At 51.4% G+C, this 267745-nt stretch overlaps 5 protein-coding genes and 1 non-coding gene across 17 annotated transcripts; 2 read left to right on the forward strand and 4 right to left on the reverse strand.

Moving 5' to 3' along the window:
• Positions 1–10570: 10570 nt before the first annotated feature.
• On the reverse strand, positions 10571–39344 carry DOC2B (double C2 domain beta). The gene is made up of 9 exons (XM_045526169.1): positions 38927–39344; positions 31241–31320; positions 26613–26687; positions 24613–24722; positions 24345–24471; positions 20901–21058; positions 15361–15442; positions 14502–14598; positions 10571–13962 (listed from the first exon to the last, which is right to left on the reverse strand). The coding sequence occupies exons 1-9, from the start codon at positions 39297–39299 to the stop codon at positions 13826–13828; spliced, it is 1239 nt and encodes a 412-aa protein (XP_045382125.1). The 5' UTR covers positions 39300–39344; the 3' UTR covers positions 10571–13825.
• Positions 39345–65172: 25828 nt separating this feature from the next.
• Positions 65173–199821, reverse strand: RPH3AL (rabphilin 3A like (without C2 domains)). Of its 9 annotated transcripts, XM_045526180.1 has the most exons (10): positions 166967–166973; positions 155973–156086; positions 154673–154784; positions 151350–151493; positions 148543–148672; positions 121496–121582; positions 92043–92217; positions 70065–70169; positions 67931–68077; positions 65173–66290 (listed from the first exon to the last, which is right to left on the reverse strand). In XM_045526180.1, the coding sequence occupies exons 3-10, from the start codon at positions 154747–154749 to the stop codon at positions 66256–66258; spliced, it is 900 nt and encodes a 299-aa protein (XP_045382136.1). In that variant the 5' UTR covers positions 154750–154784; positions 155973–156086; positions 166967–166973; the 3' UTR covers positions 65173–66255. The 9 variants fall into 9 exon arrangements, with proteins under 9 accessions (XP_045382136.1, XP_045382137.1, XP_045382130.1 ...); XM_045526181.1 differs by lacking the exons at positions 155973–156086; positions 166967–166973 and adding an exon at positions 199796–199821; XM_045526174.1 differs by lacking the exons at positions 155973–156086; positions 166967–166973 and adding an exon at positions 174683–174768.
• On the forward strand, positions 102391–102452 carry LOC123621374. The gene has a single exon (XR_006729104.1). It is a non-coding gene; the product is annotated as a U7 small nuclear RNA (small nuclear RNA).
• A 16341-nt stretch (positions 199822–216162) lies between the features above and the next one.
• C15H17orf97 (chromosome 15 C17orf97 homolog) lies at positions 216163–219173 on the forward strand. 2 transcript variants are annotated; one of them, XM_045526190.1, is made up of 2 exons: positions 216163–216408; positions 218593–219173. In XM_045526190.1, exons 1-2 carry the CDS (start codon positions 216213–216215, stop codon positions 218946–218948), a joined length of 552 nt encoding a protein of 183 aa, XP_045382146.1. In that variant the 5' UTR covers positions 216163–216212; the 3' UTR covers positions 218949–219173. The 2 variants fall into 2 exon arrangements, with proteins under 2 accessions (XP_045382146.1, XP_045382147.1); XM_045526191.1 differs by having other exon boundaries at positions 218596–219173.
• A 9809-nt stretch (positions 219174–228982) lies between these two features.
• Positions 228983–231345, reverse strand: LOC123620701 (spermatogenesis-associated protein 31D3-like). 3 transcript variants are annotated; one of them, XR_006728928.1, is made up of 3 exons: positions 231289–231345; positions 229560–231021; positions 228983–229445 (listed from the first exon to the last, which is right to left on the reverse strand). XR_006728928.1 is itself a non-coding variant. In XM_045526171.1 (3 exons), exons 1-3 carry the CDS (start codon positions 231339–231341, stop codon positions 229766–229768), a joined length of 912 nt encoding a protein of 303 aa, XP_045382127.1. In that variant the 5' UTR covers positions 231342–231345; the 3' UTR covers positions 228983–229765. The 3 variants fall into 3 exon arrangements, 2 of the variants coding, with proteins under 2 accessions (XP_045382127.1, XP_045382126.1); XM_045526171.1 differs by having other exon boundaries at positions 228983–229953; positions 230351–231021; XM_045526170.1 differs by having other exon boundaries at positions 228983–231021.
• A 13950-nt stretch (positions 231346–245295) lies between these two features.
• Positions 245296–253049, reverse strand: RFLNB (refilin B). The gene is made up of 3 exons (XM_045526189.1): positions 252722–253049; positions 250356–250465; positions 245296–248408 (listed from the first exon to the last, which is right to left on the reverse strand). Exons 1-3 carry the CDS (start codon positions 252929–252931, stop codon positions 248078–248080), a joined length of 651 nt encoding a protein of 216 aa, XP_045382145.1. The 5' UTR covers positions 252932–253049; the 3' UTR covers positions 245296–248077.
• Positions 253050–267745: the final 14696 nt, after the last annotated feature.

Consider the following 267745-nt stretch of genomic DNA (forward strand, 5'->3'; position numbering starts at 1 on the left):
TTAATCATTAAAGTGTGATATGAGTGTTTAATACAAAGTGTAATTATGGATCATTTTCTAGCATGGAATTTTGGATTGTACAACCAAATAAGGCTGCATGTATCAGAATAATTCATCTTAAGCTGAGGTAAAACTGTATACTCTATCAGTGACAGGAGCAGAGCAGAATTAAATCCATTCTCAGTAATACATGCACACACTGTGAAACAACAGTGTAGCAGTCCCCTTTATCAGAAACAGTTTCTTTCAGAGGTAGTTAATACATCAATGTGTATAGATACTTAGTTGATGTCTTACAGATATTTTCATGTCAAACATTTAGATCTGTCTCATACTGCCTAACATTGATTACACTTGACTCTGGTAAAACTAGTGTACTAGTTTTGGGTGTTGTTCAGCTTTGCTGTTAGAAAAGATGCTGCAGTAAATACTCTAGAAACAGTTTCTGCTTAAATATTTGTATGTGTAGATCTGTAAGATACATTTCTAAGTTTCCTGTGTCAAAAAACATACATTTTTTTCAATTGGTAAATGTGTCCTTATCACACGACTCTTCTAAAATGAGGTATTGCTACTACTAGTATACCGTAGGGTTAAGCTCCTAGTACCAGAGAGTTAGGAAATTAACAGATTAGTGGTATCCTAGTAGTTTTTATCTAAGTGCATACTAGCAGTTAGTATAAATAATGTTATTTTGCTTATCCATCATCCGGTTGGAGACAATTGTGTATAAATCACTCTGCTATCCATTTGGAGGAACTTCCAAGAGGGTTGATTTGTTCTGATGCCAGCATAAAGTGGCCAGATACCTGCTGCATCTAAGGCCAGAATTGAAGAAATATAAAAAATTGCAAGTTTTTAAAGAAACCACTCATGGGATGCCGGGTTTTGCTGGCTGCCACCACACTGAACACTAATGTGTGAATGGACTTGAAGAGTTGAAATAAACAGTTAATGGTATCTTTTCAAAATATTCTGGCTAAGGCCGGGCGCGGTAGCTCACGCCTGTAATCCTAGCTCTGGGAGGCCGAGGCGGGTGGATCGCTCGAGATCAGGAGTTCGAGACCAGCCTGAGCAAGAGTGAGACCCCCGTCTCTACTAAAAATAGAAAGAAATTATCTGGCCAACTAAAAATATATACAAAAAAAAAATTAGTTGGGCATGGTGGCTCATGCCTGTAGTTCCAGCTACTCGGGAGGCTGAGGCAGTAGGATCGCTTAAGCCCAGGAGTCTGAGGTTGCTGTGAGCTAGGCTGATGCCACGGCACTCACTCTAGCCTGGGCAAGAAAGTGAGACTCTGTCTCAAAAAAAAAAAAAAAAATATTCTGGCTAATGGAAGTGATTCTGTTTTTTTGTTATTATGAGGCAATACCGAACTTTACTATCTGTCAAGTTCATTCATCACATGGTTTTGCTTTGTGAAAGGGTTTGTTTAGTTGGCTATGTAGACTTCATCATGTGTAATCAGCAAATGGAAGATGCCACACATTTTCAAGAGGTGTGGCAATTTTGGTAAGGAGAAAAAGAACCTGCCACCCAGGGAAAACAAGGCAATTATGAAAGTGGGGAGGGAATTGTTTCAGGTTTTTAGGAAAATCCCTCTCAAAGATTAGAAGCTGGGCAACCAGGAAAACTACAGGAAGGTGGCTTAGCTCCATGAGGACAGTGTCACCCCCATTGCCTACATCTGTGGTCTGGAAAGGTGGAGTTTCCCCCACAGTTTCAGCTCGGTTTAGTCATCTTTCAGGATCAATTGACTTAACAGAGAAACTTTGAGTTACTGTTACAACCTGAATGTAGTTCACAGGTGTTTTAATTACAAGTCTTACAGTACTTTGCCTTGAAAAAAAAGTTCGAAACCAAGAGGTTTTCCAAAATCCAGCAGCAATAAATGGGTTTGTACTCATGGTGTATTCCGGGATAGGTGGCCAGAAAAGCAAATGTTGAAAGTTGTATTTTGGTTCTACAGGAAGATGAGAATGAGTTTTAAGTTGGATCATTTTAAGGGGAAATTGGTGGAATAAATGTAAACATCTAGTTTGGCTTCTGTCCCAAGCAAATGCCACTTGACTCGTAGAAACAAGATCCCAATTAGCTGCTGTAGGGAGAGTGAGCTGAAAAATTGGGTGTAAACCCTGTTTTTGAAAATGTAATCAGGATAGGTCACAGGAAACTTGTAGAATTCTAGAATGTGTCATTAAAGGAATCCTTTGTGAGGACTTACATAGGAAGTGATAACCAGATCCAACCTGGATTAGGAAAATCAAACTTGGCTAACACTGAGTATCAGATATGTACCAGGCTCTGTGCTCATTATTAAGCAGTGTCTAGAATCTAGCACATAGATGCTCAGTGATAATTAGGTGAGTTGCCTGCATTTTGCAAATAGGAAAGCTGAGTAGGGAGAGAGAAGGAACTTGACCCAAACCTCACAGCTAATAGTATTAAAACAGGATTCAGAGTGAGTTTTCTGTTATTAAAGAGCCCATCTTCTTAAGCCATTCTACCTTTTGCTCTTTATCAAAACTCAGTATTTTATTAAGATACTATATTTTAACTATTCTGAAGTGATCATTAAAAATATTTTAACATTTCTGAGGTCAGTATGTTTTATAAGTGATAACATGTCCTCTTGAAAAAACTAATATGGGTGTTAATTCTCCAGTGTATTAGAATTGAGGAAATACAAGTGATAATGTAGGGTTCAAATGGCTACTGTCTAAAAAAAGTTTTAACATCTTAGGTTTTTTGGCAACTTTTTAACATCTAGCATAATTTGGGAAATTAGAAAAAATGTTTTTACAGTTGGAGCAATTCTTTCCAATTTAAAACAATTTAGTTTGGGCAAGTAGAGCCACAGTTGGCATAGATAACCAAGGATTATGGAGTGTCAAATTGCCTCAGTGCTGTGACAGTTTTCTAGAGAACCGAAGTCTTAATACCTTAAGCTCAAACTCACTTGTAGCCACATTTGGTGGAAATGTTTGTAAAATGCATTACTTCTTGCCTTTTAATTTAAGAAACAGGCCCCATGCTTCCTCAGTCACTGCTTTGGACAAGACCTTGGGTGGGCACTCTTGTATCATCAGCTCATTGTGCTGGCTGTTGGTGCAGGCCTGCTATGTATACGGGAGGGCCGATAATTGTGTTTTTCTTTGAAAATCCCTTGCTTTTTGACATTTGTTTCACACAATTGAAATTAAGAATGTGTACTTGCCCAACCCCGGCAGTATGAATTCTGTCTGGGAGCTTTCTTCCCCTGTTGAAAGCTGTCGCACTGTTTTCCAGTCATGCTGGCACGCTGTGGGCGCTCATGCTTCTGTCCATATTTCTTGCTTGTTCCTAGTTCTTCACAAAAGCTTTTTCTTTGCCATGTAGAATTCTGGTGCTATAGGGTGGGGATAGGGTTTATTTCAGCGCCTTAGGCTGCTTTTCCAAATGGCACATTTGTAGCCATGGTAACAGTCCACAATACATACTAAACTCTCCTAGAATTTGTTGTCAAGAGACTTCTAGGAACAAACAACCTTTAAGAAGACTTGACTTAATCTTGTTTGTCATTAAGGAGATGTAAGCTAAAGCAAGAGATGCCACTTTCACCTACTATTAATATAATTTGCAAAGATTAGATTCATGTAATACCCTGTTGTGGTGAGAATAGACAGAAATGTTTTTATATACTGTTGGTATGTTTTTATTGGTTTGTAGGCATTTTTTTAGGTAAGTTTTTATTCAAGTATAACATACATAACAACATAAAGGTGTGTAGCTTAATGAAGTTTCATTAAGGGAACACGCCATATAACCACTCACATCAAGAACTAGGACAGGACAAGGATCCTAGAAGACTTCATGTCCCCTCTCAGTGGTTACACTCTCACCCCCAGTATTTTACAGTCATCCATTAGTTTTGTCTGTTTTTGAACTTGACCTAAATGGAGTCATACAATATTTTCTAGTTTTTTCTCTCATAGTATGTTTGTGGAATTAATCCATGTCATTGTCTGTAATAATAGTGTGTTTTGTGGCTGTGTAGTATACAGTTGCATTAGTACACCACTATTCTGTGGATGGACATTGGGTGGTTTTCAAGTTCTGGATGTTGCAAATGTTGTTATGAACATTCTTGGACATGAATTTTGGTGTTTACATTTATGTTGCATATATAACTAAGAATGGAATTACAGGGTCGTAGGAGATACATTCAGCTTTAGTAGATACTGCAAAACAGTTTTCCAAACTTGTACTGTTATACAGTCTTCCCAGCAGTACGTGAGAGTTCCACTAGCTCCACATCTTGATACTTAGTATGGTCACTCTTCAGTTACAACCATTCTGGTGGATATGTAGTGGATTAATTCTGGATTTAGTTTGCATTTCCCTGATGACTAACTAATGAGGTTGAGCACTTTTTAATACATTGAACATTTGGGTATTCTGTTAAATGTCCACTTTTGCCTGGTTTTCTGTTGGGTTGTCATTTTTATATTGAGTTATAAGTGATCTTTATGTATTTAAGAAAAGAGTATGTTTTTGGAGTTGTTATTGCTACTAACTTCTCCCATTCTGTGCCCTTTTTCATTTTATTTTTTTATTTTTTATTTTATTTTTAGAGACGGAGTCTCGTTCTGTTGTCCAGGCTGGAGTGCAGTGGTGTGATGATAGCTCACTGCAGCCTCAAACTCCTGGCCTCAAGCAATCCTCCCGCCTCAGCCTCCTGAGTAGATAGGACTACAGGCATATATATGCCACTACACCTGGCTGATTTTTTTTACTTTTTGTAGATATTGGGGGGCTCTCGCTATGTTGCCCAGTGAACCCCTGGCCTCCAGCGATCCTCCCATCCCAGCCTCCCAAAGTGCAGGGATTACAGGTGTGAGCCACCATGCCTGGCCTTCATTCTCCTAATGATATCTTTTGGTGAACAGAAGCCCTTAATTTTAACATAGTCCAGTTTTTCCATCTTTCTTTAAGCACATTATGTGTCCTGTTTAAGAAATACTTATCTACTCCAAGATCATGAATCTTTTATGTTATTTTGTAGAAACATTGTTTTACCTATTCTGTCTAGATCTAGGATCATCTAGAGTCTATTTTGTGCATGGTGTGAGGGAGATGTTAAAATTTTTTCCATATGGATATTTAGTTGACCTAGTATGATTTATTGTTTCATGGGTCTATTTGTCCTAGTGCCAGTGCCACACGGTAGGTTTAAAATAACTCAATATCTGGTAATGTGAGTTTTCCAGGTTTGTTGGTCTTCAAGATTGCATTTTTTTGTTTTTTGGTTATTTATTTATTTATTTTTCTTTGAGGTGGGATCTTGCTATGTTGCCCAGCCTGGCCAGAACTCCTGGGCTCAAAGTGATCCTCCCTTCTTAGTCTCCTTAGTAGCTGGGATCACAGCACCTGGCTTGTATTGGTTATGCTTGCATATGCATATACATTTAAGAATCAATTTATCAATTTCAATAACAGGAACAACAAAAACCTGCTGGGATTTTGATTAGGACTTTATTGAATCTGTAAATCAATTTGGGGAGAATTACCATCTTTACACAATTTATGTCCTCTAACCCATGAACATAGTATAGCCCTCCATTTATTTAAATCTTTAATATTTTTCAGTAATGTTTTGTAGTTTTTATGTAGAATTCCGGTACCTCTTGTTGGATTTCATTTCTAGGCTTTGATTTTTGGTGTTATTTTAAATAGTATTTAATTTTCATTTTCAAAATATTGTAGAAATACTGATTATTGTATATTGTTTGTATTCAGTAACCTTGCTAAAATTCATTTATTCTAACAGTATGATGTAGGTTCTGAGGCAGGTGTTTTAGAGAATTATTTGACAATATATAAGTTTTAAATGCATGCACCGTTTGCTTATGTGTGTATGCTTACAAATATTTGCAAAGTATGTTTATTTCCACATTATAATAGTACATTAGAAATAATCTAAATGCCCATCAATCATAGTACATCCTTATGTATACTATGTTGCTGTTTAAGAAATGAGATAAACCATTTCTGCTAATATGGAAAGATATCTGCATATAATGTTAAATGAGAAAAAATAACATGCATAACATGTATTACCTTATGTGTGTAAAACAAAAAATATTTGTATGGGCACTTGTACATCCTTAGCACATTTCTGAAGGGTATACTTACAACCTTTTTTTCATTTTTTAAAAAACCACTTTATTGAGGTATAATTGACATTTAAAGTTCATATATATAATCTGTATAGTTTTATAAGTTTGGACATAGATGTACGCCTGTAAAACCATCATCACAATCAAGATAGTTAATACATCCTTCACCCTCAAAAGTTTCCTTGTTGTACTTTGTAATTTCTTTTCCCCTGTACATCTCTGGTCCCTCCTCCCTTCCTCCCTAAGCAACCACTAATGTGCTTTCTGTTATTTCATGTTAGTTTGCATTTTCTGGAGTTTTATATAATTGTAATCATACAGTATTTACTCTTTCTTTTTGCGGGAAGTGTGGTGTCTGGCTTCTTTAAGTCAGCATAATTGTTTTGTGATTCATCCATGCTGCATGTACCAATAGTTCATTCCTTTTATTGCTGAGAAGTATTCCATTGTATGGTAAACCACGATTTGTTTATTCACCTATTGATGGACATTTGGGTTGTTTCCAGCTTTTCATTACAAATAAAGCTCCTATGAATATTTGTGTACAAGTCTTTATATGGGCATATATTTCCTTTTGTTCGTGTGTGTGGATAAATAGGAATGGAATGACTAGATAGTATAGTAGGTGCATATTTAGCTTTTTAAGAAACTGTTAAACTATTTTACAAAGTGGTGCCATTTTACATTTTCACCAGCAGTGTATAAAAGCCTCTGTGTCTCCACGTCCTTTCCAGCACTTGGTATGGTTATTCTTTTAAATTTTTCCATTCTAGGTGCTTCGTGGTATCTTGTGCTTTTAATTTCTGTTTTCCTAATGACTAATGATGTTGAGCATCTTTTTCTGTGCTGTTTGCCATCTGTATATTTTCTTTGGTGCAGTATCTGTTCAAACAACAATATTTAGGCTGGGTGCAGTGGCTCATGGCGGTAATCCTAGCAACTTGGGAGGCCACGGCTGGAGGAATTTGAGGCCAGGAGTTTGAGAGCAGCCTGGGCAATTGTGAGACCCCCTCTCTACCAAAAAAAAAGAAAAAAAAAATTAGGTGTGATGATGACACATGCCTCTAGTCCCAGCTGTGTTTGGAAGGTTTGGGAGGCCGAGGCAGGAGTTTGAGGTTGCAGTGAGCTATGATTATGCCACTGGACTCTAGCCCAAGCAATGGAGTGAGACCCTGTCTCACAAAGGCAAAATAAAAACAAAAAGCCCAATATTTAGTCTTCTGGTCCATCAACAAGGTATATTTTTCCAACAATGCAATTGTCACATTTTCCCCTGAGTATTAGGGGAAATAGTTAATAATGTTTTATGTTATTGTGAATGCCTACTTTTTAAATTCCAAATTTTCATTTTGATTGTTAGTATAGAGAAATATGATTTATTTTTGTGCACTGATTTTGTACTCTGCAACCTTGCTAAACTGACTTATTAATTCTATCAGGCTTTTATCAGATTTTCTACATAGACAATCACATCTCTGAATGGAAACAGTTTAAATTCCCCCCTCCCCAATATGGAGACCTTTTATTTGTTTATCTTGTTCAATTGTATTGGCTGGAACCTCCAATACAATTTTGAATAGAAGTGGTAAGAACAGACATTCTTGTCTTGTTTCTCTTATCTGTAAAGTGAGGATAATAACAGTATTTATCTACCTCATACTGCATTGAGTAGTGGATTTATGTAAAGTACTTAAAACAAGGCCTAGCAAAGAGTAAGTGCTTGAACATTATTTGCTGTTGTAAATTGAAACAGTAAGGAAACAACCCTCCCAAACATAAAACAAGATTTCTTAGGGAAAACTTTTACAGTTGCCTAGAGATAAAATAGCTTTCCTGTTTTCAGGTAGACTAAAGTTTATAAAGCCGTCTTTTCTTGGATGATCAGAGCAATGATTGTGCCAGCCAGAAAAGACAGTCTTTGTTCACTCGTGCTCTGGGTTTTACCATGAGCCCATGCCTGAAAGTGCTGAAATATTAATAGCACCAACAGTTTTTCTTCTGTAGCACTAAGGACAGGGCAGAACAGTTTACATTTAACAGATCTTTAAGAAGGAATGAAGAACACTTGTAAGCAGGAGGGTAAAGATAAACATCTCTCTCTTAATTTCTTTAAAAATCTTATGACTGCTTAAAGCAAAAATTTTAAGAGTGTATTGTGGGGTTGATAACAAGTGCATCATACCTATGGCAGTTAATGTGTAGGATGCAGTGAGGAGGTGGTAAATGGATCTATTTGATTGCAAATTTGTTGCATTTTACTTGAAGTGATAAAATATTACTCTAAGTAGACCTTGAGAAGTTAAGGATATACACAGTAATACCGCAGGTAAGCACCAAAAAAAAAAAAAAAAAAAACAGGTATAGTTAAAAATCTGTAGATAAACAAAAATGGAATTCTAAAAATGTTCAGATAATCCAAAGGAAAGTAGGAAGGACAAGAGCCCTTGTGCCATCGAAATTTCTCAAGAAGAGAGTGAAAGCTCCATAAGATCTAATTTTTATATTTTTAGTTTTTAATTTTTTATGGCTTGAAATGTTTCTCAGTAGAGAGTTGATATTCAGAAGCAAATTCTCTGAGGCAAGATATGGAAACAACCTAAGTGTCCATCGACAGATAACTAGATAAAGAAAATGTGGGATACATACATACACACACTGGAATATTATTCAGCCATAAAAAAGAAGGCAATTCTGCCATTTGCAACAACATGATGAACCTGGAGGATATTATGCTTAGTGAAATAAGCCAGACACAGAAGGATATATGCTGTATGATCTCACTTATATGTGGACTTTAAAAGAGTCAAACTCAAAGAAACAGGGTAGAATGCCCGTTGCTGGGGAATGGGGATGGGAAATGGTGAGATGTTGATCAAAGGACACAAACAGGCCGGGCACGGTGGCTCACGCCTGTAATCCTAGCACTCTGGGAGGCCGAGGCGGGTGGATCGTTTGAGCTCAGGAGTTTGAGACCAGCCTGAGCAAGAGCAAGACCCTGTCTCTACTAAAAAGAGAAAGAAATTATATGGACAGCTAAACATATATATAGAAAAAATCAGCCAGGCATGGTGGCGCATGCCTGTAGTCCTAGCTACTCGGGAGGCTGAGCATGAGGCTTCCCCTCCTCTCATGCTGTCCCTTTCTCTGTTCAGGATGAGCCAGTGGGCCCTGGGGTCCTTCCTCCTCTTACAGAGTCTTCCAGAGCTAACTGAGCGCCTTTCAAATAACGCCGCGTCTGCAGCTTTCGTCCCCTTCCTTCAACAAATTCTTCCCAGAGGCCCACTGTGCTCTCAGCCCTGCTTGGGCCCTGGGGTTACAGGGGTAGATAGGATAGATGTGGTCCCTCCTCTCATGAAGCTCAGCAAGGACAGAAAGGACTAGACAAAGACACAAGATGGTTTTGGTGACAAATGCCATGATGAGGAGAAGCAGGTTGACGTGGGAGCAAGTGTCAGGGGGTGTCAGGCCTCCCAGAGCGGTGACACTGGAGTCGAGATCCAGCTGACCAGACTGCGTCAGAGCAGCAGGTGGGTTCTTTGTCACGAGAATTAAATGACACGATTCCACTGTGGTTCATGCAAGCAGGGGAGGGATGCACTGAAGAGTATCGGGTAGTTCAGAGACTGGGCGAAGCCAGAGCTCCGCCAGGGTCCCACCGCCACCGCTCTGGATACTGGACACCATTCAGGCCTTGAACCCTGGACCCTCAGGCACGTCCCCAACAGAGGGACCCTCAAACAGGGCCTGATCACCTGCCCCAGACCTGTAGGTTTGTTCCCTGCTGGGTGGGCTTTTAGACCCAAAGACGGCTCCCCACCTCATGCAGGTGAGAGCCATTGTCTTATAAAGTCCCATGTGACCTGGTCCCTTGTGCCCCTGCCCCTTGCCCCCCCCTGCTCTGGCCACATCAGCCTCCTGGCTGTTCCCAGTCATGCCAAGCCTGCCCCTGCCTCCAGGGCCTCGTCCCCAGTGTCCCTGTAACTCCCTCCCTCACCTGCTCCAGGTCTCGGCCAGGCAGCCACCAACCCTTGAGGCCCACCTGGTTCCTTTATGCCCATATTTTTTGTTTCTTGTCACCTTCCAACATATCACTGTTGTGTTCACTGTTTACTGAGGACCCACCTCAGGTGCCTGGATGGGCACCTGGTGTTGGGCGTGAACAGCCCTCAGCTGTGACAACATGTCGTGCTGGTCCTGGTGTGAGAAGCCTTAGGAGGCCTGAGTTTGAATCCTGATTCTGCCATGGACCAGCTGGGTGATTCTGCACCGGTGTTTTATCCTTTCTGAGCCTCAGTTTCCTCATCTGTAACTTGGGCGCCTACATCAATGGTGAAGAGTGAGATTGCGCGCTAAGTCTCAGTTGCCTTTGCCCCGCCCACCACATCTATTAAAATAGTCTCCCGAAGCCAATATCATCGCAATGTGACGTCTCCATTTACTTTGGATTATATGTCATTATAAATATTAACAAATAAGACTTAAAAAGGACACCTTCGGGTAGGTCAGACGAAAAATACAAAAAGTGTGTCGTGGGGCTGCAGTTTGAGGAGTTTCTGCAGCCGTCACATGGTAGCAAAACGGTGTTAAGCAGTGCGAGTCTGCGTGGACGACAGCCAGAGTCCATGCATCGGGAGGTTCCCTCGGCCGGGAAGGGACAAGGGGCAGGGCATGCACGGCCCCGCGGGCCGGGGTGCAGTTCCTCGCTCTCGCCACTGGAGGTCAGGCGGCCACCGCTTCAGGGCTGGAAGACGGGCCCGCCGGGGACTGGCGAGCGGCGGCGGGCGGGGCGGAGGCCAGGGCGGGAGGTGGACGCGGGCACCCGGCGACCCCCTTGGTACTGACACCTGACTTTGGAATGACGTTTTTTTTTTTTTTGGCATCAGATTTTCTGTCTTTGTGGGGCTGACAGACCAAAGATGCCCCTTTGGGGTCAAAGGCAGAGCCGATTCTGCAGCTTCTCAAAGCGCTTTTTCTTGAACAGAAATACATGGGGTCTAGAACGGTGCCAGGATCCCGGTGACGGTTCCGAGACTCCCTGGGGGGCCCCCTGCCCGAGCACCCACCCTGGCTGGCCAGAAGCCCCGCCTCCCGGCCTGACTGTCCCTGCGGTCAGCTTGGACCAGCTTCCTGCACCGCCCAGGGCAGCAGGGGGCCTGGGCTAGTGCTACGAGTCCTGGGTGGTTGTCCCGGCTGGGCCCTGAGCCCCTTCCACCACTGGGCCTCAGTTTCCCCATGCGTCTAATAAGGAAGGCATGCTAGGTGGGCTTGCAGCCACTTCTAGCACCGCCATTCAGCACTTCTGTGTCTTCAGAGAGCCTGAGTCTCCTCTCTAAATGAGCCCCTCCAAAAGCAAAGCTGAGATACCCAGAGCTCACCTAGACACCCTTTAAAAATAGGCCACTTCTCACCTTAGGCCCCCAGAGGCGCCCCGTTCTAGCTGGGTGGAGAAAAGAGGACCCTTGCCGCAGCCCCAGAGGGTTTTGGGGCCGGGGCGGGCACTTCTGGGGAAGCTTAAGTGGCATAGTCGGTTTCAAAGCCAGCTAGAGGAGAGGTGGCAGGATGGTGACAAGGACCCATGTCCCTACTATGCAGCAGCAGAGCTTACTGAGCCTCCACCTGGGTTCTCTGCTGAGCTTCCAGTAGCCCAGGACGGAAGCCACTGGGGAGCACTGAGCCCAGGCAGCCGGAGGACCTGGGTTTGGGTCGTGGCTCACCCCTCCCAGCTGCGTGGTCCTGGCAAACTACTCAGACCCTGAACCTCAGGCCCTGCTGTAACCAGGGGATGACAATTGAGCCCACCTCACGGGGTTGTGAGACTCATTGAGACAGCGCATGCAAAACCTTGACTCAGCACAGAGCCTCTCCAACGGTGGGGAGACTGAGGCTCCGTGAGCAGCAAAGGTGGCAGGTACCGTGTGGGGCTGGAGTCCTGCTTCCCCTGCAAGCTGGGAAAGGGCTGATGGGCACTTGGTGGGATTGCAATCATCACCTCGGGCCTCGGACGGAGATGTGCTTCGTGTCTGCAGCAGCAGGTCTAACCCTCGTGCCTGGGAGCCCTGCTGCTGGCGTGGGCAGGTGGGCAGCAGGCGGGGTGGGCCCAGCACCCACCTTGCCCTGAAGGGTGGTGTCCAGTGCGCTGGGCTGGGCCTGGGGTGGGTGCCAGGGGTCCTGGTTCCAGCTGTGCGAAGGCTGGAAGGCTCGGGCAGGCCAGCTTCCCCCTCTGGGCGTTTCCATCGTGCAGTGAGGGTTCAACACGCCAGGGCTCTGCGGCTTTGGAAAGCCTTGGTTCTGCATTCGTTCCTGAAGGCCCCTTGGTAGGCAGGGAACGTTTGGGGGCTTCAGGCCTGGGCCCCAAGATTCAGATACTCTCAGCCTTCTGGAGGCCTGATTTGGGGGAGCAGACAGGCCCCCCAGGCAGGTGTCTCTCTCTGTCTCTCTCAGCTCCTGGAGGGCAGAGCAGCCCCACAGCGCTGCAGAGACAAGGCCCTGAACTGCCACTCAGCACTCCTATCAGGGACATCCGGAGCTGCAGGAGGGCCAGGATGCCATGAGCCACCACCTGGAAGCCCACAATACTCAGCCTGAACCCAGGAGGGGCGGGGACGGGGAGAGTGAGGACAAGGAGGACTGTTTGCTTCTCCCCATGGCGAGGAACCCTTTGCTCCCCTCCATGGCGGCTGGCCAAGGGTGGCCTCCCTCCTCCAGGTCCTTCAGGAGAAGAAAGATCAAAGTGGGAGAGCTGGGTGTGAGGACTGAACTTGACCCTGCACCGGCATCAGTGTCTCCAGTGCCCGCTCCTGTCTGACAAACTCGGCCCCCAGAGAGAGGCCCTGAGTCCTGGGTCATCTCCAGGCCTTTGTAGACCACTCAGCTGCCTGGAATGTCCTTCCCCTTGTCCGCCTAGAAACTAGGAACCCCCACTCACCCTTCAAGGCCCCGAGGAAACACCACCTCCTCCAGGAAGCCTTCCCTACCCTCCCAGCAGGCAGCAGCATCCAGCGGCACTTGCACGGGCCAGGCTGGTCTTGGCATTTCTCGCCCCTTACCCCCTCCCACCCCCACTGTCATAGTTGGTTTCCGCTGCTCCCCTGGCTCCTGCGCCGCTGAGAGAAGCACTTGTCCATTTGTCCACGTTCGTCGGCAGGCTCTCGGCAGGCCACTTCCTCACACCTGAGCAGCCGTGCTGGCGAGGAAGGATGCGGCCAGCCTCCGTTTGGCCACATCTGGGGGTAACTGTTCTTCAGGGTGTGGTCCTCCACCTGCCCGCCTCTCGCCTCCGTTCCCGCTGCCCCCCAGGGCGCCCCTGCACTCCTGCTCTCGCCTGGGCCTTAATGCTGACCTCTAGGAGGGTCCTTGCCCTGGACGGCCCCATTCCCTCTGCCCAGGTGGGCGCTGAGGCCGAGGTCTGGTCCTCCCAGCGCCGGCCTCTCGGGCCCCAGAGGGCTGAGAGCAGGCCCAGCTCCCCGCCCTCCCTGTCCCTCGAGTGGCTGGGCCCTTCGTGCCCTCCAGGTGGGGGCTGCAGAGGTTCTGTGTCCAAGCGGGTGTCCTGGATCTCCCCCAACGAGGGGGCTGCAGCCCTCGGTGGCAGCTGAGGAAGCCCAGGGCCGGCCCATGCTGGGCCCAGGTGACGGCAGGGGCTGTGTGGCAGCGGCGGGCAGGGCGGGGCGTTAGTCGCTGAGCACGGCCCCCGGGAGCTCGCTGGTGAGCGTGTGCCAGCGCTCGATGCGCTTGTCCTTGTTCTTCAGGCAGTCGAACCAGTGCTTCAGGCGCTCGCCCTTGGCGTTGATGCCCAGAACCACGCCGCCTGCGGGGGGGACCGTGTGACAGTTATGTGACAATTGCCTCACTCCTGCAGCCAGGGGCTCGGGACCTGCTGGTGCTCCCTCCCGTTTCCGCGCTCCAAGCCTGATCTCCCCCTGCCCGCTGGCTGAGCGGGGGCAGTGTCTGACCTCCGTGCCACGCTCTGGCCTCTCCTGGGGCCCAGGGATCCTGCCCCTCCTCCACCCTGACCACAGCAGTGCTGGGGGCCAAGGAGGGGCGCTGGAAGAGGGCAGGGGGCCAGGGCAGGGCACTGTGCAGGGCCACCAGGCCCGCCAGGGCTCAGAGTCCAGCTGCTCCACCGCACCCTGCTGTGTGGCCCCCCCAGGCCTCACTCCCGCTCTGGGCCTGTCTCCTCCTCTCACAGGGGCCGGGCTGGGTAAGGCCTGAGCCCCTCACGTCTGGGGGCAGGTGGGTCCAGGGAGAGGCCGGGGGGAGGGGCTGTGGCCTGACTCAGGGCCGCTGCCCTGTGCTGAGCCCACGCCGGGCACAAGGCCGGACATTCTTCCCACGGTGCCCTCTTACCAATGAAATCGTTGGATTTTCCAATGTCGTAATCCCAGACGGTGACCTCCAGCGTCTTCTTGGCCAGGTCCCCGTGCTTAATCTCATACCAGAACTCCTGCCGGCCAGAAGGCCAGTGTCAGGGCCAACGCTGCCACGTGGCCTGGGACTCGCCGGGGACCAGGTGAGGGCGTGAATGAGGGAGGGAGGAAGGGATGGTGGGGAGCCGATGGGTGGATTCCCACGCATCTTGTGCACTTTCACCTGACCACCTGGCCAGGGTCCTTGGGGACGCTGTCCCCTCAACCCACTTGCTCCTTTGTCACTGAAGCTGCTCTCTCAAGGCCCCTGACTGCCAAATTCAGTGCACACTTAGCACTCCTTGTTGCCCTCGACCTTTCTTGGCTCTGGCTTTGCTGATTAGTCACTTCTTTGGGGAACCCGCTCTGCCACCAGCTTCCAGGACCCTCCAACACCTGGCGTCCCCCTCACGCTCTGGAAGCATCTCCTCGGCCTCCTCTGCCTGGTGTGGCTGCGGCTCTGCTCACAGCCCCTCCGCTCTTCTTACCCTCTGGTTTGTTGGGGGAACCCCAGGTCTGCACTTCTGGCTGCACCCCACCCACCCCGGGCTGGGGACCTGGGGAAAAATTAGCCTGGGAATCTCGAGCCCTCAGGCCCTGCACAGAGCTTCTCACCTTCCTCACGGCCCCTCCTCACCCCGTTACCCCAGCAGGAAGCAGCACTCCCCCGCCGCCGTCTCTGCACCCCTGTGTCCAGCACCCACAGTCCGGCAGCTGGGTCCACTGGGGGCTCTCCTGCCGGCCCCCCCCACCCCCTCCCCCGTGACCCTCCCAAGACCCAGCCCCTCCAGCCCTTGTACCTCGTTGAACTCCGGGTTCAGGGTTTTCTTCTTTACCGCAGTCTTGTGCTTGGATTTCTTGTCCACATCTGGCTTCAGGTATCTGGAATGGTATCAGAGGGACAGGCAGAGGGTGAGGAAAAGCTACAGGTACAGGTGGAGCCAGCAGAGCTTGGCAGAGCTTTTTGTCCCCGGAGAGAGATTCCTGGGCCTCCCACACCCCAATCATAGTCGGGTTCTCCCAGCACCACCGGGGAGGGTGAGGGACGGGCTGCGGCGGGAGGAGCGAGTGGCCCCCACTCACTTCTGTTCACTCACTCGTTCCTGAAGTTCGTGGGGCTCCCTCCACCCCCCTAGAAAAGAGGATTTTCCTTGTTTCTGGAAATATAATTTTCGAAAAGCTTATATCTCCCACCACAGAAATGTTTTTAGCAGAGTTGGTCCTTTGTTCAAGCCTTCTGTTTTTAAATAGCAGATTTACTGAGATATAATTCATATATCATAAAATCTATCTTTCTTTTTATGTATTTATTTTTTGAGACGGAGTGTCACTCTATTGCCCTGGCTAGAGTGCTGTGGCGTCAGCCTAGCTCACAGCAACCTCAGACTCCTGGGCTCAAACAGTCCTCCTGCCTCAGCCTCCCGAGTAGCTGGGACTACAGGCATGCGCCACCATGCCCGGCTAATTTTTTCTATATATATTTTTACCTGTCCACATAATTTCTTTCTGTTTTTAGTAGAGACGGGGTCTCGCTCTTGCTCAGGCTGGTCTCGAACTCCTGAGCTCAAGCGGTCCTCCCGACTCAGCATCCCAGAGTGCTAGGATTACAGGCGTGAGCCACCGCGCCCGGCCCAAATCTATCTTTCTAAAGTGCAAACTTCAGTGGTTTTTAGTATATTCCCAGAGTTGTGCAAGCATCACCGCTGGCGTGTTGGAGCTCTGAGGAGGGAAAGGCCGTCTGTGCAGCAGCAGGGAGCAGCTACGTGTTCTTCCCACCACAGGCACCAGCTCCTGAGACTCTGACACAGAACAGCTGTCTTCTTCCGAGGCTCAGAGCAGTGGAGTGACTTGCCCCTGGTCACACAGTGGGCAGGCACAGAGTGGGTGCCTGGAAGCCAGGCCCAGGCTCCTTTCTCTCCAACAAGGAGGTCACGTGCAGGCTGGAGAAGGGGACAGGAGGTTCCCAAACTCTCCTTTGCAGAACTCCTCACCCTGTCCCTGCACAGCCAATCGTGTGACAATTGCCTCACTCCTGCCTGAGCGTACCCTGGGGTGAGGACCACGCTGATCTTACCCACCACCAGCTCAGGCCCGGTACCGCGGGGCTCAGTGCACTCTGGGGCATGATGCCTGATTCCTAGAAGTGACATTCCCCGCCCAAAGGCACACCTGTCGCCAGCTTCTTACTTCGTTTTGCCAACTGCTTTCCAGAAAGGCTGCACAGCTGACACACGGTGCCCTTGACAAAGCTGAATACCATCACTTTAAAAAGCCTCGCTGGTTTGAAAGGCAGACAGTGGTGTCTCATTGTTGCTTTACTCTGCATTTTTAAAAATTGTGATTTTTATAACATAAATAATACTAGGTCATTATAGAAACACCAGAAAATACATATGGCCCAAAGCTGGGGGTAGGAGAGAGAAACGAAGAAAACCTGTTCGTAACAGCTTTATACAATCACCAAAAATTGGAAACGATCACGTGCCTTTCAACTGGTAAACTGACCAACAACAAAGCTGTGGTTTACCCAGCTGATGGAAGACTATTCAGCAACGAAAAAGACTAAACTACCGGTACATGCAGCCACGGGGGTGAGTCGCAAATGCATTATGTGGTGCAAAAGAAGCCGGACTCGCACGGCAACCTACTGTCCGACTGGCTTCATATGTAAGTCTGCAAAGGGCGACACTGCTGGGACAGAGAACAGGTCAGTCGTTGCCTGGGGCTGGGGCGATGGGAATATTCCGCATCTCAACTGTGGGGGTGGCAACAGGACTGTACACCTTGGTCAAACTTCGAACAGGGAGAAACTTACTGTATGCAAATGACACACGTTGAGTACCCTTCATGTGAAATGTTTGGGACCGGAAGTGTTTTGGATTTTGGAATTTTTGGGATTTCGAAATGCATGTTATACTTACTGGTTGAGCACCCCAAATCTGAAATCTGAAATGCTGAAGTGCTCCAATGAGCATTTCCTTTGAGGATCATGTTGGTGCTTGAAAAGTTTCGGATTTTGAAATTTCAGATTAGGGATATTCAGTCTGTACCTCAATAAACCTAACTATGATAAAAAAATTGAGAAGTCCCTTAAACCTACCACCCAGACAGAGTGGGTATCTTCAGTTATGAGTTTCGTGTGCCTGTTGGCCATATTATTGGTGTTTTGTTTTCTGCGAACTGTCCTCTGCCTGTTTTGCATCAGGGTGATGCGTTGTTGGTCAGGAGTGTCCCACCTCTGCCTGTGGAAGCCCCTCGAGGGAAGGTTGTTCTGGGATCTCTGTGCCCTCAGCCTGGACAACTTGTGTCCATCTGGCAACTCCTCCCTTGGGCACCAGGCTTCCAAGACAGGCATCCTCTGAATTGTCCCAGCCTCTGTCCGTGCTGTTTTCTCTGTCTTTGAAAGGCCAGGCTGAACTAGCCTGTGGGTCGGGGATGGGACATGGCTGCAGGGGTCCAGCCACGCCCACACCAGCCACCTGTGGCAGGCAGGAGCCCCAGGTGCAGTGACAGGCCCTGCCGGGGCTGCCCTCTGCCTGCCCGAGGGAGTCGGCTGGACTCTCTGTTGCACCAGGGAAGATGCTGCTTTCTGGGCAACCCAGCAGGGGACCCTGGAATTTCTGTCAACCTGGCAGGTGGGCATTGAACTTGATTTAAAACGTTCACACCATTTTGCCTTCAGATCGTGCCTTTCTGTAAGAGCGATGGAGGAGCACAGGCAGAGGTGAAAGCACCCCTGCTTGCCACCCTCCCTCCCCTGAGACTACTTTCGAGAACACCAGCTCGGCTTAAGAAATAAATGCTCATAAACAGTGTCCCCCTGTCGGTGCAGTTCTGTGGCTTGCTTTTCGGCTCGCGTGTTTGGCTGGGCTGTCCATGTTAATTCATCTAGTTCTAATTTATTTGTTTTAACTGCATAGTGCTGCACGATACGTATATGCCACATTTTATTAATCTCTTCCCCTGCTGACGGACATTCGCCTGTTTCCAGGATATCGCTGTTATAAGCAATGCTGCAAAAAATAGCTTCCCACTGTGCACAGGGTTCTAGGGTCCACACCTGGAAGGAAAATAACGTGGCCACGGGGCGCACGCATTTTCCGCCTCCATTGGGTAGTGTCAACTTTCCCTCCAACGGTTATTAAGAGGCTCCTGAGTGTCTTCTAAACATTTCCAGGTTCCCCTCACACTCATGGCTCTAATCTGCTGCGATACTTTGTTCTGCTAATTGTTGAGGCTGGGGCCCAATTCATTGTCTTCCACAGGGAAAAGCAACACTTCTGGCACCATTTTTGGGAGTCTGACTTCCCGCAAAGATGCAGGTTCCTGCTCCGCCCAGGCCCTGCTCCTGCGGCCTGGTGTGATCAGCTTTTTTAAAAAAATAACAGCTTTATTGAGATATAATTCACATACTGTACAACGCACCCTTTTAAAGCATACAGTTCAGTGGGTTTTAGTATATTCACAGGGTTGTGCAACCATCACCACAATCACTTTTAGGGCATTTTCATCTCCCCAGAAAGGAAGCCAGGACCCTTCAGCAGCCACTCCCCTGTCCTCCCAACCCTCCCCAGCCTTGGCAACCACTGATCCACCTTCCCCTCACGTGGCCTGTTGTGTCTGCAGTGTAAGCTACGGTCACCACGCGGCCCGGTGTTTTCAAGGCTCATGCACGTTGTAGGTGGTCTCGGTGCCGCATCCTTTTTATGGCTGAACACTAGCCCACGGCGCGGCTAGACCACGCTGTGCATGTCCATTCATCAGCAGAGGGACACTTGGGTAGTTTCCACTTTGGGTTATTGTCAATAATGTTGCTATGAACATTCCTGTATGAGTTTCAGTGTGGACTTGTGTTTTTTATTACTCTCGGGTGTATACCCAGGAGTGGAATTGCCAGGTCAAATGGTAACTCTGTGTTTAACTTTCTGAGGAACTGCCAACTGCTTTCCAGACTGGCTGCACCTCTTTTTCATATATATTTAGAGTGTTGCCCAGGATGGCGTGCAGTGGTGATCATAGCTTACACTGCAGCCTCAAACTCCTGGGCTCAAGAGATTTTCCTGCCTCAGCCTCCTGAGTAGCTGGGACTACAGGTGCATGCCATGACACCCGGCTAATTTTTTAAAAAATTTTTTGTGGAGACGGGGTCTCACTCACTGTCTTGCTCAGGCTGGTCTCGAACTCCTAGACTCAAGCTATCCTCCTGTCTCGGCCTCCCAACGTGCCAGGATTACAGGTATGAGCCATCGTACCTGGCCCTTTTTTCTTTTTTAGAGCCAGGGTCTTGTTATACCTCCCAGGCTGGGTCACAGTTCCTGGCCTTGAGCGATCCTCCCACCTCTGCCTCTGAGTAGCTGCTACTACAAGTGTGAGCCACTGTGCCTGGCTTATGGCTGGGCCATTTTTGTCATATGATTTTTAAAGTGACAGAAATATGACTGTGTCCAGTGGGAATGGTGCCCCAGAGCTGTGCCACAGGAGCCTGGCCTCCCTGTGCTGCCAAGATGTCCCCAGTGTCCCCACGGCCTCAGTCACCTGGGTCCTCAGGTGCCCTCCAGCCAGGCCCATTCCTGCTTCTGTATCTTAACTCCTCTGTCCCCCTCCCCGACAACCTCCACCTCCTTTCTGCTGAGCCAATCCCTCCCCAAGCCCAACCCTCCCAGGACTGTCCCCGTGAACTCAGACTCACATCCACCCTGTGTGTGAGGAGCCCCAAGCACTAAAGGTGGTCACCGGGCACCTGTGCCACCTCTCTCCACAGGGCTACCAGCTCCTGCCTGCCCTGTGGAGCTCAGAGCACACCTGGCCTGGCCGGGCTCACAGGTTCACAGCTCTGGGGCCCAGGTCACTCTGGCACAGCCCCCCAAGTTAGTGTCTCTCCCCAGGGCCACCACCAGCTGCCATCAGTAGGACTAGGGGACCCTTATCTGCACTGCGGCCCCAGCACAGGGCCGGGCACCCGTGGGCAGTGCCTAGGTTCTGGTGGGCTCCATTGCTGGGTCTCCCAGCCTCCTGGCTACCCCGGCAAGGGCCCCGCCTCCTCCCACCTGCTCATGACCCCTCCTGGGCCCTGGGGTCACAGAGGGGCTGGGACATGGCATCGGGAGGTAATCATTCTCTATCTGTGTGACTCTGGGAAGCCACTCAGCTTCTCTGGGCCTCAGTTTCCCTATCTGTGAAATGGGCTGGCCATACCTAGCTCCCGAGTTACACCGAAGTAGCACACAAGGGCACAGCCCCCGTGGACACAGCGCCGGCTGCCCCTCAGCGCTCCCCGGGTGCTGCCAGCCTGGACCAGTGGTCCGGCCGCACAGCCCTCCGTCCTGGGAGGCGCACTCACGTTTTCACGTAGGGGTCCGAGTAGCCGTTGGCGTCCATGGCGGCCAGGTGTGCGCAGCGCACGATGCCCACCAGCAGGCCCTGCTTCTGCGAGCTGTACTTGAGGGAGATGAGGATGCGGCCCCGCTCCTCCAGCGACTTGTCTTCCGTCTTGTCCACCTGTTGGCAGAGCAGTCATGCGGGGGTCCTCGCCTGCTCCCACCGAGGCCGCCTCCCCCGTGCTGAGCCTGCCCACCTGCCGCTGCCCCCGTCGGCCTTGTAGGGCTGGGGTCACCACCATGTCCCGACAGGCTTTCTGCTGGTCCCTCCCCTCCCGAGGGCTCTGCCTGGGGTGGAGTCTGACCCCAAACCCCCGGCCAGCCCAGGGGTCGCAAGCTGCCACTCGAGGGCCAAACCAGGCCTGACGCCTGGCCGGGTGTGGACCGTGAGCTAAGAGTGGTTCTGACCTTTCTGAATAGCAGGAAAAACCAAAATGAAAAGCAGTATTTCGTGACACGTGAAAACTGTACGGAATTCAAACCTCAGTGCCCACTCAGTCACGTCCTGTCTACAGTGGCTCTCGTGCTGGTGACTGAGTTCTGCTCTGTCCCCCCCACAGCCTGGCCCGACCTCCTCCCCAGTTGCTGGGCTCTGAGGCCGCGTCACACCTCTTTGCCTTTGCCCGAGCTGCACTGCGGCTCGGTGCCCTCCTCTGCATCCTCGCATCAATTCCTGGTCCTTCTGGGACCGGGCTCAGCTCAGGCGGCACCAGCCTGGGGGGCCTCCCTGGCCCTCCACGGTCGGCTGTCCCTGCTCTGTGCTCTCTCCATCCACAGCACGGTGTGGCCACCTGCTGCCCAGGCGTCTGCCCCTAGCCTCTAAGTTCCTTGAAGACAAGACTCCGTCTATGTCATTTTTAAACCACCAGGGCTGGGTGAGGCTCTGGCACTTGTCCCGATGACGGTCAGAATGGACACACAGATGGTCCCTCTGCGTTCAGCCTCGTGCCAGCAACTCCCGCCTGGGGGGATTCAGAGAAAGGCCAAAAGGTCTGCCCTGGCCAAGTGGGGCCTAGTGGGAGGTAAGGAGGTACCCTGAGGCCCCAGACCCCCAAAGGTGCTTCCTGGAGCCTCTCAGAGAGCTGGAGGTAGCCCCCTTTGGGAGAACCCAGAAGACAGAACTTGGACACATTCCCAACACCAGGGAAGCTGGGAGCAGGTGGGGAAGCCGCCCACTCCCCTCCAGTGGCCACCAGTGCCTGCCTCTGGGATCAGACCTCAACTCCAGGCCTCTACGTCTGGCCTCCCCACCCTACACCAGCCTGATGTGTCTCCATTCCTTGCCCTCCTGAGACCACCCTTGTCTTCCTTCTGGCTGTTGCACACCTGGAACCCCCTCTCCCATGCCCTCTGCCCACTCACACACCCAGCTTGAGTCCCATGTCCCTGAGGGCCCCTCCTACGCCTCTCTGCCAGGCTCCTCTCCAGTGAAGTCCCAGGCACACCCCTTTGCCCACGGCTGCTCTGCCTGGCACTAAACTGAGTCCCCATGTGGTCACATCTAAACCTCTCTGGAGATGAGACTCCTGGGAGGTGAAGGAAGGGAGGGAGGACACACACATGACCCATGGGGCCACCTTTCCCCAATTCCCATGATCAGAGCAGACATGGTTAATTAATCCCAGCATTCACCCTGAGCTCAAATGCAGCCTCAGCATCCTTCTCAACACAGTGCCCAGGTGGCTGGTAGCAGTGGGTCAGGCTGGGCGTGTGAGATTTAACTATCTGCCACTCTGTGATAGGGCTCTGTGTGTGAGTGTGTCACTAAGCTGTGGCCCTCGTGCCAGTTTGTGTGTTATGTGAAAATTAAATAATATAAATGAGCAGGGATTTTTTTTAGCATTTTTTTCAGGGATTGGATTTTTTTAAAGAGTTGGGGGGTCTTGCTATGTTGCCCAGGTTGGTTTCAAACTCTTGGGCTCAAACAGTCCTCTTGCCTCAGCCTCCTAAGCAGCTGGGACTACAGGCGTGAGCCACGGTGCCCAGTGCAGGGGTGGGATATCATACTTTGGGTTGTTTCGAATGAAGACCGTTGGGCATTGTTCAGTATTTACTTAGGGCCAAGCATGTTTACGGACTGTAAAAGACACACCAAATTGCGTCTTTACTGCCAGACAGGTTGTCCTAAACTGCACTCCTGTGGTCACTGTGTGTCCCAGAACTGCACCAATGAGCTCGTAGCAAATCCAGGCAAGGCTCAGCGATGCCCTGATCATGCCCACGCACAGGCACGCACATGCTCTTCCAAACACACACTCATGCATGCAGACACACACATGCACACAGACACGCACTCACACATAGGCTCCTACACACAATTCACATGTGTGCATGCACACACACACGCATACACAGGCAGGCTCGCACCCACACGCTCACACCCACACAGCTGTGTGTTTATGCTGGTGATCAAAACTCAGCAACACAACTACAGAAGGGGCTGATGTCACCTTTCCTAAGTGACATGGATCATTTGCAAAAACTGGGTTACCTGTGGTTAGTGACTAATAATAAAACAGAAAAGGTTATATCCATCCCAGGAACATCTATGAGTGGGAGAGAATGTGACAAGGGAATGAAATTTGATCAAGTTATGCAAAAAGACAGAGCTGGGTGGGGCTCACACAGATTCCGGCAGGAAGCGTCGGCCGCTGGCTAACTTGCTGCTGGGGCTCGACTTGGGCTAAGCTCGCTGAGAATCCACGTCCAGAGGCCGAGACCCCAGCGGCTGAGCACACTGGGGACGGCCACTGGGCTTTGTCTCCAGAGCTCTCCCCTTGCTCAGGCCTCCCGGGGATAACATGCTGCGGAGGGGACTGGGCCTCTGTCCTGAGCACAGGGCAAACGAGGGCCCAGCGTTTCTCTTGACCTGGGTCCCGGGGCACTGGGGATTGCTGGCCAGCCCCTCCCGGCCCTCCTGAGCCAGGTGAAGGCCGCAGAGAGAAGGGAGGGCGGGGAGCCGTGGGACAGACAGACCAAGACTCTGGGCGCAGCTGTTGCAGCCTGCCAGGAGGTAAAATCTGTTCCGACATAATTTCCAAACAATTGCAATTTCTAGGAAAGAATTATCCTCTGTCTCCTCTGGGGGCCTCGCAGGCACCTCGAGTCTAACCTGCTCCAGTTGCGCTCCAGAGCGCCCCGTCCTCCAGAGCCCTGTCCAGGTCCTTGCAGTGCAGTGACGGCCGCCCTGTCCTCCAGGAGCTCAGGCCCCAAACCCGGGGACTGCCCACTCCCTTGCCCAGTGCCCGACCTGCCACCCCGCACATCCTGTAGAGGATCGAGCCTGGTCTCTGGGCCTCCAGCAGGCAGGAAGCACCAGCCAGGCACACACAGGCCTCCCGGAGCCCTCCCAGCCCCGAGCTCACGGGGGCCTGCAGGGCTGCGGCTGGAGGGGCCCCGCCACTCACCGGCAGCTGCTTCTCCAGGCAGATGCTGAACGTCTTGGTGTGGTTGGGTTTCAGCTTCTTCAGGGGCACCCGCGTCTCCCCGATGAACTCGTTGTGGCGGAATTTGTCCTCATCGCACACGGAGATCCTGCGGGCAAGAGGCACGGCCACGCCTCAGACGCTGCCCTGGGCGCCCCGATTTGCTTCCGCAACCCGAGGGGCTGCGCAGGTGGTGGGGGGCGTTCACGGGCAGGCCGGGCGGGGAGCGGGCGGCCGAGGCCTCACCTACCGCAGGGTCTTGCGGATCATGTCTTCGTCCGTGATCCCGTAGTAAGTGAGGGTCTCGTTCCACGTGGGGTTCAGGGTGTTACGGAGGGTTTTTGTTCTGAGCTTGTTTGCCTGGGGAAATAAAAAAATGACCTTACTAGCATTGAAGCGTATGAAAGACGGAGTCACAGCCCCCAGAGAAGGCCATGTCCCAGTCCCTGGAACCCACGAGTGACCACTTTATCTGACGCGGCAGAGGGGTGCTGAGGTTGCAGATGGAGTGAAGGTTCTCAGGCAGCCAACTCTAAACCAGCGACAGTGTCCTACAGTATGGGTGGGCCGATGCAGTCACAGGGGTCCTTACAAGTGGAAGAGGGGGCAGGAGCAGAGAGTCAGGGGGAGATGTGACTAAGGAAGAACCCAGAGAGATGTGACGTGGCTGGCTTTGAAGAAGGAGGAAGGGGCCGTGAGCCAAGGAACGCGGGCGGCCTCTGGGAGCTGGAGAGGGCTGGGAAACACTGTTCCTCAGGCTCCAGAAGGAATGTGCGACACCTTGAGTCTTAGCCCAGTGAAACCTGTGTTGGATTTTTAGCCTGCACACGGTAAGATACTCAGTGTGCTGTTTCAGGCCACTAAGTTGTGGTCATCTGCCGCAGCAGCCCTGGGAAGCTACAGTGGGAGTGTGGACGCCTCCAGGCCCCTGGTGGGCTGGGGGGTGTCTGCAGGCGGCGTGGGAGCCAGGCTGCCGGGAGCCTGGCTGTGGAGCCGGATTCTCCCCTCGCACGGGAACACTGCCTGCACGCCTTGCTCCGTGCTTCCGTGGGTCTTGGTCCTCGTGCCAGGGACCTGTCCTGCCCCACCGGACTCTGGGCTCTGTGTCTGATTCACTCTGATGTCTGCCACACCTGGTCAGACAGCCCGGGATTCCGGTCCCAGCTCTGTGCGTCCAGCAGGTACTGAGCCACTGTGAGTGTCAGGTCCCCGACTGCAGAAAGGGCAGAGGATGATACCTCCCCCCCTCTCTCACTGTTTTCGGGAGCCTGGTTACAAGGAGACTGCTCGTTATAAAACGCTGCCCTCTGTCAGCGAGTCCCCGGCGGGGTGGGGGTCCCCGCAACCCGGCCGCCAGGTACTGCCCACTCTAGGTGCCCTGGTCACACTCACCCTTGGCCCTCACATCCCTGAGCCTCACCTGCAACGTGAGGACACTGAGGCCCGAGTGGGGAGCCGGCGGACTCTCCAGGCGTCGGTGGTGGGGCACCGCTGTCCCTCCCCCGCCCCGCCTTCCTGACAGGAGGAGGAACAGCCCCTTCTGGGGAGCCCAGCCCTGCACACGTAGGCCCCAAGTCAGCTCAGGCTCTGCCCCGTGAAAGTAAAAATAAAACAACACTGAGCTGTAAGACACAGGTGAGAACGTCTAGTCTTCTGATTCTCCAGGGCTGAAGGTCACCTCGATGCTTGTGTCTAACGGCAGTGTTCCCTGTCTTTTCCCAGATGCACCTGCTGTGCTAGTGCCGTAAGTATGTGTGTGGGCTGCCTGTTGGGTCATCCGGCATGGAAATGAGGGCCCTGTGGTCAAATAAACTGGGCAGACACTGCCCACTCTGTCCCCCTTATGAAGAGTCATGGAACAGACCATTCCCAGCAACACATTAAAGGCTCTGATAAGTCGTGCAGTAAAGGAAGCTGTTTAACAATGTTTCCCAATGTTATTTGACCACAGAGCCCCTTTTTGCACAGAATTTTAACCTCCAGCTGAGAATGCTTCTTAGAAACTGTCAGCCTGGAAATTCTCTGGGAGGCAGGGGGTTTCCGCAGCACAGCAGGTGGGAATGCTGATTCCTGAGGCCCCTGGGAGGGCCCGGAGGGGGTGGGGCTGCCTGGGTGCTCTGTGTGGAGGTGAATGGCTGAGGTCCCATCGGTTGCTTGGGCTCTGAGGGGCTGTGGGTGAGCAGTGGGCCTCCCTGGGCACCCCAAGCCCATCCCCGGCAGGCACAGTGGTGGGCAGGCCTGAGCCCTCACCTTACTGGCTCCTGGCAGCAGGTGCAGCTTGACGTAGGGGTCCGCCAGCCCGTTGTGGTCCATCGGCTTCAGGCCCTGAGCAGGGGAGAACAGCAAAGGGTGTGAACTGGAAATATTTGAACGGTGCCCTGGGTCAGCAGAGGTCCCTGTCCCCTGGGTCTCCTGGCTGGGCCCATTCATGGCCCTCTTCACAGAAGCCCCCGGCCCCACCCCCAGATGGGAGGAGTGAGGATGGCTCAGTGCAGGTGCAATCTCCCCCCCAACCCAAACCTCCTGGCCCAGAGCAGCTGTCATGGGTGTCTTTAAAAGGACAGTATTTTCTTTCTGTTCTTCTTATCTTTGAGGCCAGGTGACTCACCTTCCTCTGGACAAGCCCTCGATACCCTGCTGTACTCTGGCGCTCCCCGCTGCCCGACTCCCCTCCCCTGTTTTCCAACATGGCCTCCTGCGTGGCAACTTCCCCCACAGACCCTAAATCCACGACACCCTCTGTCCGTGCATCCACTCGCTCCCCTGCGTGGCCCAGGGAATGTATCCAAGGCCCCAGGAGATTGTGTGGGACCAGGCCCCGTCTCTCTGGATTTGCCACGGCTCCAGCCAGGCCACAGAGGCCACACAAGCCGATGGCCGAGTGGGGACCTCCACAAGATGGCAGCCCTCGCCAACTCTGCTTCCAGTCCCTTCCGAAAGCCCAGCCACGTGTGCACAGCCAGGCACCAAATGGGACCGTAAACAGGTAGGGGCTTAGCTGACCTCTGCAGGCTCTTGTTTGTGAAAATTGCGTTTTTTTCCTTCTGAGATGGCGCCTAGGGACGTAGGGAGGCAGCGGTGGCATCTGTAGGGCGGAAACGGCAGCCCCAGGACACAAGTCAAAGATGAATTGAAAGGCGGGGAGGCAGCTTGGCCCAGACCAGGCCCACCTCCGAGGGAGCCTGAGGGTCGTCTCCCAGGCCCCCTCCACCCCAGGTTTGGGGGCCAGGCTGGCTGGGGTTCGGGCCCCAGCCCCTGTACTTACTAGCTGGGGATGTGGATGAGTCACTTTGTGCCCTAAGCCTCAGCTTTATCATCTGTGAAAGGGGTTCATAGTTGCGACTTGCTGGGTCCGGGTGGAGTGAGGGAGGTAACTCAGGTGTGCGCCTGGCAGGGGCGCCTGCTCCTCCCGCCACACGCCAGGCCCCTGCGCAGATGCCAGGGACGTCGCTGAGGGCAGACAGGGCCGCCCGAGCTGTGCCCTGCACTGCGGGGCCGGCTCTAGGACAGGCCTCGGCTCGGGGCCCTGTGTGCGCCACCAGGCTGCCTTTCCGAGCCCAGCTCCTGCATCCCGGCCTCCTGCCATCTCCCACCAAGTGCCCGGAGCGCAGAGTTACCCTGCGGAACCTGGTGGCCCAGCCGAGCGGGGGGTGTCTCAATGCTTGTGTTTTTTTTTTTTTTTTTTTTTTTTTGAGACAGAGTCTCGCTGTGTTGCCCTGGCTAGAGTGCCGTGGCGTCAGCCTAGCTCACAGCAACCTCACACTCCTGGGCTTAAGCGATCCTACTGCCTCAGCCTCCCAAGTAGCTGGGACTACAGGCATGTGCCACCATGCCCGGCTAATTTTTTTTTGCTATATATATTTTTAGTTGGCCAGATAATTTCTTTCTATTTTTAATAGAGACGGGGTCTCACTCAGGCTGGTCTCGAACTCCTGACCTCGAGCGATCCACCCGCCTCGGCCTCCCAGAGTGCTAGGATTACAGGCGTGAGCCACCGCGCCCGGCCCAATGCTTGTGTTTTATTTTTACAATTCTTGTATGTTTTTTGTCATAGCTGAAAATGTTTTCACTGGGTCACATTTCCTGACACATTTCACTCACAAATCTCTGGGCCACCAGAGGTTCTGGCATGTTTATCCAGAACACAGTGGCTCTGGTGGTCCCCACTCTATACCCTGGGATGCCCAAGGGGCCTGGGGAGGGGCAGAGGGGCGCTGCCAGGCTGGGAGGGGACAGACAACGGCTCTGTTCCCAGGTCTGTGATGGGGCCCCTGCTGCCCCCTCTCTGCCCTGCCAGCAGGTCCCTGAGTACCCTGCATGGCCACACACTTGGCCAGAAGCAGAATGGGCCAGCGGGCACTGCCTAAAGGTCACAAAACTGGTCTGCCACTAACTTCTGTGCCCAGAGAGGCAGCTTCCCCGGCCCTGGCCCAGGCTTTCCACCGCAGCCGCCTCGGGGCGTGAGGCCGGGCCTGCACCGCCTCCCTGTGGGGCTGTCCTGTCATTGAGTCTGTCCTGACTGTCACAGGAGGGGGAGGCTGGGAGCTGTTACGGGGGTCCCTGGGCAGACCTTCCCCAGGGGATTGAGTCTTCAAGAGACGAACGTGGACCCCATGGCAGGGGCTGGGCTCACGGGAAGGACGGCAGGGGAAGCCCTGAGGGGTCCTGGCTGCTGTTGGCACTGAGGGGACAGATGGGGGGGAGCTCTGGCTTTGAGAGGGGAGCCTCTCCCCCAAACTCTGGCCCTTGCCCCTCCTTGGGCCTCTCAGGGGCTGTTGCTGGTGACAGTGCTGAGGAGAGGCGCTTTCTATCACTCAGCCTTAAAAAGGAAGAGAATTCTGACGCCTGCTGCAACACCAGGACTCTTGAAGACATTCTGCTCAGTGAAGTGAGCCAGTCACAAAAGGACGAACACTGCGTGATTCCATTTCTAGGAAGTACCCAGAGCAGTCAAGTTTGCACCCACAGAAAGGAGAAGGGTGGTTGCCAGGGCCTGGGGAGCCGTTGTTTAGCGGGGACAGACTTTCAGTTTGGCAAGGTGAAGAGGGTTCTGGAGATCGGCTACACAACACGGTGCATGTACTGAACACCATGGAACCGGACACTCACAGATGGTTAAGAAGGTGAATGTTATGTTTGCGTATTTTACCAGAACAACAAAAACCACAACAGAGCCTCCCAGGACACTCCTTGGACGGGTGTGCCCGGCAGTGTGCGGGCGGGTTCGTGCCACCCGGCACCGACAGCAGTGGGTACTGAGCGCTGACGAGTGCCAGGTGCCACGTGTTAACTCATTTAAAGCTCACAACACCCACGGAGAGTGGGGATGACTGACCCTGTTTACAGATGGGCAAACTGAGACTGACCCTTACCCATAGGGTGGGTGGCCAAGCGAGGGTGGAGCCCCAGGGTGTCCCCAGAACCCTGAGAGGCCTGTATCAGCCCTGATCCAACTCCCCCTGCCCTGGGCTCCTCCCCGCACCCCAGCCCAGAGCCCCACCTCCACCTGGGCCCGTGCCGCCTCCTTTCCTGCAGAACTGGATTCACACAGAGAAGGCATGAGAGCGGGGGTGCCACCCCCAGCCTCCCACCCCCTCCTGATGCCTGAGGGATGCACCCCTAAGTGGACGCACACTTGCATGTGTGCACACACAGATACACACACTTGCAGCCAGGTAGGGAGGGTGGGCACACGTCACAGGGAGGGGCCCTGGTGTCCGGGGAGGAGAAGGGGTGGGCTCTAGCTAGAGTGGCCTGGCAGCCGGTGACATTCCCGGTGCCCAAGCCTGCACAACGTCTACAAAGCTTGACTGAGGGACAGGAGGGGTCTACCCAGGCCCTGCAGCCTGCCTGGCCTCCACCTTGGCACAGCTGGGCGCGCCCTAAGTCACAGCCTGGGCAGTTCCTGGAGGGAGGGGAGGGCTGGGGATGGGGTGTGCGGATCTCTAGGAGCCCAACCAAGGCCCTGGGCCCAACACACAGAGTACTCGCACCTGCCGTGGCAGTGTGGTAGCCCAGGCTGGGCTGGGAGACGCCTGCACTGGCACCAGGCAGCCTGTCACCTGGGTGGTCCCAGAGCTAAGGGCAACCCCTCAGCTGGCAGGGTGGGAGGGAGGGGCAGAGGGGGGCCTGCAGGCTGGGGAGGCTGGGGGTGGGCCTGGGCCAGGCAGCTCTGTGGAAAGCCCCTCGGTTGGAGCCTGGCTGGCTCAGGCCTGTCCCTGCCCTACTACGGGGCTCTACCGGCCACGCAGGCCCTTACCTTGCGGGAGAACATCAGCTTTGGCACCTTCCTCCCAGAGGGAGCCACGTGGTGGGGGGACAAGGGAACAGGACAGTTGAGAACACAGAGCTGACACATGCTGGCTCCAGGGGCAGAGCCACAGGGTAGCACCTGGGGCCTGGCCGGGCCACAGTGGGGTCCACAGACACCTACGACCCCAGCCCAGACAGTGAGGCTCGGGGGCCTTTCGGGTTCAGGCCCTGACATGCCGGAAGATCAATCCCTTGGATGCCACAGGAGAACTCCAGGCCTCAGCGTCCCACCCTGTCTCCCTCGGCCTGCAGGACAGACATGTCACCTCCCCGCCTCTTTCCTCTCTCAGCCGCCCCTGCCCAGGCTGCGAGGGCCTCGGTCCCGGCCTTCGTCCTCCCGCTGCTTCCGTTACTTTGCCTCGTTCTACTCCTTCCCCCCAACACCTGACTGCACAAGGCTTTTTGGGGGCGTGGGCAGCCTATCCGGGTTAGGCAAGAACTCCCTCCTGCACCCCACACGGCACAGACGCCAGGAAGCCCGGTCGGGAAATGGGGGGAGGGCTGGCCTCCTCGCCCCCGGCCCTTCCCTGGGGACCCTGGAGCAGGAGGGCGGCGGGCGGGCCTACCTTGGCCTTGCTGATGGTGCAGTGGAGGGCGTTGCTCTCCTGGTCGTAGAGCAGGCTGAAGTCCAGCGTGCCCAGGGCGGCTGCGGACAGACAAGGGGACAGGTCACGCGTCAGCTGCAGCGTGGAGAACCATCCCCTACCCATGTGGCCAGATGAGCCTGCCCCGGTCCCCAGGGCGACTGCCACCAATGGAGCACCTACTGTATGCCAATCCCTCTGCCATCGTCCCTACCCCACCCAACCCCGGAAAGTGACGACATTTTTCCCATGGGGAGCTGAGGCTCAGCGAGGCTGGGGACGTCACCCCAGTCACCTGAGGCTGCCCACGTGAACCAGGCGCCAGCTAAAGGAGTTCCTGGCCTCCTTGTGCAACGGCCAGTCTGGGCTCCATGCCTCAGTTTCCCTCGCCTGGGAAATGCCTCGAGGATTGCATGAGAAGGCAGAGGAGACGGGGCTTTGAGAGGCGCAGGCCCCGCCACGCAGACCAGCTGACCGACCCTCCTGCCCCCCTGGCAGCATGTGGGACGCGGGCTCCTCAGTCTCTCTGGCCCCTTGGGGGCCCTGGGCTGGCTGCAAGGAGCCAGCTGGGTCCTCACACGGCTGCCCCCACGTCTCTCAAAGGCAGCCGCAGTCCCCAAGGCCCAGGCAGAAGGTGCAGCAATAGCCAGTGCAGCCGCCCCCCTGGGACAATCACACACAGCAGCTGTGGCCTTCCGTGCAGAAGTGGCTCCCAGCACGAAGGCCGAGGTGATGGGGAGGGACAGTCCTTGGGGGCAGGCCCCACACAGCAAGACGCACATGCACAGATGTCTTCAGAAGCCCAGCTGCTGGGCTGGTTAATTAGTGTTTCATTCATTTAATACTTACCTAGTGTTTACAAGATGTCAAGTCTAGGGTTGAAGATACCCAGAAGGTAGGGTCCCCTGCACAGCTTAATGCAAGGAACATATGGAAAGAACTGGCACAATAGAGTCTGGTGAGCTAGGAGCTGTGGGGAGCCCAAGGAGGGATGCCTGGTCCCCCTGTGAATTGAGACTATCAGGGAGGGCTTCCTGGAGGAGGGGATGTTTCACCTGAGCCACGAGGGATCAGTAGGACTTGGCCAGGGGCATGGTGGGGCTGGGGACATTCCAACCACCTGCCAACTGGCAAGTGGGGGCTTAGTGGCCGGAGTGACGCAGGGGTGAGGGAGGGGACACACATGACTGTGTTCTTCAGGCCAGGGGTTTCAGCAACACCCCCAGTGTGGATCTAGATCAAATTATGGCTGTTGGCCAAATCCAACCACGCCCATCTGTTTATATCATGTGCTGCCACCGCAGAGGCAGAGCTGGGGACATGCAGCACAGGCCACGTGGCCTGCACAGCTGAGAATATTCACAATCTGGCCCTTTACAGTAAAGGTTTGCACATCCCTGGGCTGGCCCTGGGGCCAGGCGTGGCGAAGTTTCCTGGGTCTGCAGGGACGCGGCCAAATTAGGCTCCTTGTGTCTGGAGCTGCCCTTCACTCTGAGGGGACGACCTGCCACCCTGGACTTCCTCCCCACGTCCTCGCACTAGGTGAGGCGCGTGTCTCGAGTCCCTGTCCTTGCCTGCAGCGTGGTGTGGGGTGCAAGACCTGCCCTCTGACGTCGTCTCCCGGGTTCAAATCCCAGCGTGGCATTTCCCTGCTGTGTGACCTTAGACAGCTTATCTAACTTCATTGTGCCTCAGTTTCCTCATCTGCAAAATGGAGCCCACAGCGGCATCCACCTCCCAGCACACAGCACCCGGGCTAGAGAAAGTGCTCGGGAGATAATGACAGAAGGAGCAGGTCCATTTAGGAGAGTTTTCTAGAGAACTGTACTTGCCCCTCTGAGACCCATTCTGGAATAAAACTGTTCAAAACTGGATCACTCCCCTCCCTGCCTTTGGGAACAGAATATGCAAATGGTCACTTAAGCTTTTCTCAATAACCTGTGTCGTTGCTATGGCTACGATTACTCTTCTGTCTGTCACGGCCGGCCGTAGCCCAGATACAGAAGGGGGTGCGAGGCGGTCCCTCCACCAGGTGGTCTCTCTTTGCGATTTTCTTCCTTTTTCTGCCTCCTCCTTTGAAACTTCTATTAGAGCACTTGCCTCTGGTAGCACAAGCAGCTTTTTCCGTTTTAATGGCTTCTTTCATGAAACCAGGTGATAATACCTGTTAGAAGTCTGTCAAAACTAAGAGTCAATAGGTCCTGAGTGGAGCCTAAAGTACCGTTTCCTGAGTGCACGTGCTTTGGTGATAACTGCATCCGGCCTTTTGCTGCCTGTATCCCAGGTCGCACCTGTGCAGGTAGGCGGGCGAGGATGCAGTATGGGGGGTGTATGTCACCACTCCTGTAACAACCGGCAGCCACAGGCCCAAGACTCATCAAGTCCATGGTTTTGTAGCGATATTCTCCAAAGCTCTTGTCTTTAAGTCATAGGAAACCACTCTGCTGTTCAGTTCAGGCCGACCTGGGGTTTGTTCCCCCAACCTGTTAGCCTTCCGAGGCAGGGGCCATGCCTTGGCCACGCCTGGGAGGCCAGCAAAGAGCAGGGGCACGTCGCTGTTCCCTTCAAGCCAACTTGCTCTTCGGTTGCTCACGGGAGTGGGGACTGGGGTGATGCTCCCGTGTAAAAATGCGCTCCATGACTCCGCCTGGTTCCCACTGCCTGAGAAGCACAAGCCAGCAGGGTGGAGGGGCTGCCCGCTCCCCACTGGGCACCTCAGCTCCAGGAGGGCAGAGGAGCCCCTGCCATGGGTGCTACAGACACCCCCGTTTAAGGAGGGCTCGGATGCTGCTCAGCAGAAAGCCAGCACCTGTTGCCACTTTCTGGGAAGGAACAGCAAGCCCAATGTGTCACCGGGAAGGGACCGATGGATTTCTTTGAATTCCAGTGGAAGCTCTGTAAGAAATGATAGTTTATAAATAGAAGCTTGGCCACAGTTTGGGGAGACTTGCCAGTGTGAAAGCTCTCTTAGGGAGCTCACAGCCTGAAGTCTTCATTTCCCTTTCAGAGAAATGAGGCTCAGAGAGAGGAGGAGAGATGGTCCGGGTGACCCGGCAGAGTGGGACACAGCGGCCAGGTCTCTTCACTTCCATCCTGATAGTTTCCACCTCAAAGCCCAGTGGCTTCCAAAAACTTTTTGTTTGCCACTTTGTTTAGCTGAAATCTTAGGAGGATGCAACTAAGAGACCAAAGAGAAAAGCGGAGCTGCTCTTGGGGAAGGAGAGTGGGGCTTGGTGCGCCCAGGGGGGATCTCTGAGTTGGAAAAGCACCCAGGGCTTGTGGTGAGGGTGAGGGGGTCCCAAGGACAGGGGACGGTGTATCTCTGCGTGAGCCACAGCATCCTGCCCTGCCCTGCCCTTGGAGCATTCGGACCACGTGCCCCACTACAGTTTACATCTTTGGAAAAATAATGAGGGTTGGTCACTAATGGGCCTTTGAGACTTGTCACCCGCTTGTTGATAATTATAGAGCTTTAATGGGGCTAATTCAGAGAAAATCAAGCTCAAGCCCCTGTCGGTTCCTCCAAGGCTGAACCTCCCTCTGCTTGGCTGGTGGAGACTGACAGCATAGTAATGACCTTGGTCTGCACCTGGATGCTCCTGACCCACACTCCCTCTGGTGATTTTTATTTTCTTTCTTTGAAGAAAAATGTCAGCTTCTCAAATAGTTTTTTAAAAAAACTATAGCAAAAACCAGAGAAAATTATCAAGAGTGTGCTGAAAGCATTTCATAGTTGGGGAAACTGAGGCATTGAACCAGATAGGCACTGCAGGGGGGACAAAGACGAATGAGCTGTACATCCCTGCTTCCCAGGAGCTTAGAGGCAAAAGGTCACAGCTTTTCTAAATCTCTTCATTCCTCTGCTTTAAAAGGTTCAAAGGTTCTCCACAACCTCCTGGACTCAGTTCAACCTCCTTGGTGTGGCATTCAAGACCTTTTGGGATATGACCAGTTTGGCCTCATCATCAGCATTTTCCCTGGCTTCAGCCACTTGGCTCTATTGTTTTGCCTTCAGGACCTGTGCACACAGCTGTGCCTCTGCCAGGGGCACCTTCCCTTCCTCCTTCCACTCTGCCAGTCTGCTCCCTCTCTCCTCCCAGCCTCAGAGCAGAGCCCTCTCTGTCAGTGCCCTCTGTGCAAGCCAGAGCTTCCTGTTTGTATATTTCCACCTCCCTGTCCCTCACTGCTGGGTCGCTCTCTGGGTTTTCTGAATACCTCGAGGTCAGAGGTTGTGTCTCAGGCATTCTTATATCTGTTCCTAGCACGGTGCCTGACACATAGCTGGAGTTGTAACTTTGAGTGCATAAAAATATGGTAACAGTTCTGGGCAGAATATAACCGAGGCCAAAAGAGGTTCTGGGCTCAAAGGAAGAACCACAACCCATGGGGATTGGCATGAGACCCCCTGCCAAGGAGAGCCTTAGTGGCAGACCCAACAGCCATCCCTCCACTCTGTCCTCACCCCAGACCTCCCTGCGGCAGGCCTGAGCCAGCCCCAGGGAGAGCCGTGCAGGGGCAGCTCACGCACGGGCATGTGATGCAACGCTGGCCAATGGGACAAAAGGACAGGTCTCCTGGGGACTTCTGGGAGAGGCTTCCTCACTCTTAAACTGAGATATGGGGAGAAAACTGGTGCTTATCAAACCTAGGACCCTCCTGTTGTGTGATGCCTGGGCCCGCAGCAGCCACCTTGGACCATAAGGGTCCTGCGTGGCTGACAGAGAATGACAGCATCATGTCCCTGGACTCTTCTCACCCGTGCACCCCTGGGGATAGAAAATTGGCCTTGATTTTCAGCCTATGAGGAAAAGAGCACGGCCGAGCGGAAAGAGGGAACCATCACCACTGCTGGTGCCGAGGTGCTGCTGGATCAACACACCTGGTGCCGCACGACCTCTGTTGTCCTTGTTTAAGCCACTTTGAGTTGGTTTTCTGTTGCTTGCAACCCAAGCATCCTGGTCATGACAGCTTTGAAGGAGGGGCGGGGTTTCCACAGGTGGGGATCGGGTGGGAGGGCTGCTCAGGCAGGAGCGGCCTGTGCGGGGTGAGGGGCACTGGGCCGGACTGCAGGGCAGCAGGTGGCACAGGCCACCCCGGGCTGACCAGGGGCAGGCAGTGAGTGGTGCTCCTCACCCGACGCTCTCTGCCTGCCCTCCCCGCCAGTGCCCTCCACGAGATCTGCTGGCAACACATGCGTGTGTGCTTCTGCTCTGACATGACTTAATAAAGCAAAGGCTTAGAAGGGTGGGGAAGGCAGAGTAAATAAACAGCACTTCACTCTCTGCCTCGGACAACAGAGCAACCGCCCTCATTTCTTTCCGTCAGAATAGAGATAATCCAATAATTAGGGCAGCAAATAGCATAACCCTGGCTAAAGCCGTAATGAACCATCTGGCTTGAATCATTTAGGCTTATTCCAGGGATCTGGTTGTCACAGCGCAGAGGGGGGCACGGCCTGGGGTGCAGGTGGAAGGCAGTCCCGCCCCAGACCCTGCCCCCTGCACGGACAGGAGCCAAGATTCCCGAGCTCCCACGCCTGCATGTCTGCTCAGCCTCTGATGGGATCCAGGCCCAGGGTGGGCTGTCCCTTGAGAGGGCCGAGGGTTGCCCAAGCCGGCCCTGGCTCAGCCACACACCCTCACATTTTGTTGCTGTGCCCTGGTGACATGGGTGTGGCAAGCCCGCAGTGCAAGCTGGCACAGCTGTGTCCCACACTGCCTTGTATGCTGACCCCACGTGAGTCTGTCCCCTGCTACGACATGTGTGTGCCGAGTCCAGGGACAGGTGTGCCCGTTCTCCTTTGCCCCACTCCCCGCTGCCAGGACGGTGCCCCACAAGGGACTGCTGAGCTGATGGACTGGAGATGGGGCTGCTGGCCTGAGTCGGAAGCTTTGCTGGTCCCCTCCTTGCCTGTGGGTTCAGAGACCACCAAAGGAAATGCCCAGACATTTCACCTCTCGGCCGTATGCCATCCACAGGGCCCTCTGTGGCACCAGGAGGGTGGCCTGAAGCCCTGCCCTGCCCTGCCTGCTCATTCCCTCCGCACAGCAGCCAAGATGCTGGAAATGGAACCAACCTCCCCACCCCTTCCTCTGGGGGTGGCCTGGGATTCAGGGCAGCCAAAGGGGTGACTTGGGTCCCAGTTAGGGCCTGCCCAGAAGCACAGCAAATGAGGGGGTGAGCTTTGCACGGGGTGCCAGGAGCTGAGGGGAGGGGGTGGATCCAGGGCACTGCTCTGTGGACAATAAACTCTCCCGACCCAATTTCCCCAAGCTGGCAGGAGAGTGGAGGGAGAGGGCTGCTCTCCACCCCTGTGCCCCAGGGCAGGCCCTCCCTGTGCCAGGCTGGCCGGAGGGCTGTGGTTCAGGCCTCCAGAAAGTGCACAGCAGGCAGTTTCCCCCGCAGAGGCCGGGCTCTGACCCACCACTGCTGAGGGGGCTCCCCAGGCAGGCCGATGAGGGGTCTGCACCCGGGGTGGCACTGGAATGCCCCACCTTCAGCTGCCGGAGGCACACTGTGCTCGGGGAGACTCCAGGCCCTGAGGCGGAGGCCCTGGGGAGCGCCCACGCCGGGCGCAGACACCCTTGCGGATCGGGGGAGGGGGCCGGGTGGGCCCTGGAGAAGCCCAAGCGACCCCGGCCCTGGAAGGTCCCTTCCCAGGCGGCGCTGGGGGGTTTGACGGTGGTTTCCCAAGTCGGAGTGACACGGCTGGGGCCACAGCTGAGCCGGGGGCCTTCCACACAGCGGCCCCACCCCCACCCCCTCCGGGCGCAACCGATTCCTCCCTGGACCGAGACCTCTTCCCGCCTCAGTTTCCCAGCCAGTCCCGGGTCGAGCCGGGCAGACACCCTCAGGGACTGGAAAAGGCGCCCGGAGCGGCCGCCGGCCGGCCGGGCCTCGGCCTTGGGGACCCAGGCGCTTGCCTGCTCTCTGGGGCCCGGGGCTCAGTCCCGGGAGGAGGGGCGCGGGCTGGGGGCCCTTCCTGCCCCGGGGAAGCGGACGTAACAGGTGGGCGAAGGCCCGCGGCCCTGGCGAGCGCCCCGGCGGGGTCCACGGCAGCGGGAGGAGAAACCGCCAAGGTTTTTCCAAAGGACAAGCGGCCCCGCCGTCCTCCTGGTCCGGCCCGCGCGCCAGCAAAGCCGCCGCGCTCTGCGGGCCGCCGGGCCCACCTGGGAGGCCGGGCCGGCCCCAGCCCCGGGCCGCCTCCCCATCCCGCCCCATCCCGGACCCTCGGCCCGGGGCCCGCCCGGAGCGGCTAGCGGGCGGGGAGCGGCCGCGCGGCCGGCAGCAACTGGTGTCTCACCGGGGCGCAGCTCCGCCCTTCCCGGGAACAAAAGCCGCCGCCCGCGCCCTGAGCTCCCGGCGGGCGGGCCGAGAGGGGGCGCGGCGCTGGCTCCGGGGAGCCCGGCCCCGGAAATAGGGCACCCCCAGGGGACGCCCCCAAACTTCCCACCTCTCGGGTCCTGGTCGGGGGAGGTGTCGGGGCTGGTCTGCAGAGCGCGCAGCGAGCGCACGGAGCGCGCAAGGGGGCCGCGACCCGGCGGGCGGGGGCTATATGCCGAGCGAGAGCAAGAGCGACGCAAGGGGTCCCAAGGGGACCAGAGGGGCTGAGCGAGTGCGAACCCGAGCGAGGGGAAGGGGCAAGACGTCGGCAACTTGGAAACTTACTGCAGTCGTCCGACTCGTAGCCGTCGGCGTCCGGCTCGTCCTCGGGCGGCTTGGCGGGCGGCCGCGCCGGGCTGGGGCCGGGGCTGGGGCCCGGGCTGGTGCCGTAGGCGCCGAAGAGCTGGTCCACATCCTCGTCGTCGTCGCGGGCGCCGTCGGAGGGGCTGCGGCGGCCGGCGCTAGCCGCGGCTGGGCGCGCGGGGGCGTCCGGAGGCGCAGCGGCGCGGGGCCCGGTGTCCGGGGGCAGGCCCCGCGGGAAGCGGGGGAAGTAGTCGGAGATCTGCTTGATGGGCCGGATGGGGCCGGGGCACACGTCGATGGCCATATGCTCCTGGATGCTGATGGTCGCCTTCTCCCCGCGCCGCCGGAGGGTCATGCAGGCAGCGCCGCCCCGCTCGGGCGCAGCCCGGCCCGGCGCGACCCCGGCCCGGGGGCAGCTCAGCAGGCCCAGCGGGGCATGGCGGGGGCTGCGGGCATCGCCGGCCGCGCCCCCGGACGGCCCTGATGCGGCTGCTGCCTGCTCGGCGGCGGCCGGCGCGAGTGAGTGCCAGGGGCCGGCAGGCAGGGGGCGGGCCCAGCCCGCGTCACCCGGTAGCAACCAAGCAGTGTGAGTGTGCGGGCTGCGCGGGCGGCGCGGAGCGGAGCGAGCCGAGCGGCGCCACACTCACTCGCACTCGCACCGGCGCACACGCCGGCCCGGGACCCCGCGCGCGCACACTCGCGGGCGGGCAGGGCCACCCGGGCGCCTTCCGCTCGGGCGCGCTCGCAGGACAAGCTGGGAGCCAGCCGAGCGGGGAGCCGCAGGACGCATACTCACGCATTCCCACCTGCGCCAGCGCATGCTGCTCCGTTCACTCTTACAGGACACACGCAGGTGTGCAAGGACACTGCAAGCACACACAAGCGTGCAGAGACACCTGGTGGAAGCAGCCACTCAGCACCTGCGGGAGACACACACACACACACACACACACACACACACACACACACACAGACATGCACATACAGACTTGGTTGAGGATATTGTGGCACCGGACACCCTCCAACACACACGTGGTCTGGGATACCCAGGGCGCAGTCTTCTATGCCCCAAGCACCCCTGACAAGACACACCCATATACCCATGGAAGTGATCAGGGCACCCCAGGCGCAACCTCCTCATTCCTCCCCCATCTAGCAGGATACTGCAATCACACTGCTGGGAGTGCAGGGACAGGCTGCTTACACACTGGCAGGACATGTACACCCTCAACTGTATACAGACACTGTGGACACAGTCTTTGCATGCTTCCTCTCAGGTCACATACAAACACACACACTCTGTAACCTCGGGTCAGTTCCTCACTTGATGAGGGAGTGGTTTGAAGGACCAGCAGGGTGCCTGAGAACCCAGACCAGGGCGTGGTCAGGAGGGTGAGGGCAGGCAGGGCCTGGGCAGAGGCGGCCATCCCAGGGAGTGGTGAATGAGGCACTGCCTCTTGCTCAGGCCTCCCACATGGTCAGATAACTAAACAAACCCCAGACGGTCCAGCCCCAGCTGCTGCCCCGGCCTTTGGGAACGGCTGCTGCTGGTGCAGGTGTGTCCCTGGAGAGCCCTGGGCATGGATGGAATCTTGTTTTCTCTATGGGCTCCACTGATATGTCAGAGACGCTTGTCTTCTTGGCTGGGTCCCTTCCATGAGTCTGAATGACACCCCAAACTGGTATCATTCCCCCACCATAACCCCTATGGAGGGGTGGGGAGCAGAGAAAGGGTGGGAGTGGTCTTGTCCTCATGGCTTCCAGCTGCATCACTCTGGTGGTTTATTTGGGCTCTCTGACCCTCAGTCTCCTCATCTGTGAAACAGGGCTAATGCCAATCACACAGCCTTGCGGTGAGATAGAGCAGTGTCTATGCTATCTAGCACAGAACCTGACAGGTAAGAGGTGCTCAACAGGGCTGGCTTTCTCTTCTCCCGTCCCTTGGGAAGACGAGACTCACTGGTGAGAGGTGATGTTTGTGTAAGTTCTGACTTGGGTGGTGGCGGTCACGACTGACCTTTCAGAACTACATTAAAGATGTTCACAGCTGTCATCTCATTGATTCTTCATACCACCCTATAAGGTAGGCAGGACATACTGCTCCCATTTCACAGGTGAGGAAATTAAGGCTCAGACACAGGGACTTGCGCAGGGTCACTGCTGGCTGGTGGCAGAGCTGCGATCAGAACCCAGGCGTCCTGACATTTTCATGCTTCCGCTTTCCCATCCTGCTTTTTCCTCCCCACTGCTACAGAGCTCCAGGGGCGCGGAGCAGATTGGGAACACAGAAAAAACCTTGTTCCCCAGAGCTCCTCCTGAGGCTTCTTGGACAGTAGCAGTGCAAACTGAGGAGGATGAGGGCAGAGAGAGAGGACCAAGAGCCTTAGGGATTCCAGTGGAATGACGTGGCCAGTGGTCTGTATGAACAGTCTATTAAAAATTCAGGCTTCCAAGAGCCAAAGGCCAAGGGCAGGACAGGAGTGCCTGGAAGGGCAGCCAACACAATGGGTTTCTCATTTCCAGGAATGCTTAGGAGGGATTAATCCTTAAACAGGCACAGAGTGACTTTTTCTACGCCAGAGGCGGCTACATAACAAAATGATTATGTAATGACATGATATTAAAATACAGACACTGAACCATCATTTCATAATTCCTTTACTGAGGAGGAAGAGGTTGTTATTATGGTCTTACAGATGGGACTGAGGCTTCAGGAGGTCAAGTGACTAGAGAGAGGCAGACCGGGGACAAGAGCCTGGATATCCTGACCCCTGACCCTGTCTGTGCCTTTTAACATCAAGGTCCTTTGCCTGTGTCCACTGGTAGTTGCCTGTTCCCTCCTGGTCCCCTTTTTAAATTTTTCTTTTCTTTTTTTTTGAGACGGGGTCTCGCTCTGTTGTCCCAACTAGAGTGCAGTGGTGTGATCACAGCTCACTGCAACCTCAAACTTCTAGGCTCAAGGGATCCTCCTGCCTCAGCCTCCCGAGTAGCTGGGACTATAGGCACCCACCACCATGCCTGGCTAATGTTTCTATTTTTTATAGAGATGGGAGTTTCACTCTTGCTCAGGCTAGGATTACAGGCGTGAGCCACCGTGCCCGGTCTCGTCCTGGTCTCTTGACCTTCTGTGGGTCTGCTTTTTGAAGGATCAGCTCGTGGCTCTTGGCTCTGCAGGAGCTAGCTTTTGGAGAAGGTCTGAAGAAGTGGGGAGGAGGGCCCAGCCTCCAAAGCAGTGAGCCAGGGAACCTCAAGAAACTCATTGGAGAAACACATGGCACAAGCGGGGCCAAGCCCTGGCCGGAGGCAGAGTTGAGATCCACTCTGAGTCCGGATTTGCCCAGCTGTGAGCCCAGCTGAGATGGGTGGGGCCCCCTGAAGGGGTAGAAGTCGTGTTATCTGGGCAGTTTCTAGAACGAGCACGGGTCAGGGAGTAGACAGACTTGGATTCAAAAGCCAGTGTCTACCTCCTCCTAACTGTGTCTGATTTTGGGCAAGTTGCTTAACTTAGACCCTCAGTCTCACCTGTGAAATGGGGGAGACTAAAAGCCTTGCGGGGATCAAAGGCGAGGACAGATATAAAGTCCTCAGCACAGTGGCTGGCGTGCAACAGGCGCTCGGGGAACTGTCATTCTCTTGCCCTTGCCTTACTGTTGCAGACCGTCATCGTACACCCCGTGCCTGCCTCGATTTCTGTACTGGTGAGATGCTGTTCGCTGTCCTCCTTCTCTGCTGCCAGGCCCAGGTGAGGACGCTGGGGCGGAAGCACGTTGAGAAACAGATGTGTTACTATTTGCCAAGGCTGGGCACCGGCTGGCACGTGCAGGGATCTTTCAGCAGCTGGACATGTCCAGACCCCATCAATCATGTTGCCTCCCCTTCCCCACGCTGGGGTGGGCAGCTCGGCAGCTGGAGCAGCCCTGGGCAAAGTTAAGTGGGTAGAGTCTGCCCTTGATCATGGCCATCAGGAGCCCTGTGCCCTCCTTTCTCCCCCACCCACTTCTCCCCACAGACCCCCTCAAAGGTCCCTGTCCAATGGGGTAGAAGTGGGTTCCTCAAAGGACGATGCAGGCACCTGTCCCCCTGGCTGTCTAGTAACAATGCAGGTTCCAGGCCCCCGACTCACACTTGCCAACTCAGAATATGTGCTTGCAGACTCAGGATGCGTCTTAGCAAGCACCCTGATGATTAGTATGCACAGTGAAGGTTGCGAATTGCTTGGTTAGAAGGTGCTAATGGTTTAATACAGTGATTCTCAACCCATTCAGCTGCCTCTGGGCTGCTGGCATGTGTAACACACACCCCATAAACTCTCTCGATATTTAGCGATTTTTTTGTTTTTTTTTTTTTTGAGACAGAGTCTCGCTCTGTTGCCTGGGGCTACAGTGCCATGGCATCAGCCTAGCTCACAGCAACCTCAAACTCCTGGGCTTAAGAATCCTTGTGCCTCAGCCTCCCGAGTAGCTGGGACTACAGGCATATGCCACCATGCCCGGCTAATTTTTTTCTACATATATTTTTAGCTGTCCAAATAATTTCTTTCTATTTTTAGTAGAGACAGGGTCTTGCTCTTGCTCAGGCTGGTCTCGAACTCCTGACCTCGAGCGATCCTCCCACTTTGGCCTCCCAGAGTGCTAGGATTATAGGCGAGAGCCACGGCTGTGCCTTTAGTGATTCTTAATTGGGGAAGTGAGTGCCTGACCCCGTGTGTGTGTGTGGGGGGGGGGTGTTGCAATTTCTAGAAGGGTTTGGCAAAGCCACAGTGGGGAGTCTGATATACCCCAGTATGAGTATTATGACCTCTTTCCTGGCTGAGAAGGATGAGTTAACGCCTTTCCTTTGAGTAGGTGACACGCATTTTTAAGGAAATGACTTCTATGCAGCACTTGGCTGGATGTCCTTGGTTGGCATCTTTGGCTGGTGTCCGCATCCTGGAGGAGGAAGGGCCCTCCCTGGCCCCGGCCTAATGTGTACCCCAGTTTCCACTCTTCCCAGATTACTGGAGGAGCTGTTGTCGGGCTGTGCTGATAGAATCTTCTCTATGTTAATAGGAATTTTTAACCCAGTGGAGGGATTTGGATGGAGGAATTCTAAGCACTGTTGCTGGTGGACAGAGAGGTTCTTGTCCATTCATTTATTCATGAATCCACATTTCTACAAATATTTATTGTGCAACTACCTGGTAACAGGCCCTGTGCTGTGTTCGGTATGGGGCCTGGTGATGCATGAAGGCCCATTTTTCTTTAGATTCCAGATGATGGAGGGTAAATCAGAAAGGGACGTACGAACCATGCACTCTGAGGGTCCTCTGCCTCCTCCTCTGCTCACATGTGGCTCCAGCGCGGGAAGCGTAGTGGAATTCAGCTGCAGGCGAGTCAGCCGAAGTGTTTGCAATACAGCTTGTGGCTACTGAGAGGCAAACTTGATATATTAAGCGATATGAAAAATGCAGCTATTTCTGATAATTTATTATGCACATTCTCATAAACACATTACACTCGTCACAGTACATTACAAGCACTAGGCCTACCAGTGGGGAGAAGTTAACACTTACCTAATGATGTTATTTTGCAGATGTCAAATGCTCTGGAGCTGCAGTGATGGGCTAAATGGTGCAAAGAGATGCTAGTCTTTTGTCCCTCCTGGGACACTTGGAGGCTGCCCAGGGGCTGGGTGGAAGGACCAGGCTCTCTCCGCCCACACCACCAAAGTCTGGGCTTCCAGATTGGAAAGAGGCCGGGTGAGAGGCTCACCTGTCAGGAGGGGCTTAGCCTGGGATCAGGCTGCCTTTGGCAGGAGATTAGATGCCACTGAGAGATAATGCTGAATTCTCTAGGGAAGCTCCAGAAATGACCTCTGGGAGGAAGAGGGGCATAGCTCGAGGCACAGGTGACAGCATGAACAAGCCCCTCCCCCAACAGACCTGGGGACCCTTGGAGCCCAGGGTCTTAGTTGGAGTGGTCTTCGGGACTGGGGTGAATGGATTAAATGGGCAGGAACTCTAACCAGCAATTTTGAAACTGAGGGCCAACAGCAAATATTCCCTTCAACAGCTTCCAATGAATGATGCAATTCAAAGGTCTTAACAAAGCTTCCAGTGTAACTCACTCCAGTTTTAAAATTTGTAAAATATTTCAGTTCTATAATAAAGGCTTACAGTATAATGTAAAGAATGCCTGTACCTACCAGACATCCTCAAAATAAATCATTACAAGTTTCTCAAAAAGCTAAATGTAGGCTGGGCGCAGTGGCTCATGCCTGTAATCCTAGCACTCTGGAAGGCCGAGGTGGGAGGATCGCTCGAGGTCAGGAGTTCGAGACCAGCCTGAGCAAGAGTGAGACCCCGTCTCTACTAAAAGTAGAAAGAAATTAGCAGGACAACTAAAAAAATATATATAGAAAAAAATTAGCCAGGCATGGTGGCACATGCCTGTAGTCCCAGCTACTTGGGAGGCTGAGGCAGGAGGATCACTTGAGCCCAGGAGTTTGAGGTTGCTGTGAGCTAGGCTGACGCCACGGCACTCTAGCCAGGGTGACAGAGCCAGACTCTGTCTCAAAAGAAAAAAAACAAAGCTAAATGTAGAATTATCACATGACCTAGCAATTCCACTGCTAGGTATGTACCCCAAAAGAATGGAAAGCAGGGACTCAAAACAGGTACTGATACAGCGATGTTCGTGGCAGTTTTATTCACATTGGCCAAAAGATAGGTACAGCCCAAGAGCCCATCAGCAGATAAATGGATAAGCACAATGTGGTGTACACAGACAAGGGAATATTCTCTAGATATAAAAAGTTCTGATATATGCTACCATCTGGATGAACCTTGAAAACATGTTAAGTAAAATAAGACATGAAAGCACAAATATTATATGATTCCACTTATGTTAAATGTCAAGAATAGGTAAATTTAGAGACATAAAAAGTAGAATAGAGGTACCCAGGGCTAGAGGGAACAGGGAATGGGGAGTTATTGCTTAATGGACACAGAATTTCTGTTTGGGGTGATGAAGAAAAAGTTTTGGAAATAGTGGTGATTGTTGCACAATATTGTGAATGTAATTAATGCCACTGAATTGTATGCTTAAAAATCATTAAAATGGAAAATTCTGTTACATATCTTACCGCAATTTTAAGAAATTACCAATGAATTTGAAATCCCCCAAAATGATATTCCTCTTCCATCCCATTGCTTTCCCTAGAGGCAAGCAGTATTGAATTTTGTTATTATTCCATGCACTTATTTTTACATTTACAACATACGTATGTACCTATAGACAATACATGGTATTATTTCACATGCTTTAAGACTTTATAAAATGGATTCATAGTCTACATATCTTTATTCAACTTATTTTTTGACTTACACATGTTTATGAGATTTATTCCTGCTGATGCATGTAGCTATGGTTTCTTTGTTTCATTACTGCACACTATTCCACTGTGTGACTAGGCCGTAATTTCTTTCTCTTTTCTTCTATTGTTGGACATTTAGAGTTGATTCTTGTGCTTTGGTATTATCAACATGCTGTCCCCTGCCACGGAGCCCTCACCTGCCCACTAGTCTGCATCCTGCCTGTCCCCACACCTCTGGGTGTCCCAGGGTCTAAGGAACAGTTTGAAAACCATTGACCCCAAGGAAAACACAAAGCACAGCCGAGCAGGCAAGAGCCCCTAAACCAGCATTCCCTAACCTCCATGCCTTGTGAACCAGCTGTCCAACTAGCTGGAGCCTGCGCTATTATTTACTTCTTATTTTTCTTTTTTTTTTTCCCTTTTTTATTTCTTTTTTTTTTTGAGATAGTCTCACTCTGTTGCCCAGGCTAGAGTGCCATGGCATCAGCCTAGCTCACAGCAACCTCAAACTCCTGGGCTCAAGCAACCCTCCTGCCTCAGCCTCCCGAGTAGCTGGGACTACAGGCATGCGCCACCATGCCCGGCTAATTTTTCTGTATATGTTTTTAGCTGTCCATATAATTTCTTCCTATTTTTTTAGTAGAGACGGGGTCTCGCTCTTGCTCAGGCTGGTCTCGAACTCCTGACCTTGAGTGATCCACCCGCCTCAGCCTTCCAGAGTGCTAGGATTGCAGGCGTGAGCCACCGCACCCGGCCTAAAGCATTTTTAGAGAAGTAAAGAAAAATAAGGGCTGGGCGAGGTGGCTCACGCCTGTAATCCTAGCCCTCTGGGAGGCCGAGGCGGGTGGATCGCTCGAGGTCAGCAGTTCGAGACCAGCCTGAGCAAGACCCCGTCTCTACTAAAAATAGAAATAAACTATCTGGACAACTAAAAATATATATAGAAAAAATTAGCCGGGCATGGTGGCACATGCCTGTAGTCCCAGCTACTCGGGAGGCTGAGGCAGTAGGATCGCTTAAGCCCAGGAGTTTGAGGTTGCTGTGAGCTAGGCTGACGCCACGGCACTCACTCTAGCCCGGGCAACAAAGTGACACTCTGTCTCAAAAAGAAAAAAAAATGCTTTAAATAGGCTGAACATGTTGGCTCATGCCTATAGTCCTAGCTACTAGGGAGGCTGAGGCAGGAGGATTGCTTGAGCCCCGGTATTTGTGGTTGCTGTGAGCTATAATGAGGCCACAACACTCTAATCTGGGTGACAGAGAAAGACTCTGTCTTAAAAAAATAAAAAGCCTTAAATAGCCTGGTTAATCCTAACAATAATGTCTGCAGTGGGAGTTGATGTGCTGGTTATACTTCTCTAGTGCACATTGAAATAAACATATAATTATTACAATAAAATACGTTGCATTAAGTAAACGAAGTTAAGTAAATTGCCCAAGATCTTATAACTAGAAAGAGGCAGAGCCAACATCTGAGGCTGGGCAATCTGGCTCCAGAATCTATGCCCCTGACTGTCACCAGCCCTGATGTGTTCAGCCCTGCCACCTCCGGGCTGTGACAGCTACCTGTTTCCCCAGGCCCACGACAGGCCAAGTTTGCCAAACCCGTTTAGGCTGAAGATGGCAGAGCACAGCTCTTTGCGTGAGTGTCTAGGAGGCTAGAGCTCAGCTGAGGTTTGCTAAACATCCTTGATGGCATCTGCCAGCTCTGGGCCAGTCCTCTGCTCCCTTGCACTCAGAGGATAATGACCCTGGGGTCCCACATGCCCTGCAAGGCCAGGCCTGAAAGCTCACTCCCAGCCTTCCTCAGAGAGCCCAGGGTCTGCATGAGATTAGCAGCGACAGCACGTGCCTCCCTCCCTCACCTGATGGCTCCCTGGCCCCCCTGCTGCCCTAAGGGCCTTCTGGCCAGGGCAGGAGGCACGGCCATGGCCTTGGTCCCACACCCGAAGGCTGAGCAAAAGTTAGCCCAGCAGAGGGGGTGAAGGAAGGAGGAAGGGGTGCAGGCAGAGGGGACAGCACATGCTAAGGTCCAGCATGAAGAAGACTGTGATGTGTTTGCAGAGCTGCTGTGGATGAGCCTGGCTAGAGCTCAGGGTGTGAAGGGGGCCCTGCAAGGGCAGGGAGTGGAGGCCCAGTGGCCCCTGCTGTCCCGTCCCTTGGGCTTGGCACATAGTCACCCTCTTATCACACTCCCTTGGGTGCTACCGACACCGCGGTCTCCACCTGCCTTCTGGGTCGGTGTGGAGAGCGCTTTGCTCTGTCTGCATTTAGAGTCAAAGACTCAGGGATGAAGGGTCTTAATGACTCATCCAGCCCCCAGCCTCCCCGCCCCTCAGCCCAGCCCAGCCCAGCCCAGGGCCCAAACACGCAGGTCCAGCCACCTGGCCTCTGCTCTGCCTACCGGGCGGTCCTCACCCACCCTCCCCCGCTGGCACACTCCTGTGCTGCCCTTGACGCCCTGCTCAGGTGTTGCTTCCTCCGTGAGGCCAACGCAGGTGGCCTTTCCATAATGGCCCCCGGGCGTGGCTGTGCCTGGGCCACCCTCAGGGGGTATCATACTTTGCGATTGTTGTTCCGTGTCTGTCTCCCCAGCAGTGCTGAATTCCCTGAGGACCTGGAGGAGCCGGCTCCATTTTTTTGACCCTCAAGCTGTGGGGTCCAACTTGGTTGCCTCAGAAGCCCCTGGGAGAGTCCCAGGCCCCACCCCCAGGAGCCAGGCTTCAGGCCCAGGGGTGCCCGGTGTTCTGAAGCTGCGGCCAAGCAAGGCTTCTGCAAGCACAGCGCATCTTTGTTAACAGGGACGCCGAGGCCCGACCTATCCAATCATACAGCGGCTGTGAGGCAGGGCCGGGCCCCCAGCTCTGTGCCTTTCCCTGTCTGAGGTGGGGTCAGGGGGCCGGTGGCAAGGAGCTACCCTCTCCTGCCCTCTGGGATTCTTGGGGCACAGCCTCTGGCGCAGGGCTTGAAGTCCACCCCCGTGAGGCCAACCGGGTGGCTGTTCCTGGGGCTCCCATAGCCCTGGTGGTGACTGTGCCTCACCCCTCTCCCAGAGGGCCCCTAGCACTCAGGCAGAATCCATTTCAGTTCTTTTGTCCTACTCTCCCCTCTCTCATGCCTGCCCAGGCACAGCCCACAGCCCGGCCTGCCCCAGGGCATTTGCACTAGCCAGTGCCTCCTGCTGGAATACCCTTGCACCAAGTAGCCTCTTGGGTGGCTCATTCCCACTCTCAGGTCTCAGCTCAAGGCCATCTCCTAGGCAGGCCTGAAGAGCCCGTCTAAAGCAGCTGTTTTCAGATCCTGTTTGTTTATTGTTTGCAAGCTCCTTGGGGACAGACACCTAGCACAGTGCCCGGCCCATGGCTGGTGGGCACCGAATTCACAGAGGCTGAAGGGACGGATGTGAGTGAGAAGTAGCCATGGAGGAGGCCACGGGGTGACAGGCAGGTCAGCTGGGTGGAAGGAGGAGGGGACAGTGGGCAGAGGCCCTGCCAGCCCAGCCCCTTCCTGGCCAGGCACACTCCCACTCTGGGCTGGTGGCCTTGGAGACGGCAATGTTTAGAGGGCGGGGGAGGGGGAGCAGAGGGCCATCCATCCATCAGCCGAGGACAGGGAGAGCCTGGTCAATCAGGGAGGCTGTCTGAGGCCCCTTCGCCGAGTGTCTGCCCGGCGTCTGGGAGCCTGGTAGACAGGCTGCTCCCCTGGGGACTGCAGACGGGCAGGGCACCCCAGGGCCACCCTGGTCGTGGAGGAAGGGCGAGCTGTCTTTCCCCAGGAGTGACCCCAAAGGTGGCCGGTTACCTACTAGCCCTCACCCCAACCCGCAAAGGGGGCCATTATTTTGAATTTTATTACACAAGAGCATAGAAAATAACATAAACCCCCAAACCTACCCACCAAAATTAGCATTTTCATCTTTTTTAAACAGAGATTTGACTTAAAAAATTGTGAACTACAGCATATAAAATTGCATAAAACACAGATGCACAGTATAATGATAAGTTATAAAGCAAACATCAGCGTGATCACCACCCAAGTCATGAAATAGGGTGGTGCCAGCTCCCCCATGTGTCCTCATTTGCACACGTCCCCCAACCCACCCCCATTATATATACAGACATACATTCTTTTTCTTTTCCTTTTTTTTTTTTTAAGAGAGGGGGTCTTGCTATGTTGCCCAGGTTGGACTTGAACTCCTGGGCTCAAGCGATCCTCCTGCCTCAGCCTCCCAGCTAGCTGGGACTTCAGGTGCGTGCCACTGCACCCAGCTCTGTCCCCATTATATTCCTGACTTTTATGTGATATCACTGCCTAGATTTCCCGGTCTTTTAAAAATATAAATATGGGCCGGGCACGGTGGCTCACGCCTGTAATCCTAGCCCTCTGGGAGGCCGAGGCGGGTGGATCGCTCAAGGTCAGGAGTTCGAGACCAGCCTGAGTGAGACCCTGTCTCTACTAAAATTAGAAATAAATTATCTGGCCAACTAAAAATATATATAGAAAAAATTAGCCGGGCATGGTGGTGCATGCCTGTAGTCCCAGCTACTTGGGAGGCTGAGGCAGGAGGATCGCTTAAGCCCAGGAGTTTGAGGTTGCTGTGAGCTAGGCAGACGCCATGGCACTCTAGCCCGGGCAACAAAGTGAGACTCTGTCTCAAAAAAAAAAATAAAATAAATATGAATACAACAAAATATTACAGATAAAAATTTCCCTTCTCGGGTCCCAACCTCGTCCCAGGGGGTGAGCACAGTGAAGAAACTTACAAATGTCATTCCAGACAGCATTTGATATTTTTACTACATATTTTGTGTTAGAGAAGTATTGTTTTTTACAGCTTTAAGCTTTTCATAAATGGCAGCAATGCTGTGTATATGACTCTGCAAATTGCTTTTTTGCTCAATTCTAAATGCTTTCTAAAAAATAGCTTTATTGACGTATAATTTATACACCATAAAATTCAGCCATTTCAAGTGTATAATTTAGTGATTTTTAGTAAATTTAAAGAGTTGTGCAGTCATCAGCACAATCCAAATTTAGAACATTTCCATCCCTCCTAAAAAGTCTAAATGCTTTTTTGTTTTCTCTCCTATTTTTTCCCTAAATGCTTTTCAATACACATTTTAGTAATTGCCCCTTATAAAGCTCCTATTACGTGCCAAGCACTGTTCTAATGATCTTAGATATGTCACTGCAACTGCACAAGTGACAGATGAGGACACAGAGGCACACAGAGGGTGACCAACTGCCCAAGGTCACCTACTGGAAAATGACAGGACAGGCTGCGAACCTGCAGCGCGAGCGCAGAGCCACTGAGCCCTCCACATACACGGCTCCGCAAATGCCTTCATCCCACAGTGCGGATGAGAAACTGAGGCTCAGAGGGGTGAAGTGACCTGCTCAGTATCACGGGGACAGAAAATGGCAGAGCTGGGACTTGGCCTCCGGTCCATGTGGTCCCAAGCTCGCCTGGCCCTTTGCTAGTGCCCTCTGCTGCCTTTCTCTCTTCATTACGGAAAAGCAAAAAAGGGAAAGGAAAGAGGAGGAAGATGGATGGAAAGGGAGAGAGAGAGAGTGATGTCAGAACAAACTTCTACTTCCTTTTATGCTCATGCAGAGATTCACAAATACACTTACATATCTACACATGTGTGTGTGCACACACATGCGCATGTGACACTTCCCCACGTGCATACACAAGACCGCCTGTGCACACACATCGGCACACACCATTCATTACAGGTGCACATCCACACAGATGCACATACCCAAATAGGTACACACCTGTACAGGTGCACACCCACACAGACATAAGTGTACAAACAGATGCACACGAGCACACACATGCACATGTGCCCACATGTGCATGCATATGCATGGTATATACACACAGCTGTATACATTCAACTGACTAGAGTGGGTATTTGGAAGTCCTTTGTTGCTCAGGGTGAAGAGAATGTGTGTGTGTGTGTGTGTGTGTGTGTGCACTTATGCGTGTGTCCTCTGGTGTATGTGTGTGCATGTGAGTTGGTGTTGGTGTTGGCGTGTACGTGTGTGGTGGGAGACGGGGGTTTCAGTCTTTCGGGGTCCCCTGGTGGCCCATCTGTCAGGATCCAGGCCTGGGAAATGCTCTGTTAAGGGTAGAGCTCCTCCCTGAAGGGTACCCCTTGGCCAGGAGGGCTGGGCCTCCAGGCCCACAACCTCCTCTTCTGCCCAGGTGTCGCTGAGATCCTTAGACAAATAAAGTTTCAGCACTTGGGACACAGAGCTGGCCGTGATGTCTGGGGATTGCCGGGCCCCACGTTGCCAGGAGTTGGATCCACCGCATCTCTTTTTACCTGCCCGGACGCTTCCCTCTCCAGCGCTCATTCCTGTCCCTGGACTCATCTGAGCCCACACAGACCGCAAGGGCCTGCGGGAGCCCATCTGAGCAGCAACAGCAGACACTGAGTGATCACACTCAGGTACCAGACACAGGGCTTCCCCACAAGTCCATGAGGTGGGCACAATGAATATTGCCATTTTACAGTTGGGGAAACTGAGGCATGGAGGCTTTCTGCAGGGTCCTACGGCTAACAAGAGATGGGCTGTGGATTCAAGCCCAGGCTGTGTGTCTGTGCAACCCGGACTCTGCATAGCCTGGCTTGGCGAACACCCAACCAGCCCACGCAGCACCTCCTGAGCCCTGGCACCCAGGAGTCCTGGCATCCGGCCTCTTGGTTGATCTTGCCCTGGCGGTTTACAAAAGGTGAAAAGCTGACAGCTTTGTGTCGAAGTTTTCACTCACCCGTGACAAAATGGAAGAAGCAAGGGACGGTGTACTAAGTTTTTCACAAAGTTAAATTCCCTTAATTTAAAAAAGACAGCCTTTTCCTGATTTTTTTCCCCTTTCTTTTTCTAAAATGAGAATGATCTTATACAATGGTTATCATTTTATATTCTTATTTGGCAAGACGAAAATGTGAGCGGCTGCATGCCAGCTCCCAGATCTGCGAGAGACTGTTCTGGTTTCTGGACCCGAGCAAGTTCGAGCCTCCCTGGGGCTCCCACCACTCAGTCCAGCTCAGCCCGGAGTTGGGGCTGTTTTTTCTTTTATATCTGTCCTACCCAGATTTCATATTTTTATTTGCCAGAACAATCTAGTTGAGGAAATCCTACCTAGGACATTTGAAATCTGTATGCTACTGGCTCAAATTCCGGATTGAGTTAACAGCAAGATAGAAGAAAACTCTTTTCTCTTCTCCAGCAGTCACCCCGGGAACCCAGCCAGTTGCTGGGAAGCGAAGGAATCAAAGGCTTCTACACAGTAAAACATATCTCCAGGACAGAGCTCAGCTCGGAGCAAGCTTTGGCCTCACTGCAAAGGAAGAACAATGACTCGGTGAGCTTGTTTATCTCCCCCGCGCCAGCAAACGCTTGGTCTCCCCAGGGGCAGCGGGCAGCAGACGCACAGGGAGGCTGGGAGGGCTGTCTGGGGCTGGTCTCTCCATGAGAGAGTCAGGGGAAGACAGCAGCTCTGATATTCCGGGGCCACTGAGCATGGGGGCAAAGAGGTCTTCTTGCTTCCGAAGCACCCTGACTCATCCAACAGAATTTACAAGACACCGATATGTTGATCTGGAGAAAGGGGGTGCTCCTAATACGCCTTAGAAAGATTTTCATAAAACTGGCCAAGAAGCAATCATAAAGCCAAAATAAAACCTAGACGAGCAAAGGAAAAGGTAAACTGTTAACTGGAAGCCTCAGAGAGGCTTGAGAGCCCTGCAGGGTGAGTGCCTTGGCTGGTGGGAGGTGCGGGCAGGCTGGGCCCCCAGAATTAGCAATGTTGTGCATGCGCGAGAGCTCACCCTAGGAACTGTCCCTATGAGACGGGCCTGGTACCCCAGATGGTGCCAGGGTCCTGCATCCAACTGCAGTTCCCATCTCCCGCTGCTGCAGCTCCTACCCAGGGCCTGGTGGCTACTCTGTGGTGACCTCTGATTACGGGGAGTGGGCACAGATCAGGAGGGTGGGCGAGTCAGGGCAGCCCAGCAGCTCAGAGAGGTTCAGTTACTCACCTAAGGTCACACAGCTGGTCTGTACTAGAGCTAGGAAGACAACATAGATTTTTCTGACTCTGGGCCCTCGGCTTTCTGCCCTTGACTCTCCAGCCTCTTTAGCCAGCTGGTGGCAGGTCCTGGGGCCACTAGGGAGGACGTGCCTGCTCAGGGCCAGCTGTGCGTCCAGCCCGTGATTGACCTCACACCCTCTGTCACCCATGGGGGCTACACCGAGGGCGCTGGCAGAATGCTTTCACTTCTGCTTCCCCAGACACCAGCTCTGACACCTCCAATTTCCCCCGAGATCACAGAGTGCTTTCTGAGTCAAGCAGGGTATAAGGAAAATCGCCCTGTCCCTGGAATAATTTATCATCTCGTCATTTCCGTTAGCTGACCCTGCTTGAGCCTATTCTGTGCTGAATGCCCAGCTTGGAGACCCCCAGGCTGGGCGGGAAATGCGGCTTCCTGCGCACGCACGGAGCCATGAGGGAGGTGCTGCCTGCAGGCCTGGCAGGAGGTGGGACGTGGGATGTGGAACATGGTGGGGAGGGGGCTGAGGACAAAACTAGGGGCCACTTTTGATTTTCCGGAATCCAGAGGTGGGAGCGCGGTGGAGTTCCACAGGGCTCTGCTGGGCTGATGGGGGGAGATGGCAGTGGACTGTGAGGACCTACAGCTGGTGTGTCAACAGAAGGCAAAGCCATTGGCGGGAGTGGGGAGGGGCTCTAGAAAGGTAGGGGACTCCTAGGCCAGGCCCTGCACCAGGCACAGAGTAAGGCTGTTGAGGGTGCTGATCCGGTTTTTGACAAATCGAGCATCCTCAGGCGACCGTGTGAAGAGCACGAAGCTCAAGAGCGTGGGCCCTGCACTCTGCCTGGCTAGCCGTGTAGTCCTGTGCAAGCCGCCTAATCCCTCCCAGCCCCAACTTCCTCATCCGTGATGGGTGGGGGGAGTATAACGCCCACCCCCCAGTGTTGTGAGAGTAGCTGTGGCGAGGTTGTAGAGGCTCAGTCTGGCCTCCAGCTGGGACACGGGTGACCCGGGTGTTGGCTGTTCAGGCTGATCAGCTCCCCCCAGTTTGCCTGGGAGCTCTCCTGGTTTCAGTACTGAAAGCCCCACACCCTGGAAAACTCCTTGGTCCCCAGAAATCTGGGATGGTTGGTCCCCCTGGCTGTGTTCTCCATAGTCCTTGGACCCAAAGCCCACATCAGTGACCTGGGGAAGGCAAAGCCCTTGCTAAGTTTCTGCAAAATCCTGGAGCTCTCTGCGTCACTTCTGGGTCTGAGGCCTGCTTTGGTTGAGTTAGTTCCATGTTGAGGGGTGGATGTGTGTCCATGACACAAGCTTCTGAATCACAGAGACTCAGCTGTGACATTCAGCCCCTTTGCCCACCGAATCCATTGCCACAGGCATCTGGGTGTGCAGGAGACATGGCGGACACTGAGGGTGGGATGACAGGGCTCACACCACCGCCATGCAATCAGCATCCAGTGCAGCGCGGCACGGTAGCCCTTCAGCCACCTCACGGGGGTGTGTGCGGACGCAGGTGGCAGGGGGGCTTCACTCAGGGACCCCCTGCCTCACCCCGTCTCTCTGATCTCCATTCTTTCCTCTAAATTCTGGTCATTTCTAATGTCCCTTTTGTGGCCTTGGCCTCTGGTTGAAATAGGCTCTTAGAATCATCCATAATCAGCCTTTGAAAGTATTTTTCCTCAACAAAGACCTTTCTCTCCCCAGGAGGAATTGTACGGCCAACCGTTCAGACAACAGCAGGCGTGTTCCACACAGAGCCACACAGAATCATCTGTTTAGACTCGGAAGGCCCTGAGAGTTGGGAAAGGCCACATTTGGGGTCTGTTCCAGGCTCTGTGGGTCACCTATCACTGGCAATTTCAGAGGATGGTTCTGGACCCCCAATTTACAGTCTGGCCGACTTCTCGCCTCAGGGAGAGAAGAGAGATTCTGCAGCTGGGGATGCTGGGCTTGAGTGACAGCCCTTCCTCAGCTTACGCCTTTGAGGGGCCTGGTCCCCAGGTCTGGTCTCACCCCATAGCCTAGGGGAGAGATGCCACAGGCCTTCAGGGCCACGAGACCCTGGAGCACATTTGGTTCAACCTCTTATTTATCAGGGAAACTGAGGCCCACACTGCCCAGATGACTTGTCTGTACTTACACACTCTGGAGGCAGCAGAATTGAGGAGAGGGGTGCTATAGTGTATCTGAGTGATTTATTTTAAAATACAGTCATGCGCTGCATAATGATGTTTTGGTCAATGATGGATTGCATATGTGACAGTGTTCCCATGAGATTATAATGGAGCGGAAAACTTCCCATCACCCAGTGATGTCGTAGCTCTTGTAGCGTCCTAGGCCCTCACATGCACGCACCACTCACTGACTCACTCAGAGCAACTTCCAGTCCTGCAAACTCTATTCATGGTAAGTGCCCTATCAAGGTGTATAATTATTATCTTTTTTTTTTTTGGGACAGAGTCTCGCTCTGTTGCTGTGGGTAGAGTGCAGTGGCGTCATCACAGCTCACTGCAACCTCACACTTCTGGGCTCAAGGGATCCTCCTGCCTCAGCCTCTTGAGTATCTGGGACTGCAGGCACGCACCACTATGCCTGGCTAATTTTTCTATTTTTAATAAAGTCAGGGTCTCACTTGCTCAGGCTGATGTCGAACTCCTGAGCTTAAGTGATCCTCCCACCTTGGCCTCCTAGCAATTTTTATCTTTTATACTGTGTTTTTATGTTAGATATGTTTAGATGCACAAATATTTACCATTGTGTTACAGTTGCCTGTGGTATTTAGTATAGTAATGTGCTGTACAGGCTTGAAGCCCAGGAGCAATGGGTTGTACCATCTAGGTTTGTATGCTCGTATACTCCGTGATGTTAGTATATTGATGAAATCACCTAATCCTAATGATATATTTCTAAGAACGTATTCCCCATCACATCCTGCTTTTTGTTTTTGTTTTTCAGAGACAGGGTCTCACTCTGTTGCCCAGGCTGGAGTGCAGTGGCCTGATCATAGCTCACTGCAGCCTTGAACTCCTGGGTTTAAGTGATCCTCCTGCCTTTGCCTTCCAAAGGGCTGGGATTACAGGCATGAGCCACCTCTCCATTGTTGAGCGACTGTGACTGTACTTCTGTGCAATGAGTTAAAGTTATGATGTGCATACACATTAAGGGCTGGCTAATTAACATGGGAAGTAAACCAGTTAATCCTCTTCTGCAGACCCAGGCTGTTCTGTTAGTGTAAGGAATGTTGCAGTGGTTTTGATGGGTGGAACTTGTGGGGCCTAAAGGGGGGTAGGAGATACCGTGCAGACTGGGGGGGGGTGCTGAGGCAGGCTGGAGCACAGAGAGCTAGGATCCTGACAAGGGTCCCCCGCCACCTTCCACAGCCCCACGGCAGCCCCTCAGCCACGCTGGCCGGGCTCTGGCCTGGGCAGTGAGTGGGCAGTTAGAGGGCAGCAGGCCAGACCTGTTTATCCCGCCCCTGGGCAGCGGCTGCTTTGGGTCCCGGAGGCCTGGCTGGTCCCCAGTCAGGGTACTGATTGAGGCTCCAAAGACTGGTCCTCAGTGGCTGGCCCAGCCTGCTGCAAGAGCCGCTTGTCCCCAGGATGCTTTTGGCTCCTTTAATTGAGTGAGCCCCAGGCTGGGGGCTCCACAGCTGGGGGAAGTGCAGGCTGGGGCTCCTGACCTGCTGGCCTTTCCCTAGGGACGAAAAGCAGACGGGCCCTGGACCCGGGAGTGTTTTCAGCCATCCGTGCATCCACCCATGCTCCCCTCCTCCCATTAGGACAATAGTGTGTCCACCTGTCCCTCCACACAGATGTCTTTCAGTATATTGGTCCATACAGAATATGTATCTCTCCACCCATCTGTCCAAAACTCCGTCAGTCTGTCCATCCATCCATCCATCCCCCACCCACCCTCCTCAACCCATCCTCCTACCCATCCTGTACCCATCCACCTACCCACCCTCCCACCCACCCCCCAACCACGCATCTCCCACCCATCCCCCACCCATTCTCCCACACATCCCCATCTATCCCCCACCACCTATCCCCCACCCATCCAGCCAGCCAGCCGGCAATGCTTCTTGACAGCTAACCAGGGACTCAGGATGAGAAAGACTTGGCTTTCGCCTTTAAGGAGCCGGTGGGGAAGTCAGGCTCCAGGGCACACGGCATTGCCGCATTGCCGCACCACGTCTAGAAGCAGAGCCTGGCAGGGGATGCGGGAGACTAATCTGGGCAGGCCCTGCCTTGGTGGCAGGGATGACACCACCTAGCTTGGGGTTCCCCTTTCCTCATTACAGAGCCCGGCCGAGGTGGAGGAGATGGCAGCTGGGAAGGAGGGAGGGAGGGATTGAGAGGATTCACTTGTCGGCTCCTCAGCAGGTACAATCAGACTTAAAGTGTCCCCAAAGAGCATCTGCAGAGAGGCAGGGGGTGAGCACGCTGAATTAATTCTCCGTAACTGGCTCTGAAGAAGCTGCAGACATCCTGGGGTCTACATCAAAGGCCTCAGAGCTTCAGCCTGTCTTGTTGGGGGTCCCTGAGGCGCTCTGAGTTGCCACCTCCTGCGTGCTCCTTCCTGCCCGCTGTCCCCACCACCCCTGTGCTGACTGGGTCAGGCACCACACTCTCCTTTGCTTTCTGCCCAAGACAGCCTGGGGGTGGGGCTGGGTGCATGCAGGTCAGAGCCCTGACTGCAGAGGAAGTGACAAGGACAGGAAACCGGAGCATCAAGGCCATTCTCTGCAGGGTACACCAGGATTTGGGCTTGACAGGGGCTCTATGTTCTGCACACATGACCTAGAGGAGTCCTTCTCCCCACAGGGTCTGGGCAAGGCAGTGCCAGGTTTTCCTTTGGTCCCATCCCTTCCCGGTGCAGAAGAGCATTTGCTGCACTGACTGGTCACACATATTTTGTTAACAGTTGAATCTTTCCGTGTCTGCATGTACTGGTGTGTGCACACGTGTGGGGTGTCCATCTCCCCTGGCGAGGGCCCCTTGCATTGCAATTCTGGCTGGTACCTGGGGCACCTGTCCAACAGCTGGACGCTCCATCTGGTCGCCTTATGCTGAGGCTTCTCCAGCACGCAGGGTGCGGGGGCAGGCACTGCCCGGGCTGCAGGGTAAGGACAGGCCAGGTTTCCTGCCGGGTCTCAACTCCCTCCTGCTGTTGTAGGGAAGGAAACTGATCTTTTCTTTTTACTCATCTTAGGCTTATGGGCTGGGCCCCTGTAACAAAAGAGAGATTAATAAGAGAAAAGCATTTGCATGATGTGATGCAGGACAGGAGCTTCGCAAAGAAATGAAGACCTAAAGACACTGCTAAACCCGTGTGTTTTTATCATAGGTTTAATGAGGAGCAGAAGGGAGTGGGGAGTGTGATGGGCGAAGGGTGCAGGGCGAGTGTCGTGGGGGGTCTCAGCCAGGCCTGCTGTCCCGATGCCGCTCTGCGCCCTTGCGGGAAGGACGCGCCTTTCCTCCGGGTATTGGGAGGGCACGCCTCACACAGGGGTCTTTTCACATGCTTCAGGGGAAGGTCAGAAAGTCCTTTCTGTACATGCTCTGCACTGCACTCGAGCCCAGGCAACAGAGCGAGCTCCTGTCTCGAAAAAAAAAAAAAAAAAAAAAAAAAAAAAGAATTTCTGGATGGTGACAGCAGATCATTAAACCGAGCACAGGGCCCCGTGTGACTGTGCAGGATGCATGCCTGTGGGGCCAGCACCAAGGCCAGGAGGACTGCAGCCACTGTGATAGCGGCTGAGGCTCCCTGGGTGGCCCCTGTTCCTGTGCTGTGAGCCAAAGGGGACAGGGGTCTGGTGCTGGGAGCTGGTGAGGAGACAGCATCCTGCTCGAAAAGGAAGGGCGGACCCTTTTATGTTGCTGGCAGGAATGTGAAATGGTGCAGCCGCGGTGGAAACCAGTATGGAGGCCTCAAAAAATTAAACTTAGAATTACCGTGTGATCTAGCAGTTCCACTCTTGGATATGTACCCAAAAGAACTGAAAGCAGGAACCCAAACAGATATTTGTAGACCCATGTTCACAGAGCATTAGTCACAACAACCTAAAGGTGGAAACAACCCAAGTGTCCACCGACAGATGATTGGATAAACAAAATGTGGTATGTGCATCCCATGGAACACCGTGCAGCAGTGAAAGGGGATGAAATTCCGAGCCATGCCACTGCAAGGACGGACCTACGCTAAGTGCAATAAACCAGATACAAAAGGACAAACGTTACATGATTCCATTTGCCTGAGGTCCCTCGGGTAGTCAGAAATAGAGACAGAAAGTAGAAGGGTGGTCTCCGAGGGCTGGGGGGAGGGAGTGGGGAGTCACTGTTTAATGGGGACAGAGTTTCAGTTTGGGATGATGAAAACTTTCTGGAAATGGATGGTAGTGATGGTTTCACAATGTTGTGAATGTACTTAATGCCGCTGAACTGTACACTTAAAAGTGATTGAGATGGCAAAATTTGTTATTTTACTATATTTTTTAAAAAAGGCAGGCAACTGCCCATGGGAAGATGAGATGATTGTGGGGGCTTGTGAGAGGGGCCAGAGTCTGAGGAACTGCAACTCCCTGTCTTGGAGTTCAGGTACCACGGTCTGTGGTCCAGCTCCCGTGGCCCCTGGGGGCTTGAAGGTCAGCTCAGAGACAGGCCCTGGGCTCCAAAGGCCCTGAGAGGCCACTGGATTCATGGAAGCTCCTGGAAACCCTCCAAGCGAAAGCTACCACTGTGCCTGCCTGCACGTGGCCTGAAAGGACAGCTGCTTCACTGAACTCACCCCAGGTACCGATGACAGCAGCCAATGTCAGCACCTGGGGCTCTCAGCCACCTTGGGCCATGGGCACAAGACGGTTTCCAACATCGGGGCAAAATCTCTGTGTAACGACTGAGCTTCACTCTCATGTGTTACATCAGCAGTGGGGAGACACCCCAGTGGGGCGAGCGGCTGAATTTCCCCCACCTCATCTAGAAGTGTCGTCTGTGCTGGCGACACAGCCCGGCTGCCCTTCCACCTGCACCTGCCTCCTCTGCCCTCAGCATCCTGCCTTGTTTTCGTGAGCAAACCCAGGCCCCGCACTGCGGCCCCAAGAGCACAGTCTGTGGCATCTGACTACCCTGGATTCGGATGTGAGTTCCCTTGAACTCCCTGGGCTTCTGTTTCCTCCTCCGTAAAATGGGAACAATAAAAGTCCCTGACTCATCTATGAGCGAGGGTTACTGAAAGCTTGTGGCAGGTGCCTGACTCAACAAACGGTGGCCACAATGGTTATTATCTTCCCCTCTCAGCAAAGCGCAGCGTCGCTCCTGGCCTTGGCTCAATCGTGGGGAGGACTCTGTTGTCAGGAAACAAAGCCCAGTGGGCTAGAGGAGGCGGGTTGGCGAGGGAGGGCGCAGCCTGGAGAACTGGTGGGCCTCCCTCCCCGGCCAGGCAGCTGCGTCATGCACGGCAGAACTCTGTTCACGGAAGAGGCAGGAACAGATAGCGCAGGCTTCTGGGAACCTTGAGTGGCAATGCCAGGAAGCGGGTGTTTTCTCATTTGGGAGAGACGCCAGCCCCCAATTTTTTGGGTAGAAATGGCTCTAACCTGCTGGGCCTGTCCGAGGTGGACACACTGTGGATGCTTGTTGCTTCCAGGGCTGAGCAACAGCTGGGGGCAGAGCAGCTGTCCAGGGGTGGGACGCGGCTGTAGGACTTGACCCTGCAGAGTCACCTAGGGACTAAGGTTCACCCCCTGGGCCTGTGGGGAGCTGCGTTTTCTCTGCCAGCCTGGTCCTCATCACCAGCCGTTGTTCCCCTCCTGGTGTCTGTGTCTTGTCTCCCAGCTGGTGTGGGTTTAGGGGTGTCAACCCCAGGAGATGCAGATAAACTGGTTCCCCTGCATCCGTGGTTCTCAAAGCCTCAGCATTGCCTGGGAACTTAACTTGCACGATCTCAACCCCACCCCAGACCTCTGAACCAGAAACTCGGGGGTGGTGGGATCCAGTGATTTACGTTTTAACGAGTCCACTGGGTGATTTGGACGCAGCAGGCAGGCAGGGACCGTGTCTGTTTTGTGCACTACTAAACCCCAGCCTGTAACACACACCTGGCACCCAGCAGCTGCCCAGTAAATACTTGGTGGATGAATAAATGGGGATAAGCATCATGGTTCCAAAGCCCCAAAGGGAAGAACATGGACATTTACTGTGCCCCAAGCACCATGCGGCCACTGTACCCACATTCTTATGTCATCTAAACAACGTCTGAGGCAGCTGCTTCCTGGGAGTTTTACAGGAGAAATAACGGATAGCTGGTGTTGACACGCAGGTCACAGTGGTAGCAGCTCTTCACATGCTTTCATGTTTAAAATTTTCACAATCATCCTGGGAAGGAAGTATATCCCCATTTTACAGATGAGAAAATGGAGGCATAGAGAAGTACCCAAAATTTCATGTACTAAGTAGTGGATCTGGGATTGGAAACCAGTGTCCAGAATTCATGAGTCTTGCTCTGTCGCCCAGGCTAGAGTGCAGTGCTGTCATCCTAGCTTACAGCAACCGCAAACTCCTGGGCTCAAGCGATCCTCCAGCCTCAGCCTCTCTGAGCACTAGGATTATAGGCATGAGCCACCGTGCCCGGCCCCTATGCATTTCTTTATTCTTTCGTTGCATAAAGTATATTTTAATATATAAAATGTTTGCATGTCTAACATCTCTGTATCGATGGTGTTATCATGTATGTATTTTTCTGTCATGTTTCTCTGCTCAGCATTGTTTGTGAGATTTATTTATGCTGAGTGTGGTCACTCAATTTCACCACTGCGTAATATTCCATAGTCTGCCTGTGTCACAATTTATGAATCTATTCTTCTGTTGGTGGCATTTAGGTTGTTTTCAATTTCTAGCTGATAAAAGGGTACTGCTGTAAGCATTCTGCACATGTCTCCTGGGGCCCACGTGGAAGATTCTGTAGGGAAATGGTCGCCAGGTCTCCTAGCACATGGGACTCAGCTGCGGAGCTTTAAAAATCCCAATGTCAAAATCAGTTAAACCAGAACCTCTAGTAGTGGGTGGGGACAGCATGAGTACCTTTAAAGCTCCCCAGGTGATTCCAATGGACAGCCAAGGGTGACAACCACTGCCCCAGACCGGTGCTACTCAAGGTGCAGGCGTCCAACTGGGCATTGCTGAAGCTTGTTAGACGTGCACTCTAACCCCAGAGCTAGCGAGTGAGTTCCTGTGTCTTAGCAAGACCTCAGGGGCTGGCTGCAGGCTGTGCACGTCTCCACCTCCCGGGTGTTGCCAGACTGCTGCTCGGGACCGCTGCACTGGCCCGCGCTGGTGCGGAGGTTTCCTGTCACTGTGCCGGGCACTTGGCAGGCTCTTTCTCCATGGAAGATCACTGCCTTCAGTCCTAGGAGATATCCTTGTATCATTTCTTCGACAATTTCCTCTCTGTTTTCTGGTTCTTGGTTTGAAATTCCTACTAGTTGGAAGTCTGACCTTCCGTATTGATCTTAACTTCCTGTTGTCCAATGTTCTTGATTTTTTTTTTCTTTTTGTATTTATGGGTTTTACTTTCTAGGGGATTTTCTCTCATCTGATCTTCCGTCCCTTCTCATGCATTTTTAAATTTCTGCTACTGTATTTTCACTTTTCAAGAACTTTAACACTGCCTTTGAAAAAAATTACATTCTTTTCTTGTTTCTGGGTGTAATATCTTCAGAGGATTTTCCTCTGACTCTTTTTCTGTTTTGGAGTTTCTGCATTTTCAGTTGTTCGATTTTGTCACACGGTGGGTGCCCTTGGCTGTTCCCGTTGTGAGTGAAACACAATAAAGCTAATGGGCAGCTCTGTGCCTGTGGGCAGGGCTGGGGGGCCCACAGCGGTGGCTGGGCAGAGACCCCCTGTTTGGGGCACTGCAATGACAGGGTGTGCTGATCTGTTCTCTTTGATCAGTTTCCCTGGGAGAAATTCCATAATACCCTGCCTTGACAGGGGGTGGATGGGAAATAGGCCTGGGAAGGGGGCTGAGGGACTCCCCGTTAACCATCCCTAATTTCAGTAAGGAACCTCACCCCAGAATTTGACTAGTCTTGGGGTCCCCATTCCAGAATTTTTGTAGTTCAACCGCGGCCAGCAGTAAACCTGTCTTCTGCCCTGGTCAGGGAAAGGGAGCGGGGTCTGGGGGTCTAACCACTTCTTTCAACCAATACTATTTCAGACCCATCCTTAACTTTCATCTTAGGGACCCCTGGCCCCCCAAGTTCTGAGCTTCTGGGAGATTCTGCAGAGCAAAGGGCTTGCTCATGGTCGGCTTCCTCTCTTGTAGATATTCTGGGGAATGAGGGACGCTGACACTAAGGAAATTATACTGTTCTGTCTTCCAAAGCTTTTCAGATCTCTCTCATCCACTGCCACCTTCGCTCCTGTTCTTTTTGCCTTTGTGGTTTATGCCATTCTCATTCCTTTATGTCATTTTAATAGGGTTTTAGGGGACAAAGGGAAATGTGAATGTGTTCAGTCCACCATATGTAACTAGAAGTCCTTGTCTACTTTAAAAACATTTTCACATATGTTCGTGTGAGTTTGTACAATTCATTTGTATTAAAATTTTTTTTAAACATAGACGGCCTTGTTTTTTCCACGCAACACTAGGTTTCTGAGCTCTGTCCACACACACAGATCTAGCTCGTTCCTTTGACTGCGGCTTAGGAAGTGTTCCAGCCATTCCATATACTGCATTTTTTCCATCCATTTCTCTATTGCTGCATCTCAGAAACACAGGCGATTGTGGTCTTTTGATTAACACACTGGCTCAATGCAAATTCTAATCTTTATTGTTTTAATCCTGAAGCGTAACGTGTCCCAGGGAAACAGTGAGCTTCTTTACTATCTGCCAGCGCCAAGGGCAGGCTCCTGGGTGGGGCCCTGAGAGCTCCTGACTCGGAGCGGGCGGCCCTTCCAGAACAGGGTGCCCGGGGGTGCGAGAGGGGCAGGAAGGATGGGAGGGTGTGGACGGGCAGACAAGACACACACACACACACACACACACACACACACGGATGCACAGACTCACGCACACATACTCACGTGCACTCTCTTCGGGGAAGGGTTTTCCAGAAGCATTTGCCTGTGCTCTGAATGAAGTATTTTTCATGCCAAACCAAACCTACTGCAGAGGAGTGAACTGATGGCTGGGGGAGCCACGGGCCCTGGCTGGGGACTCAGCCCAAGGCTGCTCTTCAGTGAGCGTGTCTGCAGTATTCACTGGAACCCTCCTGGCCCCTCAAGCTGCAGGGAGGCCGAGGGGGGGATTCAAAGAAACCTAACAAGGAGGCAGGGTTCACCTGCAGCACCTGGGCCAGCCCCGCGAGAGGGACGGGAAGGGAGAGGGTGGGTGGATCCCTCCATGCGGCTGTGAGGGGCCAGACTCCGCCCTGACGGTACTGCTCTGGGCTGTTTCTCTTTGTGATTAATACACATGTGGAGAAAGGCCCGCCTGGAGCCCCCTCTGAAATTGCAGTGCACGAGGGAAGGCCCCACATCCAGCCTGACCCAGGACACAAGCAAGCTTCGGATAACCACAGGGCAGGCTGGGGGTTGGGGGCGGGAGGGGGGCAATAAATAAAGTGGGGCCAGGTGCGGTGGTTGGAGCAGGTGGTGGAGGGTGGCAGCTGTGTGAGAGGAAGGCACACAAACGCACTGGGTGGGGGCGCAGACTCGGCCCCCAACACTGGTTAGTGGAGCCCCAGCCAACAGGGAGGCTGGCAAGGGTGCAGGACCGGTCAGGGTCTGGCTCCAGCTTTCTTGAAATCTTCCATCAAAAAGTCTGTTTCAGGCACCAAACACGGCTCCACGCAGGGCAGGGTAGGGGACCTGCTGGAGCCAGGTCAGCAGGTCAGCAGCGGGGGCCCGTCCAAGTATGTCTTTTGCCTTTGGAGGAGAGAAGAAAGGCCACCACACAGTGAGCAGAGGTGACAGCTTGACCTTTGGGAATGGAATGGAGGCGACAGTGGCGGGAAAGGCAGGCCCCTTGCTGGAACAGCCCCCAGCCCCGAGGCTGCTGCTCGGTGTGAAACCAACTGGGGCTGCCCAAGAGGGCTGGGGCCGGTGCCCAGGCAGGAGTCGCTGACCCCTCTGGGCTTCCATCTGCCTGTCCTAACCGGGTGATCACCACGGTGACCTCAGGATGGGGGAAGGAGCAAATGGCTGTGGGAATGTCAGGTCCTCCTCTGGGCCAGGCCTCCCCAGGTTGTTTCTTAAGCCCTGGAACCCTCTCTATGCGCCAGGCCCCACAGCCCCCAGCTTATTACTGGACATTTCCTGGGGACCCACTCGGGGAAGGCAGTCCCCATGGATGCTGGGTTTCACCTCCCTGCAACCCCGAGAGGGACACGTTAGCGATAACAGAACTGGCTGCAGAGAGATCAAATATTAGGTTGAACCATATCAAATTGCTGATATTTGACTATGTCTGACCTACAAAATGAAATTTCTTATGGTTCAAGCTTACAGTCTGCCCGAGGCCACATGGCTACGTGTGGCCGGGCTGGAACTAGAATTCAGGGCTGCAGACGCCCTGGAGACCTGCCCACCGCTGATTCCCTCCCGGATGCCCTGCAGCTTCTGGGGAACCACCACGTGGGACAGAGGGGAGGAGGTGGGGTGAGGGGTTCCCGTGGGTGGCAGCCGGGGTGCCCTCCACACCCTGGGGTCTGATGCACACATGCACCTGCAAATCCTCCGGCCAGGGAGGTGCCCAGTCTGCCTGGGGCTTCTTTCTTGAAGGAGACTGGGGGCTGGTCCTGCACTTGCAGTTTTCTCTGGCTTGAGTATGAAGAGACCCTCCCTGGCCCCCAGTCACATGATGGTCCTGGGCTGGCCACGGCTGGGGACAGTGGGTATGGGGGAGGGTAGGGGCCTTAGATGCTTCCCCTTACCCAATCTGTGCCTTGGTTTCCACACCTACCATATGGGGGGAGGAAACCTCCTGGCTACCCTGCCCATGGAATGCAAGTTGACCTTGGCGGTGCTACTAGGGAGGGCCGGGGCTCCACGCCCTGCTCCGGTGCGTCTGGAATCTCCCTCCTAGGACGTGGGCAAGCTCCAGGCTGGGCTCTGTTTTGGGTGGGTTGATTTGGCTTCCTCAGCGATGTGGCAGGTTTCTGAAGGGCAAGGACCACCCCACTCTGCTCCCAGCTCAGGCTGGGCACATGAAGGGCTGAGCGAGGACTGGACTGCCCGGCACAGGGGAGGAGCCCTGGAAGTGGGAGTCACCATGCCCGGTACAGAGATGGGGAAATGCTGCGACAAATCACACGCTTTATAGAGGGGAGGATGGTAATGACTGTTGCTGTGATTCCCAAGAGTGGCTGGGGTGGTCACCAATATTATTATGGGTCCCCCCTCTGTTCATGGGGTCTGGCTCACGTCTGTTCCCTAGTACCTGACACGGGGCTCAGTAAACATGGAGAATTGACAATGTCGCCTACCACGATCCAGTCTTGGAGGAGTGAGAGGGGGAGAGGGCCGTGGGGGCAGGGGAGCAGGCGGGGGAGCAGCCAGGTACTCACCGAGGCCCTTGGGGTCGGCCCGGGGCAGGGTGCCCCGCTGTGGGTCTGTAGAGCCCGTCCCAGTCTCACTGGCCAGGCTGCTCTGGCTCCCCGAGAGGTGGCTGGGTGGGCGGATGAACCCCACCCTTGGGGCCTCCACGCTGCTGCCTGCAAGAGACCACACGTGGCTCTCACATTGAGTCAGCGATGATCTCGGCCCAACAAGAACCTGATCGAAAATCTTCTCATTTGGAATTATAGTGGCATCTCTGGGACTATCTGCCCAGCAAGCCCCCTGCCCTGGGAACTGTCCCCCTATCCATGTGGCTGCCAGGTCCCGGCATGACCCCACCCTCTGGCCACTGCTGAGGGTCCGATGTACATCAAGGCAGCAGAATAGGCCCGCAGGTACTTTCACTAAGTAACAAGTCACAACATGAAACTCCCCCATTAGGAGTTTTTCCTACCTTCATAGAATGGGGGAGCGGGAAGGGTGCATATTTCAGTTAGCCTAATGAGAGAGAGAGAGAGAGAGAGAGAGAGAGAGAGAGAGAGAGAGAGAGAGAGAGAGAGATAACTGCTGCCTTTGCCTTTGCTAAGTAAAGAATCCTCACCCAAACGTGGTTTTTAGTCCTTGCCTGGCCAAGAGAACAGATGTGCAGCCTGTAGTACTTTGCCCAATCCTTTCCTAGCTCCTAGTCCTACTTGGTCACAGCTGAGGGTGGGTGTGAAGGGGAGGGGACAAGCGCCATCACGGTGGGGAGAGGGAGGGGACAGCTTGCCCTGGAAACCAAGGCTGGCAGGCAAGTTTCCTTCACACTTTTCTAATGTAGAATCTAGAATCTTCAGCCCGAAGGGGCCTGAGAGGTCCTCTAGCCCAGGGACAGTTTTCATCTCTTGTGTCACCTCTACCTACTGATGCTGACCGCTTGGAAACTGCGGAGGATTCTGAAGGCGTGCGAAGGCTCCGTGGGGAAGACCGTCTTGATGAACTAGTAATGTCTGCCATGGTCACGGGACAGGAAGTAGTGGTATGTGTGCTGGGCATTTGCTGTCTCTGATCTAGCTCAAACTTCCATTCCCAACCCAGTCTTGGCCCCAAGACAGGCACCTCAAGGCATTTCATTCCAGTTTGGAGCAGTTATCATAAAGCTCTTCTTACACACTAAAATCAGCCTCCTTGAAGCTTTCAAATATTCCAGTTCTAACCCGAGGAGCAGCTCTGCATGAAGCCGGCCCTTTTTCCAGAAGCCCTTCATGTGTTTGAAGGAAAGAAAAATGCCTTTCCTTTCCTTCCCCAGGCCTTCTCTGCTCCAGCCTCAGTACCCCAGTTAAGTCCTCTTCCATACGACAGGGTCACAGAGGTGAGCTCAGTGATGGCAAAATCAAAAGGCACTTTGGAACCCCCCTGCTCCGTCTTACTTGGTGACAAGAAGGAAACGCAGGCTGGCAGGTCACGGCACGCACTGGGGATCCCACTGCAGTTTCATGGCAGAGCTGAGCTGGGGCAGGTAACTCTGTCCCCCGTTTTCACAGACCTCATCACTCTTGAGGCAAAATCTCAGGTGGGGAATGCTCAGGGGCGAGCTTGGGGGGAAGCCCAGGTGTGCAGGCCGAGGGCGCAGGGCGGCCTGCCCTCCCTTCCCCCTGCACGTGCAGAGGAGCCTCCCGCTCAGCCCTGCTCTTAGGTGGTGCTAAGGCTTTATTTTTATTTATGTATTTATTTATTTTTGAGCCAGAGTCCCACTCTGTTGCCCAGGCTAGAGTGCTGTGGCATCAGCCTAGCTCACTGCAACCTCAAACTCCTGGGCTCAAGCGATCCTCCTGCCTCAGCCTCCCAAGTAGCTGGGACTATAGGCATGCGCCACCATGCCTGGCTAATTTTTCTATTTTAGTAGAGACGGGGGTCTCGCTCTTGCTCAGGCTGGTCTTGAACTCCTGAGCTCAAGCGAGCCTGTCACCTCGGCCTCCCGGAGTGCTAGGATTACAGGTGTGAGCCACCGTGCCTGGTGCTAAGGCTTTGGCTCAGAGTCACCCCATCCCCAGGCCGGCTTCTCCTCCCAGATCTAGACCAGCTCCTTAGACACCTGCTGGGCAGCAAAGCCACTTGGCACCTGGGCCTTTGTAAGGAAGCAGCGTCACTTCCCTCACTTACCTGACTCCCCCGAGGGTCTGTCACCTTTCTGGTCCGTGGGAGGGAGTCTGTCCTCCAGGCTGCAGGAGCTGAGATCCGAGTCGCTGTCACTGTCGCTGGAAACCACTGGAAAAGACAGACACCAGCACAGGAGGTCACCCCTCCTGGCCACTACTAGCAGGCACCTTGGACAGAGGGTGCCAGGGCAGGCCTCCCTGCTTTGTCACCCTGCCATGACAAAGTGGTACAGAAGCTCAGCTGGCTGGCCCTTTTGTCTTGGGCATGAGAAACAATGGCCCAGGGACAGGAGGGCACCCTTTCTGCCAGAGACGTGAGTCCCAACAGGAGAAGGCTGAGAGATGGGCCCAGTGTGACCAGCACCAGCAGGAAAGGTCAATCTGTGGCCAGTCATCTCCACACATCACCCCCTCCCTGTGGTAGAAGCTGACTGTCACCTTTGGTGCAGGCACGATAGCTCTGGGGCCTCTACCCAGCAACACAAAAGGCAGAGGCAATGCTCTGCAGTAACGAGAATTACAGCAGTAGCTGACCCTTAGGGAGCCTTCCAGGCCTTCACATATATAAATTTTATTTATTTATTTATTTTGGCAATAGGGTCTTTCTCTGTTGCCCAGGCTGGAGTGCGGTGGCGTTACAATAGCTCACTGCAGCTTCGAACTCCTGGGCTCAAGCAATCCTCCTGCCTCAGCCTCCTAAGTAGCTGGGACTACAGACGTGAGCCACCGTGCCTGGCGTATATACGAATTTATTAAAGCTTCAGAACAACCCTGAAAGATAGGAGATATCACTCCCCCCATTTTCCAGGTCAGGAAACCAAGGCACCTGCCCCAGGCAGTATGTGGAAGAGCTGGAATTCTAACTCCGGCAGGCTGGCTTGTAACCAGCTGATTCCACTGGAAGAACTGAACTGGGAGCCAACAGGCCCGGGCTCTCGTCCCGGCTCCTCCAGTAACTCACAGTGGGGTCTCGTGACTGCGCAAGGGAACCAGACGGCCGGGGCTGGAATCCCAGTGAGGGGAGAGGGAGGATGCTTTCACAGTGAACACCCACTGCGGGAGAAACTCTCTTTTCTGGACTAAATGGGATCACATTTGGCTGGTTAATCAACAGTGGGAGTCATCATACAGGATATACTCATCCTTTAAACATTTTATTTTAATTTTAAACACAGAAATGTACATCTATTTGCCAATCTTTTGATGTTGGGCTTGGGTGCTGCTTTGAGATTGGGCCCACACGGTCTTTCGTGTATATAAACGACATTCATGTTATGTCGTCTGTGACTCCACTTTCAGTTTATTTGAATTGGAGCAGGAGCTCAAAGGCCCTGGCAGCCCAGGCACACACAGTGGCTCACGCCTGTAATCTTAGCAATTTGGGAGGCCGAGGCAGGAGGATCACGAGTTCGAGACCAAACTGGGCAACACAGCAAGACCCTGTCTCTTAAAACAAAAATCAGTCACGTGTGGTGGCTCGCGCCTGTTGTCCCAGCTACTCAGGAGGCTGAGGCGGAAGGATCACTTGAGCCCAGGAGTTTGAGGTTGCAGTGAGCTATGATGACACCACCGCACTCTACCCGGGGCAACAGAGCGAGACTCTGTCCACTGCCCCCGCCTCCCCGCAAAGAAAACCCACTGAAAACCAGACACTGGCAAAGCAATATGATGTAGAATTCTTCTTTTTCCATTTCTTCCACATTTTTTGCAGTGTCCTGCTCACCCCAACAGAATTTTTTAAGTAACCAGCTCTCCCAGGTGACTGACCCAGCGGATGGGGCAGGAGTCTGAGGCTTCAGTGTGTTTCACTTGGGGAATGAAAAGTGCTGGCGGTGGAGGAAGGTCCGGGCGTGTTGAGCTCTTTATGCCAGGCACGTGCAAGGCACCGACCGAATGAACATTATCTTACTCGATCCTCCCAACCACCCTGAGCCATAGGTAGCCATCTGGTGGGAGACGAGATCGGAAACAAAATCCCTGTATACCAAGGGTGGTTAATAGGTTCCATTTGATCCACCAAGCCCTTTCTGGAGCTGCACGTAGAGAGTCCTGAGGCTGCATTAAAGCTCGGCAGGACAAAGTGCCTGACCAGTAGGGAAATCCGCTACGGGTACAGGAAGGGGAAATGGTAGCTTCCATCTGGATCGAGAGCCTTCTGGAAAGTTTTCATGCCATCAGCCTATGTCACCTTTCAGCTAAGGGAGTCACAGGTCACAGAACCGGGCAACCAGAGGGCTGGAGCAGGCCACCATCTCTAAGAGATCCCCAACCCTGGCCTCTCTAGCAGGGTGGCCGGCACTCAGCGGATGTGTCACGAAGGTCGGATGACTAAGTGGCTCTTACGCCTCTTTCATCCTCACATCCTGCCAGTTTCACCACCTACGTGGTTCTTGAATCAGTCACCTCCTCACCATTTTTGCTCGGCTTAAGGTCTCACCTCCTCCAGCCTGGACCCCTGGGAAATGCCCTGCCTGGGCCCCACCTGCAGGTGCTTCCCTGTCCTTTCTCTTCTGCCCAGCGAGGGACGCTCCAGCGAAAACACAGCCCTAGCTATACCCTCTCTCAAGGCCCCCACACCCCACAGGATCAAGCCAAGTCCCAGCCCTCTGTCCGCCTCTTCAGCTGCGTCCACAGCACCTGCTGCCCCGCCCGGGCTCCTCCAGCCCCAGGGCTTGTAGCTTCTGCCAAACTGCCGGCCACCGCCTCTTGCTGGGACTCGCTTCCCTCTGCCCAGCAAGCCCTGCCCACCCCTCTTCTAGAGGCTCAGTTCGGGCACCACCTCCTCCAGGAAGCCCTTCCCATCCCTGTGTCCTGGCAGGCTGAACGCCCTGTGAACTCTGCTGTGACTGCACTGACCACTCTCTGCGTGTCAGCGTCCCCCACCTGACCCTGGGGTTCCTTGAGGGCTGAGACCAAATCGAGCCCACAGACGAGGCCGGCGTGTCTCTCCTTGCTCGGGACCCGGCCCCCGCAGGCGAGGCAAGAGCGATGAGTGTGTGAGAGATCCTGGTGTTTCTTTCCTCCGTCTGCTCTGCTCGGGGCTCTATCTTTTTCTGCTCTGGTTTCCCCTCCCTGCCTGCCAGGAAGAGCTCTGCTTTGGCTTTTTGGGCTTTTGTGATGCAGAGTCAAGAGATGGGCACAAGGCCGGTTGTGGTCATCTGCTTTCTTCACAGTATTTGAGAAATGCAAGTAGAAACCTGGACCGAGTGGCTTTGATCGTGACTCCACCAAGACTGGACCCTGCAGGCAGTGGTTTTATAAACATTTATATAGTGGGTTTTTTTTGAGACAGAGTCTCACTCCATTGCCCTGGCTAGAGTGCAGTGGCACCATCATAGCTTACCATAAGCTTCAATTACTGGACTCAAGTGATCCTCCTGCCTCGGCCTCCCAGAGTGCGAGGATTATGGGTGTGAGCCACCGCGTCCAGCCATCATTTTGACTTACTCACTCACTTACTAAACACCAACCTGGTGGGTTCCGTGACAAAGGCGGCAGGAGGATGTGGGCAGGAGGCAGGGATTCCTGTTAGAGGCCTGGAGCAAGTGGCTCGCCTTGTCTCCCCTGGGGCAGCTGCAGAGGAATTGAGGAGTGTGGCTAATCCTCCCTGGGAGAGGGGAGCATCCAGGAGCCAGACTGCTGAAATGCTAAGCAGCGGGACAGCACTGTGGAGAGCACGGTGACTGACCGCACACTGGTTTCCTCAGCTCTCTGGCAGAGAGGCTACAATCTATTCATGCTTTCTGACTTGGACTGTTCCATCTTCCCCATGGCTGACATGTAAGATCTATGTAATCTGGGGTTGGGGGTAGGCATGGGGCCCCGGGGTGACCAGTAACACCTGGGTCCTTTGGTGCTAATGGACAGCTGCCAAAGGGCTGGGGAGGAGCCGATGCGATGGGATGTCCCGGGCCTCGGGTTCTGGTGGCAAGGTCATCTCCCCCATTTCCCCACCATCTTCCCTGTTTTGTCATCTGTCATACATATCTGTCATACATGGTCACAGAGTTGGGCTGAGAGCAGGCTAAATTTGCAAGATGACTGTGCCACGCTGTTGGGAGAACAGTGTTTGTTGTGAGTTATGCGTCTTGCCCCAAACGGCAACCCTGGTGGTGGATTTAGGACACCATACTGCTTCGTCCTCACGTGGTGCCCGGGTTACACAAGGGTTAAAAAACAAAAAGGCAGAAAACCGCCGCAAGTTACAGGCAGTTGACTTGTTCTTTCTCTCCTTTAATAAACCCCCAAAGGGCCACGGCGCGGAAGAGGGGGGAATGGCCTCAGATGACAATTGATCTTACAAAGGTGTCACAGAGCGGAGACCGGCGGCCAGTGAGACAGACTCATTTCTCCCCGACGCATCCTGCTCTGCCGGAGCCCGTGTGCCCACTGTGTCTGGGGGTCCCAGCTGGGGCCAGGCCTCGGCTTAGAGGTCTTTGTGGTGCAGACCCAAATCCCATCTCTAACCCTCCCTAGTAAACCCCACTCGAAAGAAACAAACCAAAGGACGTGGCAGTGTCCACGCCTGGCCTTGGCATTCACGGTCAGTGGGGAAGAGACACACGGAGATGCCACCGCAGAGCGGCCCCCAGCCCAGCGCAAGTGCCGTGTACCCAGATAGTCACGGCTTCCTCCGGCTGCGAAAGAAGAAGCCTTTTCTCCTTCCTGCCCCCGAGATCTCACTGTAAAACCCCAGCCTTGGCTAATTTGCCATTGGATTGCCGTTGCCACCATTCTCCCTGCACAGCAGCTGTGACCGTCAATCTCCCAGGTCTATTAACAAAGCTTTTAGACTCATAAATCTCTCGGCCCTTGCTCTTCCAGCCTCAGCAAAACACTCAGTGTGTCTGAAGGCTGATTTTTTTCCTCTCTTTCCTTTAATTCCCCAAAGGCTGAGTCTGGGATGGTGCGTGGATGAGCACCGTCTTCTGCCCACGCCTGACGTCTCAGATGGAAGATGGTAGAACACCAGGGAGAAGCCTGTCCCAGTAGCCTTCCCGAGAAGGAGCTATCAGCGAATGGGTTCACCTGGGCACGGCCGCCGGGCAGGCAGGGGGCAGGACCTCCTGGGCTCCCTCCACAGCGGTCTGTGCCCCTTGCCGGGGGCCGGGCATCCCCGAGATTTCCCGTCGTGGCCCAGAAGGGCCGCCTGCCCGCCCAGCCCTCAGCATCGTCCAGCCCTGGCGCCAGCCGCGCCCACTTCTCTAGGGAGAGGCCAGCTTCCCCCCTCCCGGTTCACTCTTGGCTGGATTTGCAATTTGACTGTCTCCATGGAAACACAGAGTTTTGGTACATCAAGTAGGGGGAAGAGTCTTCCCTTCTGGAAAGTCTTTCTTCATTGCTCAAAGGGCACATGTGACAGCTGCTGTCCTGGGACAGTCCAGGGGACAGGTGGGATGCTGGCTGTTTGACCTCACAGCACTGCATTGGGATTTGGCTGGGGCGGGGGTCGGGGGCTGCTTCCAGGCTCTTCTTGGGGACCACCTCTCTCCGTGACCCCAGGCCCCTGTCCAGGCTTTGCTGAAAAAACCCAGGGGCTGAGCTGGGCGGCCACCTGGGCCTGAATCCTGGGATTCGACTGCGGGTCAGCCTATCAGCAGGGACTCCTGAGGCCCTGCCCTGGTTGGGGGACGGGGAGACATCCCTCTCGGGCCATGCAACATCGCTGCCTGGCACAAGGACACCCAGTGGCAGCCTGTGAGCTCCGGAGGCACTTGTGAGCTTCGGCTGCTCTGCTTGGAGGCTCCCAAAGCCCCCAGAAATTATGGGAATTAGAGAGGAAGAGAGATATTTTCAGCAAACATTCTGCCAAGGCAAAGCAGATGGTGGAAAATTTTGCATACTAAAAACAAAAAAAAATTTTTTTTTTTTAATGTAAAGGAATGATGATTAGGCCCCGGGGAGTGCACAGACATTCCCAGTTAGCCCTCCGCAGCCCACCAGGCTGGCGCCCCTGCAGACACGCAGAGCTGTCTGTCCCTGCCACACCTGCACACGGGGCAGGGTCTGTGGCCTGAAATCCCACTGAGATGCCCCCTGCGTCTGGGGCTCCGCTTTGGTGGCGACGGGAGCGGAGTGTGGGGCGATAAAGAGACAGACAGACTCAGGCTTGTGTCCTGTCTCTGCCGCTTCCCAGCTGTGTGATGTCGGCCCAGGGTCTTTACCTCCCTGTGCACTCAGTGGGCTCATTTATGAAGTGGGGGATGATGGCTCTCTCCCCAGTTGTTGTGAGCTTTAAAAAAGGCAACACGGGCAGCGTCTGGCACATGGTAGGTGCTTGGTAAACGACGGCTGTTTTATTTGAGTGGCATCCTGAACTTATGGGCCCAAACCACCCAGCACGGGGCTGGCCTCTGGGGTGCTCAGGCCACCCTCACAGGGGTGCACTTGCCTCTTCCGAGGGATCGTGGGATCCGAACCTGGGCTTCGCGGGACACTGGGAGCGCGCATGATGTCCTCTGAAGCACATTCAGAGGTATTCAGAGGCAGAGCTGGGACTGGAACCCAGGGACGTCTACCGCCAGAATCGTTGCTCTCCCACCGCCCACGGTACTCGGGGACCCTGGGACCTGCCTCACCTAATGGCTCTGCTCCCTCTGAAATCCTCCCCCCCGCCAGGCAGCCAGGCCCCTCTCCACCTTCCTCGTTCTTTCGGGGCCCTTTTCCTGTCACAGCCCGAGGCTGGCCCGCTCAGCACCAGCCAGGGCTGAGTTCTGCCCGTGCTCCTGGGCAAACGCCTTAACCTCCTTCAACCTCACTCTCCTCATCTGTGAAATAGAGACAAAAATAACTATTCATAGAATAAGGTCAAGTCGGACAAAGGGCTTTGCAAGTTTTAAAACCTAGACAAGCCTATAAATATTTTTACAGATTAGCATCCAATTTACCCCCCAGGAACCCACTGGAATCATCCCTCTGCTGACAGGTCTCCTCGGGCCCTCCCTCCTCGCCCCACCAGGCGCCGCCTGGCGTCGACTTCCTTCCCTACCAGCGCCTGCCCCGACTCCCTCGCTGTCCCGGGCCGCTTTCGGGCCAGGCCACGCCTCAACCCACGTCCCTTCCCTCAGCCCCCACCGCCGGGCCTTGGGCAAAGTGGGCACTCGGTAAATGCTGGCCGTTTTCCTGAAACCCTCCCCAGGACAGGAAACAGCACCGTGCCAGGACGGCGGGACCGGATGGTGGCCGGCCAGGGGCAAGGAGACCCCAGAGATTCACCTGCCGCCTCTGTCTCCCCACGGGAGATGGGGTCTCCTCTAAGCAGGCACCTCTCACGGCCTCCCCCTTGAGAGACACTCCAGGGGGGGCACCGGGGGGCCTCAGCCTGGGCAAGGGACAAATGGGGGAGCGGCTACCGGAGGCCGGTTGCCATGGACACAGGATAAGTGGGCCCTTGAGGGGAGAGTGCACTGTTGGCACAGAGCCAGCTCTTCTCCCAGACCCACAGCAGGGCCGGGAAACGCGCTCTGCCGTTGGCTTGGACAGTCCCCCCAGGGCCCTGGAGAATGAGGGCCTGGACAGGGGGAGAGGGGGCCCTGAGGCCCGGGGAGCCCGTCCTCGCAGGGAGGGGTGCACTGGCAGCCAGAAGAGGCTCAGAGCCTGCTCCCTGCCCTCCCCCAGGACGGGCCACCATCCTGACCACCCCAGCCTCAGGGCCTCATCTGCGGGATGGGGACAGCTGCAGGTGCACCCCAGGGGGCTGGGTGAGGGCTGGCACCTGTGTGGTGAGGGCGAGGCGCCTGGGGAGCCCTCCTCCCTTGGTCCCCTTCCAGGCTGCCACAGAAGGGCCCTGGGGACCGCCCCGGGCAGGGAGGCGCCAGTGGAGGCAACTCAGACCTGGCGGGGAGCTGAGGTTTGGGGAGCGGAGGGCGGCCCTGCGCTTGCCTATTCGTTCACCATCGATTTTAATTTACTCCCTCCTTCAGGCTCGGAGACAGACAGGAGGCCCTGGGTAATGAAGACAAATCCTCGAATCAATAGTGATGTGGTTGCCCGCACTGAAATCCTGTGGTTCCCTTGCCCTCACTCCAGGCGCTCCAGACAGAATGGGAGGCGGATGGATGGAAGATAAGAAAGCTCCCCAGCAGGTGGTGCACTGAGGGGGTGCAGTGTCAGGGAAAGGGGCAGTCAGGGAAGGCTTCCCAGAAGAGGTGGAATTTAAGGACGGCCATGATTTAGGCAGATGTGGCAGCTGGGGCTGGGGCGTGCCAGGTGTCCCAGATGGGAACAGGAGAAGCAAACGTTGGGCAGCGTTTCCGCTGGGGCCAGAACAGCCCTGCTGGCTCAGGCACGGAGGGGACAGATGATCCCCTTAGGTTTGTGGCAGAGACAGAACACAGCAAGTGCACAGCTCTGGCCACTCCTGCACTGGGACACAACACGCGCTCGTGTGCTGCCGGCTGTGTGTGTGTGTCTCTGGGCTTTTGTCTTTTACTTCATCTTTGTGGCTCTCTTGCCGTTTTTTAAAATCTCTCTCTGCCTTTGCCTCTCTTGTCTCTACTTCCCTCTCTCCTGTGTCAGTGTCTCTGTGTGCACTCTGTCTTCTCGGGGTGTCTCCTGGTTCCTGTCTTTGCCAGTCTCTGTCTGTCCCCCTCCCCAGGCCTCTCTGCCACACTTCCTCAGGGCCTGGCTCTCTTGGCCTCTGGGTTGGTGCCTCAGGTTCCTCCCCTGGGCTGGACATGCAGGTAGCTGTGCTTAGAGCTCAGGTGTGGGCTGGGCTGCCTGGCCCACCGTCCTGTGTGGGGACTCTCTGCCCTTGCTGCCCGCGGCTGGCCCGGCAGTGGGGGATCAGCCCAGCCCAGTGGCAAGGCCAGCCTGCCCCGTGACGGACAGGAGCCCTGGGAGGGCTGCCAGCCGAGGGCAGTCAGCACGGTTACCTCCAGGGCTCCACTGGAGTCAGAAAAGGCAGGAAGGTCCACGTTTACTCACTTCACTCAGGTCCCCAAAGGCCGCTGAATCTGGAGTGGGTGGAATTAAGTTGCAGGTTCACACAGCCAGACAGGTGGGCATCGGGGGACGGACGTGCGTTACTGAGCAAGGCAGAGCCCGGCACACTGGGGAGCTCTGTGCACCTTGGCCGAACTGAAGCCAGAGAGAGGCTGGTTCTTGAGGGCCGGGGTCTGCTTTCCCATTTCAGCTGACATAGGGGCAAGGAGCCCCAAGACCTCCCCTTGCAGCTGCAACTGACCAATCAGCTGAGGCTGTCGTCAGGTTTGGACAAATTAAAGACAGCAGCCGCGCTCCTGACCTCCGTGGCGTGGCTAATGAGGGCCTTCTGCTCTCAGGACATCAATCTCCAAGCCAGCGAGGACAGCCAGGGCGGGCAGGTGGGCTGATGCGGGTGGGGCGTAGGGTGTAGCGAGGGGGTGACAGCAGCTCATTCACGCCCAGGACTTCTGTTCTGGGGGCGGCCCCGCCACTCACACCCACCGTCACCGGGCTTGCTTTTGGCTTAACCGATGGCTCCAAAGGTCAAGACAATTCATACGTGTGGGCTTCCCTTTCAAAATACAGCCACACAGGATGTGCCAGGCCTCTCTTTCCCCGGGATTTAGGGAAAAGCCAAAATTTCCCAAATGCTGCAGGTATTTCTCTGCCTTTCTACGCTGAGATTACAGTGCGAGTTATTAGACCTCTCCATGCCTTAGTTTCCTCTTCTGTGAAATGGGACAATCGTAGTACCCCATCACGGGCTGTGGGGGCACGACAAGAAATGACAGATGCATGGCACTGAGCACAGCCTGTAACGCGTGGCAGCCACTACTGTTGCTGTTTTTATCTGACCACTTAGCACCGAGGCCTGAAGCCTGTCCCCTTTGCCCGCACAGACCAACAGGCAAACGTGCCCAGGCCTCAGCTGGGCCTGGCAGAGCGCTGGCCACACAAGAAGACCCACGACTGACCCTTGGCTGGTGTTTCTTCCAGTGGGGCCCACAGTGGCCTTGGGCAACTCAGCACCATGCCCACTCCCTCTCCTCTGCCTCCGGTGGGATGGATGGCCTTCGAGTCCCCCAGTGGCTGGCTGGACTGGAGCCCCAGACAGGACAGTCTGTGACTCCACTTGCTTGTTTATTTTCTTGACCCAAACAGCAGCCCCACACCAGCAGGCCCTGAAAGGTGCCACGTGGGACCCACAGCACTATTCCCAGATGGTTCAAAGACAGCCTCCCCCTCCCTCCTCTCTCAACAGTCCTTGCTGGCTCATCTGTCTGTGTGTGTTTTTGGTGGCTTCTGTTATCTTGACGTAGAAAAAAAATCCCAGGTACTTCCAGCTCGCAGGACTAGAGAACCCATGCAGGGAGTGAAATGACTGCAGACAGGGAAGGGGATAATAAAGCGTAAGAGGTGCCCCTGGGGATGGGACTTTGAAAGGGAGATTCGGTTAGTTCATAGCACTCGGCAAATGCTGGTCACAGGCACAGTGTGTGTGTGGGGTGCCGGGCGGGTTCGATGGGATCTCACTGGTGGCACATGCCAGACTGCATGTGCGTGTGTGTGCGTGTGCATGTGTGTGCGTGTGCATATGTGTGTGCATGTGCATGCATGTGCATGCATGTGTGTGTGTGTGTGTGAGGAGGGTGGGGACAGCGTGGAAATGGGGCTGGTCTTTCCGGTAGCAGCGGCTTCAGTGCATGATCTGAGAGCTGCTTTATTGGCCACTGCTCTACCACCTGCCTGAAACTGTTCTGGAAAGTTTCATTCCCTTGGATTTGGAAACGTAAGATACGAAAGCTGGAAGAGAACCGACCCTCTGTCCCAGCCCTTCATCTATCCTACTCATGGGGAAACCGACGGCCAGCGAGGAACAACGACTTCCAAAACCAAGGCTTTCCTGCCAAGAGTCCCCCGTCAAAACACATGAACCTGCAAGTGCTGGCCCTGTAGGCCCCACTGGCAAGGCTGTGAACGTGGATGGCCATGGTAGGTCACCTCCATGCTCACAACGGACTCAGAGCCACTACAGGTGGGGTCATGGGGTCAGGAGTAGGAGTAAGGACACACAGAGGTGACACGATCAGGCCCCTGCCTTCCACCAGCCAGGTGGAAAGGTCAGGGAGTGAAGTGGGCTGCATACGAGAATCCTTCATTTGCCCAGAGAAGTGTGCCCATTCTTCTTGCAACAGGTGTTCCTGCTGGTCTATCTCCTATTCTCTTTTCAAAGGGACGTGAACCAAGAACGATTTCCCTTCCTTCTTAATAACTCTGCCTGTAATCCTAGCACTCTGGGAGGCCAAGGCAGGTGGATCGTTTGAGCTCAGGAGTTCGAAACCAGCCTGAGCAAGAGCGAGACCCCGTCTCTACTAAAAACAGAAAGAAATTATATGGACAACTAAAAACATAGAATAATACAGAAAAAATCAGGCAGGCATGGTGGCGCATGCCTGTAGTCCCAGCTACTTGGAAGGCTGAGGCAGGAGGATCACTTGAGCCCAGGAGTTTGAGGTTGCTGTGAGCTAGGTTGATGTCACGGCACTCTAGCCTGGGCAACAGAGTGAGACTCTGTCTCAAAAAAAAAAAAAAAAAAAATGCAAGGGTGATGCTGAAAGGGTGTCAGAGACAATAGGGAGCGGTGGGGACTGCAGCAAACCAGAGAACGTGAGCCCTGTGTGAAGGGGGAAGCTGCTACTTAGCCTGACCAATTTCTTCAGCGGGGAGGTGTCAGTAGACCTTCTGATTTTCAAAAAGGAAGCCAGATTCCATTTTTTAAAAAATGAGAAATTTTCTCCATTTAAAAACAAGTCGACAATAAATTTTAAGCACTCAGCCAGATCAAGTCACTGCTCCATCAGTTTGTGACCCATAATATGGCAAATGTCTGACCCTCTGAGGACAGATGGCGTCCCACTACCTAACATGGGAGGTTGCCCCCTTCTGCAAGTTCCAGCCCCTTGGGCCCCTGCATACAACACACACTCCCAGCTGCTCTGAAGGCTTTGGGGAATTCATGAACCAGGGCTGGCCCATGTGACAAAAACGGCAAGTCCAGAGTCTGCTAGAGAAATACCAGGGTGGGCCATGGGGGTGGGGAGAGGGTGGCTGAGCACTCAGAGTAGCTTCCAAAATGCTAATGTCTCAGGAACAGAGAAAAAAGGAAGGAAGCATACAACAGCTGGCTCTGGGCAGTGAGCAATCCTGTCTGAAAATAAAACATTTTACAATCCACAACCGCGGCTCATTAAGAATGAATGGATCTACTGGTATAAATAGCACGCTGCGTTAAGAAGTCAGGAAACAGCATATGCGTTTGATGGAAAAACGACCGCCACGGGACAACTTATTAGCTCAGTCGGCTGTAGCTGTGTGCTAACGAGACAGGTCTCAGGTTCAAGCTTGTGTGGGCCACATGGTTTTCCCAATCTTGGGACACAGAACGTATCTCCCGCCCCAGCCCTCGTCCCAGCATGGGGACATCCCTCTGGAGACAGAGTGACAGCCCATAGTGAACTTCTCCCAGTTTCTGACCCACAGGATCCCCACTCTAATATCCCACCTCTACTTGAATGCTCCCAGTGACAGGGAGCTCACTCCCCTGTCAGATACATAACACTCAGTTCTGTGGTGGGAAGGCTATTGGAGGAAACACAAATGTCCCCCTGCCCTGCTCAAAGCAGCCCTAACTGGCCACGCCATGTGTTATGTGTGACTATAGGATGCAGATAAAAAGGACACTCTGAACAGGAATGAGTTGGGCCAATCACTTCCTCTCCTGAACACAGGCATGCGGTCCTGACACGGGGACAGGTGCTGAGGCTGGAGGAGCACAAGCTGCAGGGCAGGTGGGGGAGGGGTGCAGAGCTTGCACAGGCAGAGCAGCTGGGCCGCACCCTCCGTCTCCACGCTGCCTCACCAGCCTTCATCTCCTGCCCTCGCTTCTAGAAGACCCTTCCTCAGTGGCCTTGCAGCAACGCCCTAACTCAAGCCAGCCTCTGCGGTCTCTGATCCTGGCAACCGACATCCTCTGGCGGTGTCAGAAAGGAAAAAGCCGGAGCGTGTGGCGCTTTGGGCAAGAGCTTGACTCCACATCGCGTGGACGAGGGAGGAGCGTGGGGCTGGAATTCAGAAGCTGGGGTCCCAGCCCTCATGGCCACAGCCCAGCAGCCTTATGTGACCCTGGGCAGACTTCCCCTCCGCATCCATCACGAAGAGTCAATTTCACCGTCTGTAGCTGCCCCATACGCCGCTCTGAGCATCAAATGAGATAATGACCGTGAGTCACGCAGTGCTCCGCTGGGGCGAGCGCAGTGACTCGGCTTCTCCAGGAGGCCGGCGGGGGGGATGGCAGTGGCAGGGGCAGGTGAGCAGGGGGTCATTAGGGAAGGGCGGCCGCAGGTAAACATTTGTAGCCTGAGCTGACCCAGACTGCTCAACCCAAACAGACCCCCGGGGCTTGCTTTCACCGAACCACAAACAGGACCACAGCTCAGGCTTTTAAAAAATTGTTTAAAATCTAGAGAACCAGTGAAGGGATAATGAAACTCCTATTTTTTCTTAAAATTACTCAACTGGAACAAATCCAAAACCTTGAAGTACTTTTCTGGAACAGACCTTGAAGGGAACTGGCGTCTCATCCTGTTCAAAGCCGTCCGGGAAGCCCAGCTCGGCTTAAGTGAAGGATGCGGGCTGGGAGGTGGCAGGACTCCCACAGAGGCCCCAGGAAGGGATGTGACCTAGGCCTTGGCAGAGAAGGGACATGCATTTGCCTCACAGCTGCCAGAACCTCCCTGTGCCTGGCCGGGGCTTTTTGGTTTCTCTGCCATCGGCAAGGGAACAGAGGCAAGGAGGAAATGGGTCCTTATGCCCTGTAAGTGGGTCTGTTTACAGTCTAGGGTGGAAGGCAAAGTGGAACCGTCACCCCAAACCTGGCCAGGCCACAGGGCAATGACAAAGGCTTCCAGCAATGGGCCCCTCCCCATTACCTGGTCCCAAGCTGCCACGGAGAGGTGAACGTGGCAAAGCCTTACGAACCCAGCTCACCGACTCCCTTCTGAGCAAAGGACACACATCATAAAAACCCCTCTGCATGCTGTACGGACTCTAGACGCGGGGCCTCAGGCCCCGGTTTCAGGGGCTCAGCCACAGATGAGAAAGGTGGGCAGAGGCAAAGCCAACCCTGGGCAGCAGGGCCTCCTGAGCACAGCACAGCAGGTGGGAGAAAGGAAGAAGTCACATCCTAGTAAGTATCCTCGGCACTGGAGCTAGAGAAGCACAACATTCTGAGAATAATTCCCACATATATAATGGATTCAGTCTCTCTGAAGTCTCTGGCTCTCCTAGGGAATCAGCTTTGCGACTGGTGTGGCGGGCACCGTGGGATGGATTGTCCAGCACTAGCACCAGCCCCCTCCCCACTGTCTGCTTCCATCAGCTAAAGGCTGGCTTTTCCAGCCTTCCCTGTTATCTTTCTTCCTCTTTTTATAGTGATGGCTGGAGCTGCAGCAATCATCTTGTGACCATGAGGGGAAGAGCAAGAACTGAAAGTCTGTCCTGATATGGTTGAGCTGCTGAACAAAAGCTGCAGCTGCCTCCCTCTAAGCTTCCTATTCTCTGAGAAAAAGATAACATCTCTCATTACTCACACATGCCAGATTAATATGGTGCCCCTCAACCCCTACCCCATCTCTCTCTGTGGGAATTCAGCTCGAAGGAAAGAAGTCTGCAGAAGAGGTGGGCCCAGCTCTAAAGGGATTATGAACCAAGAGCCCTAAGCACTGGTTCTACCATTTATACTTCATATTTCACAGGGGACCAAAAAGACCAGGCAGTGTACAGAAAGAAGCTGACTTTACTTACTGCTGTCACAAACTTGGAGCGAGGGTTTGCCAGGGAGAAGTAGGGCAGAGCACACACTCTGCCTGGATGCATCAGGTGGAAGGAAACCTCTGCCAGGGGCAGCCAGGTCAGACTTGGGGGCCGGTCGCCAGGAGGGACTCAGGCCATGCTGTTCCCCACCTCCTCCTAGGGAAGGAACACATGTCCCACCATGGGCAAGCCTTCCTGGGGTCACCAACCCAAAATCAACACCCCAGGTCCGGAGCAGGGAGAGAGCAGCAAACTCAGGTAGGCAGCCCACCTGTCCCGCAGGTGTGGCGCGGTCACCAGCTCTCCTTGAAATAACACAGGGAAAAGGAAACTTTCTAATCTTTCCCTAAGACTTTCATTGTGTTATTTTTATTTATTTATTTATTTATTTTTGAGACAGAGTCTCGCTCTGTTGCCCGGGCTAGAGTGAGTGCCGTGGTGTCAGCCTAGCTCACAGCAACCTCAAACTCCTGGGCTTAAGCGATCCTACCGCCTCAGCCTCCCGAGTAGCTGGGACTACAGGCATGTGCCACCATGCCTGGCTAATTTTTTCTATATATATTTTTAGTTGGCCAGATAATTTCTTTTTATTTTTTAGTAGAGACGGGGTCTCGCTCTTGCTCAGGCTGGTCTTGAACTCCTGACCTCGAGCGATCCACCCGCCTCGGCCTCCCAGAGTGGTAGGATTACAGGCGTGAGCCACTGCGCCGGGCCCATTGTGTTATTTTTAACATTTAGATCTTTAATCTATCTGCAATATGCTTCTGGGTACACATAGAAGGGGAAGGAAATCTAATTACACCAGCTGCAGTTATTAAATAGATCTGTTATTTTCCCACTGAATTGGAAAACTACCTGTGCTTAGCTTCCATACATGCTTAGGTCTCTTCTTTCTCTATTGTGTTCCACTTATCTATGTACTCTATAAATAAACAAATGTTCTATTTAGTGTGGTGCCAACACTACATTGTTTTTATTGATGATAGTAATTTTATAATAAGCTTTAAAATTTGGTCAGGTAATTCTTCCTACTGCCCTTGCTACTCTTAAAAAAGTGGGCTTTTGTGTTAAGCTAGTCTTGAACTTCTTTATTAGTTTTTTTAATTGAAATACAATTTATATATTATAAAATTTACCCTTTGAAAGTGTATAATTCAGTGGTTTTTAGTATAAAGTTGTGTAACCATTACTACCATATAATTTTGGAACATTTTCATCCCCTCTGAAAGAAACCCTGTAGCCATGGCCAGCACTCCCCATTTCCCCCCACCCTCCCCAGCCCCTGACGACACTACTCTACTTTCTGTCTCTATGGATTTGCCTATTCTGGACATTCCATATAAATGGAATCATACAACATGTGGCCTTTTGTCTCTGGATTCTTTCACTTGGCATAATGTTTTAAGGTTCATCCACATTACAGCAGGAATCGATACTTCATTCTTTTTTATGGCTGAATAATATTCCATTTTATGATTATGCCACGTTTTGTTTATCCATTCATCAATTGATGGACATTTGGGTTGTTTCCACTTTTTGGCTATTGTGAATAATGCTGCTATGAACATCTGTGTCCTTATGAATGTTTAAAAATTATTTTGTCCATTTTCCCCTAAAAACTCCACTGGAACTCTGATGAGAATCATAATACACTTATTTGGAAGGGCCAAGATTCTTAGCTGCCTCTCTGTTCAGGTCTTTTTTTTTTTCCTTGGTGATATGCACTGAAAGTTTACCTGCGCCCCCTACATCCACCATTCATATGTTGAAGCCCTGATCCCCAGTGTGCCTGTATTTGGAGATGGGGCCTCTAATAAGTAATTAAGATTAAATGAAATCCTAAGGGTGAAGCCCTGATTCAATTGGTATCTCTTCTTATGAGGACACTGATCCTGAGTGTGAGCACTCTCCCTCCCTCTCCCCTGCCCCTCCCTTCCTCTCTCCCCCACTCCCATGCAACTCAAGGGGAAGGCCCTCACCAGATACCAACACTGTGGCTCCTTAATCTTGGACCTCCAGCTTCCAGAATTGTGAGACAATAACCTTCTGCTAAGCCACCCAGTCTGTGGTATTTTGTTACAGCAGCCCAAGTAGACTAATAACACTAAAATTCTATAATTTTCTTCATGTTGCTCCTATAATTCTCTTTCAAAATTTGTAAATTTTTATTGCAATTATAAATGAATTATCCCATTTCCACTTCAGAGTAGCCAGTAGAGAGTAAAGCTACTGATTTTTTGTAGATTTATCTTATGTCCCATCAATTTCCAAATTTTCTCATTAATCCTAGTGGGTTGTTTCAGTAAAATTTCTTGAGTTTTCTTGGTCCACAATCACATCATCTACATATAAGAGAATTTCTTTTCTTCTTTTCCAATAGTAATGGATCATTTTATTTTCTTGCCTTATTAAAAACTAAAAAATACTGTTGAATGACAGTGGTGCTGGGGTATTCTTGACTTACATTTTGATGTTTTATCAGTTAATATGGTATTTACTATTAGATTTTTCTCTTTCTTGGTAATTTTTATCACATTTAAGTAATTTCCTTTTACCCACACATTACTTAAAATTTTATTTAACATAATTTTTTTTAAAACCTTGGCATCAAGAAGACATTTTAAAGAAAGACAAGAAACCTGGAAACCATAAAGCAAAAGACAGACATACCTGACTTCACAGAAATTAAAACAAATTGATTTTGAATGGCCAAAGCCACTATTAACATAAGCAGAGACTAGAGTCATACAAAGTGCAAAGTCAAACAAGGAGAGAAATATCTGCCACCCTTTAATGTCCCTAACATAAAACAAGCACCTACAACTCAATAAGAGAAAATAAGCAACTTAATTAAAAATGAGCAATGGATTTGAACAGGGAATTTTTAAAAGAGGGAATTTAAATAATCAATAAATAATAAACACAGGAATATATAAATTAAAACAATCGAATACCATTTTTCATCCAGTATGTTGGCCCAAATTACAAATATTGATAATATTCATGGCCAGGAGGATGCAGGTGAGTGGGCAGTCGAGCTGGGGGAGTGTAAATGACTGGAATGTTTTGGGAATACAGTTTGGCAACGTCTATTGAAATTCAAAACACACAACCTGGCTTTCGGAAACCTATCCCATAGAAATAAAAGCACCAATACGTAGGATTATCCGTATAAAGGTATTTCAGTATTCCTTGAGGTGGTGAAAAGCTAGAAACAGTCTCAATGTCCATCAATAGGTGAATAATTAAATCACAATACGCTATACTATGGGATTTTATTCAGCCATTAAAATAAGTAAAATCTATATCTATTGGCCTGGAGAGATGTCCATGATATTCTTTTAAGTGAAAAAAGCAACATGCAGAGTAATAGGTAAGAGCCTATTTTTGTTGTTAAAAGCAAAAAAAGAAAGCCTTTATCAAGCATATGCTTGTAGGAACAGAGGGAAAAGGGTTTGGAGATGATGGCAAGTAGGAGAGATTTTTCTTTTTCATGCACTTTTGACTTAACTGGCCAAAGTATATCATATATTCTTATGTAACTGACAAAGAAAATTTAAAGGAGGAAGAAAAGGAACCCTCAGAACCATCAGTGTATTTCACTTGACTGCTCATGGCCTGTATCTACCGACGACCCTTCCTCTTCCAACAGGGCACGAGAAGGAAAATGGGCTGGGCTGGGATTGGGAGGAGGAGAAGCTGGGAGCTGCAGGTGCACAAGCGCAAGAGCTGAGAAGGAGAGAGAAAAAGATGGGGGGGGAGGGCGGAAGGGAAGGACGGAAAGAGAAAGAGAGAGAGAGATGTTGAGATGGAGGAATGGGGGTGGGGAAGAGGGTGAGAGAGCGAGCTGGTGGCATGATCAGCTCCGAGCCACTAAGGGGGATTTCGGGGTAGGAGGAGGATGCTGGTCCTGGGGGTCCTTGGAGGCAGGGGCCAGGAGATCTGCTTCATGAGAGCAGTGGGTTTTAACGGCCTCTAAGTATCTCCTGGGGCTGCCCAGCAGACCCCTGATCCAGAGGCGCTCGCCAGCCCTAGTGAAAACCCTCCACAGGCCTTTCAAATATACTGGAGTAGGTGGATCATTCATTAGTTCATTCGTTCGTTCATTCATTCATTCATCTGATAAGCTTCTGTCCCGTGCCCCCGTGCTACGTGATGAGAGACCTGCCTGCTCAGGACGGATGTGGCCTGCCTGCATGGAGCTTCCAGTGTGGTGAGGGGACCACACCTCCATGCTGGTCGCTCTTTGTTTCCCCCCGAGCTCAGCCTGGGCTGAACGTGGTGCTGTGGGGGCTGGGCTTGCCAGACAGGCCCTGGTGTGGACCGCAGCGACAGCCCCGAGCCCTGCCAGCTGCCTGGCACCAGGGCACCACGGATGGTGGGGCTGGGGGTGGGGGGGTGCCACTCTGGGGGCTGGAAAAACACCAATGGGGTCTCTAGTCGGCAGTGCCCTGGACAGGCCCAGTGATGTCCCTGCGCCAATGACCCACTAAGAGCCATCGTCTGCCAGGAGCCTGATGGCTATGAAGAGACCAGCCTGAGAAGGACAGGGACTGAGGTGGCAGCCCCTGGCAGCTTGTGGGGGTTCGTAGAGGCAGGCACAGCCGAGCCCTTCCTGAAGGCTGCCACGGACTTCATCATGTGGCCACATGGACCTCCACAAAGGCACGGAAGGGCTAGCAGGGGCTGGCCCCTGGAGGGCTCCTCCCCTGCCCGACCCTGCTTCTGTGGGACAGAATTTCTCCCCTCCCTCCTGCCTCCCAGGCAGCTCCTCCCCCGCCCAGCTCGCCTCCTCCCTGTGCCCCATGACCTTGGACTGCCCCAAGTTCAGTCCTGCCCACTCACACCGCACCCACACATCCTGCTGCTCCCCCTCTTAGTGTGGGTGCAGATGCCTCCCGAGACCCCACAACTAACCTGGCCACCAGCCCTCACTGTCCTGCTGTCCGTGGACTGACACACGTCACAGAAGTCAGGCCACCTGGATAATCGTAGGGCTGCAATGTGCCTGGCACAGGGGGTCTGAGGGGGTTTGCAGCCGGGACCTGGGAGGGAGCACATACTCCCACGAGGAGCCTCCACGTTGTCTGGCCCGGCCTCAGCGCAAACTCTGCCAATCAGCGCGCTGACCCCAAGTGTGTGGGGCCGCTGGCCTCCTCGCCCACGTAATTAAGAGGCCATCTGTGTGTCTGCACAGCTCAGGCGGCGTGAGCGTGTGTGCGTGTGTGTGTGTGTGTGTGTGTGTGTGTGCACGTGCTGATCTGGAGCAGACAGGACAGTGACAGCCCCTGGAGTCGGGGCTTGGGCCACAGCTGCCCCCGCAGGCTTCAGGCCCCTCCTCCTCAGCTGGCTGGAAGCAACGTTCTAAGCCTGCCAGAGTCCACCAGCTTCTGTGTCCACGGTCACGTCCCTCAGTGTGAGGGGCACGGACGCACCCTGGCAGGGCTCAGCAGGGTGGCAAAGGGCAAGGATGGAGGTGGTGGGGCCACAGTGCCCCTTGGGCCAGGGTCCACCCTCAGGGACTCCTTACCTGCCCTGTCTACACCTGCCATCTGCCCCCCGTGCTCCCTACAAATGTGTGTCTTGGCAGTGATGTCGGGGGAGGGGGGTGACCTCGTGGAAGTTAGACGTGTAAACAGAGTCCAGTAGAATCAGCAAGGACAGGCTGCTACGAAAAGGGCCAAGTGACACCAAGGAGAAAACACCTGGGGAAGAGACACCTGGCTGTTAATGCCGGCTATGTCTGGAACGGTCGACTTGCAGGGGACTTTTATTTATTTACTTATTTATTTATTTAATTTATTTTTTAGAAATACAGTCTCGTTCTGTCACCCAGGCTGGAGTGCAGTGGCGTCACCATAGCTCACGGCAGCCTCAAATGCCTGGGCTCAAGCGATCCTCCTGCCTCAGCCTCCTGAGTAGCCGGGACTATAGGCACGTGCCACCACTATGGCTAATATTTTAATATTTTGTAGAGATGGGGTCTTGTTATATTGCCTCAAACTCCTGGCCTCAAATGATCCTCCCACCTCAGACTCCCAAAGTGCTAGGAATTACAGATGTGAGCCACCTTGCCCAACTGCAGGGGACTTTTACCTTCCGAAATGTATTGTTTGACAACCTTCAGATTTTTATCATAAACACGCATTACTTTTGTAACAAGAAAGAAAAAGCCCATATGATACAAAGGTAGTCAGACGTCACGTCATAATCCGGAGACAAAGATGCTGGGAGGCCCCTCGGGGGCCACAGCCAGGTCTGCTCTCGTGGGCCCACCTCCCCCGAGATGAGCCATCATCAGAATGGGCCCCCTCACCCCAGCACCCCCCAGCTGCTGTCCTATTTAGGACTGAGTCTTGGGCTGAAACGTGGGCACTTCAGGACAGAAGGACCCAGATCCCAGAGGCAGACAGCCTGTCTGGGTCCCAGCTCTGCCACACACCAGTGGAGTACGTCCCTCCTCTTCTCTGAGCCTCAGGACACCCATCTATAAAATGGGACCATTCAATGCCTGCCCTGTCCACCTCCTGAACCCGCAGTGAGACCAGGAACTTTGAAAATAAAGCCATGAACATTAAAGCGTCGAGAAAGCTGTGGAGAGCGGCCTACAGAGCCAGGCCATCTTACTTTCCAGGTGGGGCGGGGCTCACCTTCCGAAGGTGGCCACCTGGGCCACACACAGCTCAGTGCAGCCACCACAAACACCACGGGGCACTGGCACAGAGTCACCTTGCCCATTAGGACCGGGGCAGCCAGGAGTCCTCCCTTACTGAGATGTAAGACAAGTGCCGGGAAGAGATGGTAACGGGCCTGCCTGGGAAAGACGCATTTTTACACTTTGCAAAGAAACCTCCCTTGGCAGCACATTTCTGCAAAGACCCGTAGTGCTGCTCACGGCATCCTCGCCCCTCAAGGGCTCGTTTGTGAAATGGCCCCGGTGGACCCTCCTGCTGTATCTCTGCACAGGGGGAACAACCTCCTGCTCCTGCTGGAGGTCCAAGCCACTCACCAGGTGCAGGTGGGGGGCCGAGGGTGTAGGGTGGGACGGAGCGCCAGGCGCCAGGATGAGCCACACAGGGGTGTGGCGGGGACGGGCCTCGTGCCTGTGCGCTGCCTGGCTAGCAGCCCAGACGCTAGAGGCCATCCCCCGGGGTGGGGGGTGGGTAGAGGGCAAAGGGGGGCTTACCTCTCCCTCGAGCCCATGTGTAGACGCGGCTGGTCTCGGTGCTTCTGGGCTCTTGCTCTGCTGGCTCCACGGGCAGGGGGCGGAAGTGGGGGTCCTCAGCCCGGCCAGGGGTCTTCAGGGGCAAGATATACTTGGGGAGCCCTTTGAAGAACCAGGCCCCCGACCTCTTCCAGACCTTGGGGGGAGACAGCTGCTTAGAGCCACAGGACACAGCGCGGCCCTCGCTGTGCTGTGCACCCGGCGGGCCCGGCCTCCCCTCGTGTCCCTCCCTGGACGAGAGGGACGGGAGCGCTAAGGGCAGGGTTCGAGCGGGACGTCTGGCGCTGCCCTCCCTGGCTGATGGCCCAGGACTCGGGACAGCTGGGAGCTAAGTCCCACGAACTGTCCACACCTACTGTAAAGACAGTCCCAGGTTCTCTCATTTCCCTCCTGCAGAGCAGGGATCTCCGTGGGTAACGCGTGTACAGCCCTCAGTACAGGCCTGGCACGTGGGACACGCTCATGGAACTGTCTGCCGTTGCCGCCTCCCTCACTGCCTGTATCCTCCACGACACTCAGAGTCCCGGAGACGCCCAGTCAAACCCCTGCCCACCCTCACCCTTTCCAGCCCCTGCTGGAAAACTTCTAGTGCCGGAAGCCCAGAAGCCCCAGGGCACTGCGGAATTTCTGCTGGTTCCGCCCGTGACAGTGACCTCACCGGCACCGCCTCCCTGGGCTGAGGCCTGGAGCCGCCAGGATGGACCCTCTCAGCTGCCAAATACCTGTAGGTGCCTGTCCACCACCTCCACCCCCAGCCACCAAACTCTCCTCAGTGTCCCGCCCAGACCCCCAGCTTCTCCAGGATAATGTCCCTGGTTCCTCAGCTGCTCCAAGCCCCTCCCAGCCAGCCCCCCTTGCTCATGTTTGCCACTGTCTGTCAGGAGAGAGGCTCAGAAGTGGCCACAAAGCTCCAGGCTCATCTGGCTGCCCCCAGGGCACAGCTACTGGCTTCTCCTCCCTCCTTCCTGTATCAGTTCTGTCCTTCTTAGGTCCCGGACCACCCAGGAGCCCCTCTCGGCCCACATAGTCCCCCAGGGACTCTCAGAGCCAGAGGGGTCAGATGATGCCAGCCAGGTCCCAAGCAGGTGCCAAGCATCCCTTTGTCACTCTCCTGGGGAAGCAGTGAGACGAGCCACCCTAAAGCTAGAGGAATGGGCACCCCTGAAGGCTGGGCAGACCCCTAAGAAGCTGAGGTGGCCAACACTCCCCCCAAACAGGACTGACAGGGCAGGAGATGCTTTGAGTCTGGAACATGCAGCCCCTTGGGGCCTGAGGAGTCCCTCTGTGCCCCAGTTACCCCCCAGCATGGTCACCCAGGCTCTCCCCTCCTGATCGTCCCTACAAGTAAGGCAGAATCAACAACAGCTTCCACATACTCGCTGTGTGACTTTGGGTGAGTTACTTAACCTCTCTGAGCCTGAGTTTCCTCATTTGTGAAGCATGATAACAATGCTCGCCAGCAGAGCTGCTAAGGAAGTTAAAAGTACTTAGCACAGCACACAGCACCCAGAAGGTGCCCAAAAGATGCCACCTGCCTTCCTCTGGCCTGTCCTCTCCCCTCAAGGCTCCAGGGCAGAGCAACAGAGGCTGGAGGAAGAGCCGGGCTGGGCCACATCACAGTACTTGGAAGCTCTTCTTTGAGGGCTTCTTGGATGAGACAATCTCTGCAGCAGGCACAGAAAGGACCCGAATCCCTGAGAGAGCCACCGATTAGAATTCAGAGCAGCGACCGAAATCAGGTCCCTAAATTTTTAATGGCTACTTCAAAAAACACCAAGTGCTCCATAATCTCTTTTCTGATGAAAGAAATACACTCAGGGTACTTAGCAAGGAGGAGTGGGAGTGTGTGAAGGAATGACGCCTTCTTTTCAGAGAAGAGCAGGCCAAGGTTCCAAACAGACGTCCTGAGTTTGAATCCTGGGTCCGTCACCTAGTGGCTGTGTGATTTGGACACGTCAACCTCCCTGACCCTCGGTTTCCTCCTCAGTAGGCAGAACGCAGGAACAGTGCTCATCTCACAGGGTGGGCGTGAGGATCAGACGTGAAAATGAATGCAGAGCCCCGAGGCCCAGTGCCGGGCACGGAGCAGCTGCTCATGGTCACCACTGCCACCCTCATCTTCCTACCTACAAACGTCAATAGCTTTACAACCAGGGGACCAATCCCCTACTCAAAAGTAAGAATTTAAAGTCAGAAGGCCAGAGGTGGCCTGATCTCTCTAAGACAGTGCTTCCCACTCCCCTGACGTCCTCTGTGCCACATTAATACTGTGGGATATTAACAGGGGCTAGGTAGCCGGGCGCGGTGGCTCATGCCTGTAATCTCAGCACTTTGGGAGGCCAACGAGGGAGGATCACTTGAGGCCTGGAGTTCGAAACCAGCCTGGGCAGCATAGTAAGACCCCATCTCTATCAAAAATTAAAAAATTAGCCTGGTATGGTGGCACACAGCTGTAGTCCTAGCTATTCAGAAAGCTGAGGCAGGAAGATCACTTGAGCCCAGGAGTTTAAGGCTGCAGTGAGCTATGACGATACCACTGCACTCTAGCCAGGGTGATGGAGTAAGACCCTGTCTCAAAAAAAAAAAAAAAAAAACAAACCCAGAGGCCAGGCAAAAAAGGCGGGGGGGATTCCCTGATCATATACACTTGGGAAACACTAGACTAAAACAAGCTCCATTACTGCAGGACTTCTCAGAGCCTTTAACATGCTCATGTGCACAGGATCCTCTAATAGGACAAAAGAACACACGGTATTGCCTGGATGGAATCTGCCTGGATGGTTTTCCTAGAGAAACTCTACCCTAGTTATGGGTCTGCATAAACTCAGTGCTTAACTGTTCAGCACTTACTGTCCACTCGTTGAGTGACGTGTATATATTTTCCACAAGTAGACAGAGGTCACCTCTTTGTGCTCCAGAGTGCCAGGCTTGGGACCACCAAGTCCAGACCATGTTCCTGGCATGAATCACTCCTCTCTCCCCTGCAGCGACCCTGTGTGGAAGGGCTTCTGTGTGGTTCTTGAACAGGTAGAACCTGTCTGGTGGCTTGAATGTTTCTCAGAGCCCCCTGTGGAACCCTTTCTGATCCTCCTGGATCCCTCCTACCACACAGATTTAGTTATGCAAATTGGTGACACATGCACGTGGTCTAAAATCCACGAAGCACAAAAGTGAAGCGTCCCCGCCCCATTCCCAGAAGCATCTGGCGATAACAGTGCTTTGAGGAAGCTCTGTTACTATCCCCACTTTCCAGGCGGGAAAACCGAGGACCCAGGAAGTTCAGCAACTCGCCCAGAGCCAGCGCGCCATCCTGCTGGCCTCACTCCACCGTGAAGGCCTCCGAGTCCCACCCCAACAGTTTACAGATGCTAACCAGATGCTCACTGAGCTGTGGCTGAGTTGGTGAACACATCCTCGGCGGGTCAGACGTCACCATGGACTCCGTGTGTCCTACAGGCTGGAAGCCCAGAGGGGAAGGAAGTTCCGGACAAGAAGAAGAAATAAACAGCAGCTGCCAAGGCCACCCTGACCCGGGAGAGCCGCTGCAGGGCTCCTTGGAACAGGTGCCCAAGCCCAAGAGGCCACGGCAAAGCCACAGGGGTCCTGGGGTGCCGGAAGGGGCACACGTGGCTTCCTACTGCTGAGTGCGGGCCTGGGTACCCCTCAGCGCCAGTTCCCCGTTCTCTGACGTGGGCTGGGCCTTAGGGGGACCAAAGGAAGCCAGCCCTTGAGAGCCATCTGTGAACGGTGGGGCACGCGTGGGCTTAGGACCCACGCCACGCTGCCTCTCCCGCCCTGCCACTGAAACCACTGTCTTTTTTCCCCTGGAAAATATACACACAGCATACAAAATTAAGGCAATAAAAAAGTAAAACGAAGAAACCGCAGGTCATGCAGAATGTTATTGCACAGGGAGAGCCCTGCTTAACACAGCGGTGTGAGGCTTCTCACGTCCTTTCCTGGCCATAGGCACAATTTTGTTCTTGCCTTTGAAGACTAGGACAATGTAGATGCAACCTGCTTTCCACCCCTCCTATGTAACACAGCCGTCGCTCCATGCTAGTAATGGTCTCCATCATTTTTAATGGCTCCACAGTTTGAATTTATGAAACTTAATTAATGCAGTCCCCCACTGACGGACGTATAAATTACTTCCCAATTTTCGCTCCCGCAAGCAGCGCTGCATCCATCACCTGGGTACGTCCCTCAGCTGACAGCTGTCGGTTGTTGCCTTAGGAAATACGGGTTGAGTGTCCCGTATCCAACATGCTAGGGACCAGAAGTATCTTAGATTTCGGATTTTCTCAAATTTTGGAATGTTTGCCTTATACTTACTGGTTCAGCATCCCAAATCCAAAAATCCCAAATTCAAAATGCTCCAACGAGTGTTTCCTTTCAGCGCCGCATCAGTGCTCAGAAAGTTTCCAATTTTGGAGCATTTCAGATTTCGAGTTTTTCGATTAAGAAAGTTCAAGTGTATGCCACAGAGTGGAACCGCTGGGTCAAGAGATGTGTGTACATTTAGATGATGGTATGTTTGGTCAGACTGCCCTCTAGGAAAGAAAGTTGTACCCCAACATGGCACGTAAGTGTCTTCAGGGTATGGACGTCCCGGTACCATCCAGGGTGTAGTCTGTGAACCCTGCTTGGGAGCGGTTCCCACGCGTTGGTGGGCTTGGGGGAGAGGCATCTGTCAGGTCCTGAGGTCACCAGAGTTAGTTGCTGCAGGAGGGACAAGGGAGTCCCCTGCCACCCTAGGACATGCCTTTGGAGATGGGAGAGTACACCCCACCTCACGCCCAGGCAGCCGAGGCCTCGTTTGATGGCAGTGGACAGGACAACGTGGAGGGTGACTCAGCAACGTGACCGACCCTTCACTGCTACACAGCTTTAGCAGAAGAAACTAAGAAACACCACAGAGCTGAATCTGAGGACGTCACGGGGCCAAGAACCTCGCCCGTGCTCAATGAGTCCTCATCCCACAGCCTCTGTGTTCCTCCTCTGTAGCACCGGACTACAGTTCTGGCTCACAAATGTACAGGGTCCTTTTAAAAAATATTATTAAATAATTTTTATTGTGTTAAAATATTCATAACATAAAATCTGTCACTTTAACCATTTTTAAGTGTACAGTTCAGTGGTGTCAAGCATATTCACTTTGTGGTGTAACCAGTCTGCAGAACCCTTTGCATCTTGCAAAACTGAAACTCTGTCCCCATTAAACAACGGCTCCCATTTCCCCCAGCCCCTGGTGACTGCCCTCCTACTTTCTGTCCCTGTGAATTTGGGTACTTTGTAGACTCATACAGTATCTGTCCTTTTGTGGCTGGTTTCTTTCACTGAGCATAATGTCTTCAAGGTTCATTCATGTCGTGGCACGTGTCAGAACTAACTTCCTTTTTGAGGCTGAAAAATATCCACTGTGTGGCTATACCACATTCTGCCACCTGTCAATGGACACTGGAGGGCTTGCTCCTTTTGGCCGCGCCTTTAATTTTCATCTGTCTCCCCCGCTAGGCTCCACCACCTAGGAGGGCGGGCCCTGGGTGCTGTTCACCCCTGTACCTCCAAGCTCCTGGCGCACGCCTGACACGTCATAGGTGCTCAATAAACGCTGGCTGAATGACTGAGTTGGCAGCCGTGGGTCATTCACTGGAACTTGTCCCGACCTCCTGTCTGCCGCCTTCCTGGGAAGTGGCCTGGGGGTTTCACCCAAGTTTGTGTAATTAATCCAACGGAGTTACTATTTCAGATTAAGACAGGGACAAAGAGAAGGCCCTCGCAGCGTGTGCCTGGGGACCCTCCCTAGTGTGAGCCCCAGCGTGCGAGGCATGGCGCTCCCAGCCCCTCCTCCCTGGCTGCCCTGCCTCCCCTGGCATGTCACAGTCACCAGTCACGCCTCAGCCTCCTGTCTCAACAATCCATCTCCCCACCCCACCTCCACTCTAAAAATCACTGTCAGTAAAGTGATTTTGGAAGACAGGATAAAGAACACACAATCCAAAGGATCAGGTTGAATTGCATGAGGCTGTCGGTATTCAACCTTTTTAGACCTATAAAAACCCCCATCAGCTTCACACAATTCACCCCGATGCTTATACTCAGTAGGGGCAATGACCCCAGCTGCCAGGCCGTGCACCTCCCCAGGGTTCAGGGGGCAGGTCCGTGGCTGACCCAATGGACCCGTCATTCCCTGTAAGTCCACTGGGACGGGCCTTCTGGTCTGATTGTCTGCTGCTGTCGCTGCAGTCCTGGTGGCAGGTCTGATGGCCCACCCTGGCCACTCAGAGGTGGCCGGCAAGCCTGGACAGCATGAGCAGCAGCAGTTCCTGAGTTCCTGCATCGCTGGATCAGAGCTCACAGATGTGTCACCTGGTGGGGGAGGTGCACCCGTGTAGATGTGCATAAAACACACTCTCAGTATTTTGGAAAATGCCTTCCACGTGGGAGAGCAGCCCGGGAGGCCAGGAGCGGGGACCCCAGCTGGGCTGAGCTCTGAGTGGCAAGCCCCTCCCCCCATGCCATGTACATCTGCAGACCTCCTGCCTCCCTGCCCATCCCTGCTCTGCAAAATGCACGGCTTTAATCACGTGACTTCTGCTCTGCGCATCCAGGCCCATCACCCACTGCCTGGCATCCACACCTGGTCCCCTCCCTAAGAACAGTGGCAGGAAAAGCCCTCAGTGGGAATGATCCCCCACCCTACTCCAGGCCAGGCCAGGCCCACAGGCTGAAAAACATTCACGGCTGGAGAAGCTGAGCGATTCTGCGGAGCCCCACTCTGCGCCCCACTCTGTGCTCCACATGTGGTTTGCTGCGATAAGGCCAGCAAAGCAGCCAGCCTTGAAAATTCCATTTAACGAGAAAAGACCCGCAGGGCCACCAAGGCACTTGCAGGGGGCGTCCGGCAGCGTCGAATACTCCCCGGGCAGGGCTGCTCTGTGCTCTGCTTCGAGGTTTTCATTGCAATTTCAGCTCACGGCCAATCTGACTGCAGATACTGATGGATATTAGCCAAGCTGTTCCCAGGGAATTTTAATTACCACGATAACAATTGCTAATCACTGGCATTTCCTAAGTGGTTGTGGCTGGAGAAGGTGGTAATTGTCCGGCCCTGTTGGAAAGTAGGGGAGGCCCAGCAGACCCACTGGGGAGGACTGGGGAGGACGGGGAGGGGGAGGCTGAAGACCCCAATCTCTGTCCATTGCTCTGCCCCTTCCCTGTTGGCCCCCTCCCCACCCCCACGCAACTCAGAGAGTGCACCTGGCCTGAACTCAGGTAAGGTCTGCACTGGCTCAGGTGTCCAACCTCTCCACTCCTCACCCCCCAGTCAGAGGAAGGGACAGTCTGTGGCCTTTGCACTGTTCCTTCCACCTGGAGTGTCCTTCATCCAAGTCTCCGTCAGGCAGCCGTGCTTCCCTGGAGGCTTTCTGTGCGTGCCACCTCGTGCAGAATCAGGGGCCCCGGCAGTGCTCCCGGAGGCCGTGTGGCACCTCTGGTACAGCACGCCACGCCTGGGCTGGAGCTCAGGCCGTCTTCCCAACCGGGAAGCTGTGAGCTCGTCAGGGGCAGGGCTGTGCCTGAGCCATCCTGAAGTCTCAGGACGTAGCGAGGGGCCTGCAACATCACTGATTGGCTGAAAGACCACAAAAGAAGGCAAAGCAAAGGCACTGTGTCCAGGGGCCAGAATGTGGGACCTTTCTTGGGGGACTTCTGTCTGCCTAACATGCTCCAGGCTGACCCAGTCTTGAAAAAGTCACGGGAAAGGGCCTGTTACAGAGCGGGCCTCTCGTTCGTAGTGTGGTCACTTTAAGGGTCTCTTCAAGGTCAGCCCTCCTCGGCAGAGGAGAAGCAGCACACTCCTCCCTACCCCGTTACCTGAACACACACACACACAACACAGAGTGCTGGTGCCCCGGGAACCCTAACGGGCCAGCTGGACACACAGCACGGCCAACGAGACCCCATGACCCCGCCTCCCCACCTCCCCCAGATCAGCTCTCACTCCCTTGACCACACGAAGCTCCCTCTTGCCTCCAGGCCTTGCAGACACTGTTCCTCCTCCCTTCCCCGGACCAGCTCCTATCCAGGCTTTGGGAAATCACTTTTATCCAGAAACTTCCACCGGCAGAACTTTGCCCATCTCCCCCTGCAACACACACACCCTGGGTTACGGCTGCCTATTTCCACCTCTGTTTCCCGTGGGATTGAAAGCCGCAGGACAGGGCACCCAGCACATGCTAGCACATAGCAGACACCCAACATACATGTCAGCGGACTACTGAACAAATGACCCAATTTCAAGGCCTTAAGCAACTTAGGTTACTTAAGAGAAGCACAGGCTCTTAGAGGGTGCTATGGACTGAGCTGTGTCCCCCCCAAATTCACACATTGAAGCCTTAACCCCCAATGTGATGGTATGTGGAGATGGGCCATGGAAGGTAATTAAGTTTAGATGAGGTCACGAGGGTGGGGCCCTCAGAAAGGGATTAGTGCCCTTATAAGAAAGATACCAGGAGAGCTTTCTCTCTCTCTCTCTCTCTCTCTGCTGTGTGAGGATGACGCAGGAATGCAGCCATCCACAAGCCAGAAAGGGAGCCCTCACTGGGAACCGAATCAGCCAGCACTTTGATCATGGCCTTCCTGGTCTCCAGACTGTGAGAAATAAATTCCTGCTGTTTAAGCCACTCAGCCTGTGGTATTTTGTTATGGTAGCGTGAGTTGACTAATACAGAGGGAGAAGCTGCCTAGGGGGTTTTAGTAGGTTAATCATGACCCCAGATTATTTTCCCCTCCTCTGATCAAGTGGGAGTCTATTCTCCCTTTAATCTGGTCTAGTCTTATGACTTGCTTTGACCAATAGAATGTGGTAGGAGTAACATGTGACCTCTGGCCAGGCGTCAAAAGGCTCTGCAGCTTCCTCTCTCTCCTCCCTCTTAGAGCACTGCTGCCACCACCGGACAGAGCCTTGTCCTGTGTACTGGAAGATGAGAGGCCACATGGAGGAGAACTGAGACACCCCAGACACCAGCCAGCACCAATTACAGGCAAGCGATCCAGGCTTCTTGGACGTCCACCCCAGTCCAGCTGTCTGATGACTACAGCTGCATAATGACCCCAGGTGAGGGCAGCAAAAGAACTGCCCTGCTAAGCCCAGCCCAAATGGCAGAATCGCGAGCAAATAAGTGACTGTCGTTTTATGCCATTCAAGCCTCTGTGCCTCTGGCAGAACATGAATCCTCTGTTTTGCCACTTCTAGAAAAAGAAACAATCAGATATGTTGCTAATTAACTGAGTAAAGTAGGAAAGTTAAATTAAGGGACTGCAAAAAATATAGGCTCATTCTTCAACTAAGAACAACATGCTATGAAAAAGGAACAATTGGAGAATAAGAAAAGGTTCCTAGAAATGAAAAAATACAATGCAGATATATAAAAATGCAAAATGAAGTCTGGAAGATAAAAATGAGTAAATTTGGAATGTAGAGAACAGGATGAAAAAACAGAAAATGTGAAAGAAATGATAAGAGACAAAGATGTTCAATTTGAGGGGCTGAATTCCTAATAATAGGCTTCCAGGAGAGAGCTGAAGGAGAACATGAGTCTTCATATAAAAGGTTTTATTGGATATAAGACAGGAAAAATGAAAAGTAAAACAGCAACAGACATATACTCATAAAACCCTTAGTTAAAAATATAAAGAAAATATCCTAGAAATTTCCAGAAGAAAAAAAAAAAATGGTTCTCCTGCAAAGAAACCAGGATCAGAATGGCATCACATTTACCATTCTAGCTAGAAGACTCTGCATCTAGAATTCTATCAGCCATACTATCAATCCAATGCAAAGGCAAAATAGAGACATTTTTAAACTCACAAGGACACTGAGTTTCGCTTGCACATATCATTTTTTCAGAAGTTAGTTAAGGATGTGTTCCAGTAAAACACAGGTGAAAAGCAAGAAAGTGGAATACATAGGATCCTGGAAACAGTGTTTCTAACTCAAAAAGTGAGCCGTATAGAAGTCCCACGAAGACAGCTTTCAGTAACTAGTCCAGGCTAGGGCTGGAAAAGGGTCAGGAGGGGATTCTCACAGGAGAAGAGGAGGCTCCTTCCACGAAATAGAGGGTAAAATCTAGGAGCTGCATAAAAGAGAACATAAAGTTTCATTATTCTTTTGCCCATAAGAAAAATGGTCAATAAAAACTCCAGGAAAAACTAAAAGTTACACCAGAACATCATGGTCTAAATAGTAAGTAAATTAAAATGTGACAGGGTTTTAAGAAATTAACAGAGTTAAAAAGGAATCTCGCAGTGTTACAGCATTTTTAGAATTTGTCTAGCAGGTTTTCCGGTTCTCACTGGAAGACTCCTTTTAAAAAGAAAAAAAAGAAAAGGAATCTGTCTGACCATGATAGTAGGAACATTTTCCTTTAGGTGGTCCAGGGGTTAATCACATTATCAAAATGTGATTCTCGGCTAGGCGTGGTGGCTCACATCTATCATCCTAGCACTCTGGGAGGCTAAGGTGGGAGGATCGCTTGAGCTCAGGAGTTCAAGATCAGCCTGAACAAGAGCGAGACCCCGTCTCCACCAAAAATAGAACAATTAGCCAGGCATGGTGGCATGTGCCTGTAGTCCCAGCTACTCGGGAGGCTGAGGCAGTAGGATCACTTGAGCCCAGGAGTTGGAGGTTGCTGTGAGCTATGATGATGCCACTACACTGTACCCAGGGTGACAGAGCAAGACTCTGTTTCAAAATAAATAAATAAAATAAATGTGATCCTCATATACCATTGTACCCTGAGGTATTTAATGTTTACAAAATTATTTTAAATATTTAAATCCCTCCTAATTATCTAGTGCTCTGTATGTGCCAGGTACCATTCTAAGAATTTATCTCTAATAACTCATCTAACGCTCACAAAAGTCCTATGAGTTAGGTATTATTATTGTTTCTATTTTACAGATGAGGAAACTGGCAGAAGGAACAAGTCACAAACAGGAGGAATGGAACAAAAATCAGAACCCAGGCAGTGCAGCACCAGAGCCTACCCTCCGAACTGTCTTACAGAATCATATTTACTTTTACTATATTAAATGGTATTTACTGATCTTGGAACTAACCTATATACAAAGCGTTGTTTTCTTAGATTCTTTGTCTATTTGGCACCCGCTAATCACAGGGCCAAACTGACAACCAAAGCTGTTTACATCTCCCCTGTGACCCACTTTTTCGGGAGTACAAAAATATTACAAACCCTCTAGCTAATCCTGAGTCCACACCCTCAACCATTTCTTTTATCTAACTCTCACACACCTAGCCAATGTTCCCCCTGCCCTAAATCAACGTAGGGCCAGGGACTGGACAAGCAGGGACGGCTCCTCTGCCCCAAAGCCTGCTAGGACTAACCTGCCTGTTGGAAGCTGTGCACCTGCCCTGTCTCGCCTTCCCTGCAGAAACCCCACAAAGGCTGCGGCCCAGGCTCGCCCCTCGCTCCTCTCCCTCTGGATCAGCTCTGGGGTTCCCTGTGTGGCCCTGTGTGGCATAGTGAGCCCCTTTTCTGGGGAACTGTAAGCAGTAAGTTCTTCCAATGGCATTAGCCTCCTCACAGCGTCACTCAGTCACCCTTATAAATTAGGACCCAGGCACAAGTCACAGAGCATGGAAGGATTAATTATGGCCAAAGAACAGAATCTAAACATACAATTCTGGCAATCTCCCAGTAAAGGCACAATCTGGAAAAGGAGGGAGGTGACTGTGGGAGAGGGAAGGCCAGGGGCATTAATACCTACAGCACACACACAGCGAGTCCAGGGGTGGGTACCAAGGTCCATGGAAGAAGAAAGAGGAAAATACAAAGTTACAGATTTAATGGGAGAGCTAAAAATAATAATAAAATGATCAAAACTCAGGATGGGAGAGAGGAAGCAGAGTGGGGGAAGCCAGCCAGCTCCTCGCCTTGCGCAGCACGGACACAACAGAGAGTATCTGTTGTCAGAAAAGGCATGGCAGGAACCAGCACGTGACCCGACAGCAGTGGGCGGAGGACGGGCTGGCCAGGAGCCCGCCGGGTGACTGCTGTTCTCCAGCATAAGCTCTTCCGAACAATTTGATTTTTTGAAACCATATGCATGTATCACTTTGATTAAAATTAAAATATAACAGATTGGTAACTGGATGTTGATGTTATTAAATCTTTGGTCTGCATGGCAGGTCAACACGTGGGGAGTTGGAACAGTCTATGGCTGGGATATTGAATCTGGATGTGGCTTACGGGATAAAAGCTCAGGGAAGGGAAGGAAAGGAAAGCAGTAATTAAATTTTTTGCAGTGGAGCAAGCAAGGAAAAGACGCAGGGAAGTTAGGTTAGTTTAAAAACATCAGCATGAGTTGGCAATGCTGACATTTCAGTCCCTGAAGAAAGCCAAGCTGCCCCTGGCATGTCACCATGCCCACCTAACCCCCAGGAGTCAGAAGTTTGGCAGTCGGCACAACTTGACCTGCCATGCAGACCAAGAATTTAATAACATCAACATCCAATTACCAATTTATTTTAATTTTAAATTAAAATAATACATGCATATGGCTTCAAAAAAAATCAAACTGTTTGGAAGAGCTTATGCTGACAGTTTTTCAAAGGGAACCAGAGCTTCCCTGCATAAAGGAGGCAGAGCTAGAGCCGGCAGAAAACAGGATGGGCCTGGGGTATCGTGCTGTTGGTCGAAGTAACGTTGCTCTCTAAGATTGCTGGGTGATGCCCTCTAACCAGGTTTGCGTGGTGACAAGCTCAGTACAAAAGGCCACGATTATGGCCAAGTATGACAAGCTGGACACTCCAAGAGTCTTGGGCCACGCTGATACAGCACAAGAGATGGGCTCATATAACATACACATTTGTTTCTAGCATTGCTTTCTGCTGGAAATGCTCTCTCTTGCTCAAACAGATTGGAACCGTCCTGCCCCAAAGTTCTGGCTAACAGCTGGACCACCCACTGCTCCCTGTACCTTCAGCCATATTCAAGTTGGATGGAGATCTGGAATTCCTACAGCGCGTGACTACCTGGGGGTGGTTCCTGACTGCGTATGCTGTTTGGCGTGAAGAGCGAGGGGTGCGTGAAGTAGGTCACAAGGCCCAGCGGACACACTTGCAACCACATGAGACCAGCACAGGGTGAGCCCCTGCTCTGCTAAGTGCCCCGCAGGGCACCTCCCCCTCTGAATTGCATCAGCAAAACAGAACCCAGAGACGCACCCATTCTTCCTAAAAAGCTGCTCAAAGGTACACAGTTCAGTTGACCGAGGAATGAATTAAAATAAAAAGCTCAAAAATGGGGCACTCGTAGTACCCCAAAATTCAGTGGTATATGAAATAAAGGCAGAATTCAGTCTAAATAGCTAATATAATTACAAAATATAAAAGAAGTTATGTTTTCCTGGCCTACGGAAGACAGCATATTAAAAAAAGGAATTGAACAGAAAAAAGAAAAAGAAAAAAGAGGGAAAAAAAGGTATGCTTAAAAAGTAGATAAAAAGAATCAGCTAATAATAATCTGATTCAAAATTTCAGATTATTTCGATGAAATCCAAGAAGTAGTTGGAAATAAAATCACTGGGCTCTTCTCCTTATTCTTCATGGGAAGGGGGAGTTAAGAGAGATTTTTTTCTATTGTAATATAAGCAATTAGACAAATACTGCTTTGAATATTCACAATGTTTTTTTTTGTATATGCATATATATATATATATATATATATATATATATATATATATACCTCTCTGAGACACAGCAGAATCAAAACCAGGAAAAAGATTTGTCATCCTGAAATACTTCGTTTGCTGACAGTTTTTTCTTTTATTCTTTCCTTCCTTCTGCTTTGTTTAAAATTTTTTCCTGTTGCTGCCTTTTCCTCTGTGGGTAGGAATTAAGTTCACAGTAACTGTGTCTCCTACCCCTGGAATATGACCCTTACAAACAACTTCTGAAGAGGGAGCTAGTGGCTATTAACTCATTAAAACAACATTTATTAAGCACCACCTGTGTGCTAAGCTTGAGTTAGGGAAACAAAAATCCAATGTCCTCGCAGACAGGCAGCCCATGGCATAGAGCCACGAAGGGCTGTTTGCCTCCCAGGCTCGTGCTCTGCCTTCAGGAGCTCTTCTGTTCCGGGATGGTTTCGCTTATCCCCACCCCCACCCCCTCCAGGAGCCTCCACTCACAGTGGACATTCAGTGTGTGATGCAAGGCACAGAAAGCCATTGGAGCCCACCAGAGGGTGTGGCCACCTCGTCCTGCTCACCGCTCCTGCCCGCCCACACATCCATCCGGGTCTGATCCCGTCTAAAGTGCTAACTAACTCCTAATTGAGGTGTTAGCTGAAAGCTAAGTGAGACCCCTCCCAGGAGAATTTGCAGCTGAAAGGATAACATTTTAAAACCCCTGGATGGGTGGGTGGGTGGAGGGTGGGGGTGGGGGTGGGGGGACACGTGCACGCCAGGGAGAAAGCAAGCCCCCCCACGCCTCCGCCTGTCCCCAAGCCTGGCAGGAGTGCACCAATCCACCCTGCCTCCCGCCGTGTGTAGCTGGTAGATGGCAGAGCTCCCCGACACCCCCCTCACCAGGATCTGGGCTGAAAATGAAGCCCCGGCTGAGGCAGAGCATGCACCAACCCTTCCTCCCAAACCCCCGGGGGCAGGAAAGCTCCTGGCTCAGCCCAACAGAGCATAGCTTTCACCGGGGCGAGTTCCCTCTTCATTTCAAGTGGGTTTTTGAGCAACCAGGTCAGTCTGGGAGGCAGGCAATTGCCAGAACAGTAGAAAGGAAAAAATGCAGTGAGAAAAAATATTCTGAGGGTGCTATCTGTTTTCTTGACAGATAATTTAAACACCTTGGCTAGATTATTTCAGAACTAGAAGAAATGCTTTGGCTTCCATTAACCCCTGGCAAGGGGCTCGCTCCTGGGAGTTTCGCACAGTTACAGGTGAGGCGCACTCGCCAGCTTCAGAGGGAGCTGTCACCCCACGCTGGCTCCTGATGGCTGTGGGGCCGTGCACCCCTGGATCAGGGAGAGCCCCTGGGACAGGGCTCCAAACTTCACCTTTAGCCTCACCCCCTCTTTGGGCCTCATGGGTGTCCCCTTGGCCCTTGTGTCTCTCGCATTACCTGTGAAGCAGAAAGGTCTCTACAAGCCACCAGTAACAGGGGACCCTATCTCCTCTCTCTGTTCCTGTGCGCCCCAGTCTCCTTGCTTTGTCCCGAATGGTCTCGCAAATTCAGCAAATGCATGAGGGCTAACAATGCTTTTAGCTACTGTTCCTAATTACTCGTGTTGTCAACATTTGATGCACACCCCCCCTCATTTTTAATTTGCATGCAGCACGAAGTCCTTTTGAGTCCCAATATTTAACCACCTTCCCGGCTCCGACACAGGTCTGAGAGAGGGCAGATCTGCTGCGGTGGTGTTTGGCTGGAAAGCCGAGCTCTGTTCCCAGATGGAGTGGGCTGCACGCAGGAAATGAATAGGGGCTGGAAGCAGAAAATTGGACAGGCCAATTATACCGAGCCAGGTCTTTTCAGAGGAGCTTCATGATTTTGATTCGATTCCCAGAACAACAAATATGCCTATGTTTAAACACAGTCTCGGAAATATGTTCCAAAGCCAAAGTGAAACCATTCCTGGGCCGACCCCTAATCAAGCAGGGCTCCCAGGTGGTGCAGGATGGGGGGCCTTCAATTCAGGGACGCTTTTTCAATTATGTATTTGATTACTGCTTCGTTTCCGATGGGTCTTGTTCCCCCTTGGGGGAAAATCTATAATTCTGAGGTTCCACTGCCTTCTCTGTCTTCCATATTCATCACTGCCTCCCTTATTGTGTTCAGCTCTTTGATTTTTCCCCTGCATTCTGGGAGATCTTACAGGTTTTTCTCCATGCCACTGATTCAAGCTTATTATTATTTTTTGTAGGATTTCAGTGATCTCCTCTTATCTTTTGGGTGTATGTCTAGCATACATATGACTGTGTATTTTGTACACAGACATTTCAAAGGATCACATTCAAGTAAATACCTGTGAACTCATAAAGATACTAAATATTACTGGATCCGAGAAAGCCCCTGTAAGCCTGCCCGCCCCTCCCAGGGCTAACCACCGTCTGGAAGTTTATATTATGCAGTCTCATGCTTTTCTATTTAAAAAAAAAAACATTTTTTTTACATTGCATTTCTAAATAAAATAAATACAGTTGGCCCATGAATAACATGGGAATATGGGTTTGAACTGCACAGGTCTGCTTGTATGTGGATTTTCTTCTACCTCTGCCTCCCCCAAGACAGCAAAACCACCCCTCTTCTTCCTCAGCCTACTTAACATAATGAAGACCGTTATGATCATCCATTTCCACTTCATACATAGTAAATACATTTTCTCTTTCTCATGATTTTCTTTTCTTTTTTTTTTTTTTGAGACAGAGTCTCACTCTGTTGCCTGGGCTAGAGTGCCATGGCGTCAGCTTAGCTCACAGCAACCTCAAACTCCTGGGCTCAAGCAATCCTCCTGCCTCAGCCTCCTGAGTAGCTGGGACTAAAGGCATGCGCCACCATGCCCGGCTAATTTTTTCTATATATATATATATGTTTTTAGCTGTCCGTATAATTTCTTTTCTATTTTTAGTAGAGATGGGGTCTCACTCTTGCTCAGGCTGGTCTCGAACTCCTGAGCTCAAACAATCCGCCTGCCTCGGCCTCCCAGAGTGCTAGGATTACAGGCCTGAGCCACCGTGCCCGGCCTCTCATGATTTTCTCAATAACACTTTCTTTTCTCCAGATTATTGTAAGAGTACAACATATAATATATATAATGGATAAAGTATGTGTTCATTGACTGCTATCGGTAAGGCTATTAGTAGTTAAGTTTTGGGGAAGTCAAAAGTGAACGTGCAGATTTTCAACTGTGTGGGGGGTTGGCATATCCAATCCCCGAGTTGTTCAAGGGTCAACTGTGTTTTTGAACATTATATTTTGAATCATTGTGTTCTTTGGTGACTTGCTATTTTTTGCTCATTGTCTTTCTGATTCATCCTTTGGTGAAATTAGCTGTGGTTATTTTTTCACTGCTGTGTATTATTTCATAGCCAGAGTTTATCCATTCTACTGTGAAAGGACATTTGGGTGGTTTCCAGCTTTTTTGCTAATATGAAAAATGCTGCTACATGCACTCGTGGCAGGTTTCCTGGGGAGCACGTGTGAGTCTCTCTGGGGCACACACCTAGGAGTGGGTTTCCAGGTCCAGGGTCATGCGTGGAAAAGATACTTAGAACTCACGAGGGGCCAGAACTCACCCTCCACACTGTGGAGATCAGCCAGCTGGGACTCCTGCAGAAGAGGCCTCTCTGATTTGGTTTGCAAATGGGAGCATCGGGAGCTGGCCTGTGACCATGACGTTGACTCTCCAGTCGATGCAGGGTTGAGAGTAGCAGGCAAAGTTCAAGGGTCAAGGGGACAACCAGCTCTTGGGATCCAATGCCAAGTTCAGAGATGAAAATAATTAGGTAATGGTCAGGCCCAGGCTGGGATTTTTGTGGGCACACGAGCTCAGTCTGGGATGTTAACAACCTACAAATTTAGGGCATGGAAATGAGAGGTAGGGACCCAGGAGTCCCCCAGACAGTTGAGAATCGCTACATTGGCAACTGAGGGGAAAACAAGGACAAGTGTCACCTCTGTCCATATGTCCTGTCCTCCTCCAACCTGCAGGCCCATCCTGGAGCAGGACGAGTCTGAGGACAGGAGGAGGAAGCTGGTCTAGTGGGAAGAGCCTGTCAGACTGCCCAGGTTCAAATCCCAGCTCTGCATGTCCTTGGACTTGTCACTTAAGGGCCCAGAGGTTCCATTTAGCTGGGAAATGGGGACATGAATGCCCACGTCCCCAAAGCCTCATGCCTGGCCCAGAGGAAGATCTCAACAAAGGCCAGCTCTCTTCTGCTCCCCCTTTTTATGGGAAGAATTTTCTGGCATCTCCATAGAACATGCATCTGGAGTTATTTCTTTAGGAGAGAGGATGGGTGTGTTTTTCCAGGGCTGGGCACCACCTAGGAGCTTATTAAATACTTCCTGAAGGATGGAGCCGCGCTCTATTCCCCGGTCTCCATCTGCGAGACAGCTGGCTGGGGGGAGGGGCACGACTGCGCCAGCCAACGCCACTTGGCATCTGAAAAACCGGGCAGGAAAATCGGATCACCCGCATTTCTATTCAAATTAAAGCAAGAAAAAGACCAAATTCAGATACTTTTTCCTTAGCTTTTCACCCCCTTCCCCAGGGGTACACACAGGAGGGCATCATTCCAGGGATGCAGGAGGGGGCAGGGCGGGTTGCTGTGTCTGGATGGCGTCACATCAGCTGACCCACAGGGCGGAGAAGTGTCCTGCACCTCGTTATAGCCCAGGTTGTTCACACAGACCACAGGGTTCCAAACTCTGCTCCCCTCTGCACACATCTGGTGTGGCGGAGGAAGTGGGGGTCGCTCAGTGGTGCCACAGGGCCAAATGCTGCGGGCCATGTTCCTGGTGGGCCAGGGTGCTTCACAGAGAGCCACGTCAACCCTCCTCTCTACCCACCCATGGCCAAAGAGCCTTCTGGAGCCACCCCCAGCACCTGCACCAGGACCTCCCTTGAAAGGCAGGGAGCCCCACCGGCCTCCTTCTGCTCTGTGAACACCCCGAGCCTTAGAGAGTCTTCCCTTTCCCGGGCCTCTTCTCCCCCAGACAGCCACTGGCCTGGCGGCTACACCCGCTTCAACTCTTTGCTGGAATCCAACACCTTCTCGAAGCAGCCCACCCTGGCCAGTCTACTTTTTTTCTAACACTGCGGTAAAATGTACACGACACAAAATTTACCATTCTAACCATGTTTTAGGCACACAGTTCAGGGGCATGAGGTGCACTCACACTGCTGGGCCACCATCACCACCATCCAGCTCCAGAACCCGTCCGTCATCCCAAACTGAAACTCTACCCGCTAGGCAACAACTCCCCTCCCGCCTCCCCCCACCCAGCCCCTGGCACCCGCCACCCCCGCTTTCTGTCGGGTGAGTGATCTGAATAATATTATGTATATGCCACATTCTGTTTATCCGATCATCTGACAATAGACGCTTGGCTCGCGTCTGCTCTCCGGCTATTGTGAACCGTGCCGCTACGAGCGCGATGCAAAAATACCCATCTGAGTCCCTGCCTTCAATTCACCTGGGTGTAGACCCGGAAGTGGGATTGCTGGATCAAACGGTAATTCCGTTTAATTTTTTGAGGACGCACCACGCACGCTATTTTCCACAGAGGCTGCACCATTTTACATTCCCACCAACACTGCCCAAAAGTTCCAATTTCTCCACATCCTCACCAACCTTTGGCATTGTCTGCTGTTTCTGGAATCGGTATCCTCGTCGGGGCTGATCTACTCCAGTGCCGCAACCTCCCACCCGCCCTGTACCCCAACACTCCTGATTCCCGCTCCCTGTTTTACTTTTTCTTTTTCGGATGCAGCACCTAACATACGATATGATTTGCTTGGCTGTGTTTTATCGTCTGTTCCCCATCCCGACTGGAACGTGAGCTCAAGGCAGAGATGCTTGGCTGTTTCGTTCACTGCTGTTTTCCAAGGGTCTAACACGGAGCCTGGCACATGGTAAATACTCAATGAATATTAGGTGAATGAATGAATGAAGAGCTGTTAAAACGCATTTTGGAGGAAGACACACGTGACTTCAGCCCCTGGCTCCATCAATTACTACCTGGAGTCTTTGGGCAAGTGACCTCTTTTCTCTAAGCCTCAGTTTCTCCCTCTGCCTCAAGAGGAGAACAGATCCTCTTGTCGCCCTCTCTGGGCTCCTACTGGGATGAAGAGAGATTTTCACTGCCTGGCCCTTAGCGGGCGCTCAGCTAACACCCACTATAAACGATGGGACTCCTTTGGTGGGCGAGGGTCTGGACAGTTAGCTCAGCGGTGACAGAACCAGCTCCCTCTGAGATCTGCCAGCATCTCAGAGAGCAAAACTCTTTCCCCAGTGTGCAGACAGAGGCTCAGGTAGACACCCCAAACGAGGGCCAGGAAAGGGGTGGGAGTGGTTCAGTCCACCTGCAGGGGGCACATGGGGGAGTCCACACCAAGCAGAACACTCTGGGGGCTGGTGGGCGCCGGGAGCCTCCTCCTCCTGCCACTTACATACGTGTGGGAGGCAGGAGGTGCACTGAGAGTGGGTCTGCTTGGCAGAGCCATGGCGGCGTGGGAGGCAACCAACACACTGAGGAAGTGTGACCATCCGGGTCCCCCGGGGACGCCGCGACAGCAGCCCAGAGCAAGCCAGGCACAGATGGCAGGGTGCTCAGTCAGCCGCCCGCCCCAGTGCCAGCCGCCCACTCCTGCACGCGCTCACAGGCCTCCGGAGGGGGCCCTCGGGCAAAGCTGTTTGCAACAAAAATCCAAACTGCAAGTAACAGCAGTACCAGGAGAGGACCAGCGTGGGGAAACAGATGGCAGCTCGCACTGAGCACGGGCCGCCCGCCTGGAGGCAGGTGCCGCAAGCAGGCTGGGATCGGGCTCCGCTGGCACAGCCAGTTCCCACCAGCGGTTGGCGGCGGAGGGAGGTAGTGCCTGGTTCTCCTGACCCTCTGCAGGCCTGGGGCCCTGAATGAGGAAGACTCTCCCAGTTGGAGAGCCCAACTGGGTTCCTTACTGGTCACCTCCAGCCTGGGTGGGTTGGAGAGGATTTAAAGACCACCCGGTGAAGCCACTTTTCCATTTCACAAATTCCTCTTTCAGTCAATCAACAACCAGGAGAGAGGGGTCAGGAGGAGGAAATAGAGACCCCCCCATTGGTGGGCACTGCTGTGGGGCCCCAGTTGTGGCCCCAGCCAGGGTTCCCTGTGACAAGACTCCAGGGCAATCAAAAGCACCCTGCTGGGAAAAGATTCGAAAGTGGTACGAACAAGGACATTTCTTTGCAAATTTCCCTTTCAATTAACAAACATTTCCTGAGCACCTTTATATGTGAAATACTGCAGGAGACACAGTGAGGGTTGGCTGCACAGCCCGGCCTCTGCTGGGTTATAATCAGGATGCGTAGGAAACCGGGAATGCAAAGCAAAGGCCAAACAGAGAAGAACACTCTAATTGTATTAATCAGCTTTCAATTACTTACAAATTGTCCTTCCTCCCTCTCCAGCCCATCCCCCTCAGATACCGCCTGCATCCTCAAAGCAGCCTTCTTGTGCCAAAGGGACGTTTGAGAGGCTGGAGGAATCATGCCTAGAATCTTGAAGAATGTAGAGTCCAATTAACTTTTCCAGTGATTACAGTATAGCTTTGAGTGAGTCACTCTGGTTTGGTTTTGTTTGTTTTGTTTAAGTGGATAGGATTAAAGGCTAAACAATAAACGCCATGAATTTCCGGTTTGCATCACGGTGTGTTTAGAAGCCCTCGGTGCATGCCCATCCCACCCCAACTAGCATGCCCAGGAAAGCACATGAAGAAAGAAACTGCAAAACCACAGCACAGGGGAGACCTGACAGACAGCCTGCAGCCAGGCTGCCCCCCACGACAGGCGAGTGGACAGTGTGGAAAGTGTGTCGTGGCCCCCACCCCGAACCTGGGCCTTGGGAGTGACCTGGGCAGCCAGCCTTCCTGGCACGGCAGGGCGGCAGGTTCTGATGTCACACGGAGGCCAATCTTCCTCTTCCAACTCTGCTGTCATCCCTGGGAGATATGACTTCCGGAATACAGCCAGGCTGGTGCCGTGAGCTGCCTCCAGGAAGGTATGTTTCTCTAAGCACAGCTTAGCGTGGAGAGGTGGGGAAGGCCACAGAAACGGCACAAACCAGGGGCTGCAGTCCCGGGTTGCGATGGCCCTCGAGGGCCAGGTCACAGGAGAGTCAAAGGTGCCTCCCCGGTGCAGCAGAGGTCGCAGGTAAAATCCCAAAGGAAAAGGGCCAGGAGAGGTTGCCTCCGGAGCAACCCTGGGGTCTGCAGAGCTCTCTGCATTTGAAAGTGGACAATTGAGAGGAAAACTGGGGACAGGGAGAATCTGCCACAGAGCTGAGGAGGACATATGTCATTCTGAAGACCCTGACGAAGGGGAAGCCTCCAGAGTGTTTAGTTCGAGTGAATGAGGCAGGCTAAGGTTCAGCAAAAAATTAGACAAGTGGTTGGTGTCTTAGAAAGATGAAGCCTGGCCTTCTCTAAAACAGAAAGCCAAAAGAAGAACACGGGCAGAATGGGGGACATGATGGAGAACTGCAGGGAAACCAGAGAGGAAAGAGCAGAACCAAAACTTACACGGGGCAGGAAAGAGCAGAAGTGACCGTGTAGACAATGGAAGCTCTCGTCTATGCTCAAGGGAGCACCAATTGGTACAAGTACTTTGGAAAATGACTGGAAATTACCTAACACCGTTGAGCATGGGCACAGCCCATGGCCCACCAGAAAGGCCTTTAGGTGTGCAATCTGGAGAAACTCTTGTACATGTGCTCCAGAAGACGTAAATGTTTATGGCAAAGTTATTCATAATAGCAAAGGCACTGAGAATGACTGCAGTGGTCATCAGGGGCAGGATGGATAAGCAGGTAGGGGTGTATTCGTTACAGTGGGATGCAGACAGCAGTGACGGGAATGAATGCAACCACATGCATCAACATGGGTCGATTTCAAAACCATGATGTTGAACAACAGAAGAAATGCACAGCCAAATACACACCTTATTTATGTCACATTCAAATACAGGCAAACTAAGCATGAAGGGTTTTGTGGTGTGGTACGGATCTATTTCTTGGCTTCAATGGTGTTTAGTGGGTATCTGTTTTATTATGATTCTTTAAACCGTACACAAATGTTTTTGAAGACTGTCTTCTACTTAGGCTACCTGTACATGCACACGCACCACGGAAAACCTCGGAAACCAACTAAGTCAGACCTCGCCCTCCCCCAGCCAGTGGTGTAGAAGAAAAGCTTTACGATTTTCCAGAATGGAGGGAAAAATTAAAGGGTTTGAAAACATCTTGTATGAAGATGATGAGTACAGAAGACAGAGAATGGGAATGCAACCTTTGTATTGATAAATGCTCCCAAAAGGAAACTAGAACAGTCGCATCAAAGCGATAAGCAAAAACATAATTGCAAATCTTCCCTGAGTCAAAGATCCAGATGTGTTTGTTCTTGACAAAAATCAGTGGAAATGACCTGGGCATATCCAGACAAAATTTTAAATTTCCAAATATAAAAAAAAAAAAATCCAACAAGTTATTTCAAGGAGAATAAAAGCATAACACTGGCTTCAGACTTTTCCCCCACGAATCTGCTTTTGCCTTTAAAACTACTTTGTGCTGTGCATTCGATCTTCCCATCCTGCCCTGACTTCAGGGGCTTCAATCACTCGTCATCCTACGCTGCATCCTGGAAACTGCCTTCTAGTTCACGTTCCTTTTCGGGGCTCTTCACATGGGCCTGATGTGCCGTTTAACCATCACTGAGGGCTGTTCCACTCCCTTTGTTGTTTCTTTAAATCTTGAACACACGTCAGAGTTTACAAATCACCAGCAAGGAAACCAGGCAAGTGACTAAAGAGTGTGCCACTTCACAGAGGGGATGGAACGGACAGGGAGTGTCCAGAGTTGGGCAACGGAACACTTACATAAGCAGCTAGTCTAAAACGGCAAGCAGCTAATTAGGTACACACGGCAGATTCGTGTGGTCATGAGAACATCGTATTGATGACAGTTGGTGCAGAGGAAAGCGGGGATGAGAGAGTTGGGGGCACCAACCAGGAATCAAAAATTAAAAAATCATCAATAAGAAGCAAATGATAAGGAAACATCTGTGGCTGTTAATGGGAATGACAAGGTTCGTTGCTCTAAGAAATGACTAAAGTATAGTTCGACTGAGTTTTAAAATTCATCAGTAATATCGTTAGTGTTTAGAAGTGAAAATGGCTCCTTCATTTTTTTTTTTGAGACAGAGTCTGGCTCTGTTGCCCGGGCTAGAGTGAGTGCCGTGGCATCAGCCTAGCTCACAGCAACCTCAAACTCCTGGGCTCAAGCGATCCTACTGCCTCAGCCTCCCAAGTAGCTGGGACTACAGGCATGCGCCACCATGCCCGGCTAATTTTTTCTATGTATATTTTTAGTTGTCTGGTTAATTTCTTTCTATTTTTTAGTAGAGACGGGGTCTCACTCTTGCTCAGGCTGGTCTCGAACTCCTGACCTTGAGTGATCCTCCCGCCTCGGCCTCCCAGAGTGTTAGGATTACAGGCGTGAGCCACCGCGCCCGGCCCAAAATGGCTCCTTGGTTCTTTTTCAAACATGCCTGTACTTTTTTTAAAGTTCCTATTTGTTCTATTTGGTTTTTATTCCTTCTACTTTTTAATGAATATTTAAAAAAAACTTATTTATAAATAAATTATCTTTCACACTTTCACTATCATCTCTCATTCCCTAGGTCCCAATCCTCCCAGCTGCTACCTATGCCTGCTCTGTCATTGTGGTTCTTTTTTTCATGTGGTTGGCAGACAACAGGGGTAAAATCCACAGAATTCTGGGTGGGGAAGATTATGATCAAATGTATTATCAATCAAGTTGTCTTTTTTGCATACAGGCAACAACTATCAGATAGCAAAGGACTCCGAAAATATGCCACTATGTGCCCTTTTTAAAAACTGCACAAAATTATACATCAGCTAATTATGAGATAAGTAAAAATAGTAGCTCAAGGGTCTATAAGAAAATAAATACTGATGTTTATTTTTTCCTTCTAGGAATCTATCTTAAGGATGTAATCTAAAATGTAGACAAAGAACTATGGATACAGTTATTGATAAGAGGAAAAAAATGGAAACAATTTAGATGTCCTAAATTAGGAGAATATAAGACAGATTATCACTGAGAATGTTTACAAAGAGTTCTTGATTGCATTGGGAAATACTTATGATATAGGGTTAATTTTAAAACATAGGTTCAAAAATATTAAAAAAAAAAATAGACACAGAAAAAATAGTGGAAGTAAACATGCCAAAATGTTAACAGTTATCCCTGGGTAGTAAGATTCTGGATTTTGGGGGCGTGTGTATTTCTTTTTGCTTTTCTACACATTGTAAATGTTCCTTAATGATCCATATTAATTTTATAACCAGAAAGGAGTAAAATGTATATAATATTTTTTAAAATGAAAACTCTTTTTTTTTTGGTAGAGACAAGGTCTCACTGTGTTGCCCAAGCTGGTCTTGAAGTCCTGGCCTCAAGCAAAACTCCTGCCTCGGGCTCCCAAAGTGCTGGGACTATAGGCATGAGCTGGCATGCCAAGCCAAAAAATGAAAACTTCTAACGGTAACAACAGATAAGAGCTCAGCTGGGCAATACTAAGTAAGGAAAATACAACACTATGCTACTGGCTCTGACAGTATAGTCTACAATACATTCATAACACAGCAGAGTATCCTTTAAAAGGGCGAGAGGTCAGATCATGTCTCTGCTCTACTCAAGACCCTCCGAAGGCTCCCACATTTCATGAGTATAAAAGCCAAAGTCCTTACAATGGTCTCTAAGGACCAACACAACCTGACCTCCCACCACATCTCTGACCTACTCTTCCCAACACCAACTCCTGTCATACTGTGCCTCAAATCCACCAAGCACACACCTGCCTCAGGGCCTTTGCACTTGCTATACCCCTACTTGGAGTGCTTTCCCTCCACATAGCCACATAGTGTGCTTCAGATCTCTGCTCCAAGGTCATTTTGTCAGTGAGTCCCTCCCTGACCGCCATGTAAAGGAGCAACCACTGTTCCCAGCACCACTTCTGAGACATTGCAGAATTTACCGTGTCTGTTTCTCCCTCTCCCGCTAGAAGAGCCGATTTGCCTGGCACAGAGAAGGTTCTTCATTAACACGTGTCGAATGCCTAAATGAACAAATGTGTTAGACTGCAAGCTCCTCAAGGGCAGAGGGGCTTGGGCTCACACTGCTGCTCGGTGAAAGTGCATAAAACAGGCAGCAATGCCAACCTGACAGCCCCAGGAACGTGTAAGCAGCATTTGACTCATTCCAGAAAAAAATACTTACAATGACAGCCAGAGACGACGAAAGTGAAGCACCAAAAGGAAAGGAAGATGAGAGCGCTTGGGCAGAGTGGTACCAGAGTTCCCATCAGAAAATCCAAGTTCTTCCATTAGGATTTGGCTTTTGCTGCGGGACGGAACTCCAAATTTTTATCACAGACTCAGAACCAGCTTAAAAATCTGACATTTTAAATGCCGTTTCTATCTAGCTCTCTTCATTATGATTAGATGTTTTTCTAAGAAAAAAGGCATTAGGAAACCAATTACCCTGGCCTTCTCCTATCCCAAAGCAGATGGGAAAATCCAGCACATGGGTCTGGTACCCACAGGTACCCAGACTACACACCATGTGCATGTTCACGGCCCCACCTGGGCCTACTAAATGCCACCCTGTGCCTGGTGCCGCAGAGACGGAATGTTCTTGATCTTGCAAAGTTTTATTGGCCTCTAAAAATTCAAGGACAAAGTGATAGCATAATGCACAGCCTCCTATTCTTTGCCTTAGGAAAGATAAGAAAATTTATCTAAGCTATTTCGGACTTTTCTGGGCACTGGAGTGTGCTGGAGATTAGGGCGGGCTGGTGGGCATCGCTCCCCGTGTGGCAGCTCAGGACTAATAAGGAGTGTGAGGGTGACTCGTGGTGAGGCTGGACAGGGCAGCGACCTCAGCTGCCCTTCACTAACTCAGTAAGTTTGCTAAATTCATCATTCCTTCCATCCACCTTCTTTCCCTTGACAGCTCCTTCATCTCTGCCTTCCCACAACTCAGCTGCAACCATCATTTGACTCTGCTGTGTCTCTCCAGGAGATAATGTTTTAAGAAATTTCCTTTCTCCTAGATATCTGTATCATCTTTATTTTTTTAAGACAGAGTCTCACTCTGTTGCCTAGGCTGGGGTACAGTAGCATCATCATAGCTCACTGCAGCCTTGAACTCCTGGCTCCAGGGATCCTCCTGCCTCAGCCTCCTGAGTAGCTGGGACTACAAGTGGGCGCCACCACACTCAGCTGATTTAAAAAAAATTTTTTTAAGAGACGGGGTCTCACTATGTTGCCCAGGCTGGTCTCAAACTCCTGGTCTCTAGTGATCCTCCTGCCTCAGCCTCCCAAAGTGCTGAGATGACAAGCATGAGCCACTGTGCCCTGCTGATATCTGCATCCTAAAAAGGATCCCCTGGAGACCGGAAGGACTTCAAGTTCACAGGCAGAACTTCTAGCTGGGGAAGAAGGGATGCCTGTAATATTAATATTTGTGGAGCACCCACTCTGTGCCAGACATTTGATACACTTTAACATTCTTGAATTCTCACAGGAACTCGATGAAGTAGGTATTATCATCTCTATTGCAGGATGAGGAATCAGGGACTTCCAGGTGAGACACTATCAGGCCCTGCCTGTTGCCTTCCCTGTTCCAAAGACACAGCGATAATAGATGAAAATATTTTAAAAGCAACAAGCAAACTCGTCTGTGCTCCAAAACAAGATATGTATCTCCATGGATCAGAAACTCGAAGTATTTACTATTTTGAGGGGCTGTGGCACAGTCTGCTGAGTTCTGGGTCCAGGAGCAGGTGGATGCAGCTGGGAGACTGGTCTTCCAGGACACGGGGACTAAAAGTGTCCCTTGAGAGGTGGGGGACCAGAACAGAGTCACCACAGTGGAGCTGGTGAGTGGGCTTCCCACCTGGGAAAGGAGGCCGAAAAAAGCAGGGTCCCACCCCAAGACTAGAGGGAACTGAAGAAAGCGAGCTCAGAGGAGAGGAAGCCGGCAGTGGTGCGCACAGCGGGGCCTGGGCCAGCTGCCGGGGCTGGAATGCCTGGCTCTGGGAACAAACCCACTGTCACCGTGGACAAGCAGCTCACCACGAACCCAGGGGACCCAGGACCTAGGTGGAGGCAGCCGCAAAACCACTAGGCGAGGAGACTGGGGTGGGAAAGAGAGAGACACGGGCTCCCACCCTAGATGAGCACACAAACTGCAATTCCAAAACACCCGAGGAAAACTAGCCCCAAGACAACCTACAAATCCAACAGGTGGAAGATGGTCCCAAAGAGAGACTGGGTGACTTGGGAAGCAGAACTGAAGAATTCACCCAGAGAGTATGACAGAAAGATAAAGAAATAAACAAACAGGAAAGGGCAGAGGGGAGCTGTGGAGGGTGGTTGAGAGGCTCCAAAACGCATCCAGCGGGACTTCCAGAAAGGAGAGACGGAGTGGCAGGGCAGCAACATTCAAGGATGTTATGGCTGAGAACTTTCTAGAACTGAAGAGGTTTTAGGGATCCTCAGATTAAAAGCACATACCAAGGGCCAAGCAAGATTAAAAAACAAACATAACCAAACCAACTAATCTGGGAAACCAGGGGCTCATTCTGCCCTGCCCTGTCCGCCTGGCCCTTCGCAGCAGCCGCCTGCTGCAATTCGGCTCCACTCCGACCTGGTGCCATGAGGAACACCTGGGACTTGGGGTCAGGAGATGTTCTAGTCGCCCCCACCCCCAGCTGCTACTGCCTCAGAGCCCTTGCTGAGTCTTGACTTCCTCCCCTAAAATGGGGGTAGAACTAGAACTACGGAACCTCCGCACGGGAAGGGACGTTGGGGGTGGCATCCTCGTGGCAGACGGCGGCTGCACCGGATCTGCAGCTCCCCCACTAACTGGCCCGGTGCTCGCAAGTTACGTAACCTCTTGTGTCTCTGTTTCCCCTCCAGGAAAAGGGGCCAAGAATAGCACCCGCCTATGGGGTTGTGCAAGGATGAAATGGATTAATGCAGGTAAGGCCGCGGTCCCCAACCTAACCTGGTGCTGTTAGGGACCAGGCTACAGAGCTCCGCCGCCCTCTCCCCTCCCCCATGCACCTCCCCCACCCCCCACCCCCAAAAAACTGTCTTCCATGAATCACTCGTGTCACTGCCTGAGCTCTGCCTCATGTCAGATGAGCACCGGGGAGCGGCTGCAAATGTAATAAATGTAATGCACTTGAATCATCCCCAAACCATCCTATCCCTGTGGAAAAGTTGTCTTCCACGAAACTGGTCCCTGGTGCCAAAAGGGTTGGGAACTGCTAAGTTGTGAGGGACTCAGCACAGTGCCAGGCACACAGCAGACATTCAACCTGGGGTAGCTGCTACTACCACTATACTAATCCCCACCAGATGCCCTGTGCACACACGGGTTGTCCCGCCCCACGTGCCTCCCCTGGACACCCCAGGCAGTCCCTTCTTAACCTCCAGAGAAGCCCCTCCCCGCGGCCAACCGTCCATTCCCCGTAAGCCAGCGTGCAGCCCCCACCAGCCCACCCTGCCCCGCCGCCCTGACACCCTACCTCTCTCTGCTCGCTGCAGATCTTACACAGCCACAGGGGCCGCTTCTGGCCAGGGCAGGCCTCGATCCCACATTTGGTGCAGACTTTCTACGAGAGAGAGGACACGGGTCATGAGTATTTCAGCCACTTCCTCTCAGCTAAGGGGCTGAGACAACTCTAACCAAGGGACACATTGGTATCTTCCGAGGGGATGGCTCTAGCTTCAGCCTGGAAGGGCAGATCACCCAGAAGACACGGAGAGCCTGAAAATCTTTAGCTGGTTTTGGGTACCACGGCTGTGCCCCGTCCATGGCTGTCTGCGATAAAGATTCCCTCCACAGTGAATCAACGCGCTCGCCGATACTCACAGCTGCATCATTTTAAATAGCAAAGAACTGGAAACCACCCAAATGCCCAACACCGGGGAAGATCCAGGCAAACACGACAGAATGTGGTATGGCCTTTACGTAGCAGGTAGTGGCGCTACCTGGGTGTGTGGGCAGGAAATAATGCTGTTCAACAAAGGACACATACACCTGTATATGATCATACAAAAAACCTCACCTATGTACCTGACAGGTTATAGAAGATCCCACAGTGAGAAACACTAGTGACCACCTGAGCACGTACTTTGTGCCAAGCCCCCCTGAACGATCCCAGTGCAAGGAAGCTGTAAGCCTGTTTGACAGGTGAGGACCCTGGGGCTTGGAGGAGCTTGAGAATTTGCCCAAGTTCACATAGCAAGTACATACCGGATTCAGGTTCAACTCTAGAGCCGTTTTATCATTTTCTCTGGACACAGAAATAGTCAGAACCTAGATTCTTACAGTTTTTTTCCCTTCTACAGAGTTGTTTAAACTTGTAACGTCTAAATACAGTCAGTCATGTGTCGCTTAACAATGGGGATACGTTCTGAGAATCGTGTCGTTACATGATTTCATCATCGTGTGACTGTCACAGGGTCTCACGCAGACCAGATGGCATGGCCTGCTGCACACCTAGGCTAGGTGGTACAGCCTACTGCTCCCGGGCTGCAAGTCTGTACCGCACGATACTGTGCTGAATACTGTAGGCAGTTGTAACAGTGTGGTAAATGTTTGTGTATCTAAACATAGGAAAGCTACAGTAAAAATACAGTATAATCTTATGGAACTAGCATCATCTACGCAGTCTGCTGCTGACCAAAATGTCACTATGTGATGCATGACTACTTATTTTGCTTCCCCTAAATGCATAGCAACAAGCAAAGGTGGGAAAGGCCGAGAGAAACACGCTGAGAGGCAGAGGTGGATTTGTTGGGGCTGAGACTGGCTCCGGGCTAACTCAGGCAGAGTATGATTCAGCGATCGCCGGCGACTCCTCAGAGGACTGTTGCTCCAGCTCATCAATCTTGCTGGCACCTGGAAGCCACCCGGTCCCCATGAGGGTGGGGGCTCTCTCCAGCCCCCCACCGAGGGAAGGCTGGGTCTGTTGCTTGGCCTTTTCTGCAGGCTGCCAACTGAGCAAGGAGCACACCTCTCTGTGGAGAGGGAAATGTCACCGACTTGGCTTCTCAAAGCATGTCGTCACTGGCCTGATTGGGTGGCTGAGCTCAGTGCTGCAGGAGGGCAGGGAGCCAGCTCGCCGGGAGAGGAAGCTGTGATACATTGGGGCCGGGTGGGGGGGAGATGGATTTGCTACCACCCAACACTCAGGTATGAGAAATGTCACTTTCTTTTATTTCTCCAAAGGAAATGTAATGCACTCCAAGCTCCCGCCCCTCTGGGCTGGCAGTAAATTCTGTCCCAGGTCCCAGCCGTGATAGAGCCCCTCCCCAGATCTTCTGAAAGTCCCGGGTTTGGGGTCTTTGGTGGTCCTGTACATCTGCGGAGGGTCCCCTGGGTGCTGTCCACACTATTCACTGCTAGGCTCCAAGCTCTCATGGTCCCTTGAAAGGGGGGTGGGGGACTTGGCCACTTCTGCGCTAATCTTGGGTTTGGGATCTTTGCCAGGCTGTGCTGAGCCTCCCCAGGGACCAGCAGCCTGTCTCCCCGGATACATGAGCCACCATCCCTGACACGGTCTCTCCCCTTCTCCACAAGAGCTGCCTCTCTCCACCCCTCCCACGTTCCACCCCAATCCTTCTACCTCTAGGACAGGGTCCCTTTTCCCAGGGGCTCTCCTCCCCGGGGAAAGGGGAAAGGAAGGAGGCGCTGAAGCCAGCTGGCTCTGCTCGCCTTGCTAATTGCCACTCTCCCATCTGTACATGGTGCATGTGCGGATGAGTGTGGCTTCCCGGAGAGGGAGCTTTTCCTCCTGGACTCTTTACACGCTCACAGGGTTCAGGGACAGCTCACCTTACAAACACACAGAGAGCTCTGTCCTTCCCAAGGCTGTTGACGGAGACAATGGTGCCGGGAACAAGGAGGGACTGAAACACCCGTGGCGACCACTTACTGAGCAGTTATGTGCATCAGGCACACAGCCCTGGCAGCAAAGTATGAGGGAGGTGGGTATCATGATCCCTATCGTACAGAGGAAGAAGCGGAAGCTCAGAGATGTCACAGACTGCCCAGGGTCACGCCCTAGCCACAAAGCAGGATCTTCTTCCAGATCTCAGGAGAGCCGATCACGCCCTCCCCTGCCCAGGTGTCAGGCTGGGGCCCACGGCTATGAAGCTGGTCCCACTCAGGCGGGTCCCTGCAGATGTGGCTGATGGCTCTCAGATGAATGGACAGAGGAGGTGACATGGGGCGACCCTGGTTCTAGAAGCAACCACTTGGGCTGGGGAGGCTGACTCTGCCCTCCGTGCCATCCATCAGGAGGAGGACAGAGTTTCCAGCTACAGGCAGGAAGCCCAGGCCCGGGGGCCTCCCAGCTGACGCTGCACAGGCGTCCCCACAACCTGGCCTCTCGGGTGGCTGCCGTCCTTTACACGCACAGCCAAGGGGGAGGGGACACAGGGCAGTCTCTGCCCCGTCTTAATCAGCTCGGGCTGCCATGACGAAATACCGTAGACTGAGCGGCTGAAATAACAGATGCTTATTTCTCACAGTTCTGGGGGCCTGGAGTCCCAGCTCAGGTGCCAGCATGGCCGGGGCCTGGTGAAAACCCTCTTCCTGGTCTGCAGATGGCAGCCTTCTTGCTGTGTCTTCACGCGGTGGACAGAGGGCTCTGGTCTCTTCTTCTTATGAGGGCACCAAACCCGTCGTGGGGACTCCACCCACATGAACTCATCTAACCCTAATTACCTCCCAAAGGCCCCACCTCCAAATATCATCACACTGGGGAGAGGGCTTCAACACAGGGATTTGGGGGATACAAACATTCAGTCCCTAGCAGCACCCCCTCCCCAGGACGGGACCCCTAGATACGGGTGCATCTCATTGTCTCTGTCAACCCTGGAGTCACTTAGCGCCTTCAATCCTCCCGGGCGGTCCTTGGGGAAGCTGCTCCAAGCCTTTCTAAGCTTCAGATGTTCTCATCTGTGAAATGGGATAATAGAACTTATCCTCTAGGGTTGTTCTGAGGATTAACTGAGATACACATAAAAGCAACCAGCACACAATATGCACTCAATAAACGCCGCTCACCGTTACTATTGGTGACACCCCCACGCTGTTCTCAAACCCTGCGCGACTCTCCTCTAGACACACACTGCTGAACACGGCAACCACCAGCCACAGGTGGCTATTTAAATTGAAATTAATTGCAATTAAATAAAATGAAAACCTCAGTTCCTAACCACACTGAGCACATTTCAGGTGCTCTCCATTGCCACACGTGCCTGGTGGCTACTGTATGGGACAGCACAAAAATAAAACATTTTGGTCATCGCTGGAAGTTCTGCTGGATGGTGCCAGGCCGGAGGACCCCGCCCTCGGTCTCTTGGCACTCGGGACTCTCCATCTGCCCCAACTGGCTGCTCCCAGTGCCTCTCCACAAGGCCCGCTCCCGGCTGATCAGACTGACGTGCCTCAGTCCATCTTCTGCCTCCACCCCGCCCCACCCAACTCTCACCCGCCCTCCGATTTCCTGATCCACGTAACCATCACCTCCTGAGTGCCCACGCGGAGCACAGCCCTGTGTTGGCAGGACACAGGTGCACAGGGCAGGGCCAGGCCCCACGGCGGAGCCCGATGCACTAAACGCTCACAAAGACGTCACCCTGCTGAGGCTGAGGGGGAGCTTGCCGTACGACAGGAGTGGCAGTTAAGCGGGGTTTTGAAGGATGAGCGTGCACAAGCCCTCGATATGGTCTGACTGATTAAACATCTGCGCTGTTGGGGGCAGGGAAAGGCACTAGGAGAGAGTGCACTGAAACTGCGTGGCTGGCCCGGTGGAGAGAAAAACACCCTCATTCCACCTCAGGCAGAGAAGGGGGCAGCGAGGGCTGCCCCGTGCACAGCCCTGTTTTCAGGCTCTCAGCCACCACTGGTGGCAGCCTTGGTCAGGTCCTGCCATCTCTCCGTCACCTTTACACACCTGCAGCGTCTCTGGCTGGCAGGGGGCATGGCGCACTCCTAGGAGACTAGGGCCACAGAAAGATAACTGCTGCTCTATTACGTCCCAGATCAATAAGAGAATAACGAGCCTCTCCCCTTGTGGACTTGGTCTCTGTCCCCAGGTTCCAATACAGAAAATTAAGCAGGTGGTTTTTAAAAAAAAAAAAAAAAAGCCCATGAGCCAGCTTCTACATCAACTCAGTGCCAACAGAAAACTTCACAATCTGTGTCAAGGACAGGCCCTGGGCCCAGGGGTGGCCACTTGCTTCCCTGCCTGACACGCGCTTCCTTTGAGCAGATCCGCCCTGGGCAAGGGAGTGCCGGCTTCCCGGGCTCGGCTGCCTCATGCATCTTGCAGCCTGGAACCGCGTCTGAGCGTTAACCACACGGAGCCCTGCTTCTGGCCTTGACTCAGAGCAGAAGCGATAAAACTCTAGGCCTTGGGACCGCACGTCCTCCCTCCTCGCTCCTGCCTCAGTCCCTCTGTGCATTTCTTTTGCGAATGTGTATCCCACCCCTCAGAACACAGAGGAGGGGATGTCCTAGAATTCACCCACAGGACACAGGCCTTGGGGCAGGAGAGAGCAGAGTGTGCCATCTGAAGCCAACCTTGGACTTGGTATTTACCTTCCCTGAGCTTCATTTCCTCACCTGTAAATAGGTGGTAATGGCAGACCCAGGCCACAGATGGGAGGACCAAGAGAGATGACTCATGAACGTGCTTAGCACAATAAAAGCAGACAACAACCTCAGCCTTTTGCTGCATGTCTGTCTCGGTGACAGCTTGTCAGTTGTACAGGCCAAAACCCAGCAACCAGCCTTGAGCCTCACTGTCCTTCACTCACACCCAAACGAGCCATATCCAAGAACTCCAAATATCTCTCCAATCTGTCAATCCCCCCGCCCCCCACCATCCACATGGCTGCCGCCTGTGCCTGGCCTGCTCCAAGGCCACACAGGTCTCCCCACCCCTACTTTGGCCGGCCTCCAATTGGTTCCCAACACGCCCCCGGACTGATCTTTTCAAGATGCAAATCTAATCATGTCACTTCTCTCGTCCTTGCCAGCTTAAAAGCTTTGAGAGGCTTCCGGCGGCTCTCAGATGAAGACTACTCCCTCTCCCATGGTGTGTGATGCCTGTTTGGGCTGGACCTACTCCTGGCCAGCCTCAGCTCACACATGTCTCCCCCTACTCCACCACCTTGTCTCCCACTCTGAGCTCCAGCCACGTTGGCCTCCCTTCAGTCTCTGGTCCTTCTGCCACAGGACCTTTGCACGTGTTGCCCCTCTGTCTGGGATGCACTTGGGCACACCGTCTCATTAACCTGTGCATCCCTTGGACCTCAGCAGAAGCACCGCTTCTTCAAGGAAGTCTTCCTGATTTCTCACCCAGTCAGAGCTTCCATAACAAACTCTTGCCTCTCCTCCTCTGTCAAGGTTGTGATTTTACCCTCAGTTGTGTGGCTGTGGAACTATTGTCACTTCCCCCACCAGGCTGTCAGCTCCCCGAGGGCAGAGGCCACATCTGTTTCTGTTCACCTTCCTGTTCCCAGTGTCTGGCACAGTGACTATTTGCAGAATAAATGAATGTACAAATGGGAGCTACTTTTTTGTTGTTTTTTTTGAGACAGAGTCTTGCTCTGTCACCCTGGGTAGAGTGCAGTGGCATCAGCCTAGCTCCCAGCAACCTCAAACTTGTGGGCTCAAGCGATCCTCTTGCCTCAGCCTCCCGAGTAGCTGGGACTACAGGCATGCGCCACTATGCCTGGCTAATTTTTTCTATTTCTGGTAGAGAGGGGGTCCCGTTCTTGCTCAGGCTGGTCTTGAACTCCTGAGTTCAAATAATCCTCCCACCTCGCCCTCCCAGAGTGCTAGGATTACAGGCATGAGCCACCTTGCTCGGCAGGAGCTACTTTTAATATGATCATTGAAAAGGCAAGACGTGATCTCTCCTGGAATACGCCAGTCTGCTGGGGAGACAAGACACACGGAGCCGTGACGCATTCCCTCAGCAGCACGAGGCAGGGTCCACCCACGTCCGCACTGAGTGATGCTGACCTGCGGGATGACGGGAGGTCACATCAGGGAGAGAGGGTCACTCATGGGATGGAGTGCCCAGGGGAGGTGGGGCTGCCAGCCAGGGGGTCCTCATTCTCATGAATCTCTCAGCGTACAAAGCATGAACCCAGGCTGGCCCAGCTGCAGAGCAAATAACACCAAGAACCCTTTACTAAGGGTGGAGAACAGGGATTTTTACCCACCCTCCACACGGCCGCTCCCGCCTGCTTCCCCCGGGTGACGCTGCAGGCCGCCTACATGTGCAGACTCGTTCTGAGGCCTGATCAGGCACCTTCCTCAACATTCTCATAATTCAGGCCACTTCAGTTGTGCCTCCACTCCCTGGAGCACCCCCAGCCCACCGCGTCCCCTTCCCAGACCACAGCCAAGAGTCAGAAAGCACAGTGACAAGGTCTGCGGGGCCACGTGCACCAAAGCTCAGGCACTTCACGCCGAGGCTGGCCTTCGAGGCCTCACTGTGAGCCCCTGACCCGTTTCACGCAGAGTCCCACCAAGCTCCGTGGCGGGTCCCAAGCCACCACTGATTAGAAGACAGGACAGGGCTTGGTGCTGACGTAGGGGGAGGGAATGAAACAGTTCTGAAAGCAGACGCCACCGTGTCACAGGCACAGGGGTCTGGGGTCATTTAGTCACCGGGCGAACAGCCACACACACCTCTGTGGGCCCTGAGAGCGTCACGGTGTTATCATTTATCACACAGAAAGCAACGTGCAGACGCTCACCCAGCCGAAAAAGATGAACTTGCCTCCAAGTGCTCTGTGCGAGGAGGCCTGAGAAATGCACACCGCGCTGCAGAAATGAATGCTGAAGGTGGCTAGTTTGAATATTCGGTGCTTCAATCCACAAACATTTATTCAATACTGTACGTGAGGCATTTGTTCTAGCAATTTTGAGGATGAAGAAGACATGACCCTTTGTCCTCAAGTGTTCCAAACAAGGAGTTGACAAGCTAGCAAAACTTATCTTGACAATTACTTTCCCGAGAGTTCCAACGAACCGAAGTTTGTAGGTGAGACGGTTTCTCATTACGAACCATGCTGCAGAGGATGTTTGCAGAGGGGCTGTCTGCCTGCCCCGGTAAAGCAGGGAAAAGATAACCTCAGTGCACTCACAGAGCTGCGTGAAGAGTGAGCCACCACGTGTGTGTTTCATGCCACATAGTGTGTTCCTGGTGCTCGAAACCAAGTCTTCAAGAAGAAAAGTTTTGTCGTGTGTTTTGCAGAAAGCTATGCGGCAATAAAAATGATGATGTAAACAGAAAAATTGACAAAAGTAATGACGAGGCTGTATGGAGTGATATTCAGCATAAATCGTTAAGTAAAGAAAAAAGCATGTTATCAACAGTCTGCATAGTATGACACTCTACCGTATAAATATGTATATGTGCCTATATCTGTTTAGGAGTCTATATATATGCAGAAAACTATCTAGGAGAGTATCAGCCAAAATGTAAATCAAATTGTGCTAAATCAAAATCTATTTTAAATGGATAAGCAGAGTTCCTATTTAAAGGAAGCCTATGCTAACGGCTTTGGGAAATCACTTGCCCTCCACTTTGTTTTTTGACCAAATCTGGGTTTTTTGGTGGGTGAGGATGGATTCAAGGAGCTGGAAGCATCTGCACATACGGGCAGGAGACAAGACTTATTGGTTGACTGTGGCTCAAATGTAGTCAAGCCTGGGTCCCAGATGGTGTCCCTGAACCCCTCTGGTCAGAGGTTCAGCCCTGTTCGGCCCCCCAGAAGTCATCAGCCAGACTCAGAGATGCAGTGGGGGGCTGTTACCATAGATGGGTATCCGGCACCCAGGCCCTGCTGCCAAACGACTTTAAATATATATAGTTCAGATATTGATATACATAATTATAAATATTTATACACTTCATTGGGCACTTATGCTACACCAGGCATCAAGCTGGCTGTTTTATGTAGAATTGTATTTAATTTCCACTACAGCCCTATGAGGAGGGTATTACTGTCCCCGTTTTATAAACGAGGGATCTGAGGCTCAGGGTGAGATAACTTGGCACCGGGAAATGGAATTCGGATCCCGTTCTTCCGAAGCCTCAGATCTGGGCCCCAGATGTCCCAGTCGCCCCAGTTGGGCCGGCTCCCTGGGCAGGATGTTCTCCCGAGCCCTCAACCTCCTGCCTGGACCCACCTCCACCCTCCCTGCCCCGAGTCAAGGCAGGGCTGGTGCCCTGGGCTCCTCCAGAACGAAAAATGAGGTCAAGTCTCAAGCAGCAGAGGGCACGGCCAGGCCCTTGTCCCCACTCATCAGGACACAGCCAACAGGGCTGGGGGCCGGCAGAGTTCTGCACCTTGCCCTGACCTCCCACTAATACCCAGTCACAAACAGGGCCCAACGAGGCACAGCCTTAACGTCAGCCACCTGCTGCGGGGTCTGGGACAGAAGCAGAAGGGACCGGAGAAATATTTCAGAAGGAAGACACGTCTCCCTGTGCTTCCCACCCCGACACCGCGGCAGGGGACTCCAGCCCTCCTCCATCCTGGCTCCCGGGGGACCAGCCACACAGGGCTGTAACTCCCTCACTTTACCCAGGCTTCCGGAAGGCCGCACCACCACCACCGAGCAGGCGCTTCCCCTCCATCAGAGGAGCCTCTGCACTGCTCGGGGACCACCTGCAAACCCCAGGTCTGTGCCACCCCCAGCCGCCTCTCCCAGTTGGAAAAAAGCGCCATCATTTCCTGCTGATTTCAGGCTTAGCTTCCAAAACACCTCCTCCCTCCGCCTGCCACTCACGTACAGTCAGTTACCGCGGCGTGCTGAGCGGAGGGGAGGGTTAAAAACGGCAACAGCATCAGCTCCTGATTATTAACATTCACAGAGCACATAATAAGAAATCATGACTTGGCTGTGGCTTTGGATCATTTCTGCGCCGCAGCCTCGCTGTGCGGGTGTCAGGCGCGGGGAAATCAGGGTACTCAGCAAGATGAAGCCTCCAGGTTGGCTGCGGGCAGGGTGGGCAGTGAGGACGCGCCCCACCTACCCCACCCGGGAACTCTTCCTGGCCCTGGTTAACCTCAGCCCCCCTCGCAGGCCGGGGGGCTGTGTCCCAGGTTCTAGCCTCTTCTACAGCAGAACGTGGACACTAAGGAGGTTTGGCCATCTCCGTGGGGCTGTGGGGTACCCAGTGCGGGTGACAGGAACACAGTGGGGGCAGCAATGGCTTCAAAGAGAGCTCAGGCAGAGGGGTGGACAGGTGTTATTCAGTCAGAAGGTAAGAGGAGAGTTTTTAAAAACCAACTACCCAATAACACACAATCTAAACGGGACGCATGAGACGTGGTGCTTGGTCCAAAGAACTCGGTCATTCGACAGCACTTGTGGAGCCCATGGTTGGGGGGCCAGGTGTGTGCCCAGCACGAGGTGTCAGGAAGTACCTGTGGCACCGCTGCTGGGGTGCTGAGACTTACAAGTGCCGGCCTGAATGGCCAGAGCGTTAAGTCTGACCAAGACTGAAGAGCATTTACACAGAAAGGCATGAGCAGAAGGGAATTAGGCGCATAAATATGGAAGGGACAGAGGAGTTGTCCCCACAGGGCTGGAGCTGGCTCCATCTCAGGTAAGGGCCAGGACGTCAGCCCCAGAGGCCCGGTGAGTCCCTCATGTGCTTGTTTCTGTTAATGTCCTGCCACAGCCGCCAGCCTGCGACTCCACCCGGGTCCCTCTCCTCCCAGGGCGGGGTGGCTCCAGAACCTGCGGGGCCCGAGGATGGGACATTCAACATTAGGTTTGCTTTTTTCAAACATATAACATTATTCTGAAATTTCAAATAGCACGAAAAAAGAATGTGGAAGGTGTCCACGTTTATCAAAAGGGAGGCTGTGTTTCGAAATGTTACTCAACGATGCTCGAAAGCCCTGAAGGACAAGGAACGGGAGCCCAGGCAGGAGGCTGCTTGGGGGACTCCAGAATCGTCCCCCTCAAACATCAAAGGGGACCAGCCTGGGTCTCGTGGGGCCTTGTGTGAGGGCAAATGAGCGAGGATGAGAAATCAACGTGCATAAGGCCTTGTCCCTCCCCTGAGGACAGTTCTATCGGGGTTCTTGGACACAACCCTGTCCAGATCCCCTGTGACCTGGTGTGTCCCGCAGGGCCCTCCCCGTCACTGAGCCGCCCTGCCAAGGGGTGGGTGGAGTTCTGTGACCGGTGTCAACCTTTCCAGGAGCTCTAAACTCACACTGCTCCACCCTGCCTGGCTCTGACAAATCCTTCTGGGACTAGAATCCTGCTGCCCTCATCATTTCTTTCCGTCCACAAAGGGAGAAGCTTATTGCTTCTGTGTCCCACCTGCCCGCCTGGGCTGCTGAGCCACGGCTGAGCCCGTTGGCAGGTCCACGTGGCTCCACCCGAATCACCGGGTGACCGACTCTCAGGCTGTCCTCTCCCAGGCCCACCACGGGCACACAGCAGCCGCAGCTCTCCAACTCCTCTCCCGTGCCGTTAGGAATGGCTGCCAGCAGGGAGGGAGGGCGGGCAGGGGAAGGCCGAGCCGGTGGAGGAAGCTGGCTCACATCAATCCTGCTCCCTGCTGCGTGGTTACTTAGAGTTACAACTCATAATAACGGTAATAGCCCCCATTTATTGAACACTTATTCCATGCCCAGCACCATGCTCAGCGCCCAGCACATATCATCATTATCGCATTTAATCTCGTTGACTTTCACAATAGCCCCGTGAGTGAGGCTTTATGATCTGAACACCACGGATGAGGAATTGAAGGCCTAGGGACGGCGGGTTGCTGGGCGAATATCGCATAACGAGAAGGCGGCAGAGCCGGGATTGGGACCAGGGACCGTATTAATAAAAGAGCTTATATAATGCCTGCTTTGTGCTGGACACGGTATGCGTGCTTTACATAGACTAGGCACTTACCAAGGACAGAACTGAGGCGCAGACAGCCTAAGTCATTTGTCCAGATCACACAGGGTAGGAAGTAGAGGGCTGGGCTGGGATCCCACTCCCGATCTGGCCTCTCACCCACGCGCGCTGTGACCCCCACACTTGTTGAAAAGGATGCTTACTGGGCCCAGAAAATGGATGTCACTGGTTCTGAGGGAGCCCGGGAGACACAAGTAGACAGAGCTGTCCTAGGGACAGTGGGGGTACAGGTCCCCTGAAGCTAAATGGCAGCCTTCTCTACAGATGGGCGTTGGCCATGCCAGGAGCGTGAACAGGGAAACCAAAGCCCAGATAAAGCCAGCTCCGGCCTCCCCCTGCCCCACTCTGGTTGCATCACCAGCCTCTGCTTTCCAGAAGCCCTGGGCAGGGGCCTCCCACGGACAACTTCTCACAGGCAAGTGAAGTACCTGCTGCCTGGCAGTCACCTGGCCCAGGCTCTGTGAGAGAATCATTCTGTTTCTCAGCCCTGCGTCTGCATCGTGAAAACGCCCTCTCTCTCAGCAGCCCCTGAGCCAGCGGCTGCAAATGAGCCTCCCTCCTCAGGGCTGCCACGAAGCCTCGCCTGGGAAGGGCACTGCAGCCGTCAGCCCCGGCCACCTAAGGAGCTGGGGCTGGCCGAGCAGATCCCACCTAGAGATCCTGCAGTTCCAGGGCATCCGATCAGTCTGCGGGCTGTGATCTTGTGAAATACATAGTGGGTTTTCATCTGGTTTCCTGATCCATAGCTCCTCCTAAAACCCTGGGAATCCCGGAGCTGATAAGAGTGTCTTTTGTGTGTTAATGACATGACTTGAGGATGGGGCTGGTCAGAGGAAAGACTAAGGTGGGGTTAGACTTTCAGCCCCACCCCCAACCTCCAGGGAGGGAAAAGGCGCTGAAGGTTGAGTTGATGACCAATGACCGAATCAATTACATAACGAAGCTTCCATGAAAACCAGAAAGGACAGGGTTTGCAGAGCTCCCAGACAGCCAAGCAGACGGAGGTTACTAGAGGGTGGGGAAAGGGCAGGAAAGCTCTGTGCCCCTCCCCACGTACCTTGCCCTATGCATCTCTTCCATCCAGTGTCCACCGTGTGCTTTTAATAGCCTTTAGAATAAATGAGTAAACCTAAGTATGTGTCTCCCTGAGTTCTGTGGCTGCTCTAGCGAATCAACACAATTCAAGGAGCGAGCGGGTCGTGGGGACCCTGACTTACAGCTGGTTGGTCAGAAGTTCTGGAGACCTGGACTGGTGACTGGCATGTGGAGGGGGGACAGTCTTGTGGGACCGAGCTCTCAAGCTGACGCTACCTCCTCCTCACACACAGCATCTGAACTGACTCGGAGGGGACCCCGCTGGAGAGGCTGCCGCGGCACTGACTGGTGGCTGGTGGGGAAAAACCGGAGGTCATAGAAGGGTGCTGGAGTGACCATGAGAGAATAGGAAAATGCACTTTGGTTGGCTTTTTTCTACATTTTTAGGGCCCGACCTCAAAGACACGGAGGTCACAGCCCCGTGGTCTTGGAAAGCTTACAGTCTCCCTGGGAGGGCGAGGCAGGAGCCGAGGTTGACCCTCCACCATCCCATCTCCTAGAATTTGGTGGACAGCAACGTTAGCCACAGGCCAGGGCCAATGACGTCAAGGGCACTTGGCAAACACTTCCTAAGCCCTTGCTCCCGCAGGCCCTGGACCAGCCAGAGGGGACAGCGAGGCTCGCAGGGCGACAGCAGAGAGGGAAGAAAACGACGTGTGTGTACGCGCACACACACACAGACGCAGGGACAGGCACGAGAACCTTCCTCCCAGGCCCCCTGCCAAGCCCACCATGCCAACCCCACTCACTGGCTACCTCCCTGCCCCTGTGCTCTTGCCCAGGCTGTGCCTCGTGCCCAGTGAACTTCTACATATCCTTCAGGAACAACTGCAATGTCTCCTCCTCCACGACCACCTTCCTTGATTTCCTCCCAGGAAGCACTGGTCACCCCCTCCCGTGTGTTCCCATGACGAGCTGGCGTTTCTAGAGCAGCACAGACTGCATCACGTGGAAACTGGCTCTCCCAAGCCTGGGCCCCCACGAAGACTATGACCCTTCTGAGAAAAAGGACATCGCTGTTCATATTTAAATCCCCTGTGTTTAGCAGGCACCTGGCGCCCAGTTGGCTAGGAAGGGAGGAAGGGCTGAGTGACAAGTGCGAGGCGCTGCAGGGTTGGAATTCTCTAGACATCTGGGGCCTGGGGTAGCTTTTAAGGAGGGGAGGGACATGATGCAACTTGGGTTGCAGAAAAAGGGCTTTCGCTGAGACTATGGATTCAGTCACTCTTCCAGCCAGTCTGTCCTCTGGTCTTAGCAGAAGCTCTTTTTCTGGAACATTCCCAGATGCCTATGGAATTCCAACTCCTAGCTGGGTATGGGAGGTGAGGGAAAGAAAGGAGGACTCCAGGGTCATCTGAGGCCACCAGCCAACACAATGGACGGAGGTTGCGTGAGCAGAGGGGCTGGGGTGGGCAACGATGCTGGCGGGTCTGTGGACTGCCCTGTGAGCTGTCCAGCGACAGCTGACACACAGGCCTAGGGCTTGGGAGAAGGGTCAGGAAGACAGACACTGAAGAGGGAGACAGCACACGGGTTGGCTGGAGCTTCGGAACTCAAGGGGAGTGGCGAGGCCTTGTGGGTCACTAAGCCTTTGATACTGAGGTGGCCGAGGGCAGACCGTGGGGAAGGCCCTGCCTCGCTGGGGGCAGGGAATTGGGGGCAGTGGGGGTGCAGGCAGAGGAACAGCCCAGCTCTGCTTTCTAGAAGTCTGTGGGGAGGCAAGCAGAGAGCTGGGGCAGGAGAGGCTTTAGGCTGAAGGAGACACAGGGATGGAGCTGGCGGAATGGGAGCTTAGGAGGAGAAAGGGGAAGAGGGACCACACAGCAGCCAGGACCTGGGGGAGGCAGGAGGGACCCAGAGCACAAGCAGGGGCCCAGCTGGACGCCAGACAGCCAGCTGCCCAACATACCCGAGAACAGAGTGAGGAGTGGGAGAGGCCCGGGGTGACTGGAGAAGGGCATGCCAGGATCTGCCAGAAACCAGGTCAGCACAGACCCCCCCCAGCGCTGTCCCCACCAACTCGCTGTGGGCATTTGTGCCCCTCCGTAGCCCCCTCTGTCCCGGGGGAGAGCACTGACCCACCCGACTTGCCAAAGGTCAGTCTACGTGAAAAATACTCTTAACATCCTAAGAACAAGAGCACTAATAGCCACTTAGGGCCCCTGGTGACGTGCAGAGCTCCAAAGGGAGTGATGGCAGGTCAGGGCCAGGGAGAGTCAGGCCCACCCCTAGGGCCTTGGACCCCCTAGCTGGGCATTTCATTCATGCTGCTAAAGTCAGCAGGTTGCAGCCAGGAAATGGACTGAGGCCCTGGATACCACGTGGAGGCATTTTAGAGTTTATGCTGTAGGCAGTAGGGAGCCACTAAAGACTTTAGGGGAGGGAGAGAGCAACATGATCAGAGCTGCACTTCAGTAAGATGAACAAACAGAGGAGCAGAGAATGGGCTGGAAAGCAAATAAGACTCCACTATAGTCGGGGACGCTGCAATGGCACAGCAGCCCATCCCCTGGGCCAGCAACCTGGGTGCTCAGGCCTCCCTCCCTGGAAGGCCCAACCTACATTCCTGTCTGAGCCTCCTGAGCAGAAGGGTCTCCAGAAAGCCTGGCTGATCATCACCCCTCTCGGCCTCAGCTTCTCCCTCTGTAACGTGGGAGCACCCTCCCCCCCACAGAGGGCAGGATGACAAGGGTAAGGAAGGAGTTTGGAAGGGACAAGGCTAAAGGATCCCCGAGAAGCCTCCGATGACAAAGGCCTCACTCTCAGATTTGAGGCCAAGGCTGAAGGGAGACAGACCGGCTCCCCCACCAGCCGGAGAGCTGCCCCGGTGCCGTCCCGAAGCGGGACGGGACAGGCTAAAGCCACCGCAAGGTAAGGTCAGTGAGTAGCAAACAGCTGCAGGGAAACGTCGCAGCACGAAGCACAGGGGCGACTCGGGAGCAATGACGAATCGCAGGCCTCCTGAGGTGCGGCAGCTTGCGGCCGGCAAGGTGTGCAGCACCCGGCCAGGTCGGACTGGAAATGTCATTATCTGTTATTTACCACAACAGAGGACAAGAGGCTGCATGAAATTACCGAAATTACCGCTCCTGGTAACGGCCGCTAAACAGATTTGCCAATGACGCTTCCTGCTGCCCTCGCGCTCTCAAGGTTGTGCTGACCAGACCCGGGGAAAAGAGCTGTGGGGCTCAGGTGGCAGGGGCCCAAGGGACACAAGTCACCGCAGGACAGCCTGACAAGCCGCAGAGCCCTGAGCAGTGCCCCTGACACCACCCCTACGCCTACAGAAGCTCTTACCCACCCAGCCAAGGGCTTAGCCTTCTGAGGACTCTGGCCTACAACTTCTCCATGTGTCCAGCCACTGTCCAGCCACCTCAGGGGTGTGACAAGCCAGGGCAAGGCCCAGGCCCACTCTGCAGGGGGCACAGCCTCAGGGGGCCCAGGGCTGGGCGCCACCCGTACTCTAGATGCTGTGCTCTAGGGGCTATGATGCCTTCAGCGGTGTTGGGAGCACTTAGCCATCAGCCTTGGCACCCGGCTTGCAAAGAGCTGGGACCAGACATCATCTTCCTTTGGGAGTCTCCTGCACGTCTAAAGACAATGACACTGCAGAAACATCAGAGGCACAGGGGCTCTCAGTGCACACGCCAGCCCCCACACTGGCTTCCTCCTACCCGGGGGACACAGACTCCATCGCAGCCTGAGCCAAAGCCAGCTGGGAGGCAAACCCGCCAGGGCTTTAACACAACAAACCGAGCTGTGTCCCGGGGGCACAGAGAGGAGCTGTAGCTCCCAGCTGCGGCTGCTGCAGTCCCCAGCCTAGGACAGTAATGCTGCAAGGGCCCGAGCCTCACAGGAGGAAACCGCGGGAAGGGCCAGAGAGTCTCTCGTCCAGCCCTCTCCTCTTACAGGAAGGCCCAGCGAGAGGAAACGATTTTTATCTGAGGTCTCTCAGGGAGTTCAGAGCAGAGCTGCCACTGGGCGGGGACTCCTGACTCCTGCAGGTGTGGGCACAGCCGGGCAGGTGCAGCTGAGGTTCGGATGTGTTCTACCCACGAATTCAGGCAACTGCCCCCACCCCACCCCACCCACTATGTCTGTCCTCTGACTTACACAAGGACCCAGGAGCCTTTGGGGAAATGACCTTGAACCGTGTCCTCAGCTGGATTTCATACACGGGTGGGTATGTCAGTGTGCGGCGGGAGGGGGTGAGCAGAGGAGGGCAGCAGAAGCCAAACCCCAGAGAGGGACGTGGCCCCTGGGACAGAGTCGGACCTAGGCGAGAGGCCAGACTTAGCAGGAAACAGGACGGGAGGTGTCTGCAGCGCTGAGAGTGTGCGGCCAGGCACAGCCCCCCGGCTTTTACTCACACACACCCCAGTCCTGGCCCAGCAGGTTCGTGAGCAGCCTGGAAAAGAAGGGGTCTCTCCCTCGTTAGTGTGAAAAACTCATTATATCATATAGCTCCTAAAAATGGAATTAGATTGATACGTATAGACCCAGGGGCATGTCTTTGATACGTTATCATGTGAAAAGATAAGAAAAGGAAATTACAGAATAAGAAATATATTATGGACCCATTAAGAAAAAAAATACATGCATACACACGTGTGTACGTTTGTGTGGTGTGGGCAGAGAAAGGTGTGAAAGGACAAACTCCCAGACTGCAGTCAGGGGTGGGAGGGCTCGTATTTTACACACATCTGTATTGTTCGACTTCTGTTTTAGGGTTGGATTATCTTTGATATGTAATGTCTATGAGGCATCCGGGTCAGAAAATCAACTCAGCCGTTCTCTATAGGACTCTGAAGAGAGATAAAATCTGGAGCTTATAAAGTTAAGAATTAATGCCTTTGACGTAGATTAGATCAGCCAGCGGTTATTATGAAAGGGGGAGGGAGGGAAAGAGTGCAGGAGGAAACAAGGCTGTATTATTTGACTTTTTATAATTAGGAAGCAGTTACCATCTTGTCATGCGCCGTTTCTAAGAGCTCTCATTCCAATCCTCACAACCACCCTCTGACATAGGCAGTATTATTATTCCCAATTTCCAGGTGAGAACACTGAGGCAGACAGAGGAACTAGTCCAAGCCAGGAGAACCCAGGGAGCTGGAATCCAGTGCTCTAAACCTCTGTGCAATAGTATAAATTACTTTTTAAAATTCTGGGAAAAGAAAATAAGACAAAGAGATGCTATCTCATTAAATTCTGTAATCTATTGAACCCTCCCCCCACCCCACCTCCATACCTCTGCCCAATCAATGACATAACCCAGAGGGAAGGAAGTCACAGCCCTCCTCACTTCCGAGCAACCTGGTGCCCTGGGTGGGGCCCCCAGGCTAGGACAGGGTGGGAGCACTTATTTGACAAAGGGCCAGGAAGTAAACATGTTAGGCTGTCACCGTTCCACTCAGCAGGGTAGTGCCAAAGCCGGGCAGACAATATGTAAATGAATGGGCCTAGGTGTGGTCCAATAAATCTTTATGGACACTGGAATTTGAATTCATAATTTTCACATGTCCTAAGTTATTACTCTTTTGAGTTTTTTCCCCCCAACCATTTACAAATGTAAAAACCATTCTAGCTTACGGGTTGTACAAAAACAGGTGCCGACCCCTGATCTCGCACCACCCAGCTCCTGTGTCCTTGGGGGAGGAGGGGAACAGGAGTGGGCTCCAGGGGTCTGCACCACCAGGGACATAGCCGGGAAGGCGGGGGTGTTATCAATGCTGGAAACTGCCTTAAAGCCTCTGCCAGGCACTGGCGGAGTTGGGCTCAGGGTAAAAGCCTAAGCTGGGACAAAGTCAAGATGCAGCATAAAAGCCCTAAGCTCTTGGTGGCTGAACTGGGGGCAAGCTGTGCCCCCCATGCTGAAGCCGGCCCCACAAGGGCCAATCCAGGATACAGGATGGCGCCAGCCTCCCAGCCGAGGGGCCAGGTGGGGAAGCGCTACCCTCCCTGGAGGCCCAGCTCACACCAACCGCCTCTGCCCCACCGGGCAGCTTCACGAGGTGACAGGATTGCTCCTTCTCAACACGACTCCCCGCACACCTGGGTGAGCTGACCACACACAGCAGGTGCCTATCCATGGTCCTGGCTCTCTTATCATGCAGAGAAGCTCTGACACCTCAACAGCAGGACACCCGTGTGGGGACATCCAGGTCACAGAAATGTCTCCAGACAGGCCATTCAGGCAGGTTCAAGGGGAGAAGCCAGCTGCCCCCCACCCTGCCCGCCCACCATGCCCCACCTGGCGGGCACCCTCTCTTCAACCTGCCCCACAGTTCGCTCCCACTTCAGCCACCCCAGGGACATCTGGCTCTGAGCTGCTGCCCTCCCTGGCCCCTTTCTGGCATCCAGCCCACAGGCTACATGGTACACACGGCTTCCCGGACCCCCAGCCCACCTGCATCAATGTGCCCCACGAGCCCCGCCCCACCCCTGCCCCTGCTCCGGCCCAGCCCTCGGTGGGAGGCCCGAGCACAAGCGCAGTCTGGTGGGCAAGGCCAAGAGAGCCCACCGCAGGCCCACTATGACCTGGCAAGGGACTCAACTTCCACCTGGCCTCCGTTTCCTCTCCTGCCCAGTGCTGATCGTGAGCACCCGGGGGGCTTTGATAAGGAGCCGGGCAGGGGCCTGGCACAGAGCGAGCTCTCCCTCGTGGCAGCTCTCGATATTGCTGACTCTTACCTGCCTTTCGAGTCTCCATCTCGGCTGTCCCTGCCTTAATTGGGCCCTTGCTATGGCTAATTGGATAATTCAGTTACCCACGTCCTCTCTCCAGCCACTACATATTCCTTCTTCCAAATCTGCATCTGGGCTTTACCTCCCCAAAGACCCATGTGACTGTCGTTTCCCTGCTTAGCACCCTCTGATAGCTCTGCTGCCATATGACAAAACACAAGCTCCTCCGCCCGGTACAGGGAGCCTTCCCGGTCCTCCCGGCACTCTCTGCCTCCTGCCCCTCACGGCCCTCTGGCCCTCTCGCCTCCCCTCTCTTCTTCCCTCTGCCTCTTTCTTCCCCCTCCCACATAGACCCAAACCACCAGCCATGCCCACCAGTCCCTGCACTTCCTCAGCACCCTGCCCCCCAGGGCCGTGCCTACTCCTGACGAGCCTGTGCCTCCCCTGTGCCCGTGTGCCCACCCTCCAGGCCCGGCTCCAGCAGCCTGCAGTGCCAAGGCCTCCTCCGTCTCTCCAGGTGCCGGCAGGCTCACCCACAGCCGATCTGCCCCACATCACCCCCCCTCTGTATGATAAGAGAGCACAGCACACTGTGTTCACCGCCAACTGGGAGCTCCTGGGGGCAGGGGCTGGCACCTCCACCTCCTCACCCTCGGGGCCCAGAATGAAGTGGGCCCTGGAACTGACCCACAGGACAGGTAACGCAGGTGTCCCTCTGTCCAGGAAGCTCTGGACCTTGCTGCCAAGGGGCCGTGTGGTTCCCCAGCCATCCTGGGTCTCTGCAGGCCCTGAGCTGCCTTTGTCCTGAGGACCCTGAGCTGAAGGCCAGTGGCATGCTGGTGGCATGCTGGGGTGAACAGCATGGGCTCTGAACTGCACAAAGTGGCGATTCTTCTTTCTTTCTTTGGGAGAAGAAAAGCCACGCTACAGGCCGCAAAACGGCAAGAAGAAAGCGCGCCTTAATGGAGACATTCTGCTCCTCAGACTCCCGAGCAAGCGGATGCTCCGAGACGCTGCATGGTGTCTGGTCCAATCCTCTGATCCCGGCAACAAAAGCCGAGTCAGTTCCTGCCAAACAGCCTTGCAGACGCGGGAGCAGCCGGAGCAGGCCCCTTGGGGCAGATGAATTAAGTGACTTTTTCCGGGAATTTAGGAAACGTCGGTAGCTGGATGAGAAAATCCACCTTCATAATGAGGCACAAACACACGTCTTCTATGTCTGCGTTAGGTCAAAGGAGAAAGGACACCACGAGGCCAATCTGGAGGCGACTCAGATGAAATGGCTCAAGGAGGTTGGTCTACGGCTCCACCCGAGGGACAGGCACTGAAGGTGAGGTTTGGAAAGGGAGTGGGGGACAGGGCCACGAAGGACTTTCACCACACCCTCCTTTGGGAGGGAGACCCTGCAACAACCTGACTCTTCCTAACCCTTCTGCACTGCTGGTGGGGACGTCAAATGGTACAGCCACTATAGAAAAACAGCACAGCGGCTCCTCAAAAAATTAAACAGAATTATCAGATGGTCTAGCAATTCCACTGCTGGCTATTTACCCCAAAGAGTGGAAAGCGGGACCCCAAAGTGATACGTGCACTCCCATGTACATTGCAGCATGAGTCACTACAGCTAAAACGTGGAAGCGATCCCAATGCCTGTCACAGATGCATGGATAAACGAGAACACGCACACAGTGGAGTATTATTCAGCCTTAAAAAGGAAGCAAATTCTGACATGTGCTCTGACACGGATGAACCTTAAGGGGATCTGGCTAAATTGCAGCTTCCAGTTCAGGCCGTCTGTGGGTACCTGAGATTCTGCATTTCCCACGAGCATCCAGTGAGGTCCACACCGCTGGTCCTCAGCCCACACTGTGAGTGGCAGGGACCTCTCTCCCAGCCTAACGCCTCCACCTCCAGGAAGAGCTCTCTGGAACCTGGGTGGGGCCAGGACTCCCAAAGCTTCCTGGGCCAGAAGCAAATACTTCTCAGAGGCCAGCAATTCGCTCCAGGCAGTGCTGCCGCTGGCAGGTCACAAGTCACCGTTGTCTCTAAGAGGCACCCCTGGGGCCCAGGTGCTGGGAGAGGGCAGGGCTCTGCCTCCCTGCAGTGCTTGGTGCAGGGGGGCAGAGAGGAGAGTAACAAGGAAGTTCTGCCCGCTCCTCCCTCGACTCAGTGGCCTCAAGTCCCAGACACTGAACAGAGAGGGAAACTGAGGCTTTAGGAAAACAGCACAGCCCCCACCCAGCCCAGAGTTACTGCCAGCTCCCCTGCCGGGGGTCTGGGCTGACCCTCAGCAGGACACACCTCCTCTTCAGGGCAAAGTGGCCCTGAGCCAGGCAGACGGGAAGTGTCAGGTCCTGGCCCAGCCGCCTCCCTCCAGTGCTCCCCCACGCCAGGCTGGGGCAATGCCTGATGCCACCTGAGCTGGACGTCCCCTAGCGCTCTGAGCGAAGTGCAAGGCTTCCTGGGCCTCCTTGGACTCTGCACACGTGACTGAGACCACCATTTCACGGGCGGGCTCCCCTGTGCGCGCACCGTGGGACACATCTGGGTGAGACCAGAACAAAATCTGATTGCTTCCCTCGAATGACAATGGCATCCCGGGCTCAGGCGGGTTCTCTGGCAGCCCCGCCCGGCCTCCCCACAGCTGGTGAGGCCAGAATCTCAATTAGACTGCAAGCCGGCTGGCTCAGACCCTAAGCAATTAGGAGCGCCAGGCCTGTCTAATTAGCCAGCCAGCCCCTCTCCCTCCCCGCCACAGCCCTCAGATGACGAGGGCAGGCAGCCCAGGCGCACGGGCCCAATTACAGAGGGGACACAGCGCTGAGGACCAGAACCACAGGTTCCACCCACACACTCATTAGCTGGTGGCTGCTGAACGCTGCCAGGGCTCTTGCTGGGGACACCTCTGTGTGCCCAGGAACACCTGAGGCGCTGGTGTGGGCGCTTCCCCAGCAGGGACCTCCCCACGTCCCTGCTCCACGGCCTGCCTGAGCCCACACACCTCCCAGGACCCCAGGCTACAGCCCTAGCATGAGGTAAGGAGGTGGAAGGCAGAGATGGAAATTGGCAAGCCCAGAATGGAGGGATCCTGATGCCCCATGGGGCCCAGCACTGCGCTGGAGCTCGCCAAGCCCCCCAGGGTGGCCTCCTTAACCCCAACCCCAACTGGAATTAATCACCCATAATCATTCAACACCTCCCTCCCGCAGTGCAAGGATCTGTGTGCCTCCTTACACCGTACCCCACCTGGCACCAGTAGGTGTACAATACATGTTTGCTGGATGAGTGAAGGGGTGACATCATGCCTCCCAGATTCTCCAGGGACTCAGCTTGAATGGACCACCTCCTGGAAGAGTGGCCCCCGGGGTCCCAGAGCCTCTGTGATCATCTGGGGGTGGGCGGGGTTCAGGGCCCTAGAGACCTGCCCACTTACAGCTCAAATGCAGAAGACTCTTGCCTCTCACAGGCCCCTACAGCTTAGCTTCCCAAAGACCTCAGCTCTACCCCGTCTTTCGGTTCCCAGGATCTCACCCCATCCCTCCTCCACCCCGCTGTTCCTAAGTCAAGTCTGCTGTCACATGCCACATTCCTTCTTCAACACATGTGTCCCTGCCCCCAGGCCTGCATCCTCACAGTGAGGCACCTGCCCAGTCTGTTTCCTGCTATGTGCCTCGGCCTGTGCTGTCCTCCCCTCCCCAAATGTCCTTTGCTCTGTTCTCAGCCTCGCAGAAGCTGCCCGGCCTTCAGGGGCCAGCTCCTCCAGGCAGCCCTCCAGGCTGCTGTCAGCCCTGGGAGCCCTGGTCCCAGCCGCAGTGGGTATCACTCTAAAGAATACTGTCTGCCCACCTCTCCTCTTACATTCCCCTACCCAGCATTCACACACGACAGGCTGAATAAGGGATCGAGTGCTACGTTTATACGAGCAACTTACATGGAAACTGAGGAGTTTTTCCTGTTGGCTCAGGACATCCAATCCTGGAGAGCTACAAAGGTTTCCAGAGGCTTTTATATAAATTACTGAAAATGTGGGACTAACTGTGGGAGCTCCAATTTCAAGTTTAAGAAAACACAACTTCTACTAAGGAGAATGTGGGGTGCTAGGGACCGAATGGTGTCCCCCCAACATTCCTGTGCTGCAGCCCTGACCCCTGTGTGACTACATGTGGAGAGAGAAGCTTCAGGGGGTAACTACAGTTAAATGAGATCACAAGGGGCCCTGACCCGACAGGATTAGCATCTTTACAAGAAGAGGGAGAGAGACCAGAGCTCTCTCTGTGCCACACAAAGACACATGGATGTCTGAGCCAGGAAGAGCCCTCACTAATACCGAATCGGCCAACACACCTTGATCTCGGACTTTCCAGCCTTCAAAACTATGAAAAACAAATGTTGTTTAAGGCCCCCAGCCTGGGGCATTTTGTTAAGCAGCCTGAGCTGACTGAGATGCAGCTGGATACGTGGGCCAGCAGCTCCATCCTTCCTAACGTGTGCACAGTCTGAACACGGAGGACCTGGAGTGGATTGACATTAACAACGTTAAGAGCAGGCGCCCCTGACTGAGGGCCTGCAGTGGGCCAGGGGCCCTGCTGAGCGCTTCTCCTGCACAAACTTAACCACCCGCACCCACCCAACGATGGTGGAAGCTCCACTGGCCCATTTCACAGATGAAGGGATAGAGGCCGAAGGAACAGAGACTAAGTGACTTGTACAAGGTCACTCTGCTGTGGCCAAGGTGGGCCCTCAACCCAAGTCCAGCTGGTCTTACAGTCTGTGCACAGCCACCTCATGACACTACAGTCAGGGGACGCAGGAAGCTGGCCCTCCTGGGTCCTTGTGGGAAGGAGCAGAGCAGCACTCCCGGGAGCACAAGGTGAGCCCCTTAGTCGGAGCCCCAAGCGCTGTGTGGCATCTGCGTGGGCACAGTCCTCACTGGCAAGCCCCTCGCCGTGCAAGGTGGCCCAAGTGACCCCTTGCCCTGGCCCACTGCAGTCCAGGACTCTCTCTCCATCCTCGGACCCTCATCCACCCCCGAATTCTTCCCCATCTCCTGAGCATACACTGAAGAGACAGATGTGCTCTCTTAGCAAATGGCTCCGACCCTCTGTTGCCTTGTCCCCGACAGCCCATCTCCCAGCGACAGCCATCCCCACCTAACTTGTCTCCTGCTTTCACTCCATGAACCCCTGCAATCCACTCGACACACAGTAGCTAAGGGTGCCTGTCAGAAACACCCATTGGATCAATTATACCCCTGCTTTAAACACTCCATTGGTACCCCCGTTAAACTTACAAGAAAATCCCAGTGCCTGCCCTTGACTTAGGAAGCTCTGTGTGACAGGCCACGCCCACCTCTTGCTCCCTCTCTCCCAGATGCTTTCATTACGTCCTTGAACATGCCCAGGTGCTTTCTGCCTCAGGGCCTTTGTGCTTGCTGTTCCCCGTGCTTGGAACACTTTTCCACCCAGATCTTCCTGGGGCGGCCTCTTGCTTGTGTTCAGCCCTGAGCCCAGCGAGGCCTCCCTGAGCACGCTCCCAGCATTCTGTTTTAATTCAATGTAGAGCCCTCAGCCTACTTGATGTTATAACATGTTTATTCATTTGTTTGTTGTCTCTCTCCTCCCAGTCCTGGAAAAACCTCCATGGGAACAAGGACTTTGTCTACCTTGTTCTCGGCATCGCCAGCACCTAGAACAGGGCCTGTACACGGTGGGCCCTCTGTTATTTAACAAATGAATAAATGAATGAAACGATCATCTTAAAGATGAAGAAAATCCCCCAAATGCCCATCATCTGGCTGCGGCCCCACGTAGCACCCTCTCTTCCCATCTTTACCCTGAAATAAGTCCTCTCAGAAGCCTAAAGGGCTCCTCTGTCTCAACGCCCAAGCCAGGACCACGTCCTCAGCCTGCTGCAAAATAAGAACCATCTTCAATGGAAATGTCCCCCAGCCCCGCCCAGTGCTCCAGGGTACCCTGGGGTGAGGGGTGGTGAGAGTGTCTGGAAGAACACTGCCATGCACCCCCACATCCAGCTGGGGTCCTCCCCTGCGACCGCCGCCGTTGCCTAGGAAATGGCTCTCCCAGGAGCAGCTGCATCCATCCTGCAGCAGCCAGGGCCGTGGCAGCCTGCCTCCGTGGCACAGGCCCCGGACTTTCCCAGGGGAAGCAGATAAGGCTCTGCCCTCCTCATGGCCCCGGAAATCTGGAACAGCTACAGCAATTGTGGGGCTGAGAGGCAGAAGGAGATAATGGGCTGGGGGTCCCGTGCTCCAGGCAGAAGTCACAAAACATAACCCCACCCACCCAAGTCCTGGGAGGAAGACATTCCCGAGTCCCCATGCCTGCCACCCACAGGGGCCTCTAGTCCAGGGCCCACGGGGGGGCTTAAGGAGGAGCCAGCACAACTGACAGCCCTGTCATCCCTCCACGGTTCTTGGAACAATTAATCCTCATTCCTCGGCCCAGTTTACCATCTGTGATAGAGCAGGAAAAAAAATGACCATAACTGAAATCCCGGTTTTCTCACTCATTAACTGGGTACATCAACCTCTTTGCACCTTGTTTTTCTCATCCAGCTTTTGAAAACGCCGTTCTGAAAACGCCCTCGTCACCGCTGCCAATGGCCTTAATGTCCCAAGTCCATGTTTACTTCTTTGACTTCTCCATCTTTTATGGTCCTCTCAACCCTTGCCACCCAACCCCTCGTCCTCTCCCCTCTGTTACTTTTTTCCAGAATTTATTACTTCCTGAAGTTATCTTATGTATTTGATCTTTGTTTTTGGTTTTTATTTTTAGTTCCCTCACCCAATGTCATCTCAAGAGAGAAGCTTCCTCCTCTGTCTTCACTATTGTAACTCCAGGCTTAAAACAGCAACTGGCACCTGGAAATTACTTGAGGGTGAGTTCCAACAAAACTAGGGAGAAAACAAAAAAGAGGAAGACGTGGTATCTTGGGAATAGTGTCCCTAACCTAGGGTCAGCAAAGCGAAGTCCCATGATAACAGCTGTGCAGCAACCGGTCTAGGCTGGAGCAGGAATGAGAATCTAGAAGGGCTTCTGCCAGGGGGGGAAAAACAGCCCCCACGTGTTAGAGAGTAAAATCGAGATTATTACTCTTGAGGATTATTACTCTTTGGGTAATAAGAAAAAGAAGGGCAATTAGAAACTACAGGAAAAACCAAAAGTCATACTTAAGTCTTGGACTCAGTATATTACTAAAACAATACGTAGCACAAATTAGTATAAGAAACGGAGAAAATCTATTTGATCTTTCTGCAAAGATCATTCAGCTTTGAGTGACCAGGGATCGAGAGAGCAGACCAACAGAACAGGAAGTGCAATCCTAGCATGCTGCCTGGCTCTGATGAAAGTACTACTTATCTAATAACAACTATTAAATAATACCATCTATTGAGTGCCCATGCGCCTGGCAAGGTTTTAAGAGCTTTGAATTTAATAATATTTAATTCTCATAGCTCTCTGGTGGACACGTTATCGTTATCCCTATTTTACAGATGAGGAAGATGAGGCTTGAGATACTGAACAAGTTTTGTGAGGTCATACAGCTAGTGGAAGAGCAAGATTCACACCCAAGCTGTGAGACCCAGAGGTCCACTCCCCAGAACTGGCCCTAGAAGCTAGGTCTTCTGATTGTCAGGCCCTAGTCTTTCTTGCCAAGAAGCAGAGCAGACCACATGCATGCATGCATGTACGCACACGCATGGATGCACGCATATGCACACTCTCTCCTGGGAGCCGGGGTGCAAAGCCACAAAGCAGCAGAGCTGGTGCAGGCTGGGTAGCCAGAACGGCGGGGCCTTACCTTCCGGCAGTCTTTGCAGAACACAGACGAGCTGCCCAGGAGGCCCAGCACCTCCCCGCAGAGCAGACACTGGGAGAGGCCGTTCCCCATCACGTTCCGCCTCATGGTCTCCAGCCGCTCCACCAGCCGCCTGCAGCACAGGACGCGGAGTCAGAGGGAACGTGCTTCCTGTCCCCAACCCAACCGCCGCTGGGCACAGCTGCCCTGTGTCCCCGACACGATACCACGCCACCTGTGATGTGCCCTCGTGTGGGGTACTGCTCTCTGCCCCGCTCCTTCCCCTGGCTAGCCCCTAATGGTTCATTCACTTGCCCACTACGAACTGAGCGCCTAGGAGGGTGGCCAGACACTGGGGATATTGTAGCAAAGAAGCCAGAGACAGACACAGTCCCTGCTCTCACGGAACTTATGTTCAATAAGGGAAAACAACCATAAACAAGGAACAAGCAGACTGACTGCAGACAGGAGCAGTGCTAGGAGATGAAAATGGTGGGGGCAGGGGCATGTTCGATGGTGACCAGCGAAGGCTCTCGGAGAACACGGGAAGTGAGAGCTGAGGAATGACAAGGACCAAACCGCGGGAAGAGCCGGGGAGCAGCCCAGGCCGGGGGCAACAGCAGGGGCCAGGCCTGGGGCTGAGAAGGGCTCGGCACAGCAGTAAGGCGGCCAGTGAGGCCACCTTCTCAAGAGCCGCAGGGAGACCGGGATAAGGTGTGGCTGGAGAGGCAGGCAAGGGCCAGAACGTGTCGGTTTTGTAGGTCACACAGTAGAATTTAGCTCTTTCTCTAAGATGGACGTGAAACCACTGGAGAGTTTTAAGGAGGGGAGTGATTTGATCCAAGCAACATTTTTAACACTCGCTCTGGCTTCTGTGGGAAGCTGAGATAACAGGGAGCAGAGGGGAGGGAGGAAGCTGGGGGAGGCTGTGGGGGGTCCAGGGAAGGAGGATGGAGACGGGAACAGGCTGTATTTCAGAGGCAGCCTCGATGGATCCAAGGCCGGGGGAGGGGAGAGAAAGATCTAGGATGATGTTGAGGCTTTTGGTTGGCACAACCTGGCAGATGGAGAAGCTCCGGAGGAAAGTAAAAACAGCTCCTCTTGGAAACCTCGAGATGTCAAGTATCCAAAAACCTTCCCCACCCCCCGCCCGAGCCTGGGTTAGGCGACTTTCCTGGGGCCCCAGCCACTCCTCACATTGTGACCTGGTTACACAATGTCTGTGAAATTGTTCTGTTTTGTTGGCCACTAAATTCCTAGTACCCAATGGACACTTGGTGAAAATTCTGGAATGAATGAAGGACAAAGTACAGGCACCTGATCTCTTCTAATCACACAACCCCCAGGAGAAGGATGCTATTTTTCCCATTTTAAAGATGAGAAGATTAAGGCTCTGAGATATGAAGCCCCTTGCCAGGGTCACACAGCTCCCAGGAGGTGGAGCTGGGGTTCCCTCCTCACAGCCCCACGTTTCCCCAAGGAGATGAGGTGCTGCGGGGGCCGAGGGAGAGCAGACTGGGCAACGAGCTGCCTCTACCCACGTGCCCTCGAGCAAGCACGTCTGGTTTCCATAGGGGTCACTGTCCCTCACCCAGGGACCGCAGGGCCTGGGGACAAACCCAGCTTCAGCCCTAGCACGACCCCTTGCCCTTGGGGACCCTCTGCCAGTACAAGCCTGCGTCTCCATGCCTCATACGAACACACAGGACACTCCTCCTCCATCTGATCGATTAACTCCAGGCCCTGCCTTCTGGGTCACTCTGCACCCCCGCCAAGCCCTCACACCCTGGGCCGGACAGGGGAGGGATTCCCTGAGGAGGCACAGGAAAGGCAAAGACAGCAGCCCTGACGCCTGCGGGGCCGCAAACGCTTCCATGGCACAGGGGAGGCCGCCATGGAACAGCCCCCCCAGGTCCCTGTGTGCCCCTCTGGGGGAGCCTGGGTCAGCAGAGAGCCTGGCGGGGCCATCGGGGCGTAGGTCTGTGAGAGGGCAGGGTCCTAGCCAGGCTGGATGAAAAAAATCAAAATATTAATAAAACTAATCTGATATAAACCCTTTTGTACTAAAATGATAACAACATGTCCACATAACTGAGGCACACACGCAGCAAACCGTTAGCACAGCAGGGATCCCTAGAGTGGTACTTTTACTTTCTAAAATTGTATGTTTCTACAATGTCTGATTTTTTTAGAAAAAGATAGAGAAAGGACAAGAAGGCCAGAATCACATTAATTCCTGCCATGCACCACATTTGTGTTTTCCTATTTGTGCTTTTCTGCGTTTTTCAGATTTTCTAGGAAATAGGAATTGCTTTTGTAATTAACCAAACAAAAAAAGGCACACAACAGACGCTGGAAGTGGAGTTGTGGTCGGCTCTGGACGCCGGAGGCCAGAGAGCGCAAGGCAAGCTGCAGAGCGCCTCCTGCTGGAGCCTCTGGGGCGATCTGCGGTTCAGCCTCTGCGTGAATCCCTTCCTCCGTGAACCCCAGCCCACCTCTGTGCACAGCCCACAGTCCCTAAAGCGTTCCCCACCCCCACGTGCGCCCCCACGGCTTGGGGCCCACGTCTCAGCTGCTAGCCCCATCTTACAGAGGGGTACATTGAGGCTCGGAAGGGCTGGGTTTCGGGCTGCACTCTGGGGCATTTAGACACAGAAGCTGGGCAAAGCTTGAGGCAGTGACCCCCGGACCCACTCCCAGAGGTGAAACACAGCTCTGGACCCAGAGGCCTGTGCTGTCGTCCTGCCAACCCTGGGCCTGCGCTGTCGTCCTCCTGAGGTCGCTCCTGCCAGCCCGGGCCCAGCCCTCACCCGATTCTCTGCTGCTCCAAGACGTCCAGCCGCTCCGCCCTCTGGATGACCTGCAGGATGGCCTCCACCTCCGCGGGGCTGAGGCACTGGCTCCGCCTCTGCTTCTCTGTCTGGTAGGTGTGCACAGACCAGCCCGTGTGCAGCCTCGAGAGAGGATAACACAGACGGCATTAAGGCCGCTCTAGCACAAACCCAGGCACCCCTCGCCGTGTCTACAAAGCCCCCTGAGAACAGTCTGTGGACAGCCAGCTGCTGCGTGCTGGGGAAAAGGGCGCAGGCAAAAGACGGGGCAGGCGCAGGCTCCGAGTGCCACTTTGCCATCCGCCCGCTGCTGGGCCTTGGCAAGGACGGGAGCGCCACCCTAGCACCGCAGCAGACAGCCGCTGCCCTCAGCCTGCCTCCTCCCCTGAGCTGGACAGACTCAGGGCTCTCAGGCCCTGAAGAGCAACACCCCCGCCCCACCCCTACCTGCTGGTTTGCTCCATCTGAGCATTTCAGAGACTCAGGTGGTCTGTGATTGGCCAGGACACAGCTGGTGTGGCCCCCTGGGCCAGGAGAAGGGAATTGGAAACGAGGATCCCTATGCTTAGGGGATCTCCACCCCCCTCCAAGCTAGCAGGGAGAAAGGAGGGGCCCCAGGAGAACACAGAAGGGAGGGCACAACCACCAGCCCCAACACCGCCACCTGTCCTGGTGCGTAAGACTCCTGCTGAGCTCGCTCTCGGGCCAGGGCCAGCCCAGGGCACCACAGACATCCTGCTGGGCAGGCCTCCCCATTTTTCAAAGGAAACGAGGTGTGGAGTGCAGCTAGGTAGGTACAGGTAATAGGGTCGGCCAGCGTCCAAAGGCTGGGCTTTGCTGCTGACCCAGAGGCCGGAGCCTTGAGCCGGGGAGTTCACGGCCAGCAGCTGCCAACAGCCCTGCCTGGGAGTATTTCAGGCTCCCCCAGGGCGGCCCCCACACCGGCTTCCCTGCCTCCATCTGATCAGCCACCAAGCCCCAATCACTTATGTCCTCCCATCTGGCCTCCCGCCGGGCCCCCTGCCACCGTCCAGGTCAGGGCCCAGCTCCCACTCATGGCCACAGCTGCCTCTGAGCCGGCAAAGTCCCCTCCACACCGCAAGGGAGGCCGACCTGAGGCTGCTTGACACAGCAGGGAAGGGCCTGCAGTGACAGCCACACCCCTGCACGGCAGCCCCGTCTCTGCTCCCCTGCTCTCACCAAATGCTCTTGGTTCCCTTGTGTTCTAGGCCACGTGCTGTCATCTTAACTTGGGGAGCTTGTCCCTCTCCCTAAACCCTCTTTCACCTGCTCACTCCTACTAAGACTTTTTTAGACATGACCTTCACCAAGAGGATTTTCCTTGATCCCTTCCAAAACAGGTTAAGAATCCATTCTCAGAGTTCCTACAAGACTCGGGCAGATGTCCACCTCTGGACTAAAACACTGTTCTGAGGCAACATGGGACCCTCCATCTACCCCTGCAGAATGTGAGTCCCTGGAGGACCAGGCCCCGCTCTCTCTGGCCCCTGTCTACCCCCCCTCCACCTTCCTCTCAGGCCTTTCACCCCTTGCTCTCTGCACTGACCAGCCACACTGACCTGTCAAGCCCTTGACACGCTATGTCCCTTCTACCTCAGGGCCTTTGCACATGCTGCTGCTTCTGCCTGGAAACTCCTCCCCTGGATTTCCATAAAACATTTATCCCTCCTCTGGGTCTCAACATTTAAGTATCACACTCTTGGGGAAGCTTCTCCTGACCCTTAGACTAGGGTAGCACTTCCCACCCCCCACCTGTTATCACTGTCAGAGCAGCTGCATGTGGGTAATTATTTGCATACTGCTCACCTCTCCCCATCTGTGCTTCAAGACAAAAGACCATGTTGGTCTCATTGGCTGCTGTGCAAGCAGTGCCTGGCACATAGTAGGGTTTAGAAAATGTCTGACGGAAACTAGAGGGCAGCCCCAGGCTGCAGCTGGGGGAGGTCATTTCCCCAGGCTTCCGGAGGGTCCCAAGGGGCACAGCTCCTGGCTCTGCAGCCCTGGGGATTCGCATCACTCTTCTTCATGGAGACTGTGTCAGGCATTACCAAGCAGCACACCCAGGGGAGGAGATAAAAGCATTCGCTCTTCTGAAAGGTGCTGCAACAGCTTTAGGTTGCTGCTGAGCGACACAAGGTCAGGGAGAACTGAAGGGAACACTGTGGGGCCAGGAAGGGTCCTGCCAGGCCCTTGTACAAGAGCGCAGGTGGCATCCCTGCCAGGGAGGACACTTCATCTGCCTGGCAGCAGAGGAGAGGGAGGGAGGGCCCGATCTCATCCCTGGTCACTCTCCCGGCAGGGGCGGGACGGCGAGCTGAGCCATCGTGCCAAAGAGGACAAATTAATTGTAGTGCACAGATTCCTGCAAATCATGCGTGACTCCACAATTCTTGGGCGTTTTGGATTAATTTTTCCATCCCCCTTTGATGTTTCAGCTCTATCCCCTGCAGGCTCATAACATCTAATTGCAAATTTCTTGAATTTGGTCCCATTTGGGACATGCTGGCTCATGTAATTGGCACGGTTTGACAGATGAAGGGGAGCTCTCATCAGATGCCAAGGACCCCTGAGCCCCTCGGAGTGCGGGGAGGGACTGGAGGGCAGGAGAGGCATCTGAGAGGCCCCATCTCCAGCCACAGTGGACAGTGGGGGAAGATGACCTGACTTACCCAGAGCTGAGGGACAACAGGAAAACTCAGACCCCCCAAGGGAACAGACTGGAACCAGGGAACTAGAGACTCTAAGGAGAACATGGAAGAGACCCCAGGACAGCTCGGGGCTGGCAGCGTGCTTCAGCCCAAGGCGTAGCTCTTCACTCATGCAACAAACCTTTGCTCTGTCCTGTCTGGCAGAGCCCAGCACTTGGCTATGAAATGGGCATCTCAAGACCAAGGGCCACCTTTCTTAAGGGGCTCTTGGAATTAAGGCTCAGTGACAGGAGAAAAAGCCAATGAGATGGTCTGGGTCCCTGCAGCCTGCTGGGATAGAAAGAACACAGGTCTGGGAGCCAGGCAGACCCAGGTGTGGGTCCCAGCCCTGCCACTCACACGGGCATGGAGCCCAGCCTCATTTTCCACATCTGGAAAATCGGGGTAAATTCTGCCTGGTGGTTAAATGAGTGAATGGCTGTCGAGTGTCTAGTTCAGGACCTGGGGTGTGGTGTGCATTCGACAGGCACTTCTCTCTAAACATCCCTTCTCTGGGTCCCTGGGAATGAATTTTGCCAAAGAAAGGAGCGAAGCAGGGAGGGCCACTGGAGGGAAGGCCTGGCGGGTACTCACTTGGCTCGCAGGGCCAGCTGCCGATCATTGGGGCAAACCCACTGATCATTCCCGCTGCCGAAGATGGTGTCAGCCATGGCTTGGAGCACCCTGCCAAGGGCGGAAGTCACATCTGAGATGAGGAGAGGGAAAAAGAAAGGGGGTGCGTCACTGGGTGGGGTGCAGATGGCAGACAGGGCTCCTCTGAACCCAGGCATCAAATACTTGATACTTTCAACCTATTTCCATTCATCGTCCCCTGCTGATGTCTGGAATCGCACTGTTAGAATCCCTCCTCCAGCAAAACACTGCCCCTCAAAGCTGCTTCTCAAAAGGCTCATAATTCTGGGAGGGGTGACTGGGTGCATCATGTGGTTAAACAGGAGTGAATGTGACTGGCCGGACATCAAAGGGTTAGAATCAGAAAGAAGAGAAGAGGCACACCCTCGGTAACGTTCCACTCAGCTGGCCAGCCCCGGAGGGCATTTGATCCCCACCTTCCCAGCACAGCTGTACTGAGCACATCTCCAAGCAAGAGGGCCCGGGCCAGGGGCAGATGGCCAGGCAGCCTGGGCAAACCCTACACTGGTCCCAAGCCTGGGAGATCTGAACAGTGCCCCCAGGCACATGGGTTCTGCTCTCAGAGGGCAGGGAATGGCAGCTGCAGCCAGGACTACACCTGGCACAACACCAAGGGGCACTGTCCACAGGGACTGCAATGAGAATAGCACCCCCCAGGAATCCTACAGGGAGGATTCCTGCTCTAGAACCACCTGATGACTTGTGCACAGTCTAGCTTAGCTGGCCTTCTCCTTGCTACCAAAAGGACCAACTCTTTGATCATCTATTAATGAGGTTGCTGCTCACACATTCTGGAGTGTGTGCGTGTGTTGGGGGGGGGCGTGGATAAAAAGGAAGGTGGGGAGAGAGAAAGAAGTTTGAGGGTATCTCTGTCCCAGAGCAAGGATGACAGACTATACTCCCCTGGTCTAACTCAATCTAGACCAGTGGTTTGCAGACTCAGGACCCCTTTACACTCAAAATAAAACATTGAGGTTGGAAATCTGTTTGACACTTCCTCAAAATGTTAAACATATACTTACTATATGTCCCAGAAACTCCACTCTTAGGTATAGACCCAAGAGTACTGAAAATATACGTCCTCACAAAAACCTGCACACAAATGCTCTTAGCAGCATTATTTGTAACACCCAAAAAGTAGAAACAACCAACACGCCCATCAACTGATGAATGGATAAAATGTGTTATATCCTTACAATGGGATATGATTTGGCCACAAAAAGAAATGAAGTACTGATACCTGCGCCATGGCATGGGGAAACCTTGAAGACACTGTGCTGAGTGACAGGAGCCAGACACAAAAGACCACACAGTATGTGACTCCATTTATATGAAACGTCCAGAATAAGCAAATCTATAGAGATAGAAAGTAGACTAGTGGTTGCTAGGAGGTTGGAGAGTGGCTGCTCATGGGTATGGGGTTTCTTTTTGGGGTGATAAAAATGTTCTGGAATTAGATGGTGGTGATGGTTGCACAATTTTGTAAATATACTAAAACCCCTTTAAAAGTGTGAATTTTATGGTATGTGAATTACAACACATTAAGATGATATAAAAAATTCTTGAGGACCCAAAAATATACGGGCTATATCTATTAATATTTGCCATATTAGAAATTAAAACTGAGAAATTTAAAAAAATCATTAAAAATAAACCCCCCACTGCTTCACTTGACTAGAAAAAAAAAGAGAAAAAATAAACCAATTAGATGCTAACATAATTTACACAGTTTATGAAAAAACTATATTTTTAAAGATAAAAGCAATTAGTGGGATGGATGACATTGTTTTACATTTTTACAAATTTATTTAATGTTTGGCTTAACAAAAGACAGCTGGATGTACATATCCAATTTTGCTCAATCTTGTGTGACGTGTTGTTTTGTTAAAGTCCATGAAAGACATCACGGATATGTATGATAGTTGGGAAAGAGGGTATTTTAATAGCCTTTCTAGGTAATTGTGAATGTTTTTCTTTTATACTGTACCCAAACTCAGATGGTAGTTTCTTAAAGATTAGCTCCAATATGGCATCGGAAACCATATCAATGAACTTTTCATACTCTATTTATCTGTGAGGAATGAGACTAAGAGTTTTATTATTCTTATTATGAAAATAGATTTGACTTTGTGAGTCCCCCTGAAGGGTGTTGGGGAGCCCCAGAGATCCCAGGGCCATGCTTCGAGAACTGCTTTTCTAGACCAATGTCACCCATTTCCATGACGACCAGCAGGGGGCAGCATGGGGGCAGCAGCCAACTGACCCACCCGGGGACCAAGCCCAGGATCTTAACTGCACTCACTGGTCTCCATCCCACTGGCACATCCCGGCGCCTGCTCTTCCAGGCTGGACCTGACACTCGACTGTGGGCTGCCCCGGGAAAGAGACCTGGGCAACCCCAGAGCCCAAAGAGCCAGGGCTGGAGACCCCACGGCCAGGCCAGGGCTGGGGAGGCCTGGGGTACCCCAAGTCCCCAAAGGCCCTTCCGACTTAGACTATTGACCAGCTCCCAAATGCGGCCAATGTATAACCCAGGAAAAACAAATACAGGGTTAAAAATGACATGCTCATCAAGTAACTTTATTTTTTTCTATTTATTTATTTTTTTGAGAGAGTCTCACTCTGTTGCCCGGGCTAGAGTGCCGTGGCGTCAGCCTAGCTCACAGCAACCTCACACTCCTGGGCTCAAGCGATCCTCCTGCCTCAGCCTCCCAAGTAGCTGGGACTACAGGCATGCGCCACCATGCCCGGCTAATTTTTTCTATATATTTTTAGTTGTCCAGCTACTTTCCTTCTATTTGTAGTAGAGAGGGGGTCTCACGCTTGTTCAGGATGCTAGGATTACAGGCGTGAGCCGCCCCGCCCGGCCTCATCAAGTAACTTTAAACCCACACCCATTTCCAGCTTTTTGTGCATTCATGGTTTGTTTTGCTTTGTTTTTTTGTTGTTTTTTTTTTTAGGTTCCCCTATCTTGGGAATAGCACAGTCACACCGCTCAGTGTGGGTGTGAAAAGCGTTACTCTGTTCAGAGTAAACATTTAAAGCTTTCCACAGCTCAGTAGTCGTTCTTTTTCTTTTCTTTTTTTAATATTCTGGGAGCTTCAAGAAATGGCCGCGATGGGGATCTTACTAACGGAGAGGCCGTGTCCTGGGTAAACTGCGCGTCCGGGAGCCCAAGGGTTTGGCCTCACAGGCGCCGCTCCCGCCACAGCCTGCAGGGGGCGCCACGGGCCGGGCCACTGCTCCCAGGACTGCAAGCCCTGAGCCTTCCCGCCATCCTGCTGCGGCTGGGCACAGCAAGGTGGCCCCTCTGCCCTGCCAGGCACCCCACAGAGGCAAGGATGCTCCAGGGGTGACCCCAAGGGGAGGAGCAAACCAGGGAGCCTCAGGGTGGGAACTCCTCCATAGGAAGACCCCATCCTCTGCGGGGCTGGGGAGGGGCGATGGGAGGCTGGGAGAAAGAGGGAGCCCTGTGCTCTGATGCTCAAACTTTCACCTTCCTGATGGTGGGGACAGGTTGGGGGGGGACATCCAGGACATGGCAGCAGTGATTAAAGATGTTCCTTGCAGCCCCCAACAAATCACCCCCATGTCAATCTCTAGGGAATGAGCCCCTTTGTCACCTTTGGGTTACTTCCTAGTGGAGCCAGACTTTGGGGATCACTGGTAAGGGAACCCCCAAACTGACATTTATCTGTCCTCTGACGTATCTGGGGTCTATTCCTTTTTTTTTTTTTTTTTTAAACTTTAGCCAAAACAACTCATCAATCTGCATCTACACATAGGCTCTTCTGTTCTTCCTAAATCTAATCATTACTCTTTCTGCTGGACAGATGAGAAAGAGAGAAATTAAGAGACTAAGAAGAGACCACATAGCTACTTATGCTGGCCAACTAACCTGTAGACCAATATTTCTCTTCATCACGTCACCTTCGTCACCTTCTGTGGACGCGTAAGCACAGAGGGAAGGGCTCAGTGGCAGCGAGGAAGATGGAAAGAAAAAGGCCTGTGAAAGTCTGGCTTTTATGCAAACCTAGTAGAAGTCTGGGAACAAATCAATTATCTTCCTGGGCCTCAGTGTCCTTACTGGTATTCAGGGGAGCTGAGACAGACAGGCTGCAGTGGCGGTCCCGTGCAATTCCAACACCTGACTCCAGCCCTGCTGAGTTGCATGAGGGAGGCAAGGATGGCAGCAGGGGACAGGAGATCAGTCCTGGGGTGGGAGGCTGGTGGCCTGAGCCCCTACTCCAGCTTAGTCCACAGGGCAGAAAGGAAGGGGGGGTACAAAAACTACACCCTCTGTGCCCCCACCCCTCTTGCTCCCGGACCTTCAGGGAAGAAGAGTCCACAGAGTCAAATGCCACAGAGAAGTCAAGGGAGATGGAAGGATGTCACCTCCAGGCTGGGGCCCTGGGCACTGGCTGGGCAGGCTCATCACAGATGGCAAGTCTGTGGCTGACCACATCCATGGGATGGCTCTGAGTGAAGGTTAGAAATGAAGACACAGGAGTTCAGGTCCCAGCTCAAGGACTGCTGTCCCCCCTGCCCCCGGCTGTGGCTGGCACCTAAGAAGGTATGGCCGTCCTCTGCCCTCACAGAGCAGCCTCAGGACAGACGGTGGGAAAGGAAGGGCAACTCTCCAAACCTCTTCAGTCTGAGCTGGCGACCAGCTCCCTGACCCGGTGCCAAGCAGGGTCTTACCAGGTGACCCCTGTCCCTGCCCTCCGGCACCCTCTTTGCCAGTGGGCCCTTCTGCCAAACTGTGTGCTCAACACCACCCCACACACACCTGGGCTAGGAGGGGCAGGGAGCTGGCCCACACCCTCTTAAGAACCTGGGTCCTTAAAACATCCAAGGAGCGGTGCCAAGTGCACTAAACGCGGACTGCACCCTTATATAAACAAACGGCGATTTGTTCTGGGCAAAAATTAACCGATGCGGGAACAAAACAGGGGCTTACAGAAGGTGAGTGAAAAAGCAGAGAAGACAACGCCCAGATTCAGGAGGGGAGGATGGAACTGGCCTGGAGGGACGCAGGGGCAGGAGGTTCTGCGTGGGCTCTGGCCACCTCCTAGGGCAACTGGGGAGAAGTGACCCCCAGGACCAGGTGTGTGTGAGGTCCTCCCATCTGGGACAGCTGAGAGGCTAGCGGAGAGGGCTGTGTGCGCACACGTGTGCATGTGCACGTTCAGTGAACACAGCTCAAGGCTGCTGCTGCGGAAGGGAGACCTGTCGTGGGGAGGGTGGGCGTTCTACCTGGGAACCAGCCCAGACACCCTCCGTTCTACCGACATGTTTCCATTTCTTCTTCCCCACCGGACCGTGGGCTCCCTGGGGGAGACGGGGGGCCTGAATCATCCTCCTCTCGCCCTCCCTGGTGCCTAGCACAGGCCTGCTGCAAAACAGGTGCTCAGTGAATATCTATTTAATTTAACCACGTTTCATCAGAGATGGCCTTTCCCAGACAAGGAATAATTCAGAAAACAAACCAGATATGCTCAGAGCAGAGTGGGGCTCTAACCACGCTCTGCGACTTGTTGACTCACAGGCAGTTTGTTCCCCGAGATTCCCCACGGGGTAGTCAGCACAGCAGCTCCATCTGACGGCTGAGCCGACTCCCCGCCGAGGGGCCAGTGCACCCACGGCGGGAAAGCCGACGCCGCCTGGTGCAGCCTCGACCTCCTGGGTGAGACAAGCCGGCGGAGGTTGCACCCAGGCCGGCCTGGCAGGCAGACACTTGTGGGCTCTTTGTAAAACCCTGCTGCACAGGACCCAAGGGGGGACAGGGAACAGGAGCTGCTTGGTGATGATTTCCTGAGAAAGTTCCTACGGGATAGAGGTTCATATGCCCCAGGCAACTTTCTGAGACAGAGCTATAAAAGCAAACACATTCTGACAGCGGGATCCAGTTCTCTCCCTAATGTCAAAAGCTCGTCATCACCCCGGGTGTTAGTCATTGCAGGCAAATGCCACTGTCATAGCAGAGTCATTGCAGGCGAATGCCGCCGTCATAGCAGAGTCATCTCCACTGAGCAATAGTCATTATGCAACCTCATCTGGTCACTTCCTGCGCACTGTAATATATTATATTATAAAGAAAAACACCCTAAACTCACTCAGTCACCCACCCACGACACGTCTGAACATCCTAATGCAGTACCTTCTGATTTTTCCTAGGTATTTATGTACAGATTTTAAATAAAATTGGATTCTTACTACCACATACGGTGTGCTGCTTCCATACCATGTTGTACTTTCCCATATTATTAAAGTTCTTCAAAAGTATGAGTTTTAACTATAACAGTATTCTGGATATAATATATTCTACCATTTTCCCACTCGGGGGCACATAGATTGCTTCCAATTTTGCTCTATTATATTTGACACTAAAATGTATATCCTAGGAGATAAATCTTTGTGACCACCTCTGATCACTCCCTTAGGATAAATTCCAAAGAGGGAAAGGGAGTGCATTTTTAAAATGTATTTTTGACATAACTTTTCAATGGAAACATTCACAGCCACTCAAAGCTGTCAGTGGCCGGCCTCATGCCCACTCTCTACAGAGTGCATCCCAAATTGTCCACCAACAAAATAATAATTTTCAAAACACACACACAAAACAAAGAATAAAACTGTCCACCACAAAAATTCTGCCAGAGGCAGCTGTGTCCCGTTGGCCTAAGTGGATTTTGTATTTTCGAACTCAGAAGTCAAAGAGAGAAGAACTTATCTGTAGCTAGGGCTCCAATTAGTTGGTTTCAATAACACATTCAGGCCTCTAAGAGCTAAAACAAAAGCAAAACCTCTCCTCTTTGCAAACATTTGCATCTGCTTAAAAGGTTTCTACCTCCTTAACAGCCTTTGTGGACTCAGGAGGTGGTAAAGGGAATGTGCCTTTAGAGCCTTGAGCGACAGAGTGTCTGGGCGGGTCACGTGAACCTCTCCAGCTGAATGTTCTCCTCTACACAGGGGCAAAGGGAGGAGGGCCTGCACCCCACTGCAGGGGCACAGTGCGCGTGCAAGGGGAGCACGTTCCAGCAAACACCAGAGAGCAGCACACATAGTTACCAGGCCAGGAAAACTGCAGCTGGACCCCCAACCTTCCAGAACTTACAACAGCTTTAACACAGTGTGAAAGACATTAGCCTCCTGCAGCTACCTCTAACATGTAGCAGACTTGGAAAGAGAGATCTGGAGGGCAAAACCGCCTGCCCTTACAGGAGCGTGACACACACCCACAGGGTCTCTGCCCCGTCTACTGGGCTGGGACAGGGACAAAGGCAACTACCCCAGCAAGGCAGCCCCTGGGGACAAAGGCAACTACCCCAGCAAGGCAGCCCCTGGCCACCCGCCCCTTTTCCCTACAGCTGTTCTCTCTCCCCCCTCTAGACTCTGGCATTTCCACCTCCTTGATTTTATTAATATTTCAGGGACACTTTCACTGATACAGCTGAGCCTACAGGCTCACCAGGGTGTGGCACAAATGAAGTCACTCTGGAGCCCGAGGGTCTGACCACGCTGAGAACAGGCAGCAGACCCGAGCTCCCGAGACCAGTCGATTTGCTTGGCCACAGTCTGCCTTGATGAAGTCACCATTGTGACCCCATGAAGGACTCCCAGAGAAGCACACTCCCAAGACCACAGTCACTCCCAAGTGACTGTGACAAAGGAAGCCCAGACCCAAGGGTACGGGTGCCCAGGACAGACCACCTCTCGCGTGAGAATAGAAGAAATGATACAGGGAGAGCAGCGGGCAAGAGGCAGGTGAATGGAAGGGCTGAAGGGGCCACGGTGTCTAGGAGGGACACCCACGTGCAAAGGTGAGCACAGGTCACCAACAGGCACAGGACCCTGGCTCCTAACAGCCACCCAGAGATCACTCACAAGCATCCTCCACTGAACCACGATGCTTAGAATGAAATGCGTGGCCCAGCCAAGAGAGGCAGAATGGCAGAGTGGCCCGGCCAGTCCACAGATTTAGGAGCAGTCACAAATTGTGGTTGTAAAGCACAGAATTTGAGTGTGCTTGTTATGCAACATTACTATAGTGATAGATAAGGGATACAAATGACATCCCAGCCCTGACCTCAATATCCAGCCAAACCCCTTTCCAAAACTGCTCAGAGGTCGATATTCCACTTGTGGTGGAAAGGCCAAAAGACCAGATGAGGACGGCAAACAGAAGATGCCAGAGGCAAGCAAAACCCCCTCCCTGCCCAGCCAGGTGCCACAGGAAGCGCCCCGAGGAGGGGCTGGGGAGGGCCTGGGGCCTCAGCAGGTGCAGGCTCCGTCCCAAGTGCCGAATCCAAGCTGGCGCCCAGAGAGCCACATCCAGCCTCTATAGGAAGGAAAGCCGCAACCCATTAGTCATGTCGGCCTGGGCGTGGGAGGGGACAGTGGCTGCACATTCGCTACGGCTGACTGTGCCACTCCAAGACAGTGAGCTGACAGGGGAGGAGGTGGGCTTTAAAGGAGGGAGAAGAAGCCGGGACAAATATAAAAGAATACTTGCCACCACGCCGGTGCTTCCCGAGGCCTCAAAGGCACCGTGTGAGAGCTCTCAGTTCTACACCCAGGCATTAATATCCCAGGGAACCCTTAGCAACAGGCCCTGACATCTGCTCTGTTACTATGATACGGGAAACATGATGGTAGCAGCGAGATAAGGTGAGCCCAGACAGCAACATTTCCTGCACCTGCCAAGCTGCGCTGGGAGGATGAAAGATTCAGAGACGGAGCTCAAAGGCCTGTCAGAAACCCAAGGAACCACTCACTCAGAAGCATCTGGGCTGATTATGCGCAAGGCAGGGCGAAGGAGTGGATTTGGGAGATGAGACAGGGGCCCCAGGGAAACAAGCGCCTGACAAACATCCTGAAAACTCCCCCTCCGTCAGGCATCCTGCCAAACGTGGGTCTGGGCTGACTCTCCCATCCCCCTCCCTGCTCCAATTCTCCTCCTCTCTTGCCCAGACTGTGGCAACAGCTTCCTAATTGGCCTTTGGACCTCCTGGGACTCACCCTCACTCCACAGTCAAAAAGGTTGTCCTTACAGCCTAGGTCAGGTCATGTCATTCCCCTGCTCAAAAACCTTCGATGGCTCCCCACTGCCAAAGAAAAATACCCAAGCTGCCTTCAAGGCCGTCCATGGCCTGGCACCAACTAACCTTCCAGTCTCGCCTACTACCTCATCTTTCTGCAAAACTCACCCTCCAGCCACTGGGATACGGATGTGTCGTGGCTGCTCAGCCTTGTCTCCCAGACCCTCTCACCTAGAGGGCCTTTTGTCAGGCTGTCTCCCCACAGAGGCCCTGCACCACCTCCTCTGGGAGTTCTCTAGCCACCCCCCGCTCCCCGCCCCCAGCATTGCACTGACCTGCATCCTAGGGTTTACCTCTGTAAACCCCACGGAGACTGCAGCTCTGGGGGTGCATCTCCCTGTCCCTGCGCTGGCACAGCGCCCAGACAGGGAGGGCGTCCAGTGCACCTCCAGGGAACTAACACTAACCCGCGGCGCACGGAATAGCGCCCGGCCTCCTCGGCCTGGAATGTAAGGCCGGACGGTGCGGCCCCTGCCTCCTTAACCTGCCCCTTCCGTCCTGCCACACTCGCCTGTCCTGCCTGCGGCCCACTCTGCAAAGTGCTTTATACCGACTAAAACCATGGGCAATCCAGCAAGGACTCCAGTTCTCAAGGAATGGCCAACCATGGCACATTCAGGCACAGCTGATGTCATGGTCCATGTCAAGAATGACAAATGACCTGGAAAAAGGTATACAGCCAGATGGAACCCAACGATAGGACACATGGATGGTACAATGTGATGATCATGTACCAAGATGGAAAATGCAGCGTTAACGTGGTAGAGAAGATTTGGGATTATAGAGGAATTATTTCTTTAATTAGCCTGTCCTCACAGCTCCCGCTCAGATTCCTCCCTGTAGATGGGGCTCCCTGAGACCCTCCAGTCTTTTTGTCTGTGCCCTTCGAGGAGCAGCAATCCCAATGGTGACTCGTTCCATGGCACAACTCTGCCTGGTCACAGAGCTAAGCGTTTATCACTGTCCTCAGGACAAGCAACAGCTGAGTCTTATTTCCCAGCCCCCATTCATCAACACACTGCGTGCTGGCAACACACCAGGCAGGTGCCCGGCAGCAGCGCAGCCCCGCTACTCGAGGACTGAGCAGGGGTTGTTTTCCCTTGTACCCCCCACACCCCACCAACGCCTTGCGCGGTGCACGCATAGGAGGTCTCAATGTTGTGGGTCTTTTTTTTTTTTTAACCCAGTTAAGTAAATCCGTGGGAACCCTGACTGGCCTAAAACGCCCATTCCAGCCCTGCCTGCCTCTTTATGGAACTGAACCCGTTTTCTCATGCCTGGGCTGAAATGCTAATGCAAAGCCTCCAACCGAAATGAGATGCGAACTATCCTACGTCTCCCCCTCTCACGTCAAGTGCCAGCCCTCAGATTTTAACAGCCACAGGCTCTGCCTATGTGTCCCCAGAGGTATGGCTTGCTTTTGTCATTTCTGAAAGACCCGAAGCAGGGTAGGCAGAACGCCCAAATCAAGGCAATCACAAAGTGAGAGGCGGCGACAACAGGGAAGCCAGACTGTTCAGGCGGGAGTCGACCTGGGAGCTCACAGGCAGCAGGGAAGCCTCACACGGTGGCTTCCGACCCACAGCTGCGCCCCGCTCCCCACCGGACCTTGCCGTGTTATCTCTGCAACAAACCGCTACAAGCCTGAGTGGCTTAAAACAGTTCTAGAGACCAGAAGTCCAAAGTCAAGGCGTCAGCAGGGCCTCGCTCTCTGAAGGATCTAGGAAGAACCTGCTCCAGGTGCCTTTCTCTTGGCCTCTGGCGTCTGCCACAGTCCCTGGCGTCACCTGCTCACAGCTGCACGACTCCAGCCATCGGTTTCATCTTCACGGGCGCTCTTGTCTGTCTCTCACGGCCATCTCCCTGTGCCTCTTGTCTTCATGTGACTGTCCTCCCTCTGTCTTTTCTTATAAGGACGCTCCTTGCGTTGGGTTAAGAGCCCACCCTACTCCAGTATGACCTCATCTTAAACTGATTACATCTGCAATGACCCTATTTCAGAATAAAGTCACATTCTGAGGTACTGGGACTTAGGACTCCACCATATCCTTATGGGGGACACGATTCGATCCGCAGCACACAGGGTAACAGGACCCAGAGCCCTACCTTGGGGGTGGGGGCACGAGACATGGGGGGCCCTTTGGTCTGTGTGCACAAATGTTTAAGCTGGTCTAAAATGTCCCCCCTGGAGTTTCTGGGGGACTAAGGACCAGGAGAGGGGTTTAGATTCTGGAAGACGGAGATGTCATGGTTGATACAAAAAGAGGATTGGGGAAAACAATCTTCTTTCGGTCATTGCTTATTTTAGGGGTTCTTAACAGGGTATCCATGAATTTGGATGGAAAAAAATTCTATATTTCTATTAACCTGCAACTGAAATTTTCTATTTCATTATGAATGTAGGCAACATACTCACAGTCATATTAGCAGCGTCTGTGCCTGGGTTATCAATAGAATCTCAGATATTCTCACATCACAGGACAGAGTTGCAGATATCTCAAAACATTATTCATGCTCATTACTATTTTAAAATCATAACAGTTATTATTAGACCTACGGCAAGGCTGTTTACTTAATGCTTCAATAAAGCAGCACATAGATTACCATATCACAAGCTGGCTTTTTTAATATTCTGATAACGAGAAGTCAATATGATTGGTTTCCTTTGAATCATGTTTGCATTTAAAACCATTATTTTGAGAAGAGTTCCATGGGCTTCACTGAACTGTCAAAAAAGGGGGTCCATGGCACACACATGCAAAAGTAACAGGAAATGGAATTAGAACTTAGCTCCAGGGTTACCAGAGTGATAGCACATCTTCAGGGTAAGCAGGTGCTTCTGGCCCCCAGGGAACTCTATGCTCAGAAAATGCCCAAGTCCTCCCAGGGGCTGCCAGGCACCGGCCTGGGGCAGGCAGCAAGGGGTGTTAATGTTTGTTTTAATGCCGAAGTACAAGCCTGCTTCCACTCATGTGATTTATGAGGGTCTGCAAAGTCCCAAGCAAGCAGAATTTTTGCAAAGGAAATATGATTTTAGCTCACACCTGAGAGCTCCTTGCTAAAGATGCCCAAGAGAAACCTCTCCATGAAGCAGAGAATCCTCTGGAAAGAAAACAGGCCCACCTCTCCTCACCTGCTTGGTAAAGTCCCAATCCTCAGGTTTAGCTGATGGGGTGGTCCCCCAGGTCCCAGGGAGCAAAGTCCCGCACTGCTGCCTTCCCCAGTGGCTCTGCACAGCCCAGCCCAGCCACCGCTCTCAGATGGCTTTTCCCAGGCCCTGCCAGCCACTTCTCCATCCTTCTTCTGCCCACCTCACCAGGGCCAGAGTTTGCTTAAAGCCGGCAGCCAAGGCAACCCCCAGCTGACCTTGCCTGCTATCTGCGGGCCAGCTGTCCCCTCTCGTTCATGGAAACACAAACAGACGTTTCTCGGTTCTGACTCCAAGGCTAAGCATGCACTTCCTGGGAGCCAGCTGTCCACTTCTCCGCATGCTCCCCGCTCCCCTGGCAGAGGCTCGGACCCCAGATAAGTGGGGATGCCCATCACAGCCACAGGGCGGACTGCCGAGGACTCAGGCAGCAATGAGGGGCACCTGAGAGTCAGGGAGGGGACCACCCAGGACATGGCTCGGTACAGAGCAGATGGGCCAGGGAAAGAGCCCAACAGAACCACTGGCACTCAGCCAGGAGTTTTCAAGGATTTTAAGATGAGTCCCCCAATTTAAAAACGGCCCTGCACCTGCTCAGCCTGACCCTGAGCTACCAATCGGGAAAGGACAGCAGCCACTTTACAGGAGTTGCCTACCTGCCGGGGGCCTGCCACAGGCTGATCAACTGGACTTCGTCACAAGCCCAGAGGGAAGACTCGACCACCACTCCTTCCAGAGAAGAAACCAGAACTCAAGAGGCGCAGCCACTCACTCAAGGCCCCACAGCTGACGCCTGGTGCTCAGTTTGGCCCAGCTGAGCTGGGCTGAGCCAGGTGCTTCCCGTCACCCTCTCTGCCTCACAAGGCGCCCAGGTTCCAGGTGTGGTACCTAGAAAGCAATAGCCAGGGGGTGCTCTCGAGCACCTACCGTGCACCCAGCACTCGGGAGCGTGCCAGGAGTTCCCAGAAACTGATGGTGCAGGCATTGGCCAAATAGGAGTTCTGAGAAGGCTGGGGGTTACCTGGCCTGGAGCAGCCAGGAAGGAGGAGCAGAGGAGCTGGGTGGCACTGGTTCCCAGAGCAGGCAGCAGCTGGGATTAGAGCTGCAAGGCCTGTGGGGGGGGAGTGGGGTGGGGTGGGGTGGGGTGGTCAGCAGCAGGGGCCTCGGCTACCTGCTGTCCCAGCAGAGGCTCACAGAGCAGAGAGGAACAAAGGGGCTGGTGTCTGAGCAGGCCCAGGTCATTTTCAAAGACCACCCTGTTCCCTACCACTCCCACTGCCTGCCCAGGAGACCTCAGTCACCCCACGCTCCTACATGGTCCCCCTGTCTTCAGGCTCTCCCACCCAGACCCAGTCCACCCTGCCCAGACACATTGGAATGAAGCCTAGTGTCCTCTCCTGGGAGCTTGTAGCCCTCCATAGTCTCCACCCTGCCTTGCCAAATTTGTCTCCAGATAAGCGAACACCTGGCATCATCCTCCTGCCCAAGCCCATGTCTCCCCTGCTCCACACACACTGCCCCAGCCTGGAGCAGGTGCTCCCTCATTTTCATAAACACGTCATGTTAACGCCTTCCCAGAACTTCACAGTTTGTGGTGAATGTATCTGATCTCTCCTACTGGACCAAATGTTCCCTGCAAGCGGGACACACCTCATGCCCAGAAGGTACTCAAAACTTGTGGCACTGGAATAGAATTGAGAGTCCAAAAATAAACCCATACCCCAATGGTCAACTGACTTTCTACAACAGTGCCAAGACCATTCAATGGGGAAAGAACAGTCTTTCAACATATGGTGCCAGGACAACTGGATTGTCCCATGCACAAGAATGAAGTTGGACCCTTACACCACACCATTTGCAAAATGTAACTCAAATAGATCAAAAACCTAAATACAACAGCTAAAATTATGACTCTCTTAAAAAAATATAGGGGTAAAGCTTCATGACTTCATATCTGGTAGTGATTTCTTCTATGACACCAAAAGCATAAGCAACAAAAGAAAAAAGAGATAAAAGGACTTTATCATAATTAAAAACTTTGTGCTTCAAAGGACACCATCAAGGCCAGGCGCAGTGGCTCACATCCGTAATCCTAGCACACTGGGAGGCCAAGGTGTGAGGATCGCTTGAGATCAGGAGTTCAAGACCAGCCTGAGCAAGAGTGAGACCCTGTCTCTACTAAAAACATAAAAGTTAGCGAAGCATCATGGTGGGTATCTGTAGTCCCAGACACAGTGGAGGCTGAGGCAAGAGGATCACTTGAGCCCAGGAGTTTGAGGTTGCAGTGAGCTGTGATGAGGCCACTGAACTCTAGCCCAGGCAACAGAGCAAGACCCTGTCTCCAAAAAAAAAGAAAAAAAGGACACTATTCAGAAGGTGAAGACAACCCATTAGTATGGGAGAAAATATTGCAAACCATATATCTGAAAAGGGTCTACTAACCAGAATATATAAATAACTCTTACAACTCAACAACAAAATGACAATTCAATTTAAAAATGGGCAAAGGATTTGAATAGACATTTCTCCAAAGAAGATACATACATGCCCGAAAATCACATGAAAAGATACTCAACATCATTAGTTATCAGTAAAATGCAAATCAAACCACAATGAGATGTCACTTCACATCTGCTTGGATGGCTATAATGAAAAATGTGGGAAATAAGTGTTCTCGAGGATGTGGAGAAATCGGAACCCTCATTCATCCTTAGTGGGAATGTGAAATGGTGCAGCCACTGTGGAAAACAGTTGCAAGTTCCTTAAAAAGTTAAACACAGAATTATCATATGACTCAACAATTCCACTCCTAGGCACATACCCAACAGAGTTGAAAACAGGTATTCAAACAAAAATTTGTACACAAATGTTCATAGCAGCATTATTCACAACAGCCAAAAGGTAGAAACAGCCCAAATGTCCATCAACTGAAAAATGGATAAACAAAACACGTTTATCCACACAACGGAATATTTGGCCATAAAAAGGAATAAAAATAAAATAAAAATAAAAATAAAATCATACTGTTATATGATCCTGCAATTGTACTCCTTGGTATTTAATATGCAAATGAATTTAAAAGTTATGACTACACAAGAACTGGCACAATTACGTTTATAATCGCTTTATTCATAATTGCAAAAACTTTGACACAACCAAGATGTTCTTCAATAGGTTAATAAACAAAATGTAAGGCCAGGCACGGTGGCTCACGCCTGTAATCCTAGTGCTCTGGGAGGCTGAGGCAAGAGGATTGCTTGAGCCCAGGAGTTTGAGGTTGCTGTGAGCTAGCCTTGACTACACAGCACTCTAGCCAGGGCAACAGAATGAGAATTTGAGACTCTGTCTCAAAAAAAAATGTCGTACCAAATGTCCACACAATTAAATATAATTCAGCAATAAAAATGAGCTGGCAAGCCATGAAAAGACATGGAGGAACCTTAAATGCTTATTGCCGAGTGAAGGAAGCCCATCTGAAAGGGCTACATACTGTATGGTTCCAACTACGTATATGACATTCTGGAAGAGGCAAAACGACAGACACAGTAAAAAGATCAGGGACTTGGAGGGAGAGAGGGACCAATGAATAGATGGAGCACAGGGGGTTTTGAGGGCAGGGAAACTATCATTCTCCATGATGCTGTACTGGTGGACACATGTCCTTGTACATTTGCTGAAAACCACAGACGGTGCAACACCAAGAGCGAACCTTAATGTAAACGATGAAGTTTAATTAATAACATATCAGCATTGGCACATCCATTGTAACAAACATGCCACACCACTGCAAGCTGTTAATAATGGAAAATTGGGGAAGGTAAGGAGATACATGGGAACTCTCTGTACTTTCCACTAAATTTTTTCTGTAAACCTAAAACCGCTCCAAAAATGAAAAAAAAAAAAAAAAAAAAAACCCAAAAACCCAGCAAAGCGCTACCAAATGCAATGAAAAAAATTTTTCATCTTTAAATTTTCTTCTCTACAGAGAAAAACAATACCACCCCCATCTTCATCAATGGGAAGGAATCTTGCCGTACCACTAACATTATATTTGTGTAAGGTGTCATACCCTTCAGCAGGCTTTTGTGTCAATTCCCCATTGGATCTCATCATCTCTGTTTGCTAAAGGAGGAATGCGCGTACTGTTCATGCCTTTATTCCCCTAACGTCCACTCCATCCCCACCACGTGGCCCTCCCTGGGGACACAGCTTAGTGCAGAAGACTGAAAGGTCAACAAATACGGGCCCCCGATTCTTTTTCTTCGGCGCAGGTATCACAATTTGAATCTGTGTATTTATTTCTCTGTTTATTTGTTAATCTCGGGAAGGTCCTCAGGGAGAAGGGTCACCTCTGTTTTGCTGGCTCTGAATAGTCAGTGCCGTGTTGCACAGTGCACAGGATGAATCCTGAATGAGTCAGACAGTGGAGCTGATAAACGCTGGGACTCTACAAAGAACAGTGGGAGCAAAGAGAAGACACAGCAGAGATCTCGCTCTGCGATAATCCCAGTGGGCTTCAAAGAGGAGAGTCTGGTGGTGGGGTTAAAGGGGAAAGGAGGGACTCGGCAGGCAGAAGGCAGGCACTCCAGGAAAAGAACTGCCCTCCCAGAAGTGCCAGAAAGGAAAAGGCCTCAGAGGCCATCTCTCTTCTCCAAACTTTAGAGCTGGAAACTAACTCAGACAACTGTGCTCGTTAGACAGGAAGGAAACTGGCCTGGGTAGGTCAGTCACTGCCGGGAGGTCACAGCTCCTGGCCACCAATTTTGGGCAGGGCTGGGAGACAGAGACATACACACATACACCCCCAGCCTGGCTCGGGAGCTATGGAAACAGCAAAGCCCTCCAGATTCCCAAGATTTCACTGAAATAAGGCTAAGGAGAAGGGAAATGAACACAGACCCCTCCCTTCCCTGCTACATACACATCCCGGACATCCAGGGACCAGGAATGCGGCCAGAAATCGTCCACCCAAACTCAAAATGTCTCTAAGGTCAAATGTCCACATTCGATCCCACTATATATTAATTATTTGTAAATTAAAATAATATTTCTTCCCCACCCCTAGCAATACTCTCCCAAAAATGTCTTCCAGGAAAATTGATGTTCAGGATTGTACAAACTCTAGTTTCCTGTGGTAACAGTAGCAGTAGCCAACACTTATACAACACCTTACCTACAGTGTAACTTGTGCAGTCCCTGCCACGACGCTGTTGGATGTTGCCAGCACCCCAATTGTGCAGATGCGCCCCAGCACACTGCAGGGGTGGCCCCGCCCCGCCTGCAGAAGCACGAGGGTGATTTAGCTCTTCCACGTAAACATTCTGTCTGCAGTCTCGATGCTACAGAGAAAGCGACGTGTGAGTCTAGAATCAGACTCCACAGCGAACCGCCTGTGTGATTTGGGCCTTGTTAAAGTTCCCCACACCGTCTCCTCCTCTGTATTACTGCAACAGAGGTAATCAATAATGCCTTCCTCAACAGCTTTCGTCCAAAGTGAGCTGTGATAACAGCGTTAAAATTCCAAACACAGTATCTGGCACATAGTAGGCCCTCGAAGGGAAAAAAATAAAAGAAAACAAAATCTGTGTTTTAAACCAAGCTGGTCTCTGAACTGCTGGAGAATTTCTCCACACTAGAAGGGAGAAATGGGAAAGTTCAAAAAGAAAAAGTGACCCCGAGGACTGCAGGCTCTGCTGATGAACCAAGCCTTGTCCTGGGCAGTCAGCCAAGGCCGCCTGGGCCAAACCATGGGGCAGGAAACCACACGCTTCCTCCTCCTGCAAGAACTCAAAGAGGAGCTTCCTCAGCTGACCCCACCCGCTTCCCAGAGAACACTCCAGAACATTCCATGCTAGGCCAGGAGCCACCAAGAGCAGGCCACTGGGCAGCTCCTCCCACCTCCTCCCAGCCCAGACAGGAAAAGTAGGCCCCTTCCCTTTCCAGGCCTCCACACACAACCTCTGACCTGTACCCCTGCTCACAAAGAGACCAAGGCGTGGCTCGTCTACCTCGTACCTGTCTCCCTCCAACTTCTCTAGGCTACCCACTGAAGCCAGCAGGAGGTGGTCTGGGTGGCGGGATTGGTAGTCCTTGGCTATGGCTCTAGTTTGGCCTCTTGTACTCTCTTTACTGATGCTACTAACTGATGATCTGCCTCCAGTCCTGGTAAGAATCATAAATAAATGGGACTCTACAAGGACAGTAAGCAAACCACTCCCTTCCTCAAGCACCTTCAATGGTTCCCACTGCCTTTTGAATTCAGTCCACAGTCCACACCCTGAGACTGATGGTCCTCCACAATATATTAAATAGTTCAAACCCACCCTCCATTCCCTACAGGACTCATCCATTGCTACCACAATGGATTACACCAAGATTCACACCCACATTTCTGGCCCTGTAAGTCTAGACTCACCCTCCTCTCTCCACCTAGCTGGGTCCTATTCCTCACCCACCCCACCTGACTCTTTCATGAGCCCTTTCCTTTTCTCATCTCTAAACTCCTCCAGCACACTCTTCCCAAACTTCAGACACTCACATGCCACCTGCCATCCCCACACGGCTCCCGTACTATACTTTACTTAATATTTTCCTTTAAATCAACTCACTCTTTTACTTAAATTAATTTTCAAAGGAACCTGTATAGCTCCACCATAGACAGAAAATCATACCATTTACCATAAATAGAGGACAACTAAAAACAAAAACAAAGTTATTTTCTAATACACATGAAAATAGACAATTATTAAAATATTTAAATGCTCATCTGTACACCACATAAAATCCTTTCACACTCTAAGAGACACTGCCTTGACACTGTATTTTTGTCTCCTTTGTGGCCCTTGGGCTCTTCTGGTCCCGTCTCACAGTTATCTGGGGACTTGTCCTGGCTGACCCCAAATGTGAATATCCGGGAGGGGGGGCACAGATCCTACAGCCCCTGTTCCAGTCCTACTGGATAAATAAAAATATTTATTACGGCTGGGCGCAGTGGCTACGCCTGTAATCCTAGCACTCTGGGAGGCCGAGGCGGGAGGATCGCTCGAGGTCAGGAGTTCTAGACCAGCCTGAGCAAGAGCGAGACCCTGTCTCTACTAAAAAAATAGAAAGAAATTATCTGGACAACTAAAAATATATAGAAAAAATTAGCCAGGCATGGTGGCGCGTGCCTGTAGTCCCAGCTACTCGGGAGGCTGAGGCAGGAGGATTGCTTGAGTCCAGGAGTTTGAGGTTGCTGTGAGCTAGGCTGACGCCACGGCACTCTAGCCTGGGCAACAGAGCGGGACTCTGTCTCCAAAAAAAAAAAAATATTCATCACACAGAATGTTCCAATTTGCTCAGATATACGGCCCCCAAGGCCCATCTGCTGCTCGAATTTCTACCAAAACTCTGCCCAGCACCCCCAAATCCATCTCTGTCCACTGGGGCGTTTCAAAGGATGGTGCCAAGCGTAGCAACTGTCTGAGGCGGCACCAGGAGGCCCTTGGCCCTTCTCCAATCCCCGCTGCCTCTTCCTCAAAGCAGCGGGACCCGGGGCAGCCTGGGAGAGCAAGTTTCCAGTCAACGATTAACCAAACACTCTCCCAGGACAGACACAAACCCTTTCCCGGAAGTTGGCAAAGTTCTGGGAAAATCCCTGCCTGAACTGGGCCCCTGGCATCTTCCTGTGTCTTTGGAGCCACAAGACCCAGAAACACCTACCAGGAACCAAGGGGCTTCGACCTGGACAAGGCCCTGCTGGAGCCCCACACAGGAGGAGGAGGCCACTCTCCCTCCCACCGGGTGACCCGAGGTGCTCCAGATGACATAGATCTGAATCACTCAGACTTAAGTCAATAAGTGGCAGCCACAGGGAAGGCCCAGCTGGAGCCAAACCAAGGCCTGGATTCTCCTCTGTGGATGGAAGCCTGGCCATGGCCACCTCGCATCCGGTCTGCTTGTGACCAAGGCCCCTGGAGACGCAGTCTTCTACGACTGAACAGAGGCAGGGCGTTTCCTGTCAGAGGGAGGCCCTCTTTGGGAATGTTTGCATTCTTTTTGGTATTATTTGTTTAGTTTGGCCACTTTTATAAATTTCAAGGTTTTTTTTTTGTTAGAGCACATTTTTCTGGAAAGGTATCCAAAATATTCATTACGGGCAGTGGTGACACACGGGATGTCAGCATCTCATAACTTCCTGAAGCTCCAGCCATGGCTGTGGCTCCTCAGGAAGAAGGTAAACTGAGGCACAAATAACTTGGCCGATGCTGTAAACAGAACAGCCTCCTTTGCGGGGGTCCAGCCTGGCCACTTTGTCCTCTTCCTGGCAGGACTACAGGCCGGACAGACCAAGTTCAGAGACTGCATGTGACACCAAATCGAGCCGAGCCTTGAGCCAAGTCAAGCATCCAGAAAGAGAGATTTGAACCCAGCAGGGATGGGGCCCCAATGTAGACATCAGAGCTTGGAAAAGCCAGCTCTAGGATGGACCAGACATGAAAGTGTGAAGAGGCCTAAGTGTTTATACTCTGCACAACCAAGAACTATGGGGACACTGCCACTCTGCCTCTGGAGTCCAGACAGCTGTGCACTCACAGACGGGGGCAGAAATCCCACTGCCTGTAGCAAAGCAAAGGCCAGGGGCCCCTGCTGGCCTTATGTACTGGCCATACATCTTGTCTACCCAGCACTCCTTTCCTTGGGAATGATTCTTCCTTCTGGCCAAAGTAATCATGCCGAGTCCTAAGACAAGAGAAACCAGCCCCTTCTTCCTCTTCCTCATGGGTGAATGCGACCAGGGCTGACCAATTAGAATATCTCCAGCCTCTGAGTGACTGGTTCAGGGCAGGGCATGGGACCCAGGCCCAGACATACAGAGTCCTCGCTGGGCTCTTGCCACAGTTACTGGGAAATATACCCATCATCTGTGACAATAAGCTGTGCGAACAATATTGGCTTGTGACGGCTAATGGCCAGCCTGCTCCACTTAGAAACCGCCTGTTTGCAGATGCAGCTCAGTAACGCTGAGAGAGTCAATAATCCCAATGGCATTGTCAATGGCTGAACCCAGCCATGCCTGAACCACTATTTTGATTCCCAAACTGTCAGGCCCATAAATTCCCCTATTTGCTTAAGCTAGTTTGAACTGTGTCCTCGTCATCTGCTATCAAGAACCCTGAGTAAGTCACCTACCCAGGACTGGGGAGTGAGAATGCACCACACATGCCAAATTCATTGGGCCTGATGTCTTAACAGACACAACCTAAGCCCTGGCAGTGCACTTTCTGCCTCTGCTCCTGCCCACCCCTGTGGAGGCCTGTCCCAGCCCCAGTCTGGCCCAGAGATGCCACAGCGGCAGCTGCTTTCCTGCAGAGCACCCAGTGTTCATTCCGAGGCCGACTTCGGTTCCTTTGCAGTAGCCGCGTGGCCCAAAGGGAGCCCCTCCGCTGCAGGCATCTTCCGTGGCCCCCGTTTGGTGTGGCAGCCTCTGCCATCTGTCGCCACGTGGGACCTGCTCCTGCAGTGTTCACCTACTTGTTCCCAGGTCCTCCCAGACCCTGGCCGGTCTCCCAGGCTCCACGTTCAGGCTTTGTCGTCCAGCTCTGAGCCCCTCAGGTTTGCTGGTCTCCAGGACTAGTGCAACTACAAAGAACGCGGGAGAGAAGAGTCGTGTGCTGACACAAGAACCTTCGGCTTTAACGTGAGGGGAGCGTCACCGCCCGTTAGCATCCGTCAATCCAGCATCAGCCTGTGATCCAGGAGCCCCGAGCAGCAAGGCCCCGTCCCTGTGACATCGCCTCACTGTCTGGTCAGAGCTCACCAGATGGGTCTGGACGTGAAAGCAGGGACCAAACTGCTTCATAAATCCACATGTAAGATTTGTAAGGAGGCAAAAATAGATAAACTGAGCGACGCATACATGAAACAGAGTAATTTGGTAATTAAATAGGAAACAAAAAGTCCCTAGCTAAATGATAGAAAACACCTTAAAAAGCTCTAGAGGAAGGAAATGAGGGAAATAAATCTATAACTGAAAAATAAAAGCATGCTTAAGATAAAATGTTACAAATGTGATAAATACATATTTTATTTTAACAGAAACGTGTTGGCAACGGGGCACCGTGAACTGACTGCACAAAGCCTCGCTGGAGGGTGGTCCCCAAGGGCCGACAGGCAGGGGACAGGATATAAACCGAGTCAGGGAGCAAAGGCTGAGCATTCTCCCTGGGCCTACCTGGTTCCACCAGCTCTTCTCTATGCTGCCCCTGCAGGCCTGAAGCCCCTCTCACCCCCTCCCTGCTCCACTCAAATCTGTCTCTCCCTCTAGCATGCAATGGGCCTCTGGGCAGCTCGCTGGGCCCTGCCTTTCCTGGTGTAGCTGCTCCTCCCTGCCACTGCCCTCAGAGCACTCCAAGTGAATGGGCTCTTCTCCCCTCTAGTCCACCTCTGCCTTTGCTCCTGCGGCCTCCAGGGCCCCAGATGCCCCTCCCTTCCACTCCGTCCCGGAGGACCCAGCAAATGGTGCTACACCAGGAAGCTTTCCTAGATTGCCCTTTCCTTCCGGAAAGAGCTTCCTCCTCCCCAAAGTCCCTTTCCTTCAGCACTGAGCATTTGCCACCTTATGTTGTATTTATGTATGTCTTTATCTTCTACTGGGCAAAGTCTGCATCAGCTTCATCTTTGTACCCTCTTTTATTCTTTCACTCATTCATTCCAAAAATGTTAATTGAGCACCTACTACGTGCCAGGCCCCATGACAGGACTGAGGATACAACCATGGACAAGACAGACTATGTCCCTGCCATTTTGGAAAAAGAAACACTGAACAAACATATATGTCAGGACAAGCTATGATAAAGGGTATGACAGAAAGAGTCTGGCATGGTGGTGTGCAACTGTAGTCCCAGCGACACAGGAGGCTGAGGCAGGAGGATCACTTGAGCCCAGGAGTTCGAGGCTGCAGTGAGCTATGATCATGCCATTGCACTCCAGCCTGGGTGACAGAGTGAGACCCTGTCTCTAAAAAAAAAGGAAAAGGGAAAAAAAAGAGAAAGGTTTGGGGTGATATAATATATGAACATCGATGCACATGGAAGAGTCGGGGAAGGCATCTCTGAGAAAGTGACATAAAAATGGGACCAGAGGGTGAGTACAGTGAGTCAGGCATACTTTTTAGGTACATAATAGGTGTTTGCTAAACACTTGTGGAACAAATGAGTGAGTAATGGGTCAGAAAACCCTAGTGTGTACCCCGTGTCCCTCCAGACACAACTTCCCCACCTCTCATCACCCTGATGGGTCATTCCAACCAGCACCTCGAGGAGTTCTACAGCCAACACACCTCCTTTAGACGACAGGATATGTCCACCTGTGTCATCCTTGCAGAGGTGCTTGCCAGGACTTAAGGTGGCTCTCCACTCAGGATCCTCTCATGACCTCCCTGATACTGCCATCATCCATCTGTGCCCACCTCCACTGCAAGAACAAGCGGGTTTTGTCTCGCATGCAGACTCCAAACCACTGCCAACGGCTGGCTGGAACACCATGCTTAGAAGGCCTATCAGGCTGCCTCTGGGCTTAGTGGGAAAGCACTGTGATTGATGAGTGATGTCTGCCACTGGAGCGGGAGCAGAGAGCAGCGGCACCTGTGCCATGTATTTTCCTTGTCACTCAGGTCCCACAAGTGAGCACCCAGGCAAGAAATTTCCTTCAGATCTAATTGCCTGGAGAGCATTCAGCGTCTGGGATCCTTTGCCTTATGGGCCACATGAACCATTTCTCTAATATTTTTTTCCCTGCCTTGACTGCTCATTAGCTCAGAGCTAAATGTGTGCTTCAAATATAGTAAACTGTGCATAGCTCTACGGCCTGAATATGGAGTCCAACTCTACCCCTGGTTTCAACCTTCTAGTTAATCTGTATTTTTCCTGATCTTATTTTTATAAGCTTCTATTTAATTATGTGTACACACACATACCTATATAAATATATATAAAATATATACATATGGTTCTGATATATAATACCTACTTTATCTTTTTATTATAAATATATATTTATATTTCTTATATAAAAGATCTATGGAAACATATACATTCTTACAGGCATCCTCAATTCCTTTATGGAACAAGATAAAGCAATAAATGGGGAGATGGATAGACGACAGACAGGAAACACAAGGAAGAATAAGACACAGTCTTTGCCTGGAAGAATTCAGCATGCAGTTGCTGCCTGTCATGAACAGAGGGTGGAATTAGACTTCAGAAGTCAGGCTTGTGACTGTGAAGGGGAAAAAATTACACACAGACCCCCCACTCCCTACCCCAGCCAACCCGAGGCTTTATCAACTATGAAATGCCTATAATACAATCTGCCCCACTTCCTTCACCCGGTGAAAACAGAAATTACACGGGGAGGTTCCCGGCTGTGCTAGTCAGCACCAGCACCGTGCGCGCCACCGGTGTCATTAGTATTGGGAACATCGTTCTAGGCCGCTAGCACATGGCCATAAATAATAAGACACCAAGCTGCATGGCCTCCTTATAAATGCTACAGGAATTCAAAGAGAAAGGAGCCGTCAGAACCCACATCTGCATTCAGAGTGTCCTTGTCCCCCTCTGATGTCTGAGAGCAGTGTCTGACTGAAGGACTTCAATCCCTTGTTTCTCCCAGCAGGAGAGAAAGCCCCGCCAAGATCAATCCCCTCCTGAGGACTTGAAACAGCTGCCCCAGCACGAAGCAAAGGGCCCGGGGCTCTGGCATCCCCCGCCCCCTGCAGTCTCCTGACCACACTGTCCCCTGCAGAAAGGCTGGCACAGCATGCGTCACCCGTGGGCCAGCTGAAAGAGGATGAGCCAAGGCTGGAGACGGTGGGGCGGCCATGAGGACAGCTGACCCTGCACGTGCCCCCCACCAGACTTCACAGACATCTCCCGCCCCCTCCCGCCCCCATCCCGGCCCACTTAGTCCACAGTCACCAGGGTTTCCAGGCACCTGAATCAGCGCCACTGACTTTCAAACAGCAGGTGAAAACGAGATAATGACACTAACTGGGGTCCTTGTCAACAAGATTTTCAGGAGGGCATGGACCCGGCCTTTCTTTTCTGCGGGAACTGACAGAATAGTAAGATTAATTCTAAATTCTGGAATGTTCTCTGCCAGTCTAGGGCTGAAAGTGAAGGCAAAAAGGGGAGGGGAGGGCCGATAGACAGTCAAAGGGCTATGTCTGCGAACCAGTTCCAGGGACAAAATAAGGTCTGGTATGGTTTAACCCTAGAGGCAGAATGATCCAAGGCAGAAGTCATCCGAAGGGACTGGGGGAGCACTTCGGGGATAGGTGACCTGGCATCCCAACTGCAGCCCTTTCCCCTGGCCTTCCTGTAGCTGCCCAGCCACCCTCAGGGAGGGCTCCAGAAGCCCTGAGTTTACCCTGTGGCCAGCCCCCTGGGGCCCAGCTGACTCCTCCAGGGGTGCAACCAGGCCAAATCAGCACTTCAAGATCCCTCCTTTAGGGATCTGGAAATGGGGTAAGAGACTAAGTCTCGACTGCCCTCTGCAACAGTAAGATGCAAACTTAGAAGCCAATGGGGGGCCATTTTCCCCATGTAGAAATGCCCAGTTAACAGAAACACAAGGGTGGTCTGCAGAGAGACAAAGAGGAGGGCAGCGGAGATAGAGACCGAAGCAGGCGTAAGGCAGAGCAAGGGCCCCACTCTAGCACAAGCGCTCGGTTCGGCACACCTGCGGCCTGGGCGTTCACACCTTCCTCAGCTTCAATGCCATACTCCAGGGTCTTGGCAATAAAGTCCCCTTCCTGTTCAATCACTGTTTGCAAGCAGCCCTGGTTAGCCGCAAGTCCTAGCTGGCCTGATTAATGACATCCACTTCTCTACCACCCTCCCACTCCACAAGGACCCCTCAGGTCACGCTGGGCTGATTAAGAATACCTGGGGATATTCAAATCAGTGGCTGGGACAGTGAAGAGATGTTGATGCCTGAGGGACCCAGGTCTCCATCCAGCAGCGACAAGTGGAGCAATAAACCTTCCTGAAATGCAAGTTCCTCCCACCTCAGCTACTGCAGACACCTCCCCAAGTCCACTCCTGGTCCTCTCTAACCTGTTCTTACTGGAGTCACAGTGAGCTCTTCAGAATGGCAGCCCTGTCACAGAGCTACTGGCTTGAAATCCCCCTAGTGGCTTCCTACTGCTCTTATAAAACCAAAATCTTCAGGCCGGCCAACCTTGGATGCTGTATTTCCCTCAACGCACCACACTCTTTCCCCTGGGGACCAGCAGGCACCTAACTCTTCTGCCTGGGACATGCTTCCCCATCCCTCTCCCCACAACCTCTTTTGCCTAATTAACTCTTTTTCAATGTTTTTGTTGCTAACACCGTTATTGAGATACAATTCACAAATCATAAAATTCATCCTTTTAAAGTTTACAACTGGGTAATTTTTAGTATATTCACAGAGTTATACAACCATCACCACTATCTAATTCCAGAACATTTTCCTCACTCCAAAGAGAAGGCCATTAGCAGTCACTCCATTCCCCCTTTCTCTGCAGCCCCTGGAAACCACAAATCTGCTTTCTGTCTTACGGATTTGCACATTCTGGACATTTCATATAAATGGGATCATTCAATATGTGTCCTTTCTTATTCACTTTTTTTTTCTGCTCTAATCTTTATTATTTCTTCCCTTGGGTTCAGTTTGCTGTTCTTTTTCTAGTTCCTTAAAGTAGAAGATTGTTGATTTGACATCTTTCTTCTTTGTTAATACAGGTATTTACAGCTATGCATTTTATAAGTTTTGGTAGGTTGTATTTTTATTTTCATTCATCTCAAAGTATTTTCTAATTTCTCTTGTGATTTCTTCTTTGATCCATTGGTTATTTAGGAGTGTGTTTACTTTCTGTATTTTTGTGAATTTCCCAATTTTCCTTTAGTTATTGATTTCTAATTTCATTCCACTATAGTCAGAGAACTTACTTTGCATGACTTCAGTCCTTTTAAATTTATTGAGACTTATTTCCTGGCCTAACATATGGCCTCTCACGGAGAACACCTGATCTGCCCTCTCGAAGAATGTGCACTCTGCTGCTGTCGGGTGGAGTGTTCCACGGATGTCTGTTAGATGTAGTTGGTTTGTAGTGCCATCCAAGTCTTCTGTTTCCTTGCTGATCCTCCACCTACTTGTTCTATCCATTATTGAAAGTGGGACCTTCAAGTCTCCAACTATTATTGTTGGGTTGTCTATTTCTTCCTTCATTTCTGTTGGTTCTGCTTCACGTATTTCGGGGGTCTACTGTTAGGTGCATGTATGTTTAGAATTGTTACAATTTCCTGATATAGTCATCCTTTTAACATAACCAAATGTCCTTGTTTGTCTCTAGTAATAATTTTTGCCTTGAAGTCTATTTTGTCTGATGTTTGTACAGCCACTTCACCTCTCTGTGAATCACTGCTTGCACAGTACATCTTTTTCCATCGTTTTACTTTCTACCTATTTGTGTCGTTGAAGCTAAAGTGTGTCTCTTGTAGATGGCACATAGTTGGATGATTTTTTTAAAATCTATTCTGCCAATCTCTTTCTATTGGAGGGTTCAGTCCATTTGCATTTAACATAATTACTGATAAGATAGGATTTATGCCGTTTTGCCATTTGTTTTCTCTATGTCTTTTTTGTTCCTATATTCTTTCATTTCTGCCTTCTTTTGGGTTATATATTTTCTAGCATACCTTTTACTTCTCTTTTATCACATTTTTTAAAAGTTTTTTTCTTAGTGGTTGCCTTGGGGATTAAAATTAACATTTTAATTTAAAACAATCTACCTTGGGTTAATGCTGACTTAATTTCAATAATACACAAAAGCTTTGCTCTAATATAGCTCTGTTCCCTCCCCCTTCCTTTGGGCTATTATTGTTATACCAATTATATCTTTGTACATTATAAGCCTGTCACCAATGTTTTATAATTATTGCTTTACGCAGTCATCTTTTTAATCAGATAGGAGAAGAAAAGAGTTAGAAACAAAATACATTTATACCTTTAAATGTGCTATTTATTGAGCCATGTAGACTTCAGTCACTGTCCAGTGTCCTTTCATTTCAGCCTGAGGGACTCCCTTTAGTATGTCTTATAGGGCATGCCTGCTAGTGACAAATTCTTTCAGTTTTTATTTATCTAGGATGTCTTGATTGCTCCTTCATTTTTAAAGGATAGTTTTTCTGAATGTAGGGTTCTTGGTTGAAAGTCTTTCAGCACTTTGACGACATCATCCCACTGCCTTCTGCCTTGCGTGGTGTCAGACGAGCATTCAGCTGTGCTAGTGGTCTTCCTGGGATCCCTACCTTATTAACTCTCACCCTTCGATTCTGCACTCAACCATCTCCTCCTCCCTGAACCAGGTCGACCCCTACGGCACCTGCACTCCAGTGTTCTGTAATACTCTGTAGTGATTATCACAACTGTAATTAAATAATTAACAACAGAAGTAGTTCTTCAGTGTGTTTTCCCATTATCAGAATGTAAGTTCTATAAGGCGAGAACCAGGCCTGTCTTGTTCTCCACTCTGTCTCCACAGGCAGCACCGTGCCCGGCACACTGTAGCCTTTCAATAAATATTTACTGAGTGTATGGATAAAGTTCTTCTTAAGGCAGGCTGAATTATTGGTCTCAACTTCTCACTCCCAGCCATGGTATTAAATAGCCACACCCTGCCCTGGCCTGCTAATAGGCAGTGTACTTCCCTGACCCTGGACTTGAGGTTGGCCATGGGCCTTGCTTTGGCCAATGGGATGTTAGTGAATATGATGGGAGAAAAGGGTCTGCAATGTGCTAGCTCTATTGCGCTCCTGCCTGTCACCGTGAGAATAAACATACCTCGGGTGGTAACTGGTCCAAGTGGGATCAGAGACACACGGGATAGACCTAAGCCCAACTCACAGTTTCAAGCCAACCAAGCCCCACTGAGAGCAGCCCAGATCAGACAAACCTCACCCAGCCCACAGATATGTGAGAGAGAAATAAATACATATTGCCATATGCAATGGGTTTTGGGGTGGTTTGTTACGCCACAATATTGTGGCGACAGATGACTAAGACATATGCCCTGGCGAGCTCGAAGACTGGGAGTGAGTCCTGGGGAAGGTCTTACAGGTGGTCCTTCATATGGCCCAGGACTGGGGCCAGATTGATTCCCCTCGTCCAGACTGACAGAATAAACTCCCCAGAATCCTACAGCCCCACCATTCATCTCCAGGACCAGCCTCCTGGAGTGGCCCGGAGTGTACTAAGCACCTAGCACCATGCCAGGCACACAGTAGGTGCTTGATCAGAATCAGGCTTTGTTCTTCTCCACCCTTCCCCTTACCAAATCTACCACAGGGCCTGAGAGTTCATCTTCACAGCCAGAATACCTACAGTGCTTCCCCTGTAGGGCTGGGGAAGGGGTGTACCCTCACCTGTCCTGGGAGCTGACCCTTCCTACTGCCTCAACCGATGCCCCAGACTCAGGTGACGAGGTGGGGACAGGGACAAGGGCAGGCAGAGCATGCCTCCTTACATTGTAACGGAGTCAATGTGTGGTCTACAATTTTATTCATTCATTCAGAATTTATAACTGCCTGTTTCAAGGAGGGCTTGAGGCAGCTTAGGAGCTAAACACAATAAAAAATAAACAACTTAAGGATTAAAGAGAACAGAGGCCATGCAGAGAGCAAAAAGAGACGATGCCACAGAAATCTGATGATTAAACGGAGCAGCACGTCTGACTCTACGCTCTTCAGCAGCCACAGAAACAAAGCAAATATGGGGACTGGGGAGCAAAATATGAAATCAAAGAAAGCAGCAGCCCTCCAAGCCGAATGTGAACCCCCTTCACGGGCAGCTCTGAGTCCAAAAGGACACTCTCAGGCCAAACTGGGGAGCCCTCAATACTAACGATAATAATAACCACATCCATGGGCCAAGGGCTGTTCTGTTTTGCATATGCCTTTTCATTTAATCCTCACAACAAGGCCACAGACATTATGATCACTCCCATTTTACAGATGAGAAATAGTGGAGCCAGGATGCAAACCCAGCAAGTCTGAACCCAGAGCCTGAGCCCTTGTCCTCTAAGCAATCCAGCTTCCGCTCCGCTCATGCTGGACCCACCCACATCCCCACCAGGCCTCTAGCTCTGGGTGGGCTACGGGCCAACCCTCTTCTCTACTTTACTCCCCACACTTCTAAAGATCCCCTGTCCCGAGAGTGCCCGTCCCTGGCCTTGCCTGTCAGGATGCTGTTACCTCCCCGTGAGCCCCCTGCAGGCAGTTTGCCTGGAATCCCACCTGCCAACCTTGGGGAGATGTGCCTGACCTTCCTCCCCCATCACACCTGCACTCCCAGCGCATTCCTCTTGATACCCTAGCCCCACCCCCGGAGCCTCCACGTCCAGCTCCTCCCAGCCTGCCTCAACTTGCTGTCCACCCCGAGGCCCGTCCCAGAGCCCAGCACGAATGCTCTCAGAGTCCACATCCTATATCTGCGAGCAGAGCCCAGCACTGAGAATACCATGCAGTGAACCCCTCCAAAGCAATGACCATACAGTGCAAACCTTTATGTCCTAATTGGGCTGCTGCGTGAGTCTGTGCTCTGGACACAGGACCCATGTAAAGCGAGGTGGGCCCACAGTTGAGTCCTGGCTGCCCCTTGGCCTGTCTTTTCTACCCTGGCCCTGATGGCATGACCCTGATGGAAAACTTCAGCTCTGTAAAGGCAATTTTTATTCCATTTAAGGTCTTTTTGCTCCCAAGTTTCCCACCTTGCTAAATCAGTTCCCAGTTACCCATCAAGGGTGACCCCATTGATAGAAAGCCTGAGGCCAGCCCAGGCTATACGGCATACTGGTGCGAAGTCAGAAGAGGTGCCCTCCCCAGAGGTTCTTCTCTCCCACCTGGTTAAAAACTTCCCTAATAAACTGATAATATTAAAACAAGACATTTCATGTCCATTTGTTAGAAAGTCGCCATTACAAAATACACAATTCAAAGCTCCCTTCCATGCAGTGTCCTTGTAGGATACTTAACCTGCAAAAATGACTCTGGCAGACTCACCATATCCACAGCTACCTGCAGCTCTAACCAAGCAAAACACTCAAAGACACCTACTCAGCAGTACCCTTGAGAGAGGGAGGCTGCTGTGGGCTGAATATTTATGTGCCCTCAAAATTCATACACTGAAATCCTACCCCCCAAGGTGATATTAGGAGGTGGGGGCCTCTGGGCAATGATTAGGTCATGGGAGCAGAGCCATCAAAATTGGGCTTAGGTGGCCAGGCACAGTGGCTCATGCCTATAATCCTGGCACTCTGGGAGGCCAAGGTGGGAGGATCGTTTGAGCTCAGGAGTTCGAGACCAGCCTGAGCAAGAGCAAGACCCCGTCTCTACTAAAAATAGTAAAAATTAGGCAGGCATGGTGGCGCATGCTTGTAGTTCCAGCTACTCGGGAGGCTGAGGCAAGAGGATCACTTGAGCCCAGGAATTTGAGGCTGCTGTGAGCTAGGCCGACACCATGACACTCTAGCCCAGGTGACAGAGTGAGACTCTGTCTCCAAAAAAAAAAAAATAATAATGAGATTAGTGCTCTTATAAAAGAGGCTTTTCAGGGAGCCAGTTTGCCCCTTTTACCATGCGAGGAAACAGTGAGAAGGCACATCTACGAGCCAGGAAACAGGCCCTCACCAGATACAGAACCTGCCCACACCTTGCTCTTGAACTTCCCAGCCTTCAGAACCGTAAGAAATAAATGTCTGTTGTCTATAAGCCCCCCAGATTATGGTATTTTGTGATAGCAGTCTGAATGAACTAAAAGATTTCATAGTAAAGAACCATGTCTTCTGTTTCGTTCAAGTCAAAAGTGTAAGGTCTTAACAAGCCCAGAGAGTGTGAGGAAGGTCTTCACGTCTAGGTGGGGGTCACCGGACCCTGAGAAGTGGCAAGTGAAGAAAGTCCCCAGCAGGATTAGAAAGGGCAGGTAGAGAAAGGTCACTGCAAGAATCAGCTCTGAGAATAGGCCGTGGAGATGGGGCGGAGAGGAACGAACACAGAGAAACACAGGCTACTTGGTGACTTGCTCTGAGACCCGGCCTGGATGGATTTTTACCATTTGGGGTTAGAAATAATTTCACATTCATCTCTGACCTTTCACTGGCGAAGTTCACTCATGGCACCTTCCCCTTGATCAAATACTTTCCCACGCCCTGACATTAACAAGGACATGTACTGTGACAATTCAGAGACCAGTTGAAATTGGGTCGTATCCTATCACTAATCTGTGTGATTTGATGACATTAAAAAAAGAAACCAGAAGAGAATTCATTTCCTTTTTTACTTTTAAATGAGGCCCCACTTAGAGCAGAACAATTTAGATGTTGCGCCTCCTTAAGCAAATGGTCCCTGAGGAATGGCGTGAAAGAAGGATTCTGGATCGAACTCTTGTTCTCTGATCGCTGCACCAAACACTCCCCCTCCTGATCCCTCACACTCTACATCAAGGAGCCAGAGGAATGAACCTGCTTTCCCAAAATTCAGTCCAGAAAATAACATACATTCCTACATTTCACCTTCTAAATTAAGCCAGTGTTCTCCATTCACTTTCCACTGGGGACCGAGAGAAAACTGTTTCAAAACTGAGAACTAAATTTAAAGTTAGGGACAAAGAAAAAAAAACCAAAAACCTCACCAGTCCCAAAAGTTTGAAGTCATTTGTTGTAAACTTTTAAAGTTAGATCTAAAGTGACTGCCTGTTGGAGAGTTCACCTCGTCAGCCCAAGGATCCAACTGTCCAAATGGGGTCACGTGAGAACTCAGGGGCTGGTTTAAGGCAGCTCACACCCTGAGTTTTTGCAATGCAACAGGCACACTCCACCAAACGTTTGGTTCCAGTACTTGGTTGGTCTCACTGTATCCACTGGGGTTCTTTGGTTGTAAGCAACAGAAATCAAGTCTGGATGACTAAGAAAGCAGAAAGGAATGTACTGGAGGAATATACTGTAGCTCAGAATCAATTGGAAGGCCGAAGAGCCCAATGTGGAAGAAAACAGGAACTCTGATGGCTGCAAGAGTCTGAGCCTCAAAGTCTCATCAGCCTCCACTACCAGAATAAGTGGCTCCAAAATCCTCTCCCTCCTTGCTTCCCTCTGCTGAATTTCTGATCTCAGAATGGGTAGCCCTGTGAATCAGCCCAGCTTGAGCCAAGGTCCCCCCTCTTGCCCTGGGTGACAGCTACATGGCTGTGTTCACTTGGTAAAAATTAAAAAAAAAACAGTATACTTCTGGTAGGTGCAGTTTTCTGAATGGATGTTATACTTTAATTAAAAAAAATTACTCCTAGCCTATGACCCAGCAATTCCACTCTTAGAATTAAAACATGTAAGAGAAATAATGCAGATAAGAGGAATGAAAACATATAGCAACAAGAATACTTATGGCCAGTCCATTTATAACAGCCCAAAACTAAAAACAGCCCGGGGTCCAACAACAGGTGAATGGATAAGTAAATTATACATATTCATACAAAGGAATACCACTGACCACTAAAAAGGAAGCAATTACTGATGTAACAGCAACAGGGATAAATCTCAAAAATATTATGCCAAGTGAGAGTGAAAAAAAGTCTTCCACAAAAGAGCACATATTGTAGGAGTCCACACATAATGACTTTGTAGCACAGGCAAAATTAACCTATGGTGGTAAAAATCAGAATACTGGTTGATTCTGGGGGAGTGGGGCACGGGAGAATGCTCCGAGAGGAAGGTCGTGCTATTTTTATAGGAGTCCAGGTTACACTGGCCTCTGCATGGATCTGAGCTCACCAGATGGAACATGGAAGATCTGTGCATGTCACTGGCTGTACATTTTACCATAAAAGAAAAGAAAAGAACCATAAACAAATATTGAACTTCAGTTCATGGCAGGCTCACTGAAGTATTTGACTGTTTTGTTCATCAAAAGATGCTACTAAGGTAGTAAAAAGCAAGCCACAAATTGAGAGAAGTATTTGGCAACACTGAATAGGCACCGGATTAGTACCATTATGGTAACCTGTGAAGATCTCCTACAAACTACTAATAACCTAATAGGAGAAAAATGGAGAAAGAAAAGTCCATGTGTGTAAATGAGGAAACACAAAAAGCCCTGGGAACACGCTGGACTTGGGCAATGATCAGAGAAATGCCAAATTAAACCGTGGTGGGATGCCAGCTCACACGCAGCAGACCGGCGCACACTAAAAGTGCAGATGATACAAAGCGTGGGTGAGGATGTGTGAGACGTGTGCCCGCCCAGAGCCGTAGGGAAAACAGACTTCAGACTTTGAAGGCCATCAGGAGGTGAAAATACACGTCGCCTAAGACCAGGTAATCCCCCTAGGTATACATCCTAGAGAAACATGCCCATAGAAAGGATGTCAATAACACCCCCAATACCCATCCACAAGCAGAAAGGACAAATAAACTGGGTATGTTTACACAGAGCAGTAAAAAGAGAGTGAACTACAACATCAATACTACTATTTTAATACTGTATGTTATATTTAAGGATATAAACCTACGTGGTAAAGCTACAAAGAACAGTAAGTTAATGATGATAACAAAATTCAGGTTAGTATTTCCCCTGGGGATGGGGAGGGAGGAAGGTCCCTTTAAGGAAAGGTACAAAAGCAATTTCTAAAGGGTTAGTAGTGCTCTCTCTCTCTCAAGTTAGCTGGCCATATGTCTGCTTTATTATTATTTAAACTATACAAGTATGTTTTAAATTCTTTTGTATATATATCACAATAATTTTTAAAAAAGCAATAATTTTCTTGTGTCCCAACAACAACCAGTTAAAAATCAGGCCAGGCGCAGTGGCTCATGCCTGTAATCATAGCTAGCACTCTGGGAGGCCATGGCGGGAGGATTGGAGGATCACTTGAGATCAGGAGTTTGAGACCAGCCTGACAAGAGTGACACCCCCGTCTCTATTAAAAATAAAAAAAAAAATTAGCCAGGTGTGGTGGCACTCACCTGTACTCCCATCTACTCAGGAGGCTGAGGCAGGAGGATCACTGGAGCCCAGGAGTTTGAGGTTGCTGTGAGCTAGGCTGATGCCACAGCACGCTAGCCTGGGCAACAGAGTGAGACTCTGTCTCAAAAAACAAACAAACAAAAAACAAACAACATCTAGTTAAAAATCAAATGAAAAACAAAAAAGATTCTATTCCCAGTACCAATAAAAAAATATAAAACACCTAGGAACAAACTTAATAAGGAATGTATATAACCTCCATAAAGAAAAGAAAACTGTGAAACTTTACTGGGAGCTATAAAAGAAGAGACAATAGAAAAGAAAACATGAATAAATAAGGGACGGGCCATATTTCTGGATAGGAAAACTCAATATATTTGTTATTTTATAAATTTAATGTAATTCCAAACAAGAGCCTATAATACTTATACAAAAGCCAACACAATCATTGTAAGTTTCACATAGATGAGTGAATTGATAGGCCAATATAACCAAAGAAATTTGGAAAAAGAATTTGCATTGCCAGATATTAAAATACATAAAGTCACAAGAAAAAATTTGGTTGGCAGTGGAAGAAAATGTGAAAGACTAATGAAAAAACAGAAAGCCTGGAAATTAATATGTTTGTATGTTACAATAAAGCTAACACTTCAAGTCAGTCGGGGAAGAGGGAATGATACTCAAATATCTAGTAACACCAGTTACCGGACCTGAGAGGGAAAGGATAAGAGAACAGGGAGACTTTGTTCGCCTTTTTGTACCTTTTGAATTTTGAACATGATTATAATGTTATATTCAAAAAATAAATTACATTTAAATTTAAAATATAGTTTGTGGGAAAACAAAGTAAACTGAAAGAACCAGTCAACAATTTGGAAAGAAACAGAATCAAGGTCTTCCCTCGCATCATAAAACAAAATAAATTTCAGTTGGATTTGAGTTGAAGACAAAGGAGAGAGCTGAGCGGAAAGGCTGAAACCAAAAAAGAACCAGAAGAAATCAGAGGTGAACATTTATCTGACCCTGGGGTGAGGAAGACCTTTCAAACTCAAAAGCAAAGAGAAAAAAAGATTATAAAATGAAAGGACTGATGGACTTAATCGCATGTATTAGGCAGCCCAGGAGGCCATAACATACCCAGACTGGGTGACTTAAACAACAGACACTTATTTCTGACAGTTCTGACGGCTGGGGAGAGTCCAAGATCAAGGTGTCAGCTGATTCAGCTCCTGGGGAGGGCTCTCTCCCTGGCTGGCTGGCAGACACGCCCTTCCTTGGTGCATGTGCCCAGGGGGAAAGGGGAGAGAACAAGCTCACTCTCTAGCACCTCTTCTTATAAGGACACTAATCCTACCAGGTCAGGGCCCCACCTTTGTGACCTAATTTAACCTTAGTTACTTCCTTACTCCAAATACAGCCACACTAGGGGTTAGCACTTCAACCTACAAATTTTAGGAAAACACACTCAGTCCATAACACTACATAAGCATTTAAAACTTCCCTATGTTTAAAAATAATAATAGGCTGGGCGCAGTGGCTCATGCCTGTAATCCTAGCACACTGGGAGGCCAAGGTGGGAGGATCGCTTGAGCTCAGGAGCTTGAGACCAGCTGGAACAAGAGCGAGACCTGGTCTCTATCAAAAATAAAAAAAATTAGCCAGGTGTGGTGGCACATGCCTGAGGTCCCAGCTACACAGGAGGCTGAGGCAGAGAATCACTTGAGCCCAGGAGTTTGAGGCTGCAGTGAGCTATGATGATGCCATTACACTCTACCCAGGTGACAGAGCGAGATTCTGTCTCAAAAAAATAATAATAATAAAAGAAAAATACCAAACTATGGGGAAAAATATTTGTTACATACATATCCACCAATACTCTTATGGATAAGTAAACAAGTTAAATATTAATAAATGCAGGTAAACATTAAACAGTTGTTATCTCTAGAGGTTAAAAATCACAGATTTTTATTGTCTTCTTTGTGCTTTCTGTATTTTCTAAATTTTCCATAATGAACATAAATTACTTTTACAACTCAAAAAAAAAAATGACCATTATTTCTAAGAAGTGTTATGGTCAAGCAACACCTGGGGCAGACGGTGAGTTCTGCAGACTCTATAGGAGGAGGATCGCCGAGCCAGGCAGAGCCTGAGGAAGGAGCCAGCACAGCACTGGGTCTGGAACGTGTGGCTCATATGAAATACAAGATGATGTAAACTACCCTATAGACTCTATAAGGAACCTTGGAAGATGCCAGAGGAAGAGGGCATGAAGGAGATCTTGAACCAATGCAAATCTTCTTCCACGGAAAAAAGAAGGCTTAGTTGACATGATCCCAAAGGGACAGACTCAGAGGCAGAGTGACAGAGAAGTAGATTTCAACTCAAAAGAGGGAAGAACTTCCACCTATCTGAGCTGTCCCTAAATTCAGAACACCATGCAGTGAGCTTTCTGTCTTAGTCCACCCAAGACTCCGAGAGAGATGGAGGAGAAGATTCTCAATTCAGGAAGGGGTTTAGACTAGACATTCATTCATTCATTCATTCTTTATTTTGGAGACAGGGTCTCACTCTGCTACCCAGGCTGAAGTGCAGTGGCACAATCATAGCTCATAGCAAACTTGGACTCCCAAGCTCAAGCAATCCTCCTGCCTTAGCTTCCCAAGTAGCAGCGACTACAGGTGTGAGCCTGGCTAATTTTTAAACTTTTTGTAGGGATGGGGTCTTGATACATTGCCCAGGCTGGTCTTGAACTCTTGGGCTCAAGCCATTCTCCCACCTCAGCCTCATGAGTAGCTAGGATTACAGGTGTGCCCCACCACACTCAGCTACTTTTTAATATTCTTTTTTTTATAGAGTCAGGGTCCTTCTACATTGCCCAGGGTGGTCTCTAACTCCTGGGCTCAAGTGATCCTCTCACATCAGCCTCCCAAAGTGCTGAGATTACAGATGTGAGCCACTGTGCCCAGCCCTACTTTTTCTTTTAAGAATGTAGAACAGAATCGTACAATTATAATAAATAAATTTTGTTGCATCTAAATTATACCTCAATAAAATTATTTTAAAATTTTAAAATACCACAAAGAAGGCTAAATTTCTATTTGATCATCCTTCTTCCTTCTGCCCCTCCCCACACCCACACCCACAATCCTGGCCCCCTTTACCCCTTCCCTGGAGATAATAGTTAAGTTTAGAATGTATTTTTTCTAGATCTTTGCATATACTTTTATATGCATGTGTATTACATAGATTTGTATTCATGCAGGGCTCAGTGCATACATTTCTACAAAGGGCATCATGCTGTATTTGTCACCCTGAAACTTGCTTTCTTCACCTTATGAATCTCTTAGAGATTCCTCCACGTTGCTTTATATAAAGACCTCAGTCCTTTTCAAAGTTGCACAGTATTCCAAGGTATGAAAATACAAGTTTAAGCAGTTGTTTCACCACCAGCAAACATTCAGACTGTATGTAGTTTTTCACCACTGCTAACTGTCACAAAGGCTGTCCCACAACTTGTCACCTGCACACAGGTACCAGAGTGTCTTCAGGGCAGATCCTGAGAAATAGAATCACTATGTCACAGGGAAGCAGCATTTATTTTAACAGGTCCTGCAATTGCATCCATCATGATACTGCTTTCCAAGCCTCAGCTCCCATGGATTTATAGATCTGATCCCTCTGACGTTTCTCCTTGTTGGTTTCAGCCAGGTACTTTGGCCTACCTGGGGTATCCTGGGCCTCAGTGTTCTTCCATCGCTCTTGCTGTTCAAACCACCATCCAGCTGTGAGATGGGCCGGCCCCATCACTGGCAGCATCCAAGCACAGGCCAAATGGTCACCCGTCCCGGCTACTTATGGAGGGGACTCTTGAATGGGGAAGGAGGCTCTTCCAACTCGGAGATGCTGCACCTCCGGGAGTCAAGATACCCTGTTATTGACTGAGGAGGAGGAGCTGAGCAAGAGGAAACTTTACAAACCCTGGTGTCACTCAACTACTTGGATGGGCCAGACATAAAGATGAAAATGCACCAACGTGTAAATTTAGGCATGACACAGCTGGGTGAGTCACACAGGACTGGGTAGTTGATATCCAACACGCAACTGATTAATTGTCCATGGTAAAATAAGTGCTTTTACATGAGGTGCTAACTATGTAACTGTGGTCTTACATAAGGTGCTCCGGTATTTTTAGCAGCGCATAACTGCCATGCGAATGGAGGAGCTGCTCTCCCAAAGAATGTCACTTACTGTAGGGGCTGGCACAGGCCAGTGTTCTGCAGGCAGCTCATTGCTATTGGAGGGTTGCGGGTGGCTGTGCTGGGGGCTGCAGCACCACCCGTGTTCTGGACTCTCCACCACCAGCAGGAGGTGATACACATCACCTCGCTTACACTCTGAGCATCCAGGCAACAGGAAAAAGGGTGACTTCAGGGACTCACCCAACTCAAGCAGCACCTTCTAGCTAAGACAGCTCTCCCTCGACCCAGCAGAGTGAAAGGGAACAGGAAGAAACCAGAGCTAGGCCTGGCTCTGCTCCCACGTTCCCAAAGCCAACCCCCTCCAGAATCTGCGCACCTACCCTCATGTCACCTCCCACCTGTCACAAGAAATCCAAGGGTCCAGTACAGTGATGTCAAAGGTGTGGCCTCTCTTAAAAGGGAATGGCGTGTCTGTATTTACAGCCTGGGTTTAGGGTCACCACTGCCTTTTTCCCTGTTTGGGTAAATTTTACAGAAGTATAACACACATACAGAGAAGTACACGTATCAAAATTGGTTAATTTTGACAGAATGACTTATGTGACCTATGTGACCAACACCCAGATAAAGAAATCAAACATTACCAGCCTCACAGAGCCTTCCTCATGCCTCAAGGAAACCACTACCTGACTTCTAGTGCTTTTTTTGCACTTTATATAAATGGAGTCATACAGGACACGCTCGTTTACATCGGGTTCCTGCAGCTCGACATTGTTTGCGTGACTCACCCATGTTGTACTGTGTGGCTGTAGACTGCCCATTCTCACTGCAGTGGAGTGCTCTATTGTCTGTATTCACCCCAACCTACGTGTCCATTCTACTGCTAACGAACAGTGGGTGACTTCCAGTTTTCCTGGCTATTCCAAATAGTGCTGCTATGAATATTCTAGTACATGCCTTTTCACGGCAGCCCACCATAAAATACAAAACGTTGAAAACCACCACTTTAAGCCTCAAATCTTGGCTGGGCGTGGTGGCTCACGCCTGTAATCCTAGCACTCTGGGAGATTGAGGTGGGAGGATTGCTTGAGGTCAGGAGTTCGAGACCAGCCTCAGAAAGAGTGAGATCCTGTCTCTACAACAAAAACAAAAAGAAATTAGCCAGGCAACTGGCTAACTGGTGTGTGTTGGTGGTGCACACCTATAGTCCCAGCCACTCCAGAGGCTGAGGCAGGAGGAGTCCTTGAGCCCAAGAGTTTGAGGTTGCTGTGAGCTAGGCTGATGCCACGGCACTCTAGCCTGGGCAACAGAGTGAGACTGTGTGTAAAAAAAAAAAAAAAAGCCTCAAATCTTGGGAAAGCCAACAGCCCCACCTCTCCAATGAGCTCTTTCATTCCTTAAACATAGTCCTTGCACTGTCTACAGAGCACCCAGTCAAGTCAGACTTCCTAGGACTAAAGCCCAACCAACCCTATCACCTACTTGCTGTGTGTCTTTGGATAAGCACTTCACCTCCCTGTGCACCAGTTTCCTTACCTGTAAAATAGGAATAATGATAGTACTTTTAACTCATTTGGTTGAGGATTAAATAAGGGAACCATGTCTGCATGGTGAGCACTCATCAGTGGCAGTGGCTATGACTGTTGCCAAAGGTGCCCTGTCTTTCTTCACATCCCCGAGGTACCCTGCTCTGGGCAGCTCCTCCCAGGATATCTGTGAGCAAGACCCTCAGAGGAGGAAACAGCCACAGAGGACAAGCAACTTCACCACCTCCCACCAGAGCAGGGCTGCACCAACAAGCACTCCCCACCCCCACGCCAGATCATTCCTTGTCCGTCTGCCTCTCCAGGCGTCACAGATGTGTGGCAGCCACAGCTACTGTCCCTTTTACCCAAGGGGCACTGGATGTCACTCAAAATGTGACCTAAACCAGGGTCACCATTCCGGGATCATTATTAATGGCATTGCTAGCAGCCTGGTGACAACCAGCTGGGCCATCACCAACAGTGGCCAGGAATCACTGCCTGGAAAAAAAAATGTTTAATGTCTATGCAAAAGAAGAATGACGAAGAGTATTTTAGTTTTTTAGGTGACAAAGAGGGAAAAAGCCCCTTGAAGCTTACAGTGCAGAGACCCAGGAGCAAGAGATGGGGCCTTGCAGCTACTAGTTGCCATGGTAACCATATTTCACAGCAGGAACTCATTTTCATATGACAGTGACCTGTGGAGAGCAGGGAAGGACGCCTCCTAAGGAAACTTTGTGGAAGGCTTTACTGTTGGGTGGAGGGTGGTTTTGTTTACCAAAAAAGGCATTTTAAAGTACCCTGAGGGGCACCTGCAAGGCTCTCTCTATTCCACAGCTCTTACTTAAGGTGAGACCAGAAAAACAGCCTGTTTCCAAGGCCTCCCAGGGCAGATGTCACAGCCCCCCTGAGTCACTGATCCCACCATTAACCGTCTGTCTGTTACAAAGTCCTTTCCTGGAGTCCCACACAACCAACCAACTAAGCCACCAGTATGTCCCACACACCTGGGCCAGGCGCTGAGGGGCCACAGAAGATGTGTAATACACTCTCCCTGGCCTGAAAAACACACCTTCCTGGACAAACAGCAAACCCTAGTATCTAAAACCAGCCTTGGGAGTCGGATAGTTTTGAGTTCCACCTTGCACTTTGCCCACCTACAAGTTGTGTGATTCAGGCAGGTCTCTGGCCCTCTCTGAGTGTGTGTCCTCAATCCTAATGCCTCCCTCTCTGGGTGTTTCCAGGATAACACAAAATGAGGGAATGCCTGGACCGATTAGCACACTCCCCAGAGAGGAACGACCCACTCAATAAACAGCTGCTAGGATTAAAAGCCCGAAACCCATATCTCACACCCGGGATATGATGGGAGGCTAATGGCAGAGAACAAAGTATTAAATGGTGAGGCACAACCTGTAACCAATCCATCAATAAGCCCAGCAGGAGTGCATTTGGACTGGAATCCGGAAGAATGGAACAGTCCAGGAGGGAGGTGGAGTGTAAACTGGACTCCGAAAAAGGATGAGAAGGTGGTGTTCTTGGAAATTTGGGGGTGGGAACTCCTTTATTGAGCCCCTACAGGGTGCCCGGTCCTGGGGATCCAGAGAGAAAGGAAACAGGTTTCCTGCTGCTGCCAGGGACAGGAGGGGATGTGAGATCAGCAGAGACACAGTGGAGTGGGAAGACCAGGAAGGGGCCCTGGCAGCCATGGGAGGTGAGCAAAGCCTTCCCAGGGAACAGCACCGGAGCCAAGTACCAGAGAGTAGGACAAGAGGGCTGACCATGGGCAGGAGGTAAGAAGTGGCAGGACTGGAAATTGGAGTGAGAGAATGAGGCTCCATGACTGAGAGCCTTCAGACCTGGGGAGGGGAGCTGAGCTTTGTGTGGGAGGAAATCCAGAACCTCTCAAGATTTCTCAGGGGTGGAGTCAGTGACAAGGTAAAAGGGACCACCATTCTAGAGGTGACAATGCAGGGCGGACTGCTGCATGGGGATGGTGGGGGTGTTGGCAGTGCAGAGAACAGCTAAGAGGCCTTGTACCCTGGTCTAGGATGTTCAAGGTCTGGAGGAGCCCGTCACAAAGGAGAGGAGGGAGGAAGACACATTTCAGAGACCAGCATGGTGTGACAGAGAACAGGGAAACCCACTGCCAAGAAGTGAGTGAGGGCAGCTGCCTGGGAGGAGGAATGCTGAGTTTTCCATGACACTGCGGCATTCATGGACAGCACGACAGGACAAGACTAGAAAACGGGGGGCGGGGATTCCTTGAGGACTCCTGGAGTCCCATGAGAAGCTAAAATCAGGACCTTGAAAAACAGTTCCAGAAAAGAAGGAAGAGGCCTCAGGAAAGGAGAAGGAACAAAACTGTTAGAAACCAGAGTTTCTAACAAAAACCAGCAGGGAGGTGTGTCCTGAAACGATGGCAGAGGAGGCTACAAAGGGGACACCCACGCACAGGGGTCTGCTTCCCAGGCAGGACGACCAAGGCCCCACAAAAGAGCAGTGTCTGGAAACAAGATGACTTTCGGGAAAGCAGTTTAGCAGTTTCAGCAAAGTGGCAGGGCCAGCAGAGCAGCCAGGCTGCAGAGGATTAAGGGGGGAGGCGCAGAGCCGGGAGGAGGCAGCAGGTGCAGAGCACTTGTCAGGAAAATGTGACAGTGAGAGAAAAGAGGAAACGAAGCTTATGGCTCAGATGCATGGTTTCGTTTTTCTCAGGAGAGGCCATGTGGATGTCATAGGCAGGGGGTGGAGGGGCCTGGAGGCCGTTAGGGCACCATCGCTCCAGGTGTGGGGGGAGGCCAGGCTCTGCCCATGCGCTCACCAGGGTCTCCAGGAGGGACGCCTCCTTGGCTCCCCCTGCCCTCAGACTGCTGGGAGGATCAAAGGTTCCTGCTGCACAGATGGGGAGCGACAAAGACCATTCACCTGCGTCTCCCAGGCTCCGATCTCGCAGAGGACAGGCTTTCACCGCCAGCATCGCACCTCCCCCCAGGGAAACCCCTGGGGTGTTACAAACCACCCAGGTGGGTAATCCAGTTGTGCAGCCCCCTGAGCAGCCGGGCAGGAGGCAGAATCCCCAGGCCTCCCAGCAGAGCCCTCTCCGCAGCCCAGGAAAGGACGCTTTTGCAGCACAGCTCGCGCCCCGGGCTCCGCGGCGAGGCCGGAACCGCCATCCTGAGCACAGCCAGGCGCCCGCCTGGGTGGGCTGCAGCCCTTCTCCGAAACCTGCCCGACTTCTGGGAGTGGGTTTCGGGAAGCCTGGAAAACACACCCAGGGCAGGCCTCTCAGGCTCTTTTGGTGGGCAGGGCGAGCCGGAGGAATCGCGTCTCACCAGTGAGAAATAGCACATCGCGCACTCCCATGCCTCGGGGTGCCCACGTGCCACTGGAATCCCACTCCTGCCCACCTAGCATAGGCGAAAGCCCAACAGTCCAGGGCCCAGGACCACCACGGTGCCCCACCCCAATCATCTGGAGTGTTGGATGCCCGGCCCAGGCCAAGCTAAGCGGAGAGGGGCAGCGGCGAGCCCGCCCCCGCGCGGGCACCGCGACCCCAGGCCCCTCCCGCCGCATGTGCGCGTCCCGGGCAGGCGCTCGGTAAACAGGGCACTTGTTGACTCGAACTCCGGAACGCTCACCCCAGCGCCGCCTGGTGTCTGCAGCGGTCCTCGCCCGCTCTCGCGCCGTCCCCTCCCCCAGCCCGGCCGCCCCCGAGCTGGGGGCGCCCGACGGGATCCCCAGAGCGCCCCGGGCAGGCGGCAGGCCAGCAGGGATCAAGCCGCTCCGGGGGGCCGGGCGCTCTGCTGCAGCCCCAGGCTCCGCGCGAGGCCATCGGCGGGCGCGGCCGGGGAGGGCAGCTCGGCGCCAGGCCCTGCCCGCGCCCCGCCGGCCCCCGGGGATCGCCCCCGCCCTGCGCGCAAAGAGCTCCCAGGTCCCAGGCGCCGCTCCGGGGCCGCCCTGCCCGCCCCCTTCGGCCCCCGCCACCGAGCCACACGCACTCTCCGGTCCCCCGGGACTGGGCCCCGTACCGGGGGGCGGCCCCACTTTAGCCAGACTCACCTGGGGGTTCGGCCCTGCCGCCCGGGCGCGCTCCCTGGCTGCCCTCTGGCGGCGGCCGCGGGTACCCGGGCGCCCGCCCCGCCCCGCCCCGCCCCTGTCGACCTGGGACCTGTTGCTGCCCGCTGGAGAACCCGGGCCTGAGGTCCCCTGGTAGGTGAGGGCTCCTCTGGATGGCTCTCCTCCACACGGACCAGATCTCGACGGTCTCTTCCTCTTACTAGCTAACTAGCACTGTCTTTTCCCTAAGCAGCTTCAAGTCCCTAAACCCAAATCCAAGACCTGTATTTATAGATATGACCCATTCTAACAGCACAGGAGGCAAAAGAAGGACGGGTAGCGGTTCTGGGGCCTGGAACAGGGCCTGGCACTCGCAGGAGCTCGACGTATACTTGTTGAATGAATGCGTGCTCCATCGATGCAGGCACAAACTGAGACAGCCTGTTACAGTCGCTAAAGGGAGCAGCCATACACAGCCTTCACCAGCCTGCTGTCTTGGCTCCACTGTTTCAAAAATAATCTGCTATGTTCTTCATTTCCACCCAGTCTGAGCCTCGCTGCCTGGCTTTGAAGCCAGGTGGGGTGGGAGTTGGGGGAGAACGGAAGGGCAACACTAAGCACTGTCACCCTCCATTCTCCAGGACAGAAGCAATTAGACCAAACATTTTTTATAAAGCAATTTCCTGGAATATCTCTGGAAATCAGTAGCTGAGTGATAACCAAATCTGGGAGTCCTGGTTTCCAGATTCACAGAGCAGCGCGCTTCCTGCCCCAGCCCCAGTACCTGGGTCAGACCTTCATTTGGGGTCTAGATCTTCCCCAGTGGGAGGGGTGGTCTTGGTCAGGTGATCAAACCTCTGCAAACTAGCACCATCCAGGAAACTTTCTGCATTTACAGAAATCTTGTTTAGCTGTGCTGTCCACTAGCCACTAGCCCCATGGCATCGAATTTCTTACTTGGTTCAATTTTACTCAATTTACATTTAAATCACCAATGTGGCTACTGGCACATGTATTAGTGCAGCCTAAGCCTCAGCTTCTTCATGAGCAAATGGAGATACCAATAGTCCTCTTGTGAGGACTGAATGAGATCAGGTAAGGGAAGCGCCTGGCCCAAGCCCTGGCTCGCTGTCAACCTCAGTCAGAGGACGCCACCTCACTGGCCCTCAAACCTCAGGGGTGCAGGGAATCTACAGGCCTTAGCCCACCTGTCCAGCCCCCAGGAATTGCTCACACCACTGTTTGCACAGCTAGTGACAGAGTGTTCACTGTCTCTGGAGTGACCCAGCCACTCTTTGCTCTGTTGACCACCTAAAAAATATGTATACACTGACCTGAAGTTGCCTCCCTGAAGCACCTCCTCCTGGCTGTGGCTGTGCCCTTTGGAGCCCATACAAAGCAGATCCCCTCTAACCTTTTATTCCGTCGCTACTGAAGCTTTCAATACACACTTGTTGCACCTGTGCTACCAGGCTGTAGCTAGACTGTGGATTCTCGTATGTTTCATCAAACCCTTGTTTTCCCAGGTCTTACCACGTAGGGTCCCAGTGACAGTAACTAAACCATCTTTGGCCGTGCCCCAGGGGTATCTCACATACGAAAGCAGACACAACCTCCTAGCTAGCTCAAGAAGGCACTTCCTTGTCTCCTGCTCCAGTGTTTATTCCCTTGGCCCACATGGCAGCACACTAGGGTCCGTTCCACTCCTCCCCCCGTGTGAGATGGCCTCATGCTCTCCCTAGGGAGTTCCTGCATGCTCACTGCAGAGGGGCATGCGTTTCCACACATGTGTCTGCACATACCTGATGTGCACACTGCCTTAGACCAGCCACCAAACTGCACAGCTTTTCACTCCAATGTCATGGAAACAGCTGGTGATGCAGCCCTTTCATTTCTACCAATTCTTGTTCCCATAGCTTGGGAAAGAGCCTCACTCCCCATCTACTCAGTGACATTCAAGGTGGCTTCCTCTCCACCCTTTTTGCTCCTTGGTCCAAACAGTCTCATTTCTTCTCTTTCTTCAGGTGGACTACAGGTATTAGAGAGAGAGAGAGAGACAGAGAGATAGCTTGCTAGTTATAAATCCAAATGCTCTCTAAATAAGATGAAATCTCCATTTGGTCACTAACAGATAGTTATTAGGCACTGTTGCAGGAGCTGGCGATACAGAAGTGAACAAACTAGGACAGTCTCCACCTCCAAGGAGCTTACCATCTAGAGAGGAGCAGATCTCACACAAATAAATGAGCACTACTGGCTGTTGGCTGGGACACTACCTATTGTGTCTGGTAGGTGAGGGCTCCTCTGGATGGCTGGCCGCACCACGGACCACATTCCTACTACAGCCTCAGAATTCCCTCTAGAGTCTCTGCCTTAGTCTGTTTTCTGTTTCTATAACAAAATACTGCAGGAGGGATAAATTATAAAGAAAAGCAGTGTATTTGGTTTATGGTTCTGGAGACTGGGAAGTCCAAGAGCATGGTGCTGGCATCTGGCGAGGGCCATTCCATGGTGGAAGGTAGAAGGTATAAGCGAGTGCATGAGACAGAGATGGCCCACAGGTCAGACTCACTTTATGACAACTCACTGTCATGATACCTAACCTGCTCCCGTAACAACATGAATTCAGTCATGAGCACCTTCCTGACCTAGTCACCTCTTATGAGATTCCACCTCCCAACACTGTTGCATTGGGGATTAAATTTCCAACATATGAAGTTTGGGGGGACACATTTAAACCACAGCATCTTCCAACTGAGATGGATAGGTGACAAGGACCGTTGTCCTCTAAAGAGGAGCTGCCAGACACCCTTCAAGACTTTCCAAGAGGGAACCAAGGCGGCCCTTCAACTCATCCCCTCCCCGATGAGAGCAGTAAACTGCATTCCTTCGGAAGGGACCTATGGGGTGGCAAGGCAACCAGGTATGAGAAGACAAACTTGTCTTTAACTCCACCTGTGCTTCTCCCTTCACCACCCCAAGCCAGAAGACCCCTCCAAGAAATCAAGGGTGTCTGCAAGATGGGCAGCTCCCTCCCCAGCAGCATGTTGGCTGCGCTGCTGACACTCCATAGCTCCAGGAGCAGAGCACGGTGAGGGAAGAAATTCAGGGGGGAGTTGACTTTGCCTCCTGGAGTTTGGGGGCAGCCATGAACCGAGAGCAGGGTTACTCAACCAAAGCACTGTTAAGATTTTCAGCCAGGTAGTCCTTTGTTGTGGGGGGGGGGGCCCACAGGTGGGGCCTCTTGTGAACTGAAGACTTAATATAATGTATATTATGTATCCTCATTCTACTCATTCTAGAGTTTTGTATATTTTCAGGTGTCACTGACTTGTGTAATAATCTATGCCATAGACATTCATGTCCTTAGGTTATAGATGTGCTGGGGTTTTTTTGTTTTTTGTTTTTTTTTTTGAGGGAGTCTCACTCTGTTGCCCTGGGTAGAGTGCAGTGGTGTCATCATAGCTCACAGCAACCTCACACTCCTGGGCTCAAGTGATCCTCCTGCCTCAGCCTCCCGAGTAGCTGGGACTACAGGCATGGGCCACCATGCCTGCCTAATTTTTTCTATTTTTAGTAGAGACAGAGACAGGGTCTCCTCTTGCTCAGGCTGGTCTCGAACTCCCGAGCTCAAGCGATCCTCCCACCTCAGCCACCCAGAGTGCTAAGATTACAGGCGTGAGCCACTGCACCTGGTCCAGATGTGCTTCTTTATGTGCCCAAAGACACACTGAGAGAATTTAAAGTGATTAAAGCTCAGACTCTCTTCTCCTTCCTTCAAGACAGTTGGCATCCTTCTGGTCCAATAAATCATGGCTGCTTCTGTGTGTTTCCTATGGTGCTTCACACACATATAAGGGGACAATAAAAGAGGCTAATCAGTAATCTGTTTTTCACATCTCAAAGAAATCAGAAGGAAACCACACATTTATATACTTGCAGCCCCACTGACTCACACCTCCAATGTCTTTATTGGGGACTGGAATGATTTCATCTCAGGGGGACGACGCTGGGTGCCCTGTGCTGATTAGAAACCCTGCCTATATAATGGCACATTTATTCATTCAGCAACATTTCTTGAGCATCTTCTATGGACCAGTCACTGTGCCAGGCCCTGGGGATACCAAGAAGAAAGGACAGTCCCTGTCCTTAAGGAGTCTGGCTTAGTAGATGGATGATAAAAATGAGCAGATGGGCCTCAAATAATATAAAAGTTGCTATAAAAGATCTGCGTTCCCACTGCAACCCAGGTAATTCCTGTCCACACAGCTCAATGTTGCTGCAGGTGACATAGTCAGGAGTCACCTATTTGGGGTCCTCTTGCAGTAAAAGCACCCCTGGGTCATGTTAGAGGCCGCAGCTTCTACTCTGTGGGATCAAATCAGATTGGAGCAGGAATGACGGAAAGAGAAGTCAAAAGATCCTTTAATCCCCTAAAGAACTTAGGGCTCAAACTTTCCTTTTCAGAGGATTGGAGGTGGGGAGCAGGCAGTATGGACAAGTGGGTATAAACTGACAGGACGTCCCCAGGGTCCAGGAGTCTCTGAGTGTCCTTAATAGTTCAGGAGCACATCAAGGACAGGTGGAACACCCAGAAGCCCTCGCTCTTGGCTTCCTGAAATGGATCTGTCCAGGCTGGTTTGGAGCAGTGGAGGGGCAGCCCAGGACGTTGGGGCAAATACTCTAGGTCCCATCGAGCAGGTTGGATGAGATGGCGGGGACTGCTTCTCACCTTCCTTACTGTGGAATCCCAGGAGCCCTGGCACAGCTGGCATTCCCTTTGGCTTTTTTTTTCTCCCCAATTTGCCTTTCTTTTTTTAAAAAATAGACTATTTTTAGAACAGCTTTAGATTTACAGAAAAATTGAGCAGATAAATACTGAGAGTTCCCATGTCTGCCCCCAACACACACACACACACACACACACACACACACACACACACACACACACAGTTTCCCCTGTTATTGACATTGTACACTAGTATGGTACATTTGTTACAATTAATGAACCAATATTGATACATTGTTATTAACTAAAGCCAGTAGTTTATTCAGATTTTCTTAGTGTTTCCCAGTCCCCTTTTTCTGATCCAGGATCCCATCCAAGATGTCACTTTATATGCAGTCGTCAGGTCTCCTGAGGCTCCTCATGGCTGGGGTGGTTTCTCAGACTTCCCTTGTTTTTGATGACCCTGACAGTGTTGAGGAGTCTTTGTCAGGTAAACTGTAGGATGCCCCACTATCGGAATTAGTCTGATTTTTTTTTCCGTGATTTGAATAGGGTTATGGGTTTTGGGAGGAAGACAATAGAGAGAAAGAGCCATTTTCATCACATCGCTTCAAGAATACATACTGTTAACATGATTTATCACTCTTGAGGTTGACCTTGAGCACCTGGCGGAGGTAGTGTTGGTCAGGTTTCTCCATTGCGCAGTTATTCTTCTCCCCCTCTTTCCATGCTGTGCTCTTCGGAAGGCAGTCACCATGCACAGCCTACATTTAAGGAGTGTGGAGATACACTCCCTCCCCTTTAGGATGGATCATCTACATAATTTATTTGGAATGCTTCTGCACGGGATATTTGTCTTTTTGTAACAGGTAAAAGTCTGAAAAAGGGCAATGAAATGTTGTCTCTTTAAAACTCCTCACCCTTTTTGGGAATTAAAACCTGCATTCCTTCCTGAGGCCAATAATCAAAGAGGCAGAAAAATGTTCTTTACTGTTTGTTTTCTAGTATCTTAAACCACAGGAGACGGCTCAACAGAACACCACCAATTATAGTTAAATAACAGTAGCCCAAAGCCATAACATGTAACACAGACCCAAGACCAACCATCAAAAATTACCCTTTAAAAACCCCTGTTTTTCTCCTTAAAGGCAGGAGGATGGTCTTCTGAGCCGCTGGTCTGCCGCCCTCCTCATTTGTTGACAAATTAATAAACTTCTCTTTCCTTTTCCTCAAACCACTTGTTCTCATTCTTTGTTCTCACTGATTCAGCCTCAGGGACAAGTACCGACCTTTCAGTAACATCTCCCCATTATCATTTATTTATATCAATTTGGAGATGGGGATATAAATTTTATGATTTGGGATATAATCCAATACTACTTTATATTTTTTTTGCTAAATTTGCTCCAGATTTGACTGCCAGAAACTCTTCCAGTTGGCTCCCACATATCCCTATCAATGTGGGGGTTTGGGCTTTTGGGTTTTGGGGTGGAGTCCTTATTTTCTGGCACAACAAGATACATGAGGCTCATTTTGTACATTTCCTGCCCCAGTCCTAGAACCAGCCATTTCTCCAAGGAGCCCTGGCTTCTTTTGTTGGAGAATGGTATTAGAAATCAAGACCTGAGTTCTGGGTGTGCTCTTTGCTATGAACACTTTGCTCCTTATCATTGATAAACTACAGCAGGCCCAGGGAAATCAAACCTCTTCACCCCATCAAACATTCTTGTCTGCTTATTCCTTGAGGGGTTGGAACCCTGGCTTCAAGGACTCCAGGCCCTGGAAAAGAGGTGGGCAGTGAGGAGGTGGTCTCAGTTCCCCAACACTCTGGGGAAGCCTCAGACTGGCTCACAGGCCACGGTGAAGGTCTGGGTGCCACAAAGTCAGCTGGCTAATTAACATCCAGCCAGGGAAGGCTGCCAGGACGCAGCCTAGAGATAAGCGAGCCCATAAAAACTAAATGGCGGCATGAGGCACAGCCCGGTGGGCATAATGATGTCAGAGTTTCTTGGACAAGGGATAGTCACCGTGGGTACTTGGCTGAAGAAAGGTTCTGGCTGTATGTGTGTTATCTGAGAGACTAAGGTTATACTTTAAACCAGTTTCTCAAATATAGCCCCAGAGCCACCTGTGTCAAGCCCCTGAGGGCTTATGATATGCAGATTTACAGTCCCTAGTGCTGAATCTGGAGGAAGGGCTGGGAATCTGCATTTTAATAAGTTCTTCCAAGGATCTGATGCACACAAAGTCAACCCTTTCAAAAAGGACTGGAAATCCACAGTGAGGACACCAATTGAGAGAAAATATGTCTATTTTTTTTCTATAGGTGCTAACCAAATCCTATGTTACCCTTGGTCTTTTTTTGGCCACGTGTAGAACATTGGAGCAAGCATCACTTGTTTTTGAACCTCTAACAGCCCCATCAGGGATGACCTCATTGACTTCTACTTGCCTTTTGACAAAGATTCTCTCTTTGACCAAACTTTATTCAGGTTCCACTGCGGCCTCTTCTCAACAAAGCCTCAAGCTTGGCCTATAAGAACTACAACTTTTAACACAGTTTCAGCCATCCCCTCATGCCCTCATACACAAAGAGACTCAAAAAAAATCTAACATGGCTTCTAGCAGCCTAAGGCCACATCCTTGGGACGATCCAGCCTCCCTTGAGCTCTTGTCAGAAAAAGCTCAAAGCTTCCGAAAGAATAGTTAGTTTGGCTGGGCATGGTGGCTCATGCCTGTAATCCCAGCACTTTGGGAGGCTGAGGCAGGAGGATTACTTTGAGGCCAGGAGTTTGAGACCAACCTGAGCAACATAGTGAGACCCCATCTCTACAAAAAACATTTTTAAATTAGCTAGACATGGTGGCATGCACCCATAGTCCCAGCCACTCAGGAGGCTGAGGCAGGAGAATCCCTTGAGCCCAGGGATTCCAGGCTGCAGTGAGCTATGATTGGACCACTGCACTCTAGCCTGGATGACAGAGCAAGACACATGCCCCCCTTAAAAAGAAAAAAGAATAGTTTGTTCTAGCCAACACCTGATGATAGGCTACTAGCCTCCCTTTATTTTAAAAACTTACCATTGTAAATCCTCTCTCTCTCCCTTGGAGATGTATAGCATCTCCTAGAACCCAGGAGCGTCTTTCTTTAGGACCTGGGAGCCATTCCTTTGAAATGTGATCACTGGGAAGGATGGAGCCTTGTCTCCTAGTCTAACTTCAGTGAGTGCCAGTTAGCAGAACAGAGCCTAATCACATATTGACCACTTATCTGCTTTTTGTAATTTTTCACTTCCCTGCCTCTGCCCAAGCACCCCACCGCAATCTCCCTCACTGTCCCTTTCAAAGGCCAAGTCTCCTCTGCACAGATCAGATGCGAGCCTCAGCTCCATGCTGAGTTCTTTTTCCCCTACTGCAGTAGCACTGAATAAAATCTGCCTTTACCGCCTTTCATTATGTTCAGCTCTGCTTTTATTTAACTCTCTCCAGGAATGTTCCTGATGAGGTAGAGCCCTGGTGCTCCCTCTCTGCCTCAAAACCAACAGCCTCCAGGACTCCAGGAGTTAAACAGCAGCCCACAGAGGCAAGCATCATGGTGATTGTTCAGCTGTCAGCCAACAAGACCTGGATCTAGTCGCACAAAGGACAAGGTGCACCACCCGGGTTTTCCCTTGCTCAGGCAGGGAAGCCCTTGAGAGGCAAGAGGCTTCCTACAGAGACAGGAGCATAAATCAATAACAACTAATACAGGAAGAAACTTAGAATTCCAGAAACAGCCTGGAAGGCCAGGGGGTAGACACAATTGATTAACTTTCTAAAGGAGACTAAAGTCCAAAGAGGGGCCCCAGGTCCTCTCTCTGTGCAGCACTTAACTGCACAGGGTGTGGGGCAAGGGATGTGCAAACAGGACTGCAGGTGGGGACTTGCAATACGAGAGAGTCCAGTAGAAGTGGCCCAGCAGCAACAGGAGTAGCAGTCCGGTACATTGGTGGGCAGTCTCCATATAGCGGAGACAGACAACGCAGAAATAAACACCCAGATGTCTGTGTCAAATGGTGATAAGAGCAATGAAGGACATTAAAGCCAGCAAAGGGACAGGGAGGGAGCAATCAGGAAGTGGAAATGGAGGGAGAACAGATTGGGCAAGAATGTTCCAGCGGGGAGGGAGCAGCCAGTGCCAGCACCTGAACTGAGAAGTGATCGCACGTGGGGGAAACCGCAAGGAGGTCTGTGGGGCTGGGGTGAAGTGATGAGGGACAGCAGGTGTCAGCAAACCCTGCACACGGCCCTGCACTGCACTCCTTCTCCCTGAACACCCTCTCTTGGTCTCTGTCCTGGGTCAGCCTAAATCGAGCTGCCTCATTCTTTTTTAGAAGCTGCCAGGTAGTCCACAATATGGATTTAGTGCCATTTATTTAACTAGTTGTAGAGGTTTTTTTTTTTTTCTCCCCCTTTTTTCTCTTTTTAAGATGCCATGAGGTATGAAGTGAAAATCAGGAAGTGGTTGCAATGGGTTACAAAAGGAGGGAAAATAAAGTGTGGGCCTGCTCTGAACAACCGCAAAGCCCGGGGCAAGAGTAAATGCAGAGGCCCATGCACCACATGTCTAAATATTAAAGTTATAAATTAAATTGACAAACTGTCAAGTAAAATATGTTCTCCTACCCTGGCAAATATACCTTTGTAACAACCTGGAAGGCCAGATTTCAATTTGGAACTTCAGACTCTTTGGGTTCTGCACCCAGCCCATGGCCTGCCCTTCCCTCTCTCTCCCACTCCCAGGCCCATCCAGTTTCCATCCAGTTGGCCCTTGGGCCTGGGGCACTCGGGAGGATGGACATGGACGCAGGAGAGAGGCCCACAGGCCCTGCTGGGAGGCTGGGGCCACATGGGCAAGAAATTCTAAGGTCCCACGTACTCAGATTTTGGGTAGAAGGATGGAGGGGGGGGGTGGGCTCTGGGTGGTCAGGACCCCTTGATTTCACAGAATTCCTGTCTCTTGGGGAGAGATATATCAGAATAGAGTCAGAGAAGGATCTTATAAAGCCCAATACTCAGGGCAGGGACTCCTCTGTCCCACGTCTAAGGCTGGTGCCGCTGAAGAGTGGATGCTGCCCGTCCGCCTTGGGGAAGACACTGATGGCATGGGGAGGGCGGAGTAGGGAGCTGGAACCAGCAGCCCATCCAGTTGGAAGGACCCAGGCTGAGCAGGCAGCACAAAGGCACAATGCCACATGCTCTACCCAAGGCGTGCCCAGGTCAGTACTGGCCAAATGGGAAAACCTGATACTTACAGGGAAAGAAACCTTAGCTCTTACCTGCTCATAACAATAACAGTCACTGAGACCGCAAGGGCAAAGTATAAACCAGGAAGCTGACACAAAAATAATGAAAATACTGTCATCTCCCCTGTTGGTCAGTGAACAGTCACTGTGAAGTCTACTGTTCTCTTGCAAGATACATAGAACTGGGAGTGTGGATTCCAGGCCCAATTTGGTGGCTAAGTAACACTGAGAGGTTGAGAAAATCACTTTATATTTCTGTGTGTCAGTTTGCTCATTTATCAAACAGGAATATACTTGCTCAAAGTTATGAGAGTGGGTTCCATTATCCCTACTTTGTTAATTTATTTGCTTACAGAACATCAGCTCTCTGCCAGGAGCCAGGCTAGGCTATAAGAACAGAAATGAACATATCATACTCTCCGACCTTGAGGAACCTGGTCCGACAGAGAAGACGTAGAGACAAACAGCTGTTCTCTAAGAGTTGACCATTTCCTGTTGCACTGCTTCCGGGTTAGAAGTATTTTCCAGATGATTAAATAGAAGTTAAGATAAAATGTTGTTCTTTTAAAGTAAGGGGAAAAAAGCATTTTATTTCTGTGCTAAATTACAGTTTTCAAAGAGGTCAAATAATGACTGTGATGTAAAATTTTATTCAATCCTTTAATTGATGAAGAAACCAATAAGATGTTAAAACCAGTTCAAATACAAATTTAAAGAACAAATATATATACAGTTGACCCTTGAACAACTCAGGAATTACGGGTACTGACCCTTGTGCAGTGAAAAATCTGAGTATAACTTTTGACTGCCTAAACACTGTTAATATCCTACTATTGACTGGAAGCCTTACCAATAACATAAATAGTTAATTAACACAGGTTTTGGATGTTATATGTATTATATACTGTATTCTTACAATAAACCAAGCTAGAGAAAAAATTTTGAGAAAATTATAAGGAAGAGAAACTACATTTACTGTACTGTACTGCCTTTATTTATTTAGAGATGGGGTCGCTCTTGCTCAGTCATGCAGGCTGGAGTGTACTAGCCCAGTCATAGCTCACTGCTATCTCGAACTCCTGGGCTCAAGCAATCCTCCTGCCTCAGCCTCCTAAGTAGCTGGGACTACTGGCATGCACCACCACGCCTGGCTTGTATTGCATTTATTGATATTGTAAATCTACAGCATCTGTTTACAAGATTAATCAACTGTCTGATGTGGTGGGTAACCTCAGCTGCAGACCTCAATCTATAGTACATATCAAGCAATTCAACTTTTTCCTTTAACGCCGTGACTTTTCTCTGCTACTTGGGAGCGCTTTCAGCTTCACTAACCAGCCCTGACCCTGCTTAGTTTCTGAGATCAAACGAGATCAGGCGTGTTCAGGGTGGTATGGTCGTAGACTGCTTGGGTATATCTCAGGGCCCGGGGTTCCCAAAGAGTCTGCTGTGCTCAGCACATTGGCTTTGTCCTCAGATGAGCTCCCCTCACTGTGGCCAGATGACAGCCACAGACCCAGGAAGACAGCCACACACAGCTGTGTCCAGCAGCAGGAGAGGGGCATGTCTACTCTTCCCAATCTTTTTCCAATAAGTAAAACTTTCCCAGGAGCCTCGAGTAAACATTCTTCAAGTCTCATTGGCCAGGAGGGGGTGACAGTTTCCTTCTTAAACATACCATTGGCAAAGGGAATGGGATGACCACAAGGACCCAGACCACACTAACCAGGATTCTCTCTTGAAGTCACAGGGCAGGAATAGGTGCAGCACAGGTACCAGAACATGATCAGAGCTCTGTGGGCAGGGGAAGGGGGAATAAAACTTGTGTGGGCAACTGCTGCAGACAGTGTCTGCTCCTGCCCCATCCCCTGCCATTCACCTCTACCTGCTGAAGGCTTTTTCCCCCCAAACACCTGTGACTCTGCCTAAGGCTTTTCTCTGGCTGTTGAAGCATGCTGGCCGGTGCAGAACAAGCCAGAGTTAGTGCCCCCAGAAGCAACCTCTTCTGAGAGGTGGTGGATATAACCAGCTTTGTCACCTCTCACTTGGGGTCACTCTGAGCATGTTTTGCACCACCTCCCGGAGTTCTCCAGGAGGACTGAGCTCCAGTTGCCCACAGAGGTAACTGGCAGGATAATGGGGAATTTATTCCCTGTCCTGCCTTCCCTGTCTCACTTATTCACTCTCCTGCCTGAGTTTCCTGGGATCATCTCCCAAATAAACTCTTGGCACTCAATTCCCTGCCCTACAGTTTGCTTTTGCAGGAACTCAAACCAACACAACCAACACAGCAACCAACAGTGTCCTGCTCCTGGTATGTTCGAGCAAGATGGGAGGTTAGGTTGGATGTTGGGCTCTATGGGCTAAAAGTAAAAAATTGAAAGTCATCAGCATATAGGAAGTGGTTGAAGCTGTGAGTGACAACGAGAATGCCTTAAGAAAATACACAGACAGAGATTCAAGAACAGAATCCTTAGGCAGAGCTCTGAAGAAGCCCAACATTCAGTAGCTGAAAAGGGAGAATTTACCTGCAAAGGAGACAGAGTGGCCAGAGAACCAAGAGTGTGGTGTCCCAAAAGCCAAGCAAACGCAACATTTCAAGAAGGAAGGAGTAGTCGGCAGTGTCAAATGTTTCTGAGAGGTCAAGTGCAACAAGGACAGAGGTTGTCCATTGGACTCCATGACATAGAAGAACACTGGTGACATTGTGGAGTTGCTTCGGTAAAGTGATGGTGTTAGAACTCCACTTGGAGTGGGTTGAAGACGGATGGGTGAGGAGACAGCAAATGGAGACCAAATGGAGTGATGTACAATTGAAATATCTGTCAACATTTAAAACAGCCTCCCTTGTAAGGGATTTTTATGATTATTCATAAAATGTATCCCTTTGCTGGAGGTGACTTTTGTCTTTCATAGCTCACTGGCTGGCTCAACACAACCTCGATGCAACCTTCACTAAAATCAGAAGAGAAAGGGTCAAGCTGTCTCCTGCCAGCTAAGCACTCAGGCTAGGAGGGAGGACCAGCTACGAGGGAAGACAGGTGGGAGGCAGCCAGCCTTCCCCAGCACCTGTCTGCAAGTACCAGGGTGAGCATGGAAGGGCGTCTGAAAAGCAAACCCAAGACATCTCATAGCAGCTGATTATTTGCACAAAGCATTTCTGTCATTTTATATTTCACTTAACTCCTAAGGACAAAAGCAAACAGGCAAGAGGCGGATACTGAGCGCTCACTGCATGCAGAGCTGTGCTGGGCACAGAAGGGAGCTCAGCCAGTGCATGGGAGGACTAAGGACTCACATCCAAACTAAGGGCCTTTTATAGAGCAATGTGTTCTCACTTACTAATGACTGTCATTACTGAGTACTAAGAGTGACAAAATTTATAGATGCGATGTAATCCCCATCAAAATCTCAACAGGCTATTTTGAAGAAATAGACAAGAAGATTTGAAAATTTATATAGAAAAGCAAAGCCTCTAGAATAGTCAAAACAATCTTCAAGGCCGGGCACCTCGGCTCACGCCTGTAGTCCTAGCCCTCTGGGAGGCTGAGGCGGGAGGCTTGAGGTCAGGAGTTCGAGACCAGCCTGAGCAAGAGCAAAACCCTATCTGTACCAAAATAGAAAAATTAGCCGGGCATGGTGGCTTGTGCCTATAGTCCCAGACACTCAGGAGGCTGAGGCAGAAGGATCGCTTGAGCCCAGGAGTTTGAGGTTGCAGTGAGCTATGATGACGCCACTGCACTCTAACCCTGGCAACAGAGCGAGACCTGTCCCAAAACAAAAAACAAACAAAAATGTTCAAAAAAAGAACACAGTTGGAAGCCTTACACTATATGATATCAAGACTTACTATAAAGCTACAATAATCAAGATGGGTGATATTGGTGTAAGGGTAGACAAATAAAACAATGGAATAAAAATAGAGAGCCCAGACATAGATTCACATGTATATAGCTAATTAATTTTCTAAAGAAGTACCAAGTCAAGTCAATGGGAGAAGAAATGTCTTTTCAATGGATGTTCCTGAAACAACTGAAAATCCACTGAGGAAAAAAAATAAATATTGAGTCCTACCTAACTTTATTCACAAAATTAATTTGAGGTGGATCATGGACCTAACCTTAATATTCAGAACCATCAGGCTTCTAGAAAACAATATAGCACACTATCTTTGTGATATCAGGGTAGGCAAAAGTTCCTTGGACAGAATATAAGAAGAAAAACTTGACAAAATGGCTTTATCATAATTTAAATTTTCTGCTTATCCAAAGACAACATTAAGAAAATGAATGGATAAGGCCAGGTGTGGTGGCTCATGCTTGTAATCCCAGCACTTTGGGAGGCCAAGGTGGGAGGATTGCTTGAGGCCAGGAGTTTGAGACCAAGCTGGGCAACAGAGTGAGACCCTATCTCTACAAAAAAATTTAAAAATTAGCTGGGTTTGGTGGCATGTGCCCACAGTCCTAGCTATTCAGGAGGCTGAGGCAGGAGGATCATTTGAGCCCAGGATTTTGAGGCTTCAGTGAGCTATGATCATGCCACTGCACTCTAGCCTGGGCAACAGAGTGAGACCCTGTCTCTGCCAAAAAAAAAAAAAAGAAAGAAAAGAAAGAAAGAAAGAAAGAAAGAGAAAACAAATAGATAAGCTGGACAAAAAATCTTCGCAGCCATGTATCTGGCAAAGAACTCATATGCAAGATATGTAAAGAGCTCTTACAAATCAACAAAATTATAAATGACCCAATTACAAAATGGCCAAAAGGCTTCAACAGACACTTAAAGTAAGATATACAAATGACTAATCAGCACATTAAAAAGCACTCAACTTCATTAGTTATCAGGGAAATGGAATTGAAAACCACAGGGAAATATAACTTCTTACCCATTAAAATGGCTAAAATCAAAGATTGATGTTCTAGTGATCTATTGCTGTAAAACATATCACTCTAAAACTTAGTAACTTCGCCAATTATGAACATTTTATTATCTCTCACAGTGTCTTGGGTCAGGAATTCAGGACAGGCTTGTCTGGTTGGTTCTGGCCTGGGGGTCTCTCCTGTTGTTGCAGTCAGACTACTGCTAGAGGTGAAAAAGTGGGGGCTGGAGTAGCTAGGACTTCTCTCTCTCTCTCTCTCCCTTCTCATGATCTTAGGGTCTCTCCATGTGGTCCAGCTTGGGCTTCCTCACAGCATGACAGCCTCAGGGTCCTCAGACTTCTTACCTGGAGGCTCAGGATTCCTGGAGCAAGCAAACCATCGGCCAACAAGGTGGATGGATCCTGCCTTTCCTTTATGCTTAGCCTAAGAAGTCACACAAGGGCCCTTCCACCACATACTATTGGATACAAGTGAGTCCACAAACCCACCCAGATCGAAGGGGAATGAAATTAGACTCTGTCTCCTGCTGTAGAAGTGGCAAGATTCTATTGTAGAAGAGCATGTGGGATGACAGATATTACTGCATCCATTTTGGATTATACAATCTGTGGTGGATAAACTTGGAATGAAAAGCAAACAACAGGCTGCTCCAAAGGTAGTGAGTTATCTCACTTGATTGTTCACAGTCAGTAACAGATTGAACTCTTTGTTCTACTACTTTCCCCCCTGCTCACTACTGCACTTGACTAATCTAAAAAAATTTTTTTTAATTTAAAAAATTAAAAAAAGAAAAAAAAAAGAAGAAGAAAAGCAAACAGATCATACCAGGCCTAGTAAGCCACTGTGAAGAGCTTAGTCTTGATATGAATTGTGATAAGGAACCACTGGAGGGCTTTTTGGCTTTTCTGTTCTGTTTTGTATCACTGCAGGGTTTTACGCAAGAGAGTGAATTATCCAATTGTCTTTAAAAGTTTATTCTAGCAGCTGCGTGGACAAAGAATTCGTGGGAAGGATTTGAAAGCACAGAGACCATTCAAGAGGGGGTCCAGAAGTCCAAGCGCCAGACACGGCGGTCAGCCCTAGCTTAAGTGAGGGCACAAGGAAGAGAGTGGGGGACAAAGAAGGCCACCAGGCTTCTGGCCTGTCCAGCTGTTTTGTTCACTAAGATCAAAAACAAAGTAAATTTGTTTTAGACATGCTGGTTTTAAGAGTCCAAAATAGACGTATCAAACTCGGACGATAAAAATTTAGGGAAGAATACACATAATCTGAAAAGGCACAGGAGTGGACGAGATGCGCGTCCGCCAGATGATTTAAAACCTCTCTACCCACTGCTGCCCTTTGCAAAGCTGACTGTACCACGGTCTCAGGCAGGCTGTGACACGCATGCGCACACCTACGCCCCAGCGGGACCCTGCGGGAGCTTCCGGATTGCGTGCGCACGCGCGGTGTGGGGCAGTCGCCATGGAGACGCGTGGCCCCCGCCAGGCTGTGGGCTGCGCCAGGCGCAGGTCGCGGGCCCCGGGGCGGATGGACTGCCGCCGCCGTGGGGCCGGGGCGTCCCGGTACGAGGGCCAGGACGAGGAGGAGGAGTCGGAGGGCGGCGCTGCGGGCTCGCCGAGGCCCCGACTGCCCCCCATCGCGGGCAGCGCCCCCGAGCTGACCAAGCAGAAGGTGAAGAAGAAAAAGAAGAAGAAAAAGACCAAGGGGTCGGGCAAGGGGGACGGTAAGAGGAGCAGCTGTCTTTGCTTCGGCTCCCGCACCTGAGAGTCTTCCCCGAGCACTCCCACCCCGCCTCCCGGAGACCCGACTGCCTGGAGAGCGCTTCAGACCAGGGACAAGCTCCCAGCCCCAGACAGAGGTCCTCCTGCTCCCCACACTCGCCGCTTGTCGCAGCACAGTGATGCCCCAGCCCTACCCGTAAAGACCATGCCTACCGACAGAGACCCCCCAGCACAGAGACTCCTTAACCACCGCAGAAGTCCCGCGGACACCCGCCATTCCCAAGAGCCTCCCAGCCCCACAAAAGATGCTTAGCTTTACACAGACCCCTCTCAGCGTCCTAATCCCTCAGCCAAAACTTGTCATCTTAAACATCCACACCTTCCCCACAGGAGTCTCAAGCCCTCCTCACACGGAGACTTTCCCGAAGCCAAACACACTAAGACACGGCATGACAGACCCTCGCTCCCATACACACAGAAACACAGGGGTCCTGCTTGCCCCTGTGTGTTAAGGGGCACCTGCCTCTGGATGCGATGGAGACAGCCATACCCGTGTAAATGCATATAAAGTCCTTCCACAGACCCGCCCCTGCCTCCTGTCTGCCAAGGGGCGGCCTTCAACTGCACAAACGCCATCACACCAGTCACCGCAGCTTCCTCTTATAACCCCTGACACCCTCCACAGCACCCCCTCATAGCAACATTAACACCATCAAATGACACTAAAGCACAGATAACCTGTCATGCTCACACGTTCACAGTCTACACACATACACACACACAGATACTATGTTACACACTCACGTGCATGAACGCCTCCCCCAGACAGCTCCTGTACACAGACAGTCCTATGCATGCAGGTGCTCCAGGCTCTCTCGGGGACACCTTCACGTACATACACACGCCAACACCTGCCACAAACCCACAGTCGCCACATCTCACCACGCTCTTCTCATAGAACCCCCAGACTTCTCAACAGAGGCACCGAGCACCTGCTTAGAAGACAGAGAATTCAATAGTGACATGGAAGGCACCTGCCCGTGAGTGCTGCGAGTCCATTGTCACCTGTGTGGTGCATCTCAGTGGCTTTGCCTATCAGGGAGGTGGCCTTGACCTCCAGTGGGGCTGGTCCTGGGCTCAAGTTCCTGGGCCCTGGTTCTTTGTGGCAGAGCTGGCCCCACTGGCAAGCTGGAGGCAGGAGTGTCAGCCTTCCCCATGTCAACCTCGTAGTGTGGGGAAGACCATAATTACTTCTTCAGGTGGAATCAGAATAAAAAGGCAAGAAAATTTTTGGAGTTCAGGTCAAAGAGCCCTATGTGTGTCTGCAAAACGAAATTAAGGAGTTTATTGTCTTTTTGGTGTAGCTTTTGACTGTAAAAATGACAGTGGCATGTGCTTCATACTGTCAGCAGGGGACACCAAATAGTTTTTGGGGAGTAGGAAGGTAAGAAAATGTCGAGAGGATTTTTTTTCTTATTTTCTTTTCTCTTCTTTTTTTTTCTCGGGGGAAGAGGTATTTCTCTCTCCCCTCAAAATAAAAGGATGAGCTGATGAAAGAACCACAATTTGTAGTATTTTACGTGCATGTTACATAATTCTGAAATGCTACTAATTAAAAAAAAAATCAGTACAAGCACACTGCTGAACTATTTCCTGGTTTGGCATAATACTGCCTTCGTCAGTCAGATTTAGGGAGGTTTTCTGTTGTTCTCCGTTTCTTCCATGATAAAGCGTCTAGACTAGTGGGAGTCACAGCCTCCCAGAACTGGGAAATACCTTGGTGCCCATGTGGCGAGGTTCAGCTGGGGGCAGCGTGGCACAGTGGAAAGAACCGGCCACTGGGAGCCAGGCCCACATTCAGATCCTGGCTCTGCCACTCGCTGCATGACACTGGCAAGTTCCTGCACCTCTTGGAGCCCCGGTTTCCTCATCTGGAGAATAGGGCCGATTTATTTTATCCAGAGGACCTGGCTCATAGCGTGGGCTAAATAAATGGTTCCTCCTGCCCCCAAACACCTTGAGCACAAGCATACAGGCAGCAGAAGTGCACGGGGCTGGTGGGCTTGGCGACCTGAGCCCTGAGTAAGGAGGGGCCTCCACCCCCTTATATCCCGGCAATTCTGGCACCATCCCAGGCAGGCCGAGGGCAGACGTCACCACAAACACTAACCTACTCATCTACTCAGCAGATAAACATCAGAGTCGGAGCCTGAAAAGCCACCAGCTTTCTTCATCCTCTCATGACATCTTCAATCCCAGCAAAGACCACGGCCCACGGCCGGAGCGCAGACAGGACAAACAGGAAAGCAAGCACATGCCTCCTCACTCCTCCACCGTCAGTCCTCCCCACTCTGCCGAAGTAGCAGAGAATCTTTCGAACCAGGTCAATGAAAGCCTGCGCTGGGAGGGAGTCCTCGCTGACCCGGAGGCAGAGAGAGAGAGGATTCGCGTATATAAAGTGAACCGCAGAAAGCGGTACCGGATTTTGGCCCTCAAGGGCTTCACCTCGGATCCCCGTGCGGAGGAGACCCCTGAGAACTGACCCTACCTCCCAGACAAAGGCAGCAGCTCCAGCAACGGGCAGCCCGCACTGAAAGCCAACCGCCCTGATCACGCATTGAAGGCAACCTTACCCCAAGGCTCCTACACTCTGATTTAGTTACTGCTCCGCCGGAGTAAATATCCCCCCACAATGCTGACGGACTTATACTCTCTCCTTCCCGCAAGTTTATGTGTTAAAAAGGAATAAAAGGAAATCAGACCTGTATCTGAAGGAAGCAGATGTTTGGTACGTGGATGGGATGAGGCCGGCCTGTCCCTTCACCAAGATGCCCTTAATTGCCTGGGCCTCTTTACGAACATTAGCAATTTAGGGAGAAAAGTTCTTTTAAGGATTTCCTTTTTCTGAAGTAAACTGCCATCTCTCTGTTCTTCAATTTCTCAGCACAGCTGGATGTCATATGATCTGCCCTAAAAACAAAAGAAAGTATGTAGATTATATATAAATTCTAAGTCTCAAACTCATGGGTAAAACTCACACAGTACGTGCTTCTGTAGACCCAAGGAAGAAGCCCCGAATATCCCGGATACTTTTATTTTCTAAATTAAATACCTGCCCTTATGTGGCCTCAAAATAAGTGGGTCTCAGAGCTTCATCCCTAGGCGGTTACTATGGGAAATCCCAAAAGGAATATTGCTTCTTTTATAAATATGGTTCTCTCCCAACACCCCATTAAAATATGCCTTCGTGTACCGCTTACCCTAACTGTATGCTCCTTCCTCCCACACATATTTATTGAGTGAGGGCTGTGTGTTACCTACCTTTGCATTCTCCCAGAAGCAGCTCAGGATTCCAATGCAGATAGGGAGGTGAGTGAAAGGTCAGTAGGGGGCGATAGAAGGGAGGGAAGACAGCCAATCAGGGAACACTACTAAGCCAGCTTTCATACTGGGCACCTGGAGCTTAATCCCACTGCCAGGATTATCCCACCTGAGGGGGAGGGAGCTGGGGTATCCACACTCCCCAAAGGCACTGGCTGACGCTGGTCCTGGGTGTGTGTTAGTTTCCTGGCGTTTCTAGCTGCTGTCCTGTGTGGGCCTAGAAGCCTAGCTCGGGGGGGGGGGGGGGGGGGGGGGGGGGGGGAATTCACCCTCAGGCACAAAGATGCAGACTGACAGGTCCGAAGGACAAGGGTGGTCTCAGGTAGCCTCCACTGCCAGCGTGGGGTCTCAGAGGGACAGAGTGAAGTCTAAGATGAGGTCCCTGCCTTTGCCAATACAAACATCACAGAACGCTTATTGGAAGGTTGAAAGCTAAGTGCAAGTGGGCATCTTTCACTGAACTTTGAAGAGGAGGGGACAGGAAGTATGCTAGTGCTCAGCCACAGGACCTCGCTGGTGCCGCGGGGTATCAACATAAAGGTGAAGACAGCAGGGGGCAGCTGCTGGGCCGGCATCTCAGGTGCCCTCTGGATCAACCACGGTGCCTGGGGGTGTGGTGTGGAGCGTCTGAAGGCACGCCGGACCCAGAGCGCCTTGGTCACTTAGCAACGTCTTCCATGGGTGGTGAGGGGCGGGGGTGTTGGTCTGTGGTCATCTTGCTGCTAGGAGGTGTCATTCTGGGATAGTGGTTAAGATTATGAGCTTTGCCTGTAATCCTAGCACTCTGGGAGGCCAAGGCGGGAGGATCGCTTGAGGTCAGGAGTTCAAGACCAGCCTGAGCAAGAGCGAGACCCTTGTCTCTACTAAAACAATAGAAATTATCTGGACAGCTAAAAATATATATAGAAAAAAATTAGCTGGGCATGGTGGCACAAGCCTGTAGTCCCAGCTACTCGAGAAGCTGAGGCAGAAGGATCGCTTAAACCCAGGAGTTTGAGGTTGCTGTGAGCTTGACACCACGGCACTCTAGCCCGGGCAACAGAGCGAGACTCTGTCTCAAAAAAAAAAAAAAAAAAGATTATGAGCTTTTACATCAGAGCTGTATTTATTCCTTTCCTGCTACATGCTAGCTGGGTGATCTCAGGCAAATTGTTTAAACTCTCTGAGGCTTAGTTGCCTCATCTGAAAATAGGAATGAAAATACCTACCTTAGTATTGTGAGATTCAAATGCAATAATTACAGGAAGCATTTAGCATAGCACCTGGCACCTAGAAGCACTCAATCTACTGCAAGAGTTTCATGAAGATGCTGTCCCAGGTAGTGACATAGACCACACCTTATTGAAGGGTGAGCTTCCCAGAAGAAATGTGGCTTCAGTGGTTGACCAATAAATAAAATTCAAACAAACCACAAAAGAAATTACAGGGGTCTGGAGCAAGAGAGAAAGTAGGAGGAATGAAGCAAGAGTCCAAAAGGCCAGTATTCTGGGAGGGGGCTTTGGACCAGATAGGAAAGGGCCCACTTGTAGCCTTGAACCAAGTGGGAGTCTGTGCTTAAGATATAAACATAGAAAGCAGGTGGGGTTTAGTGTTCCCATGAGCACAGAAGTGATACCATCTCAAACCACCTTGGGTTAGAAGTTTTAAGTGTCTTTCTCACACCTAGGCTGTATCAGTGAGGACTCCTTTATGGCAATAAACAGAAAACACAATCAAGACTGGCTTAAAGACAGAGGGGAGTGGTTGACTTATAAAGCCAACAGTCTAGGGTTGGCTGTGGCTTCAGGTATGGCTGGATCCAGGAACTCACACTGTGTCATTAAAATTTGTCTCTTTTTCTCCATATTTCACCTCTGCCCTCTCTGTATTAGCTTCATATTTAGGCACGTTCTTGTCACAGTATGAAAAGATGACCACTGACACGCTTATAGTTTTGTTTTTTGTTTCTTTTTTTAGAGATGATCTCTGGCTCTGTCACCCAGGCTGGAGTGCAATGCCATGATCACTGCAGCCTCAAACTCCTGGGCTCAAGCAATCCTCTCTTCTCAGCCTCCCAAGTAGCTGGGACTACATGTATGTGCCACCACGTCCAGCTAATTTTTAAAGCTTTTTTTAAGAGATGGGGCCTTGCTATGTTACCCAGGCTGGTCTGGAGCTCGTGGCCTGAAGTGATGTTCCCACCTCAGCCCCCTGAGTCTAATTTTGTGAAGAAAAGAGGGTCACTCCCGTGTCCCTGTCCAGTGCCCATATCAATCCCAAGGAGGTCTCTGGTCTGGCAGGGGTTGTATGCCAGGGGTCATATGTTCATCAGGAGACTAATCACAGTGGCCAAGGAAATGCAGCATTTGATGGCTGCACAGGCCTAGAGTGTGGCACGGAGCTGAGGGGCGGGGACAGGTGCAACCCTACATAATGCATTTACTGAGTGTTATAGAATCTATGCAGAACCTGTGTCGAATATAGAGTGATTCCCTTGAGAGGTGCCAAGTAGAGACTTGTCCATTGCCCTCCAAAGGAAGAATAATTCCTTTTTAAAAGGCTCTGACCAAGGATCCTGGGTGCGGCTTGTACGGCAGGAGTTGATCTTGATTGGAACCGACTACCTGCTTGTGTCCAGGACCACAGACCTTTGGCCAATGCTCTGGAGTCTATTAACTGAAGATAAACAGTGTTCTGCAATCATGGCTCCATGAGTTATTTGGGAGCAGTCAACGCTGTTTAATACTAATTGGGCTTATGATTTGCACCTGGTTTTGGTGGCACCCAGGGTGTAGGTTGCAACCTTTAAATCTAGTCACATAGCTAGGATGTGCCCCCGAGATCTGCTCACTATAGGAGACTCCCAGCGTGAGTAGACTTTGGGTTTCCTGACACCGAGGTGCTTCATACACATGTGAATACGTATGATTTGAGCCCCGGGAACCAAGCACTCCTGCGTGAGCTTCGTGAACATCCACCACGGACACAGGAAGACGAGGTCAGGCATGGAACTGCCTTTGTGTGGGCTGGCGTGGAGGGCACCCTGGCGGGTCTCTGCCTCCTGGTATTCATGCCCTTCTCTCTCGTGTGTGTTGAAACGATTGACTCTAATGAATAAAACATGGCAAAAGTGATGGATGTCACTTCCAAGCGGAAGTTACAAAAGGATGCTTTGGAAGAGGGAGGGAAGGAGTGGGAAGGAGGGGCGCAGGGGTTTTGAGGGCTGTGAAACTGTTCTGTGTGACAGACACCATGATAGTAGATACATGTTATTGGACACTTGTCCAAACCCACGGAATTTACAACGCCAAGGGTGAACCCTGATGTAAACCATAGACTTCAGTTAATCACCGAGTATCAATATTGACTCATCAGTTGTAACAAGTGCACCACACTAGCACAAAATGTTAATAACAGGCGAAACTGAGGGGCGATGAGGGGGCTTATCGGAAATCTTCGCACCTAAAACTGCCCTTAAAAATAATCCATTAGTCAGAGCAGGGTGGCTCATGCCTGTAATCCCAGCACTCTGGGAGGCTGAGGCAGGAGGATTGCTTTAGGTCAGGAGTTCCAGGCCAGCCTAAGCAAGAGCGAGACCCCGTCTCTACTAAAAATAGAAAAATTAGCTGGGCATCATGGTGTGCACCTATAGTTCCCAGCTACTTGGGAGGCCGAGGCAGGAGGATGGTTGAGCCCAGGGGTCTGAGGTTGCAGTGAGCTATGATGGAACCAGTGCACTCCAGCCTGGCTAACAGAGTAAGACTGTCTCAAAAAAGAAATTAAAAAAAAAAAACTGAACGGGCCCTTTCAGCTTTCTTATTTTTGTCAATTATACATCAACAAAGTTGGGGGGGAAGACTGAATGGTTTCTACTTGCTGTGCTCATACGTGGAGCTGGATATAGCGATCTGTGTTGTGTTTTTATGGCACGTGTTTTGTGTCATGCCTCCCACCTTTAACTGTAACTATAATGTTTTATGACATTTCATAGTTTATAAGTTGTTTTGGCACATTTGTTCCCTTTGCAGTAGGAATCATCTACATTTTACAACAGAGGCTTGGAGAGAAGAGGTGACTTGCTTGAATCATACAACTTCTAAGAGATTTGCTCTAAGACCTCTGATTGTCTTTTTAGGAAATGTTTATCAAGCAACTGTCACATCCACACACAGCTCTCTGCTCGTTGCCGCGAGAATACTTACTGATGATAGCAGTCCCCTAAAGTGGGGATGGTTAGCGGGTGGGAAAATATAGTCAGATAGTTAGAATCAACAGTATTTGACAGCACAACACAGTGACTATAATCAACAGTAAGTTAGGGTAGACTTTAAAATCACTAAGTGGAATCTGAACAAAGAAATGATAAATGCCTGAGGCGATGGATATCCCAATTACTCTGATTTGATTAATTCCCATTGTATGCCTGTATCAAAACATCACAGGTGTCCTATAAACATATACAACTATTATGTTACCATAATAATTACAATTTTTAAAACAAAATTAAAAAGGAAAAAAACACAACAACATAACAGTCCCCATTTGTCTGGCACCTCCTCTGCCCAGGCATGGTGTTCATCGTTTAACATGTGTGGTTTCGTTTCAGCTCCAAAATCATATTTGAGGTGCAAGGACTGGTAGGGACAGTGGTTTCCTGCCTCAGCCTTTCAGGGTACAGGAAGTAGGTGACCAGATCCAGAAGGAAGCAGGAGCCCTTGGGACAACCCTGTGCCTCCCCAGAGAGGGTGGCAGTGTCCATGCAGGTTCCTGGTTGAAGGGTATAGTCTTCCTGCTCTTCTCCTTCTCTTCCCCCTTATCTCCCTCCTCCTCTTCCTCCTGGTCCTCTTCCTTCCTGCTCCCTCTCCACCTTCTCCTCCTGATCTCTGTCCCCCCAGCTCCCTGGCAGTCCAGGCCATCCATGTCCAGGACGCTGGTGTTGTCCTCGAGGATGCAGTGTGTTGTTTGCCTCCGGGGACCAAGACCCACCCTGCTTGGAACCTGGAATCGAGGGCAGTGGGAGCTCCGGGGCTCTCAAATCCTTCGCAGGAGCATCGCTGGGCCCAGGTGGCCGTGGCAGCGCTCGGGAGGAGGAAGGTAAGAGAGGAAGGAGTCTGAGAAGACTCGCCCCGGGATCCTCTTTCCATGTATGAAGCGTGCTGACATTTCAGCGGGGTTTCACAAAGTACTGAAAAAGGAGCAATCCCCCATCCTGATTAAAAAACAAAAAATATACATAGCGTAAAACAAAACTAGACAAAAATGTCAAAGATCTATGTTTATAGAATGTAACCCCCAGTTCTTCTTCAGTGCCAGCGTGTCCTTTGTCTTGTGGGGTTTTGCGCTGTGGACTGGGTTGCAGGTGCTTTGTCTGCTGTGCTGAGTCAGTTCCCTGGATTTCCATCTTCCAAAACTGCGTTCACCTCTTCTGTTCTATCCGCTCCTGTTCTTGTCATCCGCAAGCCCTGATTCTCTTTAAAGCCTTTAGGTTTTTTTTTACATTTGTATGGAAACGTAGTTGACATCCCATACAATTCACCCATTTAGAGTGTGTAGTTTATGATTTTTACTGTATCACAGAGTTGTACATCTGTCACCAAAGTCAGTTGTACAGCATTTTCATGACTTGTAAAAGAAACCCTGTACCCTGTAGCTGTCTCTCCTTCCGCCACCCATTCCCCAGCCCTGAGCAGTCACTGATCCACTCTCTGTCACTGTGGATTCCCTGTTGTGAACATTTCATCAGAAGGATTCACACGTGGTCCTTTGCTTCCGGCTTCTTCCCTTAGCGTAATGTTTTCGGGCTCATCCCTGTGTGGCTTGTGTTACCAGGTCACCGCTTCTTATGGCTGAGCAGTGGTGTGTTGTGTGGACATAGCGCATGTTGTTCATGCATCATCAGTGGGTGGGCATGGGGGTTGTTTCCAGAGTTTGGCTATTGTGAATAATGCTGCCGTGAACCTTTGCGTGCGAGTTTCTGTGTGGACACATGTTTTCATTTCTCTCGGGTATATACCTAGGAGGGGAATTGCTGGGTCATAGGCCAAGCCCACTGAATGATCTGAGGAACCGCCAGACTGTTTTGCAAAACAGCCATTTTACATTCCCGCCGGCAGTGCGTGAGGCGTCCAGCTTCTCCACACTCTCTCGAGCTCTCATCTGACTTTCTCATTCTGCCATCCTAGTGGGTGTGACGTGGTGTCTCGTAGTTCTTTTGACTTGTGCTAATATTTCCCTGATGATCACTGATGTTGAGCATCTTTTCATATAATTCTTTAGTCTTAATGGCATGTAGGGAAGGAGAGGAGATAAACGAGTATATGGGATCTATTGTATTTAACTGCAAACACAGAAACTCATTTTAAATGTGTGATGCAAACAGTTGTTTTCCTCTAACTATTTGAAAACACTATATAGCAATCTTAAGTATTTATCAACGTGGAAAGTTTTCTACTTGTGTGTCACTTTCCCGTTATGCTCCCTTGTGAGTGACGGGCTGCAACAGGTGCCTGAGTCTGTGCTGTGCAGACCGTGGCCTGCAGGGAGCGGGAGAGAGGGAAGCAGACGGGTCCTCAGGGCTGACTACAAGGCAGAGCAGAGCTGACCCCAAAGCCAGCAAAGCTCCGTGTGTTTTAGTCGCCGAGGCTGCGTCCACGTGTTGTGGGTAAGTGTAGTAAATACCGAAGGAATATGGGAGCAGTGACATATGGCACGTAGCAGGTCTTGGAAGAGGTAGATGGAAGGTGTCAGACGGACTTTTACACTGTAATCATTGTGTAAAAGATGGAGTTCATCATGCGTGGTGAGTGAAGGCTGAGTGGTGGGTACGTGGGGAGTTACATTGTTCTCTCTGCTCTTGTGTATGTTTAAACATGTTCATAGAGGCCGGGTGCGGTGGCTCACACCTATAATCCTAGCCCTCTGGGAGGCCGAGGCGGGTGGATCGCTCAAGGTCAAGAGTTCGAGACCAGCCTGAGCGAGACCTCGTCTCTACTAAAAATAGAAATAAAAAAAAATTATCTGGACAACTAAAAATATACATAGAAAAAAAAATTAGCCGGGCATGGTGGCGCATGCCTGTAGTCCCAGCTACTTGGGAGGCTGAGGCAGGAGGATCGCTTAAGCCCAGGAGTTTGAGGTTGCTGTGAGCTAGGCTGACGCCACGGCACTCACTCTAGCCTGGGCAACAAAGTGAGACTCTGTCTCAAAAAGAAAAAATAAATAAATAAACATGTTCATAGTAAAAAGCTTTTAAAAATAAAGGATGTGGATGCCTCCTGAGGAGGGGGCGGGCAACAAGGACAGCTGGCAGGGGTGGGCATGTCCGTCAAGACCATATGTGATCTCTATCCGGGAAACATTTCAGGAAGTGAAACAATGGGAAATTGAGGGCACACTCTGGGAGAATAGAGGGCTGAGGTCAAAGGTGAAGTGTCGAGCTGCGCTATCACAAGTGACAGCCGGGCTCCTGATGGTCAGTTTCAGGAGTGGCAGTGACTGAGCTGGAATGGAGGTAAAGGACCCTAAGGTGGGAAGGTGGAGGAACTGAGAGGCCAGGTTATTGGCTGATGTATCCACGTGGATGTTGGGGTCCTCCACTGAGTCTCCGTCTCTCCACTTCCTCCCACTGGGCCCATCCCACCTTTCGTCCTTCCCAGGGCCTCCCGAGACTCTGCATCCTTTCAGCAACCCTGAGCTTCAGGCACTGTAGGTCAATGCCGTAGCTCTGGATAAGATGTAGATGCAAAGTAGGGGGCTGTAGTGGACATCTGTTTTTTGTTTCTGTTTTGACAAGCAGCATTCACAAATTTTTTTCTGGAAAAGCTCTCTCAAGTGTCCTGCAGGAAACTCACCCCATTTTTGAGTCCAGCCCCTGTCTGTACTGGTGGAGCTGCCTTCTCTCCAGACCTCTATCTATTTTAAGGGTGCCCAGTCGTGGCCCAAAAGAGCATTCTGTAAATGTCCATGATGAGCCCCCAAACACCTGTAACCCTGGTGCACAGTCCAGGGCTCACCTGTGGATCACGAGCTGCAGGTGTCCTGGGGGATAGCTACCGTGGCTGCCCCAAGCCCGTGAAGATCAAATGTGGCCCCTCCATCCTGATAGGTGAACTGTGCACACTAAGGGCAAGATCTTGCAAGTCGTCACCAAGCATAGATGGAAGGAAGCCACTGAGGTCCCCTTCCCTAAGGAGGCGGCTGCTGTGCCCCACAACGGCACTGCAGTTGTTGCTTTAGTACCAAAGAACGGCCCCGTGTACACTTCTGCCAAACGGCCTCAGTAAGCTGTGCAGCGCCCTGATCGGCCTCAAGGAAGTGGTGCCTGGGTCAGACTGGGAAGCGGGGAGCAGGACAAGGGCACGACAAGGGCAGAAACCCCTTTGTTCCCCCAGCAAGGACATTCTTTCCCATATTCATCTTTTTTTTTCTTTTTCACTTACTGTAAGGCATGTTTTCCTTATATCAGCTTTAGTTTGCCCTGGGTGGTAAGGGGCTGCCTGGGCGACATTGCTGCCACTGACAACTGGGTGACCCTTTTGCTGTGCAAATGTCATCAGTCGCAGCAAACTGAGGAAATGTGCAGGGGGGGAACCACTTCCCAAGGTGACTTTGCAGAGAGGAAATCGCACCATCAGGGTCCAAGTGAGCTTCCCCAACACCTGAGCCAGCCCCACGGGACAGGTTCTTATGCAGCGTCTGTCCTGTTCCTCAGACCTCCCCCCACCAGCCCAGTATCCACTGCCGCAGGAACACCCCCCACATGCCACCCACGTGCGTCATCCTCTTGTCACTGACAGCCTTTTCTTAAAAATGATTCAGCCACACTGTTCTGAAATGGGTCCCTATCTTTGACCCTGTCTTCAGCTATGACAGACCGGCTCCTCTTAACTGCTCTAAGGGCTGTGAACCAGCCCCTGAGGGGAAGGTGTGGGCTGCAGCATAATGTCCCGAGGCAAAGCTAAGAGGAAGGGAGCAGAGCCCATCTGCCCAACTTCCTCAGGCAGGAAGGGGTGTGGGCCACATGGTATCCATTCCTCCACCAGAGCTCCAGGGGACTGGTCACCTTTTGGAAGCCAAAATAGGCCATGAGGAAGTGCTGAACTAAGTCCTGCCTGTCCCTACAAAGCACATACTCTAGGTTACTCGAAACTTGTGTCCCCAACACAGCACACACAACACAGTTTGCTCTTGCAGAGCATTTATTCAGAGCACCGTGTTGATGTTTTTGGGGGGTGATTTTCCCCCTCAGCAAATGCAGGGGAAAAGTCTCCTAAACCTTCCAGTGTTCTGAGGACTGGAAGGGGTGGCCGGAGGACCCTGGCCCACCTGAGCCCTGCAGGGGGTGCTTGGAGGGTGCACAGGCTCCAAGAGGAGTGCAGTGGAGGAAGTGTCCTGACTCGACAGGGAGCTGCCCTCCCCCAGAGAATTCCTTTGCACCTGGCGATTTCTTCTGGGCTTACGAAGCCAGTGCCATAGTCGAAGCATTCGCTTTCTCAAGCGATGTTGAGAAGGAGGCTGTCCCTCCGCTGGCGTGATTGGGGTAGATGAGCCCCAGGGGACTCCTCCAATGTCTCGTCTATGCTACTGTGAGTGGGCTGCAGACCAGTCTGTTTGCCATCCTCAGTCAGCTCATCGTTGGTAGCAGAGGCTGGTTGTCTTGGGGTTCCCTGTCCTCCTTTTCCTGCAGGGGATGAGACAGGGAGGGGATGAGGCAGGCTGGGAGCCAATTTTATTTTTCTGATTTTTTCTCCCAGAAAGGCTTTAGAGCTTCTTGTAGAGGGCCTGGGGATCCCACCTTTAGACTTTGTTGTTCCCAGATGCTCTTTGGGGCCACGCTCCAGGCTTCGTTCTTGATCCTTCCTCGCCTCCTCCTCATGTGGAAGCATTTCTGAGCATGTCTCTTGGAAGGGGCTCAGTCCAAAATTCTCTACGTTTTTGCTGCTGTGACCTTGAAAGAAAGAAACGCAGGAGAGGGCACGATGGCACTTGGATGCAGATGTCTCAGAAGTTTCTCTCCGAGGACTTAGCAGTGAGAGAGACCCACGGAAGTGGCAGGTGTTGGATGAGCCTCGGGTGACGGCGGAGTCCGATTGTGTTCTGAAGCTCGCTGCCGAGAGAAAAGTCTTCAGGAAGGACAGAGATTGGAGCGCAGACCTTGGAGGACTGGCTGAGCCATGTTAGCCTGGGAACTGAAGGACAAAAGTCTTCCTGAAATTTCTTGATCTCAGAGGATAAACCCCACACCATTTGCTGTTCTTTCTGCAGCACGTTCCATTGCACGTGGTGAATGTCAGACGGCATGAGACACCGGGCCTCATTGTGGGGTTTATGTGAACTCACCCCATAGATGGTAATCAGGGATAGAGGACCAGGTGACAGGATCGGGAGTGGGGATGGAAAGTGGGGCTGAGGCCGGACCTGGGTGAGGGTTAGGGAATGAGACTGGGGTTTGAGACAAGGACAGAAGTTGGGGATGGTTAAGTTTTGGGGATCCTTCGGGTAGGAATGTATTGGAGGTTTTGCTGAAGAAGGCCAATGTGGAAAAACAGCCGCCTGGGACAAGGACCACAGAGTGCAGGGACTCACCATGCAGAGATAGGAGGTGCCGGAAGAGCTGGAGGTATCTTTGCCCTAGGTCGTCCTCCAAGGTCTCAGAATACAGGGGCTGCTGTTGCCTGTGCAGCTCCCCTGCTTTGCCTTCCCTGCCCCAGCGAGGGAGGGAAACTGCCGCGCCCTGCTGACTGGCAGCTGCAAGGTGCAGGAAGTTGGGAGCAGGTTGAAATGGAGCCAGAGCCAAAGTGCCGCGTGGTGGTGGTGAAGCAGATGGGGCTGGCGGTGCATGATGATAGGCAGGGGCATCGGTGGCATTTCTGGCCGGGGATGAATGGGGAAAGGGGCCGATGTCTCTGAAAAGGCTGGGGTTGAATAGCAGGATGGTTTTTCGAGAGAAAGTGTCCTCTGGTTGGAGAAGAGGATCTGCTCGTGGAGTGTGACATCGGGGACGGGGAAAGGCAAGTGGCTGGGGTGGAGAAGGGTCAGGCGGAGGGGCTGGAGGCAGGTGTCCTGGAGGGCTTGCTGAGAGCGAGGTCACGCTGGAAGTGAAAGGGGCCACCGAGTGGGGGGCAGCGTCATGGAGGGATTCCCGGGATGTTGACAGTTTGACTTCAGCTGTTCTTCTGCGGCACAGCTCACAGGCCGGGTGTGGGTGTGCGGGATGATGAAGGTGGAATACAACATCATCATACTCTCCCGGGGGGCTGCAGAAGACAGGAGGTACAAAGCTGCAGCCAGGACCATGACAAGGGAAGGGGAGCCTGCTCCTCTAGCGGGGGTGGGGCCCCCTGAAGCCTGCTGCCCCCTCCCCTGACATCACAATCCACTCTCTGACCTCCCCACAAACCCTTCACTCACACACCCGTTCCCATGGCAACCCCTCCCGTGACTATGGCAGAGGGCACTGAATCCCGGAAATGCACAGAACATGCTTTCAACGGGACCCGGAGAGAAGGGGAAAGATCCATCACCTTTTCATCGAAGGAAGCGGCTTCCTTCCCTCCTCGGCCTCACTCGGGGTCATTCTCCAAGCTGGGAACCCAGGAGAGAAGGTGACATGTGAGGAAGGCAGAAGCAGAGGGATCGCACAGGGCTCCCTTTATGGGGGACCTTGGCCTGTTAAACTCTGGCAGCCCCCAAGGTCAGCAGACAAGGTCAAATGGTCATCAATAATATTAACAGGGGTCATGTGTGTATGTGGTTTCATCTAGAAAGTTCTTTGCCACAAATTATCCCACGTGATGCCCAAAAGCCCCAGGTGAAGCACAGAAGCCAGTGGTTACCTCAGAGCAACCCGAGCACCCAGGAAGTCAGGGCTCTCAGACAAAGTCAGGAGCCAGAAGTGCTGACTCCAGACCCACCGGTAGTCCTTCCTGGACACCTCCCATGGCCACCTACTGGGGGCACCCGTGGCCCAGGTCCATCACTGCCTCATGCCCACCCGTGGGCAGAGCGGGACTCTGGGAAGTGTCCCAGGTCCCACTGCCTTCCCGTGAGCCTCCTCTGAGGGTCTCTTCCCCAGAGGGACTGTGCCCCGCTGCCGTCCTCCGAGATCTCGGACCTGGGGGCCCGTGGAAGGAACAGGAAGGCTCCCCCTTGGAGAGCTCAGGCCACACAGACAGAACCTCACCTCGCAGCGTCCCGCCCTTCCTCCTCCTCCTCACTCTGCCCTGGCGCTGGGAACAAAAAGAAAAGAATGAGGGGCTGGGACTCGCCTCTCTCCCTCCTCTTCTCTAAGAAGCTGTTCATTCTCCAAGGAGAGCGTGACTCTCCATTTTCATCAATAGAAATGTGTTTCTTTTACCCATTTTTAAAAGTGATACATGAATCCCAAGGTTTCCTTCTTTGAGACACTCAAAGGAGGATTTTGTCTGTGAAATCCCTGCTTGGTGTTCTCACTAGTGCTGAGCTCGAGGACACAATCAGAAGGCAACTGTCACATCTGCTCCCTCAGAGGACCCTGTATCCTGGGGAGAGAGCGTGGACGCTCTCGACAGTGCTCTCCTGATCAGCCCACCATGAGGGAAGGCTTGGTCAAGGGACACTTGGCATGGGAAAGTGACGATCAAGTGTCAGGGGAGACTGTTCTCCTGAGAACCCAGGTAGCCTGTGAGCCTGAGGTGGAACCTTCGTCCTCCCGAGCCCCCAGCCCTGCCCAACCTCTTCCCCTGCAAGAGTGATGTCCTGTCACTCTCCAAGCCACCCAGACGCAGGTAGAAATGTGGGGTAGGAATGGGAGCCAACAGCAAAGGATCTCTCTTGGGTGTCCCTTACCTTTTGGAAGGTTTTCCATTTTCTGATGGTCATAACTAGGTGTTGTCTAAAAACGTAGCAAATCCATATGATTAACAATCCCAGAGCCCTCCCGAAGGTGAGGCTGGGGATTGTCGTCCATAAAGGCTGTGCCAAGCCTCAGTGTCATTGAGAAGGTCAACAGTGTTCTCCATCATGGGAACAGTAGGGCTGCCTGAAGCAACTGAGTGCTGAGGGGGCCCGGGCTTGCCTATAGCCTCAGACCCGCATCACCCAGGACAGGAGAGTCACAAAGGGGTCCTAGGGTGTTGGAGGTGACAACAGAAGGAGGGTGTGGCACAGCCCCTCCCCCACCTGCCAGCCCAGCAGATCCCTCCTGCCCTCCTGGCCCTCTGGGTCCCTCTGCCCTCCCCTGCCGTCCCCTTCTCCACCTCCACCCTTTCTTCCTAGCGTGTGTTGGCCTCAGTGAAATGTGCTTTTCATTCCACCTGGAGTCTAGATGTGAGCTGAGTCCTCCTTTCCTTGGAAGAGCCCTTGACTTGGACCTCGAGAGTCTGAAACACTAGCTGGGATTTCCCCTTGTGCCCAGACATTTGCGCTCTCAGGATCACACACGTTTGTGAATCCTTAGTATCTACAGAATGGTTTTCTGCCTTACTCTAACGGAGACAGCAAACCAAACATTCTTTTACACTTATTTAGTTTTATGAATGTTGACTAGCAAATATTTTGTTTTAAAAGTCAGCCTTTACTGTTTTAAGTCAGACGACTGACTCAAGTAATTAAAACTAATAATTCATCGTTCAACATCCAGAAAACTAAAATAAGTGTAAAATAAACATGTATAATTAAGACATCAAGTGATCTGGGCAGTAAATTTATAGCACTTATTTTTCTGAAGTTAGTGAAGCTTGAACTGTTCAAAGACTTTTGGGACATGCTGTACACACATACACACACACACACATACACAAAAACAGATACACAAACACACATACACACACATACACATACACACTATTTGACAAATCAGTCCAGTATGTTCAAATCCAGGAATCAATCATTTCCTCCTTTATTTCAATCTTGTATTCATTCTATTGACCACACTGGTTCTACCCCTTCTTAAAATACAGGTAGTCCCCGCCCTCCACATCAGTTTCACAACAGCTCTGTGACTCCCCTAAACCACGCACAGCTCACAGTGGGATAAGCTATTGACTCCTGAGGCCTTGGTGGCAGGGTAGGACCTAGGAGTGTCACAGCCTTAGGGCAAATCTAGTCTTGAGCAGCCTCACCTGATTATCCCACGGGCCATGCGAATGTCACCTTTTCTTAAGAATGCTTTGGTGTGGACACACACACACACACACACACTCACACACACACACACACACACACACACACACACACGGAAAAGTTGAGAAGATCTGCTCTATGTAAACACCCCTGCAAATGTCCAGATAGCAACTAGTATGTCACACTTAATACAGTCTCTTCTTGTCAGGTTTAAATAATCGTCACATTCCCCCACCCGTTTTCCTACACCTTCTTTTCTAAGGTCTTCATCAGCTGACAGCTGTCCTCTGAGCTGTCTCCTAACTTCTCCTGTCTGTCTTAAACTGTGCAGCCTGTTACTTGGCACCCAGGGGCCAACACTGGGACTTGACCTCTTTTGGAGGGGTGAGACAGCCTTCCAGCCTGGCCACATCGCCTTCCAGTTCCGCAGGGGCAGGTAATCTGCCTTGAGGAGAAAATCTGCCAAGAGGTGCCACTTCCTCCCCTCTTTGATATGCATCCTCAGTCAGGGTTTCATTTAATATGTATTTACTCCTGGAAACTAGGAGTCACACACATGTGTAAGTTGGGGGCTCTGCCCTTCACCTCATGACGCAGTTTTAGCGTGACGTCCTGCCTAGTTGAAGAGCTACACAAATGCAGAGAAGAGGTTTCCCCACTCCCAGCCTTTGTAACTGCCAAGTGATCTCGGGGACAAATCGGATACTGTGGGGCGTACCTGCTCAGACGCATCATGCTCCTTAGCAGAGCATTCCTCAACGTCTGCCATCCCCAATTTTCTGATATGAATTAATGATTCTTTGAGAAGATGGTCAAAGAACAGCTTTTCTCGTTTCAAATAGCATTCCTTGGCTAGACATCCTTGCAAGTATATGTTTGCCTGGAGTTAAGACCTACAAAAAGCTTCAATAGAACAGGCTTTTCCCCAAATGCTGATGAGATCCCTTTTCTAAACCTGGTAGAAGCTGCTTCAAAATTTAAAGGAATAAGTGACTAAAGGTACAATGTTTACTTTTTTGTACCAGCAACAATAAAGTGCATTGACACTGAGTGGCAGAGCTTCGTAGCACTCACCCTTTCTACAGTAGCATCAACTGTAAATAATAAATTTGCTTGTCTAATTTATAAAGAATTTTTCTTCCACCCTTCTCAATGGATTTGTACAACCGCCCTGGGAGGTAAGCAGAGCAGGTATGATCGTGCCCATTTTATCGATGAGTAAAGCCAGTTACAGCAAGAGATATTCTGTATTTGTGTGCTTCCTGTTAGCAGTGACTTGTATGCTGTTAGGTTTAAAGAATTCACCCTCCCTAAACTTCCATCCAAACCTCCTATAAGACCCACCCCTGTCCCCTTCCTAGGGGTGTATTAGGCAGCAGCCTTTGCCAGGCCCCTAGGGAGATAAGGGAATGAAATGCAGGAGGGGAACTTACTTTCCTCATCCCTCCTGATAAGAACAAATGCTTATCCCTCCGCTTGTTCCCCAGGGAGACACAGGAATGGAATGCAAGGGGGGGACTTACTTTCCTTATCCCTCCGGGTTGTTTGAAAAGAATTTATTTACTCTTCCCAGAAAAACCCTCTATAAAACCCAAGGCTCTCCCCTTTTCTCTCGAGGACTCCTTTTTTGGCCTCCGCCCATCTGCACCCAGATGCTCAGAATAAACAGCATTTTGCTACACATGAGGCTTCGTGTGTGTCTCTCTCGGCTCCGGACCTAACATATTGCAGGCAAGAGAAAAATGTTTTTGAAACACCTAGTAGTCCTACCATTTGGAGAGCATTAAGCTTATCTGTTTGGTATCCACCCTTTTAGTCTTTTTCTATTAATATATCTACCTACAGGAAAATTGTCCAGGCGCGGTGGCTCATGCCTGTAATCCTCCCACTCTGGGAGGCCGAGGCAGGTGGGTCATTTGAGCTCAGGAGTTCGAGACCAGCCTGAGCAAGAGTGAGACCTCGTCTCTGCTAAAAATAGAAAGAAATTATCTGGACAACTAAAAATATACATATAGAAAAAATATACATGGTGGCACATGCCTATAGTCCCAGCTACATGGGAGGCTGAGGCAGGAGGATTGCTTGAGTCCAGGAGTTTGAGGTTGCTGTGAGCTAGGCTGATGCCATGGCACTCTAGCCCGGGCAACAGAGTGAGACTCTGTCTCAAAATATAGTGTATATATATACCTACAGGAAAACAAAATTAATGGGATAATAATACATATGTTGTCTTTTAATGGTCCTCTTACAAATAGGGCCTGGGCATCTTCCAAGTCACTTTACTGATGTCCACGTCATACTTTGTCATGCTTGCCTAGTATCCCATTTATTTAATCTCCTATTCCTGGACATTTAGTTGGTTTCCCATGTTTTGGCTATTCTAAACAACTCTGCAATGAATATCCTTATATTGTACATTTTAGAGTGATTTTCCTGTGCTTTGGATGAATTCTTGGGAATGAAATTACAGGCCAAAAGACAACTGAAGCGAAAAACACTTATATGGCTTTTAACTCAAGCCAAGTACTACTCTAAGCACTTTACATACACCAACTCATTTAATCCTCCCCAAACCTCTGTGAGACGAGAACTCTTGTTATCCCATCTTACAGAGAATTGAAAGAACTTGCCCAGGGTCACATAGCTAGTAGCTGGTGGAGCTGGGATTCGAACCCAGGCATTCTGGCTCAGAGTCTGTGTGCTCTCGTCCCACTATGGGTTATTGCCAATTGCACTTCTCCCACGAGCCAAATAGCAAATGGCACTGGAAAAAGATGTGGGTCTTTGATTTCATGTCCCTCACATAGATACAGGTGGTGGTAAAACCCTCTTAGAGCTTAGAGCCAGGAAAAAGCCCTGCTTTTTAGGACTCACTTCCTTATAGTGATGTAAATAAATTCACTGGAAGCAATTATTTTGGACTAAGATCCTGTACCAGGCCCAACAGACCAGTGACCAAAATGGAGTCACTTGTGTTAGGTGCCATGGAATCAAACTGAACTTTAAAACGGGCCCGTTTTCTAAAACACAGGTGATCCATAGCACCCAACAGAAAGAATTTTGGTGTCTCAGTCACATAAATGTTCTTTCTCTTTTTTTTAAAGACAGGGTATCACTCTGTCACCACTGGGCCCTGGTAATTATTTATTTATTTATTTATATATTTTTGACAGCGTCTCACTCTGTTGCCTGGGCTACAGTGCCGTGGCATCAGTCTAGCTCACAGCAACCTCAAACTCCTGGGCTCAAGCAATCCTTCTGCCTCAGCCTCCCAAGTAGCTGGGACTACAGGCATGTGCCACCATTCCCAGCTAATTTTTTCTATATGTATATTTTTAGTTGTCCAGATAAGTGCTTTCTATTTTTAGTAGAGACGGGGTCCCGCTGTTGCTCAGGCTGGTCTTGAACACCTGACCTCAAGCGATCCTCCCGCCTCAGCCTCCCAGAGTGCTAGGATTACAGGAGTGCCCGCCCTTTTTTTTTTTTTAAGAGAGGGTCTTGCTACATTGTCCAGGTTGGTGTCCAACTCTTGGCCTCAAGCGATCCTCCTGCATTGGCCTCCCAAAGCACTGGGATTACAGATATGAGCTACTGCCTTTACAACAAACAGAAAAATTAGCTGGGCATGGTGGTACACACCTGTAGTCCCAGCTACTTGGGAGGCTGAGGCAAGAGGATCGCTTGAGCCCAGGAGTTTGACTGAGGTTGTGGTGAGCTATGATGATGCCACTGTATTCCAGCCTGGACAACAGAGGGAGACCCTGTCTAATAAATAAATAATAATAATAATTTAAAAAGTAAAGAAAGTGGGTACAAATTAACAACTGAAAAAAAGGGAGGGAAAGAACTCATTTAAACTAACTGTTCTGACCCTTGTTGCTTTGTAAGAATTCTTCCTAGGGAACATGGTGTGCTGGCAGTGGGAATCTCCTGTTAATTGTACTTGCTGGTTTAATTACCTAAACAAAGCCCCAGGGCTTTAGGAGAAAAGTAGTAGTTTGTAATTATCAACAATTGCTTTGAAACCCCCAAGACCCCTGCATTGTCATTCTCACAAAGAAGCCAGCAAACATAAAGAACAGAAACCTCTGGTTCCATACAAAGCGTAAAATTATTTTTTCTATATCTGTGAAAAATGATGTTGGTATTTTAATAGGGATTGCATTGCGTCTGTAGATCACTTTGGGTAGTATAGACATTTTAACAATGTTGATTCTGTTGACCCACAAGCATGGTATGGTTTTCCACCTGTTTACGTCCTCGGCTATTTCCTTCCTCAGTGTTTCATAGTTCTCCTTGTAGAGGTCTTTTACTTCCTTACTTAAATATATTCCTAGATACATTATTTTTCTTTGGTGCTATTGTGAAGGGTATTGAGTCTTTGATTTGGATCTCAGTTTGACTGTTATTGGCATACATGAATGCCTCTGATTTGTGTGTATTGATTTTGTATCCTGAGACTTTACTGAATTCATTTATCAATTCCAGGAGTCTCTTGGTTGAATCCTTGGGGTTTTCTAGATATAATATCATATCATCAGCAAAGAGTGAGAGTTTGATCTCTTCTGCCCCCATTTGGTCACCCGTAATTCTGCTCTCGTGTCTAATTGCTCTCGCAAGGACTTCCAGCACTATGTTGAATAGAAGTGGGGATAGTGGGCAACCTTGTCTGGTTCCAGTTCTAAGTGGGAATGCTTTCAGTTTTTCCCCATTCAGTATGGTGTTGGCTGTGGGTTTGTCATATATGGCTTGTATCATTTTTAGGTAAGCCCGTCTATGCCTATTTTGTTAAGAGTTCTTATGATAAAAGGGTGCTGAATTTTGTCAAATGCTTTTTCTGCGTCTATTGATAGGATCACATGGTCTTTTTTTTTTTTTTGCTTCCATTTGTGTGGTGAATTACATTTATAGATTTGCATATGTTGAACCATCCCTGCAGACCCCATTTAGCAAAAGCAATCCTGGGTAATAAGAACAAAATGGGAAGTATAAATTTACCAGACTTCAAACTATACTACAAGGCTATAGTAATTAAAACAGCTTGATATTGGCATAAGAACAGAGACACAGACCAGTGGAACAGAACTGAGAATCCAGATATAAAACCATCCTCATATAGCCATCTAATCTTTGACAAAGCAGACAAAAACATACACTGGGGAAAAGAATCCTTATTCAATAAATGGTGCTGGGAAAACTGGATAGCCACATGTAGAAGACTGAAACAGGATCCACACCTATCACCTCTCACAAAAATCAACTCAAGGTGGGTAATAGAGTTAAACCTAAGGTGTGAAACTATTAGAATTCTAGAAGAAAATGTTGGAAAAACTCTTATAGACATTGGCCTAGGCAAAGAATTTATGAACAAGACCCCAAAGGCAATCACAGCAACAACAAAAATAAATAAATGGGACCTGATCAAATTTAAAAGCTTCTGCAGAGCCAAAGAAACTGTCATGAGAGCAAACAGACAACCTACAGAATGGGAGAAAATTTTCACATGCTACACATCTGATAAAGGGCTGTTAAATAGAATCTATTTAAAACTCAGGAAAATCAGCAAGAAAAAAATCAAACAACCCTATCAAAACGTGGGCAAAGGACATGAACAGAAACTTTTCAAAAGAAGACAGAACAATGACCAAGAAACATATGAAAAAATGCTCAACATCTCTAATCATCAGGGAAATGCAAATCAAAACTACAATGAGATATCACTTATCTCCAGTGAGAATGGCCTTTATCAAAAAGTCCCAAAACAATAAATGTTGGCGTGGATGCAGAGAGACAGGAACACTCATACACTGCTGGTGGGACTGCAAACTAGCACAACCTCTGTGGAAAGCAGTATGGAGATACCTTAAACAGATACAAGTAGATTTACCATTTGATCCAGCAATCCCATTACTGGGCATCTACCCAAAAGAGAAAAATGACATTCTGTCATGAAGACATCTGAAATAAAATGTTTATAGCAGCACAATTCACAATTGCAAAGATGTGGAAACAATCCAAGTGCCCATCAATACATTAGTGGATTAATAAAATGTGGTATATGTATAGCATGGAGTTCTACTCAGCCACAAAAAAAATGGTGATCTAGCACCTCTTGTATTATCCTGGATAGAGCTGGAGCCCATTCTACTAACGGAAGTATCACAAGAATGGAAAAACAAGCAACATATATACTCACCATAAATTGGTACTAATTGATCAACACTTATGAGTATATATGGAAGTAACATTTCTCAGGTGTCGGGCAAATGGGACTGGGGAAGAGGGGTGGGTATATTCACACCTAATGGGTGTGGTGTGCACTCTCTGGGGGATGGGCCTGCTTGTAGCTCTGACTGGGGCAGTGCAAAGGAAATACATGTAACCTAAACATTTGTACCACCATGATATGCTGAAATAAAATAAAAAAATAAAAAAGGACAGAAACCTCCCAGTAAAAACAGCCCCTTCATGATCTGATGACTTGATTTCACACCTACACTGTTGTGAGGTTGAAAATGGTATTTATGGGCCGGGCGCGGTGGCTCATGCCTGTAATCCTAGCACTCTGGGAGGCCGAGGTGGGTGAATCGCTCAAGGTCAGGAGTTCGAGACCAGCCTGAGCAAGAGCGAGACCCCATCTCTACTAAAAATAGAAATTATCTGGCCAACTAAAATATATATAGAAAAAATTAGCTGGGCTTGGTGGCGCATGCCTGTAGTCCCAGCTACTTGGGAGGCTGGAGCAGTAGGATCGATTAAGCCCAGGAGTTTGAGGTTGCTGTGAGCTAGGCTGCTGCCACAGCACTTACTCTAGCCAGGGCAACAAAGCGAGACTCTGTCTAAAGAAAAAAAAAAAAAGAAAAGAAAATGGTATTTATGGTGCCACCAACTAAAAACAATGTGTTCCCTTAGTTTGGTCCATTCTTCTCACCATTAAAAGCTACAATTGAAAAATTAGCAGTGGTTGATCTCCAGAGAGAATATCAGTGATTTTTATTTTTGCTAATATGAATTTTCTGATCTTTTAAAATGAGCATGTTATTAGTTGTGTGATAGAAACATTATCAAAGATATACTTTTTTCAACTTTTTTTCCTTTTTAACAAACAGAGCCTCACTATACTGCCCAGGATGGAGTACAGTGGCTATTCACAGGTTAGATCACAGGTCTCTGCAGCTTCGAACTTCTGGCCTAAAGGGATCTTCTCGCTTCAGCCTCCCCAGTAGCTGGGACTGCAGGCCCAAGCCACTGTGCTCAGCTAATTTGTTTATTTTTTGTAGAGAGGGGTCTCACTATATTATGCAGGCTGGTCTTGAACTTCTGGTCTCAAGGGATCCTCCTGCCTCAGCCTGCTGAGTAGCTGGGACTATAGGCACGCATCACCGTGCCTGGCTCTCAACTTTTTATTATGGAAAATTTCAAATATATACAAAGTGAACATAGCATAATGCAACCTCACATACCCATCACCCTGTTTCTGTATTTTCAACATTCTACCATTCTTGTTTTACCTATATCTCCACCTACTCCCCACCCATCAATTGAATTATTATCATTTTTAATGATTCTCTTTTCTTTGAGGCAAAAATTACATTAGAATGCACAAATCTTGACTGAGCACCATGGCGTACACCTGTAGTCCCAGCTACTCAGGAGGCTGGGGCAGGAGGATCATTTGAGCCCAGGAGCCTGAGGTTGCAGTGAGTTATGATGACACCACTGCACTCTAGCCCAGGCAATAGAAAGAAACCCTGTTTCAAAAAAAAATGCACAAATTTTAACTGTGCAATTTGGACAAAGTATATACCCATGTACTCACCCCCATCACAATATCAAACATTTCCATCTCCATAGAAAGTTCCCTGATGACCCTTCCCAGTAAGTCACCAACCACCACACTCACACTTAGGCAATCACTATTCAACTTAGATTCCTTTTGCCTGTTCTAGAATGTCACAAATTGAATCGTACAGTATGCATCCTTTGGTGCCTGTCAGCATTATGTCTATTAGATGCGTCTGCAATGTTACATGTGTCAGTAATTCATTCCTTTTCATTACTAAGGAATATCCTATGATACGAATATACACTGCAGTTCATCAATTCTCCCGTTGATGGATAATAGACATTTTGGTTTCTTCAACATATGAATACTGTGAATAGAATTGCCACGAACATTCTCGTATATAAGCCTTTTGGTGGACCCATGTTTTCATTTCTTGTGGATAAGTATCAAGTTGTATTTCATTGCAGTTTTAATTTGCATTTCCGTGATAGCTGAGGATTTTGAACACTTTTTTCATGTGCTTATTTCCATCCACATATGTTCTTGTGGAGTGTCTGTTCAAGAGTCTGTTCGAGTCTTCTGCCCATATTTTAATAGGGTGGTTTGTCTTTTTAACGTTGGAGGAGTTCTTTATATATTCTGAGTACAAGTCCTTTGTCAGATGTGAATATTTTCTCCCAGACTCCAGCTTACTTTTTCTTAATGGAGTCTTTGAAGAACGGAAGTTTTTTTTTTTTTTGATGAAATAAGTTTATTAATATTTTTCTTTCATGGTTACTTCGTTTGTATCCCATTTAAGAACACTCTCAATTCTTAAACATTTTCTCCTAGATTCTCTACTAAACTTTTAATACTTTTTCCTTTACATTTAGGTCTATAATCTCTCTGGAATTAATTTGTGCTTATAGTATGAGGAAGGGCTTGAGGCTTATTTTTTTCCTATATGGAAAACCAGTTGTTCCAGCACCATTTACTGAAAATACTTTCCTTTCTCCATCAAATTGCTTTGGTGTTCTTGTCAGAATCAATTTGCAATAGGTCTATTTCAGGACTCTCTATTCTGTTCCATTGACATATTTGTCTATCTTTACGACAAGATATACTATCTTGACAATTGTATTAATAGCTTTAAAATAAGACAAAATCAGTTAGTGTCAGCCCTACAGCTTTTTATTTTTTGAGATTGTTTTGATTATTCTAGGCCCTTTGAATTTCCACATAAATTTTAGAATCAACTTTCAGTTTTTATTAAAAAACAAACAGGCTGGGTGCAGTGGCTCATGCTTATAATCACAACAATTTGAGAGCCCTAGGTAGGAGAATTGCTTGAGGCCAGGCATTCAAGAGTAGCGTAAGCAAAATAGCAAGATCTCAACTTTTTAAAAAATAGAAAAGTTAGCTGGTTGTGGTGGCACTCACCTGTAGTCCCAGCTACCTGGGAGGCTGAGGCAGGAGGGATCACTTGAGCCCAGGAGTTGGAGGTTACAGTGAGCTATGATGATGCCACTGTACTCTAGCCCAGGTGACAGAGCAAGATCCTGTCTCTAAACAAACAAGCAAACAAACATACATCTTGTTGGATTATAACTAGGATTGCATTGAACCTATAGACTAATTTAGAGAAACCTGACATCTTAATAACATCTTCTATTCTCATTTATTTATATCTTCTTTAATTTCTCTCCCCAATGTTTCGTAATGCTCAATGTAAAGACTTGGCATGTATTTTATTTATTCCTAAGTATTTTAGGATTTGTGACAGTGACACTATTTTTTTTTTTTTTGAGACAGAGTCTTGCTCTGTCACCCAGGCTAGAGTGCCGTGGCGTCAGCCTAGCTCACAGCAGCCTCAAACTCCTGGGCTCAAGCGATCCTCCTGCCTCAGCCTCCCGAGTAGCTGGAACTACAGGCGTGCGCCACCATGCCCGGCTAATTTTTCCATTTTTTGTAGAGATGGGGTCTTGCTGTTGCTCGGGCTGGTCTCAAACTCCTGACCTCAAGCGATCTTCCCACCTTGACCTCCCAAAGTGCTAGGATTACAGGTGTGACCCACCAGCCGGCAGGTTGGAGAAATTGAAACATTAGTTTCAACATATTTTTGACTCTTTAAACACACACACACACACACACAAAACTATAGCTTCATCCTTTTATGCCTTAAATATTTTTTCCCTCAAAACCTTGGAACTGCTGATTAGCCAATTCATTTTGTGGAAAATTTACATCATTTAACCTAATTGGCAAAATTAGTCCTTATTGTTATCCCAGTCAGCCAAATTAGACTCAATTTCTATTAAAAAGAGATTGTCTTTTTAAAAAAATTATAGAAATGCTATGCATTCTTGGGACATAATTCACTTCTGAGTCAAAACTCAAGGACAAATAGATAATGCCCAGAGCCTGGCCATGAATTTGATGCTTCCATGAAATAAGGGGCCTTCACGTTCAATATTTCTGATTGACTCTCTCTTTGCTTTGCCCAAAGGGACTGATGAGGTGCAGGAAATGCTACCCCAAATACGGTACTTTTGCATGCTGAATCTTTTAAGCTGAAGGAAATTGAGAAAACAGCAGGAACAGGAACGTCTCTTCAACCTTCTCTCACCCCTTTCTCCTCTGAAGCAGGCCACACAACCCAGCAAGGCCACTCTGACCTGCCCCTCCCCTTCTCCCCTGAAGTCCCTCCTGTGACAAGTGTCCTGCCCTACACCTGGAGGTAAGGAGTGTCACAGAGGGATGCCCAGGTACCCCCACCCCATTTATTACCATTAGATCATACCCTTTGTCCTCCAATCATACTTCTGCACGACTGTCCCTAAAGCTACATAGACCTTGCCTTTCTTTGGGTCATTTCTGAAAGCTCCCATGTCACATAAAACTTTGCTTTTGTCTTATTAATCTGTCTTTTTTTACAGGGGTCTCAGCCACGAACCTTGCAACAGGCTAGGAAAGGATATAACTTTTTCTTCCCTACGATACTCTCAGGGAAGACAATAGTCTGAGATTGCAGAGTGGTGGGTATTGAATGAACAGTGTCATCACTCAATGCCTCACTCTGTGAGATACAGGAAGTGAGGACATCCCAACACAGGCCAACCTTGCTCCTGCCACCATGCTCCGTCCTTGACGGAATGACGTGTAGGACACCCATGGACACCAAGACCACCAGTGGGTTCCTGCTGCCCAGACACCAATGTTTAGACCTGACTCTTTGTCAAGTGGCTACAGGTTTTTTCAGCACAAAGCATGTACCGCAATAAAATTAAGGATGGGCTAAGGCATGAATTTCTTCTGTAACGTGGGAGAAGGGCAATTTGGAAGGGGAGATGGCAAAGGAGAAGTAGCTCGACACGGACACTCGCAGGTGCATTTTCAGGCGGATCGATGTTAGGGAAGAGTGCACACACATCGGCCCTGGAAACAAACGGCCTTAGAACAGTCTGTGTCCAGGCACCCCTCCGAAAACCTTGTGCCTGCAGACTTACACTGTTAAATATAATCATGTCTTAAAATTTCTCAGGATGAGGAGTTTTCTTCTCATTTGGCTTAACCCAAAATAATTTAACTTTAAAAAAGAGAAGCATCTCACTTGACATTCTGCTGTGAAAAAGAAAAAAGAAAGAAAAAGAGACGCATCTGCAAGTTTTACTTTTTTTTAAAGATAATTTATTGCCAAATGAAGAAGTCACAAAGCAAAATGGACAGATGTCAAAGATAAACTTGAGGCACAGTTTTTGTCAGATAGTATTGTGGATTCCCTACGGTTAGGAACAGGAAGAGTGTCACATGAAAAGGCACTTACTGAAATTAAGTCTTTTTAAAAGGTTTGTGATTTTAAAGGAAAACAACTTTTCACTAACAATACAAATCATCCTTATTACATGAAAGCCATAATTTAAAGACTAAGAAAAAAGCTTTTCAATTAACAAATAAACTGTATCTCCTGATACATTTCGGAATGTCTGTTTTAATCAGTGAGTTTTAGAAATCACTGCCCCTACCTTGCACACGAACACGAATCCACTATCAGCTGGCATTATCTGAGCTGCACTGAAGTGTCCATTCGTCGTCACATGCTTTCTTTTCTGCAACTTGTCAGCAAAGCAGGTTTGGAGAAAGAGATTAGAAAGAACTACAATTGGTTCCCTAGTGAATAATTTAACAAAATAAAACCTGCTTTTCCATTTGCATCACACATTCACAATTGCTCACTTCTACTTACTTCACTGCCGTATTTCAGATCCTCTCCACACCTAGAAAGCCTCGCCTGAACTGAACACAAATCCCCCTGACACAAAAAAAATCTCCTAAAGATATCTCAAAACCCCGCTGTGTTCAAAGGCCACGTTCTGTCCTCTGCCCACAACGCTGTCCTGAGCTCTTCCAAGCGCCTGCGCTGGGGCAGAGAAAAGCCTTGGGAATTCTAGCAATTTAAAAACTATGTTCACCACTTAAATGACAACATTGTGTCATGAGATAGAAAAATTCATTTTTATCAATAAAAGCCGCATAATTTGCTCTTCCAAATGCAGGAAGCATCTGTGGCTCCGTACATGATCTCGGAGACTAAGGGGTCCCAGAGCGGCCCCCTCGTTGGGTCCCTGCCCAGCTTCACCCTGGCAAACTCTGGACCACGAAGCAGACTGCAGGCTCCGTCCCCGGGGTGCGTTCGTGGGACAGGTGCCACCAGTTAGGAGCAGGACAGACTAAACATTGTTGTCCGAAGTGGACGCCAGACGTGGCTCTAGAGGCCTCCACGACTGTCACTGAGGGTGATTATCATCGCACCTGCTTTCACAATAACAAAAGTCCCTGCTGTGGCTCCGGGGCACCCGTGGAGCTATCAATTCTGCTTTGGGGACAGATGGAAGACACCTACAGATACAACGGGAGCTTACAATGCTCTGTGACCCTCGAGCACTTGACATAATTTGGTTGTATTCAAAGGAAATATCTACAGTTTGTTCTTTCCAATATTGGAAGAAAAAAAAAAAACCCATCTGCCACTTTCTTTACTCAGACGCCGCAGGGACTGGCAGGAGGTTCTGAGAAGCAGGGGCCGGGCAGGGTGGGTGGGGGGGAGGCAGGGTGAGCGGGGCTGAAGCCCCCGGGGCCACTGCTGCCGGCTGCTGCTGGCCAGGTCAGCTGAATTCACACAGTTTCTTTGGGGACACAGCTTTAGTTCGCACCCAACTCGGTGACTGTCACTTCCACTCACACTGTGGTATGAAAGAAGTGTGTGCCATCACTACAGTGGCCAGGTTTTGGAGTCTGAACCGTGACATCATTCCCTGTTCTGAATCCACCTTTGCTTAACCGGGGTGAGAGGGGACACAGACCTCCCTGCTTTCTGGATCGGACGTCAGGCGCTGGCAGGACTGCCGCGCCACTCTGACACCATCGAAATCCCGGAATCCCGGGAATGAGTCCATCCGGGCACCCCTCCTGATGAACCAGATCACCAGAAACATCTCCCGCTGCCAGGGCGGCTGCTTCCCGTCCTGAGTGGAAACCCCCTCGCGGGGGCCCACAAAGTGTTTTTCCAAAGCATTCTTTTACAATGCCGTTTCTCTCAAAAGCGCCCTGCGCTACATTTTCCCTTATGCAAAGATGGGAAAGCATTTAGAAACCCCAAAATACTTATCGGGAGAGTTGCACAAGGCTGTGGAGGTGTGACCCGGATGCCCGGGGTTCAAGGCACGCTGCCAGAGCCTGTGCTTGGAACCCCAGCCAAGGCCACAGCCCAACACCCGGCCACCCCCGGATCTGACCTTCCTGAAGCACTCGAGGACAGGTGGACCTTTTTTTTTTTTTTTTAAGGCATCGTATATTGTGGTTTGGGGTTTTTTGATATCATGAAAAAGATTTAGAGAATTTCAACAGATTTGGTTAACAGGAAATACAAATGGAAATGGAAATACAAGATGGAACAGAACTCAGAACTCCAGATTGAACCCATGTGGGTGTCACAACTGGCTGAGTTAGCACTGCTTTTGTGGCAGTGAAGACACCTGTGGCTGAAATCTCCACCCCAGGGACTTTTTTCCTTACTCTTCCTCAGACAAACTGGCCAAGGGAAGACGAGCCCTCCTTCCCTCCCTATGTCACACTGCTGCCACCTCCTTCTGTCCTAGTGGTCTTTTTACTTTCTCATCAAATTGAGACTCTGGGGAAACTATGCCGCAGCAAACCAGGAAATCGCCTCCTTTGAAAAACAACTTGAAAATTCAAAAACAAAAACCAAATATCTCAATAATTATGAAATGCAGTGATTTTTTTTTTTTTTCCTTCCCCAGGCTGGGCTTAGAGGTATCTCTAGGTTGGACGCCTCGCGGGCTGGAATGACATGGGAGGGCAACGTCGCCCAACCTGACCAGGGCGGCGGAAGAGCTGGTCCAAGCCCAGCCCAGCCCAGCCTGCTCGAGTCAGCATCCGTCTGAGAGGTCATCGCTGCCCAGGAACTCCGAGGCTTCGAGTTCCACGCTGGACAGAAACCTCCGCAGCGTCTTGCGGCAGTTGTAATCCAGGGTGGTGGTGTAGACGGTCTTGGGATACTTCGGGTAGACGATGGTGGTGCTGAGGAAGCGTGTGGGCTTGTGGCGTGGCTCGAAGCGCACCTCAGCCTTATAGTTGCGCCACGTGCAGTTGGGGATGCAGGTGACCGTCTGGCTGCAGGAGGCCACAGCCAGGCCCAGTGGCAGCTGCACGTCGTCGATGAAGTGCCGCTCTGAGTCGTACTTGACCAAGGAGGTATACCTGGGCAGGAGACAGAGGCAGCATGAAGCCGTGACTCTGAGCTAGGGGCACAGGGGTCCCCACTGTGACCTTCATGCTGTTATGGGATGCCGATGTTGCAACGTGGCTACTCCAGGAAGAAGCGCAGAATTTACGAAGCCCTCACTGTGTGCCAGGTACTGTTCTAAGCACTTTGCTTACAGGATCTAATTTAATGTTCCCCACAACCCTGAGAAAGGAAACCAAGGTGCAGAGATTAAGGTCCCAGAGCCACTGAGACGCAGAGCTGGCATTTAAACGCAGGGGAGCAGGATTGCAAAGTCCACCCTGCACTCGCTGGCAGCCACTGCAGGCAGCAGCCCCCTGGATGCTATGAGACTTCAGTCAAGTTACTTAACTTCTCCAAGCCTCGGTTTCCTCGTTCTGTAAAGGGCTCCCAATAATAAATGAGCAGAGTGTTAACACATAGCAAGTGCTGTCATGGTAATTATTATATAATGAGGCCGATTCTACTGCTCCACTAGGGATGGGCAGTTTCTCTGACCTCTCAGATGATCAATCAGTTCTTTAATGAGAGGATAAAAGAACCCAGAAATCCTGAATGCTGGTTCTGAAAGCCTGGCTATACCAAATACTTGTACTTGGTCCACCTTGACCTTTGGTTTGGAGACACCCCAAACCCAGGGACTCAGGGATCTGACCTTATGAAAGCCAAATATAAGCCAGGTGTGGTTGCTCATGCCTGTAATCCTAGCACTCTAGGAGGCGGAGGCAGGAGAATCACTTGAGCTCAGGAGTTCAAGAGTTCGAGACCAGCATGAGCAAGAGAAAGACTCCGTCTCTACTGAAAATAGAATTAGCTAGACGTGGTGGCACGTGCCTGTAGTTCCAGCTATTCTGGAGGCTGAGGCAGGAGGATTGTTTGAGCCCAGGAGTGTGAGGTTGCAGTGAGCTATGATGATGGCACTGCACTCTAGCCTGGGCAACAGAGCAAGACTCTGCCTCAAAAAATAAAGAAAGAAAAGAAAAGAAAAGAAAGCCAATTACAGTCTTGATTTCCACAAAATAAATTTAACAACCACATTCCTCAACTGCTTTATACTTTTTAATTCCTTCTTTGGTAATTTGAGAATTTTTTTCACGGAAGCAAAGCATTGATGCATTTTACTACATTATTATCATAGCTTCACAGATACTAAAATATGTACGTGCAGCATATTAGACACATCTAACCGCACTGTCCCCAGCCAGCCCCTACCCACTGGGTAAGAAGCAGCACTCTTTTCTACTCCCCTTGGGCAAGCAGAGAGGCCGCTGGAAGCTAATGTCATGAAGTCATGTCCCCATTTTGTTCAAAATACAAGCTCCACGGGAATAAAAGGCTACACTGCTCACCTCCAAACTGATGAACCTCTCTTTGTTCCGCGTCAAAGGGCCCTTTGTGTTGATGCAACTGAAACTCCAGCTATGAAACCACCAGTTACCACCAAAAGTAAAACTCCTTTCTCTACAAAGCCCTATCTTGAACTGAGCCTCTCAGTGCGTCTTTGCCCCCAGGTAATCCTGGATAGGGTAAGTCTCAGAGGGAGGCTGGGACTTGTCCGGTGAAATGAGAACATGAGACAAGGTTAAAGCACCTTGAAGCGGGGGTTGGGGGTGGAGGGGGGCAGCTTCTGGAAAGAGGAATTAATATTTAACAAAATTTTAAACATCTGATGGTCATGGTATATGAAGTGCAAAAAACTGGTTGTAGAACTTTATCACATGATCTCATTTTTATGTTAAAAAGCATGTCTGCGTATTTAATTGGTTAGAATGCAGAAAACAAAAGCCAAAAGAGTACCCACCAAACTATCAACGGTCTTTAGCATACTTTTGTCATTAACTAATCTTTAAAATAACAAGCATTACTGTCTGGAATAAACAATGAAAATTTTAAAAAATCGAATCAGGGCCTGCTATATTTACCTTACTTCCTTCGGTGGCAAGGGGTCGAACTCCACTCCTTCGCCAAAGGACAGGGGACACAGCCTTGGTGCACAGCTGGGGACCGGGGCGCTGGGGATAGATGCCGGGTTCTTCAAGGACAGAGAAGAACGTAGTTAGAGCTGCCACGGGCCATTCGACACATCCCCCACAGGAGGTCCTGGCTCCGAGCCTCCGGCTGATGGGCCCCGGTGTGAACTGTGACCCTCATGCTGGGCACGCCAGAGAAGGGCTGACCCACAGCACGGGCACAGTGCTCGACAGGGAGCTGAGAGGTCTGGGTTCGAGTCCCAGGTCTATCACGACTGTGCTGTGTGCCCTCAGAGGGATCACATCACATGCCTGTGGCCTCATCTGCACACGAAGAGGGGTGCCTCCTTCCACAGCTGAGGCTGCGTGAAAGGTGGAAAGGAGGAAATGAACTTGAGCTCAGTGCCACGATGGTGGCCAGACCTGGGGCTGCCCCACCAGCCTATAGCCACGAGGTGAGAAAACCTCGATGGACTGGGCCTTAGGGCTTAGCTAACCAGAATCCTCAGTGACACGGCACCCCCTGTCATTGTCTCAGCAACACTCTAGAAGAGGCCAAAACAAAAAAATGCTACTAGGGATTTTTTTAAACTGAAGATTCAGTCCAACTTCCTCCACCTCCTCTGCCTCTGGGGCCGTCAGATCAACACCGATCCAAGATGGAGAAATCCCACAACCTCGGAGTTTTGCTGCTAAGATAATCGCCAAAGTGTTCTCCATGTCACCCTGCACTCTCCAGAAAACTCCATGAACCAGAGCACAGCATTCCTAGAGGTTAACTGTCTTCCAGCCCGGTCCCTGCATGGAGCGTCCTGATTCACCAAGGAGGGCTTGTTAGGTGACAGTGACATCCTAGACACGGGGACTAGTTTTCACCCGATTTGCTGGAATCAGGGCTTCTGTGTTATTTGTACAAAGATAAACACAGAGTAGAGTTTGAACTCAGCAACCCATTGCGTTTCCTGGTTTACTGGGGGTCTGTCATTTTCTTCGCCTAATTTGAGAGAAGGATCTATACCTGGGCCAGAGGCATCGTGCCCTGCCTTGTCTGCTCTTTCATCCCCGCCCACGGAACAGACTCTCCCTGAGCGCCCACCTTGCTCCACGTGCAGCCTGGGGGTCGGGCAGGCGGCAGAGGTCATAACATGCATGAACAAAGTGCCACTGGGACACGGGGATGTAGCCACGGACTCTGGCAAGTCGCTGGGAAGCATCAAGCAAGGCTTCCCAAAGGAGGTAACGTGCGTTGGGCATTGAGGAGCCAGCAGGTCTTGGGAGAAGAGGCAATGTGCTTGCCGGGTGGCAGGAACGGCATCGTGGCACCGTGTGCGTCTGCCTGTGGCCAGGGCAGGTGGAAGATGAGGCTAGACAGGGCCAGGTGGGGAAGGCTCTGAAGGCCAAGTTGAAGCAAGCCTCGAATGGAACTGAGAAAACGTGCCGATGCCCACGAGAGACAGGGTCAGTGGGTCAAGCACGCCCGCACCACCAGAGATTCACTGTGGGGCCCCAAGAACAGCTGCTGCTACTGACTGCTTTGCCCCAGGGCGGGGGGCCTGCGGGCAAAGGCGGCCTTTGAGCTTTCTTGAGACTGCAGGCAGGATGTGGCCTCCCCAGAGTTCTAGGTAAAGGCAACAAACACCAAATCTGAGCGCTTCCTAAGGCAAGGTACACTTGGTGTTTTTTCCTTAAACACAAATTTTAAAACAAAATAAAAATATAATATTTCAAAGGTTTCACCCACCTAAAGGCCTCCCACCTAATATGTGCGGGACTCAGGGTTAGGTGTTCAGGACAAGGTGGGGGGCACTAGGAGGCCAAGGGTCACGAGGCTCAGGAGGTCCCGCAGGGTGGCCCCGTTTGCTGTCTGAATCGGGGAGCCCAGAGCACACCCGCCCCGTGGACCTGTCGGGAGGAGCCGGCCCCCGGGAGCGGTGCTGACGCGGGCAGAGCCGCGGGCTGTCGGGCCCACAGTCCGGGAAGGCCGGGGTGCCCGCAGAGCCCCGGGAGCCCCACCCGCCCGGCCGGGCAGGAATGTGGCTGAGCCGCAGGCTGGGGGCCGCCACCCCGAGGGGAGGAGACGGTGGCTCGCCTCTCCCGGGGCTCCCGCGCCTCCCAGGCGATGACAATTTTCCAGCCACCGGCTCCAGCTGGCCAGACTTTAGCCGCGCTCCCGCCCCCGGCTCCCGGCAATGGCCACGCCGTCCCGACAGGCGGGTGGCGACGCCGACGGCGCGCCCCGAGCGGGGCGGCACTACCGGCTGGTGGTCCCCGGGCTGCGGGTAGGCTGGGGAGGGAAGGAGTCAGCGCGGGACACTCACCGGGGCCGCGGGGGTCGCCGCCGCGTCGGGCTCCAGCGCCCCGGGGGCGGGCGCACGCTCCCCGCCACCGCCCCCGGCCGCCGCGAGTCCCCAGTGACTGGGGCTGGGGCTGGGGGGCAGCCCCGAGTCCGGGCTGTCCAGGACGCCGTCGCCCTTCTTCTTCGTGTCCACGAGCTCGGGCACATCCTGCAGGCTCAGCCGGCCCACCATGGCTGTGCGCGCGGTGCGGCCGGGGGCACCCGGCGCCGGGGTCGCGGGCGATCGCGGGCCGCGAGGGGCGCAGACGCGGGCCGGGGCCGCTGCCCGCCCGGCCGCCCTCCGTGCCCCGCCGCCCGCGCGCGGTCCGGGGCTCGCCGGCCGCCGCGCTCCCGGGCCCCGCCCTCGGCCCGCCCCGGCCCGCCCCGGCCGCGCCGCTAGGCTGGGCGCCAGGGGCCGCTGCGCTCCCGCCGTGCGCCGCCGAGCCCCTCGGGCGGCCGGTCTCCGCGTGCGGGGGCCCCGCGGCGGGCGGGAAAGGCGCCCTCAGCCCGGGCCGGCCCTACCCCGCTACAGCGGGACGCCGGGACCCCGCTCGCGCCCGGGCCCTGGGGGCGCGTTGACCCCTGGCCGGGTCCCAGCGGGCCCGGAGGCGCTACTATCTTCAGCCCTGGCGGTCCCGGGAGCCAGAGCAGAGTCCCAGCCTGCAGAGGCCCGGGAGCCGGCCGATCCGGCTAGCAAACAACTGGAAATTATTAATAGTTAATGCGCGCCGAATGGCGGCAGCGCCTGCTGGCTCCGCGGGGCGGGCGCTGGCTCTCCCGTCTGCCCTGGGGAGGCCTCCTTCCTCCTCACCTCCTCGGGGTCGGGGGCACTGAGCACTCCCTGGCCCCGAGCTCAGCTGGACGGGCCGCGGCCCTCACCGGGCAGGGAATTCTGTGGGGGGCGCAGACTCCGACCCGCAACCGGATGGACAAGCTCAGCTGGTGGCCCAGGGCTGCCTCGATGGCCAGGGGCCCCTATTGGGGACGCAAAGGAGCTTTCAGCTCTGCGCCCCCTGAGGAGATCCCTTCTAAAATATAGCCTGGGACTTCTCCTTCCCCTCTGGTTTGACAGAGAAGCTCTGTCCTCAGCGGGAACTCTTCAGGAGCTGCGCCAGTAGGGCTGGGCTGTTCCTAAACCCAGCGCCTTCTCACACAGAGAGCTCCGTGACCATCAGCAAGGGAGGAAGTCCCCGCCGCCGCCACCAGCCGCCCTACTCTGCAGGGTCTGACTGGTGTTTTCAGCTAAAGGCCTGGAGCCAGAGCCCCGCCCAGACCTACACGGCAGGGGTCCCGCCCTGGGCTAGGACACTTCGCTGGCTAGAGGAGAGGTGGGCTCTGTACAGGACCCACAGTGGCAGCCCAGGCCACATCCTTGCAAAGACAAAGGATGCTTGTCCTGCCTGGAGCAGACCTGTGAAACTCAGAAATTTCCAGCAGGTAGATCTTAGAGATCCGCTGGCGAAGTTCGGTCCTCCTACCTCCCTGATCCATAACTTTCAGGTAAGGAAACAGAGAGGGATTTGACGTGCCCTAAGTCACACGGCTGGTACAAGACTGCTGTGAACAGAAAGCCAGAATCATCCTCTCCGCAGAGAATAAAACCTGGTACATACCTGTGTGCTGGGAAGTCAATTGTTCATTCAGGGCCTGTGGGAACAGATTACAAAATCCTACACAGTGCTGGGCACCATTTGGTCGGTGCAAGGACGTATTACTGCTGCTATACCTCCCCACCTCTGTGGACCCCACCATCTACACGTCCCAGGCTACCCCCGACCCCAGGCATCAGAGGAGGAATCTAAGTGCTTTCTGGGGTTATGGAAAGGTGTTCTGTCTGCAGTGGGAGAACTCAGCTCCCCGGAGGGAATTTGCCCACCAAGCATTCCCAGGTAGGCCCTGAGAACTCTTCCCCAAAGCCTGGTCAGATTGGGAAAGGTGTCCAGGAAGATGACAATGGCTCCTAGGAGGTGGTAGCCTTCAAGGTCATCAGCCTGGAAGACATGGAGGACGAGACTGCGGAGGTTGAGTGTGCAGGGTCAGTGCAGTCGCTGTCCTTCCGAGTGTGGATGGCTGTGGCGCTCTTGGGAGGCAGCTCCACCTTCACCTGCTAAAACCTGGAGCCTGGCAGGAGCCTGGCATCGTCACCTCCCGAGGGCAGTTCTGAAGGGCTTAGGCTTTCCACATTCCAACATGATCCATAGAGACATCAAAGCTGCCAACATGAGCAAGCGGCTGTGAAGCTGCCAGCTTTGGAGTGTCCAGGCAGATCCAGGGGACACCTTTGAGGCACTGGGGTCGCCAAGCAGCTGGTCCAGGATTTCACAGGGGCTGCTGGGCCCTGGGAGTAACGGCCACCAAACCGGGCTCAGGAAGCATCCAGATGCTGACCTCCCTCCTATGGGAGTTCTGTCTGGGCCCCAAGAGCAACCTCTCCCCAACTCCCGAGGGGCATCTTGGCAATAAATAGAGATCGGGCAGGGTTTCCTGAAACCAGAGGACAGCCTCAGCCTCAGGGCGACTGCCAAGGAGCTCCTGAAGCATAAGTGGATTATTTACCACGGCCTCCTTCCTTACAGACACACTCAGCACTGACACATGTAAGAAACTGGAGGGGCCTGAGGAAGAATCCAGCCCTGGGCCTGACACTGACAGAGAAACAGGGGTGGAGACCACAGTCCCCTACAGATCCCCCCAAACCATTCAGATGGCCCCCCACCAATAAGCCGCACCAAAGACTAATTCCTCCCTATGGCTCCTAGAATTCTGTTGAGCCAACCAAAAGGCAACAAGGAGTGACCCCAGGTTTGCCCACTCTTGTCCAGACTGTCTGCAAAGAGCTCAAAGATAAACAAACCGCAGCAGACCAGAGGCCACACGGATACCCAGAGAGCACCTTCGGCCTGGCCAAGGCATCCTGCCTGCTCCGGCGTCTCCTCAGCCCGCGGCATTCCTGGTGGGGGTGAGCAGAGGTGTTCACACAGGGGGAACCGTCCCACTTCAGCCTGCCCAGGAGCCTTTCTGGGTGGGGGAGAAGGGATTTCCCTTGTATTAATAACGACACACGAACCATGCAGCGCAGACCCTGGAAGGCAGCCGTGTTCCCACAGTCCTGAGCAGCGAGCGCACGTTGCCAGGCTACTGTAGACCTTCACAAGGGCCTGGCTGCCTGGGCTCATCATCATCCTACATCTTATTCTGGATGTTTCCCACAGGACATTGGTTTAAAACACTCTAATCAAAGCTTGGGAAGGGTAACCCATTCTACCTTTAACCCTCCTGGTCCGGTTTTGAAGACTGGCCTTGTTTTCAGGAACAGCTAGGGTGCGCCTAGAAATCAGGGGTGAGTTACACAAAACAAGCATGGCCCGGGGAGATGCGGGAGGCTGCAGGAAGACTGGTCTCTTCTCAGAGCTGTCCTTTCAGATTGGGCCACCGTGGCCCTGACTGGATCACAGAGACACGGTGTCCTCATAGGACTTGGCATCTGGCCTGCGGCCTCTCCCAGCAGGGTCTGAGGAACAAAAGCTGCCCGACAACGAATGCCAATCCTGCATTTTTGTTTTTTCTGCATTAAGTTAAGCTGATGCCCGAATGCGAGTTCAATCAGAAAAGAACAGGGCAGGCCCCCTGCACTGCTGCCGCGTATTGTTTTGGAACAGCTTGTCTTCGGCAAACCCAGCCAGACAGTAGATTAAAAACACTCCCGGCCCCAGCATGCTGGCTCGCGCCCTGCGCCCATGGCACCTTGCAGCTCCCAGCCCCCTGGGTCCCAGGTGGTTCTGTGGCGCAGGATGTAGTGGATTTGCCTTGTTCAAGCAGATACTCTCTCTCCTTCATATGCACCCATGTCAACCAAATGCTTTTGATAAAATAGAACTTTATTTTGTTCCTTAAATATTTTAAGATTAAGGTTACAGTTTTCAAAGAACATTGAAAGGGACCTGCCATAGTCAACAAAGACAGGAATTGAATTAAAAAGACATAACTCTGGCCGGGTGCAGGGGCTTGCACCTGTAATCCTGGCACTCTGGAAGGCTGAGGCAGGAAGGTCGCTTCAGCTCAGGAGTTTGAGACCAGCCTGAGCAAGATGGAGACCCCGTCTCTACTAAAAATAGAAAAGTTATCCGGGTGTGGTGGTGCACACCTGTAGTCCCAGCTACTTGGGAGGCTAAGGTGGGAAGATTGCTTGAACTCAGGAGTTTGAGGTTGCAGTGAGCTATGATGATGCTACTGCACTCCAGCCTGGGTGACAGAGTGAGACCCTGTCTCAAAAAAAAAAAAAAAAAAAAAAAAAAGACATACTCTGACATAATGCAGCCTACATGAGTATACGCACATGTGTTGGTGAGGCTGATTAACAGCCCTCAGCCCCTGGGACTCACAAAGTTGGCCTGAACCAGATAGCGGCAAGGGGCCCCCAACGTTCGTGCTTCCACATCTAAGCAGGCCTGAGGGAACAGGCTGGCTCCTCTTCTGACCTCTCCACTGGGAGACCACCAGTTTGGTTGGAGACATGGGGTCTGGCCAAGCCCCGCTGGCGACACTAAGCCAGATATCCAGTGCAGCTGGCGTGGAGTCAGGCCAGTGTCCCCTGTGTGGGGAGCCCCACGATGCCATGGCTCCACCCTGGGGGCCTCCTAATTGTAAGCTAAGAGCTGATTCTCCCAAGCGCTCCCTAGTTACACAGAAAAGGGCCTTCATTGGCCTCTGCAAAATAAAACCCAGATGAGATTTTGCAAAGAGCTGGGGCACATGGCCTCCTTGGAACTGCATCAATACACTTGTGCTCCTGGCTCTGTTCTGCATATTCACACTAGACAAGGACTTGCAGGCCAGAAAAATAGCCCTTGGTTGAGCAATTGAAGTTAAGACCCTTGGCTCCTTGACTGAAAGGCATGCTGGAATGGTGTGCTGTCAATTGTCCCTGGGGAACAAGTGGCTGATCTGTGTGGCCACACTCCAGTGGCAGTCTTGAGGGTCTCCATGGTGCTGTAGGACCACCTGAGGATTTGGGGTTGCAGGGGCTGCCTGGGAGGGGTTGGAAAATGGGAACCCTTGGAGGCAGCCAACTTGCTGCACACAATGACAGTTGGCCTGTGGTGTCCTTCCTGGGAGCTGGGGTCCCTTAGTGCATTCCTCTCCTACCCCCGTTCAAAGCAGAATACACACAGGCCGAAACAGCTGTGGTTTGCAGCTATGTACTGCGGGAAACTCCTGCCGCTTGCTGAAGACATTTATATGCCTTTGAAGAAATGTTTTTCAGTTTTGGTTCTTTACTGAAAATTAGCCAGGGGTGGGGAAGAACTCGGGATGAGAGGAGAGGTACCCAAGAAAAATTCTGTGTGCCTCGGCTTCTCCCCAGCCCTACTGGCCAGGGGGCCACTGGAACTTCATTGCCCTTGACCCACAATCGCTGCTAAGTATTTCTGAAAATCCCTGAGGGCGTCTCTCATCTCTCATATGCTCATGAGTAAATCTGGTCATACACATGGGAGGCCTGCTATTAATTTTCTTTCCTTTTCCAGCCCTCACTGTCCTGGCCTCTGTTTCTGCTAACTTGTGTGACAGTGTTCTACCACAGTCCTCAGGTGGACTAAGACCCTGCTGAGACCACCATCAGCTCTATTAGCCACTTAGGAGAGGCTGCGACAGTGCCACTGTGGGTACCATGCCTCTGTCCCGTGCCAGGCACTCTTGTCGAAGCTGCAAGGGGGTTTTGGCCTAGGTCCAGTTACGCGTTGCACGAAGATCCAATTATTGAGATGAAGAGGATTGCCAAGGAAGAAAGGAATTTTTAAAATATGACAGATGTCTTGTCAGGAGAACAGGGAAAGCTGCCTCAAATCTGTCTCTCCAACTAACAGAGATTACAGGCTTCTAAAGGGCGGGCCAGGTGCCCTGGGGCAGGTCGTGGTGTAACTGATAAGGGGCTGCCTGTTTTGGGGGCAGGTTTGGGAGGTGGTGAGTCTAGGTGTCAGGGAGTCTGCCCAGGGGCCTTCAGAATCTCCGCTCCTTTGTCTTGCAGAAAATCCACCATTGCTGGGAAACAACTCAAAAGGTCAAGCAGTTAGTTAAGAGAGAGGATTATAAAAAAGCATACAGGGGTCACTGAAATTTGTTCATAGAGCTGGTTATGGCCCCGCCCAAAGCTCGGGCACTGCTGCCAATGCTGGTGGTGGCAGAGGGCCCTGCAGCTTGCAGGTCTAGGGCTGTGGATGTTCCACAGCGAAGTACTCCTCCCCTCTTCTGGCTCCGTGGGTAGGGTGGTCCTGCAGCACTGGGGCTTGCTTTCTGGCTGCCTCCTGCTCTAGGATGCAAAGGTAACCCCTTCTGGGCTAGACCGAGAGACAAATATCAATTTAAAAAAATACCCCTTTGAATTCCAAATCCCTCTCCCTCTCTCCCAAGCCAGGTCTATCCTTCTGGCCCCTTCTCTTAATATTTCTTGAAGACGCTCCTGGGTCCTGCATGCATAGAGGCTGCCCGAACCTGGGGGTGATGGGGGGACCCAACTTCCACTCCAGCTGGGACCTCTGCTCCACCAGACACTCGTTAACCATCACCAAAATCCCATCTCAGCATCTCGCTTTTCAAAGACTGATAGGCGGACTCTGCCACTTCCCGGGAGGTCAGCTAACTTCCTGTGCATCGAGGCTGGCTGCCTGGCAGGCTTCTGGGGCCAGGTCTGCCAGGCCGAGCAACTGAGAAAGGGCCTTCTGCTGTTAGCAGGCTGCGGTGGAAGCAGGAGTTTCTAGACTATCGGACATCATCATCTTTCAAACCGCAAGACAGGACCTGTAAACAGGAAGGATGCGTAGAGGGACATCCAGGACACAATGCCTATCTGTTCTTTACACGCTTGTATAAAAGGAGCAGTCTCACCCGAGTCTGGCCTGGGCCTCCTGTTAAGGAATCTGGGCTCCGTGTTCCTCGTTGAAATATTGTCTATCAACAGATATCCTGACCCTGCTGGACCAGCATTCTTTGCACCTCTGTTCCCAGGGCTGATGGCTCTCACCAGAATCTGCTTTGGGTTGGTCTTTGTGTCTGCTTTCCCACGAGGCTCATTCCTTCCACCTGCACAGATCAAGTGCCCGGTGCGTGCCAGGCAGAGTGTGTCAGCACAAAGGGGGCTCTGCCCAGCCTGGAGGAGTGAGGGAGGTGAAGCTTGGAGATGCCAGTAGGCGGTGAGGCCTGAGCTGCTCTGAAAGCACCAAATGAGAAACAGGCAGGCAAAGAAGGGAGCAGGGGCTGGGCAGGCAGAGGGAGCAGCACGGCAAGGGCTGGGGGTCTGTTGGAGCCTTTGCTCACACTGAATAGGCCACGGGCGTCCTCCATAGCAAATGCCACCTGCTTCATGGGCAACCTGTGGAGCTCTTTGGTGGCTGCACACAGGAATGACTTAGACTGTCTGAACTATGGGAATAAAGGGCATGTTGGAATCCAATCACGTGTGCTTGGGTTGACCTAACACATGGGCCAGATCTTAAAAGACCTCATGGTAGAACTTTGGTGGTCACCTTTCTTCTCCAGCTTAGCTTTCTTGGGTGGGGACCATAGCAGACCTGGCCAGGGTCCCCAATGCAATCCCTTCTGGAGGCAGTTAGCTCCCTTCCTGGACACGCATCTTGTACAGGTGTTGCACTGGTGACAAGGGGAAAGAGGAGTTGGGGTGGCTGGCCCAGGTCCGCTCTGCTCCTGGCTGAAAATGCCACATCAAGTGCACAGTGATGAGCTGTTAGGTCTCCTTTGGTACCTGTGATGGGTATTGTTTTGAGACCTATATTCGGGCATAACAAAGTTTAATGCTCTTTTAATTTTTTAAAGTGAACTCACTTTAGCTCATAGACCCCCAGTTTCTCTCAAGATTGGAACACTGTCTTGTAACTCAGTGTAGTTTCTTATCTTCTGGATGATGACTCAGTTGAGTTCTGGGTAATTATTGCTCTTGTCCTTCCCCTTTGCCTGAGTGACATCTGAAAAGGCTTATATAACATCAAGGCAGCCAGGCTGGCTGTGAGTGCCTGGTCCATGGTCATCTTCCCACCTCTTTGGCTTCCACTGAGGTATAATTTGTTCTGCTTGGCCATTGAGAGCCACCCTCTGCTTTTGATGTCCAGAGGCCACCTGTTTTGCATCCTAGTTGTCCTAACCGAAGGTCTCTTCCAATGTGCTGGTCCTTTCACTACTTCTGGGAGCTCAAGGAGCTGGGGAACTCTTAGCAGCCATCACCTGTCCACAATGGCGTGTGAGGGACTCTGTGTGGTGCACTCTCCTTAGGCCTACCTGGCTGGACAACTCCTTCAGACACTCATTCTCGTCCTTCTGCTGCCTTCTTGTTCACAGGACTTCTCCATGGGGCTGCAGTCTCCCAGCTCGATTGCTGGAAGCCAGGCAGTGGCTTCTAGATCAGAGGGTTCTTCTACTAGGGCTCGGCCCAGAGTGCGGGGGCTCTGGATTTTTTCTCAGAGACCTACTAGCCTTTAAACCAAGTCACAGCAGCTCTGGTCTTTTCTTCTCCCACCTCCTGGTCAAAATCCACTTCTTTTTATGAATGGAAAAAAATGTCAAGATGCCCCATCCCTGTGACGACGGTGTAGATTGTCCACAAGGTCCTCCAGGATCTTGGTACTTAAAATTTAAAGGCACATTTTGGAATAAGAAATCAAAAAAATTCAGATAGCATTCCAACACTGTTGCATCGACAGCCATGGCTTTCAAGAATTTTGCCTCTACTACAAAATTATAGAAGTTTACACAAGAGTTCAAATGTTAAGAATTCAAGCTGTTATCTCTATAACAGCCACACCTGATGACAGCATATATAAGATGCTCTACCTGCTGCTGCAGTAGTGGGGCAATGAGTAGAAGCAAAAAGAATAGGAAAAAAACACCCAATTTAATATCAAAATATTAAATTGCTACGTATATAAAGGATGATCATTGATTTCATGAGTGAACCAACAAAGCATGTTCTCCAGGAACCCCGACAAGGAGGGAAGCCAAAGGTCTTTACTCAACACACCTTGAACGAGGAAGCTTTCTTGCAAGGCACTGCGTAGGTTGAGTCACATTCAGTCTTGTGCAACGAAAACCAAAGGGGAACTTCCACTTGCTGGGTTTCTACAGATAGAGCTGCAACTACATCCTCTACCTCAAGAAGCAGGAAAAAACATCTAGGGTGAGTGAGGATGTGGAGAAGTGGGTGCCCACGCACCAATGGGGGAGTGAGCAGCAAAACAACCTTTGCAGAGGGTGTCCTGGCGAGAGCTAGCAGCGTTTTAAATGTGTATGTCCTTTAATCTTTTTAAGTGGAAGTATAACAATTTTAGGAGAATATCCTGCAAAAAATATGAGCACAAGGAAGCAAAAATATTTACAGAAAGATTTTCACAGATGATATGATTCTAATAGCCAAAAAATAAAAAAAAAAAAACCTGTTTGTATATTGATAGAAGACTGGCTGTCTCAGTCTGTTCATGCTGCTGTACCAAAATACCACAGACTAGACGATTTATAAATAATAGATATTTATTTCTTACAGTCCAAGATCAAGGTGCCGGCACGAGGGCTACTCTCGGCGTCCAAGATGGCGCCACATTGCTTGTCATTACTTGGTGGAAGTCAGAGGGGAACAAGGGGCCAAAGAGCTCCCTTGCACCCCTTCTGTAAGGTCATTAATCCCATTTATGAAGGCTCCTCCCTCATGGCTTAATCACCTCCTAAAGGACCCCTGCTTAATACTATAACACTGGTGATTAAGTTTCAACATACGAATTTCAGAGGGACACATACATTCAAACCTTGGCACTAGTGAAATAAACGATGGTATTATCTGAACCATGAAATGCCATGCAGCCATTAGGAAGGATGAGTAGATGTGGCTGGGTGTGGTGGCTCACACCTGTAATCCTAGCATTCTGGGAGGCTGAGGCAGGAGGATCCTTTTAGGTCAGGAGTTCAAGACCAGCCTGAACAAGAGCAAGACCTTGTCTCTACCAAAAATTTCAAAAATTAGCCTGGTGTGGTCATGAGCGCCTGTAGTCCCAGCTATTTGGGAGGCTGAGGCAGGAGGATCGCTTGAGCCCAGGAGTGTGAGGTTGCAGTGAGCTATGATCACACCACTGCACTTTAACCTGGGTGACAGAGCAAGGCCCTGTATTAAAAAAAAAAAAAAATGCATTTATCAGGTTGACCAATGAGCCAAAAAAAAATGCATTTAATACACCTAACCTACGAAATATCATAGCTTAGCCTAGCCGAGCCTATCTTAAACATGTTCAGAACACTTACATTAGCCTGCAAGTCAGGCAGTGATGTAACACAAAGCCTACTCTTTTTTTTTTTTTTTTTTTGAGACAGAGTCTCACTCTGTTGCCCAGGCTAGAGTGAGTGCCGTGGCGTCAGCCTAGCTCACAGCAACCTCAAACTCCTGGGCTTAAGCGATCCTACTGCCTCAGCCTCCCAAGTAGCTGGGACTACAGGCATGTGCCACCATGCCCGGCTAATTTTTTCTATATATTTTTAGTTATTCAGATAATTTCTTTCTATTTTTTAGTAGAGACAGGGTCTCGCTCCTGCTCAGGCTGGTCTCGAACTCCTGAGCTCAAATGATCCACGCACCTCGGCCTCCCAGAGTGCTAGGATTTACAGGCGCGAGTCACCGTGCCTGGTTACACAAAGCCTATTCTATAATAAATTGTTGACTGTATCATGTAATTTATTGAAGACTGTACTGACAGTGAAAAAGAGAATGGTTGTATGGGTATGCGAAGTATGTTTTTTACTGAATGCATCAGGGACCACCTGTACGTGGAAAATGCAAAGAGAATGAACGTGAGCTTGGCAAGAAGAGCATCAGCGACCTTCAAGAGAAGTTTCGGGAAGGTGGTAGAGATGGGAGCTGACTTACCTGGGAGGGAAGGTGTGTGGGGCTGGTAGCTGTGGACCTCATTTGAAATGCTAACAACAGTGACAAAAGAAGGAGCGTGGTGGCTGGGCGGCAGTGGGATCAAGGAAAGTGTGGAGACCCCTGTTCACTTCTGCAGGCAGAGCATAAAAGGGGTGAAAGCTCTGAGCACCTGGGAGGGGAGAAGCGCAGCCCCGGGGAAGGACAGCCAGGGAGAGTGGCCTGGGGAGTGGGAAGTGGGATATAGAAGAGTGGCTTAGATTTTGCCAGTCCTCTTGAATGGCAGGGAGTAAGCCAGTGATTAAAACTCTTGGGGCCTCAGTTTCCCATCTGCAAAATGAGGGACTTTGACCAAAGTCTCCAAACAAATAAATCAACACACCACCCAACCCTGATGCTCCAATTCAGGCCACTGCTATGGTGCACAGCAAATGCCCAGATATCGATCCTCTGAGCCTTGGGGCTGCAGAGGGGGAGGTTCCCAAAGCAGACGCAGTCCCCAGCCCCAGCAGCCTCTTCTGTTGATTTGCCCAGGAGTGGCTGCTGGGCCAGAGGTGACAGGAGCACACACATTGTCATTTCTATGTCTCCAGTCCTGGAAAGGTTGGGAATCACTGTGTGCAGACATGCGAGGCTTCGGGTATATGACTCAGGGCATGCGGGGATTTCAGAAGCAGCAGCAGCCTCCTTTCAAAGGTTGCCCAAGCCTCTCTCTCCATTCCAGTTACATGCACTGTTTTGTTCTTAGAACACAGCTGCCTTGCACCAGGGTTACTCAGCACAACTCTCAGATGTCCTTTACAAACGCTGGAAGGCCTCAACTTAGGAGGTGGCATCTGGGGTCATAGGTTGAGCATCCCTAATCCAAAAACCTGAAACCTTCTGAGTGCCAACATGACGCTCAAAGGAAATGCTCAATGAAGCATTTGGGATTTTAGATTTTTGGATTAGGAATACTGAACCAGTAAGTATATGACACAAATATTCTAAAATCCAAAAAAATCTGAGAGCTGAAGCATTTCTGGTCCCAGGCATTTCAGATAAGGGATACTCAACCTGTATTTGCAGAGACTTTGGGTGAAGGTCCAGGTGCTATTACTGAAAGGGAGGGTAACTTCAATGAAACGATGCTCCTTCCTGTACTAAGGTGACAGTGCCGAACCACCTCTCCCCTCTAAGGTTGGAAAAACAATGAGAACGTGTATTAATGAGGGCAGCAGCTTCCAAACTGACATCTGGGGAAATCTTGAATTCTTCAGCGATGTTTTGGTGGGGGAAGGACCTCTACAAAGGTGTGATTCTAACATCATTTTTAAAATTTATATTTTAAACCTGTTCTGAAAAGTCAACATTAAAGACAGTAATAACACAACCTGCATCCTCAAATGTGCTACAGGGGCAAAGGTAAGCTGTTGGAGCCCCCTTGGTTGTGTTAACCTTTTCCTGCCAGGGCTGTTCACACCCATGTAGACTTCAGGAGAGTCTCTTGTCACCTCTGTTTAATTGAAGAGTATCTGGAATTGGAATGGGGCTGTTTAAAACAAAACAGATACTACTTGCAAGTTCTTAGCTGGATTCATCAAGATTTCTCTATTCTGTGCAACCAAAGCAAAACATAAATAAGTTGGATGCTGGGGTTGATACATGTAAATTTTCATCCATAATTTTAGAGTTAAAATGCTATTTACTGAAATAGTTTGTGTTCTCGCTGATTTGCTTTGAAAAATATTTGAACTCATAAAATACATTAATACTTTTGTCTGTTTTGTATAGTGGGGATGCCACATAAAATTTTGTCTCATAGATTTGAAAACTACTGATGCAGTACAAAGAGATGCCATGAGATTTGAGCCCGATCCTGGCTGGGCCCCTTACTAGCCATACAGCCTTGGGCACATCACTTACCCTCTCTGAGTCTCCAGGTCCCATCCACAAAATGGAGCTAACCGTACCCACTCAACAGGGATGCTGACCTAATGAGATGTCATACTGTATCCAGGACACAGTAAATACTCAGTAAGTTGTTCCCTTTTTCTTCCCACTCCTTTCCTGTAGCCCCCGATGCCCACGTACAGATAGCACTGAATCGCCCAGACCTTCTTGTGACCAAAGATATATATGCAGGCCAGACAGCAGCCGGGCTCTGCAGCCAAAGCCCAGGGCTAAACCACCTGGGACCTTAACTGCCTTCAGCACCCTCCTCTGATGGCCCAGCTAGCCAGCTGCAGAGCTGGCACTTGGGATCCATTAAGAGCTGTTCAAGGGATGTGAGGGGCACAGGTGTGGGGTTGTGGGGGGCTCTCTGTGTGTGAACCGATGTTTTCTTTATGCAGCACGCGTATTTTTCCCATTTGCCTGCAAAAGCTCTGCAGTGGCTGCTCTAGTCGGCCCAATCACAGTGCTGTATTTTGTGAGGAACTCCGTGGAATGCGGTCTCTTTGGCAGTCCGCATGCCTCCCCTCTCCCCGGGAAGTGCCTTCATTTTCCGTCAGCACAAAGCAACCCAGCAGAAGCAGCTAGGGTTTCTTGCCCCTCTTTCACCTGGGGCCCCTAAAAATTGCAGCCCACTTTGGAAGTACTTTTATTGGCCCCGGAAGTGGAGGGAAATTGCTGAGAAACTTTGTTAATTTCTCATTTGCTGAAAAATTACCCCAAACAGGAGGCCCGATAATTGTGCAGATTCCATTTGAGGACTGAGCAGAAGCTCCCAGAGCCCCCAGATGAAGTGAGAAACATTCCTAGGGGACAAAGCATTTGACACTATCTTTATTTTAACATCACAGAGTGCCCCACATTCTCTGAATCAATATCCCCAAAGGGGATTGGAAGAGCCTGAGAGGAACTTTCCGGCTGATTACAGGGATTCGGCTGATTAGACCTTGGGAAAGGTCTGATCTTTGAAAGGCAACTGTAAAGTCATCCAAAAAGCTTGTGAACCTTGTGCTTCCCAGTCAGCACTGCCTATCCCAGATAATCCTACTTAGTTTTTTGGGGCATTGTAGGTTAAAAAGAAAGAAAGAAAGAAAGGGAAAGGGAAAAAAAAAAATAGAAAGAAAAAGGAGCGCAGGCAAGAATTCTGTCCCTGAAAGGAGCAGCTAGCTCAAGAGTCTGGCCTGTGGACACCAGACACCATACCTAAAGAATTTTTTTGGAAGAGAGCCTTTGGCAAGCCTTCTAATTTGCATTCAGAGGAAACGTGCCCTATTTTCCACAACAGGCAGCCTGGCCAACGCTACCAGGAGGGAGGAGGCTCACTTCTCGGCGTCTGCAGGTTTATCCCTGAATGCTACGGAAAGAGCAGCTGCCAGGGCACGGGGATACAGCTTGGAGAGTCCTAGAACTCTTGAGTAAGCTGGATATCACACTCATGACCTAAAAAGGCAAAGACTAGATACTCCAATGCCTGCTGCGGATGCAGCCTGCACACGGCAGCAGGATGTGTTGCCACTGAGCCATTTTTTAAAGAGTCAGGCCAGGCAGGCCAGCCACGGGCTCCAGCTGGCACGTGAGAACGAACACAATGCACACTGCCTGTAGCTTGCGGGGCATGTGCAGATAACCCGGTCTTGTGTGACCTTCACAGCCCTGTTCATTGCAATCCCCTTTCACAAATGTTGAAAACTGGGGCTCGGAGGATCAATGACTTGCCCAATATCAAAGTGCCAGGACCAGACCTGCAGACCAGGCCTTCTGTACAAGTTTCCAATCCCAGGCTGCTTTCGTTTCCAATGGGCACATTCATCATGTCCCACTGCTCACCAGCACCTCCCTGCCTGCTCACGCAGGTGACAAGGAAGAGAACTGGCAGGTAAGCCATCTTACACTGCCCTTCTAGGTGGGTGACACACAAGTGTTTCCTTCTCGTTCGATCGATCCCTGGCAGCCCTAATCGTGGGGAGCTGGTGAAAAAGAAGAATGGAAACTAGGTAATGATCCCGCGGCCACACCAATGGAAATGCTGTAACAGATTTTCCACTGTTGAAAGGAACATCAGACTTCCCCAAAAGTTTTCACTGCAAAATGCCCACCCAGTTATTAAGGAAACAGGATTAACTTACTGCGTACAGGAGAGAAATCGCTTGGCAGTCACATGGCAAA

The sequence above is a fragment of the Lemur catta genome, chromosome 15 (assembly GCF_020740605.2).
Source record: "Lemur catta isolate mLemCat1 chromosome 15, mLemCat1.pri, whole genome shotgun sequence".
NCBI classification, from domain to species: Eukaryota; Metazoa; Chordata; class Mammalia; order Primates; family Lemuridae; genus Lemur; species Lemur catta.

Excerpts from the sequence above, each read along its gene's own strand:
- DOC2B (XM_045526169.1), bottom strand. The coding sequence starts at position 39,299 with ATGACCCTCCGGCGGCGCGGGGAGAAGGCGACCATCAGCATCCAGGAG. Across the intron at positions 31,321-38,926 it reads CTACGAGTCGGACGACTGCA|CCGCCCTGGGCACGCTGGAC; the intron begins GTAAGTTTCCAA and ends GTCTGTCCGCAG. Across the intron at positions 13,963-14,501 it reads AAAATCCAACGATTTCATTG|GCGGCGTGGTTCTGGGCATC; the intron begins GTAAGAGGGCAC and ends TCCCCCCCGCAG.
- RPH3AL (XM_045526181.1), bottom strand. The coding sequence starts at position 154,749 with ATGGCTGACACCATCTTCGGCAGCGGGAATGATCAGTGGGTTTGCCCC. Across the intron at positions 151,494-154,672 it reads CAGCTGGCCCTGCGAGCCAA|GCTGCACACGGGCTGGTCTG; the intron begins GTGAGTACCCGC and ends TCCTCTCTCGAG. Across the intron at positions 148,673-151,349 it reads TTGGAGCAGCAGAGAATCGG|GCGGCTGGTGGAGCGGCTGG; the intron begins GTGAGGGCTGGG and ends CCTGTGCTGCAG.
- C15H17orf97 (XM_045526190.1), top strand. The coding sequence starts at position 216,213 with ATGGACTGCCGCCGCCGTGGGGCCGGGGCGTCCCGGTACGAGGGCCAG. Across the intron at positions 216,409-218,592 it reads GGGGTCGGGCAAGGGGGACG|CAGATAAACATCAGAGTCGG; the intron begins GTAAGAGGAGCA and ends TCATCTACTCAG.
- LOC123620701 (XM_045526170.1), bottom strand. The coding sequence starts at position 231,341 with ATGACCCCGAGTGAGGCCGAGGAGGGAAGGAAGCCGCTTCCTTCGATG. Across the intron at positions 231,022-231,288 it reads CCGCTTCCTTCGATGAAAAG|CCCCCCGGGAGAGTATGATG; the intron begins GTGATGGATCTT and ends TGTCTTCTGCAG.
- RFLNB (XM_045526189.1), bottom strand. The coding sequence starts at position 252,931 with ATGGTGGGCCGGCTGAGCCTGCAGGATGTGCCCGAGCTCGTGGACACG. Across the intron at positions 250,466-252,721 it reads CGGCGACCCCCGCGGCCCCG|AACCCGGCATCTATCCCCAG; the intron begins GTGAGTGTCCCG and ends CTGTCCTTGAAG. Across the intron at positions 248,409-250,355 it reads TTGCCACCGAAGGAAGTAAG|GTATACCTCCTTGGTCAAGT; the intron begins GTAAATATAGCA and ends TCTCCTGCCCAG.